Consider the following 220,265-nt stretch of genomic DNA (forward strand, 5'->3'; position numbering starts at 1 on the left):
GCTTCTCACAGAAGCCACCCCAGTAGCCCCCCTGCTACCAAAACCTTGCCACGCAAACCCAATACATCCACAATGGCCTTTGTCTGGTTGTGGCTAGGTCAACAATGCCTGTATTCCTTGAAACTATTTGTTAAACTGTTGACCAGATCCTACCTTCTCCGTGATTTCGAAGTCACTAGAAGTCAATTTATCTAAGCAGACCAGCCTTCAGTGGTAATGGAATTAACTCCAGTTCAGAAAAATATACCCCCTCTTTTCCTGAAGTTAATGATTTTCTTCTCAGATCAATGTGTGGTTTATTGAACTCTCTGCTCTGAGAGCAAGTGAAGTTCCTTATTGCTTAAGCAGAAAGTTATTTATTTCATACCTGATAAGACTGAGCCTCGACTCATTCGACTCAAAAAGTACAGTGTTCCTGTAGTGTTATAGTTAATGGTTGGGTGGGAAGAAATCGAAATTTCTCTTGCAAATCCATCCTGGAGTCTCCATCAATCTAGATACACAAGCCATCATCAATGGCCACCTAAACCTAGACCACCTAACTACGAGCCAGAGACCACGCTACTGGTCTCCTTTCCCTGTGCCCTCTTACAGCCCAGATACATCAGTGTCCTCCAACGACTGCCTACCCCGCCAGCACGCCCCGGGTGGGGGATGCAAGGGCCTGGCATCACTTGACAGGGATGAACAGCAGGGAGATGTTAGGATGAAAGCATGTAAATATGTGAATGAAAGCAAGTGGGTTAACACCAGGCAGATGAGAGGAAGCCGTGGTGAAAAGAGGATGGGGAGAACGATTACACCACATTCCCACCAGAACCTGAAATAAACACAGGATTCCCCGGACTTAGTGCCAGAGGATATCAGGGAAACATCTATTTCACGCTCTCCTTGTGGTTAGTTGGCGCAGAAGGTCACAACTTGCAGCACTGTTGGTTGCTGTGTGGTCTGAAGCAGTAAAGGCCAGGGCCATGGATCCACTGACTCAATTCTGGCCATGGACCACCTGAACAGCGTGTCAAAATTGCACTGTTTGAGAGCCGACAAAACTGTCGATTGAGGGAGAACGTGAGCAAAAGCACAGAACAAGAGCTGAGGTGTTTGCAGGAGAAGCAGCAGGTAGGACTTTGGCCCATGTGTATCTCCGTGTACACCGCACACCTCCTGGCACTTGCAGGTCCCTAAGCAGTAACCCAAGGCGTGCAGAAGACATCAGCCTCCTTATACGTACATGAATTAGTCCCCTACCATACACAGAGTCTTTCATGCAGTGGGCAGTAAGCTGGGGTTTCCGGATGGCCAGGAGCACTGTAAAATGCTGTTTATTTCACAACAAAATGCTGCTTATCTCAACCAGCATTGTTGCAGGTTTGATGCTCTGCTACATCCCAACCGTCGGCATGAAAGGCAGCTTCTGGAGAGCTGCTTTGTGTGTGTGCACAGAGCAGGATCCATGTTTGATACCAGGAGACATTCCTTATTTATTTTTCTAGATCACTTGCAGCCTCTTTGTACAATGTGTTATCACTTACATAGATTCCTTCTTTTCCATATGCCGAAACACTATTTACAAAAGCCATTTTATCCATCCCTGCAAATCAGCCAGCGTCAGCACTGGGAACCACAGAGAAGATCCTCAAGTCCTACCCCAGAACCATCACTGAACCACACTATGTCCGACAGGAATCCCAGCTCAATAAAACTGACATTAAAGTCTCCATGTTGCCTACTGGCACTAAAACAAAATATTAGCTGAACATCTAAGAGGTGCTAGAACACTTATCATATCAATACGTAAGCAACGGTGCACGCTTCCTTTCATCCCCTGTGAAACGGAATGCCTGCAGGCACAGCACTGGGACTCTGGGCAATTGCTTTTGCTTCCTTCTGCTTCCCACACTGGCTTTCTTCCCTGCCTACATCCCCACCTAGAAATGGCAGCTTCGTTATCGAGCCACTATGCTCTGCCCACAGGTGAGCGCAGCAAAGAAATCGTTTTCAGATGGCGAGGTAGGAAGAGAGGAAGAACAAGGTGGGAAAGCAAAGTGCACAGAAAGCAATTACCAGAGAGCCAGGAGTCTGGCCAGGGAAGAGGCCACTTCTTTTACAAAGACCTTTCTGAGGGAAATTGTTTTGTTCGTTGTATTTTCTTGAGTACTAAGTAAATGAAAGACAGGATTTGCAATGTATTATTTCAGTTATTCTTGCCTTACACAGGTTGAAAAATCAATGCTTTTACAGCCGACAAAAGATGCCTATAGTCCGGGGAATCTTCATGGTGTCGCTGACGTGATGCCCCTGGTTACACCATAACCTCGCTGCTGTTAAATGTGGTGCTGCTGGACAACATGAGGAAAACACTGCACGTATACAGTATGCCATAGTCCTACCCATGTACCACAGGTTTTAGAAAGTTTTTATGCTCGCATTTTAGGCCTGATGCTATTCCTGCTGAACTCAAAGCAATATTCCCACAAAGCTCCATGTCAGAAAGACTTGGCCCTAGATATCAATGTCCTTAAAAATGCGTTATCGATGAAGCAGAGACAAAGCTATGTGTACACTTTCCTTCTGCCATCCTGTTTCCAGAGCTGAAACTCCACCGTAGTCTTTGTAGCTGAAGCAACAAGCACCTCCCTTCATGTTGGTGTCATTTGAAATGAAGGATGTTCTGCCTCGACTGAAGTGAGAGCAACAGCTTTTAGGCACGTTAAAGTGAGTAGAAAATCTCCAAAAACCCCTTGAGGTTATTGGAAGACTATCTGAGACGGAGCCCGTGGAGCGCGGCATGCCACCATGAATAAACCACTGCAAAAGAGAGGAGGGAAAAGGGAGTGAGAGAGCGAGGAAGAGAGCATGAGTGCGAGGAAGCTTACCAGCCGCGTTGGCAAAAAGCAGACTGTCAGCAAAGCGGATGTTGACAGTCTTGCAGTTAGGATTCGAAGAGCAAGTGCCTGGCATGAGTCCGCACTACGGCCCCTCGAAGCAGGGTAAGGCTGAGAACACAAAACCCTGGGACCAGTTCTTGGCATAGATGAGAAGAGGAGACTTCCTACTTGTGCTCCCGGCCATACAGTTGTTGAGTTACAAACAGGTCAACGTGCAAAATGACCCTAAGCCATGTGCAAACACATGCTCTAAAATCACAGCACTTACAAGAAAAGCATTGGCAAATCTTTTTTTTTGCCAGTAAAAAGAAAGGAACTGAGAAATAGAGCAATATTCATTACATCCAAATATCAAAGCACGTTAATTTCTTTACAGGGGTGCTTGTGATTGCTCCATAATTAGAACCTCAAAAGGATCTTATGCTTATGAAGAATGCATGTGTACCCTTCCCAAAGTCATAGCACTTACATTGAGGATAAACGTTTTTTGGAGGATTTACAGACTGATCTAATAATCAGCTCAAGTTAAACAGTTCCTTTGAGAAAATTCATACTGTACCAAACACTTTGTAGTACTGACGGTGTTTTAATGATATCTTTATTTCGTACTGGAAAACTTATCCTGTAACAAAAATAAAACCGTTCAGCTTCAGGGGATTCTGTGGAAAAGCGACGCTCTTTCAAAATGCCTCCCGCCTCCTGCTGTGATCAAAACACAAGCCAGCCCACGCTGGCCCATCTCCGTTGCCCGCGCCCGCGCCTTGACATACAGCCATGCAGAGACCCAGCGATGCTCAGTCTGAAACACATTCATGCAGTTGAGAAGACAGGTGGGATCGGGGAACGTTTTCCATCTTCTGCAGGAGCGGACAAGCAGGCCCACCTGCATGTGCATGGGGGTGAGGAGCTGTCGGAGATTTCAGGCAGCAGGAGGAGAGAGCTGAGGCAATTGTGAGAGACGAGTTTTTGATGAAGTTCAAGTGGGAAAAGAGACATTTTGCATTTATGTGTCCTCAGGCTTTTTCTGAATAGCTTTTTCTCTTACGAGGATGTGATGAAGTGTCCCTAGAAAGGTTATTTCGGGACCACACCCTCAGCACTTGGACCATGCTGCAATTTCAGTCAGTGACAACCTGTTGAGAGCACGGAAAGGGTATTAACTGCCTTTATGAAGTGCAGCCTCTATTTCTACAGGCACAGCTAATAGCCAAATCACTGAGCCTCTGCCGAGGAAAAGAAAAAATTAAACAGAAGGAAAATATAAGGGGATATAAACAGAGACATCTCGTTCCAAGTCAGCCCAAATCTGCAGTCCAGAAACAACAATGAAGAAGCAAACTAATGCCTAGAGGAAGAATTAGCAAGAAACACACCCTTGACTAAACTTCCCAGCTTCACATCTGCAACTACAGAGCCGGAAAGGTGAAGGGCAGTTTTGTGATTGCTCGGAGCAGGAATCGTGGCCCTGTGCTCAGACCTACAATACTCGAGATGTGCAGAAGGATTTATAAAATCAGCAATGGCAAAGATATGCAGGCAAAAAAGATGTCTGTAAGTTAGAAGTTGTAAGAAAAAAAATGTAAAGGGCCCATCTGGGAAACAACTAAAACAATGCAGTATTTGTGCTACCACAGTATGCTCTGCAGCCAGCATTTAATAAATGGGAGCATGGAGATGAGTGGTGATGATTAAAACAAACCAACAGACTCAGTGATCTGTTGGACACATACAGGATTGAACATCCGAAAGCAGGATCCATGAGGTAGATGAGGGGTCAGGTAGTATTTATATGGCAGATAAGTGAAGATTCCCAATTGCGACCAATTACTTCTGGCCAAAAAAGCAGGTAGCCTCATCTTCAGGCTGTGGGCACTTTCCTGTGCTTTGGGCAGAGTGAAGCACCCCCAGGTGAGCGTGTGGCTTTTGCTCAGCAGGCTACGGTGCAAACCAACACTATCCAAACCCAGCCTTTGAAGGAAAAGCATTTAATGAGTGGGAAGTGGATGGGTCTGTGACTCTCTAATAGTATAAATGTTACTGGAAAAGCCATTCCATAACATAATGTTCAGAGATCCAAGCCAAGGCAGCAGATGGAGGACATACTGGCAGCGGGCAGAGGAGAAGCAGAGCTAAGCTTTGCGAGTCTCAGGGGAGTCAGGGAGAGCTGGTCCCTGGACGAGGCTCCTGACGTGGGTAGAGAGGTGACCACAACCCATCAGCAATGGAGACACAGACAAGTCGTGTTTTGGTCAAAGCTACTGATGATTGACAAGCTCTGCTGACCCTGAGCAGCCCATTCTCTGCCCTGGCTGGTCCCATCTACTCCTGACAATGTGGGGTAGCCCTGAAGTGGCATACACCCTTATTTTAGGGAAGCATTGTACCAGAGGTGTACAACCCATTGTTGATTATAATGTTATAGCTCTGGTCACTTATCTCACAGCTCTCCCAGGTTTTATAAAGGCTACCAAGGGACTCATCTAATTTTAGTTTTTTAAATGCAGGTGTCTTGGCTAAGCCAGTTGTGTAGGTTCTTCTGAGGTGGCACAATGGGGAGAAATAAGCACCTGCAGAGGGGTAACGCATCCTACCCTAAGACAGGTGAGCTGACTCGCCTCTGGAAGCCCTCCTCTCTGTTTACAGCCTACCGGCTTTGATGCCACTGCCATCACGTAAGATGGACTTCAATCAGGTGGTCCTACAGACCAACCTACACCTCCAGAAAGCTGCTCTATGGGTTTCATGCAACACCCAGCAAGACATGCCTGCTAGGTCAAAATCTGGTCACCTACATAGTGTGTCCAGTACACAGCCCCCTCTCCTACAACACCCCTGAAGCGGAGACCAGAGTGGACAAGCCAGAGGCCTCGGTAGTAGCCCTGTGCCGCACTGCTTGGTTACAACAGCATGTCCTGAGGCCATTGCACGGGACCAGCTGGAGACACTTGTTAATGAGAATGCTGGTACACCGAGAATGACAAATGTGACCTTTGGAAATTCAAATTAGGCTTGGCACATGTATCTTCCAAATGACTGCTGTGACTCCCGTCAGGGTTCATGTGGATATGGGGTATGTCTCAACTGCAGGCTTGCTGCTTGTTTTACACGTGCTGCGGCCCAGCCTCCTCCCCGCCACAGCAGCACAAGCCCTTTGCTCCACGTGTCTCTGTGCGTGTCGGACCCATGCTCACACGCTCAGCTGGGGCTCTGCGACACGGTGTGCTCCGGCTTTGTAATATCAACCAACCCACTTGCCTGACAACGTGAAAGCAAAGGATGTGCGTGTGCCCAGGCTCATGCACAGCTCTTCTGCAGTTCCTAGCAACTAAATTACGGCCTTCCCACCAATTTACTCTTCCCTGTACATCAGCTTGGTTGTTCAAATACACCTCACTGAGGTCCAACCCTCTATTTTCACCCAGACAACTCTAGCTCTTCCCTTATTTGCCTTTTTCCTTTTCGCCTTGCCTCACTGAGATGCATGCTAGTTCTTGCTCACCCCTGGTATTGTCCACTGTACGGGACTGTGATTTATGGGGAGAGAAGGGAGAGCAAAAGGAAAAATACCTAAAAAGCTCACTTATGCCATGCTGTGGAAAGGTTATGAGAGTTTGGGGGAAAAAGGATTCTCTCTCTACCAGATGACAGGTCTAACTCCTTAAAATCTTGCCTCTGTTAGGAGAGGTTTCACTGAGTTGTCCCTCTCTTGCTGAGCCGGGAGTTTGTGATCCTACAAAATGCCCTTGTAAGCTGTGGAGGAGGAAAACAAAAACTCTTAAAATAGAGTGCAGAGCCTTAAGCCCAGCATCAGGCCTGGACTTGTGAGCATCTGAGTCTCTTATCCAATAGTTTGATCAGGGAAAAACCTGGGAAGAGAGTGGCACAGAACATTTATTGTTATTATGGGAGAAGTTATTACGGGATTTCTGGGCTGTGGAGAATGTCTGCATGCAATGAGACGGGTTTAAGTTTGATCAAGAGTCGAAATCTTACCATTTTCCTTAGTTTCTCCTTTTCCTTTCCCTTCTTCCTTACATGATCCACACTGTATTTCCAGGGAAGTGTGTGGAAAATTAAACAAATTAAGAAAAATTAAACTCATTGATGGCAACTCTGAATACATCAGTAATAAAACAAGCAAGACAAAGTATTAGAAATACAGACTAGACAAAAAATGTGCATATACTGCTCTCTTAGCACTTTTGTCATACTATTAGCATAACGCTGAGTTAGGTTTTTACCACCGTTGAATTGTTGTGTTGGGCCGCCTGAATCAGAAATGCCAGGAAAAGTGGAAAGGGCCTTTGTGGAACTTCAGATACCATCTGTTCATAGGCTGGTGACAAAAAGAAGCAGGTCTGCTGTTAGAAACCTGCACCTCCGTGTCCAGCATCCTGACAGTGCCCGTCTAAGCTTTCTCCCATTCTGGGCTGCTGATGCTTGAGTTTTTCAGTTGGTGGTGGTGGTGTGGGTTTTTTTTTTAATCATGCAGGGAAAAATGCAAGATGGGCAAATCTTCACTAGATGCTTCAACAGCTGCTCAGTCAGTAAACGATAACTTACTGGGATAGTTAAGATTCAACAGTATTAAATGATGATCACAATATCTGCCAGGGTGGGTTGGTGTTATATACCCATAGTCCAACCAACTGTTATATACCTGCCAATGGGACAGTACCCTTCAAACTCTGCATAGTCACGCTACTTTCCATAGGCACCATCAAGGGTTTCAATGCAATTTAGGAACTGTTCTCTCAGAGTTAACTATTATTGAGGCAGAAAATCCCCAAACTAAATATGCAACTAGTGATTCATATATACTAATTTTGAATGTATTAGTAAGAGGCAAACAAAACCCCCAAAGGGAAATGAGGATTGCAGGTTTAGCAAAAAGCATAATTTTACCTTCGTATCAGCAGTTTCCACTAATCATAAGAAAAACGACAGGATTACCCGCCCCACAAGTCTCCAAGTGGAGTAACACCACTTGTGCGTGCCAGCGTGGTTGGTCACAAGCCTGCAGAGTCTGAGTTAGGCAGCTTGCAGACAGCAGTTACAGCCACGACCTGGACTTGGTTTGGCCTCCCTTGCTTGCACGTTTGGGGAGAGGATGATTCTTAGGGCAAGTGTCTCACAAAGTTTCACGAAAGGCCGTTTGCTCCTGCAGAAGGTGCGGAGGTGCTGCTGGTGGTCCCCTCTTGGCAGGGCAGGGCAGGGCAGTCCCATCGTTCTGAGCCAGACAGGTCAACAGTGAGGGATCCTGCAGCAAAAGATGCAAGGGACTGATATCTGCTGTGAGCTCAACTGCATCTCATCTTCCTGGCTAGCCTGAGAACAGCAGAGGACTGGTAATCTCCAGCCATTTAGCACGATGCCTTCCTCAGTGCAGCAATACAACCACCAAAGGCAGAAAGGCTCATAACAGGCTGCTGGACTGATAGGTCAGCACAGGCTGGAAGGGGCAGAAGTATGAAAATGCCTCACCTGAACATCCTGGCAGGGCAAAACTCCTTCTGAAGAAGGCTACAAAAAAAAATAGACTTTTTACCAACCTGTGCCATAGATCAACTTCAACAGCAATACAACACAAGGAAATCCCTTGCCAAGTGCAGCAAACAATGTCAAACAAGGATGGCAAATGTGTCCACAGACACACAGGGGCCAGGACACAGGTATCCACTGTAGCACAGCCCTGCATGTAAGGTGTGCATAGTAATTTAGGAATGCTGTTTTGACCAGTGAAGTTTAGAGTAAGTATTTACTAGGCTAATTGTCTCATAGGTTTGTCAGCAATCATAAGAAACAGGACAAATACCACGCAAGCCTGCAGTAATGGCTTCTCCCATGGTTTGCAGTAAGTTCAGGTTTTCACTTAGAGGGCACAGTAATGCTTACACAATAAAAATGACAACAGAAAGGTGAAGGACAAGGTAAACGTAGCATTCGTAAGAGTGGCAAAATTAAGAGATGTCTTTCTGTATTTTTTTATTTATTTTACATATTTATTTCTCTTCCCAAGTCTAAAGGACCTTCCAGCAAAAGCCCAGGTTTGAATTTTTTAGGATTTGGGATATACAGTGGCTGTATGTTTGGAGAATATTTGAACTTCAGTGGGATTTTGACCACCAGCACTTCTGCAAAACCAGGTCAACACACGATGTTGATAACTACATCTGGATGCCTGAATTTTGAAGGGAACATTTGCAGTAGACATAAGACAGTGCCACCTCTGTGAACCTGACACAGCATGAGCTCACAACAGCATCACCTGTCACCTCAATGGCGTGTGTTAGTGCCGGAGGGTGTGGGCGGGTGATGACTGAATTCCACTTCGCACAGGAAGGTCTGTGTCACAGAAAAAATGGCTCCTGATGCAGTGTTAAAGTAATGTGTTGCTTATCTTAAGAATAACAACACAGCCTGTAAGCTGCTTTTTCTTATATCTTCGAGACACTTTAACCCTATTCAGTCAAGATATCTGCGATACGATAACGCATGCTTTAAGGAACGGATGCAGATAAATATTTTCTGACAGCACTCAGATGAAAGCCATCAGAGGCTGATTTTAAGCGTGTGAAGCTGCTTTTCAATCTGAGCTTTTACTCACGCAAGTCAACGTGCACCACCCATCCTCCCAAAGCCAACAAAACGCAGTCTGAGTGTGTTCCAGGATGAAGAGAGTGGGTATAATTAGGCAATAACACGATCGGCGTTCGTGATTTTCCTTCTTCGAGAAACAATGGCATCGTCCCCTGCGTAAGCAGCACAGCCAGAAGGGCCGTCGTGTTTTGCGTGTGCGCAGGGTGCCCCTCCGTGTCCCCCCCGTGGGCCCCGCCCGGGCGGGAGCTGTCCTTGGTACTCGGGAAGGCGGGGCCCTGCAGGAGCAGAGCCTGCACTCGAGCTTAACCCTGTGGCACGGTTAATGCCGGTTTTAGCACAGGTGACAGCCGTAGGAGGTGGCGATGCGAGTCCCAGCCCTCTGCACGTCTGAGCCCACTGTTAATGTCGAGGAAGAGGCACTGGGAGGGAACAGAGACTTCAGAAGTGAAAGCATAAGACCCCCTGAGGGATCTGAGCCAGGCTCATCGCTGCACAATCTGTCACTGGACATGCCAGTGAACTTTGACACGTGCCAACGCTAGCTTATTCGAACAGGCTGGATCCACTTGCTTGGGAGTACAAGCAAAAAAATGCCTCCCTCCCCCCTGGACAACTCCATGCAGTAGGATGCAGAGCGCTGCTATAGCACGACTAGAGACAATCAGAGCTTACTTTCTTAATCAGAGCAGCACTCGACTTTCTCTAGAGGAAAAGATTTTAAGTGATGTCTACAATTTGTTCAAGCACTAACATCCTGTACCCAAGCAGAGCACTTCTCAAGAATATGTTACCAAGACACAGAGAACCCAAGAGAGACAATAAACGCGCCTGTCGCCACCACAGGAGGCAGGAAATCAGGCAGGGCAGAGGATGGCACAGCCTGCATTTAAAAAGGAGCGATACAGGTTGCTGAAGAAAGCATTAAGGTTTTTCAATAAAAGGATAAAATTTACAGAGTTTTCCTTCAAGAAGTGAAAGCTCCAAAAGGATATGGATGTAGTGGGCAAACTGCAACTTGTGGCACAGTTCTGGGTAAGAGAAAGGATTCTGAACCACAGGTGGTGAAGAAGAAAGGGGAAGGGAAATCAAACAAACTACCAAAAAATCAGAAGAAAAAGAAGGGAAATAGGATAACAAAAGATAACCCTTACGTAAAAAGAATACCTGAGCTGTCAGGGAATACAAAATAACAGTGCTCTCTCAAGGCCTAGGATTTTTGAGAGCATTTGTGGGTTACAGCGTGCACACTATCTTATACATGCTGCATGCTAAAAATGGGAAGACCACCACAAATGCATACTCTGGCTGTTGTAATGCCTAAAAACCACACCCGGCTTTAGTGCCAGCAGCACAGCTACACCTCGAATGGGAAAATGCAAACGGATCATCAAAGATGGTTCATTACATGCTGCTTGCCTGCCCTACCTTTATTACACTATCTCTTTATTCTTCGCAGATGAATATATTCAAAGGAATGGAATTTAAATGTTATACTCAAACCTTGGGTCAGATATGACAAAAAGCATGTATCGCTCCTCCAGAAATGTATAATAATGCTAAGCATTGTTTTTCATGCCTTTTCTCAGTACTCTTTTACTTGATTCTAGTAGACAGATTAGCAGCTGTAATGGTTTTCTTTGTAGCATATAGATTTAAGAACTCCAGTAGGGAACTGCTGATTATCAATATTTGCAAGGGTTGCAATTTCAATGTATGGTGGATTTTTTCATTAATATTTTGTAACGTATCGCACTAGTTCCATATTACTTTTAAATCACCACCAACAGTGACAACTTTAATTAGATTTTCCAAATATACAGAAGACAGAGGGAGGCATTTGGGAGCCAAGCACATTATATCTTTTCCATATCAGGCTCCAGGTGATCAGTCTGATTCAATCTATGCCAGCAAATGGAACAATACTTTATACACAACTCAACACTCATGCACTGGTTTATCCTCAGTTAACTGTATTTGCATGTATAATTATTCAGGGAGTACTGATAGGGTGAAACTCCTATGGAGAATGAAATGATCTCCCAAGTGAAGCTGGTATTTCCTCTTACTGTAAAGCATGACTATTTGACAGGTCACATGCTTTGGAGTTTATACAAGTGAAGGCTGGGCTGAGTTTGTGAAAGCCAGCAGAGCCTTCCTGGGATCCTATGCAAAAATCCCCAAAACTCAACACCAAAACAAAGAGCTACCACAAATGTCATCCCAGAACTACATACAGCTCTTTCACTTTCTCCCCTCCGGTAGCTGCGGCTATGTGCACATTAAAAGGATCCTGTTTCAGGGCCACAGCTGAGTCTCTCTGGAAAGGAATGAGTGTGAGAGAACAAAAAGTCAGTGGGCTTTGCAAGCGGAAGCAAGAGTCACAAGGATGGGAAACTACCAACGAAAGCATTGGGGAATAACTGCTCCTAAGGGCACAAGGATCAGTCTGAAGAGGGTCATAGCACAGAGCTTAAGCTGTTGGACTGGCCTCAAAGAACCACTGGCTCAGAAATGACGAAGTCCTAATCCGATGTTTGTGCTTCCTGACTCCACAAGAAAAGAGCCCAAAGTCATTATTCTCCAGGTGTACATTTTGGTATTGTATTTCAATGTAACCTTCAAACACACTGAAACAAGCTAAATATATTTTGGACGAAAACCAACACATTTCTCATTAATATTTTATTTGTCCATGTAGTTTGATGTTAAAGATGATCATTAGCACTTAAGAGTCAAAAAGAGCACCATGTTAGTCTTCAGAGCCAACACAGCCCATTCCTTTTTGTGTTTATACTTATTTTACACACTTTTTCCTCAGCTTCTGAAAGGGAATATATGCATCTATTCAGAACTTCTAACATGGTTGAGAACTGAACCTTATTATCACAAGAACAGAATAAAGTAGGTAGATGCAGAGGCAGCATCTCTGGAGTCCTTCGTACAACTGAACTTGGTAGATGGGTGATGAGCGTATTTTCTTTTTAAATTAACCCTTTACATGCAGTAAGCAGCAGGTCTATTCAGACTGTTGAAAGTTTATCTTTCAGGCAGCATTAAGCTGGGAGTCTTGGTTTGTGTGTTGTTTTATTTTTTTAAACAAACCTAGTAAACAGTTGACATTAGCACCCGGAAGTATTCTTAGCAGCTGCTAAGAGTACAATGATGATAGATCATACAAGCTATCACCTGAATATTAATACCCAAGCAAATGGGTATCATATGAAGTAATGCACACTGCTTAAACTCCTTTAAGCAGCTATGAGAAACAAGTAGCAGTTATACATACTAAAAGATTCAAGAGGATGCAACAACAGGACTGTCATGGCACACATTTAGAGAGACACTGAAAAGCCTGGCATTATATTACAGATGGACTGAGATGTCATTCATCTCTCAGAACCGTAAAAACAAACCCTGTTAATCCTCTTTTCCTGAGGAATGTTTGAATTGCTGAAGGATGAACATATTTTCTCTTAGAGCTGTAAAATTATTACAATTCCTACATTTTGCAACAGCATTAGATGTTGAAAAAGGAAGCATCATCTTTTGCCTTATCCGTGGTTAGGTGGTATGCTTTCAAGGGCAACTTTTATGAATTACCAGCATCTATGAACAACAAAAGTATAAGGATTGTGATAGTCAAGAAAACATTCTTTGCAATAGCTCAAGTGCAGTAAGAAAAGCACGCATTTGCCTCATTAGGATAAGGAATCCACCTCTACATTTTTCCAAAGCAAGCATTTATTCCTTCAAATTATTTTTCGTATTGGACAAAAGAATTCAGTACAGTTTGTTTTCCAGAGGAAAAAAAAAACGTTGACAGTTGCAATGAAGTATTATCTAAAGTGACATTTCATTCTTGCATCTCCTAAAATACATCCATTTCTCTCAAAACAATATTAATCAATTAACAAAAGAGAACGGACACCAAAATGTTTTGGTAGCTTGAGGAACCATGTTCTTTCACTGACTGCATAGAAGTCACTCCCTGAAACACACAAACTTCTATCGCAAGAAAGTTCTATCTTTCTTACCTCTCTTTCCCTTTACCCACTGCATCTTTTCTTACATTGAATTACTGACGAAAGTGCAACTTACTGCATAAAACATTCAAATATATTCAGAATATGTTTGCAGCATGCAGCCAAGAATCTGCAGTAGCTGCCTGCAAGTGATTAACTATGAACACAAACATGTTCTCTACATCTAGTACATGCAGTTGGCTGACATCCTTAAAACAGTTATTCAGTTATTCCAGAAAATTCTGAAATATGGTCTGTACAAGCTTGTGGAATAACATGGTTTGTCAAGGATGCTGCTGATACTGTCAGTATTCTTCAAGGCAAAGGGCTAGAAAGCAGTGTTGGGAATTTTAGCTTGTAATTGCAAATAAGAGGCTTTTTTCCCTTTTTTTTTTTTTTTAATTTGAGAAATGTTTTAATCACAAGCCCAAATTAAACAATTTATTTCAGATAGCTGCTGCCTCTCCACTTCTTACCTAGTACTGGGCATGATGTTCAGTCTTGCCTAACCCAACTACTGCTTCCTCTTGCATGACTGCCCCAGCTGATCCAGTCTCTATACGTCACTTACCGATACTGATTTCTTGGGAGGCTGTAGGCTTGAGCCTGAAAGCATCTCGCAGGAGCACAAATACAGGGATGGAAAGAGTATGCTGCAAAAAGGACAATGCCTGTCATACAGAAAAATGACAGGATGGTTTTGCGCCCTCTAAGAGTCTAAACCCAGTAAAGTGGAGAGCATTCCTTCATTTGCAGACACAGTCAGTAAGTGGTTCACCTCAAATTCCTACTAGAAGCCCATGATAATTAGTCACAAGTCATTTTCACCCTCCACGTGGCACAGATTCTGTAGCTACTAGCACCAGTGAGATTAGTTTTGACACAAATTAGGGTTACAAAGTTTGTTAGTCATGATGCAAATTTTGATTTTGACATAAGTCCCATATTTTTCACTTTTGCTTAAGAAAGCAGCAAATTACAAGCAGTCATTTTAGCACTCAGTTTGCTAAAAATCTCAAGAAATATCAGAAAACATTCTGCTGTAAAAAAAGATTGTTTGCTGTCATGGAACAAAGAGGCAGAATACTATTCTCTTCTGATTCTTATGTACAAATCACTTCAGCTTTAGCAGCAAATAACAATGTAAGAAATATAAAAATGTAAAGATGCAATATTTTCTTTGCCATAAATTGCTACATACTCTTCAGTGACTGTAGGTGCTCTGATTATTCACTTAGTCTCTTAAGATACACTTTCTCTTTCAGCTGAAGAGCAGATATTAAATCACTTTTTTCCTGTAAAGCACAATATCGTAAATGGATAATAGTAAAGAATAATAAATAGAAATGTTAGATAATAAATTTATTACTGCAAAATAACAAAACCAGACTTCCTTTCTAAAATTATTTTTATGACCTATCAGTACAGCAGACTTGGCAGGAGAATCCAGCTTATATTTACATGTATCTGTTTCGAATGTACTCTCTGTACATGAGGAAGTCATCCTTTCCCAGGGGCTGCATGTTTCCTCTTCCAGCCTGAATGTGCGCATGAAAAATCTCTATTGATTTCCTGTCAGTTCTTGGAGGCTGGACTTCGTAAATATTGTCTTGAGAAAAGGAGGAGATGGGTATTCTGGAAAAAAACAAACATGCAGAATATTTGGAACTTTAGGTAAAAATTTTCCACAGAGAGAGAAGGGTATTTCTTTTCCTTGAAATATATACGAGAGTCAATGAAAGGGCAACTTCCCACTAGATAATTCATTTACTTAGATTTTTATCACTACTGCAGACCTGGTAAGACCCAGCTTTCCAAGTAGGGTAATTAGGTAAGCTGTCACTAATCACATTACAAAATACTTTCTCACTTCCCTCCACTCTGTCCTCATTTCTTCATCCTTCCTCAGATCTGCTATGGTCAGTAAGTACCCAAGCTGAAACAGATCTGTGCCATGCATTATAGCAGATAATAGAAAAACTTCATTGAGCTATCCACTTAGTAGCAATTATAACAAGCAAGTGATTATCCTCTGAACTAACATATAGAAAGGATTTATCAGATAAGAAATTTCCATCTAATTATCAGGAAACAGACAACTTACTACCAGCAACAGCACTCTGTACATTGGGACTGCTGATATTTTATGAGAATATTGTTTAAAATAGCTTCATACAATAAATACTACCTTTGAATCCTAATATTTAAACCTACTCATGAGAAATACATGAAGTTTGAAAGTTTACAAGAACCTGAGTTTGTCAGACCTTTTCTAAGCACTATTGTCAATCAGACTCACTCATAAGGTAGAAGCTGGTCTTTTAACTGTAACTTTTGAAAGCTGCATAGCCAGCAGGTCAAGGAAAGTGATTGTTTCCCTCTATTCAGGGCTTGAGAGACCATTATCTGGAGCACTGTGCCCACTTTTGGGCTGTCCAGTACAACACAGACAATGAAATGTTTGGATGAGTCCAGCAAAGGTCACCAAGATGATGAGAGAGCTGGAGCACGTGGCATACGAAGAAAGACTGCAAGCGCTGGGTTTGTCCAGCCCAGAGAAGAGAAGCTAAAGGGGACCTTATTGCCATCTGCAACTACCTAATGGGAAGGTGTCTGCGTGGAGCCAAATTCTTCTTGGAGTGTGTGATGAAAAGAAAAATTTCAAAAAGGGAATGCAAATTGCAACATGGGATATTCTGATTAGATACAAGGGAACTTTTTTCCGCTGTGAGGGTTGTCAATCACTGTTGTTGCTCAGAGAGGCTGTGGAACCTCCCTCCCTAAGGATATTCAACAGTCAAGTGTATGTTGCCCTGAGCAACCTCATCTAATTTGGTCCTCCTCTGAGCAGCGGACTGGATCAGATGACCTCCAGGGTCCTTTCCAGTTTTTAGTATTCTATGGTTCTAAGCCAAACTCTTCAGTAGCAATGTGTTCTCCACAACCAAATGCAAGGTAGCAACAAAACTATTTATACTCAATACATAATAAACACTAAAAGTATCTGTGTAGTAAGTAATTTTCATTTTAAAGCACTTCTGCTATTGTGAAAGCTGTATTCATAAATACACTATGTACATTTCCCAGCAATATTTTAGTAATTTATAAAATATTCCCAGAGTTGAACAGTACAGATGTTTTACCTGTGTGACAGCAGATCAGTTTGGATTCCACAACAGAACATTCAATGACTAATACGTTGCCATCTGAAGGTGACCTATGCATTAACTTTTCCTTGTGTCAATACTATTTGATTTAGAGGAAATCAAAGTTTAAAATTAACTCCAAGAAAAAAACCTGACAGAACTATGATTATCTAGAACAGTGGATGCAATGCACCTATAAATGCTAAACAGGAGAAATAAATTATTTCTCAGTTATGAAAAAAAATGACATACATGTTTTAAAGAGTTCTCTAAATCATCAGTTTCATACATTTTTAGCTCATATTTCAGCTGGAGAAGATAATTTACTTTCTAGATAGCTATTAAAATACTGCTGCTTTACAAATACTCTATATAAACAAAGCTGCCCAGGTATTCAGTACAACATAAAGATTTCAATTCTGGAAGACTCACTTTCCTACCACCACATACACTGAACACTTTTCTACATCAGATCATTACTTACAGGTGGACTCAAAATTTCATGAGGCCCAGCAGCCTGTCTCATGGAGTAACTAGCAGCAATGTTTGAGGACAGATTATTAAAACAGAACAGGTACCGAACAACCCCTTCTCCAGTATAACTGCCCAGATTTCAGCAATCAGGATTTAGGATCTACCCAAAGCAAAATTTGAAACTGGACTACTGTTTCATGAAAAGTGATTTCCATGGGTCTTCACTAGTTTTTATAGTATCTCTGAGACTTACAGAATCCTGTGGGAATAAGTTTCATTACTTAATTGTGTCTGATGTGACACTCCTTTCATTTGTTATCATGGGCCTCAGTTGCTCGTAATTCTTACACTGGGAGAAATGGTGAACAGTCATTCTCTGTTTGCCTCCTCCACATGACTATCAGACAACCAAGTGTATTTCATCTCTCCTCATACACTAGTTATTTTCTGATCAGCCTTGTCACCTTGCCATTAATGCAGAGTTCCAAGGTCTACTCCATCCTCTTTGATAATGCAGTGAGGACCAAAACTGCATTTAATACCTGAGATTTTTTTAACTAGCTTTTCGTTTGTCATCTACTATTTTAGCTACTGAAGACAAATTTTCTAAATACTTTACATAACAGCATATTGGAATAGTAGACAGTGCCAGTGGCTGAAAAAGTCAGAATACTATTGTTAAATACTGTATTAGCAGATGCACATATTTTGGGGCTCAAAACTTCTCAGGTAAGAAATTACAGCAGCAGCTTACTGTCAAAGCTCGCTATTTCCAAAAGCGAACATTGCCCAGCCCAAATGCAATGAAGATTCAGATATTAGCATCGTTGCCATATTCCACAGAAGCCACAATCATGACTCACTATCTGGGTGCTCTTCAAGAGACAAGAAGTTATTTTTATCTGTATAATCTCCTCTTTTAAAGGAAAAAACAAGGAAGAACTGGAACACTCAAACGATGGCAGAGCCCTTCTATAAATGAAATGCAGTAATAATCTCCTAGTTGCATTTTGAGTACAAACTAATGTTTGACACTGTTTCTAAACCAGGACCTCTATTAAAACTGCCAAAAAAATTGCTCCCTTATTTTAATAAAATAAAAGGCTACAAAATATGTTGGATTTTGGATGTTTCATCATGTGGTGGTTCGTTAGTCTTAGAAAATGACTGCAATGTGTCATGTAGTATAGTATGCCTAATATTCCACTACAACTGGATGGTATATAAAATAAAAAGTTTTCCATATTAAAGTCATATTTTTCAATTTCATATTTAAATTTGTATTTTTCTATTTTACATAGCAATACATTCAGTTGATTATACTTTGACTGCAATGACAGAATTACTTATACAGGTATACAATTGAATTTGAGACAATAAAATCACTGGTCACCCACTTTGCTTGCACACTTAAAACCAAGTTACATTTTACCAGGATGTAGATAGAATTTGCTAGATTATGTCAAAAGCATTTGGCCGCTCTAGAATTGGAGAAAAAAGCAAAGTTAAAGAGTTTGCAAAGTGTGAAGCCTTACTGCATAGAATATATTTTTATTTTTCCTTATTTTAGATTATATTACAGCTCCTGTTTAGGCTTCTTAGTCTTAGAATTCTGTGGCACTACAGTGGAATGTAAACAAATACTAAAAATGTGAGCAAATTACCTGCCTGTATGATTAAAATAAAATTTCAAAAATGCTTGCCATTTTAATGCTTTTCTTAAACAACACAAAACTCTTATTTCAAAAGAATTGAAGCTCTTCTCAAGAGTCCAACCTCTGCTATTATACTCTCACTAAATCAGCATTTTATTTTAGTTTTTGTTGGTAAATTGTATGAATAATACTATGGAAATTCTATCATACTTAACCTTTTATTTTTTTCCCAACAGAGTGATAGTTTCTTCTCATTATCACTTCTTCTGGTTTATTATAAAACATTAAGGTGGGTGTTTTCAGAACTGGTACCAAACATTAACCTAACTTCGTATCTAGATGCTTTAAAAGCAGATTGCTTTTCAAAGCACCCATAGCTTCTGCAGATACTTATTTACCTAGTTTAAAGCCTTTGAGCTGAGACTCTGGCAATGGTACTTGACACTAGCACACTGTACTAACTTACCAATGTCACTATCCAACACCAAAAGATATCACTTACTCAAATGTAGCTGGCCTGTCTAGTCCACTAGCCGGTGAACAATTAAGTAAAAGAACAAAACAAAGCCATAACACTAATTCGATGCTGTCTCTATTTATTGTTTTGTTTCTAAAGACATGACATTTCTGAAGCACTAGTGAGTCAAAAGTCATTTCCTTAGGCACAATGGAAGCTGGACAAAGTGTATTTCATTTTGGGTATTTAGTAACTAAATCTCAATTTTCCACCTACTTGCTTCAACATGATAAAAATATATTGAAAGAACCGCATGTTCATGCCTGCCAATTTTGATTAATAACCCTGTATTAAGCTGTAACTATTTGTAGAGGGCTTGTATTATCCAGTCATTTAATTAAAGTCATTTCTTTAACACTATTCATGTAAAAATCTAATCTACTTAATAAGTTTAATATCTTACAATAGAGTCATGAAGGAGAGCACATTATTTATGACTTGGCTATCAGATCTCCCTAGAGACCTGTAGCTCTATGGCCTCCCAATGAAAATTGCATAGATAGGAACATAAACACCATGTCATGAAGGACAGCACCCTTGACATGCAAAGTGTAATTGTTTTCATCCCACTTGTGAGCAGGCTTCATGGTGTTATGGTTTCACCAAGAGTAGCATTGTTTCTACAGTAAGACACAGCTAAAATCTTCAGTTACAATGAGAATGTTCCATACTTTGAAGAAAAAGTGCACGGTGATGTGCTCAGTTCTCAGAAATATAGCAGTCACCAGAAAGCCACCACATTTGTTTCAACATTGATTAGTTCTCCTCAAGTCTCTGAAGTATATCTAAAGAAGGAGACAAAATGTACTCTGTTGCCTTGTTTGAATCCTAAGCAAATATGTCTGACCTACAAAACCGGAAAATCCAGAGTTTTTGTTTGGTGTCCGTGTCATCCCCCCCCAAGGTATCCCTTTAAATTGCTGTGGTCTTGAAAAAGCCTTCAACAGAATTTTCCTTCCTTAGACACCAGCACCTCCATACAACAAAGTTTCAGTCACATTCTTTGTGAGGGGAGAGGACTGAAAAACAGGAAACCTTCTCTGTCCAATAATACTGCAACTTGTATCTTAACGGAACCAACCAGCAGCAAAACCTGGACTGCATCCAGGTCCCACAACAATCACCTGAAACACCAACGGCATATACAATTTCAAAGGTTAGAGAAAGAAGAGACTCTCTTCACACAGGTATACATCTAAATGAGCATTTTACAATCCAAATTAGAAGCAGCTTCTCCACAGTGCAGACAGAAGGAATATGAGAGAAGGTCAGAACATCTGATACAGAAAGGTGATCTCTGAGGAAAGATAAATCTTTTAAGTAGCTATGATATATGCTGACCACAAACTAATTCAAAATTTAAAGATCGAACACACAAAGGGACCTAGGGGTAGTACAGGACAAAACAAAACAAGTATCAAAAGAACTCACACACAGGAAAAAAAAAAAAAGAGGAATATTGTGTTTCTTTTTGGAAAGGAAAAGCTTAGACTTACTTTTTCAAATAGGATTACTTGAGGAAGACAGTTCTCTTAAATCGACAAACAGAAATTTATCACTTCACAGACAAGACAGAGGGACAGGTTGAAGAAGGGTCCCGAGAATTTTCATTAAAAAGTCTAAAAGTAGATGGGCTAAGGTGGCGTATAGTTTAGTACTTTCTGGTTTTTGCTAGAGACTGTTAATACTACAAAATCCCAAATTCAACAAAACCATAATATACAATGTAGAAATAACTAGATTTACTGTCATATTTCACAGGAATTTGTTACAGTCACATTTTTAGAGGATACGATTTCAATGCTGCTGACATTAGGACCAAAACGAGACTTCATAGGCAAAAGCGAGAAACACCAGCCCACTAGCTCCAAAATAAAATAAAAACACCAAAGCTTCAAGCCACAGAACTTCTGAAGCATCTTAACAGTGATCATTGTACTAAAAGATACAATAGTTCTTTATTTAAAATTTGGAAAGAGGCAAATTTAATAACAGAACAGAACATATTTTGACACATTAAAAAAAAATCTAAGACCAGTTATAAAACTCAAAATGTTTTTTTTCTAGTCTTGTGAGTCTACTGCATTATTTAATACATGACATACAGAAATGCTAAACCAGCTGGAGAGCAGATACAGACAAACTAAATTTTTATGTGTTGCAGTAACAACAAGGTCCTTGTCAAGTCAGAATTGTACTGAACTATTGTTTTATAGTTCAAAGTATTTTTTCAGGTTAAAAAAAGCCCTTGGGTTTTGAAAAATGATGGCTAAATTTCATGACAATTCATGTATCATTCTGAAGGTATGCATGCCACTGTTGCAGGTTTTTTGTTTGCTTGGTTGGTTTTTGTTGGGTGTTTTTTTTTTGTTGTTTTTTTTTTTTTTTTTTTACAATGGATGGTATGAGATTTGACATGTAGATTTTTACTCAGGATTCAGTGTAGACAGGGAGGAAATATGGTGGACCCAGAGATCAAGTGTGAATATTCAAGTATTAAAAATGTATATATATATTTTAAATTTGAAATAGACATCAATAAATGAAAATTATGATATAAATCAGTACGAGGTAGGTAAATGCTAACAGTTTTATTGTTAAAATAATATTCAGCATCCCAGTTGACAACCATACCAAAAATGCTAGGCACATGAGCTTTTTCACCTGAAAAGCTCAGAGCTCAATATTGACAGAACAGATGTCAATAGATAATTCTTCCTACATACATGGGGACCTGAATCACAAGGAGTTATAACAATTTTCGCCAGATCCCTGGAAAAAGCTCATGCTCTGCTCCCCAATCTGTCATAACGGTGTTATACAAGACAACTGAACCAATCTAACAAATTGCCACCAGCCACATAAGAAAGTTCTGCTGCATTTGACCCTGTGGCTCTGTCTCTTCTGTGCTGGCCCTGGTGATAACTGGGACCTTCAACGGTCTAAATAATCTCATTAATCTACCAGGAAACTATTTGCTCTTTTTGCTGAATTAGTTTGCTGCAGACTGATGAGTTGAACTGATTTATGGAGCACTGTAACAAGTAGCAAAGCTTGCACAAGTAACTGAGTACATGATAGGGAAGGAGGGAAAGAGCAGGACCTCCCCCTTTTGGTGGCAATGAGCTGTTAGAATTGGCTCAGCTATTTTGTTAACTTCTCCCATCAAATCCAGTCATGATGTGACTTAAATCATAATACCAAACCATTTCACGTGTCGAACTTCAGCAGAGCATTTCATAAACCATCACAACATGGACTTACTTATTTCCTTCAGTCCCCATCCAGCTCTTTTCTGGAGAGTCCTACAACTCTGATCATACTATTGCTTTTCCCCAGACCCTTCCCAGTAGTATTCTTTTTGAGATGTGTGACTAAAAATGAACACAGCATTCAAGCTCAAAATGACAAAATTATTCCTTTTATGTGGTGTTGATTCCTGATACTCTTTTGTCTTTTCTAGCCAACATGAAGTACCAAGTACTTTCAGGGAAAGTGCCCACAGTGACTTTAAAACCACTTCCCCCAAATGTAAAGTGAAGATACTCCCAGTAACAGTTGTCAGCTGAGTCAAGCCATTTTGCAAGAGACAAGCACATAGACAGTGCTAAAGCCATTCAGAATCCCAGCGAATGGCAATCTTTCACCTTCTGACAGAAGACAAAATCCAGTAATTTATAAACAGCCTGACCAGTAAATTTCAAGAGAATTCTCACAGGCAGTAAATGCTGGAGAATCACAAGTGCTTTGTTTAAAATACTGAGAGTCAGAAAGAGGAAAGATTCAAATTAAGTGAGGAAGACTAATCCTTAAAGCTATTTTTAGAATACCAGAACAGTGGATAGATGAGTCAAAAGAACAAGAGAAATTAAAATTACTGTAACACATCTACATTGGATCAGTTAACCCAAAGTGGTTAATTATCCTTATCTCTGCTCTGAATCAAGAGCTAATAGTGAGCTACATACTTTTATTTTATTTAGAGGTATACAGAGGTTTAGATCATATATGCTTCTTAATATACAACTGTTAAAGAATATGAGATCCAGTACAGGACATCTCGAAGTAAAATGAATCCAAATAATCACCAAACAGGAAAGAATTTCATCCATCATAGAGGCAAAGAGTTTTTAGTTAAGGAGGGAAGTAAGGTAGATGACTCCCAATTTATCACGGGTATTTACATCTCCAAGGAGTTGAAGCCGTGCTTGTTTTAATTAAGAGGCATAGCTATCCTGTTTCCAAGAAAAGGAAGAAATAAAATGAGTTGTAGGTAAAAATACAGTATCTATTCAGACCCTCTGAGAGATTTCAAAGGGGAGACTAAGGATAAAAAACTTTGCTGAAGACTAGATGCTGCTCTGACAAAGGGTTGTCTAGCAAGAATGTGCTCTATTGAAGTGCAGAATATGTATTTAAAAAAAAAAAAAAAAAGGAAACCCTGACTGCCACCTTATCAGAAGACAGAAACTAGATAAGACACCTTTGTGATTTAAGCTTAGTGTAAACAGATGACAGAATATAAACAATTTCTTCACCTATAATTTCCATGAATATTCATAACAATTCCCTATTTTGTGAATAAACGCTTTCATTGAAGTTTATCTAACTTTCCGATGTGAAGCAACATATTGGGGTGCATATTTGAAGCAGAGAGCATGCAAAAAAGCACTGTACTGTGAAACTACCAACACGCTTGAGAATCGAAGATAACTTATAATTTCCAAAGTCGCTTGTTGACTAATTATGAACGCCTTTTGATTCACTGTTTCCACACTAGTGTCAAGAAACTATTTAGATATTTTGCATGCGTTTAATGTAAAAAATAAACATACTTAACACTCTAAACATCTTTTATTCATTTATTTCTGCCTTTCAACATAAGGAACCCCCCAAGAACTCCTAGGATGTGAATACACAGAAGGATGACAAGTTCAATACCAACCTTTTCTTTAGTACAGTTATAAAGCAGTGATAATGACACGTTTACAAATACAAAGCTATTTTTTATCTAATCCTCCAAGAAATAGACCTTATACTAACAAAGTCATATGGAAGTACTGAATGAACAAGAGAATTGCTCTAAACTGAGGTAACACCTTTCAAAAGTAACTAGGGTTGTAAAACACTTCATTAAAACTAGAAAATATACTGCTCTATTTTTACTTCTATATTTTAAAGTGATATTATAGATTAAAAATACTCCAGTAGAGCATTTAATTAACAAAAATGGAAAATAGTGCTCCATTGTTTACTGAAATTTGCTTCATTACTTTTATCTTGGTGAGAAAATATTGTATATAATGTGCATACACACAGAAACAAACAGTAAAAAAGCCCATATACTACTTCTACATAGTTAGCTGCTAACTTGTAGATAAATAGTTGCTACTCAGCTTGAGTCATGTTTGATCAATACTTGGATGACAAGCAGAATCTAGGTAGTCTTGATTTAAAAAAAAAAAAGATTACACATTTAACATCAAGAGAACTTTTGAAAACATGGACTACATGATAGATCTCTGAAGACAGGGTACGTTTTTCAAATATTTAAGGAGAACATAGCCCTGGACCATGCTGCAGATATTACTCACTAAAGTGTTCTCCTGCTTGAGCACCATCAGTGCCCCACAAAACCAAACAGGAGAGTAGATACCTATGGATGAATTAAAGTTGGTGCACGAGCCATTGTTGCTATATTGCATAGGCCACATGGACACAGCACTCTTCTCCAGAAGTGCTGCAGTCAATCAAAACACTGAATTCCCTGTTCGGGAGGGAATGAAATTTCTCGTACTCCTAGATGCAAGAAGTACATCTGGAAAGTGAATGAGAGTATATTTTTCTACAGTATGACTTATACCACACTGCAATGAGTACTAGGGAACTAGGAACAGATGCACTGTGTCAGCCAACAGTAATTATATTACAGTACTCAAAGTCTCTCTTCACATACATGATAATAGACTGTGCTAAAAGTAGTCCAGGTCTGCTTAGCTCTAACTAAAATTCTACCCTTTTTTCCTTTATGGAATTTCTATGAACAAAAAGAGGAACTTCAATATCCTTCCACATTCTCCACTCCTCTTCAGTGTTATTTCACTGCATCACTGTAGTCCCTGTTCAGGTATCCATTTTTTGCTTCTAATCTATATGTACAGTTTCTACATTTAAGCCAGAAGCTTCTCTTCAGTATTTCCACAATGCATATCGAGTTCATAAATATCACTGAAGTGATATTGTAAAAATAAGAAATATTTCTTTTTGTATTTGCTTTATGTATTTGATTAAAATGGCCACAAGGTTTAAGGTTGTGAGTTGTTTTCGGTTTTGTTTTTTTAAGATCAAAAAAGGATATTAAAAAAATTTTTCTTGAAAAGGGTAGAAATGACAGAAACTAACCTAAGCCTAAATGATATCTCACTGCTGATGAGAAACCAAAGTTTTAGATTGAGTACTTCATTTTACTATGAAAAGGACTGGGGTTTAATTGCATTTGTATTTAGAAGGAACTACTGGAGAATCAAATTTGCCAGACTTTTTTCAATTTAAAATGCACCTAACATCAAATTGATACAAGTTACCATAATTTTTCAATTTCTTCAAGTACTCCTTGAGAAACAAGGAAAATACAGTCCAACAAGTGCAAGATGTGCCTCAGCTGCTATTACTAAAAAGTGTCTCTCTCGACTTCATCTTGAGAATAGTATGTTCATGCTATTTTATCTCTAAAAAGTTAATATTCTCCAAGGAAATTCCTGATTCAGAGCAGCAATTCAAACTCAGTAAGAGAAAGCTTCCTTGTTTCAGAATTGAAAAACATGCCTTTAAAGAATGGCTACATTTATGAATTTTCTTGAAAGAACAATCTGTCACCGTCCAAACAGGATTTAAACATTTTTTAAAAGTTGCAGAATAAAAGCTCAAGAAAACTTTTAAGCTGTATAAAGACATACTTTCAGAAAAAAAAATACCAACTATAAGATACCCTGTTTCCTCTCAGATCTGCTCAGAAGAGCATATTTGGTAGAACTGGCAGAGAAAGATGATCTACATGACTTCAAGAGGAGTGACAGGAGGCATAGATTTGTGTGCTCTATGACTTTTACACTTCCACTATTCGGAAACACATGGAAATTACACTTGGGAAAGGAGAAAAATGAACATCTGACTACCCAAACCCCACCACAATTATGTGTATAGACTCTCTTTAATGTGTTCATTTTACAGCAGCATAGTATGGGGAATAAACTACTCTAAGGGGACAAGAAAGGAATGATTATCTCCTACACTGTCAAACATGCCAGGAGATTTTGCAATTACACAAAAGGAATCACCTTCGTTCATAGCAAAAATATTCCTATTATTATAAAATAATTTCTTAATAACCATTTCCCTTCAAAACATTCAGGGTTGTTCCTTCCTTTTTAAAAACAGTGTTACAGTTTGCCAGCCTAACTTACTATTTTAATACCCATCAGATATATTTTATTATAAAACTACAGGCACATTCACCTACAAAGTGTAAACTTATTAATGATGAACCATGCACGGTGGCATCATCACTTTAAATGTATATAATACCAAATGACTAAGCACTAATATTAGGCAGTATTGTCTCATACACAATATTAAATCTGTTTCATGTTATTCTGCTCCCTCAGCCCCACTGAGACACCCCCAGTCTCTATTCCTACTTGGGTAAGCGCTATGTTCAAGTTTCCCTCACTTCATCAGCATAGAGGGAATGGACTAGAAGCAGTGCAGGAAACAAAGCCGAGGCTTCTGCAAATCAATGGATTGCAGTAAAGGTCTGCAGTTCTATGGAGCGGACGTGCTGTTGGATAAGAGATCACATACCCCAGACACAAAAGTAAATAAAAATCTGCCGTGGTGAAACTTTAAGCTGCCTACAGTACAGGAAGATGTCAACTGCAAAGTTACGAGTTGACTACCTAAATTCCAAGACCTGCTTCAATAATAGTATATTTGGATAATATCATGACCCTTTTTTATACTAGTACTAAGAAAAGATTAAAATGGTCTGGCCTATCACTAGAGGCTGTTCTTGTACAGCAATAATCAATCCATAATCATAAACAGTTAAATTCCTTATTTCAGTATAAATTAAACATGTGCATCTATTGTAATTTTAATGTTAGAGCTATTTTTCATAGTAATGGAAAGTTACTCTATTTACAACAGAATACATAGAAGTTATTCCACATGGCAGATATCCCTGGAGAGCATTCCTCCTACCATCCCACCACAATTGGCTTTGTTGAATATGGTTCCCATACTAATCTTTTGGGATTAAAGTATTCAAGTGTTTCATTGACAAAAAGCACTCAGAGCTTGATCTTCCCTTACAACCTACCATCAGCTACTTACCTGTTTGGAACAAGATGCAAAATGTATCTATTGTAACAAATGAACTGTTTAAAAAAATTGCCTCATCAGCTCAAAGTATCACTGACAAATGCATAGAGCCAGTATGTAACAAAGAGCAGACAACCAAAAAAACCCAAGGAGATTCTTCTGAGAAAAGCGTAGCAGACTAATTGTTAAAATAACATCTATGCAAGATTCAAGATGCTCTTTTCTTCAGTTAAAACACTCTGCATACTGATTAAAGCTAGTATAGATCCTCTGACTTCAGTGACACAGATGGGCATCAAGTGCATAAAACAAAGCCGGAATCAATTCCCACTTTACCCTACTCTCCTCCAGCACCTGGCCACTCATCAGAAAAATAAAAATATAAAAATATCCCATTTGACCTCTCAAGACTCCTCAAATGTCCACTAAAATAAATATAGGGCACTCAGCCTTCTCAGAACAAATAAATTCAGATAACTGCACACTAAAGACTAAGTTGCAACTTTGAATGTTTTTTTTAATGACGAACACTCAGGTCAACTGATCCCTTTCAAACTATGTCTTTCAAAAGCAATCACACCAAGAAGAAATTGCCTTTTAAACTCAGTAGCTTCAGCACTTTGTGTTGTGATAACTCATCACTGCTAAGAATTTTGAATACAAAAATCTTGGCACTACAAAAACTAAAACACAACAGCAACAGAACCAACAAAAAAGACCCCAACCAAAAAACAAACCACAAAGACCAATGCACTTTTTAAATTACAAGGGAGAAAGCAGGAACCTAATTCTTCATTTTATGCAGTAAAAATGCATTTCTTATGCATTTCTTCCCCTTATGCAGTAAAAGCAACAGAAGTATGACCCTCAAACAATTAAACATCAAATTTGCCTGATGATTTTTCAGGTCTAATGACAAAAGCAAAAAGAAATAAGCTAAAGGGAAAAAGAAAAAGAGTACTTACAAATTTATAACCCTATCCAAGTGGAGTTTTGAGCAAAATTGCTGGCTGCTCTTGTCTTGTTTATGCTGACTCTGTCCCAGCTGAACAAACCTAGGAAAAGCAGTAGATAGGAGAATAAATCAAAGAAAGTAAAAGAACTATGCCCCAAAATTCAGCAAATGAAAGAAAATGACACAAAAAAATGAGTCTTTAAGTCATGTTATATAAGTCACTGATCATGAACTACCTCTCTGGTAAACAAGACAGATTTTTAAAACTTTGGAGGGGGTGCATGTGAGAACTCAGCAGCTTCTTTTAGCTTGAAAAAGATTTGCCTATTAATTGGTGTCACCTAGTATGTCATGGTATGGAAACAGGCCTTTGCTCCTATGAAACAGGCAGCCTGCTACAGTCAACTTCCTAAGCCTTTTTCAAAGCTATCAGTCAGATGAATAGCCTATGGGAAAAGGCAACAGAAGAGACAGAAAGTCTCTCAAGTTTCAGATTTAAGTCAGTCCTCAGCCAAATTCAATCTAGTTTATTCAGCTGAAACACTGTTGGTCCACAGTTCACTTATTTCCAAGCACAACCTTTTGGGAGAATTACCCCATCTCCAAATATTTCCTGGAAGACACTGAAGATGCAAAACACTGTTATGGCTTTTTTCTTAGCAATGAATTGGAGCAAAAATTTAAAAAAAAATAGTTAATTACTAATCTTATTCACTCAGTCTAAGAGGAAAAGTCAGAGGGTTTCAAGTATATGTAGTCATCTCACACTTGAACTCAATTTGTTCACTCTCCAACACATCTGTGCTACTGAAAACAGAAGTAAAATGTTAGTTGTGATGTTAACACCTTAATTTTCTGACACAGGAAGCTTCCATTTAGCTTAAAAATAGTCTTATTGGTCTATTTCAGAAATATTTACTACATTTTAACAGGGGACAATTAACAGTGCAAAAGCAATTGCATGGAAGAGTGTACAGAAGACAGGAACAATACATTCCTATACAACTTATTGTGATTTTTCTTTCTGCTCCATTCAGATTCTATACTGTAGAAACAAAAGCCTCAGAAACATGTGACATCACTTTGGATGTTGAAGGAATAAATACTTACATTTCTAAATAAGAGAATTATAAGTGGAAATAATTAAGATCTTCTAGTGCAGGAGCTTGCTATTGAAACAAGCTTGAAAAACACAAATAAAAGCAAACTAAAGGTGTAAGTATTTTTATTAATTGCTTGAAATTATCCAATATTTTGAAACAAACAAGGCCTAAATTAACACAAGCAAGTTACCAGACATCAATAAGACACCACGCACAGTTGATGTGCAGTATACATCCTCAAATTATTTGAGGGACCTCCTGTCCCTTCCAACCTCAACCAATCTGTGGTTCTATGATTCTATTTTGATGAGAATTAACACAAATGATCTCAGCCATCAGTGAAAATGGGCTGAACAGATTCCAATTACTTTTCTTTTACAACAGCTGATGTAAAGTAACTTAACCTGAGGTACTTTAAATCTGTGAGTCCCTGATGCTAATAAAGAAAAAAAATACGTAACGTGTCCAACGATGTCAAGTAGAGTCAGGATCTTACATCTCCATTTCCCTTATTACAATAATAGAAAAAGACTTGAAGTGAGAACTATAATCACACTGTGAAATAAATTGCTCATATTCTCAAACAATGTACATTGTAATAAAGGATGTCAGTAAAATCTATACTTTCCACATAAATCAGCACATCAGACCATAAATAGCACTATGTCTTCTTAGCTAAGAGGTAAAGAATTTGTACTTGTTATATTTTTAAAACCTGCATTGCTTGAGGGAAATGAAATAAATGCAAGCTTTTTTTGTCTTGAAAAAGATATGAATAGGGAGCTTCAAAGCCCCCATGGAGTTTACAGTACTACTGCAACAATAGACTGAATGTTAGTCCAGCCTGAAAAATGATAAAATGGGAATTAGCTGCAATACTGAATGTTATCACAGAGCTGTTCATCTGCACAAAGTGACTTGTAGTAGACACCAGCTCGCACTGGGCCATTTGCAGAACAACAATAACTATCCGGTATACCAAAGGGTAATTGTGAAATTGGCATCCATTTTCTAGTGGTTAAAATAAAGAAGCAAATTAGAGGCATAGGTGAAGTTAAAAATTTCAGAGATAATGAGAAACATCCTCAATCCTATTCAAGTGTACTATCTTCAAATTACTCAGCATGTAGGAAATAGGTAGAAATGGGAATTTCAAGAACTAAAGAATACAAGAGAAGTAGCTACCCCTAAAGAAAAAATAACAGAAAAAGACTTTTAAATAAAAAGAAAAAAAATGCTTTGAGAGCATTAAGGAACTAAGTCAGGATTAATCATCACCTATCACCAAATGAGAAGATATAATAGTGAATTAAAACGTCCCTCACAAATTGAAAAGGTTTCAAATATAACAAGGTAATCACTGCTATTACACATTAGAAAATAAAAACAAATGTGCACAAGCCCATGCCTCAAGTATTCACTTCAATACACACACAGTGTTTTTCTGAAATGACATGTAGTTTTCTTACACCCCTTTTCTCAAACTCCATTAATTCTACATTCTAAGCAGGTGTTTGAAACATTGGTTTATTAAGCAAATGTAATTGATTTGGACTCCTGGTGTCTTGCATAAGCAATCGCTCTCTTGGCAACAGCATTATAAGCTTTAGGAACTAAGAGGGTCTTCAATTTGGATCTATATTTCTCCAGCTGAGCTCCAGTACTGAATTCCCATTATTCTGACTAGTTTTCAAAGAAAAAGATTGCAGTTCAGGAAAGAATCTCCTCCACCAGGGAACTGAATAAGTAACTTTTTGGTTCAGTTCTAGTTCATCTATAACTGAAATTATTCTAGTCCAGTTTTGCTTTGAGTTAAAAAAATTTCAAAAGGTTCACATTAATTTCTGACTTAAGAAAAAAAAAAAAGAAGATTTCAACCAGTTTCTTTTTGGCTTCAGTGTTATTCTGTGACATTGAGTAGACAATTTGAGAACAATTGCGTAAGTACACATTTTTTAACAATGGCAACACATAGCCAGCGCTGTATATGGGGTTATGGCAATTCAGAAACAGCATTCCTGATACAATGGGAGTCACTGCCTTTTGCTGGAGAAGCAAACCACTAGTTTGCTGATTGTTCTTGGGGAGCTGACAGTTCACGGCTCCTGCAGGAGTGGTGACAACTGTCTTGTAGAGGATAAAAGTCCAAGTTACCCTTGAAGAAAAGCAGAAGTTTTTGTGTAGTTGGAGCTGGGAGGCGATACCTTGGTGCTTGCCCACCAACTCTTACCTCCAACTGCTCAGTTAAGCCAGCAGCTCCCAGCTCCTGAGGAGAGCCTGCAGGTGCTGTGCAGCATGCTGCCTCACATTGTAGCAGTTTACCTCAAGCTGCAGGAACCGAGTGGGAACTTGCTGGACCACCTAAGGAGCTGTATATTGTCTTGCACTATGCTGTATCTTACTCATTTCCTGTACGTATGGTTTGAATTCACAAAACCATTTATTCAGAAAAACTGGCAGTATGATGCTGTTCAAAATGCAGCGTGTAAAGAGCCCATTATTACACATACTACACTTAATGCTGTGCATATATATATACACACACACTTAAACCCACACACCACATATATTTGCATGTCATTATTTCATGAAACTCCAATAATAGCAAGGGCCAAACTGACTTCTCCCTCTCCTGAAACTTACAGTACAAATATCTGTCACTTAGATATACTTGCTTCTACAGTGTGAGTTATTCTGACCGCTTTTCTCAACTTTTCTCCTCACAGTCTATACCAGATTTAGTAATGATCTCAAGGTCTCCCTATAAAATCCACAATTTTTTATTTCAAGGTCAAAAGGCCAAGATATTTCAAGAAAAAGTCTGAACATTATTCAGAAAAGGAATTTTCCTTGAACATCAAAAGTCACACAACTATTTAAATTTGAGTAAAAGGTAACAGTTAACACATATCTCTATGAATAAGACATTAGGTTAAAAAAAGACTTTACTGCTATTGTTTTGTATGCATTTTTATAGAAAAGGCTATTTCACTTATGACTGATTTGAATTAGCCTAATTCAACATTTGAAAAATGCAAAAATCACAGACTACATAGCTTAGAACCATGGAACACTCCTATATGGAATTTGCTTATTAATTTCTAGGACTATATTAAGTGACAGGTATTTGTATTGAAGCATCTTTCATTCGATTTAAGTTCCAAATTTTGCATTTAGAGACATCTGCATAACTTCCACTGAAATCAGAGTTGACACAGACATCTGAAAACAGTTTGCTTTTAAAAACAGAATAATATATATATATCCAAATATCTCTACAATTTATAATTTAAATAAGTTTAATCAAAGGCAGCACTTCAACAAGCTCTATTTAACGAGCTCAAATTATTTTTTACTGATTACCACTGGAAATCTATCTCACCTAGCGTATATTGTGAGATCATCTTCTGAAGGAACATCTGAAAGATTGACTCCATACACATCTTTTGTTGATTGCACTACATTCTGGAACGTAAGAAGAAAGATTCAGACTGAGGATACCATAACAATATCCAAAGAAAAGTTTGCTTTCAGGCAAGGAATTCTTTCTAAACCTGAACATAATTTCAAAAGTGCAGGCAAAACCAAACAAGTTTCTCATATACATAGTAATCTTAGCTTGTGCATTTTTTTTTTTTAAATAAAAATAATTTATTAAAAATGTTATTCAAGACATTCGTTCAACAAGTAAAGGAAAGGATTCTTGAAAGATAACATCAGATAAAACAACATATTAGGAGAATAAATTATAGGACATATAATGATGTAGGTATTAAATTCTGTTCTGTGTTGAAATTCAATATAGAATAAGTCATATTTGTTCAGAACATGCTCCCACATTTGCTTTCACATTTCCTGCTGTCAATTCTGAAATAATTACAAACTTCAGGTTGAACAAAACTATTTTTATTTTATACATTACACAATCATGTCAGTCAACTGTAACAAGGATCCAATGCACATGCAGTACTTCACTATGTCTAGTGATTCACTGTTAAACTGAGGGGGTTTACTGACAAGACACGTGTGACTGCAAGTAAGTCAACTATAAAAATAGTTTTCTTTTAGTTCAAAAAGATCCAAAGTCAAAGAACAACTTCGGAAAGATATGTCCTGACCAGAAGTAGAAAAGTATTTTATTATTAACTTCTGTGAGATGTGAATGGAAAGGAACTAGCTGTTTGGATCGTGTCCCCCCGTCCTGATACAATTTTCCTCTACTCTACAGTTGCTGATGTAAAAGATACCAAAATTCAAATCCCTGACCAAACATCCAATCATTCTGGAATAACCATTTTTACTCAAGAATGCACCTAAAAATATAAGCTTACAAATATCAACTCTTTTACACACCAAAATACCCCACACTACTGTTTGTTCACCCAAACTTCTAGTATTTTTGAACAATACCATACACAATCCATTTTCACAAATGAGAAAACAGTGAAGTGCAGACTGACACTGGTTAGAGTGCTAGTAAGTTGTCAGTTTAGCTAACAGAGACAAAATGGAATATTTGTAAGCTTAGGCTTTTAAGTGCATTCTTCATTAAAGTTTCTTTTTTAAGTTAAGCTTAACTTGAGGGGGAAAAAAAAAAAGTATCTGAAACATTTCTATGGTTTACCAGTTCTAGAAAATAGATGCTTATTTAATCAACTAGATAGATTAACACTTTTTCCAGTCATAGCTGTTTTGTTTCTTGTTACGTTACTCAGTTTAGCCATCAGGTTTTGAAACCCTCCGTTACAGGTCGTCTTTTAAAACTTTTTAACTACATGTGTAGACACAACAAGTAATTGCCATTGCCAGAAAAATAATTCCAAAACATTTCTTGAAAAGCCTACATTTGATGCTCTGCTTAGCCTGATAACGGAAAAACAACACTTCACAAGCTAAATGAAGATCAGCTGGTGAACATGTTAAAAACTAACGTCTAACACAGTCTGTAAGATTACTAATTTTTATATTTCGTTTCTGAACAGAAAGTTTCCATAAACATCGTGCCCTCAAAAATAATGTATCTAAGAGAAGCTTTGTACTTTTGAAGAGAATAAACAGATTTACAATGGCAGGCAGACATTAACGATAACCCAAGTTAATTGCTAACGTAGCAATTCAGCATAACTTAATAGGTAATCCTTTTCAGCACTGCAACTTTAATAAGCAATGACACAAATTAACAACGCAAATTATGACTAAATTCAATGCATGAAAAGGTGCTAATAAAATGGAAAACATTTCTTCATGTGCATTACTAAAAGAATCAAAATGGCTCACCCAATTGTAAGCCATTAAAATTCAATACTACCTTAAATCATATTTTGTGTTTACATGCATCTTTCATTTAGGCATCTCAAAAATCTAAAAAAGATATCTTAGGTCTGAGTGTTGAAGTGTGTTCAATACACAGATGGAAAAACTGACGTGAGGTAACTTGTGCAATGGTAAGAATCAAGAATAAAATTTCAAGTTGGATTTCTGTTGTTAAAAAACCATCTAGAAACAATCTAACTTGCTGGAAAACAGGTACTCTATTATTCAGAGATAATGGAAAATTTTCAGATAAAATATCTTGCATAAACCGAAATAAATGCACTTGTATTGGCATAACAATTAATCTAAATTGTCCAAAATTAATACCACACGAATTCATAGTTATTTTATTGAAAATGCTTCATTAAGGTTAGGAAGACGACGGTGTTGTACAGAAGGCTGAAAATCCATTATCTGATAACACACAACCCTAGGCTAAAGACTGAATGGAATGAAAATTTGAACTGTAGCAGAAAAAAAGGCAGTTTTATTCTCTGTTGCCTATCAGGCATTTTATACTAAGGTCATAAATACTGAAGTTTCTTAAAAAGTGATAATGTGTACAAGCACAACACTATAACCATTTAAATTAGCTGTGACTTAAAAAACTCAACAAAACCAAACCCCAAAACAACATAAGTATTTTCCAAATTTGTATAGTCTCCATTAGTATATCCTTTTTCTAAGACATTTTCAATGGTACCCAAAATGGATATCTACAAGAAAGAATTTGAAGAAATGTTACATGAATTAATAAAATAGATATTTCCATAATACTTCACACAATATTTTCACTAAATTAGCACCCAAGGGATTCCAACAGAATTGGAGTTATGCTAGCAAAAAAAGATTAATAGCCCACAGCTGAGAATACACATTCTTTTCATATGACTGTGCATACACAATTTCACTATTATCCTGCCATTATCTTCAACCTTAGTAGTAGTAATAGCATAGGACCAATGTGACAACATTATCATGCACATTTTTGGACTTAGTTTTATTTCTTTTTTTTTTTTTTTTTTTAAATGTCAGACCATATAATTATGAAACAGCAATTTAAAAATCTTCACATAAATCAGGTCGAAATTTAGCCAGATTGAACATTAACTTACAGTGATATCCACCTGACCAAGTGGCATCATTCAAAAGGAACTGACTTGTAATTGAAAGAGGTGGTGCTCAGGACCTCTGATCCATACTACATGTCTTTCAGGGGGTTTGCTCCAGATTAGCTCCCATGGACTAAATGTTGATTAGGTAGGCAGATCAGGAACATTCCTGGAGAAGCATCTCCCAGTTTAGTTTCATCCAAAAAGGAATCCCATTTGCATGCTCCAAGACCACCTCATGGTGTAAGCCAGAGCGATATACTTTATGCTTTATGTAGTGGGCTACACCTGACCTTAGGACCTTTCAAATGCCATAGGTTTCTAACAGTAATTTTCATTTTTTGAAAAATGTTATTTTCTGCTATTTCACTTTTACACTACAAGAATAATAGTGAAGTTTTATAAGCAGTTGTGTTAATATCTACACAAAGAAATTTCAGTGGAAACCTTTTTCACTTAATTTCTCAGTGCTTTACTTCTGACTGTTCTATTACATTCACTGTTTTTTTTCAAGGAAACGTGAATTTTAAGTCCACGATTAGCCTTCTTCCCTGCCACAATACTTTCTTACCTCTGTGATTTTTGTATTGTCTCCTGTATCAGTCACCTTTACTGGAGTTGAACGTTGAGAAACGGCACCTTCATCTTCTTTGTCTGTCCCAGAATCATCTTCAGAACTACTTGACACTGCTTCCTCACTTGGGGGTGGAGGAGCACTAGCAGCTGTTTTGCGCTGCAGCACTGTTTCTTCTCTATTACTTTTGTTCCTATTATGAAAGGCAGCATGCATTTATGAAATCAGCGAGATATTAACAACAAGTATTTAAAATTCCTAATTTTGATTACAATCTTACTGGGGGAAATGAGTTCTATCCTCTGGAGCAACTTGTTACTCATCTTTTGAATCCCCCAATTGATTTACTTTTCTTCAATCTCTTCTTATTCCTGAGCGTTTAAAGAGAACTCAAAGGATTATGTCAGCTTTTCTCCACCAACTCTCTGATTCTTTACTTAAATCGCTCCTCCAGACTGACTGAATAAAAAGGAATAAAAATTCATTGAGACATAACATCACTGGTTTTGATCTGGGAAAAAGTTTTGCTTTCTGATTAGCAACATTATTCACTCCACTAGCTTTCTTAATCTTGGACCCAAAAATCTTAATCATAATGTCACTTTTTCGCCTTCCTTTTCCATACATCTCCCCTCAATTTAGTTCTTTAATGAGCAACATTTCTTTACGTGGCATCTCTCACTCTAGAAATTCTAGTCAGTATAAAGAGGTGCCTTATTTGTAAGAATTCTTCAAGATACAGCATCTATGTTTTAGTAGGCTAACACTGGGTTTAACTGTACAAGCTCTGAAAGGTATACATTACTTTACCCATCAGAAATTGTACCGCCCTTAGGTCCTCTACATCGTTTCCTACTGGCCACAGAAGGGTATGTGGTTGCACTTTCCTCTCAGACACTGTCACAATCTTTCAGGGACTCAGGAGGAAGAGGGACTGGAAGGCAGGTAATGAATATATTTATAGACAAATCAGTTCTGGAAACAGGGAAGCAACATCTCCTCCCTGCTGAGGTGACTGTCCGTATACTGACGCTGTGTGTGACTTACTCTAAAGGAAGGCCCTAAACGAAGACAGCAGCATGCTAAAAGGCTTTGACAACAGCATGCAGTTTGGTGCAAATGCTATTTTGAGTTGCAGCTCTAGTGTTCTCATTAGCAAAGGCATGGACGTCACCAGTATCACTTGAGGTCTAGTAGAGCACACCATGACTGTCACAAAGAATTCTGCCTTTTGCAGTCAAACTCATACAGCAGTTTATTCCTGCAGTGAATTAGGTAAACTTTATATCCTTTAGGAATACATGTAAACAAGTAGGAGAGTCCTCCCAAAGGTTCCTGATCTGAGAGCATACCCCACCCCCAAGGACATTAATATATCAGAAGAATTCTTACAGCTAGAAAAAATGCCTTAGGGGAAAAAACACGACAGGTAAGTTTAATTTCTGACTCAGCAGAAACTGACATCGCCTTAGATTGAAATTTACAGAAAGTTATGAAGACATACTACATTCTTTTTAGAGAAAATTAAGGTTATCTTCCCTACTTTTCTAAATGAGGTGAAGTTCACAAGAAAAGCAGTCCTTTCTGAAAGCTGAAGAATGGAGCAAGTAGCCAAACACTGATAAGAGTGATATCCCCACCCCCAACACATACTCAGAAGGCAGCCAAGATCTAATTGTCCTAGGGGACCAGAACACTTACAGATGAAAACAGACCACCAAATACTCCAGAAACGTCATAGTAGATCAAAAGATGATGACAAATGTGCAAGGCAACAATACCACCTCTACCAAGGACTAAATATGGGTAAGGTGGAAGATCGAAGCCACCTTTTACCCCACGACACAGCCAACGCATGGGAAGCCTTACGAGCAATACCCAGGGAGTCCTGGAACGTGGCTTTGATCCAGCTGATTCTCTACCTTGTAACAATCCCTAAAAATCACAGTGGAGAGCTTGAAGGAAAGTGCCTGAGAAAAATGTATAATGGTCAAGTATTTAATGGAATATCTGGAGAGAAATTAGCTAGTCCAAAATCTGACATTATACCAAAGTGAAGAATAAAGCTTATCCTCAAAAGTACGCATAAACTCACAATTCTTAGCAGAGGTAAATTGTATAACTGTTGAACAGTGTTTCTGCTTATTCCCAGGGGACATCAGTAGCATGAAATCAGGTTCTACTAGTGATAAGCATAGTCTACTCCCAACATTTATTGACAGTGAGTCCCTCAGGATCAAGGCACAACGGATGTTATTTATGAGACAGTCAAATTTTGTAGCTTGTAACAGAACGGCAAGTTTTCAGAAGCACTTATAATGTTGTGACAGCACAGATTTAGTCATTACTGACAAAAGGTTTCCTTAATATGAGGTATCAAAGAGAGAATGAATTGGTTCAGGAAGAGTCCCCATAGCTCTCATGGGATACAGCAGATCAAACACAACAATGGAATAAATAAAGTAACAAAGCAAGTTCAGGATGCAAAAGCAGCTAAATGAAACATTCGTTTGTCCCAATAACTGTTGCTGAATTGTTTTATATAATTTTATCTATAAATATTTTAATAACATTTTTTATCAAAAACTATGCTGAAATTGGCATTTATTGCTGTTTCAGGATATGTTCTATTTATTCAAAATTTATTAATTTTTTTTAAAAAAACCAACAATAATATATGCATTCCTGTCATCTCCAATAGAGAATACAGTTGCCACTAGTATGAAGAGATGATCAAATTTTAACAACCTCTGTATATTTATTCTAGATAAAATTTTCTCATGGATTTCACTTAGAGTAGTACAACAGAAGAGATTAAACAAGTCTGAATAAAGAATTCCCAGTGTGAAATAAAAATCTCAAATTAGATATGATTTTCAAAGTGTACAATTCTACAGTATAACACCAATGACTTTTTTAATTTCCTATGTAACAGAATATGCTACACAGACACACACACAGTGTTTATATATTTGCATTACAATTCTACTACTATTAAATCAGAACAAAATTTCATATTTCAGACTTACCCCAACACTGATTTTCCAGTTTCATCAGGTTTACGAACAGTAAATGGACTTGGATCAATCCCCACATTCTTAGGCATAAAATCTCTGGCAAAATAGAAAGGAGAAACTGCTCATGAGCAAAGTTCAACACATAAAATTTTTAAATTTTCTGGAAGAACCACCTCTAACATCTACCTTTGAATTAAAAAAAAATCATTATAAAAAGAAATATCAAATTTTAACTTCATCACTACAAGTTGAAGTCACATAATATAAACCCCCTAGGTATTTAAAAAGCTTTCAGTTGCATTATTTAGTCCCATAAAACAGCTGCAAACATTACCACTTGCCAAGGAGGCTAGAGCAATGTGCTCCATTCCTGTGCTGAAGAAGCCCTGTAACTCAGCTACATTGTTTTCAAAATGCTGCCAACACTCAAATTGGGTCAAAAAGCTACATGAAACATAATCTGCCTGGAAGTCTTTAGCCAAAGCATGATTAAGATTATGCTTAGAATATCCAGCTGATTGGTGCCAACAACAACAAAAAACTATCTGGTCAGCTGTGAGAACTTGATGAACTGAAGAAAACAATTGTAAAATGAGAGCAGAACAATTAGAAAACAACTGCTTTGAAGGTAGCCCTCTGTGATCTGAGTCCACAGAGAAAAGCTGATTTCTCAGCCTTCAAGTGCCCAAACATTTGGCACCCCATAATGGACAATAATTGGAAATTTAAGTGCTATCTTAACAGACTTTTTTTTAGAGTAGCATTTCCATTTCAGTACTGTGATTTAGTTTCTTGAAGTTTGCTAAATTTGAAGCTTAAAAGAAAAAAAAAAAACAAAACCACAACACCCCACAAAAACCTATTGTGTTACATGATTTAACCAAATAAATCAAATGTATATTTAATTCACAGCAAATCAACTTCCAGTTAAGGATTCATAGTCACAAAACATCCCAATATACCGTGTAGAATTGGTCATTGCCAAGCAGAAGGTCTCATCAAAACTGCTCAACTCATACGGTCGAAAAAACTCATTGTGGATATCAATTTCCTCTTCATACTTGTGGAATTTCTTCACTGTCAACTTGCGTCTGTTTTCAGCACATGTCACTGGGGAAAAGAAGAAAATAATCTTTTTACTAACAATTACTGACTCTGCAAAAATCTAAACAAACAGTAGCCTGCTTACCTAGCCACCCTACCAGGCATTTTTCTACAGCCATATTTGCTCTAAGACAAGAAAATATGATACAAAGAAGAAGATGCACAGCACATCTTTAATAAAGATGCATTATCAACCACCATAATTTGATTTCCCTTCATGACGACAATTCCTAATAAAACATGCTCCACAGTATCCCAGAGAAATAAGATGCCCTGGCTATACCCTGTCATCTGCAACAGGAATGTAGCCACCAGCATAGACTATAAATATATGTTAACAGGCAAGGGGGGGGGGGGGGGGAGAAGAATGCGTGCCCTGGAACATAAACATATGGAGGTCAAGTTTTAGCCAATTAGGTATCTCTTGCATCGTGCAGCTGAAAAATCATAGCTCATTGTGGGGTTAAAAAAAAAAAGTATTTAACAATCATTATGGAAACTTTTTTTTTTTTTCAGATTTGGGATCTAAAACAGTTAAAAAGCGTTTGTGACTAAAACTTCTTTTTCAAGATACTCTGTAAGGCAAGGAGCAAATATAGTTCCTACCTTCATCAAAAGGAAGAGGTAAATGCTTTAGCACACCTGTGGTCCACCAGTAAGTATAGCTGTACAGGAAAAAGAGACACATAATTGATACAGAAGATTTGATCTTGTATCCAGTCTAAATGTTTGCACGTAACAGTTACCCAACCAGTATCACTTTAGTAAACATTTCTTTCTAATTCAAGTGTGGAAGAAAGTAAAGAATTATCCTTGAATGGAGGATTTCAACAGGCCCCTATCCTACTACTTTGCTCTCAGGCCATGAAATTTAAACCCATGAAGCTCAATACAGGTATGGAGGGAGGAGTGGTTTTGTTCCATTAAACAAAATACATTTCAGGTGCCTACCTCTACAGTACTGAAAATTAAGGTCTTAGTACATGTAGAAGGTATTTATATATTTCTCTTGTTCTGGTCTTCAAAAAAAAAAAAAGCATCAACCCCCACCCCACCCACCACTTGTTATTCAGATCCTAAAATTTAGCAAAAGAGTATGAAGAAATGAAGGTCAATGATAATAAAATCGGAAGATTGTCAAAGCAGCTGACGTCTACACATAGAAATATATTTTGATGTGACAGCTGCCCTAAGCCTGAGAACTGTATGTTGGCATAACATCCAAAAACCAGGCCCTGCTGGAAGCTTATTCAGGATTTCTGAAAAACAACAAAGTCAAGCAACATTCATAAAACAAAGCATGTTTTATCTTTCATTCATGTTTACATATTTTTATTTGTTCTTCTCAAATATACTTTAATTTCTTCTCTAAATTACTCTGATATTTTCTTCTATTTCATTACTTGGGATGAAAAGACATTTATCTTCACTGATTTTTATTTCAAATACGTGTGTAGTCACAATACTGTAAGGGCTGTAATCAGAGTATTAATACGGTTATCTCCTATTCATGTCAATGTAGCCATCTGGAGCAGAAACAATGGGTGTATTTCCCATGCCCAGAGATAGACTTGTTAGTGGGACTTAGCAAACGGTGCAGAACAGGCAGGGGAACACGCTTCAATTCCAAGAACTGTGTATGTCCTAGACAGAAAGGAATGAGTTATGCCTGACTGTCCCGCCTCTTCTTGAAGTACTGTAACAGGCCATGCTAGCAAGCTATTTTCTCCAGTGCCTTCAGAAACTATGGAGACATACCCAGTTTTGCTGCTTGCATAAATGATAAGTAACATGGCAACAGAAAGTCTCCGTTTCCATATTCACTGACCTTTCATATAAATCACAAATTATGTAAAAGTAATATATGAAACTCATTATGAAATCTCTTCTTTCTGGTGGAGAGGCAAATATAATATAGGAAAAGCACTGATAGTCAAAAGACGTTTCAATGACAGGAAACATCATCTTCCTTCTCTTCCTATATCCTTGATTTCATTATGAGTTTTCATTATTTCCTTTGCTGCTGTGCCCAAGGAATCCAAAAGAGGCACTGCACAGAGAGGCAGGAAGAAGTTATACAAAGAACTTGTCCAATAGTTTGGTAGAAATCAAAAATTACTCAGAAGAGCTTTTTTCACCTAACTACTTATTACAGGGAGGTGTCATTTTGTTCACATGAGAAAACATCTTGGTTGTATATTATAAGTGCTCAGAAGAAATCCTGGTCAGAATGAAAGGTAAAACTAATTAACAAGTTGTCCTGGTTTCAGCTGGGATAGAGCTAATTTTCTTCCTAGTAGCTGGTACAGGGCTGTGTTTTGGATTTAGTGTGAGAATAATGTTGACAACATTCTGATGGTTTAGTTGTTGCTAAGTAGCACTTATCTTAAGTCAAGGACTTATCAGTTTCCCCTGCTCTGCCAGCAAGCAGGTGTGCAAGAAGCTGGGAGGGAGCACAGCCAGGGCAGCTGACCCGAACTAGCCAAAGGGATATTCCATACCATGGAACATCATGCCCAGTATATAAACAGGGGAGTTGGCCAGGAGGCACGGCTCGGGCATCGGTTAGCCGGTGGTGAGCAATTGCATTGCGCATCCCTTGTCTTTTCTTGGGTGTTATTTCTTTTTTTGTTATACTCCTTTTCATTACAATTATTATATTATGATTATTCTTAGTTAGTAGTGTATTTTATTTTACTTTAGTTATTGAACTGTTCTTATCTCAACCCACGAGTTTTACTTTCTTTTTTTCCTCCTCCTCCCTACCCCACTAGGAGGGGGAGGGGGAAGCAGCTGCGTGGTGCTCAGTTGCTGGCTGGGGTTAAACCACGACAAGTAAATGAAGAATACCAACATTTTTTTTTTTTTTTTTTTTTTTTAAATATTCCACCTCATTTGAGAACAGTATCTGTGACAAATAAGAGACAGTTGTTTAACAGAGTAACAGATGAAAGGGAGACCAGGACATTCGTATATTTGCAATATACCAGCTGAATTCATTTTTGACATACAATAATGTTCGGAACCAGAAGGCAATAAAATTAGTGTTGCATGTTTCATGTGTGCCTGAAATAGCGCTTGGTTGTACGGCTGATATGAACTAGCATCAGCAGACAACACAAAAGGATTGAAATTTAGAAACAGTCATATCACGTGCCAGCTGCCACGATGGGTTAATGGAATAAATAGCCAACAGGGATTGAACGCACTGTTTAAACACTTGCAATTTTCCCCAGACAAAAAGCTAAATGCAGATATTCAGATCTACCATTTATGATACAGAGCTTTAAGACTCACAGAATGAACAAATGTACAAATAGCGAAATTCCTAAAAGAGATGATTTAGTTAACAAGTCTAGTACTGTCCTTATATTAAAATGGATTGGGGTTTTTTTGTTTGTTTGTTTTTTACACACAGTATTTATAATCCTTAACAAAATCATTCCACATCGTGAAGCACTCTAAAATTACTTTAAAATTTTTACGCTTTAGCTCTATTACTTCTGTATTTTACTGTGCAACTACAATGGAATGCAAATAAAGAAAAATAGTCTTCAAAACAGGCTAGACATGGCTGAAAGGAAGGTAGAAAATCATGGCCTTCTTGGTATGTACAGCTGCAGACTAAGTGCATTACACAAAAAAATAAACAAATATTATCCTCATCACCTAATCTCAAATACAATGACTTAATAAATCTGACCATCAAAAATACACCTGTATATTGCTTAATGAGACAGTGGTAACTGCACTTCAGTAAAATAGTGAAGCATTTCACACTGCAGGATAAAATTTCATATGAAACGAAACTTCTTTTTTCAGTACAACAGGAAAATAACATACTAAAGCAAATCCTTCAAAACACCAACATCTAACATTTGTGGTAATCTCTTGAAGGTTTGTGGTTTTTGTTTTTTTTTTTAAGTTTTCTTAAAAACTTAAAAAACAGTAAGCAAGTTTTTGACAGGCTGACCAAATTATTTGGTTAACAACATGTAATTTTTTAAATTCATTAGAGCAATACCAAACAAAAAAAACAGAACAGCAAAATACCTTCGCCTGGTCTGTGACAGACTGAGGGTGTTCTTGTGATGCAAATAAAAATCAGTGGGAAGTTCCCAGAGATGAGGTTTTCCTTCTGTAGGCTTGAATACTCCCAGAAAGAGATTGATAGAATCTTGCCTGTCTGCATCTGTTAGACAAGAGATACGCTTAACGCCAGGAACATTGCAGAGCTCAAGCCCATTCAGACATTTGCTTGTTTGTTATGTTTGCTCCTCACAGACAGAGTGTGTATGTCCTATGACTTCTACAGGGACCTCTGGGCTTCAACCACCGTAATGAAACTTCATTTAGACCTGACCTTCTGCCACACTGCAGTGCACGTGGGGCTGGTACCAGCACTGCCTCTTTCCTTGGCTTCTCTCACAGGAGCCTCTGCAGAAGCTCTGCTTAGAGCCTCTGCAGAAGCAAGACCTCATGCTGCAGCTCTGTCTTCCACCTCTGCATATATGTGTATGCACGAAGGATGTGCATGTATTTATATGCATGTTTCAGGGAATCTGACATATCATGATGAATTTACTGCAGTCTAAATAACAGAAGAATGATTTAATGAAATTAAACAGTACCCATACAGTACACAAGTTTTCCACATGACATAAATTATGAATTCTTCAGGTTTTTCTAGCAAAAACATAGTCAGTAAAACGATTAAACTTCACAAACACCTTTTAATAATTTGGACTTTTTTCTCCTATTGGTTTAAATCATCAATTTCTCTTACCATATTCTAAGCTTCACCAAACTAAATAAGGCAAGTGCTAAAATCCAGTAGTTACGTACCACTGTAGATGAAGCATGATAAGAAATGTTGTTGTTCACTTACATCTTTAAAATCTCTCTTGCTACCTAGCTGCAGATAGGATGAGTTACAACAGATAGGAAGAGAAGCTGGAGTCAGATGAGGGCTTGGGGATGGTGAACTGTGATAAAGACAGCTTTGCAAGCAGAGTCATAGGGGCAGTCGAAGGCTTACACGCAAAGGCTCTTGAGATATGGGGGAATATGTGGAGAATTGAGCTCTATTTGTGCCCTGAGGAATTAGCATGTGGAAAGCTCTCGTCTCCACTGTTTTTGCACTTCACTAATCATTAGATAAGGAATAGTTCAGACTAGTTCAATAGATAGCGTTACTCCTTCAGTTCTCTCCACATTTCAAAAAGAGTATTATGACAGTTGAGTGTCCCTTTAGCAAAACACTGAATCAAAAAGACAAACTGAAGTCTCAGGATACCAGAAAGCAGGTAAAAAAATAGGCAGAATCCACAAAGTGGTGGTATGACAGCAAGGACAAAGTTGGTTTCTGGCCACCACCAAAGTTTCAGTCAATACCTCCTTCTCCCCAGAATTCGAACGTCTCTTCCCTCTGTACAACATATAATATTTTTTACAGGGAATTAAGACACAGAAGCAGCTGACAAATGAAGTGCTATGTAAAGATTTGGTGACAATAGGATTACAGAGAAGTACAGCACTTTACAGAAGTGTGCGTATGTGGAGGTCAATATTTGGAAGTGGGATCTTCTGTATAAACACTCACATGGTGTAACAGGGCAAGGCACCAGGAAAAAGGAAAGAAAGGGGAAACCTCTTGATGCTGCTTGGCTCCCCTTCCCTACTTAGAGGGCCTTTCACGTGGAATCCAGCTTTTTTCTTCCTTTTCTATGCACTCATACTCCCTCCAGATACTTTTACTGTCCCTTCAGAGCACTCTTCCAAAAAGATACTTATTTTACCTTCTTTCTTGCTCCTCACCTTCCCAATTTTCTTAAGAGGATCACCTTATAAACATTAACTTTTCTACACAGTAATACTCAAAAGCATATGTAGGTCCTTATGGTTTGCAGGCCATACTGTTTCTCCAAAACAGTGTCACAGTTTAACCAAGACATAAGGAGAGAATGAGGAAGGCCAGGAACACTGCAAGAAAGCTATGTAAAACTCAGTAAAAAGGTCTGGAAAAAAAAATATAAACAAAAAAAACCCCTTGTTGAGGACACTGAGAATTAAAAAGAAAGGAAAAGTCACAAGCAATAACATGTATTCTTTCTTCTTGTTATTTAGTTAGTGTTTTAAAGAAAGTGCTGAACAAAACCCAAGAAAGCTCTCTACTTTAAGCATAGAAACTGGAGGAGCCACAAAGACAAATACGTTAAAATTGGTGATAATTTCTGAAAGCTAAAAGCAGAGATGAACCTCCTTTGTTCATTTACCATTGTTTCACCTGCCAGGAACAGAAGGTATACTGAAATTGTTAACTAAATAATTGGAAAACAATTAGAGTAAAACAAGATAATTCAGTTAAACTATTTCACTACTTATATGATAGATGCTAAAACAAAATAAAACTAAATGACATTTGTTCTGTGAAAAACAGCTTGAATTTAAACTCATACCAACTGAATTAACAAATTTATTGTCTGAAATGGTCTATAGCAGCAGTTCATTAAAGCATTCTTACCTTTCTTCCATAGCAAAAAAATGACTGCTCTTAAATGTTACATTGCAAAAGGATTCAAACTCTTTTTTGCATTTATTGTTTCAGTTGTGCAGTTGTGTTTTAAACTTAACAGAAATACAGGACATCTATCAGAAAATGTCTTTCTACTGTCTTACTTCTCAACTTGTAATCTAAAAGTAGGTAAAAAACCATAACATTAAAGATTCTTTGTGCACAAGTCTTCAAGCAGGCACAAACATATATGTGACTGAGGAAGGAGACAGTTAACTTGAAAGGCGACAATCCTTCCCCCTGCCTTACTTTAAGGGTTGAACAATTTTATGACTTAATTTTGAACAAAAATAATGAAAGCTTTCGTCTTTCTTTGAAATACTGGCCAGAGAAAACAGGATATTGAGCTTTTCAGATCAATTTTCTTATCTAGATAGAAAAACCTCTATTTTCAAAAATAAATAAATAAGAATGTGTCAATGCACTGTGGAGCACAGACGAAAGAGCAAACAGGTTTTCTCCATTGTTAGCACCGAATGTTATAATTATGTACAAGCAAGTAGAAAGACTGCACTGATTTTTCAAAAGATACTGCAATGTACGTGTATACTAGCACATTTTTAAGACCATTTGAGAAAACAGGAACTGAAGGGGCCATTTAATTGAATTAGCCTAAAATAATCTACTGCTCTCAATCTGAGTTTGCAACTGCACTACATGACAAATTACTAAACCATGAGAGATTCAACACAATTGGGACTATAACATCCCATGACTAAAAGGTTATAGTAATTAAGTTTACTTTCATACAACACCACAAGGTAGTTTACTATGTCCAGTCCTGTTTGTGAATAAATAGATTATTCCAGAAGCTTATTATGCATATTGCAACTCTAGCACTGAAGTCTGCAATGTCTCATTACTTTCTGAAAGGCATAAAAGCTAGAAGAATATTATTTGGAATACTATTTCCTAATTTCTCTGACAATCACAAATGAAAGAAAAATGTTAGAATTCAACTAATCAGAATGCCTGCCAGAGAAGGTGTTGAAGGAACATCTAATTCTTAGCTGGATGACGTTCTTTTTTCTGGTACAACTCATTTGCTTATAACCAGGGTACTTCAAATAGTTGACTTCCCAAACTACACTGCACCCTCTACTTTTTTCAAATGCTAGAATTAAAAACAGACCTGAAAAAGTCAGAATTTTTGCCTAAACCTGTAAGATTTTTTTCAAGTTACCATAAAACTAATTGTCCCACATTTTGAGGAGGAAACCTTGGTTTTCTTCTAAGCTTCAGTTGCTAACTTGATCCTGAGAACATTTTTTAAATTCTTCCCTCTTCTATTATAGGCAACATATTACAAATTTATAGGTACAGAAAATCTATAGAAAAGCTAAGCCACATATCATGAACTAGGGTGAAACTGCATTCAAAGTTATCTTTCTTACAAATCCAAGTCTTATCTACTGGATTAGTATCTCCAGGCAAGCCACTTAACCAATACATGTCTTACTTTTTCCTCATCTGTACAACTTAATTACTAGTGATTATCCTAAGAGCTTAGAGGTCAGATGAAACCATTTTCTTAGAAGCATAAATTATTTTTAGAATCATGTATTTTTTACGATAGCGACACTTGTTCTGTTTGTCGAAGTGATTTATTTAGGAGGCACTGTTAGCAGGCCACTTGTAATCTTGTTCTGAATCTGATATATGGTACGACTTCAAGCAAATCACTAAAATTTTCTGAGTCTGTTTACTACTGGTACATAAAATTCATAAGCATTAAAAAAAAGTTTCTCGGATCAGAAACACAAGGAAATGCTGGCTCATGAACTGGCTAGCCCTCAGATTTTTATTCGTATTTTAAAGGATACGTGATGGATAGTAACAATAATAAGTGCAGTATAGCAAATTAGAATCTTGTTCTAAAAATGCTTCCTTCATCTCTGTTTTCTGAGAAAACTTCAAGAATAAAACGATCTCTCTCAATGTGTCACATTAACAGGCTTGCAGATGCCACCTGAACAGGCAGTGTTGGACAGTGAACCTTTAAGTTTCACTGAAATGAATCTTTTAAAATTTCATACTAAAAATGCAGTAAATACAACATTGAATGCTATGTTTCAACAATGCTATCTTCAAACACAAGGAATGCATACAGCACCAAAAATATTTGGCACAAATGGGATCAAATACCAAAACCATAAGTAAATTGGGGAAAGTGTGCAGCACCTTTATGAAAAAGTCTCATTTTTCATATTGACTTCAATAAAAACTAACATCTGTTTGTGTACTCAGCTACAAGTTCGCCCAGGTGACAAGATGGACTTTTTTCATTCTGTATTCTTTCTTCTTTTTGTAACATCTTTTTCAGAACAAATTCTTTTATTACTAAAACACATGCATGTCATGGCTATCCTTGCAAGCAGACCACAACCCCAAATGTGGATCTAGAACGTTGCTCAAGCTTCCACCTAACCATTTAAGTGGCTGGCATAAAAGTGAACAGCTTCAGAGATTTGTTCCATCTTATCAGTACAGGTGATACTGCAAGTGTGCTTCCTTTTGCTCATAAGAATTGATGAAGCCATACCTTATTGCCACTGCAAACAATAAGAGATCATATCACTGAAATAAACAAGCTCTCCATTTCTCACTTAATTTGGGCAAATATGATACACAAATTACATGAATTACATTCAGAAACAGTACTTTAAATGCTGTGCTCTCACATTTTGCTACATACACAGAATCGTCACTAACAAAAGCAACAACTTTAGCCAAAGAAACCAGTGATTACTGAAGTATTTCTAGCCAGTGTCCAACTCACTGTTTTAAAGTTCACATAGTTTCCAAATAATTGCAGTCTACTAGAAAAAAAAAATGCTACTTCCTTCCCTGGCTATGCAGCTTTTGCGAAAAAGAGTAATAGAGGACTGACACAACATTTAGAACACAGCAGCACTCAGTGTTTGTCATCCTGACACGTCTTAGACTGTCCTTTGATCATTCTTTTAGATCTTTCTCATGACTTCTAAAAACAGTAAGCATTTTTTTTCAGTTATTTTGCATAAGGTTTGGCTCAGCATTTTTCAAAGAGGTTTTCTCTTAGCATTGTTATCCAGAACAAAGTAGAACAGTATCAGTGACTGATACAAGCTAGTAAAGGAGTAAGCTAATATTTTACAACTTATTTAATTCAAGAAATAGCTTATTTACTTGGTGAACCTTGCTTTTTTAATGTAATTTTTTCTTTTCTGCCACAGATTCAACAGTAACTTCTATTCATACAAAACAACTACATGCATCAGAGCTTGCTTTTTGTTTGAAGTCCCCAGAAACATCACAAGAAATACTCCACTTGAAGCCTTCTACTTGTGTTTAGATTTAGATTTACCAGTTTCCTTGTATTTGTTGAAGCCATTCTGTCCATCATTTTAACAGCTCTGTAAGAGCTACCTGCTTCTCTATTGATCTACAAATGTCACTGGCAGTTTCAGTGCTACATGTGTACATTTTCTAAATACTTCTTACATCAGTTCACTAACTTCTATCAAATAAGGCTGCATGCTACAACATGCATTTACATAGGGTATAAATACTTCATCAAATCAGAACACCCATTTGATATCCACCAGATTTTACTGAATTATTTGGAAATGATAGTATAGAGGATCTCTGTCATAAGATCATAGTATGGATTATTGAAACATCACAAGTAAGATGCTCTTTAAATAATGGCTTAAAAGAAAGCACTTAAAATTAAATTTACCTGAGAAAGCGTTACTATAATATCTTGAGAGTGTCTGCATAATATCTTTGGAATGCTGAGTCCATGGAGCTATCTTTCTATAGGTTTTTACTCTGTGGACAAGCTGAGAACCTCCATATTGCAGAGAAAGCGTGTCTCCATGATCTTCATATAATTCTTCAAATAATCTGAAGGAAAAGCAAAATGTGTCATCTATCAGATTGCTGAAAAGATATTTTTAAGAGAAAAAATAATGAAGTATTGTAATAATAAAGTCTTTCTGTTTAACAAGCAATACATTTTCTTCTCCTAAGTACTTCTACCAGTTTACAAAAACAAGTATTTCATTAAAACATGCTATTAACTTACAAACACTGAAATTTAAAGCTATGTCTCTATTCTTTATTCAGATAAATATGTGGAAATTTTATTCAGATATAATAATTACTAAGAAGGATTAGACTGTAAGATTTTCACTAATTTATAATATATCAGAATGCATTCACACTACAGAATTTGCACTTCCGTAGATTCAGGGAGAAGTTTAACATGTCCTACCAGTCCTACTACGGAGAAAACAAACCATATACCTTCACAAACTAAGGTATTTTAAATACACTAAATGGGACAGAACGCGTCAATATCTCAAGGCTATGTTTTCTGTCAAGTCCACTGGGAATGCAGCTAGCATAACTTTCCAAAAATCTCCCTAGTTACAATAATGATGGCTCAAAGGTACAAACTGAATAAACATGACTTGTAAGAAATGTGAATGGCAGTCAGATACCATTTGCTGGAGCTGGAAAAACATGATGTAAGAAGAAGGTAGAAAGAGTTGGCTGCTAAGATGAACAAGGAGAGCTGGTTAAAAGCAACACAGTCCTCTAGCATCAAGAAGTTGATGGTAGACTCCAAACTGAGAGCAGTCCAAATAGCAAAAATTATCAAGAAGCTCCCCATCAATAACAAAAACAAGACAACAGTCTCAGAAAACAAGGCCATCTTAAGGAGATAACATCCAGTCTAAAAGATAATACATTGAAAAGGGCTTCTCAGAAATGGAGACTATGGTCTTGCTTGAGCAAGACAATGACAAGGATGACATCTTGCTAAAAGAGGCTGAAAGTTTAGTTAAGAGGCAAAAAACCAAAACGAACAAAACCCCAAAAAAGCCCCAGCCACCAAACCTGTGGAAACGTATTTCACATCAGTATAGCAAGACACAGGAACTTGGGCATCTGCATGTGATATACCGTAATACCTGAGAAGAAAGAAGTCCTTAAGAAGTGGAAGGGAGGGTAGAAACAAACAAAACAAAACAACAAAAGCATTCCCTTAAGAAAGTTTCCAATAAAGGGTTAGTACTGCATAAGTAACACAGCAACCATCTGACTGAAGTCCTCCTCAAAAGGTTCTGGATGAAGAACACTTATCTGAGCAGCAAATCAATTTCTGTAAAAACAAAATAGCTGTCCAGCAAATCTTCTGCCCAAGGTCAAGTACAAAAAGATCAATTAGGAGGAAACATCTGCTTATTAACTTAAAAAAACCCAAACCAAACAAACAAAAAAAAAACCCAAAAACCAACCACAACAAAACGAACAAACCAAAACCCACTTGCCTCCCCACAAACTGTTCAGAGCTCATGATACCATGTATGAGAATCTCCTCTTTGTTTCTTTGGGTTTGGTGGGTTGGTTTGTTTTGGGGTTTTTTTTTGGTTTTTTATACGAGCGGAAAGCAATGCTGGTCAACTAAAAGCTAAAAAACTGGTTGAAGGCAAAAACTGGCAGACAAAAGGATGATACGTCTCAAAAATTTCCCAGTCAGCCATGGGGGATTAATGAACAGAGTTCCAATGACCTTGCAATAAAGGTTCACAGAAAGCAGACAACTTTAAATTAATTAAGCACGTTGATCCATTTGATTTGGAAAGGACTTGTAGAATTATATTACCCTTCCACAGCCTCAAAATATTAAGCCTGCAGTCAAACAAAGACTAGTCTTCTGTAGAGAGAAAAGTTGACTACATATGATAAAATAAGTTGCTAAAGTACACTTTGTCTAGGAAACTTCCTAGATAGGACAACAATTACACTGATGGAATCACTAAGAAATATAGCTTGCAGAAATGGTCCTGTGCCACAAAGTCATTAAGAAGATTAATCTTGCTAGACACAATTGGACTGTTCAAGACACATCGTTTCTTTATCCTTCAGGATGGCCAACCAAAATAAAATGCTGACTTCAGAAATCTAGTTCAACAGAAATTCTGGATGGTAGCCAGCCAGTGAGACCATATGAGAAAAATCAGAATTCTAAGAAGGACATTTGAAGAATGTGATGAAAAAAAGTTAGTTTTTCAGACATGTTAGCTAAATTAAGGGACACAGACCACTACAGATTACCCTCTTTGGCCAGGTAGAAGAGTGTAAATGAAGAGGCAGAGTACACAGGAAGCAGATACTCTGATGTGAGACAATGCAGGTGTATTGGGTTTGCGTGGCAAGGTTTTGGTAGTGGGGGGGGCCTATAGGGGTGGCTTCTGTGAGAAACTGCTAGAAGCTTCCCCTATGTCCGATAAAGTTAATGCTAGCGGGTTCCAAGACGGACCCGCCGCTTGCCAAGGCCGAGCCAATCAGTAACAGTGGTAGCGCCTCTGTGATAACATATTTAAGAAAAGCAAAAAAAGTTACAGGGGGTGGCAGTTGCAGCGAGAGAGAGCGGAGTGAGAAGATGTGAGAGAAACAACTCCGCAGACACCAAGGTCAGTGGAGAAGGAGGGGAGGAGGTGCTCCAGGCGCCGGAGCAGAGAGAGAGATTCCCTGCAGCCCGTGGTGAAGACCATGGTGAGGCAGGCTGTCCCCTTGCAGCCCATGGAGGTCCATGGTGGAGCAGATATCCACCTGCAGCCCGTGGAGGACCCCACGCCGGAGCAGGTGGATGCCTGAAGGACGCTGTGACCCCGTGGGAAGCCCGCGCTGGAGCAGGCTCCTGGCAGGACCTACGGACCCGTGGCCCCATGGAGAGAGGAGCCCACGCTGAAGCAGGTTGGCTGGCAGGACTTGTGACCCCGCGGGGGACCCATGCTGGAGCAGTTTGTTCCTGAAGGACTGCACCCTGTGGATGGGACCCACGCTGGAGCAGTTCGTGAAGAACTGTAGCCCGCGGGAAGGACTCACGTTGGAGAAGTTCGTGAAGGACTGTCTCCCGTGGAAGGGACCCCACGCTGGAGCAGGGGAAGAGTGTGAGGAGTCCTCCCCCTGAGGAGGAAGGAGCGGCAGAAACAACGTGTGATGAACTGACCCAAACCCCCATTCCCCGTCCCCCTGCGCCGCTCGGGGGGGAGGAGGTAGAGAAAATAAGGAGTAAAATTAAGCCTGGAAGAAGGGAGGGTGGGGGAAGGTGTTTTAAGATTTGGTTTTATTTCTCATTATCCTGCTCTGATTTGACTAGCAATAAATTAAACTAATTTTTTCCCCAAGTCGAGTCTGTTTTGCCCGTGACGGTAATTGGTGAGTGATCTCCCTGTCCTTATCTCGACCTTACGAGCCTTTCATTTTATTTTCTCCCCTGTCCAGTTGAGGAGGGGAGTGATAGAGCGGCTTTGGTGGGCACCTGGCATCTGGCCAGGGTCAACCCGCTACAGCAGGGAACAAGAATGCAGGAGGTCAAAGTGAAAGACTGCACAACGGAGAGACAGTATAGCGCATGCCTCTTCAGAATTTGTTGCATTATAGAGCAGGATTTTTTAATTATTCTGAACACAGTAATTCAGAAACAAGTCTTAACAGATGACAAAATTGGTTTCAGACAGGCATACATTTAGTGCAATGGAGAAGAAAAAAGTCAAGTTTGGCCAGATAAAAGTAACCTTTTATGTCAGGCTAATAGCTACATTTCAGAGAGATAATGAGAAATAAGGTATCAGGAAAATCAGAGACAAAGCAACTACTATAATCTTAAGAGATGATGGTAAGAGATGGAAATTTGGGTGGCTGGGGCATAGAGAGGAAACAGGAGGGAGAGAAGATAGACAGGAAACATGGGACTATTGCAGCAGGAAGCAACAGAGGAAATTTGGGGTGGGAAATTCCCTCCCAAAATAAGCGGTGGGAAACACAGCCTGAGGTGCTGAAGTAAGTGGTAGCTGTAGAGGATACCACAGAGAGTGGATATAAGAGACCTGTCCACCTCCTGATCCCCTCTAGCTAGAACCCAAGAGTCCTGACTGCTGAGTCCCCAGGAGGCTGCACAGCAACTGGTATTTGCAGCAGCAGTTGTCTGTTCCCAGAGGTAAACATGCAACACCTAGCAGCTGGGACATGCTGGATGAGAGGCATTGCTAGCTCACCGAGGAAGCCAGCCAGCGGGTGCTGTCCCTGGCCATCAGGCAGAGGCCAGGAGCCACCACTTGCACAGTGAGCCAACAGGCTGCAAGTGAGGTTGTTTCCGTGGCACATACCAGCTCCTGGCACCAGGCAAGTGCTGGAAGCTAATGGGAGAAAGAAGAGGAGCTGAAGGTATGTCTCGAGTAAAGGGGAGGGGAGACCGAGTACTTTGTCTTTTCTGAAATATGAGTTACGTCTCCATGTTCTAAAACTATCAAACCACTAGTCAAAACCAATAGTGAAGCCACAAGTTTCACAGTCATGACAACAGCTTTAAGAAATAAAAACACATCACCTCAAGGACTCTTACATTAATATCTGAAGCATATTCACAAGTTAAGTAGCTTAATTCCCCCTGACCCCCAAAGCATTTCTTTTCTTAAATGGTCTGAGGAAGCTTGAATAAGTATCATTGATACTTGATCAGACAGAACAACTTTGCTGAAAACTTTTCTTCAATAAATCAAAAAGTACAAAATTTTTCCAAAGGAAAAGTAGGAAATAGCAAGGTAAGATGTACTTCTATACAAATACCAGTTTGGCATTCTCCATAAAAGCATGTACTTATTTCAGTTTTCATTTTTCGTTAGCATTTTGCCTCAAGCAAGTGAAGTAAGTGTAAAAGACTGGAGTGTGGTTTTTGTTACATTTATTTAAAAGGAAAACTCTTAGCTTTAAGTTTAGGCCTATAAAGAGAATGAAGTCAAGCAGTTACCTTGTAAGAAGCCTCATTAACATACTTTCCCAGAAGAGCAAATTTTCAGTGTGATTGGATTTTCTCAAGATTTCAAGTATGGAAGATTTTTCAGACTTGGATGAATAAACATTATTAAATCATTCCAATAGAAAGAACTGCACTTTTCTTCTACATAGACATATTTTCCTAAATCTCTTGACACAAAATGAAAAAATAAAACCATGACACACTTTATTAATATATCTTACCTAACAGCATCCGTATCAAATTGTAAATTTGGTTTATCAATCAATCCCAATGAATAGAGTTGGTACGCCAAAGCACATTTTCCCACCATAAATTGGGCGGTGTTAGTGCGATCTAAGCAGTCCACACAATTGGTTCGGAGAACTCCAGTCTGGTAAAGCAATCCAAATAAGAGATTTTTCTTAATTAACAGATTACTACACTCATGATTATTACTTTTTTTCTACTATCCAAGACTTGTCAAATCTCAAATTATGTCAGTTCACAAAAATTTGAGGAAAGACATTTCTAGAAAATGTTAAAAAGCTACATCAGACTGCTGTAATGTCTACTTTCAAAATATTCTTGCTTCTATCATCACACAAACTGCATCACTCCTTCAATTTCACAAACAGCCCTAAAGATTTACCTTAAAAAGAAAAGCTATGTTATTTCAGTGAAAAAAGTCTTATTTTCAAGTATGCTGTAACTACTGCAAAAAATAAAGCATACTTCTAAGTTGCTGTGGTTCTACTGTGATGGTGCTTATGTTTTAAGCTTTCTGTATCTGGAGCAACACACATGAACATTTTGTTGAAGGTCACAGTCATGCACATATTCTTTTATGCTGTTTGTACCACCATTCTTCAATTCCATAATGCACACAAAGTTATTTTATAATATGAACAGCTGCAAGAAACATACGTTAATATAACAGCATGGGGGATTCTTCTGCTCAAATATATATGGCTACATCCAAGCTAGTCAACTAAACTTTTATTGCCTTAATAAAGAAGCACTTTTTGGGTGTGACTCACAAGATGTCTATTCCGAGATGAACTGTGATCCAAATGCTTACGTGTATGCCAATGGTGACTACCTCAAATGATTAAAGTTGAAAGATAGATAAAATAATCATTCCCCTAATACAGGTAAACCTGTAAGACTAACAGTAAAATAAAACATACCAATGCTAGTTAGATTTTTTTTTTTTTAAAACAGATCAAATTAAATCTACTCTGCTGTTTATCTGCCCTCAACAAACACATCCCAGTGATCAGCTAGTAAAGGAATGTCACATGCTTTCTAACTTACATGAACTACAAAATTACGAATGGCAAGTCAAAAGCAACTAATGCTTTTTAAGAATATGCCCTGTGTTCAGAGTATATAATCATTCAGGTATAAATCTGGTACTGTATGGTTTACAGTTTAGTCAGCACTTTTCTGACCTTAAAGAAAGCAGTGTTTCTAGTTTTATCTTCTTTTACTGATGGAAATTGTAACAATGTACAGAATATTCAGCACTGGTGAAAATACTTTTAATGACCCATTTTCATGTGTATGAATATGTCACCAGGCTTAAGTATGCTTATTCCTCACCTTTTCTGTATATCATTATATTACGCAGTTTGCTAAAACACTCTTGTTTTAACTTTCACTGCACTGGTAACACTACAGACTAAATAGTAATGGAAGCTAGTTTAAAATATGAGCATTTCTCAAACTACCTCCAGCAAAAATACAATTCCAACAGCGTAAGGTTTTGTGGTACCACGCAAGAACTTTAAGCCCTATTTCCCAATTGGATTTCTGGGATGGACAGCAATAATGCTGTTTACTATAAATATTAATTGAAGAGCACTCTGTGAATCACCAATCAGGTATTTAAGTGAAATGGTTCACAGAGTGCTGATCTAAATCACTATAACTATGCATTAAAAGTATATTTTAGTACCTGCAAGCGACCAGTGGAAACAACATAACCTCCCAGTTCATTCCACCTGAAAGAGAAACAAAACAGAATGACTTATAAATCAGTTAAAAAAATAACAGATCATACCATGTATTGATCTGCTCAGTGAAAAAGAGTGACAATTAAAAATCTGCCACAAAGCAAAACTGATATCCCTGAATAGCAGAAAGCAGTGAAAGCTCTATGCAGCAGTAAGATGTTGCATTTAAACCACACTGAAGGAAAAAAAAAAGTAAAAAAAAATCTAGCCTTAAAGTAGAGATATTCCAAAGCCATACAAAATATTTCCTTTGCTCCCCATAAAACAGAGTATGAGCAACACAAGTGTTGCTACATCGGGTCTTGAGTGCACAAAAATTGAAGTAGGTATGATGCCAACGACTGGAAGGTAGAGGCGTAACATACCCTGTAGCACAAGCTGGTTGATTTAAATCTCACCCTCATACTGATTCTAGGCATACATGCTGGATACATACATACGTACATATTGTCCAGGTCTTGTAATTCTGTATAGGCCTTAACTGTATCCCAGATCCAGAGAACATGAGTCAGAAATTAATGACATTTTGAGGTAGAGGAGCAGTTATGCTCAAGTGCAAGTAACCCCTGAACTACTGAATATTTTCAAGTTAGTAGGGTTACCTAGCCTGACCAGAGCACTGCTATGGCAAGCCTATATACTACATTTGAGACTCACCAGACTATCTCTACTGAACACAGCATTACATGGAATATTGATGTTGTTCCTGCTAGTTTACAGTCACCATGTTTGCTGCACTGCATGGCAGAGAAAAGCTCTAAGAGAGCCTATGAGAGTTTTAGCTTAGATTGTTTCTAAATGAAGATAGGCTAAAAAGGCAAGGATGCTCTTCATGTAAAATATGAACACCCATTTGGATAGTGATGAATTAGATCCCTAACATGAAAACTTGAATCAAAAACTTACTGAACTTCTAATGTGGAAGTTATTTTACTTCTGGATTTTCAGCGACTTGAGAGATTTCAGCTGTACTTCTGCAGCAGTCTAAGCAATTACAATTTCTATTTTAAAAAAAAGTTTTAAATTTTGTATGTATGTATACCATAAAATTCATTGGAAAACATCAGACTCATTAACATTTAGATGATAGTTCTCTTATTAGTATCCCTCAAAAGAAGCCACTTATTAAATTCCAAATGTTGTTTGCTTTGTTAAATTTACCCCCAAATTTAGGATTCCTTTGGTTAAGGTGGAAAAAAAAAACAAACACCTTTATATAAACACAGATGGCACAGATCACAAGTTACAAATTATGGTTTGAAGAATTCATTGTAGCAGAACAGCAGCAGCATAACTGTACTCTTTCAGTGTATTAGTATTTCTTAGTATGTGCCTCTGACTGCAATCCTTTTAGCTATAACTTAATAACGAGTTATATTTTTGCATATTAATTTAAGCCTTAAAACAAGAAATAATGTCATAGACACAGAAATTCCAGACAACTCTCCAAGGAATAGATGTTATTCATTATGCATCAATTAAATTATACGTACTTTTCATCTGGCCGCAAGATACTGCAGTAGGAATCAGGTCGATTTACAAAAAATCCAGTCTTCTTTACTACACTTTCTGCAATCACATTCAGTCTATCAAGGACATTGCAAAGTTTGCTGAGGAGAGAAAAAAAAATACACAGTCAAGATACATTAATACTAAAATTTTCACTGCTTGGAAAGTCTTTTAGTAACAAAAATGATTTAAAGGAAGACTCACATCACAGCTTTATTTATCCACAGTAATTATGTCCATAGTTTTCTTAGGTTTTATGGACTTAGGAAACAGACTGACTGTATCCGAGCAATTTTGTTTACTTTTTAATAAAACATATTACATACACTAGAAGTGGAAGACTTCAAAAATCTAAAACTCCTTGACTTTTATATCATACACATACACATTTTCCTCTACCAAAATTTCTGTGATTCACAAAATGAGGCAGAAAAGGTATATGATTATGCTAAATCATATTCCCTCAATTTGTTTGCAAGCTGCTGTTTTGTTCAGTAACATTTGTTTCCATGTGTAGCCTTCATGATGTCCTGCACCTCCTGCTCAGATCAGGGCATCCATCTGTTCACTGTGGGGAACTTTAACTTCTGTTTACTCATAATTTTCTTTTCAAAGTTTTTATTACAGTGTTTACATTTCAAGTAACAAAAACAATTATTTATTTTTTAAAGATTGCTTATACTGAGATGGAAGCAATATTTTGGAACATTTCCACCAGTACTACTTTCCAGCAAACTTACTTCAAAACTACATGTTAAAGCAAACACACTCTCAGTATTCCTGAAACTGTCAGTTCTTTAGGCAGACATATACATTATCTTCCATTCTTAAATATCTCCTGCTTGCATAAATAATTAATCTTGTTCAAAGCCCTCAGGTATTTTTTATATCTGTACTAGGATGAATATGTATATAAATATACTTCAAGCTTAAAGCTAGAATGGGAATCCTTTGATCACCTAGTATCATTTCCCATATAGGACAGATCACTAAGCTTCATCAGCATCACCCCATATGAAACCCAAGAACTTGCATCTAGCATATCTTCTGAAAGGAAATCTAGCCTTATTTTGAGATTTGCTATTTAATCGTAACACAAACAATTGCATATACACCTAACTGTACACAATGCCATTTTAGGAAAAAAAAAAAAAGTAGCGCGAAACCATGTCCAACTTTAAAGTAACAGTTTCACACCTACATGACCAACCGCATCAACCAACTTGTAATCTCAAATAGCGAATAAGGATTGTTTTCCAAAGCTTTTTTCATAAAAATTTAATCGACAAACATTAATTATATTCCTGCTCTTTGAACCATACCAGTTTTTCCATTGTTTTGCTCACTGATACAGTAACAGATACCTAGAAGTTGATCGAACAATTCTTATCATTCTTCTAGAATTTCTGGCATTATAAGATACAGTAGACATATGCAGATCAAAGAACTTTACAACCCAGTTGTGTGTTACTTAAGAATAGCAATCTATACCTGTAGATTTAAAATGTTTGTGCCTTGTAAATATTTCTACATTTAGGAAAACATTCATCCTTTTCACACGATCCTACTACAGCATTCTGTTGTCCAAAATTATAGAATAAAAAGTTACAGAATATATTTGCCCTTCTAAGATACATGCTTCTAATAATCTAAATGTTTTACAACATTGAAATTAATGCCCTCATTTCCTTTTGGAAGAAGAAATGGAAAAGACTGATTGATATAAAACCCCTTGTTTTCCAAAATTTTATAATTCATTAAATTCAATGACTGAAATGGAAGACCTGACAATATGCAGTGTTTTGACTAATTCAAAATAAAAAGTGAATGTTGATGGATTTTTTTGTGGCTTTTGTCTACAAGTTTCCTTTGCAGAGAATTTCAAAGTTTTCAGGCCTTGCTCCACTTTGTTAAGAAGCCATAGAAAACATTAAAAATCCTTCAAAAAGCTGAGCTTTCATTCTGTCCATAGATCTTAATAGAATTTCCCATCACTCCTAAGCTACATTCAACTGAAAAGCGACACATTTAGTAGCACACAGTTATTTGTATTGTGGCTAAGAGCACTAGTACAAAGAAGGATTTTTTCTACCTTTTTGTGTATTTGGCCATATCCCAGGGTATATATATAATTGCATGCTCTGGGGGTAAAAACTGGTTGAGATATGTCACAGCAGCAACAAGTTCTTCACTAAGAATCCTTTCGTGCTTTCTTTTTTCACGTTCCTTTAGCAAAAAGAAAAGGAAGTTAACATTACAATTGTCATTAACAAATGTACATAACCTGTACACATACACATATGTATGTATATATAACAGGAATTAAAAGTGGAAGCTGTAACAACAGCAGGCAGTTCTTCATAACTAGTACAATTAAGAACAGAAGAGACAGAAAAATCTAACCATTCTGGGTTTTTAACAATTGATCTGTATTAGTAGTAAAAGTCACCTGTTTCAACTGTGCATAATCATTGGCTGAAAAATGGAACCCTGGAAGAGCAAAGAGCAGCACACAGAAACAAAAGTGGTAATACAGAGGAAATGGACAAAGACAAAAGAGAAGGAAAAAGACAGGCAGAAAGGAAAGTATCCCATTCAGTTCCGGGGTACAAGAGGACCCAGGCAAATTCTTCTCCACTACTGACAACAGATGGGGAACAAGAGCTCCCATCTCCCAGCCTCACAATAATTTAAAAAAATTAGAATTATGTTGCCATTCTCTGAGTATATCATATGTTTTGGCATTCTATATATTAGTATGGCTTTCCTCTCAACTTCAGCCAAACTAAAACCTATACTGAACCTATGTCATAGAAACTGCTTTAAATATATAATAGCAGTCCTAAATAAACAAACCCAAAGGAAGCCAAATACATTCATTACTAGTTAACAAGTTTCTAGGACAGACAGATATAGGAGGACATAGATTTATATTTCATCAACATTTAAGAAATCAAATAATAAAAGTACTGGAGATAGAAGTGCTTAGCATTTGTGTAAAAGCAACAGCAACATCCAAAAAAAGGTGTTCTGATTTGGGGGCTTCCCCCCCTTGCCTTTTTTTTTTTTTTTTTTTTTAAGCGGTACATAAAGTAATAAAAGGAACATGAATTTTAGCATCTTAATATTGAGCATCTACAGAGAGGGAAATAAAAAGATGCATTTTCAGCCACTGTATCAAAAGCCCTCTGAATAAAAGCATATGATGATTCACGTGTCAAGGTCATGTGAGCCTAGGCTCACACTATAACAATGGCTTTTGAAAGCTATGGCTGCAAGAGATAAAATCATTTTCTTGTCAACAAATGCTATCCTAAGTTGATTCCACAGACTCTTGGACAGTCTTAAAAGCACTCCTACACAGGAAAGCTTCTAGAAATAGAAAATAGGTTATCTAGTTGCCATTTTTTACAACTTAGAGTTTGAAAAGCCTTCCTTTTGTATTTTCCCTATTTTTTTTATACTAGGAACAGATCCTACATGCACATAAAAGATCCTTTTTTCTACTGAATACAGCTCTACAACAGAATAAATGAAATGATTTTTTTTAAAGACTAAAAAGAAATAAGATATGGTTCACGCAAAACAAATCAATATATTAAACTCAAATGTGGAAACAGACACCACCACAGAAAATGGCTGGATCAGAACAGAAAAAAAAAACAAACCAAAAAACCTCCAAAACAAATACAAGATGTAACAACCAAAATTACAGTGCCACCCAGAATCCAGGCTTTGTACCACAGCTTCTCACACAGCAGTGAATTGAATTACTGCAGCAAACAGGAAGCTCCCCCCATTAGCGCAGCCCTGCTGCCAATGGCACTGCCCGTTAGCTAGCGTCACATGCTTCCGCTTTCTCTCCCGCTCATACTTCCATGACTCTACCAGACAGACCAAGCAACAGAAGATAAGTCTTTATCATAATATTCCAAATAACTCAGTCATCTGTGTCGAGAAGCCTACAAACCTCACTTTGCATGGAACCATACTATTTTAGTATTTTTTAGTGCTAAATTAAATTTAGTGGTAAATTTATTTGGACTTACTCACATCTAAGGGGTAATAGCAAAAACCTGAAAACAACAGTGAAAGGTTACTGTAAGAAGTCTATAAACATGGGAAACTTCTTTTTTTGAAGGGCAGTAGTGGAAGCAGTTAAGAGTTATGTACTATACCGTGTGGGATGAGATTTATGAAGAAAATATTCCATTTATAAGCTAGTATTAGTTTAGAACACAACCAAAATTACGAAGAGACTCTACAGAAATAAGCGTAATATTAAAAATTAGAAAACATATAGAACATATTCAAAATATTGTACCTTCACAAGATTCAAAATAATAATGGGAGAGCCAAATCTCTGAAGCATTTGGTCAAAGTGAAGAGCAGCAACATGTGCGAAAGGATCTGCTTGGTCCACTGCAACAAATACATATATTCAGGATGATGTTGAGCTGTAGAGTCACTTAAATCATTTTCCCTTAAAAGTACTCTTCACAAAATATATACTAATTCTCTGATAGTAATGATACATTTAGATACTGTCCCCTCTTTTCATGCAAAAGCTGTTAAAAAAAATCTTCCCTTTTCCAAATTGGAAGTGACTTCTTAACCAAAACTTTCATGAGATGCTTACAAAGAGCAATTATTCTGGCCCCATTAAACTTAGCCCAGATGTTTTCCACCATTTTCAATAGGTTCAAAATTTTACCCACAATACTAAGATAAATGTAGCTAACTTTGTATACAAAATAAGCACAAAGAAAGCTGACATCTTCAAACAGAAGTTTTTTCTTTTCCATTTCTGAATGTGAAGTCTAAGATGGAGATTTTTTTTCTATTTGATTTCATCAAATGCAGCTTTTTATATGGTTGAATGTTTCTATGCCATGACGTTTATTACAAAGAACATGGATTTACTTTAAATTATGGTTTCCCAAAGAACAAGTGCAGACAATTCATTCATTTTTGCAAATTTAGTCTTCACTTACTCGCTCAGGTGTTCCTTTAGGACACAGTGCTAACCATAATCTATCACAAAGAATAATTTGTACATACATGTTATGGGTGGCTTAGGCATCATAGTTGAAATATCTTGAGACCAGTACAGAGGGACAGATCCTCGAACCTGAACATAGGAAGAATAACTCCCCGCAGAAAATGACATAACTGAAGCATCATAAAGTATTTGTTCCGTTTCCACTTCATTAGCAACATCTCCCTAAACCAAACAGAAATACACATACGATGTAGACATGACACTTCAGAGCTGCATGCATTATAGAGAACTGATCATTACAGAGTACAATTAAACTGTAAGACACCAAATCACAGTAGTGAGAACACCACTGAAGGTTAAATTCCCATTTGTCCCTAAATGTATATTACCAGATTTTTATATTTTTTCCTCTATTTGGGAAATAACATTATCTCTGAGTGTTAAAAAAAAAAGAACTGCCGGTTAAGACTTATTATTTTAAGAACAGCTTTATTATCTCAATTAAAAGTGTAATGATAGCTGTGATAACATTATCTAATAGCATGATTTACAGTCAAAACCCTAACAACCCTCTAAAACATTTCAGTTCTCCAGACAGTCAAGCTCAAGCTTTCATATTGTTGGGGGGGCAGGGGAGAACCCCTAAAATCACATTTAATTTACCTCACAGTTTGCTCCTCGTTTCAGAAAACGTGTTCCAGCAAATTTGCTTGATCTTCTGGCTATCAGAGTGACGTATATAGGGCGACCGTATATTAACAGTTCTTGAAAGAGCAGTTAAGGTTTACACGTCACATGTAATTTTTTGTTCACTTACTTCATGCAAGCAAAAATAAATTCTAAAAAAGGTGTATGAAACTGAAACATCTGATTTACTAAAGTCTCCTTAACAGTGATGAGTATCACTTTCAAATTTCTTTTGCAGCTGGGAGAGAGCATTGCCCTTTTCAACAATCATATTTAAGAACTTTGAAAAGGGCATCTACATTACATCAACCACTTTTCACAACATATAGAAGTATTTCTATTTTATGAAGTGGCAATGGAGGTGAAATAGGTACAAGATTCACCTTGAGCCACAAATACTGCTTTTGTGAATACTGGGATTAAAGCCTGGGAGCTTTTCAGATCAGGTATATTAGTCACCCTCTAATTATTTGTCTGGACAAGTAGATAAATTTGCAACTGCTTGAAAGCCAGAGCAAACAGCTACAGATGCAGTGGTGGCTTTCTTTTAGGTTTTTTATTTTTTATTAAAAAAAAAAAAGATAGAATCAGATGTCTAGTATGACCATCACTGCTTCCTTAGCGTAAGGGATACACAAGAAAGAGGAAAGAAGACATTTGCTCGTCAAGTACCTAGAGCAAAGACTATTGTCACTCACTAAGCAGCTGCAGGCATAATGCTGGTGGTCAGATCCATAGCTACTACTTTGATTAAGTAAGACCACAGATGAAATAGTGGTATATAAAAACAGATCTAGCTTTCTGTCTGGCGACTAAGCCAATGACCAGCAGCCTTACAATCATGAAAAAGCAAAATTAAATTTTGCAAAGACACCACTAAGCTTAACTTCATAATGGTATTTGTTTCCCCAGATATTTTGTTGACAGGCTTTTAAACTAACATGATACTGTTGATGATTAAATTAGAGTGTCTCTGTAATAAACTAAATTCTTATCAACTAAGATGTCAAGATGGCATTTCTTTGGAGTGTGATATGCATTTGGACTTTTTCTCCTTCTACTACAATGTACATAGACCCATTTACCCATTTTAAATAATATATAGTCAGGAAAAAAGATTTTCAGCTGTTTTAGTGTTTACTTAAGTCTCTTCACACAACAGCCCTGAAGTTCTATCATCTTCAACAGAAACAGTAAATACAAGAATTTCTGCAAATCTCAGTTACTAAAAAAAAAGTTTTAAAGAAGATTAGTAAGAGAACACTTCTATGTCAGCAATTCAGTTCTCTTTAGCTTTTCTCCCTTTCCTCAAATATCTGTGAAAAAATACAGCTGAGCCTTAAAATCTTCTCAAGTTCTTTATTACTAAACCCCACGCTTACAAACAGTGCCTCAATGAGAATGCAGTCTACCTGTGTCAGGGCCCTGTTATAAGAACATAACCATATTCCTTATTTAGCACAAAACCTAGAAAAGTAATGAAAATAAAAGCCAACCAATAATTCTAAAATTGAAAAGTATTTACATGACAAAGAAATAAATCAATGTATTTCACATGTTCAAACTTTTTTAAAAAAAATCAATAACGTTCATTACAACAGCAAAAGGATACTTGATTGCCCACAGAATCCGTGAATAATATACAGCAGCCAGTCACGATGAACAGTATTTTTTACTGCATCCAGAAGCTTGCCATTCCACACATACTTTTCATAAGGCTTACTGCAAATCCCAAATACACCTAGGAAGTTGTTACAATGAACATGCATTAGCAATTAAGAAACAAGCTTATCTGCATTGGACTGTTTTAAAATCCAGGTCATTGGACCTTTATTTATAAGCTTTTCAATTCTGGGTCAGCTTTGGAGTTACCTATTAGGCTCTGGGAAATCACGCATAGCCCTGGCCCCCTTTACAAAAAGCATGTCAATCCCCTTCTCACATAATTTAGCGTGGTTTTCCTACTTTGCATTGACACCAAGAAATGCAGCTATTGTAGACCTGCAAATTAAAATTCAATTTCTTATATATCTGGAACCTGAATCTTTTTCTGTTTCAAAAATCAGGACCAAGATGACAACTGGCACTAAAAGGTGGTGAAGGGAACTGAATGCGTCTGAACCTTGAAGAGAAGGAATAGGACAAGAACTCTATTACCTACATTTTTTTTGTATAGTTTTTTCAAATGAAGTTTCTGGCAGGATGAGTTATATCGTATCAGTACGCATGTCAATTATAGCAGCCAAATGTTCTGCTGAGGCAAAAAGATGAGTTCTCCTAACAGACTGAAGGTGAAAATGCAGCTGTTAAACTGTTGCTACCTAGTCATGCAACCTACCATAAGCCCAGGGAAAATCGATGTAACCATTTTGGTGAAGGAGTGGATACATTCAGCAGAACCTCACCACAAGCAGTTGGTCAGCAATTTGTCCTCTCTCATTTCTAGCAGCATTACTTTGGTGAGCATTTGTTCTTGAATGACAGGCGACTATTTCTTACGCATATTCTATCGTATGAACAGATAAGTTACTAATATCTACTGGAAATGGAGTTGTGTGTGCTATTCAGCATACTGCTGATGGGGTTAAGGTTATGGCATCTTTATCTCCCAATGTTTTCACAAAGGCATAGAAGAGATGATGCCATTGTATGGATTCCTGAGGGATCCTGCAGATAAGAGCCTTTGCAGAGGAGGAATTATTGCTCCCTCCACTCCTTACGGTCATTTCTGGCATTGTAGTATTTGACAACCAATTCCTGATATCCTGATACGCACCTTTATCTTGCATAAATTTGGGCCGGGGTTGTTTCAGGCATTTCTGTATTTTAACTACGTGTTTGTCAGAACTTTGGAGTCCCCTTTGGAGGCACAGAAAGCAGGACCAATAAATTCCTTCTTTAGTGCCTCGGAAGATTCATTTTGGGTTAGAAGAGATGGGAGACGAGTCATGCAATTCACACTATCTCAAAGAACCAAAATTACTTTAGGACAAGTGGGACTTTTATATCATATTTCTCTGTGTATTATATTTTCTGTGCAACAGAGGTTACACAGCGGGTGACTGAGTCAGAGTGGTAATGCAGAGAGGCTATTGAGCCTCTTTATAACCAATACAAGCACAGATCCAGATGTTGCATCTAAGCTGGCTTCCTTATCAAGTTCATAGTGTTAAGCAAAATAGTAGCAGACTTCCTCTGTCCTATTGTTTTGCTTATCAGTGACGTATTTAAAAGGCATGGTGTTCTATTACTACCTAAGAAGGCTAGATGAATCTCCACAGCTGTTTGAGACCACCTTTACAGCAATGTAGTCATTATGAATCAAAGGCAGCACTGTTATTTCTGATATTTCACAATTAAACAAGGAAGAAAGTGGTGTCACATATACAATACCAAAAAGTAAAAAAAATTAAAATGTAATTTTTCAAAAAGCATTCAGATAATGAGTACAAGTCACAGGGCAATAAAACATGAAAAACATCAACTTTAACAGAATGAAATCCAATATTAAGAATTTCAAGGGAAACTTTTGGGTTTTTTGTGTGTGCGCACAATGCAAAAGGGAGAGAAAATAGTTTTTCTGTCTGGCTGGTCATCTTTACACTCTTATGAATATCTTAGATCCAAAGTGAAGACTGTAGTTTTCAACTGAAATCAATAATTTTTCTTAGACTTCCTGATAGTGCTTACTGCATCAAGTTGATACTAACTTCATACAGTTCCTCTGTCGTCAATATTTTCCAACATGAAACAAAAAAGATTTATTAGTACTTAATCAGTTATTGCTTCCCACTCTCTTTGTAATTCATTCCTATTGGGAGTCTTACAAGTCAGTTAAATAATCAATTGCTGAAAAATGTCAGCATGCCTCATTATCTCCCTGAGTTGCAATGTAAATTAACAAAACAATGATTAATCACCTCTAGAAATTGCATTGTTCAAATTCAGATGTCTGTAATTGCACTTTATGTAATCTTTTATTAACTCACAACTGTTACGAGACTACTGATCAATACAGAAGACCCAAATGTTTCTCAAAAGTAAACTTAAGTGGAACATATTCTAAATGTACTCATGACCAACAACATTAGTTTAATTAGGCATATTTGCTTACCACTTCCACCCTGTGTTGAAAGTCCTTCATCTTCAAATATATCAAAACTCTCTTGTCGGGTCTGAGTTGTTTCAGTTTTTAATGTCTCAAGTGGCATTCTCAGGACAGTAAGATTATACTGAAGGGAGTGAGATAGATCATAGCTGTAACTGATAGACAGTTAACATTTATTAATAATTGTAGATGCACAGGACTTTTCTGAAAGCCCTTACTCTCCATCTGTACTTATATTTAACACAACACTATTTTATCCATTAAAAAAAGACTTTTAAACAAGATACACAGATTCTGATTCTATAATGGCAAATGGTACAAATGATTTCCAAAAGAAGCTTTACAAACATAGAAACTGTTTACAATACAATAGCTGAAATGGTATTTCTATTCTTCTTATAACTGAAAACTGAACATGCCTTTTGAACAAAGCATATCAAACTTAATTCACTATGTCCCAAGAAGCAGTTCTGAAGATCAAAAATAGCTATTCCACCAGAAATATCCATCTATGTATACAACCTCATTTTTCTGTGATTTAAGTACTACTCTCTACTACCTGAACTCAAAACAGCCAAAGATTTGGTTGACAAAAGCTGTATCTGTCCTCAAATTTGTGATTGCAGCACAGATGCATCTTAAGACAGTTGCTGCTCAATAAACAAAAGGGTTTTTTTTTTTAATTAGTTCCATAACAGTAACAAATTCTGCATCTCATGTCTTTTATACTGACAACACTCCACACTAATTGCTAAATTTTATAAGCCACTAGGATTAATTTCCCCAAGGAGAAACCAAATTTACACAACACTTGAATCAGAAATACACACAAATTTCCATTTTAGACTAAGACAGCATCAGTGATTACTGGCCCTTCTGTAAGTTCTAGATATTCATTAATGATCTAAAAAAATTTATTTAAACATTGGACATGTAGATTTATCACTAATGATAACAAAGTCTAACCCATGTATTCACCACACTTCCATAGTAACAACCTGGCATGCCTACTTGTTAGGAAAAAAAAAAAAGTCTGTTACATGCTCAGTTTGCATATAACAGAATGTTTAAACAGCATCCCAGTAAAAGACTCGTTCAGGCTATTCCTCCATTTTCCTCTTAGACCAAATGTTTTCTTATAACTAACTTCTAATTCTATTCAGGATTTATATGAAAACCATGCAGAAAAATATGCTATAATTTCGGCCAAGAACAATTTAAAATAAGCTGATAAATGTGTTTATCAGAGAGTCGTATAAGAACCTTCTCCTTTCCCCTCTACGCACGACCACAGAAACAGTATACATTCATCATCTCCAAGCGGGGGGCGGGGCGGGAAAGAAAGTTGTATATGTTAGGGCTGGGAGACAAAGCATGGAAGAAAAACTCAGGTTTTATACTGTGAAAAAGCCTTCTCATGCAAAACCAAAAAACAGACACAAAACTTTGGTAGGTTTTGTCTTCACAGATACAGTTGTGACAAAAAGCCTTTATTTTCCAAGAGGGAGTATCTTCTAGACTTACACACCTTTTGGTACTTGCAAGAGGGGTTTTTTGTTTAGTTTTTTAAGCCTTAAAGTCTTCTAACTGCTACCGCCAGGTTTATCACCACATTTCCCCCATTTTTCTGCTGTCCCAAAAGTCTCATGTGTAATAGTAGCTGGGACACAGAAACTTGTCTTAGGTATGGCATTTATGAAACAATAAGCAAGAGAATTATAATGCCTAGAAGGCCCTATCAAAGATGTACCCTACGCAGGGTATATCTTAGATGAGGACCTATTTCTCTATCTTTGTTTCTGAATCAAGGCAAAGCTTTATTTCTGGAAAACGAGATCTAGAAAGAAAGACTGACAGGACAAGCAAACCCCCCGAAATATAATACTTTTCCAAAGAGAGAACTTCTGCGTAATCTGGCAAGGGTGAACAGTCAGTAGAAACAGCAATTTCAGTGTCTACCTTCTACCATGCCAATAATAGTTCTATAGTTTTTAACTTCATGAAGACTACATTCCTAATCAATTTGTTGAAGGAGAAAGCAGGTTCAAAACCCACAGATGAAAATGGGCAAGCAGTGTGATCACATGTCTTATCTCCCCAGAATACCAACCTAAAGATCCTGGGTATCAAAATCCAAAAGCAGACTCTTATAGCAAGTGTAAGTATACAATTTTTTTAAAGGAATTAGTAACTAATACCTACCTAAAATAGAAGTTGCTAGAAAGGTCCACATTTTGAAAGATTCTCAGATACCTAGCAAAATAATTCAAGTTAAAGGGAAAATTATTAGTTTAACCAGACAGACCCCCAGAAGTCATACAGAGGATCTCAGAAATTAAACTACATATAAATATTGACTCTTGCCATATGTTCCTTTCCTATCTTACTGTAATTGTTTTGACAGGTAATTCCACTAGAATGTCAGCATCTGGATTAAATAAATGAAATAGCCTTTTTTTAAATCCAGTGTCTACTCATGTACTGGAGTACACATGTACTCAATGGCAATGTGCCTGGGCTGGCAAACGGCCAGGGCATCGCTGCTGTTTCTGTGCTGCTGTACTGGACAGGCTGGAACTCCAGTGTGAACTCATGGGTTGAGATAAAGACAGTTTAATAAGTAAAGCAAAAGCTGCGTGCACAAGCAAAACAAAACAAGGAATTCATTCACTACTTCCCATGGGCAGGCAGGTGTTCAGCCATCTCCAGGAAAGCAGGGCTCCATCATGTGTGATGGTTACTTGGGAACACAAGCACCATAACTCCAAACGTCCCCCCCTTCCTTCTTCTTCCCCCAGCTTTCTATGCTGAGCATGACATCATATGGTACGGAATATCCCTTTGGTCAGTTGGGGTCAGCTGTCCCGGCTGTGTCCCCTCCCAACTTCTTGTGCACCCCTAGCCTACTCGCTGGTGGGGTGGGGTGAGAAGCAGCAAAGGCCTTGACTCTGTGTAAGCACTGCTCAGCAGTAACTAAAACATCCCTGTGTTATCAACACTGTTTCCAGCACAAATCCAAAACATAGCCCCATACAAGCTACTATGAAGAAAATTAACTCTATCCCAGCCAAAACTAGCACAGTGGGTCAAATTCTCTAGGACTTACACAAGCAAACTCCCAACAATACTATACAAGAATTAAAGATTTTCACAGTTATTCTCAAATAAATGAACAAGAAAACAAATATCTACTTCCACCTGTCATACCCTTGCAAATTCTCAGAAGAAACCATGACACTGTCTATGAATGATAAAATGGCTAACATCGTAAATACATAGGTTAGATAATATGATCTGCTGCATTCTGAGAGAGGAGACTGAGGTTTATGATCAGTCATACCTTAAAGCGGAAACTTTTTTTAATAGTTACCATTGGCTTGATTTATTACCTGACATCAGTTTATCATAATCCATCACTTTTTGACTATTCACACTTGGTACGGACCGAAAAGCAGTTTATTACCATTTTATTTACCATTTGCCTGGTATTTCATAGAAGTAAAGTTACCCCACCCTGATAAAAACACCACCAGGATGTAGTTGTACATTTCATACAAGGTTCCCTGCTGATCAAAGGCTCAAACTTTTTTCTTCAGAAAAAAGTCACAGAAAGGAAAAGAGAACCTAAACTTACCAGTGGGTCAGTTTATCACCCTTTACAACAGCAACATTCACAAGATTCTGACAGTACAGAATCATTAAATAATCTACTCAGCACTTTTTGAAGAGCACAAAAGATCTCTTCAGGTGAGATTAACATGATGCTAGAGCTACTAACAAAAGAACAGTACCCCAAACAATATAAACCAGTATTAGCATTACTTTGTCCTTGTAAGAACAATGTTTATATTGGATGCTTCCTGCTGTACCTTTGCTAGGATGTAGCTTTGACATGCAGGTGACATAGATGTGGACAAAAAGCTCTGAAAGACAGTAACAGTTGTATTTACCCTCCACGTTAGAGGCCACAGAACTTGTGGCCCATTCTCCGTCCTTCCATACTAATTTATCAACTAAAATAAAATGGCTTGAATTACATACTAACAGAAGGAAATCCATGACTGAAATTTCTAGTTGCAGTTCACCATTGCTTAGAAAATATTCAAAAAGTACACACAGTTTACCACCATTATTTACCTGGCTTCATCAGGATGAGTGACTCTTACAGAGTCATTTGGAATGTAGATCATATTTGTATCTTCTATTTTATATATTGCATGACCTCCAATATCTGCCATTTTTCTTCTTTTTGTTATTAACACAATGTAGTAGCCTTCTAAAAACCTGACAAAACCTGTTAAAACAGCATTAAAATGCTATTAGTTGGATGTTTGCATTGATTTGATCAAACTTATTTAGAAAAACAGTATCAGAATTGTTTCAAGACTTCATAGAATTTTTGTTTGTTCTTAATGTTATATGTATAATATATATACACATACAAAAATATACATATACATAGACAGAGTCTTACAATTCACCCCCAGTAAGCGTTAATCAATGAAGTACATAGTTTTTACTTCTTCCCTTCCACTGTGCATATTTTTAATATTAGGTAGCAGAGTTAAGACACTGAAAATTTAGAGTAAGTGCTGTCTACTTAAGATATTCGTATTTGCTTTTTATAGGACTCTCATTGTTCAGAGTGAGGCATACTCTAATTACTTCAGATACCAAAAGGTTAATTTTCCAGGGCAAGGAGGAATCCCGATCTGCAATTTTTTTTTCAGGTTTATGTGTTCTCTACTGGGGAGGGGCACAGAACAGCAAAAGACGTTGAGGGTACTACAACACCTTTGTGCTTTCTCTCCTTAACAGCAGGAATTAAATTCCCTGTCTACAGCAGCATCTCCCCCAAATTAGCCATTCAGAGCATCAGGGGTAATCCTTTATTTCTATTTCCTCTCTCAGATACCAACACTTGACCCTGCTGAAGTCCAGAGGGCTAAGGAGGTAGAACAGGCAGTGTCTGGCTTTATGGCCTAAAAAAAAGAAGGTTTCTGAAACCTCCACCCTCATTCCCTAACGCTACAGGGCATAGCCACGCTTCTTCACCGAGTTGCTTCTTTGGATGTCTCTATTACATATCATTAGGAAAAAGTGTAACAAACCTTAAAATACAATACAAATGTATAAATCCAAATTAAAAATAGAAATACGTAACCACCCCTGAACGCAAATTTGTTTCTAATACAGTATAGGCAGTGATACAGCAGTACTACATTTTAATAACCACTAAATTACATTAATTAGCTCTTGGAGGTAGCTGCTTTGATGGGTTGCTACTAGTAAAGAGCCTGAAACTCAGTTGCTGCTGCACTGTCAACAAGTATATTAACTGGGGAGGAAAAAAACCCTCAAAATTCACATTTTTACTTGTATTTATATTCAGTTATTTCAGTTTTGCATTATAAATTAAAGAAGAAGGATGAGCAAAGCACACATTTTCCTCCCCGTCATTGCTGGAGGCTGCAATGTGATTGCATGAACTGCAATCTTTTCTTCTGCCTTATTAGCCCCCCTTGGAAAAATGCTCTCACCTGCACATGGACAGGAAACCCTGCTGACAATAAGAAACAAAGTCTTCCATTTGAAGCAGCCAGAGTATTGAATTTCAGTTGTTAAACAGCAGTCAAAAGTTCTTCCTGTATCCTCCAGTTACCAAAATCACTTACGTGAACAGTCTCTATCCTTTGAATTTCACCAAATGATATACCAAAGTCTCACAAGGAACCCAGCCTTTCCCCTTGGCCTGGTTCTCTCAATTTAAAAGCTATTTCTACTTTTAAACACTACACAGTGAACCAGAACTTAGCCTATCAGCACCCCCATTGTGAGTGCACTGAATGCACTGCCTCTGATTAACGAAATAACAAGAGAACAGAACAAAACTGTCCTTTCCAATTCTACAAAAAACAGCCCTGTCCTCCTGACCTGAGCCATGAGGCAGAAATAAACGACCAGTTGCATTCCCTCAAATTACATGTTTATGCAGATATGATTAGATAGGATCAAGATGGAAGATGTCTAAAGCACATACTTTAAAAGATAATCTGAAGATCATTAAGAGAGCATGTTACTTCTAAAAAAACCTGAGCAATAGTACATCTTATCTGATAACCAATACATTTGTCCAGCTACAGAATAGAAACTCTCCTGTTATGAAGAGTACATATAAACAAACATACAATTGGGATGCAAAATTTTCATTGAACACAACCACTTTCCAACTGAATGTATTTTCACATATTTAGACAGTGATCACTGGTGGCTTGTGCAAGAAAAGCCAATGCTGCAAGACTGTTAGAAGCTTCTTTATGTTTATCCATATTATTAATACTCTTAAATTAATAAGAAACATAAACCTCATCTGAGGAATTTCTGAAAAGTGGATCCATTGATAAGTTCCAAAATGCTTCATGGGCAAAAAGAATATAGAAGAAAGTTTGCCTCATCTGCCACTTTAGATTAGAATACTAATAATATTTTCTTATGTTTTGGTTGTTATGCAAGATTCAGGAGCATCTTTTAAAGTAATTGCATTCTCCACCTCCTCTGCAGCTTTGGATTTAGATGTCCAGGTGTATATTGATGCAAATAAAGCACAAAGTATTCTTTGGGTCTGTCAGAGCACACATTAACATTTACCTTGGAGACATCATCCATCAGTATATCGACCTCAGTATCTGACAATAGGCAGGAAAGTAGTGACTTTCAGATGAAGTTAGAAGCTATTAAATCCTTGAAGCAATTCTCTAGGAATATTGACAGCTGATCAGCATTTAAAAATTCAGTTGACATACTAGTAAGTTATACTTCTTCAAACATGAAAAAGAAATCTTTAAATATGTCACTGCAAAAAGTTAACCAAAAAGAAAATTAAGTCATCTTTCTGAATAGTGCGTGATGAAGAAATACAACCTAATAAAGGATGTCAACTTTTGTTTTCTTTTAAAAAAGCATTCTGTGAGCTCTGGAATTCAGGAGGCCAGGTTCCACGTGATTTGTATCCTACAATCAGTTGAGTTTGGTGAGCTCTTCAACTAAGCTTCTAGAGTTTGGCTATTTCCTAGATATCTCCCCTAATGACAAAGAAGAGACTAGTTACAGCACAACTCTCACCCCTGTACTGGCCACCTGTTTTCACAAAATACATAGAAACTTATTTATCTTTGAGAATGAAATTTCTCTTCAGTTTTAAAAAAAAATAAAATCAAGGGGAGACAAAGATATACAGCGTGACACAGTAAGCCTCACCTCCTTAAGAAAGAAAAGATTTTATAAAATCAAACAAAACTCTTACCTACTACACCAAACGCAGAGACAGCTCGAGATAACCCAGAAGAGCCCTTCTGCCCAATCTTTGTTCTGTTTCCCAGGTCTAAACGGCCAAGAAGTTCCCTAACCTCTTGTTGCGTATACACATGCTTTAAAATAAAGAGTCATTTGAGTTACTGCTTTGGTAGTTAAACGTTATTTCATGTCAGAGAATAGTAGAATTTACTTAATATACAATAAACCAAATGTCTGCTCTACACCCTCTGTCTCCTGTTTCAGTCCTACCAACAAGTACAACAAGTTTTTTATGCACAAAATTCACCGTTCACTGCAACAGAAATAGTCATGGTCACATGTGAATTCAAACATTTCTAAATCTTAAGTGTTAAGATTTTAAACCATAAAATTCCTGGAAAGGAATCAAGTCTTATTCTATTGTGTACATTAAAACTCTTGTTGCTGCTATTTATTTTGCTTCAGATATGATATATCAGAAACACTAAAAATTTGGCTAGATAGGAATCAAATGTATTTTGCACTTAGAACAGCATACGTGAACATAAGAAAACCATTGGGAGCATATACATAATAAACTGAAAAACTTGGGAAAATTTCATTAAGTGAACATGCTGTTTGGAGATCTTGTGGCCACTCCCATACTGTAACTACTCATTATCATGCTAATACCGTATCATCCGACATATGAGGAGAGGCTGAGAGAGCTGGGATTGATCAGCCTGCAGAAGAGAAAGCTCAGAGGGGATCCTATCAATGCGTATAAATACCTGGTAGAAGGGAGTAAAGAAGTCTGAGGCAGACTATTCTCAGTGGTATCCAGTCAAAGGACAAGAGGCAATGTGCACAAATTGAAATACAGGAAATCCCATTTGAACATAAGAAAAAGATTTTTTACTGTGAGGACGGTTGAACACTGGAACAGGTTACCCAGAGATGTTGTGAAGTCTCCAGCCATATTCAGAACGTGACTGGGCATGGCCTTGAGCAACCTGATCTAGTTGACGTTGCTCTGAGCACGAGGGTAGGACTAGACAATCTCCAGAGAACCCCTCCAACCTCAACTGTTATATGACTCTACGATTCTGTAACATACCTTTGTTGAAACAGATTAAATGTGTAATATTTAAATTCAGCTCAATATAGACAGTATTATTTGGAATAACTGAAAAAACCTAAGTAGAGAGGCACTCACCTTATCATCAATTATAACCAAATCCTTTGGTTCAGTGCGATCTATTTTCAAAACACGGTATTTGGTTTCTGCTGGATTACTTCCAACGAGAAAATACCGCTACATTAAAAAAAAAGTCAGAATATTATACAAGATGAAGCAACCAAAGCCCATTGTAAAATAAGACATCAACAATGCCATTTATATAGTTTCTAGACTAGATCCATTTCAACTAACATTAAACATGTAATATTGCATATGGACTGTTAATAAACTGTTTTAAACATCAGGACCTTAGGTAGGTACATTTGTATACAATCAACCTTTACAACTTAAAAGATCTCATTCTCTCCACTGTACAAGGAGAAAAACAATTTAAAAATTGAAGAAAGGTGAAAACCCGTTTAGAGAGGAAAAAAATGTAACTTACACCAGGCACTGTCCAACTACGCCCTGCCCCAGCCATTACTGTCTTCCCATTTGCTTTGTGAAATTTAGCAGCAGCTTATACACACGAGTTTGTAACTTTTCACGATCTAAAACTACTGTTGCTATATTGTAGTCCATTGCTATTTCTGCCAACTAGTCTTTCCTAGTCCGTACTAAACACAGAAAAAATGTAAGTACTTCAGTACTGCAAGTTTTCTTCATTTTTTATTTATATTTGCTGACAGACTTCTCACCAATGTTCTTCCACAACACTCAAGTTTAATTTGACCAGCCATGCTGGTTAAAAATACTATTTGTAAAAAAAGATTAGCTTTATTTCTCATTCAAAATATGAAAGACAGACCACAGATAAACATATAATGCGTCCATTTCTCATTTAAGGGAATCAAACTATAAATGAATTTTTACATTTAGAGAAATTAACAGTAAGCACAGGTTGCAGGACTGACTTGCTATAAGCAGCTGTCATTTTACTAATTCATTTAATCAGTGTGGTGCTACCACACAGCAAGGTGTTACTCATTAATAATGCTCAGCCTAGTAGGAAAGCATGGCAAATTCATGTGGATCTATGCAGCCAGCTCTTAACTTTAAAAGTCACATGGATTTAACATGTGGGAGAGGAAATCAATAATAACATTCACACAAACCTCAGAATTTCATAATTTATACCAATTAGATGTTAAGAAACATCTTTACTGTCAAAATATTTAAGGTGAAAGAAGAACTTAAAGCCCTCTTCAGCTTCCTTGAGATTACAAAAGCATCTAGATAGTCAATAAGCTCTAAAAAAGAAAATAATATACTTAACTTTAAGGAAACACCATCAACTCCTGGCTCCACCTTGTACACTGACATTACAGTGCTTACTGAGTGGCAAGTTTTGCTGCTTACTCCTAAATGACAGTAAAGAAGGCCCTTCAAAGTTATATGCCATCACAGCACTCCCTCACTGAAGCCTTTGAGGCAGCACTTTGACACAGGAAACTGTTTCCTACTGTTTTTTTAGCAGTGATGTGCTGCTGTGCATAGCTCAGGCTCCCCAGCCTGCCCCCCTCAGAGCACCCTCCACAGGAGATCCCTTAGTGCCAAGATCTGCGCTTCCCAGGAGGGAAATCATAACGACAGGGAGTGGGTCGGAGCCCCCACTTCATGGCACTGAATGGCACAAAGGTGGAGGACGGAGCTCTTCTGCTGGTATCACCCACCAGCAAGAAACACCAAACCACCAAGACAGACCATGCCATCATACCACCTTTTTCTTCGTGCGGTAGAAGGTGAATAGGCAGAGGGAAATATCATATTCATTTGTAATACACAGATGATAAGTTAGTTTGCATTTTAAGAGTGCTGCTTCTCTATTTGTACAAAAATGTTAATTAAAGCTAAACAAGTTTAACTAGTCCATAATACTGCAATACAGCTCAGAGATCTCCCCCCATGTCCAGCTCATTAAATGAGTGTAATTTCTTCCCAAAGTGACACCTATGGTTATTCAAATCATCCTGAATAAAAATAGAACAGTACAACTTTAAGATGCTTGTCCAAACAGCAGTTTGGACCAAAGACCACACTTAAAATTGGAACATGGCACATGACACACACGGCGGGGGAGTGGAGGGGGGGGAGCGGATATAGAGTTGCAAATGCTTTTACTAAGGAAGTTCAGCTGGATACTTCTCCATTTCCATTTTAATAGACCGATAAAACATAAGGAAGCGCTATGAGGAATGCATCACTCACATCACCTTGGCAGCTGCTATAGTGAGCTATGCACAGCTACAGTGCCAGCTTTAAGTGCTGCTGCTTAGAACAGCAGCAGAGTTAGATTAGAAGTAATTATATCTGCAGACTATGGTAGCAACCACCATAATGAATGGTACTTAATAAGCTCTCTTTGAAGTCCTTTAAGAACTAATTTAGGGGTTTTGTTTTAAGTTAGAAAGCTAGGCTGTGTAATGTATTAAGTAAGGTCAGTTGAGAACAGCGTCAAAACCCAGCATCAACAGAGTCAAAGCTACCTTCTTAGAAAGCCAGGCAATGGGAAACCTCTATTTAGCAAATGGGAATCTTACCCACTGCACAGAATCATAGAATGGTTTGGTTGGAAGGGACCTTAAAGATCATCTAGTTCCAACCCCCCTGCCATGGGCAGGGACACCTTCCACTAGACCAGGTTGCTCAAAGCCCCATCCAACCTGGCCTTGAACACTTCCAGGGATGGGATGCATGTTAGAGGATATTCTTGTGGCAGTAATAAAGAAGGAAACATCTGCAAAAACTTTTCAATTTGGACTAGTCCTCAAAACTAGGAACCCAAAATTAGACTTCTACTTGGGAAGTTTTCAGGACTGGCTAACAAGCAACAACTCCAGAATTACTTGAAAAACAGCATGATATGCCAGCTCATATTCAACCTTCAAGATCTGAAATGAAAACAAAGATGATATGAAAACTAACAATGCAAAAATTAAACAAAAAAAGACACTTCAGCATTAGCTGCTTCTACTACCTAATTTATGCATCTAATGAATAAATAAGTCTGTCTTACTGGATGATATGCAGCTCAAATAAAACTGTATCAGTGACATGTACTGCAATTAAATTTGCCATCACATGAACACTAGGAAAGGATAAAGAAAAATACCAAATCAACACAACACTGAGCATGTAACATCAAACAAATTAATTTCTAAGGTTGTAATATAATTGTAAAATTAATCAAAGCTAAAACACGCTGTACTGTTTACAACTATTCTGATTAACAGAAATCATTACAGTAAAAGAAATGAGAATCCACAGGCAAGCAACAGAAACCTCTCTGGGAGTTTCTATCCTTATTGTTTTATTCCATTTATTACTAAGTTCAACTGAATAAATTGAAGCATTTTCCAAGTATCTCAAACAATTCCACTCCACAGCAAAGCCACTGCATTTAGATAAATGGACAACCTTGACCAACAAAGTACTTTCTCAACAGAACAGTACACAAGGGGAAACTGTGCAGACTTCCTCATACTACTTCTGCCAAAGTCCTTCAACCATCACCTGAGACGAAACGTGCTTTTTTCAGGTTTAATCTGCCCTTGGCCTTTGCTGAAACTTGTTAACAAGTGCACTTTTGCAACCACGGCAGTGCACCATGCAGCTATGAGATCTGGACTGAAGTTTAATTTATTGCACAATTATCACTAAGCAACCACAAGATAGGAACAATCATTAGTCACTTCCACCTGGGACTGAGTTTTAACCAAAGCAATCTAATTGAAAGGCTTTACACCCTCTTTTATCAATCTTTTGATTCAGCCAAACCAATAAAAATAGCTTCTTCTAAAAGGAGTCTAAACAAAATAAAAAACTTCTGACTGCAAATCGTTGTTTATAATGGCAGGATAATAGTTCTGAAATCAAACATTCTGCCCACATTTATTTTTCTTTAAGAAGATTACTTCTTAGAATTCCTGGTCTAAAACTATGACTTGCTTCTTTGTATAGACTAATTATCATTAAGAAATGTTAGCACTGTAAAGGACTTATTTCACTCATCAGTTAAGAAGCAACACACAGCTTAATCAGCATAAAAAAAAGTGAAAATACACTAAAAGTTACTTGAAAAATACAGCAGTGCACTAATACAGCCAACTTTTAAACCTGCAAATAGCATAAAGAAAACACTCAAGAACTTATACAAAATGCTTGCAAAAGATACCCATTGAGCCCATGGATATGTCTAAAACCACAAAGCCCTAAGAAAGTGTAGTGGATCAACCTTGGCCAGCTGCCAGACCCCCACCCAACTGCTCTCTCACTCCCCCTCCTCAACAGGACAGGCGGAGAAAATAAGATGGAAAAGGTGATGGGTCAAGTTAAGGACAGGGAGATTGCCTAACATTTACCGTCACAGGCAAAACAGACTTTACTTGGGGAAAATGAATGTAATTTATTGACAATTAAAATAGGTTCTGATAGCAAGAAACACAGATAAATTAAAACACCTTTCCCCCCCACCCTCCCTTCTTCCCAGGCACAGCTTCACTCCCAACTCCTCTACCTTCCCCCTGCCCTGAGCAGCGCAGGGGGATGGGAAATGGAGGGTTGCCGTCAGTTCGTAACAGTTCCTCTCTGCTGCTCCTTCCACCTCACACTTTTCCCTGCTCCAGCGTGGGTCCTCTCCACAGGCTGCAGCTCCTTCAGGAAATATCCCCCTGCTCCAGCGTGGTCCTCCCCAGGGGCTGCAGGGGGTCTCTGCTCTGGCGCCTGGAGCACCTCTTCCTTCACTGACCTTGGTGCCTGCAGGACTGTTTCTCTCACAGGTTTCCTTACTCCTCTCTCTCACAGCTGCCGCACAGCGTTTTTTCACTCTTTCTCAAATACGTTATCACAGAGGTGCCACCATCTTGGCTGCTGGGCTCAGCTGTGCCCCGTAGTGGGTCAGCTGGAACCAGCTGTGTCCAGCACGGGGCAGCCCCGGCCTCTCCTCACAGAGGCCGCCCTGCAGCCCTCCAGCACCTGGGCACCTGCACCCCATCCAGGAAGGTATTTATGTGCTAGTCACCCTTTCTGTCAGGCTAAAGAAACACACTGGGTTGCCAGATGAGAAACCTTCATGTGAACACTGACTTTGGATCAGCACACTATTACCTCTCTACTTTAATTTATGCTTAACTGGGCAGTGCAATGGTAACCGTCACCTGCCATCACACCTCCACCCTCCTTCATGACAGGCATAAAGTTATGCAAGAAAAAGCCTCTTCCTCAAATTTTTGAGGTAGTTTTAATATGTACTGTACTTGATTGAAGATCAGAAATCTTCAAGGCATAAACAAGATATTAAATAGGGTTAAAAAAGGTATAGGTTCAGCTTTTTTTCTCTACTACACCAAGGAAGGGGAGAAAAATAATTACACCTAGATGTGTAAGGTACAGCAAAAACTCTACTATGTTCTTTCTTTCTATAGAACCTACAGCAATTCAGGGAGTATCTATCTTTCATTTCTCATAGAAACTGGCAGAATGACATGAAGAAAAGAAGAGATGATAAGGGACAAAGAGAGGTACCTGAAAATAGCAAAAATTCAGTTGGCACGCTCTCTGCTTCCCATAATCTGTTGAAATTCTTCAAAATAAGCTCTTTCAAGATGAGAAATTTTAAGAACACACCCTGCCAAGCACCACTCTCAGGGCACATAGGTATGGCTGCCCACTCTGCATCCTACAGCCACAGCATTCGGTAATTCCCTTTTGTCCCAGGGCAACCAAAGCTTTTTTGTCCCAAACAGGACTTCACTCTTGCTGCTCCGCTGAGGGGTTCCTCAAGATGTTCCCTTCTAATTTTCAGCTAAATCTATTAATCATCAATTTATACATTTTCCTTTAGCCAAATACTTCTCCCCTCTTTAGCATCTATTCTGCTGGAATGCTTTCAGAAACATAAGTAACTGGATGGCTTTTCAGCACTCACTTCAACAGACTAAAGAAATCTTGCTGTCCCTTTGCTCCTCCCAAGACATCTCTAGCATCTATGTTACCTCACCGGACCTTCACTGGACCTGTTCCTCGTTGAATTCTTATTTCTTAAATGAATATGGACAGAAAGTGTACACAATATACCATACAAGGTCTCATTACAGAGATACATTAGTATTTCTCATTAATGACCATACCACAAAAGACCACATCTGCCTTTTTCAGAGTTGTACTTCATCAGTGGCTCAACCTCCCACCCCTTCTTCAGATAAAATACCCAGATTCTCCTCTTCCTCCTCTACTGCTTCTGAATTGATAAACTCTCAACAGACTTTTATTGGTGTGTAATCTATCCTAAGGTGCATGAAGTTTTGTAGTATACCATTCTATTTTGAATTATTTCTTTTATCTGCTCCTGAGGGTCATCATCATTTCTTGCTATCTTGGGCTCTGATTATCCTAATTATTTGCAATATTTCAAAACTCTAATCAGAGCTGACCCACATTTTCGGCTAATTACATTACTGAAAATGCTGAAGTATATCAGTCCTAAAACCATTACTTGAAAAAAATCAACCCTATGAGATGATTCCTTATTCACTCCACACTAACTTCTCTACTAACCTCCCTCCTTCCATTAGCGAAGCCAGAGATTTTCCTTGGGCACTGCAGCTCCATAGAGGATTTGGTTTAAATACATAAGGCCATCTAATTTTTAGATGAAGATGTGCAAAACAACCAGGTTAATCTGATAGCATCTTTGTAAGTCTGGACTGCATTTTATGTTATTTACCTCTATTTTCAATTACTTCCCTAGAGAAAATTATGTACAGGACTTCAGAATGGATTAAATATTCTATTTGTCATGTTCCAGTCACAGCACCAGCCTTGACTTGAACAACTTGAAAACATTTACAGTCATTCCACTGTTTAGTACGCCTACGTCTTCAAATTTGCATGTTGAATATATTTAGTTTTATTTCTACCCCAACACTGATTGTTCCCTTTTTCATAACCTCATTCTTGTTACTCATTTTATCTTCACCCCTCGTTCAGTACATTCGTGCTCAAAGTAAATTCTTACTTTAAACGAGGAAAAATACTCATTTAGTTTTAGGGCCATAACAAACTTCATTTTGAAAATAAAAAATTGCGATAGAAAATACCTGTTTTTCTTCATCCTTCCGTTATATTAAAATACATCAATTTGTGATCATTTATCCACAAACCCCTCCTCACCATTCCATCCAGAAAAGTGGATTCACAACAAAACCAAATCTGCAAGAGTATCTCTCTCCTGTTGATCTAGTGACTACACGATGACACCCAGGACAACACAGGACAAAAGAAATAAAACATATGTTGCCAAAACAACTTAGGCAGACGTTTGAAGGCACGTCTTTCACATGCAGTGTGGTGTGACCACTTTTGAACTTTATTTTTGTTCTGCCTGAATAGCATATACCCTTCAAAACCTGTGGTGTTCTCATCACTGCTATTCCACCAAGTATCTGCCGTACTCATAAATGGTCTCAGATCCCACATACACCAGTTGATTAAGTTTCTCTATTTTACTGCCCATATCAAGACATTTAAGAGAGAAACAGTGCTTTCCCGAGTTTCACAAAACTGCTTCTCTTGTCCCAGCTCCATCCTCTGCTCCATCACATCATCGCCATTCCTGGAACACCATTACAGAGAGAATAGGACAGTCAGCCGAGAGGGCTGTCTTCTGCTAATGAAACCATTCCAGAGAGACCAAATTTCACAGCCACTTCTAGCTATAAAATTATGATAGTGAACAATCTACTGGGCAACCATTAGCTACTTTCAACATTTTTTAAATGCGTCAGATAACCATCTATATAAACCAGTGCACTTCATAATTCAGTAAAAATTCTGTAGCTTTTTCTGTGAAATCATCTTCTACATTAAAGTTGCTCCAATTTGACCACAGACTAACTTCAGCATTAAATAAGCAAACTTTGTTTTTGTTAATATAAAAACATTCAAATTATTTTTAGAAGAAATGAAATTAAAAAAAACCAAAACCAAACCCACATAGTTTTCCCTGGCGAAAAGGGCAGAAAAATCTACAGGTAATTATGCTAGTCACATTGCTTAATAAGCTTGTGCAAGTCATTTGGATACTGTGGAGATGGAGACTGTAGAAGAACCTGATTAGAATAAAATAATATTAATTAAGCCTTATAATATCCTGAAAGATAGGCAAGTGATATGCTTTTATAGAGACGGCACAAATTGACTTGTTCAATGTCACACCGCCTCAGAGGAATGATAATTTCCAATGAACTAACCTACAGCCTTCAGGTGGGCTTCATTTGGGGGATACACAAAAGTTCCATCTTTTCCTGAGGAAGAGAGGAAAATATCTTTTGTTTCTTATTAGCCATATTGCTGAAATATCTTTACTGCCCTCTGGTGTGCATTTCAGCAGTAAATATATGCATAAAATGAAAGATAATTGGCATTGATCTGAATACAACTGTTTCAGTTCATTTTTCTGACTACTTCTAAACAAGCCTTCAACTTCCCAGGACAAACAGGATATACAATTCACATCTCAATGACATTTATTGACCCAAAACATCAGTTTAAAAGGTAGGTCTCAGCACCTACCCTAAATATAAACGTTAATAGAAAATATACAATTTGGCTCTCTGCTGCTTCAATTGACACTGTGAATTCAGTTCTCCTCACCTCTAGGAGTCTTTCTTGTTTGACTCCAATAACACTACCAGAGCCTTTCCTGTTTGACTTAAGTAATGCTACTGTATTCTTAATTAAAAAAAAAAAAAAAAAATCAACCAAAAAACCCCTCCCTAAACCATTTCCACTTTCTCATCCATGTCACCTCTTTCTACTTTAAGACAGAGGGGTTTCACAGGAATAAGCAGTATGATCTGTGTAAACTCCACTGTTTCTCCCACTGCTGACAACTTAAGTCCTCCCTTCCTTGCCCACTCAAGGTCTCCACAAGGAATCTTAGGATACGGTTTCATGTTACCCTGTATCTGATAGAACTCCAGGTCCCACATGCTTACATTGTATCTAGCACGCATACGGCCTTAGGGAAATCAGAAGAGTAACCTGAATCAGGAGAAAGCAATTCAATTTTATGTCTGGGTGATGCTTCCGTCACACCAGTGACTAACTGTCACAGCTGGCAACTGCATGATTGTGAGATTTTATGCAAAGGAGGCTGCATGAGGGGTAGCTTGGGGAGAAGAACTGGGAACTTTTGTCAGCAGCTCAACGTGACACTGAATCAGCTGTAACAGCAAATTTCCCTCTAAAATTCTCTGTGACCTGATCAAGTCTGAAGTCCAGTTTTGGGCTCCCCAGTACAAAGCAGACATTGACATACTAGAGCGAGTCCAGCAGAGACCTACAAAGATGATCAGGAGGACAGAGCACATAATACATTGTGAGAGACTGAGAGAACTGGGTTCGTTCAGCCTTCAGAAAGCTTTGGCAGGATCTCACTGCTGTCTAAAACTATGTAACGAGAAGGCGTAGATAAGAGAGTCAAACTCTTCCGAGGGGTGAACAGTGGATGGCCAAGATGCAACGGATACAAGTTGAAACATGCAAAATTCCAACTTCATATGAGGAATTCCCCCCCACACACACTTTTTTTTTAAACCATGACGGTGGTCAAGCACTAGAACATGTTGTCTGCAGAGGCTGTAAAATGAGTAGTTATTTGGAGGTATTCAAAACTCAGCTGTACACAGCCCTGAGCATCATGCTCTTGTTGAAGCTGCTTTGAGCAGGGGGCTGGACTACATGATCTCCCGAAGTCCCTTCTAACCTACGTTAGTCTGTTAGTTTATTAAGTGCATCAACCCTTCTCAAATAATTACACCAAAATGATTCCTATAGCATTTTTCCTTTTGAAAAAAAGGACTAGAATTTGAATATCAAAACTCAAAGCGCTGCAATTCGCACTTTTTTATTTTTTAAGTAAGAACATAACCACATTCAGGGAAAATACTCCATTTTCATCACCCACAAGAAGCAACTGAAGAAACAGCTCTGAGACACCATTACTCAGCTGAGACATTTCAAATGGCATGTGCTGATCCACAAACCACTGCCTTTCACAGCTGATCAAAACCATCTTGCCTCCTGGAGCAACCAGGACTGCTGGATCTGCCCCTTACTGAATTCTGAACACAGCAATACACGGGCAAACCCGCCCATTCAGGCGGATACTGCCGGCTACCCCTAGCCAGATGTGAAAGACTGTCGTTCTGGAACAAACAGGATCAACTACAGAGGCCTTGAGAATTGTAGCTGGCTGACAGAACCCTAAAGCGTAGTATTGTCCCTGTAGATATAGCATGCTGTCTCTCAGCAACCGAGCCTTACAGCTCAGAGAGAAGCAAGCCAGATATCCATGCATGCCAGTCACAAGAAGCCAAATCTCAGCTATCTGAAGAGTAGCATGAGTTGTGAGCCAAGAACAACTCAACTCAGTACTTCAGGACCTGATTCAGGAATCATATTTCCCCACTGCCCTTCTCCCATATAGCAATAACTTAGCTGAAAATAAAACAACAGTGTTTTCCAGCAATGCTGAGTAAGATGATTAAGGCAGCCATCAAAATTCTTTTAGGCATAGGAAAAAAAGTAACATTCCAGAAAGCAAGAGTAACCCCAATTTTTTTAATTTACTGGTACCAATAATTCTGCATGCCTTAATCTTCCTCCTCTGTTTCACAAGCTGCTTAATGGGGAATTAGCACAAAAAAGCACAAACCTACTTCTGACAGAACCACAGCTGGAAGTCAGATTCTTCTTTATATTGGGACCATTCACGCAGGCCAAACTGCATTCCTTTCAGCCTACATGTTCCATTTTGGTAAGTTTTCAAGCGGCTACACTGACTTCAGTGTATAAACTATCTTTCTATTATCACTACAGGTAACGTCTGAACTTAGAACTAGAGCTAACTGTTGCATTTAAAGCCATGGTACCTAACTCTATCCAAAACTACCTCAAGTGAAAAAAGCCAACATACTACGAAACAAGAGAAACTACACAAAGAAATTTGATCGGGAGCTAAAGGATGATAAACACAGTGGTATTAGCTCAGGTTATTTACACCAAGAATCGGATTCTGACTCACACACGGTGCTCATCACATGGCTAAAGAAGCAATTACCGCTCAAACCTCCAATCCACTTTGCCCACGGCAAAAAGTACTGTGAACAGCACATCCCTACAGTTTCTCCAACAGAATATTAAGGAATGCTAAAAATCTTCAACAGCTTGCTTCCAGAGGTCAGACTGAAAACTCTGGAAGTTGCTCCACAAGCCATTCAGACAATGAGAACTGAAATCTCTCAGAAGTAGTAGACAGACAGGTGCGGGTGGTAACCACTTCAGCCATCCTGTTTAAATTCTTAATTCAAATCTTAACTCTTTAATTCTGGACAACTTCAGCTGTCCAGTTTTAATTCACCGCAGTATGCGAGCCAGCACTGTCAGCCTGGCTGAGCGACAACAGCCACACAACAAAACGAGCAGGCAGCGGCGCAAACACTAACAGCAGCAGCAACGTGGGGCCTAAACTTCCCGACCTCGCAGCCTGCAGCGCCCACGCTGCCCCAGCTGCCGCTCCCGCTGCCTGGCAGCGCAGGGGCGCGGGCTTACAGCACCGGGGAGCGCTGTACCGGCGTACGCTAACAGCACTTAGGTCAGAAACCAGCTCTTCGTTTAAGTCACGAGGCACAGACACGGCGAAGAATTTTTAAAACTTTTTTTAGTTATTCGTATGTTTTGGATGTGTGACAAAAAAAAAAAACCCAAACCAAAAAAAACCCAAAAACCCAAACCCCAACAAAAGAAGAGAGGTAAGGAACAGTTTTTGACAAGCTGCAGGCCAGTCAAGGCCAAGCCAGCACGACAGGGGAGCAGGGACACCCCCCCGCTCTGCCCCACGCACGGTGCGGCAGCTGCCAGCGCGGGGGCCGCCAGGCGAGGCTCCTCCCCGGCCCCCGGGAGCGGCGGCGGGGCAGACGCTACTTACAGCCCTGGTCTCGTACAGCACCAGCTTCTGCACTGAGCTGATCATGGGGGCGGCGGCGGCTGCCGCCGGCATGGCGGCCGCGCAAGGCTCGGGCCTTGCCCCGGCCCCAAGGCACGGCGGAGGGCAGGGGGGGCAGGGGGGCTGCCCGCCAGCAGTCGAGGGAAAAACCGAGCTCCTGCCGGAGGCGGGGGGGGGGGGGGAAACGACACAACGGGGCTGGGGACCGGGAACCAGCCCCCACTGCCGGGTGGAAGCCGGAAGTGCCGGCACGCCACCGCGCAGGCGCACCCACGGGCAGGCGAGGGAGAGCGCCTGCGCCGCCGCCTGAGGGGGGCGGTGGAGCCGCGTCACGCGTGGCCCCTCGGCAGCGCGGCTCCCGGCGCGGCGGGGGCAGGTCAGCGGGGCAGGCGAGGCGGCGGCGCCGTCAGCCGCTGCTCCCGCCGGGCCCCGCTCGTTGCGGGGTGCGGGGCGCGCGCGCGCGCTGCCGCCGCCGCCGCCGCCGGCGGGTCCGCCCGCAGGGTCAGCACCAGGAACAGCTCCGAAAGCCCCGTCCCCTCCCCGCCCCGCGGGAGCCCCGGCGGCACCTCCCTGCGCGGGGCGGGGGTCTCCGCCTCCATCCACCTCCCGAGGGGGCGGGGCGAAGGGAAGGAGGGCGGCGCTCTTCGGTTGCCCGGGTTACGGGCGTACACAAGGCGGTGGCGGCGGGGTGCGCGCGGCGGCCGTTGCGCCCTCACTCCTCTGCCCCCTCCCCTCGCACTTCGCTCAACGTAAGTGACACCCACACAGCCGCCCCGTCCCTGAGGGGCGCTGACCGGGGGGATCGGCTTTTAGTCGGGGCGGGGGGGACGACTCTGCTTTATTTCTTCGGTTTGATTGGGGTGGTTATTGTAATTAGGAAATTGCCCCTTCGTTGTAAAGGTTTGGGAAGGAGTGAAACTGCTGGCAACGCTGTGTAAAGTTCGGCCAGTGAGTTTCCGTGAGAGAAATGGAGGGTTGGTTTGTATGTGGTGGGTTTTTTAATACTAAAATACTGTCCCTATCATTCAGAAGGTCTTATTCTGAAAGTGTCAAAACGTTTCAGTTCGATGTTTCAAAACAAACTTTTTCAGATTTTCATCCTAAAGTAGAATTTTTTAATTTAAAAATGACTGGGGTGGGTAGGGGGTTGAGACTTAAGTGGCCCTCTAAGGAAAACGAGGAGGGTTTTTGCGTTCTTCAAACATGCTTCATCAAGATCCTCACGTTTTTGGACTCCATTTGTTTGAAAGGCCCGCGCAAATTTTGCTCCAGCTTACCTTAATTAGAAACTTGTTTCTGTTTCACTTTGTTGCATAGCGCTGGATGCATGATTTCTTGCAGTGCTGGAAGAGCTGGCGTTTATGAGAGGATTACAGAACAGATCATGACCCGTGATTTAATTCTGCAAAGCCTTATTCATGTACCTAGCTGTGGACACATCAAGTAGTTCCATTGACCATGATGGGGCTCTCCTGTGTCTGAAGTTCACAAGCGAAGGCCTTAGCAGGGCCATGGTTCAGGGGCCAGAGAGAAGTTACAACTGTGTGGTAATTGGAACAGGAAGGAAAAGGCCATGAAACAACTACATGCTGTTTAAAAAAGAGCAATAGGCAGTTTGAGAGTCAGGAAGAAGTCATTATCAACAACCATATAGTTGCAGCTGGGGACTGGGAGTACTTCCGACAATCCTTTATTTTTCGGAAGCAGTTCTTCTCTTAGTAATGGATGTATTGTGTATGTTCTCTAAATGCTTTTTCTTCTTCTAACAGCTTTTGTTACAAGGCAATTTGCCTTGTATCACGTTATTATTCAGTTCCATTTTTAAATATGTGTCATTTTACACATATGTAAGCTACTGTATTTTATAACAAGCTTTCTTTTTCCTCCCAATCTTAGACAATATATGGCTTCACAAGAGGAAAAACAAGCTCAGCCCTTTGCAGACATCTTCGATGAAGATGAAGCTGAAAAAGCCTTTCTGTTGTCCAAACCCACTTGCTTAATTATCCTTGGAAAGCCAGTAAGATGCCTGATAGAAGTTTTTTCTTCAGATATTCTGCTAACGATTTTACTTTTCCTTTCAAAACATCAGTTTAGTGATGCTGCCAAAAAGATCAAAGACCTACTTTTTTATCTTTTCCACTTTGCAAATCCTGCAGAGTGTGGTAAAGATTCTGATCTCATTTAATGAGGCCAATTTTTGGCCTGAGTGACCAGTCAATTACAATTAAAAGTGTTATTACTGTACTTGAAAGTCACATGTTGCTCAGAAAGTTTCTTCTCTGTTCACATTGGCAACTGGATTGTTTTTATGTTATTTCAGCATTCTGACTTTTAAAAAACTTGGCAGATTAAAGACATAAATAGGCATAAAAGAACCTTCAGGTTAATGTACTGACTTATAGACATGCAATGAGATATTAAGTATTTTAACTTTAATATTAAAACTTTGACGTAATTATATGTCATATATTTGGGAATGTCCTGGTTTCAGCTGGAAATGCAATTGCTCACCACCTGCTGACCGATGCCCAAGCAGCGATCCGCCCCTCCCGGCCAACTCCCCCCTATTTATATACTGGGCATGACGTTCCATGGTATGGAATATCCCTTTGGCTAGTTCGGGTCCGCTGTCCTGGCCACGCTCCCTCCCAGCTTCTTGCACACCTGCTTGCTGGCAGAGCATGGGAAACTGAAAAATCCTTGGCTTAAGATAAGCGCTACTTAGCAACAAGTAAAACATCAGAGTGTTATCAACATGATTCTCACACTAAATCCAAAACACAGCACTCTACCAGCTACTAAGAAAAAAATTAGCTCTATCCCAGCCGAAACCAGGACAGGGAAAAACTGAAATCCACCAAGGTGTCCTGATAAGGAGATTTGTGCTATATTTTAACTATAATTCAAGGTCTCTCTTTTTCTCAAATAATTTGTGGCCTCCTTTACTTAGGAAAGTTTGATGTTTTGTAATCCTAGACTTCTCAGATTTCTTTCTCTCAAATGTAGTTGACTCTATGGGTGGTTTTACATTAGTGCCTTAGTTTGCTGAAGGGGGTTCTTTTTTGGTGCAAGTTTGCCTTATGTCTATACTGAATCTGGTATGCACTTAAAGACACCACTGGTGCCCTGAAAGCTGCTTTCCTCTTGAACATTGCAGTTGCCCATGAAAGGTGCCTTCAGAGCACCCCACTTCCAGTGTGAACACAAGGTCCTCTAGCATCTTGCCCTCTGCATTTACGTGTGATTCCATTAGGTACCACAACAGAGCCTGAAATGACCATATGGAAATCTGCTTTGCGCTGCCTAGCAGGTAGAGAGATAAATGGTGTGCACCTAGAACTGGCAATCAACCCAAACTTCAGTGCCAGCTGACCCACCAAATCAAGCCCCAGTCCCTCTCTGCACCACACCACATACTAATGTAGAGCCATCCTATGTGGTGCAGTATGCCAGCATATAGTCACATGACGGTGGCAGATTATATCATGGGAAATGGCCATAATGTTAAGATGCGGCTACGTTTCCTTTCTTCAAAGACTTTGAGCAGGCTGTAAGGCTCCCACTCCCTAGTGTTTGCACAGGTCTGCATCCTTTCATACTCCTTGGCTTCAGTTGCTGGCTAACGCTTGACCGCAAATCTTTACATCTGACCAAACTGAGAAAGGAGGCAGGGTGGTGTTCTGCAAGTGGATGAGATGCAAACATCACAGTGAGACTGTATAAGGTGATAGCCAACAAGTGTGCCTTATGGTCACTGTGAGACTTGAAAGAGTGCGTTCAGCTCTGTAGAAAACTACAGTGGACTGGCTCATGTAGTTTTAAACAAACGTCAAATTTCTAACCTTACATGAAAAAGGTAACTTTACATTTTTATAGACCAAACCAGCATAAAATACTAATTGAAAGACAATGCAAAAACCATATAATAAATATATATTCTCATCTGGAATCATTGCCTTCAGTAGATGCTTGATAATAATACAAATTTTAACAAAGGGTTGAAATTGCACAGGCCTGGCCAGGAAGGCAGGGAATTAAATATTCTATTTTTATGATAATATATTTTATTTATATGATGTGTAGAGCATCTATCTTATTTAAGATATATCTTTAAGTTAAAAATATAGTTTCATTAAAGCAAAACCAAATCATAAAATCATAGAATCATAGAATGGTTTGGGTTGGAAGGAACCTTAAAGATCATCTAGTTCCAACCCCCCTGCCATGGGCACTAGACCAGGTTGCTCAAAGCCCCATCCAGCCTGGCCTTGAACACTTCCAGGGAGGGGGCATCCACAACCTCTCTGGGCAACCTGTTCCAGTGCCTCACCACCCTCACAGTGAAGAACTTCTTCCTTACATCTAATCTAAATCTACCCTCTTTCAGTTTAAAGCCATTACCCCTTGTCCCATCACTACATGCCCTTGTAAAAAGTCCCTCTCCGGCTTTCTTGTAGGCCCCCTTTAGGTACTGGAAGGCTGCTATAAGGTGGCCCCAGAGCCTTCTCTTCTCCAGGCTGAACAACCCCAACTCTCTCAGCCTGTCTTCATAGGAGAGGTGCTCCAGCCCTCTAATCATCTTCATGGCCCTCCTCTGGACTCGTTCCAACAGGTCCATGTCTTTCTTATGCTGGGGGCCCCAGAGCTGAACACAGTACTCCAGGTGGGGTCTCACGAGAGCAGAGTAGAGGGGGAGAATCACCTCCCTTGACCTGCTGGTCACGCTTCTTTTGATGCAGCCCAGGATACAGTTGGCTTTCTGGGCTGCAAGTGTACATTGCCGGGTCATGCTAAGCTCCTCATCAACCAACATCCCCAAGTCCTTCTCCTCAGGGCTGCTCTCAATCCATTCTCCGCCCAGCCTGTATCTGTGCTTGGGATTGCCCCAACCCATGTGCAGGGCCTTGCACTTGGCCTTGTTGAACTTCAAGAGCTTTGCAGGGGCCCACCTCTCAAGCCTGTCAAGGTCCCTCTGGATGGCATCCCTTCCCTCCAGCGTGTCGACTGCACCACACAGCTTGGTGTCGTTGGCAAACTTGCTGAGGGTGCACTCAATCCCACTGTCCATGTCACCGACAAACATGTTAAGCCACACCGGTCCCAATACTGACCCCTGAGGAATGCCACTCGTCACTGCTCTCCACTTGGACATCAAGCCATTGACTGCAACTCTTTGAGTGCGACCATCCAGCCAATTCCTTATCCACCAAGTGGTCCATCCGTCAAATCCATGCCTCTCCAATTTAGAGACAAGGATGTCATGCGGGACAGTGTCAAATGCTTTGCACAAGTCCAGGTAGATGATGTCTGTTGCTCTTCCCTTATCCACCAACACTGTAACCCCATCGTAGAAGGCCACCAAATTTGTCAGGCACAATTTGCCCTTAGTGAAGCCATGTTGGCTGTCACCAATCACCTCCTTATTTTCCATGTGCCTTAGCACAGTTTCCAGGAGGATCTGCTCCATGATCTTGCTGGGCACAGAGGTGAGACTGACTAGCCTGTAGTTCCCGGGTCTTCCTTTTTTCCCCTTTTTAAAAATGGAGGTTATGTTTCCCCTTTTCCAGTCAGTGGGAACTTCCCTGGACTGCCACAGCTTCTCAAACAGGATGGATAGTGACTTAGCCACTTCATCTGCCAGTTCCCTCAGGACCCACGGATGCATCTCATCAGGTCCCATGGACTTGTGCACCTTCAGGTTCCTTAGATGGTCTCGAACCGGATCTTCTCCTACCGTGGGCAGTTCTTCATTCTCCCAGTCCCTGCCTTTGCCTTCTGCGACTCGGGCGGTGTGGCTGGAGCACTGGCCAGTGAAGACTGAGGCTAAAAAGTCGTTGAGTACCTCAGCCTTCTCCGTATCCCAGGTAACCAGGTCTCCTGTTTCCTTCCGGAGAGGGCCCACATTTTCCCTAGTCTTCCTTTTATCACTGACATACCTATAGAAGCTTTTCTTGTTGCCCTTAATGTCCCTGGCCAGATTTAATTCTATCAGGGCTTTGGCTTTCCTAACCTGATCCCTGGCTACATGGACACCTTCTCTGTATTCCTGCGAGGCTACCTGTCCTTGCTTCCACCCTCTGTAAGCTTCCTTTTTGTGTTTGAGTTTGTCCAGGAGCTCCTTGTTCATCCATGCAGGCCTCCTGGCGTTTTTGCCTGACTTCCTCTTTGTTGGGATGCATCGCTCCTGAGCTTGGAGGAGGTGATCCTTGAATATTCACCAGCTTTCTCGGGCCCCTGTTCCCTCCAGGGCTTTATCCCATGGTACTCTACCAAGCAGATCCCTGAAGAGGCCAAAGTCTGCTCTCCTGAAGTCCAGGGTAACAAGCTTGCTGTGTGCCCTCGTCGCTGCCCTAAGGATCTTGAACTCCACCGTTTCATGGTCACTGCAGCCAAGGCTGCCCTGGAGCTTCACATTCCCCACCAGCCCCTCCTTGTTGGTGAGAACAAGGTCCAGCACAGCACCTCTCCTCATTGGCTCCTCCATCACTTGGAGAAGGAAGTTGTCATTAACACATTCCAGGAACCTTCTGGATTGCTTATGCCCTGCTGTATTGTCCCTCCAACAGATATCGGGGTGGTTGAAGTCCCCCATGAGCACCAGGGCTTGTGAACGTGAGGCTGCTCCTATCTGTCTATAGAGGGCCTCATCCGCTCGGTCTTCCTGGTCAGGTGGCCTGTAGCGGTCCCCCACTATAGTGTCACCTGTCCCTGCCCTCCCTTTAATCCTATACATGTATTCTCATCACACCTGTAAGATGTAAGGTATGAGTAGGCTGGAGTGTTTGCTGATACGCTGTTAACTGGGAATGTGATTTATTTGTGTTTTTTTACTATTTTTTAATCACAAAATTTATCTAGGGCAAACAGACTGTCAAAAAAGGTCGTCTTGTATGCCCTTGAAAAAAGGGCATAATCCTAAAGACGGAAGATGGTGAGATTTGCAAAATCCCATTCAGGTAGCTGTACTCTTGGAGGCCTCATTACTCTTGGTTATGTTGGTTCCTCAGGATTCATGTAAGTGATAAAATAAATATTTTGTCAGTATCTAAACCAGATTTGTGGACTAACAAGGGCAATTTTTACATATTCATTGTTTTAGTCAAAGAATACTATCCCTATGTATCTTACTCAGAAACAGCTGAACAGGTTTGCGTCATAATTTGCTTTGAGACTGAAGATAATAAATTTCAGTCCTAAAGAGTTTCTCATAGGAATTTATGGGCAAATCATAGCTGATTTTTAGATAGAGTTACTCAGCAACAAAGTCAGTATAATTACTTTGGAGATAATTAACTGCAAAGGGCAGTAACAGTATATTAGCAATGCTAGGCAGTATAAAATAAAAGATGGTATTAAAAAGAGTGTTTGTGTTTGCCCAGTGCGTAACTCAGAGGCCCTAATCCTGATGGTAGCTTTTAATTGTTTTTATCGTATGAAAATATATTCTTTATTGTGTAACATGTTTGGGTTTTTTTTCCTTCTGCCTGTTTTTCTTTTAAATGTGTATTTTTCATTTTAAGGGTTCTGGAAAGAAAACATTAGCTAGAAAACTAGCACAAATATGGAAATGCATTTTCATAGAAGGTAAACATACACTATATTTGGAACATTGCATTGGGTTTATAATATCTTTTGGTTTAGAATATCCTCGCTGTTCTCTGTAATTCAAAATGGCATGTTTCTGATTGCAGTAAAGACTACTGATAAGGACCAAGTAACCATTTTGCCAGAAATGCAATTGCTGAAAAATGGCCTTTAGTTATAGAGAGGTTTAGAAAATAGCTTGCCTTCCCCCCCCGCCCCCCCCCCCCCGAAGGGGATGTATCTAACACATAATAATCAAATTCTATTCCCAGTCCTGTAAGGTGATTCATGTGACCCTTCTTGTTCACATGGAGGCAACTCATTCAGCTCCAGAGAGCACAGAGATTTTCCAATACAGACCATGAAAAAATAGGAGGATCTTTCCTTTCTGTTTGTGCAGTGCCTAATACAAGGGGGGATATACTCCAGGAAACAGAAGCATAGCTTTTCTATCAGTATAAGTAATAATGGAAGGAATGGGAGCTGGCACTTTCAAATTTCTAAAACAGAAATATCCGATGGCTTATTTCAGGAGGTGTAGTTAATTTCTCCCACCCTGCATTTACCAGAATACAAGATATCATTTCATTTTATAAGCTATCCAGCTCCATTTCTGACAGTCCCTCTCATGAAAGACTTTTGAAGATCCGTAGAGTAAAATCTGTTACTTACAACATTATCTTATTCCCTATCAACACATCGCTAGAGATTTTCTTTTCATTTCGAGGCATCTCAGCAAGAAAGTAGGTTCCTACAAAAAACAATTAAGTCTCTGGCAGTTTTCTTTTGTACTAATTTTGTCAGCAGTAACTAAAAAAATATTAAAAAATCTGTAATTTTTTTAAAGCCCTGGTAATATTTTTGTATCCGTGACATTATAATTCAGAAATCTTGATTCATTCACTTACGTTTTATGAAAAAAGAAGACTTTTCCACCAGATTTGTCCTACCAGTTTGAAGGCTAATATAATCTTTTTAAGTAGAAGAAAAGAAAGCACATAATAACCTTAACTATGAAGCAATTTCTTGAGTGCCTCTTTGGGGACACCAAATTATATATCTGATTTTATCGTATATATGTGTACAGTTGTTCTGATTATGAACTAACTCTTTATATATCGATTTTCATTACATTTTTTCTTTTAAATGTGCCCCTTGGTATTTTTTATTGTTCTAATAAAAGCCCTCTATTGGACAGTGTAACACTTCATATTCCTGTGAATATATAGGGTTATTTATCAAATGAAGTATCTTTATCTTATTTTGAAGATTTGGAATTATAATATGGTAAAATTCAGTTTTAATAAGGTGCTTTTTTGACTTATGTAAATATAGAATTTTTAATTCATAGGATTGTCTAACAAAAAATGAATACCTGGTCCAAAACATGTATCAGACCAAAATTGGAAGGGACCTTAGGAATGTAGTTAAGCCAATCCACATTGTTTGAATGTATTTAAACCATTACTGACAAATGTCTATCAAGTTTGTTTTTAAAAATCTCTAGGCAGTCTCTCTCTGTAACACAGTTTTTGCCGTTAGAAAGTTTTTCTTAATGACTGATGTAAATCTCACTTACTGCATTTTTATGCCTTGTTTCTAGTAGATTGAGAATTACTCTTTTCTTCTTTTGCTCATGATATTTCTTTTAATCTTCTTTTGTCTAGTGTACCCACACATGTGTACACACACACATTCCTTGAACTTTTGCTAATAGGTTTTTTTCATTTTCCACCTCAAAAAAGAAAGAAACAAAGAAATTCAACGTACATAAACATGAATAATTTATGAAGAAAGGACCTCCAGAGGTCACTGAGTCCAACCTTCCACTCAAAGCAGCATCAACTAGAGAAGGTTGCTCAGGGCTGTGTCCAGTTGAGTCTGGAGTATCTCCAAGGATGGAGACTCCACCACCTCTCTGGGCAACAGTTTCCAATGTTTGACCACCTTCATGATTAAAAATTGCTTCCTAATTACGCCATTGGAATTTCTCATGTTCCTACTTGTGTCTGTTACTTCCTGTCCTATCTGCACTTCTGCGAAGACGGTAGTTCTGTCTTTGTGCCTTCCCATTAAGTAGTTTTAGACAGCAATAAGAGCTGTCCTGTTTTCTCCAGGCTGAACAAGGCCAGTTCTTTTGGCCTCTCCTAGTACGTTCAACGCTTCTAATCATCTTGGTGCCCTCCACTGGACTCGCTTCAGTGTGTCCATATCTGTCCTGCACTGTGTTATTTATTTAAAAAATAATCCAAGATAGAGAATTATTAAATAGGAAAGGTGTTCACAGTCTTTTTAATTTGACAAAATACTTTCTATCCATTTATCCAATGAATAGGTCAATACTCATAAATAAAACAGGACCAGGGTACACGTACAGTGCTGATTTTCAGTTGTCTGTACTGTTTGTCAGTACGTTCCCTGTCTCAGTTTTGGCCCATGGGAAATATTGCTCTCCCGAACACCCATTCATAGTATGAGGGATAGTATGTGCAACAGTCATCTTTACTAGTAGGAACAGTTTGAAAACAGCCACTATGTTTTGGGAAGAAAGATTTTAGCTGTATAGGCATGAGCCACCTGGCTTCAGGACCTTTCCCTGGCCTGGTTTATTAGTAATATAGATGTAGCCTTAAGGGTCATTCTTGAAAACTTTCATTATGTATCTGCTTATTTCAATGGTATAGAAGTGTGAAAGACTTCCAGGATCATTCTGCTATGATGTCACTGTCCACAGAGAGAGAGGGCAGGTCTTTGAATTTCATGAGTGTCAAATTTAGTATTTATTTAATTTTAGATAATATAATAAGACTATATAAGGAGTAGGTTTTTAAGGGCTTTTTTAAAGCAGATGGTTTTGTGTGTCTAAACAGTTCTTTTTCTAAAACTTGCTTTTAAAATTTGGGAAGTGTTTGAGCTCAAATACTCATCTCTGGATTACACAGCAGTAATGCTGTTTGATATAAATCAGTAGTTAAAATAATCCTGCAAGGCTGCTGTTGTGCATTTGTCTGCAGTATCTATAGGGTTAAATTGTAGGGAAAAACATCTACCCAGACATTGCCAGAAGGCACCAAGTTCTGGATGGACAAAATTTAATAACAGCCCTAAATATAATGGGTGTTCATTCAAAAATAGTCTGGTTGCTTGGAGCACACATATATACTCCTATGTGTGTGCGTATGTATGTATCTGCGTATACTTGTCTGTATATAAAATATTTTTTATTAATTATTTTAATTTTATTCTGTCTGATGTGCTTCCTCAGCTTTGGAAGTAATTCAAACAAATATTCATGAAGAAACAGAATATGGGCTTAAGGTAAAGGTCTAATCTTCTGGTAAGTTTTGTTACATTCTTGACAAATACATATTATATGAGACTATGTTTTGCATTTTACCTTAGTGTCAAGAATTGCTTTTTAAAGGTCAAAGTATTTCTGAAGAACTGGTTACAGAAATGATTCTGAAAAAGATTGAGTCACCAGAAGTTGCTCATTTTGGTAAGCATATTTGTAGCCTAAACTTCTTAGAATGAGCTAGCTATAATTTTGACACACTTTGCATCCATTACTGCTCAAATATAATTCATTTTGTATTAGACGGTAGCACTTTTTCTTGTGCTCCTCAGGTTGTGGAATATCTGTAAACTGAGAGTGTACTTAGGGATTAATTTACCAATATGGGAGATCAGAAAGTGTCATACCAGTCCTATGTTGTGTTAATTTTGAGAAAATTGATTTGCCCCAAATTTTAAGTATTGCTATGACTCTCATTTGACAATATTATCGGTTAGAAAAGTTTTAGGATTTAAAATACAGATTTTTTTTTGCTTGAATACTTCTATAACAACAACAACAACAACAAAAAACACCAGCAAAAATATTTTAAACATTTAAAATAATGAAAAAGAAGGAGAACTGATTATTGAAAATGCAAAGTATTGCGGTCTTTTTTTTTTCCTTACAACATTGTTTATTCCCTTTGCATTTTGTCACTGAGAGTAAGTTAGATGAGAATAGTATTGGTAGTGGTAATAATTCTTTTTGAGGAAAGATTATGTTAATCGAGGCTGTTAAGACTAGTGCTGCAGATCTTGCTAGAGTCTGAACCTGCTTTCCTGAAGAGAAAACAAATATACTGCTAAGTAGAAAGAAAGTAAAAGAAAATGTAGTTTCTTTTTCTGGTGCTGACTTTTATTTGAAATTTCCATTATAGGAGAGAGACAAGTGTAGTGCCAAGAAAATGTTAAGTTTCTACTGCTCTGGAAACTAGCACGCTTCTGTAAGCTTTCAGTTGCAATGGTTTTTGCTCCTTCTCTAGTCCAAGACTCAACAGTTTTGCAAAAGGTGCAGCCTTACCTGGTGAAACCAAGCTTTTAAAACAGTAGGCAAAAGACAGAGAAATAGGGAAGAAATTTAAAAGATGAGATGATGAGGAAACAAAAATTTGAGGGAAGAAGTAGCAGCAGAAATGCCAGTCTCTTAATACATATGTCAGGACTTTAATAAAAGCCTCAAGAGACGTCTGTGTTATCTGAGTTCCCCACTTTGAGTCAGTCTGATGATAAATGCCTAAGATGTGTGTATCACAGAGGACCACAGAGATCCTAGAGACTGTAAACATGCCTATAAAGTTGATAAAAGTTTGGTTCTTGTAGCCAAGCCATTTTCTGTATTACAGATGCCCCAAAGTAGCAAGGAATAGAATAACCTACATCCCCACTATTTTTCCTACCAAGTAGAACTCATCTCCAAAACCAATTTTTGTTAAGTATTTTCTAGTTCTAATGACTTTTTGTTTAGCAACTATTATCTTAATATAATCCTTGGAAAGCTTAAGTAGGCTTTGAGCAGGAACTAATCAGTCAATTAATTTTTCTTTATAATAGTGCCTCCTTTTGAGAGGATTTAACATCCAGGAGCACTAGGTATCCCAGAAAGAGTTGTTCAGGCTCCCTTTATTGCCTATAGAAGCGAAGACCTTTAAAGGTTGTACAAAAAGCCCAGACTCCTAGTTTAAGTGCTTTGTATCATACAGTGGCTACTTTTTGCAATACCTTTTACAAAGTCTTTTAGTGGCAAAAAATGGTCACTAAAAGCTCGTTACTTTTTAGGCACTACAATGTCTGAGCTAGGCACATGAAGCAGGTGGTCTGAGTATGACCTTTAATGTCTACATATTTCTTATATTTCTTAACTGAGTTAACAAACTTTGAGAGTCCTATATCAAGTTGAAAACTACACACTTTTTTGTCTGTATTTCACCTGAAGTAGACATGGGTGCATAATTTTTTTAATAGTGTTATGTCATGTACATGGTTTAAAATTCTGCCACTAAATAGATGTATTGTTTAACGGAGATAAGTATAACTAGTCCTATATTTGACATAACCTTCTAAAAGATATATTTAATAAAATGTATTCGGCAGGTTATGTTCTCAGTGGATTTCCTTCTCTCTCAGAGGAATACATGACTGTTTCACAGCAAATAGAGAAAATAAAGAATCTAAAATTAAAACCGGATATCCTGATTAACATTAAGGTAATGTCATCTTCAGTAACTTGCTAGTAATTTTTCTGATTATTAGTACACTCATATGCTGCATAGGTCAAAAGATAATATTTTCCCCTGTGCATTTGAGTATAGTATTTATTGAGGAATAATAAATTGTTCTCTTTTATATTGGAATGGAATTATCCTAGTTTGTTCCATTATACGCATTGCTCATGTAAAATAACGAACGTTTCCTAAAACTTCAGTAGCGGTTACAGTCTTTGCACCTCTACCGATTAGAAGATACAGGTTTTCAAGAAAAGAAAACTTTGAATAACATGATTATTATGGGATTTTGGATACATGTACATCTGCCATTCATGTATTTCAGGAAGAAACTTTTTATGTATGGAAGTTAGAAAGCAAATTGTTTTATTTTTTACTTACTAATTGTGAAACTGCTTCTGAGTCATTATTAATTCATCTCATTTACAAATCTCAATTTCTTCATAAGTAATAATGTGACATACCAGATACTTTACAAAAGTGACTCTGATATAACCAGAGAAACATAAATCATTGTTAGTGAAGGATTAAGAGGGCTTTCTCAATGTAACTTAAAAGAATGGACTTGCTGGCTACGTCCGTATTAGTAAATAAAACAAGGCAAGAGCGACTCTTCAGACATCAGGCCAACTGCTTTGGCAGAACACAGCTAACCTGTCTTGTTAGTCAGAATGGGGTGGCCGTGTCCAAACTGCCCGCTAGGAAAGGCCCTAGGCCTGTGCCATTCTCCAGATTGTGCCCAGCTGTTCACCAGGGAGAATACTAGCTGGCCCACACCAAACTTTGCCAGACTCCATGCAGACAAAGTAACGGTATGTATAACAAGGGTTCAGGCCCTTCCTCTTGCAATATTTTATTTATTATCAACTAGATTATTTCCATCTTTTACTCTGAATGTGCAGAATGAGCTGCTGAGGCAACTCTGAATAATCAGCCTCTGGTGTGGTGCTCCATTCTCGTTGGGATTTTTATTCTAGTTGTCATATCTATGTGGTTTGTCAGATGCTAAGCTTCAGTGCATGGACCTAGTCTATCACTTTGCCAGATTTAAGTGCATGTGTGTTTTAATTCCATACTTTTGAAACTTAATTTGTTTGACCATGCATAATGAAAATTTGTGAATGTCTACTTCAACCCTTTTTTTCTATGCTCATGGAAAGATCTTAAAACATCAGAGAAACATATTTTTGTGCTGCTTTTCAGGCAGTTTTGATTTTTTCAGCTACAGAAAGTCAATTTTTGTTTTAATCCCAGATAGTGAGAAATCCCAGTTCTTGAGAATATATGTTGTATAGTTTCATGTGCAACAGTACAAATAGAAGAGTGATACTAACTACACTAGAAAGAAAACAGAATTCTTGACTTCATGTAGTTACATCATCTTCTCCTCTGGGAAGAAGACTGAGACTGAATGCTCATTAAAAATCCTTGCCCCAAAGTCAAATGAATAATTTTGCCTTTGATTTCAGTGGGTTCAAGCTGTTTTCACAGATATGTCAGGATTGTAACCATTTTCATTACATCAAAAAGAAAGGAAGAAGGGAGATTCTAGATAAGTCTGGGAATCATGAAATACTGTTATTAGCAGACTAATTTAGAGACATTTCATCTCTCCAAGAAAAAGGACAGAAAATGCACCTTTGAAAAAAGAACCATATCTGATCAAATTTCTCCTTCCCTATTTCAAAATGTGCTATGTCACACAGCAGTCATGTCAGCTGTATGACTCACCATAGAAATATAGAAATATCCTAAAGTATTGTAATACTTCAAAGGATACCTCAGGAAATGAGTGTAGTGGGCCTATTGCTAGCAATGTGATCTCAAAAGCTCTGTATTTTCTGTAGAAATCAATTCTCCATTTCTGTTACAATTTGACCTTAACAACTACAATATTTTCTTGTTATCTCAGGTTTTTCATATATGTTTGAAGGGTAGGTATTAGTGATTTAGAAAGGAAGAATGATTTTTTTTTTTTTTTTTTTTTTTTTTGGGCCCCACCCTCAGTTCCATAGTAGAATTTTAAGATACCCATCTTAAGACCTGTTGGAGATCTGGGGACTCCAAGTGTGTATTAATGCAAGTACAATTTAGGACAGGTCAGATAGAAGCTTTATTAACTATGATCATAGTGAGCGAACATTCAGACAGCATCTCCCCCTCTGCTCACCTGTTCTCTGCTAAGTGATTGCAGAGACCCAACCAGCTTTTTCTTTCAGAAAAAAAAAAGAAAGAGGTGAGGAAAACCAATCCTTTCAATGTTAACGAAGTCAGGTATCCGTCCCTGGAATGGATGGACTCCTTAAGTAGCTTGCTAGCAGCCACAATTCTAAGAAGGAATCAAACAGTATGTAATGTGACAACGTAGAAAGAAGGCTCTCCGTGGAGCCTATAGGAGTGGCACACCCAGTATTATCTTAGCTCAGAAGTGGGGAGGTGGAAACAGTCACAGACTGTTCGCTTTTAGTTGAAAGGAATGTTTTAGTTAGGGTAAATGTTTTAATTAGGATGTTTAGTTAGGAATGTTTTAGTTAGGATAAACTTCTTAGGCAGACCTCTCAAATCTTAAATATTAATAATTTTACCACCACAGACCACATCCAGATTTATCTGTGTTTAATGTTAAACTAGATTTGTGTCTGCAGGGCTTTTTATGGAAAGACCATTGCTTACTTTCCAGAGCTCTCAACTGCTGAACTCCTTTAGCCTCTGACACTATGCTTTTGGGTAATAGTAGAGCTCTGAGAGGTCAGAGGCACCTAGTAAAAATTGACTTAATCTTGCTCAAGTCCAAAGCACTTTGGCGTTAATTGCAAAAGCAACCACAAGCCTGTCTGCAAAATACTTTTATCCATAAACTACACCTACACTTGTTATACTACAAGGTATAACTTGCATGGCAAAATATGCTCAAGTCATGGCTACACTCCTGATATGGAATATAAAATGCAGATGGGGAAAAACTATGCAAGTGTTTAAGTCTTTCTTTAATATTTGCTGCTTTTGAAAATCTCGTGTTTACTCAGAATGTTATTGGAGAAGAAATTTATGAATCCAAATATTTGCCAAACAGTCTCCTACCACCATTCTGCAGTTTCAGGAAAAATAATATTATTATAGCAGTACAATAAACACATTATTTCCTTTTAATTATTCCTTGCTAGTGTTCAGATTATGACTTATGCCAAAGAATATCAGGACAAAAGCAACACCCTGATTCAGGGCACGTGTATCAGAGGAACCAGTGGGATCCTGACTTTATTGAAAAGCATAAGAAAGAGAAAGATCAGCATGAAGAAGAGAATGAAGAAGAAGATGAAGAGCAGGAAGAAGAAGAGGTAAATATTGCTAATTTCTAAACAGTGCAAAGTATTCTAATGTACTCCAGACAAAGCAGAACAAATTCTGATATTCTAAAATATCACCATACTACATTATGAATTAATTTTGCTCAACTTTAATCTTAATTCAGTTTCTGTTCTGCTTTAAGAAATGTGGGATAATACTTAAATGGTAGGTTTAAATGACAGCACATGGTGATTATTGTATAGCTTAACCTGGATTCAGTCTCTAACTCGGAAGTCACTGAACTGTTTCTTGCCATAAGTTAAAATGGTGTATCAGGAGAATGGTGACTCTATATTGTCTGTTTCTTGGTCTAAGCAAATAAAAGAGTTCTTAATTTTTGTTTATTGTAGCAAGTTTTACTAGTATTTGCAGGATACTAGCTTGTTTTCTCATTTTGGTGTTAGACTACTACAAATGCATTTTCTTTTTTTTCATGAGGGTATTAATTTTTAATTCGGGTTGAATTGTTCTGGTTTATAATGCTGGCCAGAGATTTATCAATGCAAGTTCTAGGCACATTCCTCTCAATTTGCAGAAACTACACTTCATCAGGATAGGATCATGGTCAGCAATCACTGGACTAATATGCATTGCAATACTCTGGAAAGCTACTTTATTTACCTTTGAGTAAAGACAAAAATTAGTTTAGTACATTATTTTATTTCTGTATCTTGAAATATTTAACTTTTCATTCTGCAGACTGCAGAAGATCCACTTATGATGTCAGAATTTTTGCATCAATTAGTGCAGAGGCCTGAAGATATTCTTGAAAATGCAGAGGAAAGAGTTGGAATGTATAAGGATATAATGCTTCATCCTTTAGAAGTAAGAAAAAGCAAAATAATATGATTATGCATAACAAAAGATTTTTTTAAAATATCTTGCACTGTTTTCTTTTTTTTTTTTTTTTTTTGTTTGAGATTTATTGTATGGAGGTGGGCACAAGGCATGCTACAACATACCCCCAGGTTCTGAAATTCATACTGAAATCAATGATACAAAGTTGTCATCTGTAGCTGTTGTTTCTACTCTGGAGTCAAGATAAAGTAATCCACTTCGAGTTTTAAAAGTGAAACCATACCTGCCACCACGGATGCTTCCTAAATCTAGGAAGTGAAGTATTTGAAGAGCCCAGTGCATCATCACCATTACCAGAGTCCATTCTAGCATGCAATCCCGTAAGAAATCTGCCCTTTGCATCCATATCCTTCCACTCCAATAGATTCTCTTCCTCACCTACTTCATTGCCTGCAGATTTATATACACAATAATTAGCCCATCAGTTTGCTTTATCACCTATTTAATTTCTGCAGCTGTGACATTGTTTTTTTGTTTCCTTGTTGTGTTCAGGAAAGTTGGATTTACTATGTATCTTCCCCCCCCCCCCCAAAACCCCAAGAACAGGTCCAAAGCAATAATTTGTTCTTTTCTTTTTTCTTTTTTTTTTAATCTCCTGGTACAAGCAACTGCAAAAGCCTCATGTTTGCTGCACACTTGACAATTACTTTTATTTATGCCCTTCAATTTCCCTATGGATTAGATAAACCTATAGATAAAATTGTGTAAAACTGGCATAATGTTCTTTGCTAGGGTAACGAACTTGTTACTGCTGTGAAGGGGAAAGCAAAAAATGTGATATCTTTAATCATTATGCAATCTCACATGGATTTCTTGTAAGCAAACTAACGGAAAGTTGTTTAGATTCAATTACTTTAGGATGTACACCAAACTTCAACACTTTCAACACATTCCACTAGTTGGTAGGTCTTACTTAGGCTTCACTAATGATGAATGTATTAGTGAACATACTTAGTGGTCCACTAATACATTAAAAGAACATAGGGGTCTATCACTGGCCCAGGTAGAGGTTGAGATGATGAAACTGGAAAAAAAGCTTATAAGATGTGCCGTTTGCGCTGAACTGGGATAGGCAGAAAGAACTTTGGAGAACAGACTTTGATTTCTTGATAAGTTGCTAGGATGAAATCGAGTAGATATAAGTGTGAAATATTACAGTTAGGGAGGAAACCTCATGAACAACTACAACGTGAAATAATTGGCTAGACCTCAGTACTGCAGACAATCTGCAACCTGTGGGGTTTTAGTCAGTCATAAACTGAGTCAATAAATGTGATGCTATTGTACAAAAGCAAATATTATGGATGTACTAATAAGACCATTGTATATAAGAGAAACACAAACTATTATCTTCTCTGTAGAAGAGTATTAGAAAGAAGTAATTAGTACTTATTTCTACCAAAGATAGGACAAATAATTTAATTTATAGTATAGAAGACTTAGACTAGATGCAAGGAAATGAACTCTGACCGTAAGTGTAGTGAAGAACTGGAATAGATTACCTACAAAGTTGTAAAGTCACCTTTGCTAGGCTTTTTCAGGGCTGGGGTTAGACCAACATCTGTCAGGAATGGAGTGAGTGTTCTCAATCCTCAGACAGAGACATTAACAACGGGATATCTATTTTAGTCTAATATCTTATTTACTAGTGGGAAAATTGAAAATAAGAAAAATCAAATATATTGTTCAAATTTTACAGAAATTGAGAGTCGGGACCAAAATGAAAACATTGGTCTCATGGCTGGTATTTCCAAGAAATCTGCTAATTGACATTGTCACCATTTTCCAGCAGAGAATTAAAGTAGTTAGACAATTAGAAGTTGAATTCATACACAAAACGTTACTGTATCTTGCTCCTTTGTAGCTCTCTTGCATTTGAGCTAGGGCATCTAACCTGTTTTCTGAACTCATTATAACTCCAATTTTGGAATTCTCTCTGTATTTATCCATCACCAAATAACAGTTTCTCTTCAGAAGATTTTATAAGTCATCAGTACAACGAATCTTGGTTTCGCTGAAGTCCACAGGAGTCCAGCCTTTGATATATATAGGAACAAAATGAGCTTCAATGTGACTATCTGGTTAACTATACTCAATTGATGAGTATGTCTTTGTTTCTAAACAGGACTTGATGGCTGAACAGGATTGTCAATATCTTATTGAACTGGATGGAAATCAGCAACCAGATGATCTCTTTGTAGTAAGCAAGCTATGCATCAACTTAGTTAACCACCACTAGAAAATAATTTCTCAGTTCTGTAGATTGTTTTCTTTATAAGGTGTTGGCAAAATTTTAAGTTGTGTATAAAACTCATTTAATTACTATTAGAAAACATGACCTTTGAAATGCTTGCTTTTGTTGCTCTACTAAAACAATTATAAGATTCGCTGCACCGCCTCCAGGCTTACATATATCTTACATGAGAATATTTTCAGGCAGGCTACAAACCCTTTTGTATTGTATCCATATGCTTTTAGTGCTTTATTTTGTGTATTAGTGCAAAATATCATTATTAATATGAGAAATTAAAACATTTTCAGTATGATATATTTACAGAATTGGCTTATTTTGTGCTGGTGTCTAAAAAAATGACAGAATTTTAATGAACTTTGATATTGTTTTACAGTGTAATAGAAGACACTTCATTCTTTTAACAATTCTGCTGAGTGCTTGTGTCTAGATTTGTAGCTCATAACATAGCAACTCATTCTCCCTATTAAAAAACTATAACGATAAAATTTGAAGATAAATAATTTTATCCTCTGCCTCAGAAATAAGAGTTGCTTCATATCAGAACCTAAAGTATGGGGTTGAAAATGAAGTAAGAGGTTGTCTTTGACAATGTACAAAGTGAGCTGCTTCTGCAGTTTCCCCTCTGTTATTTGAAACAAATTGAATTAATTATAATTCTGTAAGTATTATTTCAATTTATGCTTAACTTTACTACCAAGAGTAGGCCTTTGGGAAAAAACTCACTAATTTTGCAGAGTTGGAACATAAAATTTCCTCATTTATGATCTGTTTGTGAACATTACAACAGAAAATTTATAGTAAAGGCAATCAAGTTGTGTAATGTTTCCAACCGTTTTACCTATAAGTAAGGCAAAGACCTATTATGAAACTAGTCCAAACATGACAAAATTTGCTTTTTCATTTCAAGAACACTTGCATTCAAGCAAGATTACATTCAGGAAATACTTCAATTAAATTTAGTATCATCTGATTCTCATTGGCAGACATCTGGTTTAAGTATCTTTTTAAATAAATTACCCAAAGTTGTATTACTTCCAAGTGTGCATAATCTGGTCTCCTAAAGAGACTTTCCTCCTTTTCAGATTGGAGCTCATCTGAATACTTCCACTGCTTTGTGGGAAAGAATCCTTCACAGCCTATTCCTTTAGAAGGCTTGGGATTCACAGCATAATGAGGAGATATAAGGGCTGTGATTCAGCATTTTGCGCTGCCTGTATCTACCAAATAGCTTGTTAAAACTCAGCTCAGTAACTAGCATGACTCCAAGCTAGAAAGTGGGCCTTAGTGTATATGTAGCCATTATATAAATAATAAGTTACAATGGTAAAAATACTTCAGGGGTCCTTTTGGATCACAAAAGCAGTTTTGATTGGTACTAAGTCAAGAGTTATTTTTTCTTCAGTCAGTGGTAGTTCGACTTCAATCTCTGGGTGTTCGAAATGGAGCTCCTATAACTAGACTTCAAAGTCAGCAAGAAGAAATGCTGGAGGGACTGGAAAACGTAAGTGTGCTTTTCTAAAATGTGATTGACTGTAATAATTATAAAAATATTTTTTATTTTCTGCTGTAAGCTTATATTATAACATCTTTGTTTCACAGTAACCAGTTTGTTTTACCATGCAATAGGGGCATTTTTTGAGCCTTGATTTTCCAGAAACATGAATTTAAGATAATTCTGGGACTGAAATCCCCTTAAAAGAGTATGAAAAGAAAAAAGTCTGTCATTAAAAAAAAAAAGTTAGGTGATTATAATAAAATTTTGAACAAAATGTTTGTTTTAGCAATAGAGGAAGAATTAATTCCTTCCAAGAAAATAAAGAAACTTTAGCCAAAGGATAATAATCTCAGCAGCTGACTCTTAGCTCAGTCTTTACTCTTTTCCTGAATAAGAAATAGCATGCTAATACAAATTTAGCAACATCCTGCATAGCTGAAATCACATACATTGTATTGACTGTAATTAGAACATGACAAGTTAGTGCTGAATTTTTCTGAATCATGACAATTATAATTTGTGTCCCTTCCAAATAAAACTGAAAACCAGAAGTCTTTGCATAAATGTCTTCACCTATATTCACTTGCAGTCATCTTTCCTATTTCTTAAACAAAACATTGAATATATGAATGGTACTGTAACTAGGAGACCCCACTATACATTTTCAGAGAAACACCCCTCCTTTCACTTTTCTGTTTTCTCAGTCCCTGACAAATTCACAAGTGAAGGACTTTCTGTGTCAGAGGTCATCTGTATTTATTATTTAGTTAATCTGTGTGTTTGTGTTAGTCTGCGTAAGCTTTTAGCATCCACAGTATTTGGGGCAAGGAGTTCTGCAGCTTAACTGGACATCATATACAGAATTGCTTCCCTTTGTGTTCAAACTGCCACCTTCTAGTTCAGTGTCCTCTAGCTGTTGATATGCAAAAGTCAGTAAATAGTTTTGTTCTCTATATCTGCTCTCTAATAACTCATGATTTCAGACTTCTGTCCTGTTCTTATGTAGCTGTCTTGTTCCTGGACTGAAGAGTTTCAGTCTACTTAATCTTATTTCTTCTTACATGAAAATCTTTTTGTGTGATTAATCAGTCATATTACCTTTTTCTGAAACTTTTCCAATTCTACTGTGTGCTTTTTGAGATTAGGGTAGCAGAATGCACATAGCAGTAAAGATGAGAGCAAGATTTATACAATAAAAAAATAAACCTTTATCTTCTGTTCTCTCTTTGCTAATGCGGTGGGTTGACTCTGGCTGGATGCCAGGTGCCCAGCAAAGCCGCTCTATCACTCCCCTCCTCAGCTGGACAGGGGAGAGAAAATATAACAAAAGGCTCATGGGTCGAGATAAGGACAGGGAGAGATCACTCAACAATTACCATCATGGGCAAAACAGACTCGACTTGGGGAAAAAATTAATTTAATTTTTTACCAATCAAATCAGAGTAGGATAATGAGAAATAAAACGAAATCTTCAAACACCTTCCCCCCACCCCTCCCTTCTTCCCGGGCTTAACTTTACTCCCGAATTCTCTACCTCCTCTCCCCCCAGGGGCACAGGGGGACAGGGAATGGGAGTTGCGGTCAGTTCATCACACGTTGTCTCTGCCGCTCCTTCCTCCTCCTCAGGGGGAGGACTCCTCACACTCTTCCCCTGCTCCAGCGTGGGGTCCCTCCCATGGGAGAGAGTCCTTTACAAACTTCTCCAATGTGAGTCCTTCCCACGGGCTACAGTTCTTCACGAACTGCTCCAGCGTGGGTCCCTTCCACAGGGTGCAGTCCTTCAGGAACAGACTGCTCCAGCATGGGTCCCCCATGGGGTCACAAGTCCTGCCAGCAAACCTGCTCCAGCGTGGGCTCCTCTCTCCACGGGGCCACAGGTCCTGCCAGGAGCCTGCTCCAGCGTGGGCTTCCCACGGGGACACAGCCTCCCTCGGGCATCCACCTGCTCCACGGGCTGCAGGTGGATATATGCTCCACTGTTAACCTCCATGGGCTGCAGGGGGACAGCCTGCCTCACCATGGTCTTCACCACAGGCTGCCAAGGAATCTCTGCTCCAGCGCCTGGAGCACCTCCTCCCCCTCCTTCTTCACTGACCTTAGTGTCTGCAGAGTTGTTCCTCTCACATATTCTCACTCCTCTCTCCGGCTGCAAAGGCTGTTGTGCAGTAACTTTTTCCCCTTCTTAAATATGTTATCACAGAGGCGCTAAGACCATCGCTGATGGGCTTGGCCTTGGCCAGCGGTAGGTCCATCTTGGAGCCGGTTGGCATTGGCTCTGTCAGACATAGGGGAAGCTTCTAGCAGCTTCTCACAGAAGCCACCCCTGTAGCCCCCCCGCTACCAAAACCTTGCCACACAAATCTGATACAGGTAAACATTCCTAACATTCAGGTTGGTTTTCTGATTGCCCTTGGCATTGACCAAATGTTTTTGTGGAAGTATGTATTCCAAGATCTATTCCCGAGTAGTGACAGTCAATGACAACTCATCATTTTCTGTGTAAAACTGCTATTTTAATGCCTGGCTTCCTAGATTCTGAAGGTCCTTCTGCAGTTCTTCACAGCCAGCACTTGTCTGTACTATTCTGAATAATTTAGAGTCACCATAAACTTAGGATTCACTCACTATTCACCTTCTGTAAAAGGTCTATTAAGCTTACTCATATCACATGACATTCCTGCATGCCTAAAAGAGATAGTTTGACCTTGCTATTCTCCCACACAGACCACGGTCCTTTCTTCATCCCCTTTAGAAAAAATCTTGGCCATTTTCTGTCATCTTCAATAAATAGCTGATTTATACCTCTTTATTATTTTAAACTTCTGAAAATAATAAATGAAGCCTACAGGAACTATTTTAAGTACTATTTTTATTAAATAAAATGGAAAAACTAAATAGTTTCTCCTTAAAATTGTCCTCCAGTTCTGAAATATGTAATTTTTCAAAAATATTCTAAAAAGCGTGATGTGGTTTTCTTTTTAGGTTTGCTTATTTTCCAACAAAATATTTCAAAAAAGGCTAAGAACAAGGCATACGTAGCTTCAGACAAAAACTACATATGCTGTTATTGCTGTTTTCATAAACAGGATGAACTCTTCCGGGTTCTGTCATCTTACAAACTAATAGCACACAGATACCGATGGCGTAGAAGCAGGTGGGGGCAAACATGTCCTGTGGCTCTAAAGGAAGGTGATATTGTAATGGGAAACCCAGACTTGGCTGTCAGGTTAGTGGAATTTGACACTTTTTATTTTTATTTCTATTTTATAAGATAATTGTCTGTATCTGTTAGCTTCTCTTCTGTTTTAAGTTTTCTAGGTAAAATGTACGTACTGTCATCCCCAGAGGCATTGAAAACATTTATGTTGAATCCACGGCCTTACCTGTTACCACCAATGCCACTTCCTCCTTGTAAAGTACTAGTATTTGGTCCTCCATTCTCTGGAAGAACAACTATTTGTAACCTAATTGCACAGAAATATAAAGGAAAGGTAGGTTAATAAATGTCTTACGTAAGAAAGGTATCAGCTGAGGCTTGGGAATCAGTTAAGCACATTCTTATTCCTGTTGTGTTATTAACACATTGCACATTGCAAACATATGGATTACAGAGAAAACATAGTAATTTAGTGAAATTAATTTATATAAAAGTAGCTAAATTTCAAAAATATTTTTATTTACCCTCTATGTAAGACAAATATTTGTGTCAGTTATTTGTCTTAGCATAAGAATATTATGAATACCTTTTGTATCTGAGATAATTAAATGTAAATGCAAATTAGAAATTATTTTTTCCACAAAAAAAACCCTGCACTTGAATTATATGTAATTTCTGAAATTTGCAGAGCTTCTCCAAATTCATTTCATTGTATAGAAGTTGGATCAGATACTATATTTCTCTTCTGTGATTTTTTTTTTTTTTTTTTTTCAAATCATTTCACTAGGTTCTTGATATGGCCAAACTCATTCAACCCCATATGGAAGAATCAAGAGAAGAAAACATTGAGCAAGTGCAAAGGGATACAGTAGAAAAGGCTATAACAGCAGTGAAAAATAGGTTGGAATTAGAAAAACAGTCAAGAGAATCAGGTGAATAAGGTGTTCCATGGTCTTTGAAGCTATCTTATTTGGTTTAGGTTATTTAACTGAAGCAATTGCTGTCACTTCGACTTATAAAATATTACAGAAGTTGTTATGGTAGTTGTGCATTAAATATGAACTAAAAGAACATGCAGTGAAGGGAATAGCTGAGCAGAATTCAGAATTTTTTATATTATATATAAATCTTCTGAAGCTGAGGGCCATGAGTATGTAAGAAAGAGTTTTCTAAGCTCTTTTTGAAAGAAGAAATTGGTTCTGACTGATACTGGTTGGAAACTTTAAATGACTTTCTGACAAGTTAAATCTCTGCAACTTCGAAATTTTCTTCAAGAAAGCAGCTTGTCAGCTAAGCTGATGTGAACCCACAGTCTACAGATTTTCTACTTTGGAGCAGCCTTCCAAGAATGCTGTCTCAGATGGCACATTCACAAGACTCTCCAGCTCTGGTCACATTTAGACTTCTTAAGCTGCCCAGGTTTTTGCAGCTTGATGAATTCAGAAAATATTTTGAAAAGGTGAAAATAACATGTTCTTTTAATATCTTTTAAACAAAATTTGGATTTTCTTTTGCAGGAAATTTAGTGGGTTTTTTTCAAAATTATTTCTTTTGAAATGAAAATTTTCCATTGAATTGGAATTGCCTTTTCCAGTTAGCTCTAGTTATGGTTCAAATGGACAATCAGGCCATTTTGCCTTGTTCAACTAAGGAAGGAATCACCATATTTGACTTACTTGTGGATAGATACATATCTAACAAGAAGTCAGTATATTCCTCTGGTGCTGCAAAACATAGAAGCAGACAGTGATACAAAAACCATTGGCGTGGCAGTAAGAATAATGGTGAACTATAACACCAAAATTAAAACCATTAAACAGTGTTATGTTCCAGATTCCTGGCTATGTAAATACTTCTGAGGACAGGTATGTGAAATCATATTAGGATTAATGAGAACTCAATCCTAATTAATAACCTTGGAGAGCTCAAGCGATTTTATTGGAAAACAGAACTACAAATAGATGAAGGATGTAAATTTTCATCGAAAGTAAGAAAGCGTCAGAAGGGGAAATTAAATATTTTTGGAAGCTTGAATCTAGATCTAGAGGTAACTATCCCAGAAAGTATTTCCTATTCCTAATGAAATTATTTAGTTAATTACCTAGTAAATTCTGCCTATTGAGAGAATTACAGAGAATCACTAAAAATTATTCAAAAGACATATTAGTTTAATTAGTTAAATGGCTCTCTGACTGTCCTGAGTGCTGCCAAGTCCAGTTCAGGGATAGACAGTGAGGCTATGAAACTCCACTGAAGTCCACAGAGTTTCTGTCTACTGTCAGAGTAGGTCAGGAGATTGAAGCAGAAGACTTTCTGACTAGTGGTATTGTGATCCTGTGGGCTGAACACTTAATGGTTTCAGCATAGTAAATGTGCATCTGGAAGAAATCAATTCGTTTGCATGTTCCAAGGCTGCTTTGCCATGTGTACCAAAGCATGGGAAGGATCAGGAGATTCACTTAAAACATACTCTTCCGATTCAGACTAAAAGGGTAACATACACACACTCAGAGGGTCCCAGTCTGTTGATGTCTCAGATGACATCCAGCTCAAACAGAACCACATTGTTCTGTTTGGGGGGAAAATAGGCAAGGGTATTAAATCTGTTGAACTGAGGAAGTGTTCCAGACTTGTGTATTTTTGAACTCTTTTCTGGCTTTTGTCATATTTCTGATCTCTTTTCTTTTGAGGGGAGAAAGAGACATATAAAAACTGGTACTGCTAGAGAGTGTCTCACAGGCTGATGGGTACTAGTCTTGCCTTCACTAGGGCTGGAAAAGTGCTTGTGATTCCTAGGAGGTGTGTTGGGGGATTCCACAGATTGGGAGGCTGCAGATGAAGAGAAGGCTGATGTGTAGCTGGTTTAGTCAGATGGATTTTGTGGTGAAGTATTTGTATAAAAGGGTTTTCTACTGATCTAGTTTTCTGTGAATTTAATACAATTCCATAACTACAGGAGACTTGCAAGAACATAGTAGTGTCAAAGAAGCAGATGATTCTGAAGAACCCACTAAAAACAGAGTGGGAATAAACTTTGAAGAGGGAACTACTATAAAATCTGCCATCATCCAAAAAAGTAAAAAGTAAATCTTAACTATTTTAAGCATGTCATTCCATGCCTTCAGTGTGTCTTGCAAATTAGAAAGTGAAAGATAATATTTTTTTTTCCTCATTTACACTTGTAGGACTATTTTAACTTTTTTCTTTGTTGCTGATACTGTCGTTTTGAGAAACCTGAAATGGTTAATTTTGTCATTGAAAGGTACTAACCCATTAATACCACGTTAGTGTACAGGGGAAAAAACTCCCACTGACCTTTGTTGGAGCTAAGCATGTATTTTGAGGAAAAGTTTGGTATTTTCACTTGCATATCTTTTTATAGCATAAGATTGTTTCAGAATTTTTTAATAGATAAGGAGAATAGCTGTTAATTTACACACAAACAAAAAAATAAGTGAAGAGAGGATCTGAATTCAGGAGTAGGAGTTTTTGCCACTTGAATATGAGAAACTTAAAAGTATGCTAAATTTTAATTAACCTGTTGAAATATACTTAAACAAATGAAATAATAGGTTTGTAAGCCTGACATGGTTTACAAATAGTAGTATTTTTTCATACAGAACAGACTGATATTTCATCTCAACCAAGGAAGACAGATTATTAGGTAGATCCAATTAATGGACATTAATGAAATATATTCATAAGGATCTAAAATGGAAATGAAATAAATGTGGATTGTGAGGTAGTTTTTACAAATGTCTTTGTCTTTTTAAAGAAAAACATTTGTTCCTGCAATTATATTCCTCCTTTAATTTACGACATTCTATACCAGCAAAAGATGTTGAAGAGAGCACTAAAGAAAGATCTATTTCTTGAACTGGAGAAGTAGAATATAATATCTTTAGCTACGATAACTGTAAAGTCTGTTTGGTTTTGGGTTTGGGTTGGGTTGAGGTTTTTTGCAGAATGGAAACAGTAAGATATTGTCCCCTTCCCAGAGAGCTTGTAACTTGGCAGAAATAACCTGATGATGTGTAAATTTGTCCATGTAAAAAGTATCAACACAATCAATGAAAAATCTTGGCATAATTACAGAAAGTAAATATGGCATTTTTTCCAAATTATACTCTTCACATAGTAGATATTGCAGTTGCTTAAAACAGTTTTTCACCAAATTTTATCAAATTAGTATGTAAACTGTGAGCTAACACTGAGTGTTCCTTACAAAAATTTTAAACACTTACAGTCCGTTGTGTCAGCAATTAATAACAAAATATGGATCCAATATGAACGTTTTGTGCGTCTTAGGGAACGCCAGCTTCTTGATTGTTGACAATATACTGTCTTGATCTATGATTTCTACTGATTTTTAAATTAATCTGGTCAACCTTTTGATTTAGGAATCAAAGAGAAATGAAATCAAAGGAAATTCTCAGGTGCTGCTGGTGCCTGATTGTTCTAGTACACAAATGTCATTCCATTCATATTGAAATAATATTTCTCTTAGTGGTAGAAAATACTGTACAGTTAAAAAGGGGGGAGTTTGTAATGAGAGAGCAAACCAAGATCTTAAAATTTATCTTCATGAAATACCCTCTAGAACTGCATTCAGAAGAACTGGTAGTTGATTCTTTCTCAGTATGAGTGTGTAATATTGCTTAAAATGACTGCTGCACTGTAATTACGAAGTGGCTGGATTTAACTGCCTAGCAGTTATTCCTGACCAGAGGAAATAAGTATTTCAGAATTTTGTGAAGTGCTTTAAAAAATCTATATTTTTAGGAATGTCAGAGATAACTGCTGACCACCCAGAAGTTCAAGCGATGGTAGAAGAAGCCATAAAAAGTGCATCAGTCTCTGAAGTTACACTGTCACCTGAAATATATGCTGAAGTACTGGAGAGAGCTATTGCAGAGGTAAAACTACAAGTACTATATAGCAAAGCACTTTTTTTCTAAGAGCAACCTGTAACAGTTTATACATTATCTATATATGTTCTTAATTTTTCCATTTGAAAGATCAGTTTAGTTTATATCACATAGTCTGAAAGCTTACATAGGATTGAGGAGAGACTGAGCAAGTTCATGAAAGACAAATCTATTGAGGACTACTACATATATACACAAATTATTTCTGTCTTGCAAAGTACCTGGGCTACAAATTGTTAAAGGCTGGGAGAATTATCTGAGGGAAGTATCACTGTATGCTTGCCCTACTTCTATACTCTTAGTCACTATTAAAGAGCTCAACACCAGATACAAGTGTTTGAAAAGAATTGTAGATGAAGATTTATCCAAGAATCTTGAACTGTTTTAAATTTGTTCACTAGTTTGTAACTATTGAAACTGGAATCTAAATTCTTTATGGGCAACCTTAAAAAATCACTGGCACATTAATCTCTTTTCGTTTAAAATGTTTTTATTTCATTCAGACATATAAAGTTATAAATGTCTTACTTTCTATTGACCTGAAATGACAATAGGGAAAAATGATAACATTTAGAAAATCATTTTGTATTGCGCAGTCTTTTTGAACAGCTCACAGACTATCTTAGCCTTTTTATGTAACTGAACCTGACATTTTATAACAGCTTATGAAGAAGAACAAAGACAGATTTCCTGGTGCTCCAGAAAAAGGAGGATGGGTAGTGGATAACTACCCTCTGTCAGTAGATCACTGGTCAGCTTTATCAGAAAAAGGACTTTTACCTGACACTGTTGTCTTTCTGAAGGATACAGAAAAAGATGGTTAGTAAATGCACACTAATGAAACTTAATCTTTTCTTTTTTCTGTGTTAATATCTGTATATAAAGCACACTTATAAGAAAAACTAGTAGTTATGTCCCATTTATAACGTTTTAGGGGTCTAGAGAAGGAAGAATCCAGTGAATCAACAAAGTTACCCCAAATTTCTTACAATTTGGATTAAGGGAATTACACAGAATTGAAAACAGGAATGATTTACAAAAGCAGTAAAGAAAATTCTTCCTATTTATAATTTGTTGTGGTTTAACCCCAGTCAGCAACTCAGCACCACGCAGCTGTTTCCCCCTGCCCCTCCCAGTGGGGTGAGGAGGACGAAAGCAAAGGAAAAAAAAGTAAAACTCGTGGGTTGAGATAAGAACAGTTTAATAACTAAAGTAAAATATAATACTAACAATAGTAATAATGAAATATGATAATAATAGTAATGAAAAGAAATGCAACAAAAAAAAAAAAGGAAGGGGGGGGAAGGAAAAAACCAGTGATGCACAATGCAATTGCTCACCACCCGCTGACCAATACCCAGTTAGTTCCCGAACCACGATCCACGCCTCCCGGCCAACTCCCCCCTGTTTATATACTGGGCATGACGTTCCATGGTATGGAATACCCCTTTGGCTAGTTCGGGTCAGCTGCCCCGGCTATGCTCCCTCCCAGCTTCTTGCACACCTGCTTGCTGGCAGAGCACGGGAGACTGAAAAGTCCTTGGCTTAAGATAAGCGCTACTTAGCAACAACTAAAACATCAGCGTGTTATCAACATCATTCTCACACTAAATCCAAAACACAGCACTGTACCAGCTACTAAAAAGAAAGTTAACTCTGTCCCAGCCGAAACCAGGACATAATTCTATTTACAATTTCCCCCTATTTACAATCAGCAGTAAATACCACTGGACTCTTGCAGTTTCAGACTTTTATATTCTGTGTCTGGCTGGCCACCAGCTTGCGATGTAGCTTTCAGTCAAATTTCCCTGCCTCCGCATTGGTTTCCCCACTTGCAAAATCAGGTTATAGATATGAACTTTCTCTGCTTGAGAGAAAAGCTGGGGAGAAATACCTGTATGCAGGTGTATCCTGTTCCCCATCCTGGGGTCAAAAAAAGTTGAGCAACTTCTTATCCAGATTGATACAACAGCTTAGTACCCATGAAATCAGAGGAAGGGATTTTTACTTTATTGTTTCAAGCAGGAAGGAAGGTTGGTACCAGGCATGAAAAACTGAACAGATTCATACACTGTTAAAAGTTTTGCCTGCCAAATCATGTCTTAATGGATTATGCCTGCTTGATTCATACCACACCACAAGTTTAATTGCCCTGTGGCAATGTTTGATCATTACCTGTTCAACCCAGTCCATTATCAAAAGGTCTTTCAGTAGTAGAAACTTCCCTTCAAGAAAAGAATGATAGGTCTATTCATACTGTAACTGCCCAATATTAGAATCAGTCCAGAGAGCTTTTCAAACCCTTGTCCCTGAATATAAAAGTCAACATGAGCAAATCAAGGTTACACAGTTTACTCAGAACAGATTTCTTATTTTTAAAAATAAAAAAAGCTTTTCAGAAGCATGTCATCTGATCAGCTTATCATCCTCACAACTCAGCTACAGTACCTAAACTACTTAGTCACATCATTAACATCTTAAGTAAAAGTCTTCCAGTGTGGCTGGAGCTCGTATACAGACTAAATACAGACTGAACATTTCTACAAGGAAGTTGTAGATCAACAGTTGTAGTGTTTGTCAGAAAATCGTATTTGCTGTTCCTATCATTCAAGAAGATACTTCCTCATCTCAGATACTTCCAGAAAGAACTTAAGGACAAATTGCATTTCCATGCCTCATCTTTGCTTCCCAGGCATTTCAGGCATGTTGAAATGTTCATAAACCTAGTTTCTGGGACACAGTGCATTGTCCTTTCTTACAACCACAAAAAGCACCTTATTCATGTAGTTGGCATGCAGTAATGTAATGTTAATTGTGTACTAAATAACAAACAGCAGGAGTCAAGCTCTAGCCTTTTCTGCAGGGAGAACACTGAGGTGGGAGAGATGCTTTCAGAATTATGTTAACTTTCTCTTCACTTCTCAGAATTTAACAAATCAGTGAATTAATTGGATAAAAGAAAAGGTTGTCTCATTGTCCCTGAAAGGCTTTATTCTAGATCAGATACTTTGGGAACAGATAATTCTTCATGGGAACCATGCTGAAAACTGGTCAATAGTAACTGCCCCATTTTTTCTTTCAGGAAGGGAAGAACTTGGGAGTCCATGGCAGAGGCTTTCAAATGAAGACCTCTCTAGGACTTTCAAATTATGTGCTTCCTTCCTGCAATGTACACCTTTCTGCCATTCCCACTAGTTCTCAAAACCTAGCTCTCAATTACTTGTTCTAATCTGAACAATCTATTTTATACTCTTGGTAGCCATCTCTTCCATGCAATCACCCTCTGTTTCTCTAGTCTGATAGATGGCAGACTCTTTAAAGCACATGTGTAAGCCTTTCCTAGAAGTTAGAGAGGACCTTCATGAAACTTAAATTTTGTGCTCACAACCCTGATGGTACCTCTGTTTGAACTAACACTGTTATAGTCTTTATATCACATAGCAAAAAAGACTGTTTTCTTAATTACAACCCATTTGGCCCTATGTATAAGTAGATTTCAGGCTTGGAAGGAAATCCACCATTCCCATTTTTAATGTATTTGAGATGATGATGAGTCTATACTCTGATTTTATCCCTGGAGTTGTATCAGGCTTTCATATGAATCAATGACAACTTATTTTTCTTCAAAGTTTCATTCACTGGCAGGAGGAAACGAATTAACATACTTTAAATGATAAAGCATATATTTTTACTGTCTCAGCTTGAAACAAGTCATGCACAAATTGAATACAAGTCATACTATTTGTAGCCTATCGTAACAAATCAAAGTGAAATATAATACTGGCATAGAGATTTTCTTAACAGACTTCCACTTGCATTAAAACAGGACATTGCAAGAATATTGTTCTTTCAACTAGAATCAGCTGAGCTATCTACAAACCTGCTCCATTAGCAAGCTAGCTTATTTCTGGTTAATACCGATAGCATATATTCTCAGGTCAGCCACTTAGAACTTTGATAATTTATTATCCATTATTCTAAAGGCTTATAGATCACTTGCTCAATTTGATCAAGTAATACTTAAATCCTTCATCAGATGAAACAATATTGAATCCTTTGAGTGAGAAACACATGTGCTGGTACCCAAGGAAGAAAGAATGGTTTGTTACAGTACAGTAATTGTGATTCTTCTGGATGTTTTGCATAAGATAATTCTGTAATTAAAGCTGCTTCACTTCAGTTCAATGTCATTTGGACTCTGAATGATGAAGTAAATTAATGCTCTTTGGCATCGCTGGTTTTCATAATACTGTGAGAAAACACAAACATGGGAAAGTGCATGCCTGGACCACCAGGCAAAGCCACTCACAACTTTTTTGCAGAATATCATGACAGAATTATCTAAAGATGAGTTTACAAACTAAATTTTTAAAAAATTCCCTTCACTCACCCTCCCTTTTTCAAAAATACATTTAATTGAAAGTATTGGTTTAAAATATAAACCGTTCACACATAATTATCATCTGCTTCAAATCAACACCAATGTTCCTAACAGTTAAGTAACATGTTTCTCACAGTTCAAATTTAGATGAAAATACATGTTATGTTAGTTGATGATAGTGATCACATGAGATATGGGAGGAACAAGTATAACTAAAGTGAGGTGAAAGAGACAAGATCATAAGGTCTGCTATAGGGTTTGGCTAAAAGTGTAGCTTTTCGCTTATGGATATGTTTCCTTGTATTTAGCTATTTTGTTTCATTTTGTTCTTTTTATTTTTTTCTTCATTTGGGCAATTGTGTTAACTCTTTATTTGATTCCCACTAATTTCTGTCGCTTAAATAATAATGTAGTTGTGGAGTTCACATTTTCACAGCATTTTGAGTCATTACTTTGTAAGCTATTCCCTGAGCTAGTCTAAACTGGCATAACTCCACTGATGGAAATGGATTTCAGCCACACAGCCATACATCATAAATCTATTTGCCAAAGTAAGTAAGTTAGTAGAGTTCCTAGTAGGAGCAGCATATTCCTCATTTCTGTCAACCAGCTGTAGTAGTATACATATGTACATTCTTTATATTTTTATTTGAATGTTTTTCATTTGTTTCTTCATAGTTTTCTTCGTATACATACAAACAAAATAAATACCAGAGTAATGCATCATATACAGAAATATGAGATAAATCCTTTCAGTGCTGTCTCCCCTTTTAGCCTCATCATAACCTGCCCATATCTGAGACTCAGTTTATTACGTACCTGAAATTGAAAACAAAGCTCTAAAACCTTAGAAAGCAACAGTATAATAACATTTCAGTGGTATATATGCCTTTTCTTGTCTTTAAAAAGAAGTAGGGAAGTTGTCTATCATTTATTAAATAATTTTCCTAACTCAAATAACTTTAGTTCTATACAGATGCATAAAACTCATTACTGTTGTGTAATCGTACTGCAGGAGTCTGTATACTACGCAGAACATACTTAGCAAATAGGGATGAAATTAATTCTAAGATTTTGAAAAGACTAACAGATGAAGCATTAGAAAAGAAAGAAGAAGAAGAAGTAAGGTAAATATTCCAAATATATGAACATATAAAATGAGCACAAGAAAATTCTAGCCTTACTTTGTGTTAAAGATATCAGTGCATTTATCAAAACAAATGTAGTAAAACAGTACACTAAGACTAGTTCTGATGTATAGGAAATAATCCAATATGTGTTAACTTTGAGGAATATCTCATTTAGATCAGTAAATATGGTGGCAGAAGATTGTCTTGCTAAATGCATTTTCATTAGCCTTTCATTAGTCCAGCTTTTTGATGCAATGAGACAATAACGTTTTAGATGATAAAATATATTTGATTTTTATTTTGTACAACCCAAATTATATTTCAGTTCCCAACAGTATATTTCCACATCTTTACTTTACATTTAATATATCTGCAACTTGCTCCAGTAGTATTTATACAAGTCTTAAGATGGATAATCTTTTACTTACAGAAGAGAAATGCAAGAAATACTGGTATCAGAGGAAGATCAATCTCTAGAGACTGCTGAGGAGAAAGGTGAAAGTGTGTATCATTTGACTTCTATTTTATCTGATTAAGTGTTTCAAATCATTTAGCAATTTGGTTTTTATGCAGATTTTACAGTTTTGATTTCCTTTTTACATTCAGCATCTAGAAAAATTACTTTATATTACTATCTTTGCTTCCTTCACTGATTCCGGCACTCATTTCTATGTGTCACTCTTAATGGATGTTATAGAATACAGACGTGTATTAAATCAGCCAGCACAGTTACAGTTTTCAATAAATCCAAAGGACAGGACTCCCTATCTCTTCTAGTAGTAACTTTTCTAAGTGGGTTATTAACTGTATTGAAACTTCCTACTCATCGAAAAATCTGTATCCCCTCACAAGTTAGAAAAAATTGTTAGAACTTAGCCAATAGCTAATAAGAAAATCACAAAACTGTCTGATTTTCTGTTCTTCCTCCAAGAAGCTCAGCCTGAAGCAATTAAAGGGGAATAGAAATTATTTCAGGAGTGACTCTCTTAACATGCATTAAGAATTGCTGAGTCTGGTAGCAACATACATTATGAATTGCTGAATCCAGTAGCCCAGTAGAGGTGAGGCTGCTGCAGCTTCATGTACCCAGGACCATGCAGTAATGAGTCTGAGCATGTATTCCCATTTCCCCTTTCATCCTCTTCTTACTTTTTTATCCATGCTTGTTCCTCCCCAATCCACTTTGATCCCTCCTTCTCCTTGCTTTTGGTTCTCAGAAATGCCTCATAATATTATGTCTCTCACAATCCCAAACTGCTTTTCCTGGCATCCCTTAATGAATCTCATACCCTGTAGGCAGTAATCCCCCTCAGCCAGGGAAAGCCTCTCTGACTGACTCATCTCAATAGATCTCACACCCAGACAATGCCTTCATCATCCTCTTTTAATGGCCCTGAGGTGAGCCAAGTCAAGTTTATGTTTGTTCTGGTTAGGTTATTGGGGTTCCCCCACCTGTCGTTGTTCCTCCTCTCCTTTGTGCTTATGGAGATTAGCCTTTAATAACATAACCTAACAGCATAAAAAATAACGGAATTATGTGTATTACATGAGGTTTCCCCTCTAATAACAATATTAATAAAACATTTTGGGTAAAGACTTTCTTACTTTGCTTCTTTCTGTATTGACAGAACCGCATATTATTTTTGTTTAGCCACTCTTTATTTTCTGTAAAGATCCTACTTTTATGTCAGAATTGTGCTATACTTTGTTTCCAGCAATTAAAATACCATTGTCCTGGGCAGGAGTGAATAATCTGTGAGGAGTGAGATTTTGGGGGCAGGCCAACTGTCACAAATAGGCTGGATTTTTGCAACTCAGACAATTCTGTCAGTTGGGTCGAGGTTTAGAATTAATTCCAGTTAGTTTCAATGTTTTTGAACCTCAACAGTCAAAAAAGTTGCAGGGTTGTACTTTCCTTTTTGCCTTCTTTAATCACTACCTACTTTCTTAGAAGAGTGTTGCTGTCTAATTTGGATCTGCTGTCAAGATGAAGTACCACGCATGAGTATCTGTCTCTACATTAAGAACTAGGTTAGGGCCTTTAGAGTATTTTCTTCCTCTGCTATGGGATCTCAAGGTTTCTCCATCATAGCCTAAATTATAACCTAAGGCCTGGAGCTGAAATTAAAAATTGAAGCTCATGAATTCCCACTTTTTTTTTCTCTCAGCAGTGGGGGCCTAGACTGCCATTACTGTCTTCCTTTCAAACAAAACATGCTGGTTTCTGTAGAAAAATATTATGGCCAAGCTTAAGTTCTGTATTGTCAATCTGTCTCACATACACTTTCTTTCATTATCCAGTCTGGTGTTTATTTTACCTATATATAACAAGGCCTAAGTTATAAAGTAGTATAAGATAGACTGAATATGGTAACATGCTTTTAATTTTTAATTAGGTAACATTTCACCTACTCTCTGAAAAAAATACTCTAGCTTTGTAGGGTTCTTTAAATTACATATAAGCTTTAAAAAAATTCTACATTATAACTTTTTCTAGTTTCTAATAAAACACATAGCTCTTCTCCAAAGTGAATGAGTTCTAAAGTGTTAAATATAAACGGTTCTACACAGATAGATACTCTATTATCTCTGTCTCAAACAACAAAGTTCATCTTAGTTTTGGATATCTAACTCATTTTAATATGAGTACATCAAAGCAACAATTATTAATGATAGAAGTAATAAAGTCATATACACACTTGTGCTCTTAACACGTGATAGGTCCTTGTTCAGAGAGAATCATGTTTTCCTACACCTACATTTGATTTCAATAATCAAATACTGACTCACCAAAACATTTCAGTCATGCTGCTCTTAGCCTGACATCTGTTTTATTTCACATGTAGTGTCATCAGCACATTGACTGCAGCTTTTCTCCCATGTGACATGTCTTTACAAAAATATAAATGAATTATATGTTCACAGTTTTGGTTTTTTTAATATAGTAGTTATGTTATAAAAATGAAAACTCAGAAAAATACACCAGAGCCCCAGTCATGCTCTTTCGATGTCTCATATATCATATCATATGGGAATGGTTCAAAGCTGCACCAGGGGAAGTTTAGACTGGACATTAGGAAGCATTTCTTTACCAAGAGGGTGGTCAAACACGGGAACAGGCTTCCTAGAGAGGTGGTCGATGCCCCAAGCCTGTCAGTGTTTAAGAGGCATTTGGACAATGCCCTTAATAACATGCTTTAACTTGGTCAGCCCTGAATTGGTCAGGCAGTTGGACTAGATGATCGTTGTAGCTCCCTTCCAACTGAAATAGTCTATTCTATTCTATATAAATAAATGTGCATTTCAATAATTGCAATTTTTTAACCTCAGTGGGACATTGGAGTAACTGGCATTGCTTCAGGACTGAACATATTCAAATTTATAATATCGTTTGTGTTTAAAACGAAAAAATGGTTCCAGTAATGAGCAAGTGTCGTGGTTTAACCCCAGCCAGCAACTAAGCACCACGCAGTCACTCGCTCGCTCCCCCCCGGTGGGATGGGGGAGAGAATCGGAAGAGTAAAAGTGAGAAAACTCGTGGGTTGAGATAAAGACAGTTTAATAGGTAAAGCAAAAGCAGCACGCGCAAGCAAAGCAAAATGAGGAATTCATTCACCACTTCCCATCGGCAGGCAGGTGTTCAGCCATCTCCAGGAAAGTGGTGACAATGAGAGCTGAAGTCTTGCCAAGAGCCACCCTGTGGGTTTCAGTGGGACTCCTACTTTACTGTCCAGCCGTGCATGCATCTTCAGCTATCTAGATAAACAGTTCTCATACTCTGTACCAAATATCCCCCCTCTTTTCTCTTGTGTTATGTGTATTGCCCTCCATCCAATAAAGTGACTTGGTTCAAGTTGGCTTTTTCTGTTTCTCTCAGGAGCGGGAGGCCTGTACTTGCAGGACTGTGCTCCATAGTCTGTGGTGACAGTCGTCTTAAGTTGGGCATGGATGAAGGAATATATTAGAGGGATCAAGTTTTACTTGCTTAGCGCTTTTATAGAAATGAAACACATAGTTTCCCAAGTAACGCATAATGGTTACTTGGGAAGACAAATGCCATAACTCCAAACATCCCCTCCTTCCTTCTTCTTCCCCCAGCTTTTTATGCTGAGCATGACATCATATGGTACGGAATATCCCTTTCGCCAGTTGGGGTCAGCTGTCCCGGTTGTGTCCACTCCCAACTTCTTGCGCATCCCCAGCCTACTTCCTGGCTGGGCATAAGAAGCTGAAAAATCCTTGACTTAGTATTAACACGACTTAGCAACAACGAAAAACATCAGTGTGTTATCAACATTATTCTCATACTAAATCCAAAACATAACACTATACCAGCTACTAGGAAGAAAATTAATTCTATTGCATCCGAAACCAGGACTGCAAGGTACTTACATGTGTCTTAATGAGAGTGAAAGTAAATGGAGAAAGAGACTTTGGGTAAATTTAAAAAATGTATTTGAGTTAGGAAGCTAAGTTCAATGCTGAAAATGTCTGTTGAAGGTACACAAAACAATCAATGTGGTAACTCTTGCTTGTAGTGTCTAGCTGAAAATTATAGCCCCACATCTTTTTTCATGTCCCTTGACAATTATTCTGAGCTTAAATTATTTTCAGGAATTTCTTACTGTATTTAAGCATTTTTGCAGCAGCTTTGCATGAGTATGGATTTATTTATACTAGGAGACAGCTATATGACTTCATGAGAACATATTTCAGGCATTGTAGAACAGTTATACAGCTTCAGGTAGATCTGTGGGTTCATTCCAATCTTCCTGAAGTAAAACTTGGCATATTTCTTTCCTGCCACATTTCAGCAATAAAATATCCCATACAACTGATATTATCCATGGAAGCAAACAGTTGTCATGGTTTAAGACTTTATTTTCTGTACTTTATTTGTCAGCCCTGCATTTCTGCCAGAGATTACCCCCTTCCTACAGCAAACTCAACTGGAGCACACGTATGCCTATGCCTCAGTAGCTCAGTAGCTCAGGGTGGTGTGTTAGTACAACCCCGTCTTCACTGATGTCTCTTCTGCTACTCTTGCTATTTGGGCAGAAGCTCTTGCAAGAAATAAATGGGTAGCTGGAGCTGATAATTCCAGCCATCACCTCCTGTGATTGTCCTTCACAGATGTTAATATCAATATTTGTTATAAACTCTTTAATATTGATCCCCCCCCCCCCCCCCCTTCTCATATTACAGATGGTGGAGGGTTGAATCAATACCCATCTCTTTAGCTTTTATGTTCATGCTTTTTTATTTTTTCACCATGTTAATTTCAGTAAGATATTTTAAACAACAACAAAAAATAAATATAATAATAATTAAACCTGTACATGTTAGGACATTTCCTCTTTAGTCTTTGAAGAGAAATGCTTTTTAGAATCAATTGTAATTATAACATTTACCAGCAGTTGATGTGTGCTCAGTCCTACAGCCTCTAAATATATTTCCTTTGTTTTTCTTAGCTGGCTTGCATCCTTGATTTGTTTTTTTTCTGCCTCTAACTGGAGGCTTTTCAGTGACAGAGTTTGAACAAGGACAGTTTATTAATCTGCAGACAAGGGATAGCAAATTACTTGTACCACAAACTTCAAAGCAAGCTGTAGTGATATTAACTTCACAGTTTGTTCAGTCTTTGAGCAAAGTTGCATGATCTTCAAAGCCACTTTCTGCCCTCCTTCATAAGCCAGATATGATAATTATATTCTAATACCTGTAATCACAGCATTTTTGGCAGAGAAATTTCAAAATTTGAAACAGAAATGTTATGAACAACTTTCTCAATTAGATCCCAAATACCTTCAGTTCTTAAATTCTTTTAGTCTCTCATTCAGAGAAGTAAAGGCTAAGGGATATTGGTTTAGTACATCTATGCATTCCTTTGCAGAAAAGAAAGAACAAAAGCCTGTGGTTAGAGCTATCAGCCTCTCTGAAAGCTCTTGTCACTTTCTGAACATCTATAAGAAAAAGGACATCTTCTTAATTTACTTTGTTTAATGTCTGTCCATCTGTCTTCCTTGACCCTATCCAGCACCAGTCTTGCAAATGAAATCTCTTAAGTGTTTAGACACACTGTAAAAATTAAGACATGCTTAGCTTCTGTGCCACAGCTATTTCCATTGAAGTCTCTAGGACTGTCTGTGATTAAGTTATGTATGCATGTGAGAATTTGCCTGTTGACAGCCTTAACAAAGTGTCTTCCATTTTGCACATATTTTTCTGCATGTTGTTTTCCTCTTTGTGTATATTATGAACTCTTGATTTATTTATTACAGAGCATCAAAACTCATTTTGCTTGACTGCACTCCTGTATATATCAAAAGGAAATAAAGAACTAGAATAAGTGAAGAATTTTCTCAATTTGACACATGCTAGAGGTTGTGGTTTTTTGTCTGCTAACCATATAAGAAGATGCTTGTTTACGAGAGAAAGTTTCCTGATTCTGTATAAATCAGAAATTCAATGTTTCCAACCTGTTTTTCATGGTTTGTGATTTCTTTGCCAAAAAAGAGATGTACATGAAAACAAATGCCATCATTTCAGATTTTAAAATACATTCTTGTTTAATATGATTTGAGTTTTGGATAATCATAACTTGAGATGTACTCATGGTGTTTTATTACTCTAAGAATGGTCTAAGGACATAAGCAAAACAAGGCTTGTAGGAAAAAGTAATATTCTTTATTGACCAACTGATGTAGTCAGAAAAATTACACCAGCCTTGAGGTGCACAAGCCCTTCTTCAAGTCAGAAGCACTTCTGCCCAATAGGAGTTGTTCTGTAGAACACCAAGTGCGCTCTTTTGCAAGGTCTTCTTTTTGAGCATAGTTTGAGCACAGAACACATAGATTATAATGAATGAAACATATTCTTACTTAAAAGCACTGAATTAAATAAAGTACTTCTCCACTTTATTCACAGTCATGTGGCATCTGATAGATGGTCTGCCTTTCCCCACAGATCAGGTAGCTGATCTTAAAATGTTTTGGTCATTGTGCAATACCTGAGCATTAGAGTAACTAATTCCTTTTCTGCAGGTAATCAAATATAAGTTTTGCAGTGTGATCCAAAAATATCTTTATTTCTATAGTGCCTCCATCACCCCTCAATGGATTTGTTAAAGTTACTAATGATTTTATTTGTGCCAACAGAATTTGAGGACAATGATGAGCAGCTTCCACCTGAAACTGAACAAATGTCCCAGAAACAGTCCAGTGACTCTGCAGGTTATAAAGAAGAATCTAAACCTACAGGTTGGCCTTGTAGCACATATAATGTCTCTTACTTGCTAGTATCAAGAATAGTAGGCCTTCCCTTTCTGCAAGCTTTTACTATAGTTGAAAACTGGCTGTAAATATCATTCCTTACCTTAACTTTTTTCTTTTAAAGAAGTTTATAATGGAATAGTCAAGTTCAAGTTATTTAAACACTTATAAATGCAATTAAAGGCATGTTGTTATTTCCTGTTAAAAATAATGCACCAGGTATTTGCACTTTGAAAAACAACAAAATCCCACTATTGCCTCTACTGCCTAAATACCAAATTAATAAATGTGTACAGAGATCTATGGCAATAACAAATCAAGTGAGCATTGCTGAAATTCCAGGTTGACATAACCTCTTGTATTCAGAAATCCATGAGCACTCTCTACAGGATGAAGTGATAAGGGAGGGAAATCAGAGGAAAAAAACTTTAGAAAGTCGCTCTCATGGATTGTGACCCCCCAAAAAAGAATAAGTAGAAAGAAGAAAATACCAGGAAAAAATGGGGGAAAAAAACCCCAGGAAATAATCAAATTGCAGTATTCACAAACACCTACACGTGATTTTAACAAACCCCGGTTCTACAAACCATTTTAAAATTAATATTATATCCACATTAATCAGATATTACTAGTCCATTCCCTGTTGCAAGGGATCTTGGGAAAAATGGGAATGGATGAATTTTAACTTTGGATGTGAATGATCAAAATATGTCCTGTATTTTTCTTAGTCATCGGTTGTCCTGCTAACAGCTTGCTAGGTTTCACACAGAGTCATGTTTTCTTCTTTTTGGTATAAGGTAAAATTCTGCAGCACATGGAACTCCATAGAACCATAAGCTAATGAAAAGATATACAAAATCCCATAGTAGCTTTCTCTCAAAAAACACTTTGAAGGCAACTCACCTTTAACGGAGAGAGTCTGCTTTAGTTTTTAAAATATACATTTTAGCTTTTATCTACGAGAATTTTTAGAATATGTTAAAATCCAAAAGAGAAATAAATCCAACATAAAACATTTTATTTTAAATAGCAAGTTGTTAAATATACACATTTTTATGCATTAGAAAGAATCAACTTAATCTGTAAACCGAACTGCTTTTTTTCCCAAACCCCATAAATCAGTACACACAATATCAGTTTGTCTACTAAGTACATTTCACTGTAATATGCTGAAAATTACTTGGCAGCATATATTTATAAGTAAGTAATGAAAAGTCTGTATAAACAAACTACATGGTCTGTTTCAAAAAGACAAATAAAAATATGTTCATAATGAAATACATATCAGTTCCAAGGAATGGAAGTGTCACTGTTATCCTACATTTTGCCCGTCTGTTTATTTTGATAGTTAAACTCTAATGAAGAAGACATGCTGGCTTCTGGTGCCTCTGTCTCAGCTTTGGCAAGGTTTGAGAGGGGAGGAAAGAAGGATTTTTTCATCTTTTTGGTTGCTGAATATGGACTGAGGGCAGAACAAGTCATATCTAATACTAGCAGAACACTGGGAAAAAAGATATTAAAGCCTTTCCTTCCCCAGCAACTCACTTGAAGAACGTGGGGGCAGAAAGCCTTTGAGGATTGTTTGTCTCTATGGTAACTATGCTCAGTAAAGGCAAAGAAGACACAGAGCAAAATAATATGAGAGATTGCCATATAGGCATTCCTGTAAAAGCTCCAGATTTAGGGCTGGGGAGCTTTGTTTCCTATCACCTCTGTGATAAGGAAAAGAAATTAAGAACAGCACTATTAAATAGACCACCGCCTCCTCTGAAGGAAACGTGTTTGCATTTTTAGATCCATTTATTTTAAAACCATTACTGTCTTTTCAAGTATTTTTCTTGGCTATGTTTCTTATTTCTTTAAAAATATCTTCTCACTGTACATCACCTCCGCAAGCAGAATTATTATAACATATCTAATGGCAAAGGTACAGCTGACTTAAAAATATTTTCAGTATTTTTGGTCCCTGAGACCCAGTGTGAAACAAACCAAATGCCAAGGGAGGCAACATTTTTGTCATAATAACGTTCAAATACCTGAACCAAAATCAAATAATGTTTGGGTTGTCCAATTTTTGGGTTGTCCCTTTTCCCTGGGAATGTAATCCTTTTTTCTTTTGTTACTTCTCCCCTCTTGCCAGGGGAAAGTTTCTCCAGTTTGCTTAGGCCTGTGTAATCTATTTAAAAGCTCCATAAGTATGCAATAATTGCTGCTGGATACATTTCCTTAAGCAAGAAAACTCTCAGATAGAGGTAATCTGATGGAACTATGTGCCTAGAGTAGAGAATCAAAGCTGGAACACATGCTGGTCCATCATTTGCTAAATACAGCCTATCAGGAGAGGTGTAACATGAATTGTAAGCGTTTCTGAGATTAAGGTTCATATGGGAAGCACTCTGTTGAGTGGATTTGTTACCATGTTCAATATTCTGTCTCAGATGATGCCAAATATTCATTTAAATCCATTATTCTGCCTGTATATTTCCAGTTTCATGACCTACTCAGAACTGAGAGGTTTTTAAAGGGCAGGACTATAAAAGACGATCTGTTGAAGGCTAGATCCAGACAGCACGCATTACCATCTTCCATACTTTATTGCTTTGAATAGGGCTGTGGTTCACAAGGCAGCACATGTGATTTCTACAGTGTGAATGTGCCAGGGATAACATGTGCAAAAAGCAGTTAGCGTAACCTAGTTATTAATGTGTCCTTTGCTTATTTTCTTAAAATCTGTGTTCCTAATGGAATCATCATTACACAATGCATTAGAGCTGCCCAAATTTGAGCAGGTTTTACCTGGCTACATCTCTGTTTCATTTGGAATACATCACTGCAGAATGCAACATAATTAATTGTACCATTTACACAACATCTTTTAATGTACATAAAAAAGAAGGTATTTTCATGTTCCTATTTAGAATCATGGCAAGAGACAGAAATGTCATTGCAGGGGATAACTAATGTAATGACATACATAGAATGAATGTGTAGTTTAGTAAAACGAAAATGTTTATAAACATTTCAAGAAAAAATTAATTTCTAATTCAAGATCAGACTATTTGAAATCTGCAAGGTGTTTCTGCTTAATGATATGCCCTTCTGCACTTTTGGTTTATGTTTAGATTAATAATCATTCAAATAGAGGGAAGGTTAGCCACTGAGGTGTCAGTCTAATAGTTGTGTTGTTCAAAGCTGTAAAAAAAAGAGGGGAAATGCATTAAGTATTCTTTGTTATAAAAGATCACAAAAATACTTGCCAAAATGCTTATTTGTTAACTTATTATTTAAAAGTGGCTCTATTAAAATAAAGTTTTGCAGTTCATCTTGGGGACAGCATGTCAGGACACTGCGAGGACCAGCTGCTCCTAAAGGAACAAGGAGCTGGCAGCACAGTGGTAACACGACCATCAGGACGGGGCCCAGCAGCCAGAGCCAGCCCCACCACCCCAGCCAGGAGCAGGGCAGCTCCAGCCCTGGGCACTGGGCACCTCCCTCGGGACAGGGACGAGCTGAGGCTGGGCTGGGATGTTGGCCCATGGGTGGGCCCAGCTTGGCAGAGCCCATGGCCATGCAGGACTGTGGGGAGCTGGAGATCGGCCCTGCTGCGGCATTGCTGGGGCAGGGGCTGATGGCTCCAGGGGCTGACATGGGGTCCTGGGCCGTGGGCAGGTGGGGGGAGTCCCAGGGGCCTGGGCAGCGACAGCCAGGCCCAGGGGTGCCCTAAGGTCCCTCAGCCAGCATGTGAATTGCCATAGAGGGCCTGATTTATTTCAAATCTCAGTTTATCATATATAAAGTAGAGGTAAATAGGGATATTGAAAGAATAAAAGTTTCAGCCTCATAAGTGGAAGAATAAAATTCTTAAAAGCACCTAAGTATCTAGAAATTTACTATATTTCTAGAGGACTACACATTAAGACCCAGACCCATAAGGAGATGTAGACATTGCAGTGCCCAAAACTGCCATACTAACTTTTAAGTGCCTGGCTTCATATATGGAATTAAGGGTTGTAGAAATAGGCAAAACAAGTAGCAAACTAGCAAGGGGCCAACCTTAGTAAGCCATGAAGGAATATCGAAAGGAGGCATGTATTTGAAACCCTGCATCTTTTTAAATTTGGCCAATGACAAAAGAACGGCAGTCCCTAACTCTAGCTCTTTGGCAATTAACACACTGGAGGCAGGGCACTGGCTTGCTTTCTTCTAGAAGACAGTAGTGGCACTGACCTTTCATATAATAGCTTCACAGGTAGCTTAGCCATCCAAGTCAGAAAAATTTGTTAGATGTGTTCCTTGTCCTGCAGGCGCTCACATATCCCAGCTGCTATTGACACTTCTAGGCGATGCTTTAGTTGGTAGCGTGTTAGACAAAAGTTAGGCAGCATCTCTACTCTGACCGTTACGTTTAGTCCTGTTTCCTGCCGAATCTTACTGGTACCTAATCACTGAAATCCAGCTGCATTGTACTTAGTAATAGCATTTTTTGATCTGGCTCTATTTTGGAAAATTAAATGTGGCATTTGTGGATTTCTTCAACAATCCACAAGAGAAGATTGAGAGACATTCAGTTCTGGGAGAAAATACTAGTTTTCTTAAAGAAGAAAATTGTAACAGGGCAATCTAACTCTTCATGAGCCAGAAAAATTGTTTGGATTTTTCAGGTTGGGGCAAACTCAAAATGAATGTTACAGTGCTGCAATTTCACATAGTGAGCATGGGCCTGCTTAATGCCAGGGAGTAACCATAAAACACTGTTTTTTTAACGTTTTGGGGGTTTGTATTTTTATGAAAATGGTCAAAGCTTTTAACATACAAGGCATTATGTAAGGCTTTCATTTTTAGTGATACCTCTCCTTTTTATGTATAGGAAGTTATATAAGGAAAAATAGTAGTAATGGTCCTTTTTTGTAAAAATCAGTAAAAGTTCATTGGAATAGACTGAACCTGTTGATGCTTGTGTCAAAACCTGTTCCTGCTCTTTCAAATTCAAAACAAGACAGAAACAAAAAGAGGAGGGGAAGATTATAGCAAAGTAGAAAATCACGCCATCCTCTGTTCAAGCTCTTTCTTGCAGCTTCATTTCTGGCAAGAGACAAACACAGCATACACTGTAAGTCCCGGCAAACTTATACTGATATCAGACAATTTAAGTCATTGCTCTCAACTGCTTTTCTGTCTTTTAGCTGAAGTCACTGATATCAGACTTATTAAATGGAACACAAAAGAAAAATGATAAGAAAAAGAAGAAAATCAGGGTTGAAAATTATATGAGTGCAGGGAATGGAAATAGCAGCAACAACACCATATTGCTGCTGCCAGAGACTGTTTGTGATTTAGTAAGGACAAGGTGACGATGGTGTCATCTAGGCACCTCTGTTTCTTCTTCTAGCTGAGATGGATCTTTGTCTCAGGACTTTCAGGGCCTAACAATGTCTAAATGGATACTAATTGCAGCCCTAGGAACCAATGAGTATCTTTCTCCTTTTTGTGTTAATGTGTCAATATCAAGTTTTTAATTCCGTCTGGCTTTTTCAGCAAAATGGATGGCAGTGGAAGCAGTTATCCCGTTGTTATTTTGCTTACCAAGTATGACACAACATATTTGGTATGGTTTTGTTATGTTTACCATGAGTAGTACCTGTGAATTTCCTATTTATATTAATGCATTCTTTCAATCTCTAACTTTTGTTTACTTTTCATGAGACAGTGTTAGGAGACAGGCTTGGACTTCTCTGATCTTAATCAATTGACACTACAAATTTCTGCACAATGTATCTTAAGAGATTAAAGTCTTTTCTTTCCCTTACTCATTAAACAAGTTATTGTATGCAGACATGGCTTCATTAAAGCCAAAATTTTTTTGAGAGTTTCCCAGTCCAAGTATCCACAGAGGGAAGCCATGATATAATTTTTAAATTTTTTTTCATTTATTTATTCATTCATATTTGTATTACTATTATTATCATCATTTATATATTCCTTGTCCTAGAGTGTATTGACTGGCAAATGGGATTTACATCCACAGTCCTTTTCCTTGTATAACTGTGGATGACTTCTAGCCTCCAGAGAAATGGAGGCTTCCATTTTGCATCTCATTGTTGGTACTTCTTAGAATTACTCCACACATACATACATCTGTATTGCTTCATAGCACCAGTATTTGGGCTCTATAGGTCATAGGCATAACATGCCTTTTCTGCAAAAGTAAGCATATTCTTAAGATCCCTATAAGCGTATACCTGAGAAGGTGCAGAGGGAAGAGCACACAAAGTCATGCTCTAAGAACATGGTAAACGTAGGCTGCTGCTACTTGCAGGGGCTTTGCCAATGGTGTAAGAGAAGCTGTTCCTGAGAATCCTGTGAATAACTTAGTGACTTTCAAGTATGATGTGCCTCCTCTGTTTTTTGGGGGGACCTTCAGCCTTCAACACCTGCATGTTCTCCCTACACTCAGTAGGATAAATAGAGGCGATATCCATTTCTTCCAGGACAATGCGTTATCATAGTAATTTTAGCATGCTGATCCATTTCACTGGGAAGAGCCAAAATGTCTCAACAGATAACTTATTCTAAATGGGAAGTCTTAGTATTTGAAAACAACTTTTAAGATTGAAAAAGTACAAATAGATGTTTCAATTATTATTTTGTTTAGAGTTTTTAAAGTTATTATCAATGAGGAGAAAAATAACTTTTCTTTGTAATTGGCACCAATTCTTTTATGATATTCAGTATATTTTTAATGCATATATTGTGCATAATTTATGCCATTATCTGCTGTAAACTTCAATTTTTCATTACACATGTATGACCAAATTGTCTCTGAATACGTAACAGATAACTTCTTCATTAATTTCTGTACATTTATAACAATGCATAATTGGAAAGATGCATTCATAACTCTTAAGAGGCCTGATTTAGTGGTTAAATCACACAAATGAGGCTTGAAAGTCAGAAGAAATTAATTCCCTCTTTCAATTCTGTTGCAGACTTGGTTGTGAAATGGAAGTATTCCAGTTCTCTGAACAAATAGATCTAAATTTCAAGCTCTTTAACACCCACAGTTTCTGTTTCATATAACTGGCAAAAGTGTGTTCAGCATCTCTGCAAAGATTAAACATTAGGTATCCAGGAATCGAGACATTCCCATTACAGATCACTTTTAAAAGGTGGATCATAATCTCTGTGTACCTATCTTGCCTCATTGTTAGTTATGGTTAGAGGCATCAGTTGTAATTTGTTTAAGAACTCTTACATTGCATGGTTTAGTGTTCTAGCTCACTGCTTTGCCTTTATCAATTTAGGATTTCAGTCTTCGATACCATCCCTCATATCCTTGATATTTACACTGAAATGGACTTCTCTGTTTAGTCCCTTCTTTTTCCTTTCACCCCTAAATCTTCTATTTTCTCTGCAATTTTGCCATGTTGATCCTTATATATCCATGTGCCTTTGTTTGAGTAAATGAAGGTTTAATTCATTAACATCTGTATATTGAGATCTTATGCTGAAGAGGAAAAACACCTAGTAGTATGCATTATATTTCTATTCACGTAAAGAGAACATCCTCCACTTGAAAAAGAACAGATACCTAACATGCAACCTGAACACTCCACAACAGCTTCAGTAACTGAACCTGAACCAGGTCAGAACATGAAGTTGCTTCTTTGCAGTGTATGCTAGTTTTCCTACTCTTTGTTTCTTTCTGTACTGTCATGTTCCATATGAGGCATGACTGTATGGATAGCCTGTCAAAAACTATTCATTATTAAATCATAATTTTTAAATTAATATATATTCCTTAGATTTCTTTGCAGAAAGAGTCATGATATTTATTTGTGTGCTGATTTAAATAACCATATGCAAATTTAGTTAAGTAATTTGACCACGTTTATTTTCCTGGAGAAGCATCAGTATATACTATATCAACATAATGAATTTGGCATTTTCAAAGTGTCTTTGTAAACTAGTAATACAATAATTCATAATGGGGGGGAAGGAAGCAGCCATAATTGAGGAAAATAAAAATAATCCTAAAGCATAATAATTTTTATATGCAAAACATTTTAGAGAAGCATTGCCTTCTATATACTATTTGATTTTCAGAAATCATACTACCTGAGTTTGCAGAGGATGATTTTCCAGATATACCAGAAATGGAAATAATTAAAAGGAAGATTGACCTTTTCATGCATGACTGGCAAACAGTGGAGTCAGAAATCAAGCAGTCATCTCTAGTTCAGGTGGTTGTTTTAGAGATTGCTGAGCAAACTCCAGAAAGTCTGCTTAATCAAATTGTGCTGGTTATGGAAAGTAAGTAATACTGTTTATGTGATTTACACTTAACCTACCAAGAGGGATTTTGGAGAGCTTGTATGATGAATATATTGGGGGGGTAGGTTATACTCAGTTCTGTGTTACTCACATGAAGCTGGAACAGGACATGCTGTGTTCTGTGGGTGAGCTGACAAGCCCACTAGCAGCCTTTAAGACACAGGAAGAGTGGGGAATATATATATTTGAAAAACACATATATAGCTATACAAATATGTACCTAATAGCTCCCTAAACATTCTGACAGCACATTTCCCCAGCTACTTGCTCTATCTGTTCATGTCAGGATACAGGTTTGAGAAATGGACAGATAACAAAGGTTCACTAATGTACAATATTCACTGAAGTCAATGAGACTTTCAGACTGTGTAATAATCTGGTCTACCCACCTGCATAGATTGTGTTTCAACACTGGATTTTTACAGTATTGATATTTTTTTGACAAATTACCTTTCTTCACTTGTGTGCTCAAATCTCTAACAATTTTGAGGACTGGATAAATAATATTAATACTACATTTTTCCTATCATTACTACAATGCAAGTGTTTTATTAATGAAAACATCTATAATGCTAGCTTTATAATCAAATAAAATTTGACTGATGATTTTCCCCAATGAACAATGGGGAAAAAACTGTTGCAAACAGTAATGGCACTGTCTCCGTGTGTTTGTATAACACTTTTGTACTACAAGTTCCGATTGAAAATACCGATTTACTTCAACCAAAAAACAACCAATAGAATTTCCATTTTTGGAGGAAGCAATATATTAATTCCTACATCCAGGGAGAACGTTTTGTTCTATGAGTAGGAGAAATGCAATATACAGTTGGCATGATTTGCTTTCACATATGTGCTTACTTTTATGGACAGAGAGAATATATTCTGGCATAGCCAAATGAAAAATATTGAAACAGAAAAAAAAATTTAACCTTTTCAGAGCCTTTTAAATATCATGGTTGGGAATTATCTGCTGAAGACTTAGATGAGGAAGCAGAAGATCTGGCTGCTGAAGAGGAAGATGAAGAAGTTGAAGAAGAGGAAAATGAAGATGAAGAAGTAAGCATGCTGGCTTTGTCTATTTATGGTTTTATTTTAACTCATTTTTCAGTTTGAACACAACCCATGAGAAGTCAGATTTTGCACCTGATTTTGTATGATCCAATTTCAGCCTTCTTACAGAATAGATATCAGCATATGCTTCAAGAACACTTTCATTGTATTCCTATGTTCTGGCTGATAGCAGTTTTACTCCAGCAAGAAGCATAAATACCCCATGCTAATAGAGAGAATGAATGTACCTAGTTTTGCCAGATGGCAAAGAGGGGTTTTATTAAAGAAACAAATGTGAACTTTGATTTCTGTCAACTAACAATGATTCTGTGAGCCATCATGTAAACATCAGAAGATGCAGAGTCCTAATGTGCAATCCTCTGTTTCATCTCAGCTATTGATAATTTTCAAACACCCACTTTAATGAAATTAAAGGTCTAGCTTCACCTTTCTTTTATTTTCATCCTATATCGGAAGATTCCCATCCCCAAATTTAACAGTCCAGGATATCCACATACAGCAGTTGAGCAGTATTTAATAGATTTTTTAGAAATTAATTTTATTGGATAAATAATCTGACTTCATAATACCAGCTCTCATTGCCTTTTCTGAAGAGATCTACTTCTGCACATTTAGAAGCAACAGAAAGTGAGTTTCAAGAACACAACAGGAAAGATTTTATCACTGATACTTCTAGCCTGATTTTGTTCTTCAACAGCTAACTATGATATTATATTTTCAAATTTAAAATGGTCATTCTTTTCTCAATAATTCTCTCACTAGATTGCACAGTTTGTTTTCTGATTCTGAATCTAAAAAGTGTGTATTTTCATAGACTTATATTCAGCTTACAAACTATCTTGAGAATACCATTCTCATTCAATGCTCAGTTGATGTATTTGACATTACTTAATCTGATCTACTTGATCTACTTAATCTAAGTGAACTACTGAATTCAGTTTTTGAAAATTTTCATATTTTCAGGATGAAGAAAAAACTAAGGAAAAGAAAAGGCACATGGGAGACACAAAACACTTTTGCCCAGTCAGTCTGAAAGAGAACTTTGTCCTTTACCCAGGACTCTATGAACATGCAGCTAAATATCAAGAAAAGATTTATTACTTTTCAACTTCTGAGTACAGAGATAAATTTTTGAAGAACCCTGAGGAGTATGTGGCTCACAATGAACCAATACAAGTGAGAATCTTCAAAATTGTTTAAAGCATATAATAACAGATTAAAATCAATATTTTCCATTCCCATTTATAATTAATTGTTTATTATTACTGATTTTTTCTAGGTAACAATAAATATATCAGGCAAGTCCTTGAAACACATAAAACACATTGTTTCCCTAGTGACTTTAGTGTACACTTAAATTAACACATCGAATTAATGTGCAAATAAAGCAGAAAATAGAGGAAGATTATAAAGGCTTACAATAATCATAAGATGTGATTAACAAATCACACATATTGGGGTTTTTTTACTATCTTTAAGTCTTTTTTTTTTTTTGTAAGTAAGTGGAAGAAGGGTAAAAGAGAAGATTTACCAGAATTGTCTAATGAAGTTTCATTTTTACCTACTGACATCAATTGCCATAGTGTATTTGTTCAGTATTTCCAGAGAGCAGGTAGTCTGTTTGGAACAGCAATAGAAAGCCTTGAAAAATTAAAATGCAAAATTATGTGACTGTTTTTGATGCAATTTTTATAATGATATTTTGGAAGTTAAAAACAGTAAGGGGTGCACTGTAGACTCCAAATTGTTACAAAATATTCCAATTTTTTTCCTATAGGCTCCTCCTTTACGGGTATGCTTACTTGGGACTCATGGAGCAGGTAAAACTACTTGTGCACGACAGACAGCAGAGAAATTAGGCATTTTCCATATTCAGTTTGAAGAATATCTACAGGAATTGATCTTACCCAAAACTAAAGAGAAAGTTGGGCCCCATTTTGATGAAGAATCTGATGAAGATAACAATAAAATGCCAATTCTATCACAGGAACTGGAAGACTTCTCTCAGACTATGACTAAAACTGAGACTGAAAATAGCAAACAGGTAATAATCTGATCTTTTTTATGTCAATACACAAAATAACCATTTTCAGACCAGAATAGGAATTTCCCATAAAATTCTAGCTTAATAAAAATCACTTATGTTAAATTATTTACTTGATGAAATTTGGAAATAATAGTTCTTGTCAATGTTTTCTTATGAATGCCACAAACATTCTTCAAAACATTTCCAAGAATTATTATTAGGTTTTTTTCTAAATAGTAGAGATAGATGCTAAATGGGGCAAAGGAAGAAAAACTGAGAAAAAAAAATGAAGGTCAGAATAATAACGGGAAGGTATGGTTTCCTTCAAGTATTTATACTATGGAGGTTCAGTCTGGTGCATGTGCTCCAATTGCACAGGAGTTTAGAAATGTTCACCAGCAGTGCCCTCTGCACTCTGTTGGAGCAAAAGAATAGAAGGCCTCTACCAGCCCCTCAGTCTGATCATCCCTTGTAAAAAAATCAGAAATATTTCAGTGTTCATAACAGGGTAAGCTAGTATTTTTTTAATACAGTAGGTTTTGTAATCTGGACTGTAGTGTTGTCTTTGCCTATTGGCAGCAGAGTTTCAAACCAGAAAAAAACTCTTAGGTAGCATAAAATATGCCTTGTAGTTAAAAAACTGTTTCAAATAGCTGGATATTCATGATACTGGTAAAATAATTCACGAATGATAGTTTTCAGAAAATTAGTTCTTTTTCTTAATCAGATTGAATACTGGTTCAAAATTATTATAAACATACATTCAAAAACTCATCTCTTACAGGGTATAATTTCCCTGAACAATAAACATTTACATAAATGTTTATCATGAGAGAGTGATTTCTTTTCTTAGGCAGTGATATATTGGGAAAAACAGACAAGGTTTCAATTTCAATGGATATGATAAAAGCCTTTATTGTGTGGAGAAGTCTCAACAGAAGTACACAGCATATAAATCTTTCAAAAAATGCATAGTACAAAGAAATTGAAAATCTACCTTCGAGACAATACAAATAAGGGTTTATCCAACTCTCAAAGCTTCAGGAAGAAATAAGTTTCTGCATCATATTCTAAGAGCCATTTTTTTTGTGCTCCTGATACCTGCCATGTTCCTTAAAGTTACTAGTCATCAAAGACCTTCGAAGACTTCCTACTACAGGATCTAAGGAAGCATGCAGGAGAGGAAGCAGGCTACAGAGGAGGCACACAGAAACAGCATCCAGCCACAGTATTAGGAAGATGAGCACTCAATGGAAGTGGAAATTAGTGAGGGATCTGACGGGTAGCAATAATTTCTACAGAACAACAGTAGTAAAAGGAAGACCTAGAAAATATGAGTCTGCCACTGAGTGGGGCAGGTGACCTTTTGATGAAAGACACTGAAAAGGCTGAGATGCTCAATGCCTTCTTTACCGTGGTCTTTACAAGTACAGTTTAGTCTGTGGCCTTCTAGGTCTCTGTGGCTAACAGGAAAGCATGGGGAAAGAGTGGTACTACTCATAGCAGAATAGGATCAAATTTGGGATCGTTTATGTAATCTGGACATACACAAGTCAATGGGGTGCGTTCACAGGTGCCAAGGAAGCTGCCAAAGGCATTCAAGGCCATTCTCTATTGTCTTGCAAAGCAGGGGAGGTCCCTGATAACTGGAAGGTAGTGTTCCTGATGAAATAACACAAGAGCAGGTAATATGGGAAGCAAATACTTCCACACAGATGGAGTACAGATCAAAATCATGGATGTCAGAACAAAAATTCAGGTTTTCATCAGTTAAATCTAAGAGGAGGTTCTTTTGGCAAGTCAGTTTACAACTTGGTCATCACAGCCAAAAATATGGCAAGTGTTCCTGGTACTGATGGTTATAGCTGGCTCTCACTCAGCTTTATTTTTTTGGCATCAATACATTTCTCACACAAAGACACTTCTGTTAGTATTTTTTCCTCATCTTTGTATCTGGTGGTAAACAATCTTCTTCTACGTTAGTATTTTCTTCTCGCACTTCTTGTAAAGCGCTTTATCTGATGGCATGACCAAAGCACAGCTGATGCAATTGCATTTCAGTTTAGAAACCCGTTCATTAGTCCATGCACAAAAATCTAGAGGATAAGGTTATGGACTCCCTAAGCATTTCTCTGAGTATGACTACCACCAGACTGTCTGACTATCCTGTTTTTCACTGACCCACTACCTCTCCAAAATAATTTCATTTGATTTCATTTATATAATTCTCTTTCACTTTAGCGCAAGACACCAGAAGCCTATCTATCAAAGCTTAAGGTAAATGTCAGCTATAATATTCAAAGCAAAAACACTAAAGCCAAACAAAACATACCACGCAGCCTGGGAAGTTTAGCAAAAAGATATCATCCTGGTTGTTTTAGTATGTGTCAACCAAAGCCCTCGCAGCATTGACAGGTCTGGGGAGCAACTTTGTCCTTCAAACCACCGCTACACGGGGTGTTCTCTTTTCTGTACCCAGAATATACATCTCGTGTTTCTTTTCTTTCATCAAATACAATTGCTGTTTCAACAGTTCATCTGCAGGGGTGATGTCAGTGATACATTTTTATATGGGTTTTACTGTTTTCTTCCACTTCACACATTTCTTTCAAGATGCCTTTGTGTTACAGATCTGGCTACCACTTTGCCTTCTTAGGTATCTGTTACATCATACTGATATCTTTTAATATATATGCTGTGTCAGGCACTAGAGAAAATATTATTCACATACACACTACATTAGACCTGTGACTTCCAGCATATTCTCAAGTTCTTTTGGCTACATTATCAGAATAGATGTCAGGCATAGGAATTCTTATTCAGACATGTCCTTGCAGCAAGCAGCTCCCTACCATCATTTTGAGGGTTCCTGAATCACTTTGGATCCTTTTGTTAAAAAGGGTTATTCCTTTATTTTCTAACAGGTTATGCTAACAAATTCTTGAGCAATTTGGGTTAATATGACTACTACATGAGGAAAGGACAGCAGAACTTTGTAATGAATTCACAAAAGAATCTCAGGGGACAACTTAAATCCATATGCTGAGAGGGACAGGAGAATACCTAGCTGCATATTAAGTTTTCTCTCCAAGTGACTTTGGAAGCAACTTAGCTGCATGTTTGATGGCCACTGACATTTAAAAAACACACTCTTTTGGTAGTGTATATCTAGTCTTCTTAAACAAATATAAGAGGCTTTTTACAAATGAGACCTTTATAAGGTATGGCAGAAAAAGTATTGAACTCTTTAAAGGATACCAGATACATTTCTCTTACGAACTTTGCCATTCTGTTTTGAAGAAAAAAAAAATCAACTTACTAGGAAATAATATTTTCTTCTGTGATTATTACCATCAAAAATTAACACAGCACGTCAGGAACAGTGATATTTCCTGACTTCTAATGCTGTCTTTTATCTGGTATACTTGTAAAGCATGTATTTTGATATTGTGACTGATGTAAACTAATCCAGAATCACCAGTCTATACCTTCTTTTCATTCTTTTTCACTGCAGTTTGTGTCAGGAAGCCATTCTATGAGAAGTGCCTCCTCAGCCATATCAATCTGACAGTGTTACATATTCTGAAAAAACAGTTTTTCACAAGAACTTAACAGCTAGATTTAGTATTTGAATGCTCTGCATTTGACTAGTCATTAATACTACGACTGCTTTGTAGAACAATGCTATCTTTCTGATTTCTGGTCATGTGCCTATACCCAGTAACCTTACGTATCTTTCTTTGACATCTTTCTTTGGATTGCATCAAAAGATAAAAGTTGCTTTTAAAAAGTAAAAAATATTCTGATGTAGAGCAGATAATCTTCCAGCATGAAAACATGTATAACTAAGTGGAAAACTTCTTGTAGGCAACTAGGAGAAACTGTGATCATTTCAGTTTCTATTCCTCTGAATTGAGCATATGTGTAATTAAATACTTAACAATTGTGCTTGGTTTTAGGTTTCATTAAAATTCATATAGCAGCAATTGCCCCAACTCTAGGGAAGTACCCAACCCCAAGCACATGGAAAATATCCCCAAATGTATAATGTAGTACAGTGAAATGTGGCAAATGAGTTTACTTTGTTTCTGCTGGTTTAAATCAAATGAAGACAGTACCTTACTTAGTCAAAAAAAAAAAAAAATGTATCAGGTAGACCTTTCTTTCTTTCTGGTTTGTTTTTTTTTTTTTTTCCTGGATTTTCTTTATATACAGGAAGTGGAGTTAACTGATGAGGAAGAAGCAATCAAAGCAAATCTAATGGATAATGAAGCACTGCCTCCAGAAGTCCTTGATAACATTGTTCTTAACTGGTGGAGGAAAGAGCCATTCCGGTAACTGTAATTAGATTCTCTCTTTCTTTAATTAATCTTAGGAAGTATATAATCCATTGTGTCCACAATTACAGATAAATATTGCAGAGATTATTTCAATGCTCTTGTACTTCTTATGAATCATGACCTACCTCTCAGTCTTGGTTTTGTTGCTCTATTTTGATTGATATTTTGACAGTAACATAATGTCTCGTGTGCTCTACACAGCACTGGACAAAAGTACTTCGTGCATTTGAATTGGATTAAATCTCCTGAATAGCTGGGTAGTTTTCGTGGGCTTACAGGATAGATATGTAAATAAACCTTTATGTTTTCATGTAATTAATAAACATGGAGAGCTGGAATTCAGCTGTAACTATTGATTTCCATATATTGTAAATGTTGTGTGGAAAGCAAAGACAAAGTATCAATGGTCTCCAAAATAACACAGAATCAGGTTATCTTGTGCATTCATCACAATCTGCACTCCAGTGATGTATCCACAACAGACTTCCTTTCATATCAGAAAGTACATCCATAACACTGTGATAACTGTGGATTATTGTTGCATAAATAAATAAGATCATTGACTCCTAGAAAGCAGATTGGCTTTTTAGGATGTAATTTCAGCAAGGAAAATCCCTTTTTCCATGTCCTATCTATTCCATTCATTTCTGTCCAGATCATAGCTGCTGGCAGCTTGACCATTAGGTTTCAATTCCTAACAGTATGAGAAATACCTTAAAAAGAACAAACAAGATCCTCAAATAAACTTTTGTCCTGTCAGCCCACAGATAGGTGACAACGTTCTCTTAATGGTGTAAAAATACAGTTTTAGGAAAAAAGTTTTAGGAAAAAAGACAAAAGATTACCCAGCATTACACATAATGTTGTGATATTATATGATATAAATTCAGTTTCATCCGGGACTGTATAGCAGAGGAGAACCTTCATCATGATATATATCATGATCGATATCCTCCCCACAGCATCCAGGACCACCTGTTCTTCCATCCGCTCCCACTCCTTGTAGCTTCTTTGGTTTTCTGCAGTTTTACAATGTATCCTATTAAGGTCTAAAGTAATAAAGATAAATATTAACTTCTTATTAACACAACATTCAGCTTTACAGAACTATTCATCTAATTTGAGATTGTAAGAGCTCCAACAGGCCATAGAGCTTTCCAGACATATCTGACCTGTTTTTAATATCTGCAGGAAGGGAGATGTAGGTCATGCTGAGTGGCAAAATTCTCATCCTATACTAGAGAATAAATTTTCAGGTGACAAGCTTTCTGTGGCAGATGTTACCAAAATAATGTTTGGGGCACCTTCTATTTTTTTGAGAGCAGTGGCTAAGAAGTACTGTTTTTAGAGTCATACAAGCAATACTGAGGACACAATTTATTTTGTTTTTTTAAAGTTATTTTTAAATAATTAATCTCTGCACATTAAAACCTCAGAAGAAATACATTTGTTAGTACACCAATTAAAATACATAGTGAAGTATCAGTTTTACATTGTCAAAAGATAATACCTGAAAGTATTTTTTTAAGTTTACTCTTAACATACACATTTAATAAGGAAGCTTAATTTTTTTTTCAAATTAATTGCATTTTCACTGTGTTGCACTTTAAACTACATTGTGTAATGATAAATATCTTGTTTTCCAATTAGGTCCACAGGATTTATACTGGATGGTTTCCCTCGTACTTTAGATGAAGCCCAGTATTTGTCAGAACGAGGACTTTGTCCTGATGTTGCGGTTTATATTCAAGTAGAACAAAGTGATGTTCTTGACCGTCTTCTTCCTCCACGTCTGCAAAAATGGAAAGAGAGACAGTATAAAAAAATGGAAAATAAAAAGAAACTGAAAGACCTGAAAGCAAAAATAAGGGTAAGTTTTCAGTCCTGTCTACTTTTTTGTAATTTCAGCAGCACAGATTCTAAAATTCCCAAAGCAGTGACGAGCACACAGAGAAACAGATATGAGAGCCAGGAGACACAGCCCCACACATTCATAGCATTCCTAGATTTACCATAGGAACCAAAAAGAATTTAGGGCTCCTTTCCTCCTCTGTGCAATTAATTCGTGCAGGAGTTTAGACATCTCGCAGCCCAAGAAAAGTGTCTGGCATTCTGTCAGACATCTGGAAAGTGCTGGACAAAAGGCAACTAGATGAAGAGAGTGAATACGGCCATAAAAAATCAAATACACAGCTCAAGCACGGTATTGCTGTTGCATCCCGGATTCCCTGAGCATGGGCTGTTGAGTTGATCTGCATGTCCCATAGGCTGACTTCAGAGGTACTGTATGGTGTATGTGTCTGTGTTTCCAACTATGATACTCTGCACAGAAATGTAATAGCACTAAGCCACATTCTCAGTGCTGCCAGTATTGCAGCTGCACAGTCTCCCATTTGAACACAGCTATGCCTACTACTGAACAGGTTACAAGTTACCTGAAGTAACCTGAAACCTCTATGCAGACATTTACAATCAGCACATGCAATATATTCAAAGTTCCTAACTTTCTATAGAAGTGAGATAAAGTACTTCACATGTACTATCAGAAAAGGTCTGAGCATAAGTTACTACAGAGCAGCTGACACACAGGAAGTTAGTACAACAGAATTTGGGACAAGGCTCATACAATACCAGTAAGTTTTCTGAACTGCTTGTGCCAGACGTTGGCTCTGAGAATGCATATAATCTAGAAGAGTTAAAGTATTTTTTCAATTTAGTCCTTCGTCATGCAAGTTTGAAATCTTACTGGAAAAGGTGCATTGTAGTGACCAGTCTACATTGCTGTACTAAGCTCACCCTGTAAGCAGTTACTTTGATAATTCAAGTGGCAAATACTTGTGCTATGGATCCTAGGGTCCAAACTTCTAATGAACAGTGTAGGCATCAGTATGGCTCCTGATGACAACGGAAAATAACAGGTTCCTATTTAAAACACATCCACAAAACAGTGATACAAATTGATAAAGGTATTAAGAAGTAAGGAAAGATCAGAATCAGGATTTCCTGAGTAACAGTAATTTGATATTTTTGCTTATGTGTATTGCAATATAGCTTTTAGTTACACATTGAGTATTTTTCCATAGCATTCAGTTGGTGAGCAAGTCAGACGGTGCTGTGAGAATGCAGCATTGCTGGGTTTACTGTTGTCCCTTCTTTTGTTACTAAAGCTGGAGGACATACAGAGAGTCTGGCAAAAGCAGACAGACCAGTTAAATGCTACCCTAGAGTTTCCTTCTCCACTGAAAGAAGCTGGCAACAGGATAGTGAGAGCAATGAGTACACCTGCAGCGCTGTGTCATTCAGGAACACCGGAGTTTAGTCACAAGAGTAGAGAAAATTAGTCTGTGCAGAGCTTCTTGCTGCTCTGCTTAGAATGCTCTGGTATCCAGGCCACTTCACTTGAAGTTAACACGAATTTCTAAAATTCCACTATTGCCTGCATGTTGACATACTCAGTTTTTCTGATCTCAGTTCAGGTGACAGCATTACAGTGTGCAAGAACAGCAATTACAGGTTGAATCCCCATCGACCCCACTGGCCTTAAGTAGAATGCTTCTGCATATTACTGCTGAGTTAGAATTTAGCCATCAGGTATTTGACATGTATCTACTGAGTATGTATGGGGGACTATACTTCAAATGCTTATAACTTGCTCAAAATAGGGCAGTTTTAAGCAGGCATAAGGAACAGCACACATTTAATACGATGCTCAGTCACCCCTTTGCCAAATGGGAGAAACCACCTCTAAGTTTAGAAACTCTGCAGCTTACCAATAAAAATACTGTAATATTTTCAGTGTGATCAGAATCACAGTCTTTTTTTCCCCCCTAATCTCAATCTCAGAAGTTGCCAAGTTAGTTTTACTAAAATTTACTTACGTGTTCACCTAGTAGAGAGGTATATCTAGTCTGCAAAATTTCAAGCTGCACAGATAATATTTTTTAACATTAGAAGCAACTAGAAACAGAGTTTTAAGGTGGAAAGAACAACATTAATTCTAGGTCACATTACCAATACTCAGAGGAGAGCTTTTATTAGCAAAGATCATTGTCTTCTTACATCTTTTTTTCACTAACAGGATGAGAGGATTGCTAGAAGAAGGGAAGAACTTTTAGCAGAACGAAAACAAAAGAAACAGGAGGTAAGAAAACAAGCTAATAAAAAAGATTTTAAATAGAAGTGTTTGCATTCATATCTTAGAAATTTCAAGAGCTTTTAGTCACAGAGTTTTCAGGGCAATGTAGAACAGTAAAATGTGATAGACTGTCAGAAAGTTCTACTTTCAAAAATAATTTGACATGATGTTTAAATTGTTTTAGAAACTATTGACTCATGAACACTAAAAACAATTTAAAAAGAATGCTCAATATATGCTGCAATTCAGCAAAATACTTACAAATGAGTTTTATGTATCTAATTTGTAAGCATAAGAGTAGCCCCACTAATTGCTTGTGTTTTAAGTACCCTGTCAAATCCATGGTTAATCCAGAATAGGACTGTACCAGGATTTCTGCCCAAACTCAATTACATAGTATATTTATAAATGCATTAATGTACTACTTGACAGCTCACGAAATTCTGTCAACTACACTTTCAGCTAACAAGCTTGTTTATAAAAAAGTCCTGCCAAACTACAATACTATGTATGAAAAAAATACTCCTCTTATCAAAACTGCAGTGTAGCACTTCATTTTTTTAAGCACTCTTGGAACTGGTACAATGCTTCACTGTATGCACTATGCAATACCTCTATTTTCTTCTGAAATATGATTCTAGAATTTACTAGATTTTTGCTTACAATAAAGGACAGCCCAAAATGAGGTTTTGTTGAATTAATGATTTTTCTAATTAAAAAAGAGACAAGAATACCATATGTTCCTTCAAAACATCTGTATCATAGACATGAAACAACAAAATATTTTACCTTTATAGGCTTTAGCAAATAAGGAGCATTATGAAGCCACTGAGGAGGAAGATGAGAATGAAAATGAAGATGTTGAAGCTATACTTGAAGAAGAGTTTTTCGAAGAAGAAGAAGAAGAAGAGGCTGAAGAAGAACAGGAGATTGATGCTGTCGATCGCATACAAAATGAAATTGCAGAAAAGTTTGATTCAGAAATAGACGCTTTACAAGGTGTACAGGTACCTAATCCACTGCTTATTTTGTTAAATTATATGATCACATGATGCAAGAAGAGTTTTCAGTTTTATTTTAGTTGTCAAATTCAAAGGTTATCGTGCTTAAACAATCGTGCTGCTGTACTCATGATCTAAATACGTGAGCAAGATGAAGGCTGTAGTGAGAAGGCATATACTTTAAAAAGTATATAATTTGTAAGACTAATATTGTGGGGAAAAAAACAAAGGAAACTTTTGGGTAGACCTCCCGGTCTTGGGGTCCTCATTTCTCTTTTTGATAGGTCAGTTGATGCAGGCAACCAAACTAGAGAGTCATAAATATATGAACAGTATTTCAAAATCATTTTTAAGGCAAAATTCTTATTAGACAACTCTAATTTTTTTTATACAGTTCTTAGTAATGTAATTTTCTTTAAATCAGTGCAATTACCTGTGGTGAGGTAACCTCATCTAACTTCAGATATCTGCAACATTAATGCCCACATCTAAGGCAGTAAGTAGATTGGTGCCATTTCGCTACTATATACTAAATATCTTACTTCAGGAGGAAACTAATCATGATTTAGAAGAAAATCTATCCACTGACCAGAGAGAAAGTTTACAGAAGTAGATAGCCAAGACATAGATGTTAGTATTTGCAAAATGAATCCAACCTTTACCAATACCATAAGTGTGACTGATTCAAGGTTCACTTTATTTTAATAGTTAATGGATTGAATGTCAGATCAATCACGAATAAACTCCTAACATTCTTTGCACTACAAGGAAGCATAAGCTGCGTGGAAAAGATTAGTGTTTTGTGCTCAGAGATTCACCTTTCCGTTAATTTTGGAAGAAGGTGAATTGAAAGTACATTCAACTTTCAAAAGTGACTGTAAAATGTCATAATTTTATTGAACTATTCAACGCATAGAATCATGTTTCCCAATGATAATCACAAAAATAATTTTAGGGGTTCTGCATAAAGCTAATTGTGGCTAATTTCACTTTTCTGATTATAAACTGAATTTGCAAAATAGAATTAGAAAGAATTTAGGATAAGGCCCATGAGAGACAACAAACAAGAAATCCCAGTAACAGCCCTAGCTCTTTATGTGAACAATACAATGTTTCAAGTTAAAGCTAGTGGAATACTATAGTTCTTGGAGCATTTTCCTCTCTGTCATCTGGGAGCATATCGTTTGTTGCATTAGTAAACTGATGAAAAATTTGATCAGAAAAGGAACAGGGAAAGAGAGCCAGCAACTTTTGTTTCTCTCAAGAAGTACATAAATCTCAGCAACAAGAAAGGTGACTAGCATTTTAGGATTCGTTATTATATTGAGTTCTGTTTATGACAGTAAGTGGAAAGATCCAAGACTGTGGATCTATATAGACACTATATGTAAGTCGAGGAATTACACAGAACTACATATTGGGACTAGATACTACTAATATCCCCTAGTTACAGCTTACTCAATGTTTTTCCCATTTTTTTTTAATTCCAAGAACATTTATGCCTTCATAAATAACCTTAAATAACTTACTATTTCTGATTCATTATTCAAGACTCTTCTTTACTGTTCTCTGATTCTTTAATTGTTGGTCCTCTGACATTGTGGAATCTTGGTCTTTTATGGAAAACTAAATGATGACATTAAAACACATGAGCACTTGTAAAAGTATTAAGTTACTAGAAAAAACTCTGTAGAAAATGGATTGGTTTTATATTTTAGTTGAATAAGCTGGAGAATAATAAGTCATCAGAGAGCAGCAATATTTTTAGAGAGTAACAAGCCATCCGAAATTGTTTGGAGTAAGGAAAGAATGATATTTATTTTTTTAATAAAAGATACTTCTCAAGCTTTAGCTTTATCATAGCAGATTCCTTGAAGTTAACCGTCAGATTGTCCTTTTCTTTTTTTTTAATAGTGTGATACTTAATATAGGCTGGGTAATTTAAACTTCAATGGGCCGGAAGACCAATTCCTATCTCAAATCAAATTTTGCTGATTTACAGTGACTGAGAACATGCTCAAGAAATCCTTGATAGTTCACAGAAAATCTTGCTGTGAGTCATTATTAAAAATCTGATCGTGTTTATGATTCTAATATTTCATTATGTTTTCGTTAACCAGGAAGAACTTGAAAAATTGTTAATACCCCAAATCGAGATCAATGGAGGACAGAAGCCTCACATCGTACGCTACCAAATATATAGCAAGCTGCATTCTCTAATGGAAAATCGTGGAAGCATTTTTGAGAAATGTTACCCAATAAGTTTGGCACTTGCACATAAGATGCTAGTTTTCTCATACAAATTTCCAAGTTCTTTTGGTCAGTGGGATCCAATCAAGGTAATGTTCTTAAATAGCTGAAGAATATTTTCAAGAAGTAATACTTTTTAAAAATATATTTCACATAAAAAAATATTATCAGACAGTAGCAACTAATACCAGAAATATTTAATGAAAACTACATTACTGAATCAAAACTACACCACTGAATATACACAAAATACAGCAAGCATTGATAATAAAAGGTGTTAGTCTTTTCAGTGTTGCAGCTAAATTAAGGCTGAGAGGCACTTAGTAAAATCTGTCACATTAGCATTAGTGACACAATTAAAGGTATCACCAAATCAGAAAGAAATGCCTAATTCTTAATGATCCACAAAACACAGGACAACAGAGAAGGTCTTAAAGCCTTCCAGAAGCAGTGAAAACAAACTGAAAGGATTTGGGCTTTGAAGCTGTAAGAAGCCACACAGGTGGCCACCAACCCTAGCAGTGGCAAAAAAGTAAACCAACAAATGTTAAATGTACGTAATTCATCAGCAATAATTCTTTGCTGTCAAAATTTACAAATTTTGAAGACTAACAAATCTAATTCCATAATATTTTACTAGAGATCTGGAAAGTCAAGGTCAGAAAGTACTCATGTCTATCCCCAAAAGTAGGCTGATACAGGTTTATAGGTAGCAAGTGAAATGTCAGCAGGTAAATTGTTGGTTTTAATGCTAGAAATAAAAGGCTGGATTGTGAGTAAATCAGAAATAAAAAGGAGGATTGATAAAAAAACCCCCAGTGAACAAGATACAGAAAACAGGAAGTTCCTGAAGGACACATACTTTGGCCTTCATTTTACTATGCTAATTAATCAAGTAACTTTTATTCCCTTTTGTATAGTCATCGTGTTGGGTCTTCACCTGTTCCAGATCACGTTTATCTTTCTTTAACCTTGGCAATCAGATCAGCTCTTATTATGGCTTTATATAATCAAAATACTTACTTAAAATGTTTTAGGATCAGAATTGCCATTTCTATGGCTGCATCAAATTGTCATCTAATAATCTAGGGACATATTAATAGAAGTAGATATTTCTTCTCTTCTGTCATTTCCAATTACTGAATCCTAGCTTATATGTGAAATTCTTATTAGTCCCTACATGCTAGACCTTGCACTTTGTTCTATTAGATTTCACTACATTTTTGTCATTCCATTTCTCCAATTCATTCATTCACGCTGTATAGTGTTTTTTTACCAACCAAAAAGTACAATTCAGTTAGAAAAAAGAAGTCATAAAAAGCTATTAGATAAAATCAGAGTGGTGTGCTGACAGTGGAAATGTATGTGCTGACAATAATGAAAGGCAAATAGGATCATTTTGAGAGTATTTTAGGATATAATAGAAATGATGAAATTGATTAAGGACTGGAGGTTTTTTTGTAGAAAGGCAGATAGAGTACATGCCAATTACTTTTAGATTAAATTTGGGGGGCAGGGAAGTAGTTATGCAACTGATTAGATAAGCAGAGAATAAAAATGATGAGCTGAGGGAGGAATGGAGCAGATATACAGTAGAACAGACTCCTGACATCTTATAAATGGAGGGCAAGCACTCTGAAATGACTTGACGCAGGAATAGGAAGGGTCTGGCAAGGTAATGCCATGCAGTAGAACAGTCTCATCTCTTACTGTAACAACCAGATCAACTAATCTATATATTTACTGACTCCTTCAAAGAATACTAATAGATTTGTGAGGTACGATTTCCCTCTACAAGAAGCTGAGTTGGCTCTTCCCCATTATTTCATATGTATGCCTGTAACTACTGTTTTTTTCCTTAATATATTTCAATTTGCTCAATACAGGGTCAGATTTACTAGACTATGTTTGTCAGGATCCATCCTGGAGGCCTTTTCAAAAAACAGTCACTTTCTCCACCTTCCTTTTTTGTGGAAGGAATAGGTTACACATTATAGTCAGTAACAATTTCACTTCCGAGTCCCTTTAGAACTGTGAAGTGAATGCCATCTGGTCTGGGCAATTTTTTCTACAGATGTCAACAGTTTGTTCTAAAACATCCTTTATTGATACTTTAAGGCAGTTCCTCCAAGAAGGGCTGCAACAGGGACATGACTAAGTTCTTCCATAGTGAACAGTAGTGCAAGGAATTAATTTAGCATTTCTGCAATGACCATTTCTGCCATTAGTGCTCCTCTTACATCTCAATGATCCACCAACACTACAGACTTTCTAGTGGGCTGTCTGATGTGTTTGAAAAGATTTCATCAGCAGTGTATGTATTTTACCAAAAGCTTTTTTGACTTGTCTTGTTGTGGTTTTACGCTTCACCACAATGTAAGTATTGATATTCTTTTCTGTTTTCTTCATTTGTACATGAATTCTGCTGAATATCATATTCTCAGTATATCTTCTACTGTCAGGCAGATAAGTGGTTTTAATTCACAGAGGAATAAAATTATTTTCTTCATTCTTTGAAAATTAAAAGAAGTATTATGTTATACCTCTCTGACTACACTCTCTTGATGGACAGAAAGTGTTACGGTACCACCTACTGGAAACAGTGAATATTCTTTCTCTCTTCAATGTTTACTTCATCTTTTTGTACAAGAATTGCATATGTATGAAAGTTCCTCAGGCTCGGACAATATATTGCGTCCATATGTATGAATTTCAGAATGCTTTGATGGTTTGTTTCATACAGTTGGTACTCCTCTTCCTGCCTATAAAGCCACTTCTGTAGGATGGAGGGAGAGGAGGCTTTGTCAAACCTAATCAACTGCTTCCCATTTTATATATGCTACAGCTAAGTGAAGGAGATGTAATCAAGCCACAACAAAGCCATGAAAACACAGTCTTTCCTGTAATCCATCGACAATATATTTATTTCTTTTCAAGTAAAGAAAATAAAGAAACATTTATGAAAAATCCCATCAAATATATCCGTCAGCCAAAACCTAAACCAGCTGTGCCAGTTAAGATTGCAATTGTGGGACCTCCAAAATCTGGAAAGACTACAGGTAGGAGCCAGTATTATCTATAAAGCAAAACCTTATCTAATGATTGAAGGTGTACCTGTCATTACTGCTATTAAAAAATCATAAACCATTAATATTGTTGGTCTTCCTGCTTTTCTTGCTGGGCATAGAATCCTTTAGTTACATTCCCTAGTCTCTCATTTTACAGTTGGATATTTATGCATTGTCCATCTGAATTTTATCGCAGCTTCTTAAGAAGTTAGTGACCCGGACTGGCACTTAGAAAATCTGGACTTAGACTATTTATACCCCTTGTGTTATTTCTGATAATTTTCTAATTGTTTCTTATTTCTTTCAGTCAATATGATCTAATGTAAAATGAAGAAATATTCCTAGGATCAAGGACCAGAACCCAAAACTCCACATTCCCCAGTCTGTTTCCAAACTTCTAGATTAAAAAAACAGATTTCCGTCTTTCTCCCCTCTCCTTCTTCCTCTATGACTCTTTCAATCCACAGGTCTCTGCCTTTAACTGGAGGAGAAAATTCAGCTTACACCATAGCTTAATGATTAGAATAGGGTGTTAGAAAAAGAAGAGACGGGTTCAAATTATCTCATATTAAGGAGGAAATTTTAACCATATTTCCTATTTCCTGGATAAATGATCTAACTGCTAGGCTGTTCTGTAGAAGAGGCAGCAGTGGAAGCATATTTTCTAAGATATTTTGTAATAATATTGACTATTGCTGCTGAGGTTTGTGCTGAATTGAATGCTGTTAGTGCATTGGGCATGCTCTGCACATATGCAAAGGTTTGGGCTCTTTAGGGGCCTAAGCAGGGTTAGGTACCTGCTTACCAAGGTTATGCCTTGGAAATGACCCAGGGAATGAGCTGAGCAGTTAGCTTCTAAGAGTAAGGACATACTTTAACACACTGCTGGGTTGTGATGTTACTTACGTAAAAGTTGTGTGTTGAAATCAAAATGTTTTGCAGTTGCCAAGAAATTTGCAAGTGTATACGGGTTACTGCACCTGAGTATGGGAGATGCCATACGGCTAGTGTTAAACAATCAGCCAGAGAGTGAGTTGGCACTTAAGTTAAAGTGGCATCTTCACAAAGGACTGACCGTACCTGATGAACTGGCCATCCAGGCTCTAGATGTGGCTCTGATGAATCACGTGTGTAATACCACCGGGTGAGTCTTGTTTGGGTATCAGGGGTTTTTTCAAGACATGCCAGTCCCTTCATAGGCAGTGATTCCCATGTTATCACTGTAAAACAATTTCACTAAAACACATCAGTGGTTTATGCATTACGAAAATAATCCATACAAAATGAGGTTCTTCACATTACTCTGGGAAACCAGACTGAAGCATAATTTTCTGCAATTTTCAAGTAAGTATATTCCAGTAAATCCAAGTAATATGCTTTATGAAAGTTACCTTTTTTCAGTCAATAAGCTGGTATTTTCTATTATCCTTTGAAAACTACCATTTTAACTCTCTCATATCAACTCCAGTACCAACTTGGACACATCTGATTCTCGCTGGAGATGCAGAGGTTCAGTACTCAAAGTTTTTTCTGGTTTTGTTAACAACTGAAGTTATTAAGGAAGAACTGAAACCAGTGAGTCTTTCCACCTCATTCATATGTGATCCTGATTTCCTAGGCTCTTTCTCCACCATTGAAACACCTTCCAAACTGGGCAGACTTAAAAAGCTTCATGATCGTGATTTCATGACATTCAACTCCTCTCCCCAAAAAGGAGAATTGTTACAGGGAAAGGCAATTCTGGAATAATCTCTGAAAATTATTTGAAGTTGAGATCAAAATTATTTCAACTTTTCTTTCATGTTGAATATTGGAATATTGTTTCAATATATTTTGCCCCAGTACTGCCTAATATGTGTTAATTAAAAATATGTTTAATTAAAAAAACTCAAGTACTGTAAATCATTTTACTTTTCACTTTGAAAACTACTCCTCCCAATCCATATGGAGATTTCCCATAGTTAAAATTATGTTTCTGAATGACTAATGTGTCAGAATTTTAAAGTCCACCATTTTTATAAGTCAGAGCCATCCATTTACATTCCTATACCTTTTTTCCTTTGTGTATTTCCTTTACTCTTTACTATTTCTTATTCTATATCTACTTGATTTTTTTCTTTTTAATTTGATTGTAAATTCTTAGGAGTGAAGACTGTGTCTATCAAGTCAGGGCAGCGATAACTTCATGGCATGGGTGTAGACTTTTGTCTCCATTGAGACTGTACTAGGAATATACATAGTCTTAATGGTTAATTAGAAACTGATTTTTTAGGAAAACTGTCTTTTTGTTTCTGTTTGTATGCAGAGTTGTAATTGATGGATATCCTGTAACAAGAAAACAAGTAAACCTCTTGGAATCAGCTAGGATAATTCCAGTGAAAATCTTTGAATTAGAAATGGATGCAAAGGAAGTGTTCAGAAGAGCACTGTTGGATAAGAAAAGCACGAATAGGTAGTGATGCTCCCTGACAGCAATATTTTTATCCACATGATATTGTCATTTCTCTGTTTATGTACCTCAGTGCTATACCCAGAGAGGCTCTATCTATCTAAGCTGTTGAATAACCCAGCTGTCTCCAAACTCCACATATGAAAAGACATGGGCACCAGTCCCTCTACATTCTAATGCTTTGATTTCCATAGACCAGAAAGAGAGACATAAGTAATTTGTGGCATGCTCTGGCCAGATCCCCCCATTGCATGACTGAGGTCACAGATGTGCAATGCTGTGCACCCACTGCTTAGTTAAATTGGTTTTAATGAAACCATACATCAGAAATGTTACTAGTTCACTCTGCTGCTGAAGTTTGTTATTCATCAATTCAATTATTATCATCATAAGGGAAATTGATACTTCATCTAATAAGCTCTCTTTTAAGTCTTAATTGGCATTCTTTTTAAAAGATAGAACTAATGTATATTTTAATAACGTATACAATTCATGAGTTACTCATCTAAACCTTTCAATTCAGCTCGTTCCTTTCTTTGTTTTTCTAAGGAGATACATACTCTGTTTAAACAGCTGTTGGTTGTTTTTGAGGAAGAGCAGTAAGTAGCTTATAAACGGACAGAGAATTAAAAAGAACAGAACATTCACCTTAAAATTAAATTGTATAAGAACCTGGTTCTCATTAGACGAAGTGTCTCTACGAAGTTCCAGATAGCTTAGAGCATTATTGCATGTCTCTTTCATTTTGTCTCTTTCTTTTTATCAAGTGATCAGTACAATGCTTAATTGTTTACTGAAAGCCTAAAGACAATTTGCATTGCAAAAAAATTAAATTAATGCTGTCTTTTTGAAAGTATTTAAACTTTTCATTTTAAATACCAAACTAATTACATTTCATAGGCTTAAATACAAATCAAATGTGGAATATCAGATATTTCGAAAGGTACAACTTACAGAGAAATTAATCCTATTAAAACAGAAGTTTATCCTTTTTTTTTTTTTGCATCATTTAAATTAAGAACCAGAACAGGAAATGATTCTATATTCTAGTCAAAATGTCTCTTCTGGTCTTGCCAATATATTTTTAGAGGTCAGATGGATTATTTTCATTTATGTATATGTAAATATGACAGTTTTCAAAATATATCCAAGGATTATGGCTACTTCTTGATTTCAAACAACAGCATAATTCAAAATTAAGCCTGTTTTTCAATAAACAATTGAATTCCATTTTAAAAGCCTCACAGCATTTTGTCTAGGGTACCATTTAATAGTATATTGGTAGTGTGTGTCAGTTAATATGTGCTGATACATTCCAAATCCTTTACAAAATTATTGAGTTTTATTTGGGACATAAATAGCAAAAGTTTTGTTCTTTGTTTCTCAACATAACTGTCTGATCAGAAGTATGCTGCTTTTCATACGTAACTGGCAATATTCTTCATAAGAAAGTTGTATTTCTCAAATATGTTCTGCAGTGTCAAATAAGTAGAATTTTGTACAAAGGACTTAAAGTGAACTCTAGAATTTACACCTGAAATTCAATGAAATGATCTAATCTTCAGACTTAAATCAGTGTTATTTTTCATTGTCTTCAGACCTCCCCACCCTGAACATGACAGCTCACAGATTCTAGCTATTAAAAATTCCTGCTATAAACAGCACATTGATGCAATTAGGACTTACTATAAGAAGGAGCATCAGAACTGGTGTGTGATTGATGCCTTTCAGAGCAAGTGGTGGATCTGGAACAAAGTACTGCAGGAAGTTCAAGTGGTTGTTGAAGAAATCCAGATATACCTGGAAAGAATAAGAGAAGGTAAAAGAAAAACAAAGTTTCTCAGAATAATACTCTTTTCTTTAAGAAGCTGCAATGTAATGAATGCATATCAACTTCAACTTGCTTTGGATGAAGCTAATTCTTGGGCACATACATACCCTCAAATTCTTCGATCTCATCTGCAGAGATCTTGAAGAGATCTCAAAGAGATCTCTTGAAGAGAGCAAAACCAAAACCAACTACAGGACATCCTCCAAAGAACAGGGTAACAGAATACAGCTGTTAGAAGGTCAGAGGTCTCATGGTCCATGGCAGATTCCTCAACATTGGGTGATAAATCACAAAGGATACTCCAAAGCATACAAGGGGAACTATGACTTGCAGCTTCACTTAAGTATCAGTGGCGGAAGAGGGAAGGAGGGGGAAAACATTAATTATAAGTTCAGAGTTAAGGTTAAATATGCCATCTGAGTTAATTTCTGTGCTGTGGGAAGAAAAGTCTTTAGTCTACAATGACACAGTTCCCACTTGAATTTTTGTGTGTCAACATTGGTCAGGATGAAAGATGCCTTTTAAACATGCTTGTACAGTTTAACTAGAATTCCTCTGAAGGGCAAACAGACTTCCTTATCTTATATCCACCTTTTGGTTTTAACTTTTACAGCTCTGTGGCTGCACCCTTCTTAAAAATTGTAGTCATAAGCCCCAAAAAATTTAAAATGCATTTAACTTTTTCACATCAAGCTTGAAAAGCACCATTTTTAAATAGTTTGGGTTTTATATGACATTTTATTCAAGATTTTGAATATATTTCATCCAGATAGACTGTAGCATTTGCAAGACATGGATGAATAAAGGGGAGACTTTCATCACACCTTGTACTCTTTTTCACCGATGTAAAGAAATAAAATTAAAAATAGCTGAAATGTTCCTTAGCAACACAAAGGAGTAAAACAATAAATCATAAATAAAACAGTCCCAGGGAAAACAGACTAGTAAGTTAAGCACGCAGAGTAACCCACATCATTAATAATTACTATATTTCTTAAGTGCTAGAAAAATGTTATTAATTGGTAAAATGGGTTGCAACTTCATTTTAATATCAATCTATAAAAATTGCTATTTTCAGTCTCATTATTTTGTATCATTTTCACATGATGAATTACAATATCTTCTAAACTGTAACATTTCTGAATAGAAATGTTTGATGTTTCTATGTCTTTCATTAATAAAACATTATCATTAACTGCTTTTATTAACAGGAAGAGCAGCTGGCATTGCTGATTTATGTATTACTCCCGAAGAGCTGCAGTATCGGCTGGGGGAGTTTGGACAGTACTGTCCCGTCAGCCTTGCAGAAAAGGGTGAATTGGTTGACTGCTCTGTAACGTCATCATTGCAGTTTGCTGCAGAATTTCGAGGACACTATTACAAAATGGCTTCACAGGAAGAACTGGCCGTAAGTGTCAAAAAGCAGGTCAGGAGGGGATTACGGGAAGAGGGAACGTTGTTGCTTAGATTCTTTGATTCCACAGAGAAACAAGCAATATGTAATCTGAATTAGACTAGTGTTGTTAGTATTCAAGCTTTTGTTCTGTATACTTCTGCTATCAAATGTCTAGGCATACCAAATGCAGCAGAGTCCATTCAAACCAAAGCTCCTCTTACAAATTGTCATAGATCAAACATTCACTTCAGAACAACCATTTCCTCCTTTCTCCATCTGTTTTGGGGAGACTGGGGGTAGAGAGTGACTATTGATAGCAATGGATAGTGATGGATGGTGGGCAGACAGTGATGACTTCAACTGAGAGTGGGTTGGAAAAGAAATTACTTACTCAAGAGCAGCAGCAGCAGCGCAAGTACACTAAGAGAGGTGTTGTAGAAGAAAAAAGTATCTAAATAGTGTGACACAGTCCTCTGAAGTTTGACTAACAGTCTCACAGTGCTTCTTTCATTATAAAAACATTTAATTTCTTTTTCTACAGAAATTCTTGAGCAGACCAGAGGTTTATGTGCCACCACTGGCACCTCACCCTCTCCCACCCCCAGATATGCTACCAAAGAAACTGACTGTGGCAGAAGTGAAGGCCTTATTCCCCATAAGTGCTGAAATGCAGGGATACTGTCCAGTCACTTACCTAGATGGAAAACAGAGGTACATCACTGCAGTTTTTGTAATCTGAATTACAGACTATGTGTCCTATATTAACACATTAATGAGGTAATACTTTTGAAGTACTTTTTAATAGTGTTCACAGTTTGGACCAGAAAAGCAATTACAATTCTCTATATTGTGCCTGTGGCTTTGGAAATCAATGTAAAATCACCTTTTGAAATTCATATGGCTACAGGTTCTACAGGGATCTGTGTTGGCTTACTGTCTTTTGTGATGAAGACTGCTCAGATATAGTTCGAGTTTTCTCTATCATAAGCCTTCAAAAGTTCAAGCAAATCTCACAAAACCTTAGTAGATGCAAAACTAGTTATTACGATTTTTGTAAGAGATCCATAAAGCTCCACCATAAAGTCCCACTGATTTCCTCAGTGTGCAGGAATTTCTCATCAAGGTAGAACTGTAATAGTCAATTCTATGCTGTCCCTTTTTAATCTCCTGAACCACCACGACTGGCATTTTAACTAGAGGAGCTCTAAAGAAGCACTATAAAAGCCCCTTAATAAGCTGATTTTGAGGCAGAGACTCTCAGATTTTGAGCCTTGTAACTGTCAGTCATGTGGTGGAAACTTGGATGATACAATTGCTACTTCTTTGTAGTTCCTATACTTGCTAAATTACCAGAAGGCTCCCAGTAGCTCACGAATTTACACTGCCCAAATGATGTTTTGTATTTCTTGTGAATTAATAGTCTTTCTTGCTCCATCTCTTCAGATATGAAGCTTTGGTGCCTGGCAACATCGAGTATGCAGCAAAATATAAAGATAAGGTATATATTTTTGAAAGTGAAGAAAAACTTCTGAAGTTTATGAGGTGAATATACTAACTGCATTTTAATCTTCAATCATGTCACGGTTTATACATCTTAGAAGTGCTTACTTTTTATCTGGTTAGGTTACCAGAGAAGTACTGGAATCTGAAGCTTCCACGTAAACTCCCTCCAATAAAGGAGCCAATACTACTCACTGCACTTCCTTTGGCTGGATACCTTGAACAGGTTAGTTTTTGCTTTTCTGTTTTAAAATATGATTTTGCAATGTATAGTATATCCCATCCAGTTTATTTCATTTTTAATGCAATATAAGTCTTATGTTTATTAATGGGATTATGTTAAATTGAAAATTGTGTACTTGCAATTGAGAGGAATTTTTTAAAAGCTTTAAAATAATAGATATTTGTAGCTTTAATGGAAAAAATACAAGTGAGACCATCAGAGGGGAATAATAAACTGCAGTATTATATGATGGATTTTCTGACTCTTTTGTTTATCAGATCTTTTAAGATTACATTTTGCTTTGATTTTTAACACCAGGATAGACGCAAGCCTATCTGGAATCATTTAAGGATAGTTGGTTACATTTTGAGACGTGAATATGAAATAAAAAATGATTTATGGTCACTTCCCTCCCTATTTTATACTATTTGTTATCTTCTACAATTCACCAACTTAGATATCATCCTGTATTGTTACATTTGCATGGCAACAGGATCAGGCTTTGAATATAATTTTGTTCAAGATTTCTGTAATGTCTTCTAAAACTGTTTTCTTTCTTTAGGGAGTAGCAACTTCGCTAATAAAAGCTCTGAATGAAGTAGGCTGCTTAAAGCCAAAGTTTCCGTTCCTAAGTGTAAAAAAAACTGCTCTGCTGTTTGTCGCCTGCCATTTAAAAGGTAGTGTATAAAATAATATGCTATAAAAATAATGAATTTTATAAATGCAGTATATCATCTGATACAACATTGATAACCAATTTGTGTAGTTTTCTTACGTCCATCTTGGGAAAATACCATTATATACTGATTTAAGTACACACTGCCAAGTTTCTTGGAAATGTGTAAGGACCAGGGAGGAAAATAAGGTTAATAGGATAGGTAGATAGGTAAGTGATCTCTCACAAATCATGAGACTTTAACCTCATTTTACCACCAACAACCTGATGGCCTTGAAAACATTTCTAAAACGGAGTTTTTAAACAGAAAGTAAAATGTTATCATCTAGGTGGTACTACATTTTAAACTAGTCATAGGCAACCTGAATAGTCTTAAAAATTGACTAAAATTACTGTAATAAAAGGCTGCTGAAATACTATCTGAGGAATCGTTTAGGTGCCCAAGTGCTTTCCTTTTTTCAACTGTATCAGGTGGTCAAATAAAACTTATTAACAAACCTTGCCTTGCAGATAACCTGAAGGCAACTTTCTGATCATACACATCTCCAACAACACATCAGCTAAGTATGTAAGTGTGTTGAAAAACAGCTTAGGTGCACATAGAACACCTGTAATTTTCAACAAAAGCCCTTCTTTTGCATGGGCTCAGTACCGATACACCAAGTTACACAGTACGAAAGAACAGATATCCATGCAGATTTAATTAGATTTTTAAGTTTTTAGCACAGAGAAATGAAATGTTATTTATCAGTCTGCTTATTTGTGAAATTATCTGGGAAGATCTGCATATTAACGTGACGCAGAGTATCAGTATGTTGATTATTTTTAACATTTTTTAATTGACAGTCCAATCGACCACCTTACTTCTCCATAACAAAGATAAACAGTCCAAAATTAAAGTTAGGATGTTTTTACTCAGCCCACAAAATAATGATAAAGTAAAACATCTCATGGAGCTACCAGAGGTTAGGACTACTCCTTCACTGAGGAAAGTTGCTCAGGCTTTGTCTCCTGTGTTCACATCTGCTACTTTTTAGAATTTTTGTTTGTTTGGTTTTTTGCAGTCCAAGATAGCAGTCGCAGCTAATAATCTTTAATAGTTTGCAATCAGCCTAAATAGTGCCAGCTTTCAGGATTTCAACAGCCCAGTTTGCAGCTCTGCTGTAGCTTTGGTCTGGTTTCCAGTACTGCTGGAGATTCCTGGAGCAAGACTGCCACTTCTTCAACCCACCAGTTTTGCCTTTTAAGCCACCCTGTTCAGTGGGTGAACTTTACTTTGCCTTTTGTTATTTTAAATTTTTACTTATTCTTTTAGATAATGGCAATCTTTATTACTTGTCTAAAGTTCTTCACGTCCTGTGTTTCCTCATGCAGTTTCCAGAGCCCTCCAGAATTTTCTTGGACGATCACAGATTTTTGCTAGCATAGCTTTGTTAAGGAAGACCACTGAACAGCGTAGGCACATGATAAGCCCCTGTATAAACGTACAGCTCTTAAGCCAGCAAAACTGCTTTTATACTGTAGTTTGTTTCATCCACAAAGGCTGTTTTCATTCTATTGTTAGCACAGCTTTGCTAACATAACGATGTCAACGCTAGGAATGCGTTGCTCATATATTGCATCATTAAATCATTATTAGCACTGGATGATGAACTGGAAAGGTTATGCAAGTGCACAGATCTCTTCTCATGCAGTGACAGTTTGACCATAGGAACCCAAGAAAACAAGTTATCTTCTTCTAACATGGGGGAGAACTGCTTCCAACTTTTAAGATACAGCATTCCAGTACACTGAAAAATCTCCTTCGCAAATATAACTTTATTATCGTGCATCTCTTCAGAGTAGTCATGCCGTCCTTGATCAAAAACTTGATCAAAGTGCTTCACGTTGTCGTCTCTTGGAAATTTTTCACATCCTATTTCTATCTGAAGTAAGACTTTCTCATCCTCAACTTACATCACTCTCTAATGTCACATTTAAATAGGGGACAAGAAACAGTGGTTTAGTTGCTCCTGCAACTTTTCTAACAATACTGGATTGCTTTCAGTACGCGAGAAGAGAAGGTACAGGCGATCAATCCTAAATGCAGAGAGCTTTACTCCTGGAAAAAAAAAGTAGGAAACCATACATCGCTAAGAGTGATTTAGTGCCCTTCAAACTTGACTCCTGTAAGAGCTCTACGTACAGCTGTGCTTGAAAAATCACTCAGAAGCTGTTAAATGCAGTTGTCCACAATCTAAAGCTAGTGGGCTGAAGTGCCTCATAACATAGCTGAAGAGCATATGCTGTCCGGTTTTTGTAATGAGATATAAAGTACCATACACAGGGAAAAAATGGTTATGATTTGGCTGTCTTAAATCACTCCTTCCCCTTTGCCTCAGTGTAACAATTAATAAAGAATACTCTGAGGATTGGCACTCAGTGTTAATGTACGCCAAAATACAGCATAGGGCAGAGAGGTAAGAAAGAAAAGAAACAATGCTATCTTCATTGTAAAGTTCTTGGCCTTGACATTTCCTTCCTCCTCTGAACTATCAGTCAGCTCTTGATTTCTTATGGGCAAAGCACGCAGGCCATAGAACAGCTGTGCCAAGGACGCAGCGGCCCAGCACCAGCCACGCCGCGCCTGGGCTATCCCCACGCGGCGCCATTTCAGGGTATGTGCCGCATTATCCACATCTGTCACTGCCCGGAGCATCACCCGCCCCTCGCAGCCTGAGGAACGGGAAGCTGATGGCAGCCGAGCGTATGTTTGTTGTTTCTTTGTTTACAAAACCCTTGAACTTTCTGAGCATGTTACCCTTTTGGAGTTAGAACTTCTGAAATACCAGACTTGATTTGCCGGTTCGGCATCAACTGCCCGCGGCAGTTCTGTCTGTACCAAGGACAAAAACATCAGGCGTAGACTTCACCCTTTTTAAAATTTCTGTAATGCAATTCCACGAAGTTAACAGGCAGCACCTAAGATACCGCTTCACTTCTTGCAGCGCACAACCCCCGCAGCTCGCAGCCGGCGCGGCAGATGTACCAGAAGAAGCTGGCGGGCTTCGTGGAGCACTGCCAGCTCGTCACCTACCTGGGGGCGGCCATGGCGGGCCCGTACCGGGACCCGCGGTACAGGCCCCTTGGCTTTGACGGCAGGCTGCGCACCTTCCTTTCCCTGAAAGACGCCCGCCCCAGTTTTGTGTAGCGCGGGCCGCCTGCTTTCCTCCCCCCGCACTTCCTCTCATTAACGCAAGGAGCGTCGCCATCAGCCGCCTGCGGGGCGGGAACGCGGCCGGTCAACAGCGTCACGCTTCCTAGGACCAGTTTCTCAACCACGAAATCTTAAAATTAAAATCCCTTGTCTTAAGTCACGCCTCGTCTAACATTTGTGACGGCAACCCACGCGCGGGACACCACGCCGCTCCGGGAGAGGCGCGGAAAGCGGCCGGAGGCGCAGGGCGGGGCTGCCGCCTCTCGCCGCGCCCGGAGCCCGCCGCTGCCGCGTCGTGCGCTGCGCTGTACGTCAGGGCGCAAGCCGCGCCCCTGCCGCCCGGGCCGGAAGTGCGGCGGCGGTTGCGCAGAGGGGGGCTGGCGGCAGAGCGGTGAGTGCCGGGCGCCGCCGGGAGATGCTCCCCCCCCCCAACACCCAACCACCGCCGGGGCCCCGGGGAGGGCGGCAGCCGGGCTGGGGGAACCCGGGCCGGCGGCTCACGCCGGGCAGCGCCCGCTCCGTCCCGGCACCGCGGAGTTGGGCCGCGGGCGGCGCTCCTTCCCCCGGCACCTCCTCGCCCCGCTGAGGGGGCGAGCGGCCTTCCCCGGGGGGGCGGCCAGAACCTGCGGGAGCGAGTTGCCGAGCTCGGGGCTTAAATGGAGCGCTGGGGGCGGGTGAGGGGGCGCCCGGCGGCGGGGGTTGCGGTGCCGCCGGTCTCCTCTCGGCTCCGCTCCCCGCCGCGGGTTTTCTGGTTTCTCCCCCCGCAGTGCGGCGTGCTCCGCGGGCCGCCTCCCGCCCAGCCCCCGCCCGCCCGTCGTCCCCGCCGTCCGCCGTCGCAGCGAGAACGAGCGGGGCCTGCCGCCGCTGCTCGTGTCGAGGAGCGGTCCCGGGCCGTGCTCCGTTAGTCGGGGTCAGCGCCCGAGAACGCGCGTTTGCTCATGAGCCCTTCCGCAGTGCATCAGCGGAGGGACTGGAGCGTGTCTGACCACGCTGCTGGCAGTATGGGCGCCTTCCCCTTACATACTGCCTTACTCTAGAGTTGTTAGGGGTTTTTTTAGGTAAGCGTGCTGGTTTGGATTTTGCACTCAAAATACTAATGGTGTCACCTCGTGACTGAATACCAAAGTCCTTCATGTGATCAAAACCCACAAAACACCTACCACCCTCTCTGAGACCGTGTGGATGTTAGCAGGCGGAGTTGGCAGCAGCTCTTCAGGAGTGCTGGTAACGCACTGCAAGGCGGAGTTGGGTCAGACCTGCAGCCGTGCTTTAAGGTGCTCTGGCAACACCAGGCTCGCATCCTCCAGAAGTTAAAGCTCCCAGATAAAACAATTTGGCTCCACCATGAACTGTTGGGTAGCTGAATGGGGCTAAAAAATCACTTGTTGGCCACCTCAGTAGCATTTAGGTATCATCTATATGTAGTGTATGTTGTTTCTTACAGCATTCCTTCCGGTGATTGGAACTGTTGTGCTCACTAAATACAAATATGTATTTGTATCTAATATGACAGTTTTATAAATTAGGAGGGCAGGTAGCTAATCTGTTTCACGTTTGGCTCAGCTGATCCTCTTGAAATGGACATTTTTCGCACATCTCTTCCATAGTATTATTTGGTGGATTCTTCTGAAATTGCTGGGTTATTTTTTTTGCTTGTTTTTAATTTTTTCATATTTACAATTGAAGAGGCTTAGCAAGCCAAATTGATGGTTAATAGTTAGCATAGTCAATTCTACTTTAGACAGAGCTCTTAAAAAAGCTGCTGGTTTTCTGCTTTTGTTCCCCACCTCCATAGGCTGAAGCTTAGCAGGTAAGTGTTCTGAAAGAGAAATTTTCAGAAGGATAGAAGTGGGTAAAAGAAGGCGTGGAGTCCTGCCACACTGATGCCAGTGAAGTTTTGTCATTGATTACAGGATTTCATAGCCTTGTCCTTGAATAATCCAAAATGTGGCATCTGAAGTGATGAAGCTGCAGTTAACCTTTTTTTTTTTTTTAATTATTTGTTTCCACTTAGGCGCTGTGAACAAAGAGTTCTTTTTGTCCGATTGTTTTAGTTGTGAAAGGAGTTTTCAGAAGGGGTAGCCATTTTTTTAGACGCTGTACAGTTCACAGTACATCAGAGATAAACAAGTGAAATAAATAATAGGCAGTAATTCTGATCGAAGAAGAAACTATCTGTAGCCATTTCTTAGGATTTAAAAACACTTTTTGAAGAAAATCTGTGTCAGCATTAGTGTTGGTTTTTTAAAGAAAGTTCAGAGGCTTCAGAATTGCTTCAGAAACTGTTGAACTCTGTTGACTGGTAAAGCAAATTATACTTGGTGTCTAATAATGGAGACTTCTAAAATATTTCTTTATTAAAGCTGTTCTGTTCTTCTAGGAACCTCCTTTCCTATTCGCAATAAAAATGGCAGAAACGACTCCTGATGCTTCTGAGAAACTGGTCGTCATCCACTCCAAAGCTCACAAAGATACCATTCTAGCTAATTTTGAAGAACAAAGGAAAAAGGATTTTCTTTGTGACATTACTCTAATAGTGGAGAATGTGCAATTCAGAGCCCATAAAGCTTTGCTTGCTGCCAGCAGTGAATACTTCTCAATGATGTTTGTAGATGAGGGTGAAATAGGGCAGTCAATTTACATGTTGGAGGGAATGGTTGCCGACACCTTTGGAGCACTCCTGGAATTTATCTACACTGGTTGCCTCCGTGCCAGTGAAAAAAGCACAGAACAAATTCTGGCTACTGCACAGCTGCTGAAAGTGACTGACTTGGTTTGGGCCTGTACAGACTATCAGGCCAGCCGTAGCCCAAGTAATGCGTTACCGGCTCCAGCTAATAGTGGAGCCTCTGTAGCCATTATTGCAAGTGACAAGAAAAACGACGATCCACCAAAGCGAAAACGAGGGCGACCAAGGAAAGTCAAGAATGTCCAAGAAGAAAAATCAGGAGCAAATTCTGCCGAAGATGTGCAGCTGAGAGAGAACAACTCCATGCAAAATAAGCAAAATTTTATGAAAAAAGACACTGCAGCAGAAGAAACAGTTGCCAGCGAACAGGCTCCAACGAGGAAAGATGCAGAAGAAAATGAACCTGCTTGTGGCTCAGAAGCTGCTGTCGATCTGTCAGCTGAGAAAGATGAGAATTATGATCCCAAATCTGAAGGAATACAGAGCACTCAGAGCCGGTATAGCAAACGCAGAATAAGGAGATCAATCAAACTAAAAGATTATAAACTCCTCGGTGATGAGGATGAAAAAGGACTGGCAAAGAGAACCGATGGAAAAAGAAAACGTGCAGGTTCTGAAGCTCGCTGTAAAGACTGTGGCAAAGTATTTAAATATAATCACTTCTTAGCTATTCATCAGCGAAGTCATACAGGTGGGCATTAAGAGACTGCTGCTTTTGGGTTAGGGTTTAGTGACTCGTTGCTAAATGCAAGCTTGTTGAAATGTGGGCTGTTGTCTACAGCAAGAACTGTCCAAAATAGCATGCTGATCCAAATTGTGCTGTGTCTCTTGTGTTCGCTGTTTTCTTGTCAGCAGATCTCGTAGCCTTTATGTCTTACCTTGATTGCAGTTTAGTGAATCATTTCTCTGTTTAAACGTTGAATTACATGGCAATACTTAAAGAATTATGTTATTGCTATGCGAAGCTTGTCTCTTAATTCTCCTTATCACCACTCAAAAGTCATTTTTAGTAACTACTACATTGCAATGCATCTCACTATCAGCTTGGAACATGTAGTGAGAAATAATGCATCTGTACTTAAAAATGTCATCTTTTGCTTTTAGGGGAGCGCCCTTTTAAGTGCAGTGAATGTGGCAAAGGCTTTTCCCAGAAGCATTCTCTTCAAGTCCATGAGCGGATGCACACTGGAGAACGGCCGTACACGTGCACCATCTGCAGCAAGGCTCTGACAACAAAGCATTCTCTTCTGGAGCATATGAGCCTACATACAGGTAAGTATTTCAAGGCAAACGTAACCTCTCTCCCCCAAGAATTTGCCGTTCTGAAAAAAGCTATTTCTGCTTGCTCTCCTGTGTGCTGGTTTATTTATTTATTTCCTTACGCTTGCTTTGGATGTGACTTACATTTTAATAAGTGATTTTCTTTACAGGGCAGAAGGCTTTTACATGCGATCAGTGTGGGAAATACTTCAGCCAAAAGAGGCAGCTCAAGAGCCACTACCGAGTACACACAGGTATAACAAGTTTGGGTTGAAGAGCTGGCTTACAGTCCATGCTGATTTGTCCTCCTAAAGATTGACTAAGGCTGAAAATTCTTCTTCAATGATGTATTTAGTCTCTGCTACCCTGATATGTGGTATCTTGATAAAACAATGAATGGGGTGAAAAAGACAAAATGGTGTATAATAAATGGAATGTTTAGAAAAATAGTTAATCGAGAAGGACTCTTATGATAATTAAAAATTAGTTACACTGTATTTGACATACAACTTGGTTATTTTAGCCCTGCTGTCTTTGTTACATAGAAGCTAGGAATTGTATAAACAATTGTGTCCGCTGCCTGTTGTGCAAATTGCCTTGTAGTTTCCCACTACTTTGGACTAGTAATGGCAAACAAGCTTTAAGACGTGTCCTCCTCACTTCTGGAGCAGGATGGAGATTGAGCTACACACACAGGAAGTGGTAGAAAAAATCAGAATTTACGAAACTTCAAGAGAAAGCATGTTTGGGGGGGAGCAGGTGTCAGTCCCCTCTTTTCCCATCATAATATTAAATAGAGAAATAGGATCATAATATTAAATAGAGAAATAGGAGGGTGACAGTTAAGATAGGGAGGAGGCAGTGAATCACCTTTTGTTTTATCTCTATATTATATCAAAGTGGTTATTTTACAGGAAAGTGCTTTAACAAAGATCACTGAAGAGATACAGGGGATCACTTATGCACTGACACTTTTTTTATTATTGCGACAAGGCCATTCACTGCCGGAATGTAACCAGTGTCGTCGCAAATTCATGGATGCAGCTCAGTTAAAGAAACATCTAAGAACACATACAGGTAATATTGTCCGTCATGTTTTGTGTTTTTTTTTTTTTTTCCTTGAAGTAACACAGACAAAACAATGTTAGGCAAATGACACTTCTCTCTGTGGGATGAACTTCTGCTCTACTTGTACATAATGATCCCTAGTGAAGAGATTTGACATCAAGAATGCAGGAGCACAAAAAAGCTTATATTACAACAGTGCAGAAGCAGTGCCTATTATAGGAAGAGGGTTTTTTTTCCTATTCTTATAGAGCCTGCTGCAGAAAATGCCAGTTAGCTCTCCTGTGATAGAACCCTGGACTGGGAATTCAGTTCATCAGGAGAGCTGCATCCAGCATGTATGGGACTTGAAGTGAGCTAACTAGTAACAGAAAGTGTATGTCCTAATTGAGTTGGGCACCCCTGTCTGTGAGGGGTGGGTGCTTATGAAAAATGCTGCTGACTAGAAAAAAATTATGTCCATTTACCTTTTTATTGCGCTGTAATAAACCAGGTGTTGGCAGGAGATGGGCTGGGAGGGATGATTTAATGCAAGTGCGTCAGAGGGTGTTTTAAGAGATTTAGAGGGCAACGTGATACTTGAATGGCTGGATAACAGAGATGAAAATGTTCATCTATGCTCTCATGATAACAAAGCATAAGCTTCTTAAAATAGTTTTCTTTGAAGGGTAAGTTCATAAGATGACATGTGAGTAATTTTTTCCTTTAAAATAGCTATTAACAGTGGCGATTGTTTCTTCCCAAAATCAAATTATTCTTAAGCACGTTGCCTGCAGTTCTAATGAAGTATGCACGAGATTGAGTTATGTATCTATCTCATTCATTTTTTCTCTTTCTCGGTGAAAATAACACAGCTTTAAATTCCCTGGGGTATGATGAGGTCAGAACTTGTGCTTTTGGGAGTTTTTGGTGTATCCAGAATAGTGTTAACTTGCGATACTTACAAATACTGCATTTTCTATTGAGGAGAACATAGTGTTTGTTGACACACACAACAGTTTTGTATCTGAAACTGATACAGCTCTATAAATGTAGTAGGAAATGAGTTTGGTGGTGGGAAATGAGAAGAGGACACATACTAGTAAGATAAGTTGCAAAAATAGATGAACTAAGATGAGTTCTAGCAGAAACTGGCTTGCAATGTATTTTGCTTCCAGAAAAGACAGGCCAGATACCAGTATTAATGATGCAGAAATAACAATTGATCTGTCCCATCTCAAAAGCAAGAAGTAAAAGTCTAAGGAGTTTGGGGGACAGGTGTTAACATTGATATGACTGTCCTGCTTTGGCAGCAGTTTTGTAACACTGTCATAAGAATACAGTCTACTTAGGAAGTTACTCCTGTTTTCAGTAGGAGGCTGGCACTAGATGACTAGAGGTCCCTTCTGACAAATGTCCCTTGTTCTCTCATCCTTTATCCCTGCCCTCCGAAGCCATATGAAAGCTGATAAGCATTGCAGTTCTGTGCTAAATGTGAAGCTTTCTTGGAAACTGGCTGCTGCCCCATCCCTGGTTTCGGTGTCCTTTGATGGTGTGAATTACCACAGTGGTGATCCAGATTCTCATGTCTAGTGTCTTAAAGAAGCTCAATGCAACAAGGATATGTTATGGTGTGAATTAGGATTTGCTTTGGTTGGGTAGTATCTGTTTCTTCTGAACCTTTTTGTTATTTAATTTGGCTCCTCTGCTTCTACTCAATTAGACACAAGAATTCCAAATGCAGTTTTAAAAAAAAAACAAAACCACAAACCCACAATTTATTCAACCTGCCGTAATTTAATTTTTCTCTGACTGGTGTTTCCAGGATATCGTAGGCGTAGGATGATGGAGCCTTATAGGAAGCCAGCCAACTTGTTAAGATAATGGATTCACTTTTCAGGTTTGGAAATACAGGCTTACTCATCTGCACGGTGCTGCACGTGAGGCTAGCATTAATGCCTACTTGTTCAGGGTCAGCCTTTTTCAAACTTGTCTGTTCCATGTAGAACACCTGCATTTGTATCATAGGTACATTTTTTTGTTGCTCTGAGGGCTTGGATCACCTAATTCTTTATCTTGAAAGGGGAGAAACGTCAGAGATGTACGTTTAAAATACTATACCCTCATTTAACTAGTGAGTTCATTCAATTTCAGATATGTCCTGACCCATGGCAGAAGCATGAGGATTTGACAGTACACACTTGATACTGTGTATGGTAAAATATAAAATGTTTTTTAATATATTGATGGGAAGTGCTATATAAAAAGTGATGTCAAATTTCTTTTTGATAGGTGAGAAGCCCTTCACTTGTGAAATTTGTGGCAAATCATTTACAGCTAAAAGTTCTCTTCAGACTCACATTAGAATTCACAGGTAGAGTATGTCTAATTTTCATTACATTCTTTAAAAATATAACTTCTTTAAAAATATAACTGATACCTGTATGTAGTGCTTGTTCAATTATAGAATAGTCAGGGATTGTTTGCATTTTGGATGGATGGTTAAAGACTAACATTTTTGCTTCATCTATTTAAAGAAATAACTGGTAGTGGAAGGTACTGCACTGTTAAATGCTAGTGTGCCAAGACATTGTAAGACTCCTCTGTGGTGTGTTGTGTCAGTTTAATGACAATGTACTTACTGCTATATTATTTATGTGAAAATTTTACTGTGGATTTTTGCTTGACAGCAGAACAGTAGCCATGGTGTAACAAGGTTATTGGAGCATTGTCCTGTTTCCCTGTAGCCTATCATGTCTCTTTAATAGCATTAGTTATCTTTTACCCTGTCAGTGTGATGTATTGCATAAAAGCACATCAGATTTTATATCATTGGAGAACTGTTGTGGGCCTTATGTAAAAGAAAACGTTTCCAGTAAAATTTCTCGTCCCTTTGAGTCGGGCAGCAAGTTAGGATTTGGACACTTCTTTTTGTTTTAAAGCCCACACTGTTAATAAACATTCTTAAAATGGTCGGTGCTTACAGTTGTGCAAAGTAACTTGTTGCATTCTTGTCAAGGTTTAGCAGCACAGAGTTTGTACCTCTGGTATTATGACAGGAGGGCATTTATGTTATCTCTGTAGCTCTTGAGTATGTACTAATGAAAGTGGTGTACAGTTTGTGAAGTCAAATAGAAATAATTAGGAAGTCAAATAGAACATTTTTAATGTCACTATTCTTAAGTGCTTATGATTTAGCAAAACAAAATAATCATTTAAGTTTTTTATTCTATAATAAGTTGCAGAAAGCAGCACTGCCAAAGTGAGTATATTAATGAGATCAAATACATTCTTTTGCAGAGGAGAAAAGCCATATTCTTGTGGTATATGTGGAAAATCCTTCTCTGATTCCAGTGCTAAGAGAAGACACTGTATCTTACACACAGGCAAAAAGCCTTTCTCTTGCCCAGAATGTAGTTTGCAGTTTGCTCGTCTGGACAACCTGAAGTCTCATTTGAAAATTCATAGCAAGGAAAAGCAGTTTCAGGAAGCCAGCGCTGCCCCAAGCACCCACACTAATTCAGAAGAAGTGAGAAACATTCTTCAGCTGCAGCAGTATCAACTTGCCACCTCTGGAGGGCAGGAAATTCAACTACTGGTTACAGATGCAGTACATAATATAAACTTCATGCCTAGTCATAATCAAGGCATTAGTATTGTTACTGCAGAAAATGCCCCAAATATGACAACAGAGCAGGCTGCTAACCTCACGCTCCTTGCTCAGCCACCACAGCAGTTGCAAAACTTGTTGCTTTCAGCTCAGCAGGAGCAAGCGGAACAAATCCAAAGTATCAATATGATTGCAAACCAAATAGAGACTGCCCAACCTGAACAAATGCATGTCATCACTCTTTCCAAGGAAGCACTAGAACATCTCCATGCTCACCAAGGACAAAATGAAGAAATCCACTTAGCAGGATCTTCACATCCAGCTCAGCACGTGCAGCTGACTCAGGAGTCAAGTCAACAGTCTCACTCTAGCCAAGATACGGTTCCTTCCCATCAAATCAGTGAAGAACAGAATCAAAGTGTACATGTTTCTGAATCCCATCAGCAGTCTCTGTCAGGAAATGAGTCATCTCATGAGCATCCTATTCAAGGACAGGCTTTCTGAAATGCTTATTTATCATCAGAGGGCTAGGCTATAGCATGCTTCTCATCCAAGCAGTGATTACACATATCGCACTTTCTTTTCTGCGGCATAATCTATCTGAAGATGCATTTCTTGGTGATTTTGATGGGTGACTTCCAGTTTTCTTATTTATTTTAGAATTTTTTTATTTTTCCAGATTGGTATTTCTCTACCACTTAGTCCATACCTCACAAGTGATTAATGTGGTTTTTTGTGCCTCATACACATCCATGCCTACTGAGGAGATATTTGGCCCCTTGTTTGCATTTCTGTGTGACTGTCCAGAGAAGTGTACCTTGCTGGTAGAAGAACAATGTTTAAGATGTCATCTGATCAGAAAGTACGACTTCTCTGATGAAGTCAACATTACCTGAACTACTGTCAAGCTTAAGATAACCAGTACTTTTTGCAAAGCTAACGCCGTATGTCTTATGTTTAATGAGCTTTCTCTCTGCACGTTAATGTGTAATTTTCTATGTGATCATTCCCTGAAGTGCATTTTGATTTATTGACTACCAAATTTGGTTTGGGTTGGAATTGTTGCAGCCTTTGACTGGCCCTGGATCGCCCCTTCTGTTTACTGTATGCTGTACAGGTTTTGCTCCTCAGAAATGCTTAAGCCATTGCACTTGATTAGTGGCAATGAGATGTGGTGGTTACACTGGACAACTGAAAAGCCCAAATTGTGCTCTGTTAGTTCTACCACTCGCTCTCCGTGTGACTGTGGGCAAGGTGGTTGACCTCTGTGCCTTATTTCATCATCTAGTAAGTGGGGATAGCGTTCACACGCTCTGCCAAGCACTTTGAAGAGCTCTTGATGTTGAAGGCACTGTCTATTGAAGTGCAAAATTCTCTTCCTGACAGGATTCAGTCTAAGCTTAGGAGCCAGCGTATATTTAAAGTATTATTTTTTGTACTTTTGAGAGCAGAATGTAATGTTACTTTTAATATATGTTAAAGCTGGTAATTGTTTTTGTGGGGAATTAAACAATGAATAGAATCACTTCAGAGCATAATGAGCTATATAAATGGGGCGTATCGTGTTAAAATTGTACAGCTATTTTCGCTGACTAGATTAGATGTGTACAGATTGTTTTCAATGACTGACTGCTAACAAAAAAGATTCGACATCTTAATAAAATGTCATGCCAGAATACATGCTTTGCATTTTCAAGTTTGGCTACTGGTAACACCTCACCGTGTACTGGTGTGTTAAAATCCAGATAAAATGCCACTGGTACTTAAAGCAACATGCTCAATCGTCACTTGAGGTTTAAAATGTCATACTTGTGATTTACATTGATATTTTATGTTTTAACAAATGAAAAATGTAAAAATTAAGGTGAATTTAAAAGCAAAACAAAAGATCTTTGTATGTGCTTGGCTTATATGACTGCCCAGAGAGAGTCACTGCATAAAAGCCTAGTGCGTAGAATGATAGAATAATTTAAGGTGGAAGGGACTTCCAGAGGCCACCTGGTCCATCACCTTCCTCAAAGCAGGTACGCCTAGATTATGTCACTGTTGTCTGGTTGAGTTTTGAACGCTTCCAGGGATGGAGATTCACAACCTCTCTAGGCCACCAGTTCCAGTGTTTGACCATCTTCGCGGTGAAAAAAATGTTTCCTGTATTTAACTGGAATTTCCCATGTTCCAGTTTGTGTTCGCTGCCTCTTGTCCTACTGCTGCGCCTCCAAGAAGTGTCTTCTCTACACCCTCCCATTCGGTAGCTGAAGACAGCAGTAAGGTCCTCCCAAAGCCTTCTGCTCTCAAGGCCTGAACAAACCCAGCTTGCGCAACCTTTTCCGTCATGTGCTGCAGCTCTTTAATCGCCTTGGTGGACTTCTGCTGCCCTCAGTCCAGTATGTCAATGTCTGTCTTGTTCTGGGGAGCCCAAACTCTGGATGACATTCCTCGTTCAAGTCCAGGCTACTTGGCCAGCTCCTGACCGCATGCTGCAGGAGTTTGGGTAAATATCTCCATTTTTCCAAAGTACTAGATCAGTTTTTATATAAATGGATCATGAAAAGGGTAGACAGTGGGAATAAGTCAATGCCAAAAAAACCCCAAACCATCCCACAGCAAAACTCTGTTTAGGCTTTTCACCTTTTCTTTCCTCTCAGAATGGAGAAATAAAATTTGTATACTTTCTGCCACCAAAGAGAACCAGCATACTCTGCAGTTGTACTTGAGAAGCTCCAAGTCTTGATGCTGTAAGAACAGATGAAAAAATACAGTAAAGCTTGTTACAACATCTACGAAAATCCTACTGATTAATTGTATACATTTAAGCTTACAATAAATAGTCTGGCGGTTTCATCCTAACAACTTTTGATTTTCTCTAAAATACTGTAATATGCAGCCATAATACTATCTGGTCATAAGTTTACAGGAGCTTGCACTGAGTTCCTTCTCTGCCATATATTTATGAAGCCTGAAGTGCTTAAAAGCTGGTTACAAGCTAAATTCTAAGACTACCAGTAAAGTAACTTAAATACTTTCCTCTTTTTTTGAACTTTGATTTGTTCATAATGAAGTTATCCTTGCAGGATTAAGTACGATGCTACAGTTACGCATGAGCCACTATCACATAGTGATTGCTCAATGCTTCCCCTATAACTAAAAAAAAATGAAGGTTTGGGTTTGGAATTTTCTTATGCTTTTCTACAAATTACCAGTGAAGAAACGAGCTGCTGTGAATAGCAGAGCAGTGACTAATGTTGCACCCTGCATTGCTTAAGCTGTCAGCACACGTAGCTTGCACTTGAGAAGCTCGCGTGGTTTCTCGTACCACAAATGTTGCTTTTTTGACAGCATTTGCTTCCTTTCTAGTGAATGCACATCTATTAAAGATGAAAATAAATCCCTCCTCAGTGAGTGCTTTTTTAAGGCTGCAACTGAAGCCTAGGATTGCTTTGAATTTGAAAGGAAACCCCTTCTGCTTTGCTTTTTAGTCCAGCTGCCACTAAGAACTATTTAGCAAAAAAATGCATCCCTTAAAAACTACATCTCAAAGCAGCTCTCTAAATAGCTTTACTCCTTAGCCAGTAAACACCTTAACTTCTAATTTTCTCACAGAGTAATCTTAGCAAATCCATCTCACTGCTTACTATGTTAAAATGAGATGAGGATTTTAGACATAAACACAGGGCAATAAGACTACAGAAAGATCCATTTTTGTGAGCAATTAACACCATTGTGTGTTTCTTCTATTCCTTTTGTAAGTTACCCTGTGTAGTTGAACTCTAAGAGGATTTTTACTATTCTTTTTTCAAATGCAAGTTTATGGAATTGTGGCTTTTTTCTGAAGATTTTGGCTGATTCTCCAGGTGAAAGTTGAAACAAATTCCTGAGGGGTAGAGCAAACATGCTGTGTTAAGCATGTATTTGACTATCGTGCGTACACTTACTCTGCTTGCCAATTATATTCACGGTTTAGCTGTAAACGGCATTTCTTGACCTCGGCACTCTCAAATTCAAGAGAGTTTGCTGTTCCGTGCGTGGAAGCCGAGACGCTGGCAGTGTGGATTAGACCAGTGGGCCTTCCAGTCCAGCATCTCATTTTTGATAGAGGAATATCAGAATATTTCATATGCGCTGTGAAAGCAAATTATCCTGCCAGTAGGACAAGCTTCGTCCTAGCATGTGTTACTTTGCAAGGTTGGTTTTTTTTAATACTTGTTTTATGCTCTCTTTCCTGCTCAGAGGGACTGAAAAAGCACTACCAGGGGTTTTACAGCAATTACCTCCTGGTGTCTAAGTGGAAGAGGAGATGACTGCTTCACCATGAACTCTTTCGGACTGAATGCTTATTCACAGGTTAAGTTGGGGGTGTTGAGCCTGGCATCGGTCTTGCCAGTTGTTCAGGAAAGAGTTTTGCTTGCATCTCTTTATTTGTAAAACGCTTGTTTTACTGTCTTGGCTGGTTAGTCATTGTGATCAAGTTCATGGTTGGTGTTTGCCAAGGCCTATCCTAGTGTGCTGGGATTTTTTTTTTTTTTAGTCTTTTTCCGACTTCACCTTAAATGAAAGCTAGCATGGGATTCGTTCCTAATCATTGACCCAATGCCCATGTGAGCATAGCAGCCTGGTACATTTTCTGTCTCCCCACGCCTTCCATCTCTGCAGCAGACTGTCTCGCTGACTCTGTAAGTGTCCCCATCCAGAAGAAGCTGAGTCCAACTTGGGAGTGGCTGGGAGGAGATCACTTTGCAAAGCAGGTGTGTCCCGGAGTCCGGGCAGCAGTCAAGGCTGCCTCCTGGCTACACTTGTCTTCCCATGGTCAGAATTCCGTCTCTGCAGGCTTTTTCCCAACCCTACTGCTGTTGCAGATTCTCTTAAAGAGCGGAGAAGGAACAGGTAGTGCCATACTTCCCACAGCTATGATATCAGAACCTCTTTTATCTATTCGTTAGAGGCATTAAAGAGTCTGCTGCTTGCAGACCTGCAGTCCTGTGAGCTACGACAGTCCTATATGCTCCATCCCTTTTCAGATCCTCTATAAAACACGGTGAACAATAAATGGTTTTCTACAACAGAGGGACTGCTGTTCATCTCTGGCCGAAGCAATTCTTCCAAATGGAAAAAACCATCCAGGCATATTCTAGGTGAACCAGCATCTCACTGTAGTATGCTCACTGCTCATCTCTGGCTAATATTTCATTCCTACCTCATTGAAAGTATCTTTGGAATAGCAGGACACAGAGTTTTGCTTTAGTTAGCAACTCCCTACCCTGTCCTGCAGGTTTTTCCAACAGCTGCAACTGTATCCCACTGTCTGTGCCTGAAGAATCAGGGGAGTGATTCTTACATCTTGGGGTCTTCTCAAACCACTGGATCCTCCTTGCCCTCAAAGGTAGCATGCCTCGTGGCTATTACGGCAGTCACCTGGAGAACTTCAGGTTGTTGTGGACAGCCCTGGTAGTATATTGTCGTCTTCAAAATCAGCTTATCCCTTTAGCTTTGCTTTGAATTTCTTGATAAAGTGATGTCAGTTTCTGCCTTCCACCTGGAAGACTAAGCTTATAGCGGTCTTCCTTCTGTCTGGAGGTGAATCTGTCCTTCGTTCCCTGGCAGTAGGAAGACTTTTTTGAAGTCTCCCACATTGTTTGCTTCGACTGCTCAGTGATCTAACAGCTGCGTTCTCCCTGCACAGTATCTCTCAGAAAGGACTTGTGGCAGCCCAAGGGCCTGGCGTGAAACAGCGGTGGTGGCCCTCCCACTAGTCGTCACAGCACGCTGTTGTGGTTCAGCAGCTTCAGCAGCTAAGCTGTGCAATGTTTCCTCTCCAGGTATTTGCTGTGAAGTTATTTGGCATTTGCGTCTTCAACAAGCACAGCATTATTCTTTATGCAGCTTTCAGCAGGGCGATGCTGTAGCCGCTTGACTCGCCCATCACCGAAATGTCACTGGGTGACCCCTATCAGCTCTCCTGCCAGAGTACCTTCACATGGGGGCTCTCTCTCAAATGTTGGGTTTATTTAATTAATCCAATCTGCCTTTCTGTTCTCTTTCTCAGTCTCTTTCAGCTGCTATCTTGGACTGAAAGGAACTGAAATGGCCGCAGCCACAGCAGGTGGAGAGGTTTGGAGCGAGGAAACCTTCTGAGAATCACAGAGAAGCAAAATTGTCGGGTCTCCTGTCAGGGCACGTGTGCACGTTTCAAAGGACTTCATGTTGAACGCTAGCTGCACGGCCTTTGAAAGGGTTTCAGTATTGTTGTTTAAATGTGCTGTACAACTTGTTGTGCTTTCCATACTTTTCTTCGTGGTAATCGTCGCTCTCTCCAAACCGAATGCAGCACGGCACGTCTGCCGCAGCTGGCGGAGCACAGCAGTACTGGCAAACTCCTGTCTAACTCTTAACACCAGCAAAACGTTTATGCTCATCTAAGAAATATGAATAAGCTTGCAGAACAACATCGTATTATCATAAACAGGCAGCAGAAAGAGGCTGAAATGAATAATAATCATCCAGTTTAAGATTTTGATATATGTAATTTTGATAATTGGCAACCGGTTGAATAGATTTTAATGTACCTGAATTACAAAGTGAGGCAAAAAGAAGGGGAGAAATAAAAGCCAGAATGGATAGAGACAGCAAGTAATCAGTGGCTCTTGGCTTGCTCTTTTTTTTTAAAAAGCCCATCATAAATTTGCAGAAAAGTCCTGTACAGCTGGTGATACTACTAGCTCGTTGGCTAATAATATTAAGCTTGTTTGGCTAATTGCTGCTTTTCTGTACAGCTAATAATATTATGCTGTTTGTCTAATTGTTGCCTTTCTTCTTGACTTTGACTATTAGTTGACTATTAGCAGCATGTTTATAGTTAATTCCCTTTCTTGCCCACAATGACAGTAAGAATTTCCATGCCTAGAAATTATCAGTAAAAAAACCTCAGCTAAATATTTTTTTTTTAAAAAGAAAAAGGAATAACAGGAGCTAGTCATATGTATGTGCAGAATTAAATTTCAGGAACAGAATTTGTGTGTAAATTTAAGCACATTTACAAAATGCAGACATCAATCTGTTTTTTTGAAAATAACATGCAGTGGATTGCTCTGGGTTTAATACTTATGTTTTGTAGTACAAAAAGGGGGAAAGAGACATTTTAAAAGACCAAATAAACTTTGGTTGTATCAAGCTAAAAATATGGATGTAGGGAAAAATAGGTAGCGAAGAGAGTGTTTTCTGAAGCGTTACTGATTTTATATGTGACTCTGGGTATGCTGCTTCTCTTCTTGACTTTACATAAGGCTGCTGTAGACTTTTTTGGCTATAGTAGAAGCCATATGGTCTGGCTACTAAAATTAGGTTCTGCAGAGGCTCCAGCAGTCGTCGTGCCGGCCCTCGGGAGGAGGAAGGAAAGGGCTTTCCTTTGCATCGCTCAGTCACAGCCTACAAAACATAGCTGCAGTTGCACGTGCTGCTTGCTGCGGTTAGCTACTGTCACGCCTCGGCTTGTCTGCTGCCACCCAGTACCTGTGTGTAAATTAAAACTGCCTTGCCTACCGCAGGGTTTTAGTACGTGCCCTTGTCCAAACTGTTTCATCTCCCTCAGTTTTCTGCAGTTTTTCAGCAGGACAGCATCATGACATGAAATGATAGCATCTTGTGCACAGGTCTTTCAGGCAAGGGAGCAGCTGTGGTAGCTAAACCTTCAGAATCTGATCTTCTTTGCGGTCTTTGATACTGTGAGGATACTGCTCTTCAAATCCAACATTGCTGCAAATCCCAACAAAATAGTTACAGAAGTGTTGCCCTAGTGAATTGCTGTAAGAAAATATCACTGAGCCACACATAGACCAGGGAAACTTCAGGGCTACATGGGGGGGGCCCTTCTGCAATCTGTGATTTCTTTCTCAGTCTGAATTTGTTACGGGCATGGGTAGTTCAGAAACATCTAGCTAAGAGGCTACAGGCTTCCTGGTTCCAACTCTGTGGTTATGTACAAATTTATCACTTTATAAAGCCATTTGGATATACAATTGAAAAAGAAAGAGTGCACATTGTTATTAAGATGGGAAATTAATATAATTTTTATTGTATTTAACATAGGTTTGTTCTGCAGGACATATTTTCTGCATGAAAATCACAACTCTCTCATCTGCAATAGGATTTTGACACGTCAAAGACGTATTTTTCCTGGGGATGCAACGATTGTTCTGTTGCTCCATAATGTCATGAAAAGTTACTGCGAATTTTTGACATGACACACAATTCAGTTTTGTCATTTCTAACACCAGTGCCTCCTAAAATACACCTCGCTCGGAGATGAAAAGTGACCTGGCCCAGCTGTGCTGGCAGAAGCCCGTGCTGAATCTACAGCTGTCCCACAAAGCCGCTTTTGCACGTGCTGCGTGAGCCGAAAGGGAGCAAAGCTGCCGCGGTGGCACAAAGCTTTGCTGCGGGAGCCGCGACCCCTCTGGAACCGCTCCGTCCATGCCCCGTACCCCGCTGCCCGGGCTGCCGGCGGGAATGATGTCTCAGCAGCACCTAGCGAATACAGCCGTCAGTAGGAGTTTCCGCATCAAAAGGAGATGCACACTTTACACAGGGTGTAATTAAGCTGTAAATCTCATTGCCACGGGGTTTTGTGGGTGCCGGATTTTTACGTTTGTTGGAAAAGCAAAGAAATTCACGTGAGAAAGAGCCACCAAGGGGAATTAAACACAAAGATACCGGTAAATCCTTGAGCAGAGGCTAACCAGAGGCTGGGAGAGTAATGGGGAAGCACTGCTCTCAGGTTTCCTTATTCTTACCACTTTTTGCTGGGCATCTGCTATTAGCCACCGTTAGCAACAGGATCTTCATCCTTTCTTTTAAATGATCCCGTACTGACGGCATCCGTCATGAGCTCTGGCAAGAGCTGGCTTCAGTCCTCTGCTCTGGCACACGCCTTCTGTGTAACCTTGTTTTCCTTCCTTCAGGGGAAAACAGAAATCAGAGCATTTCCCACCCTCCGATAGGGTTGAAACCCGCTTACATTAGGCTTGGGAAGTGCTTAGAAATGCGGCGGGGGGGTGTGTGTGTTGGTGTCCGGCGTTGCCGTGGAGCCGGGCTCTGTTGACAGACTCGGACTCGTGGTGGCCAGGGCGCCATGGGCCCGCGGCGGGTGACGGTGGCGGTGGCGGTGACGGTGGTGGGGCTCCTCCGGGACCCGGCTTTCCATGTGGCCAAGTGCACGGCAGAGGTAAGCCCTGGGCTTCAACCCCAGCGCCAGGTCGGGAGCAGCGGGGAGCGGTGCGGGCTGGAAATAAATAAGCAGAGGAATGCCTGCGCCCAGCGGCGGCTCTTAGGAAGAAAATATTCCAAGTTTTGGGTTTCTGCTGTTCTTTGGCGCTGCCAGGCGCAGGCACAGGCACCAAGGCTTTATGGGCTCCTGGCTCGGCGCTGCTCGGGGCGGGGTGTCCCCATTGCAGCATCCTTGCCTCCTTGTTCCTACACCTCCAAGAAATTTTACAGCTGTGCAACGCTGTATAAGATGTCATGCACATCGCAGCTCTGCCCAACTTGCTTGGCAGCTTATGACAAGTCCCTTAATGCAGCTTTGTCGGTACAAATGAGAAAGCAAAAAGCTGCAAACATCACGGGGTTTCACAGACTTTCATGAGAAGCTCGGCTGTGTGGCAGATGCAACAGCACGCAGCCCACTGTGGGGTGCACAACGCTGCCCTTTATGCCCTCCCTGCCTGTAAGACTTTATCTGCCAGGCTTGTTCCCCAGCATTATTTACAGCTGACGAAGCTCTGCCATCTATCAGCAGCCCTAAGGACAAGCCAAGCCGATAGCTGCAGGGGGTGTGTGCCTCTTGGCTTTTTTCCTTTTTTTTTCCCAGCCACCGTCCCAACGATAGCAACAGGGACCGTGAGCTGAACAGAAAGTCACTTCTTCGCTTTATTCTTTTTAAGGCCAGCTTGGCTGGCTTTAAGCCACAGCTTGTGGCGCTTGTGTGCCACAGCCCACGTGGAGATGAGGCTAAATTGATGGACAGGAATGTCCCATATCTAAATAGCGTGTCCTGAGCAACGGTACAAGCCACAGGGACTGGAAACGTTCACCTTACAGCCTTCACCGAGCCACTCGCTTGCCCCAAGGCCCTGAGCCCAATCTCCTGGGACAGGAGAGGACTGCGACTTCCTGTGCATGCAAAAATGCAGTTGGTGATGCTCAGCAACATCTGTGAACATCTCACCGCTTACAGTCATCTCACGTGGGGGGGGGGGGGGGGGCGGGGAGGAATACCAGTATACTTCAGCAACATTTGTGAAGCAGCCCTTCGTAGAAAAACGAGACACCCACTACATAAGCAAACAGGGATTTAGAGCAATTTGCACGTACTTCTGCAAGTGTCGGGAATTATGCCAGGGGCATGAGGGGTGCCGAGCAATAACTGGACTAGAACGCGGCTTAGGTTGTAGTTCATGAGGGAAATAGAAGCTGTGATAGGATAGGGTGTGGGAGGGTATTAAACTGCTTGTAAGCAAATTTTTTTTTCCTTACCTTGAATATCTAGGCTCTGAAGCTGAAGTTTCCAAGCAAGTTTGCAGATCCTGTAATACAGCCTTTAGTAGAATTTGCATGGCATGAATATTTACAGGAGAAAAAGAAGGTAACTCTTGCATCCTCAGGTTGTTTCAGACATGAGTCCTCTCCCCGGGGCTGCAGCCTCTCTCAGCTCGGTGCTATCTGCAGATTTCGGAAGTGAGCTTTTCCACCCCAATTTATTTAATGTTCTCAGAGACGCTCGAGGTAGGATGGGGCTCTCCAGGCGCTTTTCCTGTTCAGTCTGAGCGGCCCCCCAAGTGACACCCAGATGACTCTTGTCACAATAATGTCCCATACCAGCAGGATCCAGATCTTTAGGGCACGTAACTGCACGCAATGTCAGCACACTTGTCCTCGTTTTGGCTGGGATAGAGTTAATTTTCTTCCCAGTAGCTGGTATAGTGCACTGTTTTGGATTTAGTAGGAAAAGAATGATAACACACTGATTTTTTTAGTTGTTGCTAAGTAGTGTTCATACTAAGTCAAGGATTTTTCAGCTTCTCATGCCCAGCCAGCAAGAAGGCTGGAGGGGCACAACAAGTTGGGAGGGGACACAGCCAGGACAGCTGACCCCAACTGGCCAAAGGGATATTCCATACCATATGACATCATGCCCAGTATATAAACTGGGGGGAGTTGGCTGGGAGGGGTGGATTGCCGCTCAGGAACTAACTGGGCATTGGTCGGCGAGTGGTGAGCAATTGCATTGTGCATCACTTGTTTTGTATAGTCTAATTCTTGTTTTATTATTATTTTCATTTTATTTTATTATTATTATTATTATTATTATTATTTTCTTCCTTTTCTGTCCTATTAAACTGTCTTTATCTCAACCCACAAGGTTTTTTTTTTTGATTCTCTCCCCCATCCCACTGGGTGGGGGGAGTGAGCGAGCGGCTGCGTGGTGCTTGGTTGCCGGCTGGGGTTAAACCACGACAACACCTCACCGAAAGCTGCTGCCCAATCCCTTCCAGTTGGCGGGATTTGTGGTTTTAAAAGTAAGAAAGGCATAAAAATACCACAGGCCACCTTACCTGTGGTGGATATTGCTGATTGCTTCTTCACTAAGTGTCTAATTAATCCCTGGAGACTTTGTTGTCCCTCTGAAACGCAGGAACTGAGAGGTGAGGTGTGGGCGTATGCCTCCTCGGTGATGTGCTTCATTGATGGCCAGCTGCTGGGGGATGAGAAGGAGCTGCTCAAGTGGTCTTACCATGAGTGGGACTATCGCGACTTCAAGCCCGAGGCACTTTACCAAGCGATTGCTGAGGATTTCTACACCAAATATCTGAAAAACAGCCAGGCAAGCAGCACTGTTTTACACGAAGAGTACAAGGTCTGTAAGTGGCTGGAGAGGTTGTCAGATGAAAGGGCAGGTACCACGAGGAGGAAGGAGAGCGAGCACAGCGCTGGCCGTTTCTTGGTTTCTGCCCCGCGATGGTGGGGCCGGAGCTGGAGAGGCCAATGGGGAGCATCCCCTGCTGAGGACGACAGAGCCTCCGTGCCTCTCGGCAGCCAGGAAGGGACAAACGCTAGCCCTGATGCCCGACACGTATTGACTGCTTCAGGGCTGAACAGTCTGACAAAAGCGCATTGCTGACCATGCTGCAACTGTGCTGCTCCAAAATCCCAAACCGCCCAGCCCTTGGCTGCCAAAATTCTTGGATACCCTTATTCTTGGGTACCAAAAGCCCAACTGCCAAACCTCTCCTTTCCCAGCCAAGACCCCCTGAAATGCTGTGGTGTCGTGAGGTGCGATGCTCTCGGCGCTGACGCGGTATTGAGAGCAGAGGAAAATAAAATGTCATACCAAAATGAATACCAGAGAAGATGCAGCATCGATTGCACGCAGATTTGAGGCTGGCTGGGAAGAGTGAGAAATGTCCATTTTGGCGGGATGGCCGGTATTCCTGGGGATTCATTTATTCCTGCCTGTGCTGTATGGGCTGCAATAGGCATGTAAATAAATGCAAGATGAAGAAGTGGGCCCGGCCCAGTAGTTTGCTTTTAACACACTGTTGGGATTATTTCTGCCCAGAATGAAGTGAAACATCCTCTACTTTTTTGTTTCTTTAAACAAAATAGTAGGAATGCTGTTGTGCATTGACAATCCCGCGGACATTTTCTGAGACCATTCGTGCCGGGCAGCTGGACCCTGGCCTGCGTTAGGAAGCGAGTGCAGCACAGAGAGCTGGCCTTTCCCTCACTGCATTTGTTTTTCTGCTTTAAACAGCACGTGTTTGTGTACCTGGAGATAGCCATTGAGGAACAGCCCGTCGGGAGGCTGCTGTTTGAGGTACGTTACAGAGGAGAAAAGCAAAAGCGAGGAACAAGCACACCCAGCGCGGTGGTTTCACCTTGCCAAAGGAGGGAGGACAGAAATCTGGCCGGTGGACATCAGCTAGGAATTTCACATGTTGTCAGCTATGAATTTCACACGTGTTTTCCTCTTTCTGCCTTTGCAGCTCTTTTCGGATGTGTGTCCCAGGACCTGTGAGAATTTCCGCGCCCTGTGCGCCGGAGGGGCAAAGTCTCCCCACGACGGCCGAGAGCTCACCTACAAAAACTCCCTTTTTCATCGCCTCGTGAAAAACGGGTGGATCCAAGGAGGAGGTGCGTTTCCGGGTGTCCTGAGTAAATCCAAGTTACAGTAGGAGTCGGGATGGGATGATCTGCATGAATAACAACCTTCATCTGCAGAGACATAGCTGAAACTGCATGACAAAGCTAATCTCTGCAGGACAAGCTCTTAATATATATATAAAAACCAGAAAACATTTTCTCTTTTAGCCATCTCACTTTCTAAACATAGAAAAGTTTGGATAATTTGTTCTTTTGATTATCCAAGACCTTTTCAAAAGAATTTAGGAAACTAATTGAAAACATTAAAACTCTTTTCCATGAAGTTCTTTGGTAAGTAATTAGGAAACTAATTGGAAACATGAAAAAACTAAGAATATCCATAGGAATACATATTCCTTGTTTTGTAGAAAGATTAACTTACGGAGGCATTTAGCCCAGTGGCAGAGCCCTTGGAAACGTGCTGGTGAGTTGTCTGAACGCCAGTGCTATGCCTGGAGTGTGGCACCGAGGAGAAAGGCACCACGAACGATGGGTCACACAGCTTGCCCGACTGACATCCCCAGGGAAGTCAAGATAGTTAGGTGTATCAGAAGGCATTTCCTTCGTTGCTCCCTTTTGGTCTATCATACATCTTACCTACCTGTATTTCTTACTTGTGTTTGCCTTGCTCCAAATGTGAGTGCGTAAATACATTTCAAGTTTATACTTTGAAGATACACCTCCTACTTTTCATGAATAACTACACAGGTATCTATGTAGTCCATAAAGCAACCTAAAATTACAAGCTTGCTACTGTAGAGGACTAACCATAACCTGATGGTGTAAGACAATGTCTAAATAGAGTAACAAAACCAGACTTCTTTAAAAAAAAAAAAATTAAAAATAGATGCATCAGGTTTCTTTAGTGCCTCACTCATCAGAAATCTGGTTCAATAGGAATTTCTCTCTTATCAAATCTCTTTTCTCACACAAGTTAGTGGTCTTAACTCACCATAATACCACAGCTGCATTTTCATCCTTCCTTCTTCTGACCCTACTCCCTCCGACACACGCCCGCCCCTTCCTCAGCTGGGCACTGCCACCGCAGGAGCTCTCCCAGCAGGAGATGCTGGACCTTCTCAGAGGGGCCACGATTAAATGCACCGCATGAAATAGTTCTCCATAGAGAGACCACCTCTTGTGATGGAAGCAGAGCTCTTCTCAAAGGTCTGATAAAACTTTGGTAGTAAAACAGAAAGATGGATGCAGTTGTTCCCCCGGGCTGATGCGCAACCTGTGTCTCTGACCTCAGCTAAGCTGCTCACTGACAACCCCCAATAAGGGCTGTGATAAACCTGGTCTCTGATGGTTACTTTTATCTACCCTGCAGACATCATAACTGGAAAGGGAGACGGAGGAGAGTCAATTTATGGTCCCACCTTTGAAGGTATGGTTTCTCAGCTATCTTACTGCGCAAATGGCAAATTTCCGCAAAAATCAAGTTGTTTACCTCATCTTATTTACAGAATAACCTGAGAATTTCCTTTCACCTCCCTAAAGCAAAAGGGTTTGCTTTTCAGTCAGAATTATTATCCGCTTGTATTAGCATGAGCGCACTGCTTTAGCGAGGTCACTTTTTGATCTGTAACCTTGTCCCCCTCCTCTGATGTCCCCTGCCCGAGGCTCAGCTCCACCAGCCCCTTCTCCCTGTCTAAATGAGGGCTGATGGTCACCCACTGCCTACTTCAAACTGCAAATACTCACCTTGTGGATAGGACCTTAGAAATGCAGAAGTGGATTAGCTACAGATCTCCAGGCACCCGATACCACTTGTTTAAATGCATTTAAAGCAATGGAAGTAAGTCGGCTTTAACTCTAGATTTCCTGGACCTCGGGCAGCTTTTCAGGCTTGGGCACACCGCAGGCATCGCTGCCAGCGGCTACGTGACTCTGCGGATATAAGAGGAGTTACTTCTCAATCTCACATAAAACCATGAGAGTCGAGAAATGACAAACATGAGCTAAGTTTAACAAAAAATGTTCTCCCATACTGGAAAATGTAAAGAAAAAAGAACATTGTAAAATGCAATATTTAAGAAAAACAACCCATATAATTGACACAGACGTTTGTTTAGATTAAATGCTACCCACAAAGACGTTTTATGACAGTTAAAGCACTTTTGAAACTGATTTATGTTCCCCTATATAAAAGCTTTCCCACTGCCAATGGCGCAAACGAGGTGACATTTGAGCAGGCTGGGCAGCAGCCAACAGTGAGATCAGAAATGCCAAGTGTAGCTGAAAACTTTCTTTCCCAAGACGCTGAAGAGCCCACTCGTGAGGAGAAGCCGCTCTCACCTCGAGGCCCCGGGACGGACGGAGCAAAACCCGGCCGGAGGCGGGTCGCTAGTCCACTCTGCCCGGCCGAGTCGCAGTGCTGGCGGGCAGGAAAGCTGCTGGAAGTGGAAGCCCCGGCATGCGGGATTTCGGGCAGTAAATGCTACGGGCTGCCTAGAGTGCGCAGGAAGGGGCAAAAGTCACTTCTTTGACGCTGGAGCTCCTGAAATAGCAGCAAGCCTAGACTCTCGGGACATGCACGTCTCAGAAAGAACATAAGCTGGCATTTGAAAAAAATAAGACTGGCTGTTAAATTGTTTGCAAGGCAGATGTCACCGAGGATTAAAAGTTTGTGAATCCTCTTTTCCAGCAATGCTACCCAATGGATTTGCGCTAGTGCACATCTCGCACCCTTCGCACTTTCTCTTCGGGTAGAAATCGTCCACGGAGGAAAATGAGTTTGAGCGTGCGTAGGCACCTCTGTATACAGGAGAGCTATGGCCCCACGCGTGCTGCCCGGGCTGCGGCATGAAGCCCCAGCCCAGCGTGCAGCATTTTGCTCCCGGCTCCATCCTCCTCCTCCAGGCAGAGCTTGTGCTTTCCCTGTGCTACCCAGGAAAGAAGCTGCCATGTCATGTGGGAAGGTGACAATGCGTCAAAAATTGCTTAAGTCATTTTAAGGTGGATTCAATTTGGAATCTATCAACCTTGAAAGTGTCCCTGAAAGAGTTTTATTACCCATATTGCACATACTCCACGTGTTGATGTATTAAAGGAGAGGATTGCTAATTCTTCCCCTCCTCCTTTTTAATTAAAAGTTGCTTTTCATCCTTGAGAAAGGTGTTCCCTTGGGTATGCCTCCTCTCTATTTTAAGGCTTAGATTGCTTTCCCAGTACTTCTCGCAAAACTATTTTACACTGAGGGCAGAGGACAAATATCTTCGATATCTGAAAAGGGTGAGAGATGCCTCTGTCGGCCAGTAATGTTCTGGGAGACTCTGCGCTTGGCACACGTCTGGGCACTGCAACGCTTGCTGAAATTAATGGGACACAACCGCATTTTACTGTAATGAGCTGAAAGGACTGAGGTAATTACAGAGAATCACTCAGACTGGAGCGTCATGTCATAGGACAAAGCATCCTACTCCAAAATTAGTCTGTTGAAGTCACTTTGCAAACCGCAAGGCAGCAGTCAGGGAGTAACTGTTCAGTTAAAATTTAATTACCATTTTTATGAATCAGTTTCTGAGAAGGGCACTCAAACGGTAAAAAGAATTTTAAAAAAAAAATCAGAGAACAATAAAATCTAAATATTTCTACAGTTTCCTTCAAGCTTGTTGAGAGCTCGATGGGGCTCTTGACTGCTCAGTGGGATCAGGTCAGAGACGGGTGACAGAGGAGGTCAGGATCAGTGGACTCCCTGCTCCCCACCTCGTAGCCAGGCTCCCCTCCACAGAGAAGGAATCAAGTCCTTGCCATCAACCCCCAAACCCAAGCATGCCTAATGCCTATCCTTCCCCAGTCATCCCTCTTGAGAGCCGGTTCTTCTCTCCCTCACCAGTCCTTCCTCAGCCGGCACGGAGGATCCTCTTCACCTCCTCATGGCTCTCGCTCCCTTTGCCTGCCTCCTCTCCTCGCCCTGGAACAAAGCTTCTGCTCTGGGAGCACCCCGGCCTCCTTAACTAAGTATCTGCTCCCCATTTATTCAGCTCTGTCATTTTATTTGGCTAGAGAAGCCTCCTGCTCGCCCTCCTGCGTGAGTCGCCAAGCACTGGGAGCAGCCGGGCGTCCCACCCCAGCCAGGCACGTCCTGCCCTCACAGCCCTGTCTGTGCTCACGGGGGATCTTGTCCTCTTCACCGCAGGCAGCGGCACGAGGGGAGGCAGAGCAGAGGCTGTGCTTGGAGCACCCGCTCTGCCTCCCACCTTCCTCATCCGTACAGCGTACAGAATAATCCCAAGTAGCTGTGGGGAAATGCTGTGCTAAGTGTCCCGAGCGCCTCCGGCGAGAGGCATTACAGACTGACAACAGGGAGCCGGAGGCATCGCTGCTGTGGCTCTAATGCTCAGAAATACCTAGAGTGCTTTTTTATGGATTTTTTTTCATTAGCTTCTTGACTGGCTTAAGCACTAGACAGTAGTGGGAAGCTCTTTCTAGGAAGGACATTGATTCAAACCAGACTTCGCTCGCATGAGACCCAATGAGACCTTTGGGGGAAAAGGAGAAGGGAAAGGGAAAGCAGGGAAGGAGGAAGGGGATGCTTGCGGGAGCTGGCAAAAGGGAGCTATACAGTGAATTGCAGCAAAGGGAGCAACACAACTGCGGCCTTTCATCCCCGACCTCTTTCCCTAGATGAAAGCTTCTCCGTCCGTCACAAGGGAAGAGGGGTCCTCGGGATGGCCAACAAGGGCCGCCACAGCAACGGCTCGCAGTTCTACATCACCCTCCAGCCAGCTCCCTACCTTGACAAAAAATACGTGGCTTTTGGGTAGGTACGCACGGGCTTGCTGCCACTGCAGCATGTGAGAAGTTGCCCTGGCCCCACAGGACATTGCTGCCTGGGAGGAACCATCCATGAAGTCCCTACAGCAGCTGCAACGCAGATGCCTCTGGCCAGGGGGAGGATGGATAAGTCAGATTTGAAGTATCTAATGACACCCATCCCTCCCTTCCTCTGCCCTGGCCTGGCTTGGTCGAGCTGGAAAACCCTATGGCAAATCTGCTGGGGCCTCTCCAGGACGAAGGCTACAAATCCCTGCCTGCATAGCTCGGTGTCAGCCGAAGGTGGGCCCTGAGGGAGAGGGGGTGTTGAGCGAAGCCTCCGGGCTCTGCTCTGCCCTCACAAGCTGAAAGAAATTATTTTAGCGAATGCATGCTGGGAGTTTGTTCTCAGTAGGTTAATGTATAGGGCCGGCCCTGTTAAGATTTTTAGATTTTCAGGAATGTAATAAGGAAGATTATTGCTCTGAGCAGTTTGCTTGATATAAAAGAGCAAAATACATATGTATTACCATAGAGAGAGAAATTCACAGTGCAGCTTCCATGTAACTACATCATGGAGAAAGACAGCATTTTTAAAGGAAGTGAAAAGCATAACTGTCTAACCTACAGAGAACAAACCAAACGTGATTGCTGGCTGGATATACTTATAACCAGCGGCATTCACCTCAAGTTTCTGCCTTGCCACTGGCTCTGCGTAATCTGAAAGGTGCGGGATCCATGATCTTATAGCCAGGCCCTCTTAAATCTGAGTGGGAGTTTAATCCTGAGGGAGCAAAAAGCAGCCACAGCATACGGTGAGGACAGCCGAGCACTTTCCAGCTCTGCTCTGCTCAGTCCTCCTGACGTCCCCGCTTGGGCAAGGGCCGCCCGCAGTGTCCTCCCCACTTGGTACCACTGTGCTGGATGGGATGGGGTGGGATGGGGTGGGGTGGGATATGGTATGAAGCCTTCTGGAGCACTGCTGGCATCCATCGCTGTGCCGGCGCCTGCAGGAGGCACAGCTTGTACTCCCACGCTGTGGGAGCAGGACAGGCTGAAAATCGTAAAGATTGCAGAATGTTGGACTGTTTTCAGGATTCAGATTGGTGCTGTGAAGGAAGGAAATGATATTTCTCATGGAGTCACTTCTAATACTGTCACTTCTGACAGCGTGTCTCAACTTCTTTCTCCTCAAAAGTAATGGCCATTTGTAGCTGGGGCACATGGTACAACACTTATTTCTTTAAATAAACGTGGCTGCATAAAGCCATAGTATTTTCACCTCTCCTAAAATGCCAACTAGAGGCTACTTAATGAAGAACTGATGGCGTTTGCAACTCCATTGAGAAGAACAACTTTTTAAAGAGAAGAGTGGGTGCAGCCTGTCAGTAGGAAACCGGTGCCTGGGTTTGTTACGGCCTCGCACAAGCCGGAGGCTGCAGAGCCGGCTCCGGACGGAGACAGATCATATGTGCACTTTCTCCCTCCCGTAGGCAACTGATCGAGGGCACGGAGGTTCTCCAGAGACTGGAAGCAGTACCTGCATATAACGAAAGGCCTACGGTAGCCTGCAAGATTATTAACTGTGGGACCTTCGAGCCGTGATCGCCAGCTGGCTTTCCTGCCTGCTGTAAGGTAGAGCACTATTTTCCGCTCAGCTTTTTACAGACCTTGACGGCTTTCACTTAAGGGAAAAATAAAAGCACTTCTTGCACATGTGAATGGCTTGGAAACGTTCTTTTGGCTTAAAAAAAATGTTCATAAGCTGTTAAAAAGCACTTCCACAGGAGTATAGAAAAAGACTTGTGAACATACCTCAGTGCCATTCTACAGTTTATGGGAAATGGTGGTAATACGATTATATAGTGACAAGCAGATACGGTAAAATGCACATATGGCTAAAGCACAGGTGGACAGATGGATACGCACCCATAGGGATAAAGCTAACTGTCCCTGGCTAAATTCTGTCTCTGCCACAACCTCCACAGCACAACTGCCCTGCCAGGTTTGCCCCGTATACCTCAGACACCAGATGTAGTCTGCATATGATAACTCAAACATCTCAGAGGAAAGGAGGAAAAAATATGTTTGCAGGACTGCGGCCTCTCTGAATGCCATACATTTGATCCTGCACTGACTACTATAAACTAAGAGTAACGCCTTTGAAATCAGGTTGGGCTACATCAGGCTAAAACCAGGAAATGCTAGAGCAGGCATAAGCTTTAAGTAATTATTTTTGGCAGATGGTCTCAAATAACAAAAATGTGACTATTGCCACTAAAACAGAGAAAAATACTGTTTATAAAGTTACTGCAAAACAGGAAATTTTAAGGTTACGTGTGGATGCAAATATATAATACACAATGATTGCTAGTGTCAGTGATTTCTTACATGCAAGATCTCTCTGATGTACAGTGCAGAGCTTGGGCATGGATGGCTTCAGCAGAGGATGGCAGGTAAGCATTAAAAGAAGAGAAGATGTGTGGAAGATCAAAACGCAGCCTGGAAAGAGAGGCCATAACCAAGTGCATTGGAAGTTCAAAGGAAAGAGCATTCATTCGTCGGGCTTGGACGCAGATACAAGGCTAAACCGGCCCTGCTGTGCCAGGGCTACACGGACACCGTCACTGCACAGCGCTCTCACCTCTGTTTCCAGCGCTGCGAAGAGCGCTGTGCTGAGCGACCTTTGCTCCGGGGCTTACCGTATGAGCCGCTGAGTCCCACAAAGTAGTGCCAGTGTCAGATGGGAAAGGCTGAATTAGAGAAGTATTGTGAGAGACCTAATTTCGTCCAAGCTTAAGCCCACAGACTTCATGAAAAGTAACAATCTTATTTGCTAAATGGGAATGAATTTAATAAATCAGCAAATGTTTCACTGAATGCCTGAAGAGGGCTGTCCTGGTTTCGGCTAGGACAGAGTTAATTTTCTTCCTAGTAGCTGGTATAGTGCTGTGTTTTGGATTTAGTAGGAAAAGAATGTTGATAACACACTGATGTTTTTAGTTGTTGCTAAGTAGTGTTTATACTAAGTCAAGGATTTTTCAGCTTCTCGTGCCCAGCCAGCAAGAAGGCTGGAGGGGCACAAGAAGCTGGGAGGGGACACCATCAGGACAGCTGACCCAAATTGGCCAAGAGCTATTCCATACCATATGACATCATGCCCAGTATATAAACTGGGGGGAGTTAACTGGGAGGGGGATCGCGGCTCGGGAACTAACTGGGCATCGGTCAACGAGTGGTGAGCAATTGCATTGTGCACCACTTGCTTTGTATAGTTTAATTCTTTTAGTATTGCTATTGTCATATTATTATTATTATCATTATCATTGTTTTTCATTCCTTTCTGTCCTATTAAACTGTCTTTATCTCAACTCACGAGTTTTTTTTCCTGATTCTCTCCCCCATCCCAGGGGTGGGGGGGCAGTGGGCGAGCGGCTGCGTGGTGCTTAGCTGCCGGCTGGGGTTAAACCACGACAAGGGCATAGACGTAGAGTGATCTCCACGTGCTCTGAGTGAGTATAGAGATCGTCTTAATTTTAGCAAGGGGATTTAGGTTTTTCTTTACTTATGGTACAAAACAAAAAGATTCTTTAACCTAAAATACCTTTATATGTCTCTAGCTAGCTAAGGAGCCTTTAACACATTTTATCCTATTTTCTAAAGCATTCTGCAGTCTATACATAGACTACTATATAGGAACTAAGTCTTCTGTAGGAACATTTCAAATGAATTAAACTGCCTAGAGAGGAATTATTTTCACTTCATAATTCTGGGTCAAAGATGAAAATACAGTGTTGTATTTTCTTCATAAAATAACACATTTCCTGACAAATTACTTTTCGGAGACGGTTGCTAAGAAAGGATATGGCTTCCAAACTCAGTATTGGGACGGAGGTTAGCGGCTCTTATTTCTTGTAAGGATTTTAAATTATATTCACATGTTTAAAGACAAAAGTCAGAAAAGTAATTTTAGTTCTGCAGATTATAGAGGACAATGCTAAAAGACCAATTAATTGCTTTTTTATTTGCTGCTGGTTTGGTCGCCCACGGCAGGTCTGCTCTGTAGCGTGGCTCCACTCCGGTGTCCCCAGTGTCCCCACGAGGGACCGAGCCAGAGCACAGCGTGTGCTTCGAGTCCAAACGACCTGATCTGAGCAGCAGTCAGAGCGCAGAAACTCACGCTCTGGCAACAGGCAGTGTTCAGGATCCCTCCGGGCAGACAAATGCCTGATCACGTCAAGTATCAGAAAGCTGATCCTGTGCCAAGTCACAGACCTGGTGTCGTGGTTTAACCCCAGTCGGCAACTAAGCACCACGCAGCCGCTCGCTCACTCCCCCACCCAGTGGGATGGGGGAGAGAACAAAAAAAAAAAACCCTCGTGGGTTGAGATAAGGACAGTTTAATAGGACAGAAAGGAAGGAAAAATAATGATGATAATAATAATAAAACAAGAATTAGACTATACAAAACAAGTGATGCACAATGCAATTGCTCACCACTCGCCAACCAATGCCCAGTTAGTTCCTGAGCGGCAATCCACCCCTCCCAGCCAACTCCCCCCAGTTTATATACTGGGCATGATGTCATATGGTATGGAATATCCCTTTGGCCAGTTGGGGTCAGCTGTCCCACTGTGTCCCCTCCCAACTTCTTGTGCCCCTCCAGCCTTCTTGCTGGCTGGGCGTGAGAAGCTGAAAAATCCTTGACTTAGTATGAACACTACTTAGCAACAACTAAAAAAAAATCAGTGTGTTATCAACATCATTTTCCTACTAAATCCAAAACAGTGCACTATACCAGCTACTGGGAAGAAAATTAACTCTGTCCTAGCCGAAACCAGGACAGCTGGTAACAAGTATGATGGCTGGATGTACGACATAATGGGTGTCGTACACTTGGGATCTAGGAGAGCTGTGCAGCGTGACTGGGCAGGGGACAACTGGTTGAAGCTATGCCACATGGAAAACGTTATAATGAGAAAAGGAGAGTACATCCAGGAAATATTTTCAATTTCAGGCATAATGATCCTTCAGGCAAGCCACAATTACTGTATTTGCATTGGTCACGACAGGACGCCCTGCCAGAAAAAATGTGGTAAAATCTTTCATCCAGTGTTAAGGAGGTCACCTAAAAGAAAGAGTGTATCTTTCAACCCTGGTTCCCCAGTGCCTGCAAGTTGGATATGCTTAAGGAGCCCAAAGCGATGAACAATGAAATGGGAAAGGAAGAATCGTCCTAACCTCAATCCAAAATGATGTTTTGTGCCATATTTTCTACTGTAACTTACATCTCTGATCAAGTCACTAGGAATGCAATTGCCTCCTCTGAGAAAGCCAGACCAGAGAATTGGTGTGCGCAAGCATCCAGGGGACGCGCAAGGCCAGAGGCAAGCCACAGGGTCTCCAAAAAGCCGGGAAATTCAGGGGCGGTCTGCAGACGGGGAGGTGAAGGCTTCTATTGCCAGCTGCTGGTTTGGGAGAAGTTCCCTTCCCGGCAACCGTATAAAAAAACTCCCTTCTATAAAGGGCAGATGGCAGCAACCTGCAACCTGAGAAAACTATTATCTTACTGGATTACACAGTGTTTTATTTATGTAATGTGTCACTGCTGTAAGAAAAATCGGTATCTTCCAAGTTTTGCTTTATTAGAGTTTTATGCTGAGCTTCTTACTCCAGCAAAACACTCTCTTAGAAGCTGCTCTAAATGAAAAGTGATGAAAGAAGCCCTCAGACTACATACAAAATTATTTTCTTTGTACAGGCGTACGTGTTAAAACTGCAAGGACAGCGTGCTAATAAACCATCGACAGTAGGCTCCAATCGTTACCCCTTACTAATTCAAGCACTGATCAGACGAAAGTTGGAGGATGAAGTCATTAACTACAATGTAGTTTACCTAATCTGAGGTCAGAGGGTTTCTGAATCTGACCCAGGAGGGCTGCTAAGGCCTACAGAAATTGTTAGTGTGGCTCCTCAGCTATGTAGGTACTCCACACTGATCTGGGGAAGCCCTGGGATCTCTGAAGTATCTGTTCATTCTAATTGTATCAGGTGGGCCTTAGACAACATCTTTCATCTTCCTACAGACCAGCCTCACTTTCCTTTTTAGACTGTCATGGCTACAGCTCTCTGCTATTGTCCTTCATATACTTTTTGCTTGGGATACACTTAACTAAACCACTGCTGACCCCCAGCCATAAGTCAGAGACAAAAGAGTTCCTGCCACCAATTCCAGGGAGAAAAAAGGTACTCCAAGGACTGGTTTTGAAAGAACTTTACTGAAAATATCAACTATGCAGCATACCAAATGGATCAGAATGATGTGATACAGCTATTGCATGAAGCAAATGGGTAAGTGGAATGATTTTACAAACTTAATAGAAAGAATCTTGATACTGTAATTCTGGTAAGGTTTAGGATGTTAAGAAGCAGTAATGGGTGGCCAGCTCAACAGAGCTCAATTGTGCCTGTACCTCAGATGCTGTGACGGCAGAAGCACTGGTCCAAGTCATCAGGGCGCAGCGAGAGCTGGAGGCCGGGTCAATGGGACCCGAGGCCAGGCACGGGCAGGGCTGCAAAGCCCGTGGGGCTGCAGCTCAGGCAGGGGCCAGATGCAAGAGCCTCAGCCTAAAAGCATTTACCGAGAAAAAGCTGGGGAGCCCCGGCTGAGGTTCCTTCTCTTGAAAAGTTCCCAGGCTGGCCAAGGCATCTTTTATCAGCCAGCCAGCCTTGAGCACACAGCTAAACTCCTAGGACCAGGGGGCATGCGCTGGCCCTGACACAGAGCCCACTGCTGTATTACACCGTCATCAACAGAAAAATGCATGTTACAAATACGATAAATGGATGTACCGTTGCAGGAATACTCCGTCTAAACATTAGCCTTATTTTAATTTGGTTACCTAAACCAGCCTGACCTCATTCTGTGGTTGGTCACAGCTGCGCAGGTGAAATGTTTATTCCCTCCGCCCCGTCTCGCCTCTACCTGTTGCCTTCCATTCTCCTTCTCAAGACATCTCCCTTTGGCTTGCCTTAGGCTAAAAGCATTGGCCTGTACCACTCTCTCTAAAAGAGCTAAGAACAATCTTTTCGCGTTATTACATCCTCACTACCACTCTGCATATATATTTTTATCTGTTCCTTATGTTAAAAGCAGCCTTTCCCCCCCACCTGGTGGGGCTGAGCAAGTGCCTGTACCACAGCACGCGTGAGGGGGCACCAGACACAGCTCCACCTTGCTTGTCTCAGGCAGATGCCAATGTCCTCACCCAGAATTTCTGCTGGGGACAGACACACGGGCACCTTAAATGCACACGTAGACATCATACAGTGCAATCCCGTATGTGCCTTGGGGCTGTATCCAGCCCCGATCAGACACACCTCTACAGCGGAATTTACTACCATACCTGTCTCGCAACGCAAGGATTAACTAAGGTTACGAAGCTCTGAGCACAGGAATCAATGCATTATTTCTGAGCGATCGCAAAGGCGGTGAATGGCACCAGAATCCAATAATGCATCATTATGCAATGGTAGGAAATGCCCCAAAACCTCTTTGGATGGTGTATTTTCCTTGTTAAAACACCCACCATGTATTTACACTTCACACACACTTCTCTTTCCATGCAGGTGAAATGACAATTTGGAAATGAGAACAAATGTTTACAAATTGAACCAAATATATGTTCCCTTCAGTTTATCTACTAATTTTTTTTTTCATTTATTGCTACCATCCCAAACTGCAGTACGCTCCTCTGGAACCTCTTCAAAAGCGCCGTTATCACATCTTGCCAAGCACCAACCGATACGTGATCTGCTGCGAATCCTGGGCATTTACTACATTTAAAATGTGCTTCCCTAAAATGGACATCTGCAGACCCTTAGGTTTTACCCACTTTTGCCAAGGACTTTCCATAAATTTCCAGTAATGCAGTGCTTGGAATTCCTTATAGATTCAAAACAGAGGTAAATGCCTTACTAACCACTAAGTATATAACAGCACAATGAAAAATGAATACAGTGATGAATGTGATATTTTAAATCCAACAACAACAACCCAGACTGCCATGATCCTGCTGACTGTATGCTACAACAAAGTCCCAAGATGCTGACTTTAAGAAAAAACAGACAAACCACATTTATCATTCACTTGGATTCCCACCAGCCCACAGGATTACATGATAGACATGTTTTCACCCGCTTGTGGAGACGTGCTGTAGCTGTAATTCTTGCCCTGCTGGTAATCGTAGTTCTGTTTTATTATGTACTCCATTTTCTCCCAGTTTTTCCATATATATACACACAGATTAGAGTCTTTTATCAATCACATTTAACATGTCCTATTTGTTTTCCTTCTCAAAAGGAGAGATTTTTAGTATGTAGTCCTCATGAAATGCAGATTGCAGCAACCATGACACTTCATGTGTCCAGCACATCAACTGAACTGCCACTGCATCCCTCATAAAACACTGTGATAACTGCTGAAGATATATTTAATATCATAACCCACAAGAACTGCAAAAAGGAAAACGTGAGTTCAAATAATGCCGTGTCTAGTGAAATCACAAGAGATCCTGTGAATCAAGCCCTGATCCCAGTAGGAGACCCTTGTCCCAGAAGGAGCTAAAAATCTCTGCAGGCACGGCCAGGAGGGATGAGTGGAAGCCATAGGGAACTCCCATATTCAATGCTTACTGCAGTTTCGGTTACATTGCAATATCTATTTATGCTGCTCCTCAATTTATTTTACGTGCTGCTTATTCAAAGTTAGAACAGAAACATAGTGTTTTAATAATGAATGTGAAAATTATTTCTTCTCATTAAAAAGCCAGCAACTTTAATCATACTGTAGGAATAACTGAACTATTTTACACTAACACTCCAATAAAAAGTACACGCAGAATGAAAGATAACTAAAGCGAGTGTGTGACTTCAGTCACCTTATCGCTTTTCGGAACTAAATTCAGATGTCACTGATATTTACATCCAACAAAACATGTTTGGTCATTTCACTGCAGCTGCTACGAGGTTCCTGTTCATATAGCAAAATTGATTCTCTGCTGTTTTCTTTGCAGCCCTCTTTTTATATTTTCACTCTAAGACTCCTTTGCAGGAAGGCAAAGCATTAGCCATCCTGCCCACTAGCAGAAGCACCACAATATATGATGGTACAGAAGCTTGTCAGAAAGCTCTATACCCAAATTATGTATCACCAACAGCCCTACAGACCTTTCTGGAGCTCACATAGTAATCATGATAGGTAGCTTGCCTTAAAGTTTCTGAATTTGTATTGGTCTCTTGGCTCTTGGCAATAAAACACCTTCAGGAAAGAAAGTAAAATGGAAGATTAAACTAGGGATTTATTTGGCGGTTTCCTCTTTACTGCCCAAGTCCAGCTCACGCTTAGCAGAAACAGGGGTGAATTTTCCGGATTATAACTCTTCTCTTTCATCTGTTCTTTCATTCTGATGGTGCCTTTCTCAAAGCTGGACCATACTAAAATTTGCTTTATAGCTTTAGCTTGGCTCTCCTTGATTACAAGCAGGCATGAATGTTTGTCTTGGTTTCCCAACATTTGCCTGTGTTGGCATTGCACAAAATGTTGAAGCAGATTTACACAAACATATTTTTATTTGCAGAGTCCACTGTTGATGACATATATTGACTCAAGCTGCCTTAGGGAAAAACAAAGGACAGAGAGAGAGAGAGAGAGAGAGAGAGAGAGAGAGAGAGAGACTGGGCATACAACGGGCAGAGGGGGAACTCTCCCAGTGGTCAGGAGGGAATCCTAGAATCATTTAGGTTGGAAAAGACCTTTAAGTTCATTGAGTCCAACCGCAAACCTAACACTGCCAAGGCCACCAGAAAAAGTGACGGCATGACCAAACATCCTTCTCCAGGTGCTCTCTGCAGTGCAGCTGGAGGTGACAACAGTGAAGATAAGGGTTACCATTTTTACCACGCTTCCCTTCTACTAATACAAACATTTCATCATGGACCTACCCAGACTCCCAGCGTGTTGTTCCCACCTGTGATGGCACTTGCACCAACTGGAGCACAGCTGGACAACAATTTGCAAGTGTTGCACGCCGACTGGCAAGCTTCACGTGTGATTATTACTGAGTGATATTTATTTAAACTACTATTATGTACTATTCACTAAGTTTTTTCAGGGTAAAAAAGGGAGAGGACGTGAACCTCACACCAGTGGCAATTGCTCTGCGAGAGAAACCCACCGCAAAAAACTGTACTGGAGCTGGCAGGGGCACAAGAGCCGGTGCCTGCAATGCCGTGAAAGCGGGGTAACACGGCGGGAGCAGTTCTGCCTCGGCAACTTCAGGGAAAGTCGCAACAGCTCAGACGACAGGCTGCAAACCTGCGAGCCGCGGTCGGGCTACGGAACGGCGAGCAGCTGGCCCCCGGCATCCCCCAAGCCAGGGGAGGCCAGGCCCGGGCAACACGGACAACCGCAAACCCCTCTGCCGTGAGCAGTCTCGGCCTCGGCCTCGTCCCGCACCACCAGACCGCTCCCGCCCCGCGTTGGAGCGGCCGCAGGGGGCGGGCCGCCATGGCTGGCGGCCGTCCCGCAGGGGAGGGAGAGGCGCCACGCCGCGGCCGGCCCTCCCTGGGCGGCTAGCGTCTGCCGGCTGGGAGGGCCTCGTTCTCCGCCGCTCGGTGCGACCCCAGCAAGCGACCGCTCGCCCACCCAGGCTCCCAGAGGAGCGGCAGACAACAACGGCCGCCACCCACCCCCCCCTCCCCCGCTCCTCCCCTCAGGCACGGCGCCTGCGGGGGGGAGGGGAGGCTCGCCGCACCCCCTCCACGCCCTCCGCCTCGCCCCCAGCCAATGAGCGGCCGCCGCTCTGCGGACCCAGCCGGGGGGTCGGGGCCTCCGTGGGGGTGGGGAGGCGGTCGGGCAGCGCGTGACGCGCGGGAAACGCTCCCCCGGGGCGGCGGGGTCACGTGGGGAAGCAACGCTGCGCCACGGTGGGGACCGTTCCATTACCCGTCGAACGGGGGGGGGAGCAGGCTGGACGGAACCACGCCACCGTCCCGCTCGCTCCGGCCGGCCCCCGCGGGGGAGGGGGCGGGGCCAGCTCGAGGCGGCGCCGCTCACGTGACGCCGGGGGGCGGGGCGACGGCGGCCAGAGGGTGCGCGGAGGCAGCGGGAGCGGAGCGGGTCGAAGGGAAGTGCCGACGAGCGGGAGCCGCCACCCCTCGCTTCGCCGCCGCCGCCGCACCGCCGCCATGGGCTGGGCACCCGCGCTCCCCCTCACCGCCCTCTGCCTGGCCTGCCTCTGCGGGCTGGCCGCGGGAACCGCGCAGAGCCGCCGGGCGCGCGCGGCCGTTGGTGAGTGCCTCGCGACACCCTTCCTCCCCCCCCCCACCCCCGACAGTTGCTGACGGGGCAGCCCCTCCCCCTCCCGCGCTCGCGCTCCGCCCGTTGTCCGGCGTTGGCGGGGAGCGGGGCGGGCTCCGCGCACCGATCCCGGCCGGGCGGCCGGCCCTCCGCGCCCGCCGCTCTGCCGCGCCGGTCGGGAGCGGGGCGGGGAGGGGGGGGGGAGCACCGCGGTGCCGGCCGCCCGGCGGGGGAGCCGCCCTCGCAGCTCGGCCGCTTCCGCGCGGCGGCAGCGCTGCCGCCCTCAGCGCCTTGGCCGCAGCCCGCCGAGCTTTTTGCGCGCTTCTCTCTGGCTCCCCTCTTCTCGCTTTCGTTTTTGCTCTCGCTGGGGAGTATTTGCGTAGGCGCGGCGGGAAGTCCGTTAGCACGGTTTCACACCACCTCTAGCATCCCCCTTCGTATGTAGCAGATGACTAGTAGCGGGTAGCTTTGTGTCCAGTAAAATGTACGCAGCGCCCTTGTTTCTTGCAAACTTGGTACGGGTCAAATTGCGGGAGTTGCTTATGTAAGCAGTGTCGTTCTGTCATTGCTGCCGGTTGTTCGTTACCCTCATGTTAGCCTCGTTATTGGCCCTGTGGGTTTGTCTAATCTTTCTGGCTCTGTGAGCTGTTTGCTAAAGTGTTTACGTGGCCAAGAACCACAAAATGCGCCGCATGCCCCAAAAAGCTAAGGAAAGAAGTATGTTCTGGAAGTACTTTAATGTTCTCTGGCCGCATTGTGTAATGGCGTTGGGTGCAGCTAAGTGTGAAGCTGTCCAGTAGCCTCTGCGTCAGCCCTTCTAGATTTCCTCTTCAGCCCTACCACCGACGACGTGATGTAGGCCAATATCGGGCACCCTGTCGGAACCGTGAACTGCTTGAGGACTGCCAAGAGTCAGAGGTTAACAATCTCTCCCGTGCAGCAGGAGAGGGCAGTGTTGGTCCAGCAGGACAGACTTCTGTTAGTGTTTCCAGGTTTCCTCCTCAAGTGTAAGGGGAATATCCGACTTTACCCTGTGTAAGAGCCAGTACAACAGACAGGTTTATCTTGGGAGCAAACGTGAGCTTGCCTACACTTAAGAGCTGAGTTCATGGTACCAGAGTCATTTTTTCAGTGAAGAGCAGGCATCTGCTGATGGGGAGAGCTGGGGAGCTTGCTGTTATCCCATATAAAGACCCTAAGAGAGTCTTGCACAGCAGGAGTAGCATTGGGAGAACATCTGACACCCTGCCGCTGATTCTGAAGTTAACAGCTCATTCTTGAAACCTTTTGCTGTGATAAAAGCATCTCCTCATCCCTTACTCTTGCAAATCTGTTCCTCCCCCATACTAGTCTGGGAAAGCTGTTTTGAAGGTAAACTAAAAGTCCTAGTGCACCTGGTATTGACTGGCTGCACTGACTGTCCTCCTGTCTCCACAGATGTACTGTGCTAAATTTTTGAGGTACCAGTGAGGAATTTACAAAAGTGAACGTTGTTCATTTGTCAGAAGTGAGTGTTGTGTGTGCTGTGATCGTTCTTCAGATGTATACCCAGAATAATAAATGACTTCCTCCCTCCCCCCTGAAATCTGTTATCCAGAAACTGTCATATAGCTCTTGAAGTGGTTTAAATGCCTTATTTCTGAAGGGAACAGGGCATGTCTGTTGCATACCTCACTGATGCAAACCGACAAAGGTCTTTTCATATCTTATTGTGTTTCTTGAAAGTGAAGAAATAGCGCCGATATTTCTAGCCTGAGCCTGCCATAACCAAGAGAAGGGCTAGGTGGATTCAGGCTTAATTCAAATTATGAGAATACTGAAGTTAGTTAATGTATATGTAGTTGTTATCTTGAGATGTAAATTACCATGCTGATTGCCAAAGATCTGTGAATAGCAGCATTCCCTTCACTAGGGAGCAGAGTGGAGGAAAGTGAAAGGTCACCCAAAGGTGCCTGGAGTAGGTGGATATGATGTGAAATGTGCTGGAGAGTATGCGGCGTAAGGAGTTGTGGGTTGTATGTGGGTTTTCTGAGTATGATGGCTGTATGAGTAAGTCTTAATTAAAACTAATGCAGTAAAATTGTGGATTGGGAGAAGATCTTATTTGATCCATGTAGTGGATGTGTTGTCATTGTGGTTTTAAGGCAACGATGTTTGACTGAGATTGACATAAAAAAGCAGCTGGACTGGTTAGGTTGCTGGCTTCTGCTGTGATCAAAATATGAATAGATTGACTTTCTGCTCTCCTTTATATGCATTTGTATATGAAGTCCTCTAGGTTCTTGTCTTTATTTCCCATACTTTGGTTGCTTTCTAGTGTGGGGTTATTTATAGCTGGCTGTATTACCTAAAGGAAAAATGTAATCAAAAGGAACAAGGTTCTTACCCTCTGAGGTTTCAATGCACTTCTGCAAAATTAATTTGGTGGACTTTGGTAACTTCACTAGAGTACTATTTCCTCTATTATCTGAGTTTACTATAGTTAGAGGTTGCATGAGGCAAAATCTTGGTGTACATGTGGGGTCTGATCTCAGAGTATCAGTAGTGTCTGGAGGGAAATGTTATTTGTGGCTTGTCAAATGCATTCCTAAGTTGGAGCTTTCAGTTGTGGTTAGTTCAGTGAGAAGGGATTGTGCCTTAACCTGAGAGATGTACATATGGGAAGGTACAGATCTAAGAGTTGTTTCTGTGGGTGAAGTTGCTCTTTTGACAGTGGTAATTTTGCCCTAATCAATGCTTTTTTTTTTTTTTAGGCATCTGTGAAAGCCTTTCTAACTGCAGTTCGTGTATTGGTAATGACACAGATGTAACAGGCTGCAAGTGGATCACATGTAAAAGTAAGGAGGACTACACAGTGCAGATCCTTACTATGCCATGCAGAACCTTAAACCCAACTAGACCTACTTCATCTATATTAATGTTCATTACACAAATACACTGTTCTGTTTGATAACCTAATGGAGCATTAACTCATAAATTGTATTTGTTGTTAAACATTTCAAGTTCTTATGAGGAGGCAGCTGAACATGTTCAAAATAATCCCAGATTTTTAAGGCTTCTGATTTAAATCTGTGCTGTTGATCAGCTAATGTTTTCCAGATGGTTCAGAATGTTTTTAGAACAAACTAGTAGCTTGTGTTTGCTGTTAAGGAGTCATGAGAGGATTCTGACATGCAGGCACATCCCTGTGCGTCAGTCCCTTTTGAGGTTTTGTCATAGACCTGGTGGTCACAACCACTACTCCTGAACTGAAGTGCAGGAAGGGAGAGGAGTCCATTAAATAAGATTAGTTAAGAGTAGTGTTCCTGAAACTAAGAATTGCAACCCACTGAAGGGAATGTGACAGAGCCAAAGAAGCATTAGCTGGTCTCATTCAGAGCCTTGTTTTTCCCATTGTAGGAGAGTTGGATGTAACTACATTTAGGTGACCTCTGGTACTCAGTCCTGGAGGAGATGAAGTTGCTGTTGACAAAGCCATATGAAGACTACTTAAGTAGTCCTCAGGTGGATTATTTGTACTTCTTATGTGAGGTGGAAACAGAATGAGAGAGAGAATGGCTTGCCTGTAATAGTGATTTTGTAGCACTTGATTGTAGATGACCAAGAAAGTTTATATATGAAGGCTAAGATGCTTCAGAACTAATGAAAAGAATTTTGGATGTAACTTGTCTAGTACAAGAGTGTCCTTCAAGAAGCTCTTTTTCTGAATTCTGCATGTGTTGTCTGACCAGCAGGCACATACTGCAAACACTCAAGAGATCTGTGCAATTTCTTTGAGGGAGGGGTTGGAATCTGAGTCAAGGGAGAAAGGTGTGCAGGCAGAGAATAAGAAACTGATGTCTTCAACAATTTCAAGGTCAAGGATCTGTTTGAAAAGCTGGAACTAAGTTTTGCTTGCATGTAGAATTTTTTAAGACAGTAAGATTTTTTTTTTATGATGCTACCATAGAGACACAAAATGTTTAACTTGAAAAATGCCACAAATAGTAGAAACACTGTCTAATTTTATAGGCTATGAAGAAAAAATATCAAGCTATATTGTTACTGCAAAATGGTGCATAACCATGTATAAGTATTGCCTAAATATTGATTTGAGTGGTAGAGTAACTGTAGTGAAAGAAAATACTAAAACTTTTCTAATTTCTAATTATTAGTGTAATACTGAAGTCCTGCATATTGAAGTAGCACTAATGTTATCCTGGCTAGAAGATGGTGTTTAGTTTGTCCCATGAACAGTTTATTAGTATTTAGGAACAATGTCTCAAACACTTAAAGTTCTGATGCTGTAAATATTCTTCTCTCTCCTTTTCTGACAGGAGGCATGTGTGTAAATGAAACAGAAGTACATCTGAAATATAAGAACTGTACAGTTGAGCAGCAGTGTTCTTGTAAGTATTTAGATACGCAGCTTTCACATTGTTTAATGTTGTGTTTACGACTCCTTCATCTGTTGACCTTTGTTAATATGCCTTCTACAATTTACATAAGCATGTACAAGTATGTAAATAAGCCCTGTGCTTCCAGCTTAAGCCTATGATACGTGATACTAAAATACACAATTTTGTTGTACATTCAGTTAACTGCTTACTGTTGCTATTTCAAGAAGCCTGACATATTTTACTACACACATGTGTCTGGCTACTGCCTTGGTTTCTTAGATTAAAATAGGTGATGCTTCCTCTTAGATATAGCATATCCAAGTTTCACCTGCTAAGTCCATTGCTTCATCTGAGATGCAGTAAATAGGAAAGAGTTATGAACCTTCCAGTTTTAATTGTTAACTAGCACAGCTCTTCATGCAGTCCTGAAGTGCAGGGTCTGGGTTATAGAACTGCGTAAGGTAAATCTTTCATGCTAGGAGCGTGCTCTGCTGCATATCTACTTCAGTCTTTTCACTAATTTGTGCTTGGTGTGCAAAGCAGATTTGCAGGATATTAATAATTTAGATTAAATCTTGAATTTCACTTTTGTGAAAGCCCCCCAATTTTAGTTTTTCTGAAAGTTGACAAGAAATGGACTTTAAAATAGGATTTTCTAGTTTTAAGATCTAGAACAGCAAATGAAAATTCTTAATACTCTTGTCTAGATGAGTTCAACAGTGCTGCTAAAGAGGCTGGCTCACGCCAACAGAGATGAAGCTTCCATGCTGCTATGGGCTATCTTGTGGTGGTGGCAGCCAGTCGGAAATAATTCTGCTTGACTTGGACTTATGTGTTGTTTCTAAAATAGTAACAATCGCCTCTTAATCAGGAGTGTTAAAAGTACCGTTTTTCAGTGCTTTCCAAAGACAGCATGCTGTTACAATGCCTTGTTCTATATCTAAGTAGAATTTCTACAATCTGTTCCTCTTAAACTTGTAGTGACATTATCAGGTGGTTGTGTTTTAGCTTCTGCATATTCAAGGAAACTTAATTGTCACCTTTAGTAGAGGATCTTTGTTGGGGTGGGAGGAACCTGTATACCTTATCAGCTCTTACAGCGTCATGGCTCAGCACTACATTTGGGGATTGACGTGGAAAAACATTAAGGTAGACCTAAACTGACTTGATGCAAGTGGGACCTGAGAGAATTGGGATTCTGATATATCCAGCCTATCTCTGTAGGAGTCGGCTCTGGTTTCCCACCATGCTGAATTGTTTCAAGATGTAAATAACCACATTTAAACGACCCTGAGCATTAAAGGCTTCTGGACATAATGGTATTTCAGCAGGAAGCTTGCTGATGTATTGGTGTATGATTAAGCAACAGTTTAGATGAGCTGTCCATGTGTGATTAACTCAGTTAATACAGTAAGCTGCAGAAGGCTTCACAGTTTTGTTTTGTTGTTTGTTTCGTTTTTTTACAGCACATGCTGAAGCTGAGAGCACCTGCAACCAGCAACAGCTCTCAGAACAGAAAGCTTTAGCTAAACTTTCAGATTCTTGAGGATGTCTTGGTTTTCCACCATACTGCTTCAGCTGTCTAACCACTCTGATTTCTAGTTGAACTTGATAGGTCAGGTTCAGTTTTAGTTGCAGTGAAGTTGGGAAGCGGTACTGAATACCTAGTTTCCTGTTGTGTAAAGCATGCACAGTTTATGCTTGTACAATAGGACTCTTCTCCCTTCTGTTTGCTTTGAGGAATCTTGAGTTGCTAGTTGAACAGTGGCTTGATTTGGCTGCCTGTGACAAGGTTTTTCATGCAACTCGTTCACTCGTGCAACTTCTGCTGTTATATGGTGGATTGAACATTCAACTGCTTTGTAATTTCAAACCAGAACTACAATAGAACTTGGTGCTGTACAAATTCCCTAAAACTCAGACTGCTGCTGTTCTGTTTTGGTTTTTTTTAGTTAAATATTGTCATTAATCTCTTTAACATAACTCTTTATTCTTTCGTAGCTCCTACAGCTGTTCCTCTTTCCAATACTACCACACCGTCTTCCAATACTACCACACCACCTTCCAATACTACCACAGCGTCTTCCAATGCTACCACAGCCAGCTCTGCTACCACAGCCAGTTCTGCTACCACAGCTCATACTACTATAGGTAATACAGTACCACTGAACATAGAATGGCAGTGAACTAGGGACTGGTGAATAAAATAAAGGACAAGGGCTTTTTCTGCAGATCGCTGTAGTGGCATGAGTGCTAAACATCTGATGTATGGAATATATAAATGGTCCCAAGGTTTGGAAGAAGTGGATTTTATAAAACTAACAGAGAAAATGCTTCTTTCCAATATAACTGAGAATTGGCTCAGTGGTAATTGTTTGAATTAGATTAGTCATTTCCACTAATCATGAGTTCTTATGAGTTTGATTTTTTTTTTTGTTGCCCAGTTCAAAAATTTCTGTTCTTACAGGTGCTGCCATCTTAACATTGAAGTTCTTTAAAAAAAAAAAAAAAAAATCTCATCTTTAAAAGCATCTGCTGCTTAAGGGAGCTGGGAACGAGTTGGTACTCGATTAGGCTCAGAACAGCCTAATGGTACAGTAGGGTGACGTTTAGCTTTGAGTAAACCTACAAATGCTGGCACTTGTCCCAGGCACATACTGGAATACTGATTAACTTTTAGTAATACTAATCTGAGTGGGGAGGTGGGGGTGGTCAGAGACCCAGTGTTCTGGCTTGGTAATGGAAGAGCTTTTAGGAGACAGTCTAGCTACAGGTGAGTGTTTGCTTATTACAGTGATGTCATTCACAGTTAGTGTTTTGGGGACGGGGGAGATAAACACTTACAGGATAGCAGAACTTCCTGTCTCCTGTCTAGAGATATTACATTAAGTACTTTTTTAATACAATAAGTACTAACTGATTCTAAGGGCTGTTGGATGAAAGTCCTTTGCCTTGATGCAGATTCTCAGTTGTCTGGAAGCAGCTGTCTTGATTCTTGTTCAAATACTAGCATTTATATTAGTGCTTGAAAGAAAAGTGGTTTTGTCTGAATGAAGAATCACTGTCTGATCTCTGGAGAACCTTGAAATATTTTGGATAACAATCGTATGCAAGCTTGAAAAAAAAAAATCCTTATTGCAGAAACTTGGCTTAGTGTCGTGCAGCTGAACATCTAAATTGTGTGGGGTACAGGCTGAGGTCAAAGCTTATCCTTGTTTAAGCAAAACAAGACTAATCATTTGCATAAGAACTTCAGTGCTTGCAAACTTTGCTCTTGAAGCTTATGGTATGCACGTACTGTCTTCTCTCAAACAGCCAACGTGACCAATGTAACTACACATGCTCCTCTACCTACAACTGCCATTACTTCAGCTATCACAACACCCAGTGTTCCAGGTAACTGCTACTACTACCATAATTAAAGTATAAAATACTTAGAAATTAGTGTTGCTTTAAAAGCGTTATCTTGAAAGTCTTACCAAGTGACAACATTAAAGTAGTATTGGTATATCTGCTGTTGTCACTTCTAACTTTATGGCACATCTAATTTTGTTAAGGTGATGTATGTATGTAGCAAGGTAATACCCTGAGAAACAGAACTAGTTGGTGAGATATTTAAAGTCAGAAATGTGTTGGTCAAACAAAATCAGCTGGCTGCTTTTAATAGTGTGGCTGGAAGTTGCTTGTTAACTCACTTATCTTTGGGAGGTGGTGTTTTGTTTTTTCACTTGCAGCATGATAGTGGGAAACCTATTAAAAAAAAAAATTGAGCTACAGTGATGGGAATAAGCTGAAGTATTTTATTTCAGCATCAGTCCTGAATATGCTATTTCATTAAAAGCTCTCATGAAGTAAAGCTCTTTAAAACTAACCATCAGCAGATGGCTGTTACTTCCAGATTCATATGTGTTTTGGCTTCAGCCGATTTCTTTAAGCATAACTCTTAGGGTAAAGTACAGTAGATGGAAGATAATAATTTAATTTGAATTTAAGCAAAAAACTGGAGCAAGCAGCAGAGATTGGAAAACGTGTTTTGAATGTAGGAATATCAATAATATACTTCTATGTAAAGGAGGAAAGCTTTGGCTTTTTGAAGTACAAATAAAAGCTGGGACTTGCTCGGTATTGAGGTCCAGAGCAGTTTGGCTGTAAATAGCTCTAGCCTTGTACAAACAGTATTTAATCAGAATTTCAGTATCGCTAATCCAAATGCAGCTGCTGACATGTCTTTACTTTTGATTATTTCTTTTCTTATTGGTGTTTGGGTGTTTTGAGTAATCTTAATACAAGGAAGCCAATACTAAAATCTGTAAAACTATTGTGAACGTTGTGCACTCACAAACTGTAATGTGGTGTTTAACAGGTACGAATGCTACTGTGACTCCTGGACCTTCTCGACGCAAATCTACATTTGATGCTGCGAGTTTCATAGGTGGAATTGTCCTTGTTCTGGGTCTGCAGGCTGTTGTTTTCTTTCTGTACAAATTCTGCAAGTCGAAAGACCGAAACTATCACACACTTTAGGACCTGCCACTTTATAATGGACTAGTAGCCCAACACCTGTAGTTCACTGAACCAAAATATTTTCTGTTGCTCATGGAAGACAGCAGTTCATAATATCCTTTAGATCTCTAAAAGAAGACTTTAAAAGAATATTTTTGCAACATTATACTTGGCAAGAGGTGGTATGAATCTCTTCAACAGGATTACTTGCAATATGCTGCATGGGTTCTAATGGCTGTCTTATTTTCCTTTAGTGGCTGCTGCTGTGGGACTTTTTTTTTTTTTTATATGCCAAATGTAGATGTTCAGAGATTCTTATTCAGTGGCAACACTGTCTTGAGTAGACAATCTCATGATGACTTATTGTGAAGGCTAATTTAATCAACATTTGATACAGTATCCCTTCAGTTTTATCAAGATGTGAATTATTGGTGACTGACTTCAGGGAGTGAAATACCATTTATACTAGCTTATGGCTCTTATAGCGTGCTGCTAGAAAGATGAACAAAATTGTAGAAGTAGATAATGTCTTAACAGAATAACATAACCCATAAATTTTTTTACACAAGAATAAAGGTTGCCTGATAAAATACTGCATTCCAAACAGAAACCTATGCCCTTTCCAATTAACCTTGAGGGTGGAGAGGGGATGTAAGGATAATCCTTCTAAAGGGGAAATGAAGATTAGTGCCTTAAAAGACTAAAAATCAGTAGGCTGTAAAAGTGTCCCACCTATCTCAAAGATAAATAAAACTATTAAGTACTGGCTTTATATAGGAGAATGGTATACATGTGACTTGAGCATTCTAGTTTAAAAACTTTTTACACTAAATAACTGTCCCTTATTGACCTTGTTTGAGAGTGAGGGAGCATGGTACAGTAATGTTCAGCTACAAACAGAAGCTTTAAGTTGTTTACCTTTTGTTCTGGCCTACAAGACCAACCATAAAACTAGTGATAAAATTCAGTTCACTCCCTGTATAAAAAGGCAACAATGTACATTTATACTTGAAATACTGGTGTTTGGGAAATCCTGAAGTTTTTCTTATTCAAATGGTTCTTAAACTCATTGCAATTAATTTCAGGGTTTGGGTTTTTTCTTTTTTACCCTCCTGTATGTCTGCTTGCTGAAGGAGCAATTAAGGGTAGTTCAGAGGATCTGCTGATTTGATCCTAGTTAGGATTGCTGTAGTCCTGGGACTGCCATGGCTACACCTTTTTACTTTCCCCTCCCCCCTTCCTGGCATCAGGTTTGTGTCACCCTGCGGTGAACTGGTTAAGGAAATCTATTTGGCCAAATAGTTGGTTTCCCCCCCCCCCCCCCCCCCCCCCCCCCCCCCCCCCCCCCCCCCTTGGCTGGATCAGCCATGTGATCTGAGTATCGAAGGTATGTCATCTCCAATGTAGATTGACTTGAGCACCTGTGAAAATAAACCCACAGGAAGAATGGAAGTAAAGATAAAATCAAGTGGTGGCTGTAGCACATAATACATAGCTTTTGATGATATCCCTTGATCATCAATTTCAGGATAATCTGTAGCTGTCTTACTAGCTCTGACTTGACTGGAATTTGGCACCCAATACAAAATGATAGCATTAATGCAGATAACAGTCATGGCAGTGGAACTTAAATATGAAGCAAATTAAGTGCACTTCAGTTGGAAACTTAAAGTGCACAGTGTTGCTTTCTTGTGTTCTTCTAGTTTGAATGGCATTGTTTCTATTGTGCTGCATAGAAAACTCAAATTGCTACAAAATACAGAAGTTACCAGTACTGTATCTTTGAGTTAATTAGCTTTTGGTTTTCTAAACAAAACTAAGACAATCAGCTCAGGTTTATTAAAACAGCAGAGTGAGCAGCCAGTTTCCAGCAACAGTATGTGTGTGGGTTAGATGGTATATCCTTGGCCTTATTGTGAAATCACTTAATCTGTGCTTTCCCTATCTCAGAACTGTTTTATTACACTTACTTGTTTAAAAAGATATCCATGAGCTTATATTCTGTGCTTTGAAGTGAGCAAAACAGTCTTCTAAAATGTGACAGAATTCTCCTTCAGCTCAGCAAAGCAAACTATATGGCTAGTATATAATTTTTTTGGCCTCAAAGGGCTGTCTTTTGGGAAACTTGCAGAAAAGTGCTACAGAACACTTCATAGCATGGAAGACGTTGCCACAAAAAAGTTGTTGCTCTGTAAAATGTTGCTAAAATGCTTATTGATGAGCTGTGCTGATCCTGATTTAGGTTGCTGATAAAGTGTGCTGGTGAAGCAAACTAAAAATTTTTAAAGTGCCTTAAAGTTGCTTAATCTTTTGCCTCAAATTTTGTTTAAAAGGGTAGAAGGGATACCTTGCCTTAGTTACTAAATTTTTCTTGGTGCCAGCAATTGCTACTTTCCAAGACTTTAGGAAACCTAGGATCTGACATGTACAGATGCCAATCTGAAAAACTCAAGCTTGTACTATATCGATTTAGTCATGTTCTGGAAGGCCTGCACTACACACTGCTTGCTCATTAGCCTTGCCAACAAGGTATAATCCACAGTGTACAGAGTTGTGGCTCAGATTGTTTCCCTTTCAGATGTTTGGGGGAAGAGGAGGCTGGGTTTATACATCTTCACCATGTGCTTGGCTGCCTCACTGTAGAAAGTAACTATTCCTGTGTGAAATGGCAGTATCAGCTGATGTGTGCTGTGTACTAGCAAAAAAACTGAAGTAACAACTTGCGGTTTTTCTCAGCCTTGTGTTTTGAAGTGGAAGGTAGCTCATAGATCTGTAGTTGTATTTGCCCCTAAATCAATTTTAGGCACTGAACTGTAGTGACTCTTCAAGTTACCTGGCTTTTTCTTGAAGCCAACTTTGTGCAAATATCAAGCTGTTATCTTATGAATGTTCTCTGCAAGTGTTGCTGTAAAAGTTTGTATTTTGTCTTCAGTGGAAGAAAACTGAACCAGTTGTAATCGCAAAACCAAATTGATAAATAAAATCTGTTGAATGGAATTTTACTGGTAAACTTTCTTTAATGTGAGCAATCCCAGAGGGGACTGTCTGCCAACTTTCTGGAGATAAGAGCTGTTTTCCATAGGAATTGAGAAACTCTGTAGGGAAAGAGGGAGAATGAAAGGTTTGAAGAGTTAAGTTAGCTCTCCTAAATACGGTAGTAACTTTGCAGTTGGTATGTGCAACAATACTGATTCAGATTTGGAATCATCTCCAAAAGAATTCTCATTTAGGTCATGTTTTCCATGTTAGTATTTATTAAGTGTTCCTCTTGCAACAACCTATAAGGCTTAATGCTCCTCTTTCCAATAGCAAAGCTTATAATACTGGATGTCAGCCTGTAAGGTGGAAGAGGGACGGCAGTCTGTGGTTCTAGGGAGGCTGTTAATAACCCCTATGTTGTAGCATCTTTTGACATTAAGATATTTGACCTTCATGGAAAAGATACTGCTCTGAGCCTTATTTCTTTCCTGATTCCATGAGAAAGAGGAGGAGGATATTTGCTAGGGAATAACTGCCAGTATGCTTGAACGAGAGAACAGAGGGTGTGCAATTCTGTAGTTGCAGACTGACTAAAATGATAACCAGCTCTGAGCAAAGTAACCTTGTGGTTTCACATCATGACCTCGATGCTTTTGTGGGTAGTGAATGTGTCACTAGGTAGTATTGGCATAACTCAGTCTCATATGATGGGAAACTGCAAAAACTTCAGTGGTGTTTCTGGAAAGGCTGTATGGAAATGGAGGAAACGTAGAGCTTCCTGATGTGCTTAAAATTGCGATGCCTTGCAGAAAATCATCCATTGACTGCACACAGTCGAGGACTGAATTAAGTTTTTGTTAAAATGCAGCACTGAAAGCACATGCACAATTGTTTATCCCTATAGTACCAGTCTTGTGTTACTGCTGTTCTCTGAAGGTAGTCTTCTGTAGGTGTAGCATTCATTCATTCAAAAATCATCTTTGAATTTTGCTGTATTAAGTTGAATAATACTTGAAGTATTTT

General features: G+C 39.2%; 5 protein-coding genes across 6 annotated transcripts; 4 read left to right on the forward strand and 1 right to left on the reverse strand.

Annotated features, from left to right (window-relative positions):
- Positions 1 to 13,533: 13,533 nt before the first annotated feature.
- FIG4 (FIG4 phosphoinositide 5-phosphatase) lies at positions 13,534 to 90,061 on the reverse strand. Its single transcript, XM_050894976.1, has 23 exons — positions 89,990 to 90,061; positions 78,037 to 78,135; positions 76,852 to 76,975; positions 73,686 to 73,842; positions 71,751 to 71,801; positions 69,555 to 69,703; positions 67,053 to 67,181; positions 65,417 to 65,517; positions 64,813 to 64,975; positions 64,076 to 64,173; positions 61,844 to 61,977; positions 59,736 to 59,852; positions 58,185 to 58,230; positions 56,470 to 56,618; positions 51,155 to 51,321; positions 44,913 to 45,051; positions 41,466 to 41,524; positions 40,718 to 40,865; positions 39,768 to 39,851; positions 36,736 to 36,931; positions 33,122 to 33,204; positions 28,647 to 28,736; positions 13,534 to 15,145 (listed from the first exon to the last, which is right to left on the reverse strand). Exons 1-23 carry the CDS (start codon positions 90,059 to 90,061, stop codon positions 14,968 to 14,970), a joined length of 2,733 nt encoding a protein of 910 aa, XP_050750933.1. The 3' UTR covers positions 13,534 to 14,967.
- Positions 90,062 to 91,910: 1,849 nt separating this feature from the next.
- Positions 91,911 to 169,516, forward strand: AK9 (adenylate kinase 9). Its single transcript, XM_050893959.1, is given in 35 exon segments — positions 91,911 to 92,027; positions 97,531 to 97,594; positions 100,860 to 100,912; positions 100,997 to 101,093; positions 103,022 to 103,134; positions 106,317 to 106,521; positions 107,228 to 107,325; positions 109,484 to 109,558; positions 111,015 to 111,113; positions 114,194 to 114,333; positions 114,418 to 114,598; positions 115,052 to 115,196; positions 119,047 to 119,180; positions 119,855 to 120,011; positions 124,589 to 124,700; positions 125,134 to 125,204; positions 140,078 to 140,284; positions 141,246 to 141,364; positions 142,343 to 142,555; positions 143,157 to 143,423; positions 147,621 to 147,739; positions 149,396 to 149,615; positions 151,824 to 151,886; positions 152,678 to 152,887; positions 155,002 to 155,220; positions 157,977 to 158,190; positions 159,142 to 159,343; positions 160,505 to 160,651; positions 162,247 to 162,467; positions 163,691 to 163,887; positions 164,417 to 164,586; positions 165,319 to 165,417; positions 165,499 to 165,601; positions 166,161 to 166,275; positions 169,262 to 169,516. Coding segments are annotated over 35 exon segments (5,169 nt in total). The 3' UTR covers positions 169,465 to 169,516.
- A 2,361-nt stretch (positions 169,517 to 171,877) lies between these two features.
- Positions 171,878 to 180,903, forward strand: ZBTB24 (zinc finger and BTB domain containing 24). Of its 2 annotated transcripts, XM_050895002.1 has the most exons (6): positions 171,878 to 172,850; positions 173,264 to 173,431; positions 173,590 to 173,673; positions 174,413 to 174,496; positions 176,756 to 176,837; positions 177,764 to 180,903. In XM_050895002.1, exons 1-6 carry the CDS (start codon positions 171,878 to 171,880, stop codon positions 178,575 to 178,577), a joined length of 2,205 nt encoding a protein of 734 aa, XP_050750959.1. In that variant the 3' UTR covers positions 178,578 to 180,903. The 2 variants fall into 2 exon arrangements, with proteins under 2 accessions (XP_050750959.1, XP_050750961.1); XM_050895004.1 differs by lacking the exons at positions 176,756 to 176,837; positions 177,764 to 180,903 and having other exon boundaries at positions 174,334 to 174,480.
- A 6,291-nt stretch (positions 180,904 to 187,194) lies between these two features.
- On the forward strand, positions 187,195 to 197,627 carry PPIL6 (peptidylprolyl isomerase like 6). Its single transcript, XM_050893960.1, has 8 exons — positions 187,195 to 187,287; positions 188,611 to 188,706; positions 189,757 to 189,945; positions 190,876 to 190,938; positions 191,108 to 191,255; positions 192,595 to 192,651; positions 195,894 to 196,029; positions 197,516 to 197,627. The coding sequence occupies exons 1-8, from the start codon at positions 187,195 to 187,197 to the stop codon at positions 197,625 to 197,627; spliced, it is 894 nt and encodes a 297-aa protein (XP_050749917.1).
- A 9,598-nt stretch (positions 197,628 to 207,225) lies between these two features.
- CD164 (CD164 molecule) lies at positions 207,226 to 217,589 on the forward strand. The gene is made up of 6 exons (XM_050894268.1): positions 207,226 to 207,372; positions 210,135 to 210,218; positions 211,698 to 211,769; positions 213,762 to 213,911; positions 215,076 to 215,156; positions 216,124 to 217,589. The coding sequence occupies exons 1-6, from the start codon at positions 207,270 to 207,272 to the stop codon at positions 216,282 to 216,284; spliced, it is 651 nt and encodes a 216-aa protein (XP_050750225.1). The 5' UTR covers positions 207,226 to 207,269; the 3' UTR covers positions 216,285 to 217,589.
- The last annotated feature ends 2,676 nt before the right edge of the window (positions 217,590 to 220,265 follow it).

Source organism: Gymnogyps californianus, chromosome 3, assembly GCF_018139145.2.
Source record: "Gymnogyps californianus isolate 813 chromosome 3, ASM1813914v2, whole genome shotgun sequence".
In the NCBI taxonomy this organism is placed as follows: domain Eukaryota; kingdom Metazoa; phylum Chordata; class Aves; order Accipitriformes; family Cathartidae; genus Gymnogyps; species Gymnogyps californianus.

Bases quoted from the DNA above. Each gene is read 5' to 3' on its own strand.
- FIG4 (XM_050894976.1), bottom strand. From the start codon at position 90,061: ATGCCGGCGGCAGCCGCCGCCGCCCCCATGATCAGCTCAGTGCAGAAG. The intron at 71,802-73,685 runs GTAAATAATGGT...TTATTTTGCTAG, and splicing joins ACTCATCCTGATGAAGCCAG to GTATCTGAGAATCTTTCAAA. The intron at 28,737-33,121 runs GTGAGATAGATT...TGCTTTTCCTAG, and splicing joins GATCTCACAATATACGCTAG to GTTTGTTCAGCTGGGACAGA.
- CD164 (XM_050894268.1), top strand. From the start codon at position 207,270: ATGGGCTGGGCACCCGCGCTCCCCCTCACCGCCCTCTGCCTGGCCTGC. The intron at 210,219-211,697 runs GTAAGGAGGACT...CTTTTCTGACAG, and splicing joins CAAGTGGATCACATGTAAAA to GAGGCATGTGTGTAAATGAA. The intron at 215,157-216,123 runs GTAACTGCTACT...GGTGTTTAACAG, and splicing joins CACAACACCCAGTGTTCCAG to GTACGAATGCTACTGTGACT.
- PPIL6 (XM_050893960.1), top strand. From the start codon at position 187,195: ATGGGCCCGCGGCGGGTGACGGTGGCGGTGGCGGTGACGGTGGTGGGG. The intron at 188,707-189,756 runs GTAACTCTTGCA...TCTGAAACGCAG, and splicing joins ATTTACAGGAGAAAAAGAAG to GAACTGAGAGGTGAGGTGTG. The intron at 196,030-197,515 runs GTAGGTACGCAC...TCCCTCCCGTAG, and splicing joins AAAAAATACGTGGCTTTTGG to GCAACTGATCGAGGGCACGG.
- ZBTB24 (XM_050895002.1), top strand. From the start codon at position 171,878: ATGGCAGAAACGACTCCTGATGCTTCTGAGAAACTGGTCGTCATCCAC. The intron at 173,674-174,412 runs GTATAACAAGTT...TATTGCGACAAG, and splicing joins CCACTACCGAGTACACACAG to GCCATTCACTGCCGGAATGT. The intron at 176,838-177,763 runs GTAGAGTATGTC...ATTCTTTTGCAG, and splicing joins ACTCACATTAGAATTCACAG to AGGAGAAAAGCCATATTCTT.